The following is a 288,358-nucleotide window of genomic DNA, read 5'->3' on the forward strand; positions in this document are numbered from 1 at the left end:
GCTAGTCACCTCACCAGCTTGAACTGCACTTATGGAACTTGCCACGTCACCATGTGATACTACAGTGCTGGATTGACTACGACCAGGGTGTACTAGGCTGCTGGTGCTTGCCAGTTCACCAGAAGGATGAGTGGCACCAGTACTGGCTCTCTGCTCCATACGAGAGCCCCATGGTTCTTGCACCTCAACAACTGCAGAAGAAAGGGGTCGAGTATGCCTGACCTTGGCAGGGACCACAACTCCGTGGTCAGAGCTATCTGTCAGGGTGCCGCTGCTGTCTACAGGATCGTATTTTGAGTCTGAATCTGACAGAAGAGCGACTTCCTCTTCACAATCTGTCATGCTCAGAAATGTGTAGGCCTCTTCACTATCTGTCATGCTCAGAAATGTGTAGGCCTCTTCACTAGTGTACCTTCGATTTGACATTTTGGCCTCTAAATTTACTGAGACTGCAAGAAAAAGAGCTGCTGACTGTCATCAACTGATTCAGACGCTACCAAAAAAACTGTTAGCGTTCGCAGGGATCAGGCCTGACTCTGCAGTCATGTGTGTTGTGTTTTTGTAAGTTACAGTGATCGATTGATACTGCACTTGGGTGGGCTGGGCGGAGGGACTAAATGCAGGTGCTAGCAGGTATCTGGGCTAATTTTGCTAACACTGCATTTTTGGTAACCCTAAACTATTGGGGATGCTAATATAGTTCTGATCAGATCAAAGACATAAATTCATTCAGACACTGTTAGCACTACTGGCACTAATCTGACGCTGCCTGGGGTGACACAGACCTTGACTGACGCTAAAATCTAACTGATATCACCCACCGGGCGATCAGGGGGTTAAACCTTTATTGGGTAATATACGCAGGTGCCCTGACATTATAAAAAACAAACTAACCAACCAGAGTCACCCGCAACACTAATACGGTGATCACTGGTGACAGGGGGTGAAGGGGTTAACTAAGGGGCGATCAGGAGGTTAAAACATTTATTAAGTAATATATGGGGGTACCTGATGCAATAAAAACCTGACAGTGAAACGAATCAACTAACTGGCTAACTAGTATCTCCCGTAACACAAATATGGCGATCAGAAAAAAGAACTATAATGCCGCGTACACACGAACGGACTATCCGGCGGACTTAGTCCAGCGGACAAACTGCCGTTCTTTGCAGAGGAGGTCCGCCGGACTTTCCAAGCGGACTTTTGAAATGAAAGGACTTGTCCACACACGGAGGAAAGTCCGTTCATTTTTAACGCGGCTCCAGGTAGACGGGACTAGTGAAGGAAGTCAATGTTGCCGCCTCCATCAGTGAGATTGACATGTCGCTGGCCCCGTCACCTGGTATGGACTTAAAGGGGAAGCCCTACGCTGAAAAAACGTCGTGGGGGTCCCCCCAAAGTCCATGTCAGCCCCTCATCCGAGCACGTAGCCTGGCCGGTCAGAAAAGGGGGTGGAGATGAGCGAGCGCCCCCCCCTCCTGAGCCGTACCAGGCCACGCGCCCTCAACATGGGGGGTGCTTTAGGGAAGGGGGCCCTTCCCCAAAGCACCTTGCCCCCATGTTGATGAGGACAAGGGCCTCTTCCTGACAACCCTGGCCATTGGTTGTTGGGGTCTGCAGGCGGGGGGCTTATTGGAATTCGGGAGCCCCCTCTTTTACAAGCGGGGGAGCCCGGCTTTCTTCTTCATCGCCGTCGCCGTCCGGGGGTCTTCTTCCGACTTCGGGATCTTGTCCCGCTCTTCGGGGGTCTTGTCCCCCTCTTCAGTTCTTCTGCCGGGCCTCCGCTTTCTTCTTCCAGCTCTTTTACTAGCGTTGGCCCCGCCTTCTGTCACTGTTGCTGTCGTCACCGCCTTCTTCTCTTCTTCTTCCTTGCAATGTTGACATAACACTCTCTCTGGCCGCAATGGCAGGGACGCGTTGTGCAGCGACTTATATAGGGACAAGGGGTAGGGTCACCGGGTGATGTCGCATGGTGACCCCGTCCCCTTATGATGTCACAGTCCCAGAGGATGCTAAAAGCGGAGGCCCGGCAGAAGAACCAAAGAGGGGAACAAGACCCCCGAAGAGCAGGGCAAGACCCCGAAGTCAGAAGAAGACCCCCTGACGGCGGCGGCAATGAAGAAGAAAGCCGGGCTCCTACGCTAGTCCGGCGAAAAGACCCCCAAGATGGAAGACCACCGGAGCTGTCTAATAAATTATTTTAAAAACTTGTTGTTGTGTTGTTTTTTTATTTACACTTTTTTCACCAGATGAATGGGTAAGGGTACATGGTACCCCATACTCATTCACATAGGGTGGGGGGGCGGGATCTGGGGGCCCCCTTCCCTAAAGAACCCCCTCATGTTGAGGGCACGTGGCCTGGTATGGCTCAGGAAGGGGGGAACTCGTTCGTCCACCCCTTTCCTGACCGGCCAGGCTACGTGCTCAGATGAGGGTCTGATATGGACTTTGGGGGGACCCCCACGCCTTTTTTTGGTGTAGAGCTTCCCCTTTAAGTCCATACCAGGTGACGGGGCCAGCGACGTGTCATTCTCGCCGATGGAGGCGGCAACATTGACTTCCTTTGCTAGTCCCGTCTACCTGGAGCTACGTTCAAAATGAACAGACTTTTCTGCATGTGTAGGCAAGTCCGTTCATTTCAAAAGTCTGGTGGACTAGCACACAGACGGGCAGATTGTCCGCCGGACTGCCGAGTCCAGCGGACAATTTTGAGTCAAAACTTCTTTCTAAGTCCGCTGGGATTTGGGGATTTATTAGGGGTTACCCTAGACCTGGTAAAGAGAGTAAACTGCGCTATTCAAAAAGCCCTCCCTATAAGCAGCAACTCTAATCATAATACTCCGATAATATAAGCCATGTGTAATGGTGAGCTGCGCTAAAAAACAAAAAAGTGTACTAAAATAATACCTATATGTGTAAAGCTTAGAGATAGAAAACCAAATAGCCTGGGTAAATGGAAAATAAATTATATCCCCATCTGAATCAATTCATGCGGTTAAAAACATAAGTGATCGATGACAAGGAATTATATTAAATAAAGTGTGAGCATTAAATAATATATAATTAAATACATAAATGATATAAATAAATCATCATTTATATAACTAATACATGTGTGAAAAAATGCGAATAATAAACACGAGTGTCAAATCACGTGAAAAAACCCCACCAAATAGGACCTATCAGGAATCCTCAAATAAAGAAAAATTGATAACACAGAATATATATATCTCCTATAAATTCAGACATGTAAAACCATAATGAAAACGAAATTGAATTTCATTTAGTATAGAAACAAAAAAGAAATGAATCCACTAAAGTCCCAATTAATGATGACAAACCGCTTACCAGAGCTGGAGATCTCAGTGTTAAGTGAGATCAAAAAGGCATATATATAGATGATCTGGATGAACCTTCACAGGAACCACACCAGACTCTCCTCAATGTTAATTCCAATCAGTAAAACGATAGTGCCAGAATTCATATAGAAAAACAAAAAGACACTCGCATAGCATAAAAAAACCCTTATTTATTATATCGTAAAATAAAACCAGTACACTCACATATACGGAGAAATTCTGAGCGTTTTTCAAAAACGAGCAGCTCTCGGCTACCGTCCGCACTTTCCGGGTCTGGCATACAACATGGTGACGTCAGCACGCCATACCTCCCTACGCGTTTTGTCACTAGACGGACGTGTTCACGGGATACGGGATGGCGCCCTGACGCACCGCTTAAATACCATACATTATAACCACGCCTCGGTCTAAGCTTCATTGTGCGTGTGAATTCACCATGTTGTTTAAGGGAAGGAGAGGGAAAAATGCCCTACTCCCACACCTAACAGTCATGGGGATACGAAAATATAAAAATATGACAATGACAGTGTATTATATAAACGATATAGGCAAAAATAGCTCCCCCTTGCGGATGACAGCATCAAATGCTTAAAACAAACAAAATACAAAGAGTACAAAAATTAAATTAAAAAAAGGTCACAAATTTAAACAATGAATTTCATGCATAAAAAATATATTATAAAAATAACACATAAGTTAAAAAAGAAATTCTAAATTATTTTAAAAAAAAAATTTTTTTATATATTTAATAAATAAGTAGGAAAATAAGAAAAATAAAAAATAAAAAATAGATATAAAAAATCCAAAGACATTCTCTCTCCTCTAACTGGAATTGAAAAACTTCATGAGGAGAGATGACCTCACTCCCTCCTGTCTGAGTTTACACTTACATAGGCAGCAGAAGGAGTTCATTCGTCAGGACCGATCAGCAGGTCTAGGCTATAAATCATTGGCCTGGACCTGAGGACTGATTGGTTCTCTAACAAATCTGACCTCCGCAGGCACAGGGAGGGGGGGGGGGTACAGATATGCCCATTTGCCCACCCGTGCCATTCTGCCGACGTATCAGATGTCAAGTATAAAGTAAAAAATAAAAAAAATAAAAAAACAGGCACGTTTTTATAGCAGGAGAGAGCCTGTCATTTTCTTCTGTCATAAATACCCCTCCCAGCCTGTCAGTAATGTAATCTAAGCCGCTCATGCACAACTCAGACCAGATTTATGGCAACCGCTCTCTGGCGTGATGAAGTGACTCCCATGCATATGGGTGGGAATTATGCCATTGCGGCCCGGTCATTAAATCGACCAAGAGGGCAAACTCAGAAGGAAGACCGAACAAAGATGGAAGCACCCAGGACTAGTTGGAGTGGTGATAGAGCAGGACTGGTGGGCTTTATTTGACAGGTAGGTCTGCCATAATGTGCATACAGTGCATACTAGAACATTTTGACATAACCCACCTGGATACCCATTTAAAAGCAGAAGGTTTTTATCTTAATGCATTCTATGCACCTTCTGTGTGCAGCAGCCCCCCTTGAGCCCCCTGATACTTACCTGAGCCCCATCTTGATTCAGAAATTTTGCACGAGTCTCAGCTGTCCAAGACTCTCCCTCCTCATTGGCTGAGAGTGCAGTGGGTGCCATTGGCTACCGCTGCTGTCAATCAAAGTCAGTGAGCCAATCAGCAGAGAGAGGGAGCATTCATGAATTGACAGAGCAGCAGCTCAGCTGAGGTGCCCCCATAGCAAGCTGCTTGCTGTGGGGACACTCGGCAGGAGAGTGGGGCCAGGATTGCAAGCAAGGGACCCGAAAAGAGGAGGATCTGGGCTCCTCTATGCAAAACCACTGCACAACAGAACAGGTAAGTATAACATGTTTGATATTTAAAAAAAAAAAAGACAACTTTAATATCACGTTTATAAAAAATTAAGTTAAAAAGTTTAATCCACAACCCCCCGACCATTGTTTCACCCCTTTCTAGTCCATGTAATTTTTCAGTTATCAGCACTGTCAGATTACTCATACAAAATTATACCCAAATGAATTCTATATCATTTTTCTGAGACATACAGAGCTTTCTTTTGGTGGTATTTAATCGTCAGTGTTTTTATTTATTTATTTTTTGCTATATAAAATAATACCAAAAACTATGAAGAGTTTTATCATTACAATATTTTGTAAATAAATATTCTTTCTTCATAAATTTAGGCCAATATGTATTCTGATACATTTCTTTGGCAAAGTAACCCAAATCTGTGTATATTTTTTAGTCTCTGTTGTAAAATGATCAGTCCTGATATACCGACTGCCTAAAATGACAGGACAGTAAAAATACCAGCAAATTACCCCTTTTTAGACAATAGACAGTTCTGGAAGACTTTACCCCCTTCCTAACCAGAGAACGTGATTCGGCACTGCGTCGCTGTAACTGACAACTGTGCGGTCATGCGACATTGCAACCAAACAAAATTTACTTCCTTTTTTCCCACAAAGAGAGCTTTCTTTTGGTGTTATTTGATCACCTCTGTGGCTATAAACAAAAAAAGAGTGACAAGTTTGAAAAAAAACGCAATATTTTTTACTTTTTGCTTTAATAAATATCCCTCAAAAAAAAAAAAAAAAAAAAATATATATATATATATATATATATATATATATATATATATATATATATAAAAATTCCTCAGTTTATGTCAATATGTATTCTTCTACATATTTTTAGTTTAAAAAAAAAATCACAATAAGCGTATATTGATTGGTTTGCACAAAAGTTATATTGTCTACAAAATAGGGGATAGTCTTATGGCGTTTTTATTATTAATTTTTTATTAGTAATGGTGGCAAGCTGCGATTTTTAATCGGGATTGCGACATTATGGTGGACACATCGGACACTTTTGACACTATTTTGGGACCATTGTCATTTATGCAGCGATCAGTGCTAGAAAAATGCACTGATTACTGTGTAAATGACACTGGCAGAGAAGGATTTAACGATTAGGGGGCGATGAAGGGGTTAAGTGTGTCCTAGGGAGTGATTCTACCTGGGGGGGGTAATGGGCTTCAACTCACATGACAGCGATCACTACTCTCAATGACAGAGAGCAGTGATCTCTGTCATGACACAAGCCAGAATGGGGAAATGCCTTGTTCTGCACGATCGCTGGAAGAGCACGGGCACGATCACGCTGTATGCGGCATGCACGCGCCTGCTATCCCCGCCTCTTAAAGGGGGCATACAGGTATGCCCATTTGCCCACTGCTGCCACTGCGACAATGTATATCGGCATACAGCGCTCGGCAAGTGGTTAATGAATTTATTAGGAGGCATTGTTTTTAAAATTGTTATTTCTTGTCATACTTTTTGGAAAATAAAGAAATAGTTTTTTGGGTTTTTTTTGCTTTTTTTTTAAATGTTTAATTTTTTTTTTTTAACAATATATTTCTCATGCATAGCATAGGCATACTTACAATTACACTCCAAAGGACATTCTGCTATGCCTCCTGAATATGGGAATACCCCACGCGTGAAACTTTATCACAGGTTAAATGCATAGACGGGCCCAAAATCCATGGAGAACATTTAAGCTAGAAGAAAAAAATGTAGACATAATTTATGCATCTAATTTCATGATTACCTATCCTATGTATAGGACAGAAGAAACACCCACAACAAAATGCCCCATTTTTGGAAAGCAAACACTCCAAGGTATTTTCTGAAAGGCATAGTGAGTCTTTTGAAAATTAAATTTTTTGAAAAATGTGGAAAGTAAATAAAAAAAAATATATATATATATATATATATATATATATATATATATATATATATTTTTTTTTTTTTTACACAAAGTTGTCAACTAATAAAATATTTCTAAAACATATCATAGGCATGCTTAATAATCAGTATTCCACCTCAAAATTAAAGTGCAATGTGCAAATGCAATAAACTAAGTGCAACACAGTGACCTTCGGGGGGAGAAGAACAAACCAGCTCACCGTATCAATAAATGACTAGAAATGATTCCAAACAATATAACATATCCTGCAGTGCCAAAATAAATTAGTTGCCAATAAATAGTATGAAACAAGGACACGTAATAAAGTGCAAAGTGCTAAATGTGCTGATTGTAAACGTAAAATACGGGGAATACAAATACCCCAAAGCTCCCTGACAATGCAATACACAATGGTGCTAAATAAATAGTATGACCAACATAAATGTCCAGTAAAAATATCAAAAATCCATGTGAATGGTGTGAAACAGGTAATTGAGAGGTTAATAAAAAATAGACTGATATACAAAATGGGGGGTATTGATATATGGGTCAATGATATATGGTATTGATATATGGGTCAATGTGAGGAACCACTGGGCACTGTGGGGGACCCAAGAGATTGACACGCCCTGGAGAAACTCCATCTGACAAATCTTTTTCAACAAAATGGCTTTGGTGGCAGGAAAAGCATTGCAGGTACATATTTTGAAGGAACTTTTAGCTTGGAAAGTCTCTTTAACGATTATTTGAGACACATATTACATGTAAATTCTATTCTTATTAATATTGTTAAAATCAACTTTCCTGATATTTATTTTTCAGGTTGATGAATATGAATTCTTTATTCAGTCTAAAACTGGTTCTAGCTCTCTTTCTCCTTGTGTCAGTCATCTTTTTTTACCTCATACTGAAGTCAGATGTTTCTGTATTGCCATGGAAAAGTCAACCAACAAATGGCTCCATTCTGAAAAAACAAAACAAGATTCTTGTCCTGGTTTGGGTCTGGCCTTTTAGAGATCACTTTCCATTGGACAAATGCCAGGCAGAATTTGGTATTTCAGACTGTATGCTTACAGCAAACCGGGATCTATACAACATTGCTGATGCTGTGGTCATGCATCATGTAGATATCATGTACGAAAAAGGATTGATGCCCCAGGAGCCAAGACCTCATTTTCAACATTGGGTTTGGTTTAACATGGAGCCACCACTGATCATTAGAAACCTACATTGGCTGGATGGCCTTTTCAACATGACAATGACATTTCGTAAGGATGCTGATATCTTCAGACCTTATGGTCAACTGATAGCTTTTAAAGAGCCCCAAAACGTCACCATCCCCACCAAATCCAAGCTGGTGGCTTGGGTAGTCAGTAAGTTCTACCCTGGTGCTTGGAGGACAGCATACTATGAAGAACTGAAAAAATATATTCCAATTGATGTTTATGGAAAAGGAAACATCGAGTTGACCTGGGATGACTTCCATAATACCATTTCTCAGTATAAATTCTACTTGGCCTTCGAAAATTCCATCACCAAAGATTATATCACTGAAAAACTCTGGTCAAATGCATTTGGCACATGGACCTTGCCAGTTGTGCTGGGGACCTCCCGTGAGAACTACGAACGTTTTGTCCCTGGTGATGCTTTCATTCATGTCAATGATTTTCCAAGTGCAAAGGATCTTGCCATGTACCTTCTCGACCTGGACAAAGATGATGAGAAATACAAAAAGTATTTCAACTGGAGGTCCCAATACTATGTGAAGACGGGGGGTGGGTGGCAAATTAATTACTGTCAGGTTTGCGAGGCCTTGAAAAATGGTCCTCGTTACCAGGTCATGCCTAGCATAGAAAAATGGTTTCTAGAAAATGGTACCTCTTCACAATGAGCTTACTAAAAACATTGAATTCTATCGAGAAACTTTATCAAAGGCATGCTGAGGGTTAAAGTAATTACTTGAATTACATATGATATTTATTATATGTCATGGATTTTTTTTTTCTGCACATAGTATTTTTACAATAGCACAACCATATTCTGAGAGTTAAATAAAGATATACAGTGAACCAAAAAATGAGAAAAGAGAATGAAAAATGAGAAAACATTTTATAATAATATGCTTAATAAGAAAACAGAAAATTGTTACATAACATTGTGCTGTTGAATTTTAAAGAGAATTTTAAAGAGACTTTGCTATTCAGGTAAAACATAACCCGCTTTCAACCCACAAAAACTTCCCTACCACTCATAGTTGGGTATCCAAACCTTGTGTACACATGTCAAAGGGTGTGAGAGCTTACGCATGTCTTCTTCTACATCCAAAGATGACATGGAAACAATCGTTTTTATATAGTTAAGCTAGCAACAGATCATTATTAGAAGTGGTTTTCTGCTGGTGAGCTGATTTCGAGCCCTCTCCCAGTGAAGTATAAAAAAGGTAAAAAGAAGTGCAAACTATTTTTTGTGTGTGCCAAAATATAGCTTTGGAATTGGAAAACAACTCTTCTAAATTAAAAATATAATTACTGTACACTTACTGTAAAAGCATATTTTCCACTTTTGCAGTCAAATTTGAGAAAACCTAACTGTAAGTTTGTTATGTGTTCCCATTCACACAGTATACCCGTTTTGTTTTAGAAGTTTCTCAGGAGACGGTGCCATGGGTGACTGCAAGCATTTCTGAGCAAATTCATTGTGAGTCTGTCCCAACAGAACATCAAAGGATGGCTGAGCTTCTGCTCATTAACAGCTTCTAAATGTTTGATTCTTTGTTAGGACAGACAGAATTCAAATGTAGTTTACAGCTGGTAATAAGATTTGCAATAAAAGTAGAGACAGGGTTAATTATGGAAGTTATATGGGAAACACAACTTCTTAGCCCTGCTCATGAACAAAGAGAACTAAGTCAGATTTTTCAGTGGTGGATTTTCCAGATAGGTATCATGAAATGTTAATATATTTTATAAAGTTATAGAATTTGAGTAAGAACATGTAACTCATACAAAGTAAGCATTATCTCAACTTGGCTGCAAAAGTAAAAATGCACTTTAACCTCCCTGGCGGCGGTATGATTCGTTCTAGTTTTAGGTGCTGAAAGCGGTACAATTATTTTGCATGGAAATTTGGCGTTTTGTATTGTAGTCCTGTAATTCTTAGGAATAACTCTCTTAAATCTGTTCAAACCAGAGTCTAGCAGACATCCCGGGTATCATAAAGTTTATAATATAATAAATAATAATAAAAATTATTCAATAATGTAATTAAATCCTAAAACACTGAAAAAGGGACACTTTCTGGTTGCTATGGACAATCTCCAAATTCCAGGCAGAAAAAACTGTATTTATAATATAAAAGTGCATGCAGGGCACTGGACAGACCACTAGGGACAAAGGGGTGTGTGTATTTTTTTATACAGTACTGTAATCTGTAAGATTACAGTACTGTGTGTGTTTTGTGTACTTTAACTTTTTTGAATTTGGCGCCGATCTCCGCTCCCGTGCGCCGTAACGTCGCAGGGAACGGAGCTCGGTGGCATTCGGCACTGTGTGAATCGAGCGGAGGACAGCTCGATCACACAGCGCGGAGGACATAGCTGGATCCAGGGGACAAGGTAAGTAACTTCTCCATGTCCTCCCTGTATCCAGCGATGCGATCCCGAGCCAGACTCGGGATTACCGCTAAGGAGGTTAAGATTTACTATTCCAATACATAACACCAAAATCAAATTTATATTTTATCCTATATATATTTTGTGTGGGGACATGCAATCAAAGCCCTATGTCCCCCCCCCCCCCCCCCGAAAAAAAATGATGGCAAGAAAAAGATTAAGGCCCAGTCACATGGGTGGAAAGCAGCGAGAGTCAATGATAAAGGAAATAAACATCATGAACAAAGCTGTTTGCATGTGATTGCATATCTGAGCAGTTGCATGCAATTATGGACTCTGATTGGTCTGGAAAGCAGACAGTTTGAGTCCAGAGCCAGCGCGACTGTCTACGTACAAACTGGCTGCAGCTAATCATGCAGCTTGTATGCAGCCATAGCATAAAATGTTAATGCACCCAAAGGTTGTGTTTTGCCACATTTGAATAAAAAACTGCAAACTGACTTTTTATGACTTTCTTTCAACAATGGCTTTCTTCTTGCCACCCTTCCATAAAGGCCAGATTTGTGGAGTGCATGACTAATAGTTGTCCTGTGGACAGATTCTCCCACCTGAGTTGTGGATCTCTGCAGCTCCTCCAGAGTTTACATGGGCCTCCTGGCTGCTTCTCCGAATAATGCTCTCCTTGCCCGGCCTGTCAGTTTAGGTGGACGGTCATGTATTTGTAGGTTTGCAGTTGTACCATACTCTTTCCATTTTCGGATGATGAATTGAACAGTGCTCCATGAGCTGTTTTTTTATAACCTAACCCTGCTGTAAACTAGACATGTACAGAGCGAAAAAATTTGTTTTGATTAATTATTCACAAAAAATTTATTTAGTTAAATTTGTTTATTTAATTCATTTCCGGAATTTGTTGTTAGTTCATTCGCGTTCAGATCGATTTGAAAAGTTTTCGAATCAAATTTGAATAGTTTTGAAATTCAAATCGTTTTCCAAATTCCAAAGAGAATAAAATAGAAAATAAAATAAAGTAATAGAATAGAAAAAAAATAATAGCATAGAAAAGAATATAGCAGAATATAATATAATAGAGTAAAATAAAATAAAAGAACAAAATACAATGGAATAGAATAGAATAGGATAAAAAAATTTAATAAAATAGATTATAACAACCTTATGCAATTTGAATAGAATAGAAAAGAATAGAATAAAAAAATAGAATAGAATATAAATAATATAGAAAACAGACAATTTCGCCCTGAGACTTTAGATGAGGTGAGCACCACTAAGCCAATAAAAGTAACAAAAGTACAGTATATGTTTTTATTCAGTAAAAGTATTACAAGCATTATTGTCATCAAAGAAAGCCACATAGTACATAAAACTGGGTTGAATAAAATTGGTAGTAGTAGTACAATTGTGTATAAATAATCACATAACATACAAACATCAGATGTATAAATAATATAACAATTTTCCACAATTTAAATAGAATCAATTCAAATTTGAATAGAATAGAAAATAATAGAATATAATAGAAAATAACACAATAGTATAGAAAAAAACAACAGAATATAAAAATATATATAAAAATAATCTATTTTTTTAAATTATTATAGCCATTTTTTTTATTTGTTATATTCTATTATTTTTTTATTCTATTATTTTATATTATATTATATTAGTATATATTCAAATTCAAGTTTATTATATTCAAAATTTGAATTTCGGAAAATGGCTATATTCTTTTTTCTATTCTGTTTTTTTCTATACTATTCTGTTTTTTTCTATTATAATCTATTTTTTCTATTGTATTTAAATTTAAATTGATTCTATTTGAATTGTGGGAAATGGTTATATTATTTTTATTATATTCTATTTTTTATTCTATTCTATTCTTTTCTTATATTCAAATTTATTCTATTTGAAATTCGAATTTCAGAAGATAGTTATATTCTTTCTATTCTATTAGTTTTTTTCCTGTTATTTCAGATTTGTTTATTCTGTACTATTGTAATTTGGAAATACGAAAGAATCAGGTCCCAATTTGTTATGCTCATTGATATTACCTGTGATCTTTAGGGGATTAAAGTCATGTTGTTTAGTAAACAGGAAGTAATATGGGGGATGTATGATGGCAAATCTTAATTACCACCAGGGTGTCATCATCTCAAAAATTTACCAAATATACCACAAAAAGAAAGTCAAGAGAGTTCAAGGATGATTAATGCCGCGTACACACGATCGAATTGTCTGGCGGACTAGGTCCGCTGGATCACAGTACGCCGGACAATTCGATCGTGTGTGGGCTCCAGCTGACTTTTTCATCGTAAAGTCGGGCAGACTTAAAAAGTAGTTTTGACTCAAAATTTGTCCGCCGGACTTGGCTTTCAGAGGACAATCCGTTCGTCAGTGTGCTAGTCCGGCGGACTAAGAATGACGCATGCTCTGAAGCAAGTACGAGAAGGAAGCTATTGGCTACTGGCTATTGAACTTCCTTTTTCTAGTCCCGTCGTACATGCTGCATGTCATCGCGTTAGAAATCGCTGAACGTTCGGAGCGTCCGTGTGTGGATAAGTCTGATTGTTATAATGTCCGGATTGTTTGCCGGACCAATTCCGCCGGACAATTCGATCATGTGTACGCGGCATAGCGGGCATACAGTTTATTCAGAAACATATAGTATAATATAAAAACAATATTTATTACAAAATAATCTGAATAAAACCATCAAAGACCATAAAAAAGATACCAGATTTGTATAGTCTTTCATGGTTGTATTCAGATTATTTTGTAATAAATATTGGTTTTATTTTATACTTTGTTTCTGTATATATGCCTGGAAGTCATCTTTGAACTCACTTGACTTTCTTTTTGTGGTATATTTGGATTAAAGTCTTGTGCTTTTTAAGTGGCCATTAGGGAGAGTTTTAAGAATTTAAAGGTATGGCGATGAGCATTGCTCTTCCTTTCAATGTGAGTACTGCTCTTAACGTGGGCCCTCCAGTAGTAGTCATCTCACAAAAATCCGCAAACTATGGTATGTCCATTTTTTTAATTCCCTTTAGATCTTGCACTCCTTCAGCTTATGGGTTCCTTTGTTTGTGTTCTGGAATTATTATCTTCCCTTTGCTTTATCCTTAATCCAATCAGGTGCCTTTACTGTTTTGAAATCTAAGTTATCACTTTCTAGTTTTGGTAATTTTTTTCTGGATGAGATAATCCTCATATTCCTGGAAATGCTTTGTTACTTTCTGCTTCAAATTACCAAGTTCTTGCAATGCTTGATTTGTTGTAATTCAGAGAGTGTGTTGTCAACCTCATGCTGGAATTTCCTTGCAAGCGTCACTGTCATTGTTCTTGCTGGTGGAAACTTTCAACCAGCGGGGTCTGGGATTACCTTCACGGAAAATGTTTGGTTTTTAAGGAAAGTCTCTGGTTCAAGCGAATCCATTTGATGGAAAGGGAAAATATAGGTTTATTCTAATATTTGATGCTGTAATGTATCAGTATTGTAAATTTAATGAATGGATATTGAGAAATGTTACATTTTGGCCCTTTGATGTACTTACGCAAATGTGAGAAACTCCCTGAAGAAGACCGTAATTTTTCCAAGGTCGAAATGCATTGGGGTATTTCTATATCAAATGGTCACTCAGTTTAATATGTTATGGAAATTGAATAAATTCAATATCATTGTCTTGCTGAAAGAATTAACATGATGAATGCTATTTCCCCAACCAATTTTTTTCACTTTATGTACACCAGAGCTCATATTTTAACCTCCTGTACTTCAATGAAGTTTGATTACCTTTTTGATAATAAAATCAATTTATTTTTACAAATGAATCCGTTTCTCATTGCTGTTAAAATGCCCCATGGGGAATTTGTCCAATTTTTCCAATTGCTTGTAACGGGATGTGCAGCTTGCTCAGACTCCCATACATGTGTCCTCCCATGCTAGAGGGAAACTTCAACCAGTAAGCTTAGGTCATAATCAAGAAAATCACAAGTATTCCAATCCCTTTGGGGGTAAGTTAGAGGTTGACATATCATTTAATAAAGTCTATGACCCATCACTGCATACTTTTGTATTTGGTGTATCCTCTAATCTGAAAAAATAATTGAGTGATTTGTATTTTGTTTTAAGGTTTGTATTTACTCCTTGAATCATAGCGGAAGTACCTTACCATCCAGGGTGTTAGGATCTGATAACCTGATCTCCGCCACCCTACTATGCCAGCCATTTCCAGAAACTGTGCTCAGCAAGATTCCAAAGGAAAAAGAGGAGAACAGGGGGGGCGGGAATTTCTATGAAGTAAAAGGTAGCAATAAAGCTAATTGGTGAATATATAGGAATTTAATTGATTGTGACAGTAATACATACATAAGATGCAGGTACAAAGATATAACATTGATATCAAAAGATCAATATTTGAGCTTATTAATAACATCAATTTCTCATAATAAATTAGCAATCAAATTCCAAAGTTCACCAAAAGAAGGTTGAATAAAATGTTTAACACGATAAAACCTGCAGGACCTATTGCCTCCCTGGGTCAATAAATGGAGATAATACAATATTAACTTGAGACTCAAATAAATGATGGTAGAAACATGGCAGTTTGTAGCTCTACGTGTTTCGTGGTTTTTGAACCACTCATCAGGAGCAAAGCATGTGACGAATCTATAATAAAATAATGATGAATGAATAATCAGATAAAAATAGACGACATGAACAAGGACAGGGTGAGTAAGCCCTACCCCAGGTACATGTCTACTTACTCAAATACACAGATAGGTAATAGGATGACCGGGCGACGTAAACTGTCCAGGGGCCCCCCCAACCGGGAGCTGTGGCAGGCAGCTCCGGAGAGACAACCCGTACAGGCACCACCCAAGGCAGGCATGGAACTACCGAGGCACTCCTGTGAGGGGAAGGATAGGAGATATGAAGTAAATGAAGATGTAAAGTGAGCAATGAGGGTCCAGGGGGGAAGGTGAAAAGAAAGAACAATGGGCAGAAAGCCCGTGCTAGTAAAGGGTGAACGAGGTGAAACAGTGAGAGTACCCCAAAGCTTAATTGAAAAGTGACAAAAAAACGTGCATAAAAAGGATGGGTAAAGAAATTATTGCCCATGGAAGACCAAACGGTAATGGATAGGTGAAACATAAGAAGAGAGGGAAGGGTGCACCATTACCTATATTCAGAAGGATATGTGAGGGAAGAGACAGGGGGAAACCCTGAGGCTGCATTCACACCTTTCAAGCAGAAAATCGCGCAAATTTACAGCAATTTTGTGGCGTTTTTTGCAGTGTTTTTACCGCGATATTGCAGCGTTTTTACAGCGTTTTGCCGCGATTTTATGCAGGGCAAAAGGTCACAATGTAAAAAGAAGAAAAGCGCCAAAATCTGCTTAATTCGAGCGACAAAAAAGGGTCCGGAACTTGTTTGAGCTTCAGGCGTTCGGCTTCAGGCGACATGGAGTGGAGATGTGAACCATCTCCATTGAGAATAATAGATTTTTTCCCCTCTAGCGTTTTGTAGCTTCAGGCTTCAAGCTACAAAACACTCAGGTGTGAATGGGGCCTGACTGTGTGTAAACCCCTGTGCAAAGAACCTCAAATGCCAGACACTGCTCAGGAAAGCAACTGCACGCGCGTCACCAGGGACAACCCACCAACGTCACAACGCATGGCAAGAGACAGGGAGGAGGAGTCAGCAGCCGGGCTAACTACGTCACCGGCCAAATGGCTCTACAACCCTCAATTTACCCGCGAGTGTGGACTCCACGTACAAGGACGCAGCGGCGTCAGACTGACGTTGCACGTTCAGCGTGGGGCCGTGACGTTGACACGCAATGCGGAACCTCCACCCTTCCAGGCATAAGATGACGCGGGGGTGGGGGGAGGTCCGCAGAGCGCGTCACAACTCCCGGAAAAGAGGACAGAACCTTGGCCTGTTGACACTGTTGGTGTATGGTATGATCGGGGTGCTGCACCGCCCGGTTCTGTCCTCTTTTCTGGGAGTTGCGACACGCTCTGCGGACCTCCCCCCACCCCTGTGTCATCTTATGCCTGGGGGTTGGAGGCTCCACATTGCGTGTCAACGTCACAGCCCCACGCTGAACGTGCAACGTCAGTCTGACGCCGCTGCGTCCTTGTACGTGGAGTCCACACTCACGGGCAAATTGAAGGTTGTGGAGCCATTCGGCCGGTGACGTAGTTAGCCTGTCTCTTGCCATGCATCGTGACGTTGGTGGGTTGTCCCTGGTGACGCGGGTGCAGGTGCTTTCCTGAGCAGTGTCTGACATTCGAGGTTCTTTGCACACGGGTTTACACACAGTCAGGGTTTCCCCCTGTCTCTTCCCTCACATATCCTTCTGAATATAGGTAATGGTGCACCCTTCACTCTCTTATGTTTCACCTATCCATTACCGTATGGTCTTCCATGGGCAATAATTTCTTTACTCATCCTTTTTATGCACGTTTTTTTGATTACATTGTCATTTTTCAATTAAGCTTTGGGGTACTCTCACTGTTTCACCTCGTTCACCCCTTACTAGCACGGGCTTTCTGCCCATTGTTCTTTCTTTTCCCTTTCCCCCTGGACCCTCATTGCTCACTTTACATCTTCATTTACTTCATATCTCCTATCCTTCCCCTCACAGGAGTGCCTCGGTAGTTCCATGCCTGCCTTGGGTGGTGATTGTACGGGTTGTCTCTCCGGAGCTGCCTGCCACAGCTCCCGGTTGGGGGGGCCCCTGGACGGTTTACGTCGCCCGGTCATCCTATTACCTATCTGTGTATTTGAGTGAGTAGACATGTACCTGGGGTAGGGCTTACTCACCCTGTCCTTGTTCAAGTCGTCTATTTTTATCTGATTATTCATTCATCGTTATTTTATTATAGATTCGTCACATGCTTTGCTCCTGATGAGTGGTTCAAAAACCACGAAACGCGTAGAGCTACAAACTGCCATGTTTCTATCATCATTTATTTGAGTCTCAAGTTAATATTGTATTATCTCCATTTATTGACTCAGGGAGGCAATAGGTCCTGCAGGTTTTATCGTGTTAAACATTTTATTCAACCTTCTTTTGGTGAACTTTGGAATTTGATTGCTAATTTATTATGAGAAATTGTTGTTATTAAAGCGGTAGTAAACCCGCTAATTTTTTATTTATTTTTTTACCACCTGCAAAGCAAAAGGCATAATGAGCTAGTATGCACCGCTCCCACATGCTCCCTCAGCGTTTCTTCCGGGTATTGCGGCTCCGGCGCTGTGAGTGGCCGGAGCCGCGATATCGTCACTCCCGCGCATGCGCGCGGGAGATTTCATCCCGGCCGGTCGGCCACTGCCGGATTTTCAGCCGAGAATCCCCTTGTGTGCATGCGCCACTGCAGTCAGCGGCGCATACCGAGGGGAATATCTCCTAAACCGTACAGGTTTAGGAGATTTTTTTTTACCTACAGGTAAGCCTTATTATAGGCTTTCCTGTAGGTAAAAGTAAAAAAAAAAAGTATACAACCACTTTAATAAGCTCAAATATTGATCTTTTGATATCAATGTTATATCTTTGTACCTGCATCTTATGTATGTATTACTGTCACAATCAATTAAATTCCTATATATTCACCAATTAACTTTATTGCTACCTTTTACTTCATATAAAGTTCCGCCCCCCCCTGTTCTCCTCTTTTTCCAGTCAATTGGGATGGAAACGCATGACCTTACCAGGTCCTGGTTTCACTTTAAGTCCCCAGGGATGGAATTACATGACCTTACCAGTCCAGGACAGGGCTTTGTTAAAGTCCCTAAAAACCCTCAATTTTGTCACTAAGATTCCAAAGGAGAATAAACTAAAACAAAAGAACAATACAGTCTGCACTCCACCCAATTTCTGAGAACTGAATGGAGGAGAACAATGATAAAAACAATACAGCTCAGAAATCAAAAGAGGCAATGTAATGAAATATATATCTATATCTGTGCCAAGAGGCAAAAAAACAATAGAACATAAAAGTACTTGAGGTGATTGTAGCCGTATTAGTGCAATTGTTGTAGAGAAAATTGAGTACTCAACATAAAAATAGAAAGTAAATGGCTCATAGAATATATACATACAGGTAGTCACATATCCTGAACATACGTAACTAACACTACACAGCACAAGATGCAGGGTGACAAGGAATGGGGTCTCCCAGAAGAGACAGCCAGATCAACTAAAATAAAGTGTAAATGAGACAGAGCTGCATAAGTATACAAACACACAAAAGTAAAATAAAAACAAATCACAACTAGTGTGCAATATAAGCGCAAACAAAAGTCCAATAATATATAAAGTGATCATTTCTTCTTCTGGCATGCGGCGAGATTTGAAGTGTTTCTTTGCTTCAATCTCCACATGCATAGTGATCCCGACACCACATTCAATGCTCGCTCACCTCCTTACAAGACCCTGCTAGGGGTCAAACACACCTTGCACTCTGTGCAACTCTCCGTTCAGGAAATCCTCACTGGTCCTTATTAACCTCTGTTGGACTCTCAAGAAACAAGCAATGATTTATATCTGATAAGGGTTCCTTCCACTGTGCTACTTCGGGCTTGAATCCAGTGTAATCCACATTAGCTGCCGGTAGTTTCAAAAATACATGGAAAATACAGAAAGTGCCTCCAATAGTGCAGTATCCGAGGGATTAAACCTGAACCTCTCCACCCCAGCTAATATACAACTCACATTTAATAAAAAGTTTCAAAAGCAATGATAATATATCATAAAAGTCTCACTCAGTTGCGACAAAATTCCACCGCCAGGCTCCACTTCTACTAGTTTCACCACCTCACATGTGGCTTCATCAGTGGTGTGGGGGGATGCCCCCTTTTTCAATGGTGGTCAGTAAAAGAAGGAATGCCCTTTCTTCAACTGATATTCAGTTTGGGGGGGGGGGGGGTAGCTTTTTCCACTGTTGGTCACTGGTAAGGGGGGGAATGCCCCTTCTTTCACTGGTAGTCTAAAATTGATCATAGGGTGCCCAAATTAACTAGCAACAGGTCCCAAAGGACTGATTAACTACAGTAGTCCACTAATATGAAGGAGGATCATCAATATCCTCCCACCAAAGCAGATTCAAGGTGGAATGTATTCTTTATCAATTTTATTCAAAGAGTAATATTTTTGAATTGTTATATTTGTTCGTCAACAGGATTTAAAACACAGAGTGTGTTTTTGTCTCAATTTAATATACAAATGTATGTCATAATTGGATATATATAGCAATCTGAGATCATCCAAGACACTATTGCGCATGATAAATCAGCAAGAAAAAACAGCAAAGGTCTTGGCACAGAAATGGAAAAGGTATACATTCTTTGAAGTAGGATAGAATATTTTGCAATCATACTTGAGATATATATATGAGTATGTATATTTTGCTAATGTAAGAGAGGACCTCTTTCAGAGTCAAGTAGTGTGCTATGTGGGGAGGTAGATTATGGAGGGCTTCTTTAACCGCTTTCAGACCGGACCATTTTGCTTGCTTAAGACCAGAACACTTTTTGCGATTCGCCACTGCGTCGCTTTAACTGACAATTGCGCGGTCGTGCGACGTGGCTTCCAAACAAAATTGACGTCCTTTTTTTCCCACAAATAGAGCTTTCTTTTGGTGGTATTTGATCACCTCTGCGGTTTTAATTTTTTACGCTGTAAACAAAAATAGAGCGACAATTTTGAAAAAAGCGCATTATTTTTTACTTTTTGTTATAATATCCCCCGAAAATATATAAAACATTTTTTTTTCCCTTAGTTTAGGCCGATACGTATTCTACATATTTTTGGTAAAAAAAAATCACAATAAGCGATTATTGATTGGTTTGCACAAAAGTTATAGCATTTACAAAATAGGGGATAGTTTTATGGCATTTTTATTAATCATTCTTTTTTTTACTAGTAATGGCGGTGATCAGCGATTTTTGACACATTTTTGGGACCGTCATTTATACACCAATCAGTGCTATACAAATGCATTGATTCCTGTGTAAATGACACTGGCAGTGAAGGGGTTAACCTGGGGGTGGCAGTGTAGGGGTTAAGTGTTCCTAGGGGTGTGTTACTAACTGTGGGAGGCTGGGCATTGTGTTAGTGAACACTGATCTCTGCTCCAATCACATGGAGCAGAGATCAGTGTCACTTGTTGCTAGGCAGAATGGGGAGATGATGTTTACAACAGCATCTCCCCGTTCAGCCGCCCTGTGAGACGATCGCGGGTATCCCCGCGGTGATCGAGTCCGCGGGACCCGCGACCGGACTCACGGGGCACGATGGCAGGGCGGCATATAATAATGGACGTACCTGTACGCCAATATGCCTGCCCGTGCCATTCTGCCGACGTACATCGCCGTGCGCCAGTCGGGAAGTGGTTAAGGTACAAGTTAATGTTTCCATTAAAGTGGTTGTAAAACTCAGACATGAAATATGAACAAAGCATATCCCTCTATAGTACTTTTCTCAATTAAGAGCACTAAAGCTGGTCATAGATGGATCGAATCTTGGCCGGATCAGCAGGCCAGCGGGCTGGACAGTCTGATTGTACCCAAGTTGATCCATCGATCAACTTGGGTCCAACCAGCATGTCAGATTTTTAACATGCGATTATTGCCTGAAGATATAGCTGCTAGCAATAATCACTGGGTTCTCCAGGCATTGACATCGCTCCCCAGGCTTCACCCCATGGGGAGACCAGAATAGCTCTGCAGGAGGGATTCCCCCATCAACACTGACTGTGTTGATGAGGGAGTCAAGTGATTTCCTTTCCTGCATCCTGTGGTTGCAGGAAAGAAAATTACATAACCTATGGCCTGCTTAAGTGTCACTTCTGTCTGCTTCTTCATTCCAGCAGAGTGAAATTTCAGTTCTCCACCCCCCCCCCCCTTTTTTCCGAACTCTCAGCCAAGCTTTATAAATTCTGAACTTTGAACGGATGTAGAGAAGAGAAGACAGCAGATAAACAGGTAGAACTTATGTAGGAGGATTTGCTTCATCTTTGTGTGTCATGAGAAGCTAGTCACTTCACTGGGTATATATAAGGGTTTACAACCACTTTAATCACTTGCCGACCATCCACTGCAATTGTACTGCGGCAGAATGGCATGGCTGGCTGAAATGTGGCCCCTAGGGGGCGTGTGCGTGCCACCTGCTCACCCACGAGCGATCGTCTCACGGGGCGGCTGAATGGGGAGATGCCGTTGTAAACAGCATCTCCCCGTTCTGCCTAGCAACAAGTGACACTGATCTCCCGCAAATGATTGGGGCACACGGAGAACTGGGATCTGTGTGTGTAAACACACAGTTTCCCGTTCTCTGAGGGGAGAAGTGACAGATCGTCTGTTCATACAGAGTATGAACAGCGATATATCTCTTCCCCTGCACAGACCCCTCCCCTTCAGTTAGAACACACACTAGGGAAAACATTAACCCCTTGATTGCCCCCTCATTGTTAACCCCTTCACTGGCAGTGACATTTTTACAGTAATCAATGCATTTTCATAGCACTGATCGCTGTAAAAATGCCAATGGTCGCAAAAATGTGTCAAAATTGCCCGACGTGTCCGCCATAATGTCAGAGTCCCACTAAAAATCGCAGATCACCGCCATTACTAGTAAAAAAATAAAAATAAATAAAAATGCCAGAACAAAAGCCATATTTTGTAGACACTATAACTTTTGCGGAAACCAATCAATATACGCAATATTTATAATTAATGCAATATTTTTTTTTCCAAAAATATGTAGAAGAATATATATCAGCCTAAACTGAGGGAAAAAAATATTTTTTTTCATATATTTTTGGGGGATATTTATTATAGCAAAAAGTAAAAAATATTGCGTTTTTTTCAAAATTGACGCTCTCTTTTTGTTTATAGCGCAAAAAATAAAAACTACAGAGGTGATCAAATACCACCAAAAGAAAGCTCTATTTGTGGGAAAAAAAGGAAATCAATATTGTTTGGGTGCAGTGCCACAAAACCATGCAATTATCTGTTAAAGTGACGCAGTGCCGAATCGCAAAAAGTGCTCTGGTCAGGAAGGGGGTAAAATCTTCCGGGGGTGACGCGGTTAAGCAGGGAACCCAATTCAATATTCCCAATTATAGAAAAGAGTTCTGCGTTAATACACAGACAACTATTTGTCTATTTCTTCTCCCTAAAATCAACTCTGATTTCAGGGAGAAAAAGCACAGATGTGTTGGTAAAAGCAGCACAAATTACCCATATTACACTTGTTAGGCACATAGTTAACCTCTTGATTGCCCTTTGATGTTAACCCCTTCCCAGCCAGTGTCATTAGTACAGTGTACATTATTATTAACCACTTGCTTACTGGGCACTTAAACCCCCCTCAGTCCCAGACCAATTTTCAGCTTTCAGCGCTGATGCAATTTGAGTGACAATTACGCGGTCATACAACACTGTACCCAAATGAAATTTTTATCATTTTTTTCCCACAAATAGAGCTTTCTTTTGGTGGTATTTAGTTACAGCTCGGAGTTTTATTTTTTGCTAAACAAACAAAAAAAGATGCAAAAAAAAAAAATCATGTTTTAATAGTTTATTATAAAATTTTGCAAACGGGTCATTTTTCTCCTTCATTGAAGTGCGCTGATTAGGCGGCACTGATAGGCTGCATTGGTGGGCACTGATGGGCTGCATTGGTGGGCACTGATGGGCTGCATTGGTGGGCACTGATAGGCTGCACTGGTGGGCACTGATAGGCATAGTTAAGGCGGCACTAATAGGCACAGATAAGGCGGCACCGATGGGCACAGATAAGGCGGCACTGATGGGCAAAGATGGGCACAGATAAGATGGCACGGATGGGTGGCACGGATAAGTGGCACGGATGGGTGGCACGGATGGGCACTGATAGGTACCACAGATAGATGGGACTGATGGGCACTGATAGGTGGCACTGATAGGTGGCTCTGATAGGTGGCACTGCTGGGCACTGATGGGCGGCACTGCTGGGCACTGATGGGCGGCACTGCTGGGCACTGATGGGCGGCACTGGGGTGCAGCACCTTTGAGGCAGATTTTGGGTGGCACTGTGGGTGGCACTGCTGGGTGGCACTGTGGGTGGCACTGTGGGCACTGCTGGGTGGCACTGTGGGCACTGCTGGGTGGCACTGTGGGCACTATGGGCACTGCTGGGTGGCACTGACAGGGGGGCACTTACTTTATTTCAGGATGGCACTGCGGGTGGCAGGTGGGCACTGGCAGGGGGCAGGTGTCCGCTTGAATTGCTGGCCGTGATCGGCTTTTTTTTTTCTCCTCGCGCTGTCAGCGCGAGGAGGAATACTAGCCGATTACCGGCTCCGTTTTATCACATGATCAGCTGTCATTGGCTGACAGCTGATCACGTGATAAGGGGTCGGGATCGACCCCTTACACGGATCGGTGATCAGGCGAGTCTCACGGACTCGCCGATCACAGAGCGCGCCGCGCGCGCCCCTCAGGGGGCGCGCAGGCCGCTCGTATCCGGGACGACGTCAATAGACGTAGTCCCGGAAATGTGGGTCCGCGCTGTTGCCGTCATTTTGCAATAGCGCGGATCCCAAGTGGTTAATCACTGTATTAGTGTCACTAGCAACTTCAGTGTCAGCATCCCTCCCAGCCAGTATCGGACAGTGCCAGATTACCCGCCACACTATCACAGTCACACTATAAGTCGCTGATCACTGCCAGTACCAGTATATACTATACTATATAGTTATATATACTATATGTCCCCAAAACGTTTTTTTTTTTTTTTTTTACAAAAGAGATGTAGCAGAATACATTTTGGCCTAAAGTAATGAAGAATTTTGGTTTTATTGGATATGTTTTATAACAGAAAGTAGAAGAAAAAAAATTATATATATATATATGTATATATATATATATATATATATATATATATATATATATATATATATATATATATATATATTTATTTTTATTTTTTTGTTTTTTCAAAATGTTCTGTATTATATTATTATATATTTTTCATTGATATAATAATAAAAAGATAAAAAAAAACAGTGGTGATAAAATACCACCAAATGAAAGCTCTATCTGTGTGAAACAAAATGATATAAATGTCATTTGTGTAGAATGTTGCACAACCGAGCAATTAGCAGTTAAAGTAGTGCAGTGCTGAGTAGCAAAAAATGTCCTGGTCATGAAGGGGAAGTGTTTAAAGTGGTTTAAGTGGTTAAAGCTGAACTGTGAGTTAAGCAATAGTGTATAAACACAAGAGGCATGTGTATTCCTACTGGAATCTTGATGTGTTTTGTGTATTTCCTCCAGATCTGTGCAGTAATCCAGTGTTAAATGTATTTTGTGCAGTGTGCAGAAGTTTCCTGTAATAAAGACCGGTCACCGCTGCTCTCTCCTTGTGTAGAGTGTCTGGTCTGGTCTCCACCCCCTCCTCTAGTTTTGTGCAGCAGCCTGTAGTGGGTGGGGCCTGCCATGTTCCTCCCATAGCTTCTCTCTCACAGGCTATGTGCAGTACAGTGATGATGTCACTGCTATTTTACAAGGTAATAACCTGGTTTGCAAGGCATTAATTGCAAACAAAGTGGATTTCTACTCTTTATAGCTACATAGAAACATACTTACATGAAAGTTTTTGTGCACAGAGTTCAGCTTTACCCACTTCACCTCCGGAAGTTTCACCTCCTTCATGACCAGGACATTTTTTGCAATACAGCACTGCGCTACTTTAACCAGTTGCCTACCGGCGCACACCGATTTACGCCGGCAGAATGGCACTGGTGGGCAAACGGGCGTACCTGTATGTCCCTCCCTCCCCATGGGCGGAAGAGAGCACCCCCCTCCCATGCCCACGGCAGTCGGATTCATTAAAGAACCGATCAGTCCTCAGGTCCCGGCCAATGATTTATGGCCTGGACCTGCTGATCGCTCCTAATGGATGGAAACCTTCCCCTGCCTGTGTAAGTGTAAACACAGACAGGAGGAAGTGATGTAATCTCTCCTCATGGAGTCTTTTTGATTCCAGTGAGAGGAGAGAGAACATCTAGCAGTGAGTTGAACAACACTACACTAACACTAGTATACACAGGTACACTTGCCACCCCTCAATCACCCCCCCCCCCCCCAGTTAACCCCTTCACTTCTTGTGACTGTCTGTGACTGTGAAATCATTGTTAGAGCAGTTAGTAGTAGGCCCCGTTATGTCTAAGGTAGCCCCCTAATAAAGGTTTTAACCCCCTGATTGCCCCCTAGTTAACCCTTTCACCCCTTGTCACCAGTGATCGCCGTATAAGTGTTACGAGTGACGCTGGTTAGTTCGTTTTTTATAGCATCAGGGCACCCGCCATATATTACCCAATAAAGGTTTAACCCCCTGTTCACCCGGCAGGTGATATAATTTTTAGCGTCAGTCAGGATCTACGTCACCCCAGGCACCATCAGATTAGTGCCAGTAGCGCTAACACCCACGCACGCACCATACACATCCCTTAGTAGTATAGTGTCTGAATAGATCGATATCTGATCTGAGCAGATCTGTACTAGTGTCCCCAGCAGTTTAGGGTTCCCAGAAACGCAGTTGTCAGGTCACCTGAGACCAGGTGACAGATGCACTCCGTAGGAGTCGGAAGTGCACCGCTAGGTAGTGGACCTTAGGACTCACTGCTGCAGATTGTACCCAGGGAGATTCGGGACACAGATCACTAACACAGATCCCAATGGGAGCTGGAGCATAGATTCCCCAGGGCGCAGAGTCTAAGAGCCAGCGGGTGTTCCCCAGAGCCTCCAGTGGTGAGGATGGACTTCCCTGCAGTCTGGCTCCAGGTCGCGGCCCCTAGGGTCTCACAGCTCATGCTCACAGTAGACTACAGGAGAAGGAAGCAGCAGGCTGGAAACGACAAGGATACTAAGTGGATACAGCAGAGGTCAGGGCAACTAGCAGACAGGAACAACAGAGTACACACCAAAGGTTCAGGGTCACAGGCAGACAGGGATTGTCGGGAACATGCAAAAGGTCAAGGTCGCAAGCAGACAGGAATCGTAGCGAACACGCCAAGGTCGGTAACAGAGTGAAACATAGAGCACACGGCAAGCAGGAACCAGGAAGCCAAACACACAATGAATACACAATGGTTGATCAGCAGTGTTGGCTTGCAGTGCACAGGTTAATATAGGGTTCCCTGATAGGGTCTGGGGTGGAGCCATGCTTAGAGGAGAGGTTATAAAAACCCCCAGGTGGAAGTGGCTGGCCTCTTAGTCAGAAGACATGAGGGGAGGTAAGCAACCAGAGGAAGATCACTGCATAACCATGACAGCAGTGTTAGCAGAATCAGCCCAGATACCTGATCCCTGCGAGCGCTAATAGTTTTTTTGCTAGCGTTTGAATCAGTCACTGACAGTCAAGAGTCTCACTAGTGTAGCAGTAAATATAGAGACCAAAATGTCAAATCAGAGGTACACTAGTGAAGAGGCCTACACCATAGTTGCCAACATTGTAAAAAAAAATGCGGGACACTTTTTTGGCAGTAGGTAAAGTCGTGGTATAATTAGGGGGCGGGGCATGCGTTTATAGGTGTGGCATAGGAAAAGGTAAAAATGTGGTGCGCTATGGGCGTGGTTTACGTAAAATAGCAGGCGTGGCTTACATGGGGCGTGGCTCAAAGGGGTGTGGTTAGAGTCTGAGATGAATGCGGGATGGAGAGAGGGAAAGGAGGGGGGTGTAGAGAGGGAAAGGAGGGGGGAGAGGAAAAGGAGGGACAGCAGCCCCCCGATCCTACACCACAATAGCAATATGTGTTTTCCAGAGTTTGACAATCAGCAGATAAAGATACTCCAAATACCTGAGGTTGGCGCTTCAATCATCTCGGCGCCATGATTGTTATGGTGTCAGGATGATTGAAGCACATTATTTCTATTATTACATTGTAATATGAAATTAAATCATTCAACTCACCATAATGCAGAATCAGTGGGAGCCATGAGCGCGTCACTAGCCACGTTGCCTGCCACCAGATGGCATCAGGTGTCCCAAGCGGAGTCTGTCCTTACATCAGGTGCCCCATCAGAGGTACCTTCCTCACATCTGTGTCCATCAGCGAAGCCCCTCCTTACATCTGGTGCCCCTCTGACATCCACAGACCGCCCCCCCACATCCACAGACCGCCCCCCCCACATCCTGCACAGACCTGCCCCCACATACTCCACAGACCTGCCCCCACATCTCCAGACTGGCCCCCGACATCCACAGACTGGCCCCCGACATACCACTGGCCCCCGAAATACCACTGGCCCTCGACATACCACTGGCCCCCGACATACCACTGGCCCCCGACATACCACAGGCCCCCGACATACCACTGGCCCCCGACATCCACAGACTGGCCCCCGACATACCACTGGCCCCAACATACCACTGGCCCCCAACATCCACAGACTGGCCCCCAACATCCACAGACTGGCCCCCGACATACCACTGGCCCCCGACATACCACTGGCCCCCGACACACAACTGACTGGCCCCTGACATCCACAGACTGGCCCCCGACATCCACATACTGGCCCCCCGACATCCACAGACTGGCCCCCCGACATACCACTGGCCCCTGACATACCACTGGCCCCCACATCCACAGACTGGCCCCCGACATCCACAGACTGCCCCCACATCCACAGACTGCCCCCACATCCACAGACTGGCCCCAACATCCACAGACTGGCCCCCGACATCCACAGACTGGCCCCCACATCCACAGACTGGCCCCCGACATCCCACTGGCCCCCACATTCACAGACTGGCCCCCGACATCCACAGACTGGCCCCCGACATACCACTGACCCCCACATTCACAGACTGGCCCCCGACATCCGACTGGCGTCCGCCCCGACATCCACAGTGACAGACAGACTTGCTGCGCGAAGAGTCATTTAACTGTGGCACCGCCCCCACTGCACTTTACACATACACACACTGGCAGCAGGGGTGGGCGGCGCCACAGGTACTCTATTGTAGACCAACTTCTGGTCTTCTTAAAAATGGCGACATTGTCTCCGCCGGCCGCGGACCTCTAGTGGCCGGCGGCAAAAGAACGGGAAATTTAATTTCCCGGGACAAACCGAATTTCCCGGGACATTTCCGGGGACAAAATTAATTCGGGACAAATGTCCTAATCCCGGGAATGTCCCGGGAAATTCGGGACAGTTGGCAACTATGCTACACGTTTCTGAGCATGACAGATAGAGAAGTGGAAGTCACCCCTCTGTCAGATTCAGGCTCAGAATAAGATCCTGTAGACAGCAGCGACACCCTGACAGATAGCTCTGCTGACAGAGTTGAGTTCCCTGCGAAGGTCAGGCGTACTCGACCCCGTTCTTCTGCTGTTGTTGAGGTGCAAGAACCACAGGGCTCTTGTATGGAGCAGAGAGCCAGTACTAGTGCCGCTCATCCTTCTGGTGAACTGGCAAGCACCAGCGGCCTAGTGAGAAGAAAGGGGGGTAAAGGTGCGCTAAGGACCCTGGACTGTTTTAGTAGAACAAAAACAGTATGCGAATAAATAATACCAAAAGTAAAGTGTAAACAAGCTATGTGTTATGGTGAAAGGGGCTGCCACTACCTAATATATTCACCTAAAAGGTGAAAGACATAAATGAATACTAGGGTGGTAGTTACGGCGCACACCTGTTGTTCTTTATATTTACGGGTACACCCGCCTACTGATCCTTGTGTCTAATTATTTGCAGAAGTGAATATAAAGATAGAAATAAATTAAAAATAAAAGTGAAATGTGGAAAAACACGCACAAAATGTGTATGAAGTGTGTAAACAATACTCAAACAAAACCCCTTGTTTCAATTTAAAGTGCTTCTGTAAATATAAATGTGCAAATATGCAAAAAGGATGCTCAAACGAACCTCTTGTAGCAATATTAAAGTGCTTATATAAGTTGTGCAAACCATACAAAAAAGTGCTGCGTGCTTAACAAAGTGCCATAATAACAATGTCAGCTATACAAAAAAGTGTCACTTGCTCCTAAAGTTGCCACAGTACATAAATCCAGTCTATTTAATTCATGAAAATCGCTAAATTGAGGCATGCGATTATTTCAAAATCGCTAAAAGGAAATATGCGGTTAAGGAAATAGCGGCCTAGTACACCCTGGTCGTAGTCAAAGCAGCACTGTAGTATCACGTGGTGACGTGGCGAGTCCCATAAGTGCAGTTCAAGCTGGTGAGGTGATAAGCACAACTAGTGTCCCGCAGCCACCAAGAAGAAGACAAACACAGGCCTGTCTAGCCCATAGTGCCTCTCCTGCTGCATTTGCCAATCCTAATTGGGAGCCCACCACTTTTTCAGCACCTGTACTTCTCCCATTCACTGGCCAACCCGGAATTCAGGTGGAAACAGTTGATTTTATGTCACTTTATTTTTATTCGCTGTTTTTCAGGGAAGATCTCAGATATAGATCTATTGCGGACCAAAGCAATTTGTATGCTGCTCAATTCATTGCCGCTAATCCCCATTTGACCCTTGCCAGAGAATGGAAACCTATTATGGTTTCCGAATTTAAGACCTTTCTGGGCCTATCCCTCCTCATGGGCATAACTAAAAAGAGTGAGTTGCGGTAGTATTGGTCTACTGATCCAATTCACCATATGCCCATGTTTTCTGCCTCCATAGCCAGGACATGATACGATGCAGTTCATGCACTTCAATGACAATGAACTCTGTCACCCTCAGGGTAACCCTGGATACAATCGGCTCTACAAAATTTGGCCCCTCGTAAACCCCTTCAGCCAAGAGTTTGCTGCCTTGTTTACTCCCAAGTTGTCTGCATTGATGAGTCCCTGATTAAGTTTTCTGGCCACTTGTCTTTCAAACAGTATCTTATGCTATATATTTTTCAAACGGTCCCTATTATACCATCAGGAAAGATTATGAAGGATTTAAGAGAAGCTGCAGAAAGTTTTATATGGTCGCATAAGGTTCCTAGAATAGGAAGAGAAGTATTAATAAGAACAAAAAAAAAATGGAGGACTGGCAATGCCTGACTTCTCCAAATACCTCCAAGCAGCGTCAATAATGAGAATTATAGATTGGCAGCATAATGCAAAAAATAAACAATGGGTAAAGCTAGAAGAAGATATAATAGGGGCTAGAATAAAACATCAACCATGGATAAAATCTAATTTAAGACCAGAAGAAAAGGAGTTACCCATTTTTGTAAAAACAACATTAAAAATTTGGGATGATATAATAAAAAAAGGAAATCTCTCCTCAATGAGTGGCCCTATGACCCCATTATTTGCCAACCCCGAATTTAGACCAGCACTAAAAAGCAAAACATTTCTTAAATGGAATATGGAGGAGCATGAGCGAATAATACAAATCCTGATAGATGGGAGAATGCCAACGTTTCAGGAAATGGGACATGAATATAATAATATATGGCTGCAATACTCTCAGTTGAAAGCATATATAGATCCATTAATGATAAGTATTAATAGACAATTAACCGTATTCGAGCAAATAGTATTAAATAAGGATAAAGCGAATAAAAAACTTTCTAAGATATACAATCTATTACTCCCCTATGGTGATATTAAAAAAATAGCAGCAGTGAAAAAATGGGAGGAGGAAATAGGGAATGTGTTGACAGAGAAGGAATGGGAAGGGATATATGGAAGAATACATAAACTATCGGTAGCAACCAAGGACCAAGAAAAAAACTATAAAGTTGCAATAAGATGGTATAGAAGCCCAGTAGTAATGAACAGAATAAATAAAAGGAACCCTGAAACCTGTTGGAGATGCAAAATAGAAAAGGGTACTTTAGAACACATATGGTATAGCTGTTACAAGTTAAGAGATTTTTGGGGTAAGATAACAGAAATATATCAGCGAGTGTCAGGTACTAGGATAAACATAGATATAATGATAGTACTATTCTCTCTCACACCTAAATCCTTAACACAGAAAGAGATAGAGTTTTTGCACTGTATGACTACAGCTGCAAAAGTTATAATAGCGCGAAAATGGAAAAAGGAAAATGCTCCATTAATAATAGAGTGGAAATGTGAAATGAGTGAAACACACTATATGGAGAAGCAAATAAGAGAAGAAGGATATGTGGAGAATCCGATTTCAAAGCATTGGAAAAAGTGGGAGGAGTTTTGCACCTCAGGGATCCTTAAGGAATATTTGTAAGTGAGGAAGTGAGGAGCGATGGGGTAGGGGGGAGGGATGAGGGCTGATTTATATATATATATATATATATATATATATATATATATATATATATATATATATATATTTTTTTTTTTTTTTTTTTTTTTTTTTGAGAAATATGTAGTAGTTGATGGATGTTAGGTATGTTGATGGATGTTTTGTATGTTTTATAATTATAAAGAAATAATAAAGAAAGATTTGAAACAAACAGTATCTTCCCAGCAAGTGTGCCAGATATGAGGTCAAGATGTATAAGCTCTGTGACAGGGCCACAGGCTATACATATAGTTTTATTGTTTATGAGGGAAGAGATAGTCACGTAGAGCCGGAGAACTGCCCAGACTACATAGTAAGGTTGTGTGGGACTTGGTGTCACCCTTGGGACTTGGTGTCACCCTTATTCGGAAAGGGGTACCACTTGTATGTGGACAATTATTACATGAGCATGCCACTTTTTAGTCACTTGTTTGATCAAGGAATTGGCGTATGTGGCACCGTGTGATCTAATCTCTGGGGTTTACCCCAGTGGCTTAAAGATTCCCTTCTTAGGCTGGGGGAGAGAGCATGCTTGAAGTGTAATAATTTGCTCACTGTGAAGTGGAGGGATAATAGGAATGTTTTCGCTCTGTCCTTCCTTTAGGCAGACACGACAGTCCAAATTCCTATTGTGACTGGTGTTGTGGAGAAACCCCTCTGTGTCCACGAATATAACCTTAACATGGAAGGGGTGGACCTCAATGACCAATTGTCGGTACAGTACCTAGTTGCCCGTAAGGCCAGACGCTGGTACAAAAAAGTGTCTGTATACTTATTTCAGTTGGCTCTGCTGAATGCTTATGTGCTATACAAAGCTTCAGGATGAACTAGATACTTCCTTAAATTCCAGGAAGAGATCATCACAGCCCTTCTGTTTCCAGATGGTGCTGTGGCCCAACTTCCCAATCCAAATACAGTAAGCCGGCTGCATGAGAGGCATTTTCCAGATGTCCTCCCGAGTACCCCTACCCAATGAGCCCTCCAAAAAAAATGTTGTGTCTGTAGAAAGCGCAGATTTATGCTTGACACCCGCTATTATTGTCCCTCCTGTCCTGACCATCCTGGTCTTTGCATTGGTGAATGTTTTAAACACTACCACATACTAGTGGAGTATTAGTGTGGGGTAGACTAGGACACACTTTCACAGGGTCTCCAAAGCATTTTGAGAGACCTAAACCTGGAACCGAACCATTACAGTTACAAATAAAAGTGTAAAATATTTATATATAAATAAATAAAAATAGTTGTAATTTTATTGTTCTCTCTCTCTCTCAATTCTCTCTCTATTGTTCTGCTCTTATTTACTGTATTCTACAATGCAATGTAGAATACTATGTTTTATCATGTTTGCTTTTCAGGTAGGTAATTCTATTATACTTTACTGTTTACTGTGTTTTATTGTTAACCATTTTTTTGTTTTCAGGTACGCCATTCAGCTGAAGCACTGATTTATTTATCTTAACACCAACAGCGTTTGTTCCCACAAGATGTAAGTCAGCGAATCCAGCACTGTAGAAGGTGATTTCACCATCACAGTTAAAAAAAAAGAACATATATGCCGAAGCATGGGGGCAGGGGTGGAGGGGAGATCTATATTGCTGAGACCCGACAATTCATTACAGCCACAATCAGTTTTAAATTACTTTTTTTCCTTTAGAAATGTCATTTTGCTGTGGTACTGTTCTAAACACGGGAAACATGTGCCACTTTACAGGCATACTATAGACACCCCCCAGGAACGATATTTAAAGGAATATTTCATTTTTATTATTTCACTTTAAGCATTAACAAAAATTACTGCTCCCGAAAAAGGGGCATTTAAAAAAAAATTTGCATTGATACATGTCCCCTGGGGCAGGACCCGGGTCTTCAAAAACTTTTTATAACAATAACTTGCATATAAGCATTTAAAATGAGCACCTTTGATTATTTATGTTCGTGTTCCATAGACTTTAATGGTGTTAGTGTGTTCTGCAAATTTTTTTTGCCTGTTCGGTATGTTCTGGTGCGAACCGAACCGGGGGGTGTTCAGCCCATCCCTTTTTTACAAAATGGAGTCTTTGGGGGGGGGGGGTGTTTGTACTGCCCTGCCATTTTAGCACCTCAAGAAATGAGATAGGTAGTCATGAATTAAAAGCTGCGTAAATTCCAGAAAATGTAACCTAGTTTGTAGACACTATAACTTTTGCGCAAAAAAAATAAATATACACTTATTGACATTTTTTTTTTACCAGACATGTGTCTGAATACATTTTGGCCTAAAGGTATGACTAAAATTGTGTTTATTGAAAAGAAAATTTTAACAAAAATTAGAATTTTTTTTTTCCAAATTTTCTGTCTTTTTCCGTTTATATCTCAAAAAATTTAAATCATAAAGACAATCAAATAGCATTAAAACAAAGCTCTATTTGTGGGAAAAAAAGGATGCAAATTTTGTTTGGGTACAGCATTGCATGACTACGCAATTACCAGTTAAAGAGGAAGTAAACCCTGATGGGTTTACTTCCTCTTTTTTTCCCTGCAAAGGTAAAGCATAATGGACTACTATGCATCGCATAGTAGCTCATTATGTGTCACTTACCTGACACAGGAGCCAGCGAAGTCGCCGCTGATCCCTGTAGTCCGCCGCATCCATGTTGCTTGTGGCGTCTCGCAGCTCCGACGAATCACAGCGGCGCAACCGCGATGACGTCACTCCCGCGCATGCGCACGGGAGTCGCGCCTCGCAGCTCCGCCGCTGTCATACGGCGAAGCCGCGATGACGTCACTCCCGCGCATGCGCACGGGAGTCGACAAATTTGGCAAATCCATTCTTGGATTTGCCGCATTTAGTGCGCATGCGCGCCGCTGTCTACGGCGCATGCGCCGTAGACAGCGGTGCCCATTTTCGGGCAAATATCTCCTAAACCATATAGGTTTAGGAGATATTGCTTGGACCTACAGGTAAGCCTTAATCTAGGCTTACCTATAGGTCCAAGTTGTTTGGAAGGGTTTACTTCCTCTTTAAAGCCAAAGCCAGTGCCAAATTGTAAAAGTGCTCTGGTCATTGAGCAGTGGTTAACTGACAATTGCGTGGTCATCCAATGCTGTACCCAAATAAAATTTTGTAAATTTCCCCTTCAAAAAAAGCTTTCTTTTGGTGGTATTTAATCACCTCTGTGTTTTTTTTTTTTGTTTTTTTTTTTGCACTAGAAACATAAAAAAGACTGACAATTTTAAATAAAAACAATATTTTTTACTTTCTGCTATAAAACACATCTAATAAAAAAAAAAGTTTAATAAGTCAAACTTAATCATCATTTTAAGCCAATATGTATTCTACTACAAAATCCCAATAAGTGTATACTGATTGGTTTGCGCAAAAGTTATAACGTCTACAAACAATGGGATATATCTATGGGATTTTTATTAATGTATTTTTACTAGTAATGGTGGTGAATGATTAGCAGGACTGTGATATTGTGGCACACAAATCAGACACCTGGCACTTTTGACCCTTTTTTGGGGACCAGGGACATTATTACAGTGTAAAAAATATGCACTGTCACTGTACTAATGGCACTGGCTGGAAAGGGGTTAACTTCAGAGACGATCAAAGGGTTAAATGTGTGCCTAGTTGGTAATTCAGTGTAGTGGGGAAGGTGTGGAGCGGCGGGCTCCTGAAAAGCACGCGCTATATGTTTTTCCAAGTAAAACTTTGCCCAAACTACAGTTTAGTTTGGGTCTATTTGTCTAAATTTGACTTCTGTGTCAGTCTGACTGGACTGTGAGATGTTCAGCCTGGCCGCAGGGGGCACTGTCTCTGGTAGCAGGCGTGGAACTATGGTCTGGTTAGGCACTTGAATTATTCCCTCTCGGAGTCAGGGCAGTGGGAGTGGCCTCTCGCTGTGCCCTCTGGGAGAGGGTATTTAAGATATGGACGTCACGTGGTTTAGGGTTCCGGTCCAGTATGAAGTGCTGATTACATGATCCTGGTCCTCCTGACCAGCCCCCAGGAAGGCTATGGCCTGGGGTGCGGTTTCACGCGACTTTAATGCCTTGGGGCTGGCTAGCCCTAGGCATGGAAACTAGAGGAGGATTCTGAGGGGTATGGGTGCCGTCTCCGGTCTAGGAGAGACCCATTAAACTTTGAGCATTCCAGGGGAGGACTGTTTAGAAGAACACCACGTACGGATTGGTTTTCTTAACAAGAGCCTGGAAGGGCTGAAGTAACCAAGAGAATCTGGTCTTGTGGATATCGCCAAGTAGGCTGAAAGATCCAGGTATCCTACAAGTGTTCTACAGCTTAGCTTCATTTCCTATGTGTCCTGCAACAAAGTCGGTGATAAAGACTTTGTTCCCGAGTAAGCACCTTGTTGGCTGCTAGGCCTTGTGAGAGAGGGACTGTCCAACCTGAGTGCTCATCCATCTGCGAATGGCTATTTTTTGAATGCAGTCAAAGTAAGCAAGTTCCTTAACGTTTATAGACTTTGACATTGAGAGTACCTGAACTCCTTTCCAACCCTATGATCCCAAGTTAAAAGACTATTCAATGGTTGAAGTTTGCAAAGAAAATCTATTCAATTGGATCTATTGTCAAGTTACTGGGTCACCTACCACGGGACATCCCCTAGACATGCAACAAGGAGAAGCGGAAGGTAACGGTAAGCCCAAAAATAACCAGCAGCTCCTTCGGGGGTTAGCGCTACAGGTGCTTTTACTAGTGGAAGGCATGGATCAGTGTTCATGCTTTATAGAAACACAGGATCCATGCCTTCTGTACTGACAGAATGGCGATCTGCCTTGTTTACATAGACAAACTGCCATTCTGCCTGTGTACTGTATAATTGGCAGGTGCCGGTGGACATTGAGTCCAAGAGACTCGCTGATCAGCTCCTGCTGTGTAAAATCACAGCGGGAGTGAGCCACCAGTGGCACGCACTCGCACTCGGTACCAGTGGCCACTCTGTAGCAGTAAATGTGTTATGGGGCGGTCGGAAATTGGTTAAGGTTTTCGTCTACTTACAATGAGGAAAAAGGTATTTGATCCCCTGCAGATTTTGTACGTTTTCCCACTGACAAAGAAATTATCATTCTATAATTTTAATGGTAGGTTTATTGAAGTTTTTATAAGTTTATTAACAGTGAGAGACAGAATAACAATAAAAATATCCAGAAAAACACATTTCAAAAAAGATTATAAAATGATTTGCATTTTAATGAGTGAAATAAGTATTAAGTATCAATCAGCAAGATTTCTGGCTCCCAGGTGTCTTCTATACAGGTAAAAAGCTGTGATTAGGAACACACTCTTAAGAGCCAGTTCACACAGGGGCGACACGACTTCCAGGACGACTTTGTGAGGCAACTTGGAGACGACTTAGACACGACCTGGGGCGACTTACAACATGTTGTGAATTCATTAAGAAAAAAAAAAATAATAATAATACATTTAATATTTACTGTCAGAGAGATGAGATTTGTTTAGGCCTCAAGAACAGATGAACCACGATTTTGCCATCATTGAACTGTTACCCTCTTGGAGAACGCAAAATACATGATCTCATGTTTACTACATCAACTATTGAAAACTTTTACAAGCATGCATTGAGACAGAAACTCGCTGGAACAATGGTGTATCTCGTCACAAAACAAGGAGATATTTACCTGGTGTTAATGGATAAACAGAAGCGACAAATAACAGCCATGAAGACAAAAGGTTAAACTATCGTGTTAGAGTAGCTAACACAACTCATTGTGTGAATTCTTAAAAACTGTTTGGACAAACTAAGTCATCTTTAAACATCCATGGGACTGCTCAAAGTCCATCTCTACACATGGTGTTAGAGAGATGTGAGAGGAAGATACAAATCAGACATATTTCAAAAATACTTCAAGTGATTAAAACTGTATGTGATATTTGTGGGTCAACAAGGAGATATTGTGGTTTGGTATCTAGTGATCTGGGGAACTTTGTCATGGAGAGATTATATATGAAAGTGTGATCATAAGTAGAAGTGTTTTAGCAACAAATTAGTATTATGAAAAACATATAATCATGATTATAACTGTATAAGAATTTAACCTATGTTTAGATAAACAAATATTGATTGGATACCCAAATTATACATGTATCCATATAGATAATAATTGTATGTGATATTGTTTGATATATATCTAACCTGGGTCCTTTCTAAATGGACTAAAGATTAACAGATATACATTGATATACATATATATCACCATTTTATGCAAGTGATTATTCAAAATTATGTTAAGCGTATTTTATATTATGCCATCATTATTGAACACTCAAGATATATTCGTTAGAACATATATAAACAACAAACGCATATTATAGAAATAACAATATTAACTTAAAGAAATAAAACACCAAACACATGTGAGACACCTGGTGGTTGAAGGTGCTACTACCTTAAAATCACGAGACTACTGGGAAAGGTGATCATTAAGTCTGCCTGCCAATAGGAAAGGGACACATACCCTCTGGGCAGAACTTAGTATAATTTTATGACCTTTTTGTCTAAGAGGATATTTAAGAAACTAATAAGATGGTCAAAAAAAGAGGAAAAAAAAGGGGAGAGCTGAGGAGAGCTGGGGGAAAGAGCTCAGGGGGAAGCTTAGGGACCCCCCCTGAGAAGGGACACTGGAAGATTCCCAGACAACTGACACTTATGCACCATGCATGAATACATATTTTTACATTCACGAAGATCCCTGCTCCTTGGAACTCGGAGGTCACACAAAGTAATTCCTCTGTAAGAGAATCCATGTTGAAAGCCACGGCAGCCATCTTAAAATTCCTGGTAACCAACACTCCACACTAATAGCCATATTGGAAATGGGTAAATATATGTTTATCATCTATTCTATGTTCTCTTAAATATTGATTTTTTGAATGTTCTATTATTGAAAATATTTCTCCCGAATCAATAACCGCCTTTTAGATTTTTCTCTAAATTTATTTTTCATTATAAATTTCTTTTTGCATAGATGCCAATTTTATTGACAAACAAATGTCTAATTTATTTCACATTGTTAACCACTTACTTACCTGCAGTGTAGTAACGGTTGGACGTGTGAAATACAGACATTCTGTTTAATTGTCAATTATCAAAAGGTTATTGATTCTACCGAGAAGTGATAATGGTGATAATTGTGTCCAAGGTACTACTATGCCCAGTTTGAGGGTGTTTCCAGTAATTGTCAAAATGATCAAGTAATGCAATCTGTATTTTAATATTTCATGTAAATATTCGTTTTCTGTCAACCAATAAATGTAGCTATTTTGTATGATCACTCGTCTCCGTGAATAAGTTTCACATGTATAGACTGTGTCATATAGATTGATTCTGTATCTTAAAAATATCTTCGTTAAAAATTACTTACCGTATATACTCGAGTATAAGCCGAGATTTTCAGCCTCTTTTTTGAGGCTGAAAGTGCCCCCCTCGGCTTATACTCGAGTCATCGCCGTCTGCCTGCCCGATCAGCGTGTCGAGCAGACAGACGGCGGCCATTCTACTATTCAAAAGCCGCGCCTCCCTGTCTATGATAGGCGGAACACTCAATTTCCCAGCAGTCAGTGGTCCGCCTATCACGGACATCCGCTCATCCTCATACTACGGACGAGGATGAGAGGATGTCCGTGATAGGCGGAACACAGACTGCTGGGAAATTGAGTGTTCCGCCTATCACAGACGGAGGCGCGGCTTTTGAACAGTGGAATGGCCGCCGAGGCGCCGACGCGGTCTGTCAGACGAGAAGAGCGGCGATCCTGGCATGGCAGAAGCACACAGGCTCGGGACGGAGGCGGGACGCAGGCTCGGGACACAGGTAGGCTGGACACACAAGGCTGCACACACAGAGATGGATGGACACACACACAGGGATGGATGGACACACACACAGGGATGGATGGACACACACACAGGGATGGATGGACACACACACAGGGATGGACGGACACACACACAGGGATGGACGGACACACAGGGATGGACGGACACACAGGGATGGACGGACACACAGGGATGAACGGACACACAGGGATGGACAGGCATGTCTCACCCTCGGCTTATACACGAGTCAATAAGTTTCCAAGTTTTTTTGGGGTAAATTGGGGGCCTCGGCTTATATTCGGGTCGGCCTATACTCGAGTATATACGGTAGTAAATATTGTGCGGGAAAATGTCCTTAAAAAGCACAACAGGCGACTTTTGCCGTGGCCAGAGAATGAGCTCTCAAGGGGGAACTCCACGCCAAATTTATAAAAAAAAAATTGGCGTGGGTTCACCCTCCGAAAGCATACCAGGCCCTTAGGTCTGGTATGGATTCTAAGGGGAACCCCCTACGCCAAAAAAACGGCGTGGGGGTTCCCCCCAGATCCATACCAGGCCCTTATCCAAGCACGCTACCCGGCCGGCCAGGAAAGGGGGTGGGGACGAGCCGCGTGGCCCCCCCCCACCCTAAAGCACCTTGTCCCCATGTTGATGAGGACAAGGGCCTCTTCCCAACAACCCTGGCCATTGGTTGTCGGGGTCTGCGGGTGGGGGGGCTTATCGGAATCCGAGAGCCCCCTTTAATAAGGGGGCCCCCGGATCCCGGCTTCCCACCCTATGTGAATGAGTATGGGGTAAAATGTACCCCTACCCATTCACCTATGAAAAAAAATGTACAAAAAAACACAACACACAAGGGTTAAAATACTTTATTGCACAGCTCCGGGAGTCTTCTGGGGTATTCTTGCCGGACTCCTCCACTATCTTCTGCTAGCTCTTTTACTAGCGGAGGAGCCCGGCATTCTTCTTCGCCGCCGCCTCCCTCTTCTTCCGACTTCGGGGGTCTTGTCCCCTTCTTCGGTTCTTCTTACCGGGCCACCGCGCCTTCTTCTAGCTCTTTTACAAGCGGTGGCCCAGTCTTCTGTCGCCGCTGCTGCCGTCTTCTGTTCTTCTCCTCTTCTTCTCTTCAGGAAATGTTGCCTCGTCGCTGTCTCCGCTCACAATGACAGGGACGCGGCGTGCAGCGACTTATATAGGGACATCGCAGGATGATGTCCCCGCCCATTATGATGTCACAGTCCCAGCATCCTCTGGGACTGTGACACCAAGGCACCCCCCCATGTTGAGGGCGCTCGCTCGTCCTCACCCCCTTTCCTGGCCGGCTGGGTAGCGTGCTCGGATAAGGGTCTGGTCTGGTATGGATGGTTTTTTCGGCGTAGGGGGTTCCCCTTAGAATCCATACCAGACCTAAGGGCCTGGTATGCTTTCAGAGGGGGAACACACGCCAAATTTTTTTCATAAATTTGGCGTGGAGTTTCCTCTTGAGAGCTGATAATTCCGTGAGAGTCGCCTCCGTATAGACGGAGATCCGACTTGGAGGCGACCTCCATTGAAATCAATGGGTACCAGTCGCCTACAAGTCGGATTGAAGTAGTACAGGAACCTTTTCTGAAGTCGGAGCGACTTCAGTAGTGTGCATTAAGACGGCTCTCATTCACTTACATTGATTTTTACATGTTGTCCGACATGAGGCGACTTGGGGCGACCTGAAGTCGGATCTGAGTCGCCCCTGTGTGAACCGGCTCTAAAGGGAGTGCTCCTAATCTCAGCTTGTTACCTTTATAAAAGACACCGGTCCAAAGAAACAATCAATTAAATTACAATCTCTCCACCATGGCCAAGAACAAAGAGCTGTCCAAGGATGTCAGAGACAAGATTGTAGATCTATACAAGGCTGGAATGGGCTACATTGAAAATGGGTTGTGAATAGGTATTTCAGCATGACAATGACCCAAAACACACGGCCAGGGCAGCAAAGTAGTGTCTCAAGAAAAAGTACATTAATGTCCTGGCGTGGTCCAGCCAGTCTTAATCCCCTAGAAAACATATGGAGGGAGTTGAAGGTTCGAGTTACCAAACGTCAGCCTCAAAACCTTAAAGACTTGGAGAGGAGCTGCAAAGAGGGACAAAATCCCTCCTGAGATGTGTGCAAACCTGGTGGCCAACTAAAAGAAATGTCTGACCCCTGTGATTGCCAACAAGGGTTTTACCACCAAGCACTAAGTCATGTTTGGCGAAGGGGTCAAATACTTATTTCACTCATTAAAATGCAAAGCAATCAATTGATATTTTTTTGGAAATGCGTTTCTAGATATTTTTGTTATGTTGTCTCTCAAGCCGCGTACACACGGGCGGACTGTATGGCCTACTTAGTCCGTCATACTTTCGAATGAACGGACTTGACCACACACGGATGCACAAACAGTCCGTCGAAAGCTTGCGCGATGACGTGTACAGCACGTATGACGGGACTAGAAATAGGAAGTCCAATACACAGCAATGCACCCTTCCGCCGTGTAAATCCTTTCTGAGGATGCGCCATTCTTAGTCCGTCGAACTAGCCTACTGACGAGCGGATTGTCCGCTGAAACCAAAGTATGACGGACAGAATTTCGAAAAATCCGAAATACTTAGTACGCCAGACTGCAGGCTGAAAAAGTCAGCTGAAGCCCACACACGAGCGGACTGTCCGCTGAAATGTGTTTCGACGGACTAAGTAGGCCATACAGTCCGCCCGTGTGTACGCGGCATCACTGTTAAAATAAACCTACCATTAAAATTATAGACTGATCATTTCTTTGTTAGTGGGCAAAAGTACAAAATCAGCAGGGGGGGTCACATACTTTTTCCCCTTACTGTAAATATAGAGCTGAGTTTGCGGAATGTATTCTTCTCTTTCTTTTGCTTAAATAATTTATCCAAGGCAAAGTCAGGGACGGATCTGGGGGGGGGCAACGGGTCAATTGCCCCCCCCAGAAAATATTTGACTCCAAGGCTTTCTCCCTCCCCCACCTATTTACATTTGGTGAGGCATCGTCTAAATGCAGCTGCAGGGACTTTATTTCTGCTTCCCCCACTCCCAGGTGGCTTAAGACATATTCAGTGTGCCCCATCAGCTCATTTAGAGGGGCCCAGGCGGTGGTGTCCTTATGGGGGTAAAGACAGTGGTGATACTGGGGTCGCCGCTACACACTGTGTAGTAGTATTGGCAGAGCTGCAGCAGAGCGGTGCGCTGGTGCCCAGCGTACTCCTTCCTTTGTAAGCAGTTACTTCCCTGTCAGGCGGAGTGATCTCCACCCAACAGGAGCTTCCTAGTCCCGGCTGGCGTGACGTCACAATTCAGAGGCCGGGAGCACGAGATTGAAGACAAGATGCTGCCGACCTGTAGCCAGAGCGCATCTGCACTGTCTGCAAGTGAGTGATCACTTAACTACCTTAACTCCTTAAAGCGGTTGTGCACCTTAAAAAAAATATTAAAAGCCAGCAGCTACAAATATTGCAGCTGCTGACTTTAAATAAATTGACACTTACCTGACCCAGGGTCCAGCGATGTCGGCGGCAGATGACGAGCGATCGCTTGTCTCTCTGCTGCCCCCACCGCCATCCTCTATCAGGGAATCGGGAAGTGAAGCATTGCGGCTTCACTGCCCGGTTCCCTACTGCTCATGCGTGAGCGTCTCTGCTGGTCCCCGCTGTGTCCTGGGAACTGTGTGTTTCCCAGAGCACAACGGGGGCGGGGCATCTGCGGCGGTCTGTGGCGGTCTGTCCCGGAAGTGGGTGCAGATACCTGGATTATCCAAGTAACTGCACCCCCTTCCCCCCTAAAAGGTGCAGATTGTGGCACTGGAGGGGGGGAGGGATCAGATGAGCGGAACTTCCACTTTAGGGTGGAGAACCGCTTTAACACAACAGTGTGTTAGCTGTGTGAACTGCTGAAGTGGTTAACACTTGGAGGGGAGGGGAGGTGGGGTGGGTGGTAATTCAGTTAGAATGGTAATTGTAATACACAGCATGGAGGGGGGTAATGTACTCACTGACACATTCATGACCAATGGCAATTAATTAACCCCTTTGTGGTGCATTAGTGGGAGTGGCACCATCATTGTTGATTAACCCCTTTTATGCTGCAGCATGACGGGGTTGAAAAAAACACTGCTACTAATGTAGCACAAAGGGGTTAATTAATTGCCATTGGTCACAAATGCGTCAGTGAGTACATTACCCCCCTCCATGCTGTGTATTATAATTACCAATCATCATTATGAGCCACAGCACCAGTATTGTGTGATTATCATGATGATAATGATGATATAGAATGACAGTAAAATTCATCTTTAGGCCTCATTCACACAGGGGGCATGCTGCAGACATGCGGGCTGCCTTTTACTGACTTGGGGATGGATAAAGTGTGGGACATACTAAAAGGAATTACAGAAAGGAATGGTCCATAAAGTGTTGCACATATCCCTGTGCTGGCATCCCATTTATTTGTACTGACACACACAGCTATTGTGTCGCAATATGTCCTACGTGGGTCTCAGAATGCTTACCGGGTGCCTTCAGGTACCCACACCAGCATGTCATATTGGGACATATCATCTGTGTCCGTGCAGCCATGTGTTAGAATACAAATCAATGGGATGCCGGCATGGGGATGCATCTAACATTTTAAAACAGTGTCACTGTTTTAAGCAAGGTTATGACTATATGATATGTTAAATACATATATTTTAATACAAATGTGTTCTGTAAGCAGCACCTTATTTTCTGGCAGTGCCCCTCCCGAAGCTAGACTCTGGATCCGCCCCTGGGCAAAGTATTTATACTTTTTCAAATATGAACGTCTCAGCCTTTTCTGTAAGGTCACCCTGCCCTAGCTGCTAGTTTATACCCACAGCCCAGCCGGTCACATCTAATAAGAATAAACAGCCATGTGACAATGATCACAAACATTACAATGCTATAAAAGAGGGGTTTGTTAAGTAAATATCCCATATTCATACCTCCCAACATTTTGAGATGGGAATGAGGAACACCTACTAGCAAATGTATGTAGGCATAGGACAGAATTAACCAAAAAAAAAAAGAAAAAAAAAGAAGGTTAATTAAATCCACAATGGACTTTTTTTAACCACTACTATTACTTTATATTGGCTTTTAACATTTACAAATGTAGCTTTTTTAAATTTGGATGAAAGGTTTAGCACTGCGAAACACTTTTTGAAAGATAAAAAATGCATTTTATATACAACTATATAGATCAGAGCAAAATGAGGGGCAAATGAGGAGGAAAGAGGGACAAAGGGACATTGTTCCAAATCAGGGACACTCCCTCGAAATCAGGGACAGTTGGGAACTATGCTTATTTCATCTTGTTTGGCAAAATGTATTGGTTAGTAATACATTGTACTCTGTCACCTGACAGCTCTGAGCTCTCTATTTACCATTAGCGTATGCATGGGTCTTGGATGTGCAGGACTATTCAGCAATTATTTTATAAAAAAAGGTTAAATTTGTTTTTAAATGTGCAATATATAAATAGCTATAGCCAAAAAATAATATTAGAGAAAATTGTTCCCAGAAGTTATCTAATTGCCTTTAGGGCTCATGAAAAAATAATTGACGTGGTAGAACAAAGAACAAATAGGACCATTATTCAAAGGCAATCAGCAATTACAATGGCTATAGAACAACAGTTTCATCTGTCAACGGGATTTATATTTATTTTCTTCTAGTTCTGATGTTTCATAGACCTGCTAGAAAACAAAACCAGCTTGGCGACCTGAATTTTCTCTACTGTAAGTTAAACTACTGGACGTTTTTTATTCGTTTTTTTTCCTGCAAGGTAATGTCATAATGTGCTAGTATGCATCGCACATTATGTGAAAACTTACCTTAAAACGAAGCTGTTCCAGCACTGCAATGTCAGCACTGCAACCGCTTCCATCTTCACCCGTCTTGCTTCTGGGTTTGTGGACTCCAGCTCTGTGACTGGCCAGGATGACGTCACTCCCATGCATGCGCTTGGGAGCCTCCGCTCACCGCACAGGGCTTGGAAGGAACGGCACATGTGGCCGTTCCTTCGGAGCGCATGCGCCAGTGATGTCACTGGCTGCATGTAAAGTAAATAACCTCTAAATAGCGCACGTTTAGGAGATATTTACACTACCCATAGGTTAGCCTTATTATAGGCTTGCCTATAGGTAAAAGGCAGTAAAGGAAGTTTACTTCCTCTTTAAAATGATAGTATACACGGCTTGTGATTTTTACCTACAAGTAAGCTTATATCAAAGCTTACCTGCAGGTAAAATGAATGGTGCACTGAGGTATTCTAGCGAACAGCAGCCAGTGATTGTCACCGCAGCTAGGTCATCCAAGAGGCCACAGTCTGCGAACTCGGAAAAAAGACTGGGTGAAGATGGAAGCCTCTGCAGCAGTGACTATGCGTGGCTGGAGGAATTAATATCAAGGTAAGTCTTTGATAATGTGCTAATATGCGGTGCATACTAGCACATTATGATATTGCTTTGCAGGAGGAAACCTTTTTTTTTTTTTTTTTTTTTTTTAACCACTTGCTTACTGTGCACTTTTACCCCCCTTCCTGCTCAAGCTAATTTTCAGCTTTCAGCGCTGTCACACTTTAAATGACAATGGCACGTCATGCAGCGCTGTACCCATATGAAGATGTCATAATTTTTTTTCACAGATATAGAGTTTTATTTTGGTAGTATTTAATTACCACTGGGGTTTTTTATTTTTTGCTAAAAAAAATGAATCTTTGGTATAAAATTTTGCAAACGGGTCATTTTTTTTCCTTAATTCATGTGCGCTGATGGGGCTGCACTGATGGGCGCTGATAGGCGGGAACTGATAGGCACTAATGAGGCCGGCACTGATAGATGGCATTGATCAGGAGGCACTGAGAGGTGGCAATGATAGGTGGCACTGATAGGTGTCATACATCCCAGGAGTCTTTATGGGCATTTGTTTCCTTTCATCTGGATGAGGGGGAGGGGTAGCTTTCTCAGCTAAGCACACCCTCCTGCCTCAATGCCTGAGCTATGGGCAGATGGATTTCAGGAAGTAAATGCTAAATACATAATCTTAAAAAAAAATCTATAGTGAATTCTAGGCTTCCTTCCACTATCTCAGCGCTATAGATATATCAGGTTTCATAAAATGTATAGAGTTTCCACAGTTGCAACAATAAGATGTCAACACTGTATACCACTGATAAACATCTGCCGTTTAAATTAATTTGCATAAAATATCAAAAAATATAATGATAATAAAAGTACACAAGTCCATTTCAGGTGCCTATAATTATAGCAGTGATACTATCATAAAGTTTATGATCAGGTTTCATGTGTATACAAAACACAAAAGGAATAAGCAGTTGACAGATGGTGTGGAAAATCCCAGAAACCTCAGGTGGTGATCTTGCTATGTTACAAAATGAAACACCCCACCGAAGTCTGTGCATTGCACTTACCTTCGGGGGTTCACACTCACCAGAAGGATGGATATATCAGGCATAGGTAAGTAAACCACAGCTATCCTCAGCATCAAGGCAGGTGTCACAGCATATCATAAGAACTCCACCGGAGACTCGCGCTCCAGACTTCGAACTGGAACATAAAAGCTGATCATAAACTTTATGACAGTAGTGTTGCTATAATAATTATAGGCACCTGAGTTGAACTTGTGTACTTTTTTATTACTATTATCTTTTTTTAAATAAATAATCTGCCCATACTCTAGACGACTGTGGCTAGAAATTCTAAGAGCATGAAGACGTGGATGGATACATCAGCTTTGAATTTAATAAAAATGAATTAAATAGCATAGATAGATCTGAAATTTTTGGGCATCCAGTCATGATCACCACAGGTAATCCCAGCTCAGTGAAAAGTAGAGAATAGAAAACAGCTTGTCATTGCATTGTATGGGCTCAGTAGCCACAGCCACCCAACCACATCTGTAATTTCCAGCCACAGGAATCCAGATTCTTACCACTGCATTTTGCACCTCATGCAATCACTCATGCAAATGGAGCCTTAAAGAAATAAAAGAAAGAAAAGTAAAGCCTTGTTTTTTTAAATAACACTTATGAGCTCTATGCAGTGTATTTGCACAGAGCAGCCCCAATCCTCATCTTCTTTGATCACACTCCTGGCCCCTCCTTCCTGCCAGGTGCTCTTGGGGCACCCAAGCAGACGTGCCCCCAAGCCGTGGCTCTGTGTGTCTATTCACACAGAGAGCCACGGCTTAGCCCCCCCCCCCCCCCCCCGGTTGGCTCACTGGCTGTTATTGACAGCAGTGGGAGCCAATGACTACCGCTGATGTCAAAAGTCGATCAGGGGTGCCAGTCCCCAGAGAGACTCTTGTGGACATCACGAGAATCGAATCAAGAAGGTTTTTTTTTTACCTTCATGCATAAAATGTATAAGGGTAATTTACAAGGTTAAAAAAACATGTGCCTTTACAACTACTTTAAAGTGCTTGTAAACCCTTGCATATACCCAGAGAGGGGACATTATTGGCTTTAGGTGATACACAGAGATGAAACAAATCCTCCTACATATATTGTACCTGTTTACCTGCAGTCTTATCTCCTCTACATCCGTTCAAAGTCCAGAATGTATGCAGCTTGTCTGAGCTTTCAGAAATCAGGCTACAAGGAGCTAAAGTTACATTCTGAAGATCTCATTGAGGGAAGCTATAAGAGTTGATTAGAGGCAAGGGAATCCCTGTCCCAAAAATGGGAAGAACTCCCCTAATATGGGGTTTTTAGGCAGCAAAACATAAGGAAAAAAAGGGGGAATAATAATAAATAGACAACATATGAAAAATCTGTATTTATTAATATGAAGAAAAAACCCTTTACATGGTAATTAAAACATGAGCTCCAGTGGGAAATTAATAATGAAAAATGAACAGATACATATTATCAGACAATGATTTCATGTCAACATTATATAATAAATGTCAAAATTGTGAAACAATCGGAGCTCTGACGCATTTCAACCCACACTGGGATCTTCTTCAGAGGCACTTTTTGCCCATAAAATGTATCCAAAAGGAGAAGGAGTTTATTCCCACATGGAGGACCTCTTAAAAAGAAAACCCTTTGACTCCTCAACCAGGGTTCCAGATTGCTGCCACAGTCAAGAACGGGTCGAAACCACAGTATGGCTTACGAGAGGTCACACTTGTAGGGCCCCACCCCCTTCCCAGAGTGGAAAGAGAGGGGGCACAACCACCCAGTGGTGTGGGTATAGGCAGGTAACACCTACGGCAGAAGATCAAAATAAAATTGTATTTAATGTGATATATGCAGATTTACACAAGCCATATGTAATATGGCTCTGACATATTGTGTGGGCGAGGGTTATGCCCCCACATGTGCGTCAAGTCATTTATACTTGAATTTGTGTACACATGGATTATGGACATGTGTGCATGGTCCCATGTCCAGAAGGAGGTTATATATAAAAGAATACCAAACACCAATGTATAGTGTGATAGTGAAAAATACTGAGATGGTGACTGAAGTGACAAGTGAAAAGTGAAAAAAGGGTTACCGGGAATACCACATAAGTGACAGAAAGACAGTTACTGCTGAAGTAATGATGAGGGGAAAAAAAGGGTATTATTCAGAAGAAGTGGGGTGGAATGGTGAAAATGTGGAAAAAGAAAATAGGAGCAAGTGAATGAAGTGAAACCTTAAATGAGTGTGAGTATTTACTGATTCAACATTTTGTTAATCCCAAAACCCATAAGGGATGAGAATACTCTAACATCAATAGAAAAGCTTTGTAATTCTAAGGTAAAGTAAAGCACAGTATGTCAAGAGTATATGAACTCCTTTCGGAAATAGAGGTACGAGAAGGTATACCAGCTATAGCAAAATGGGAACAGGATATGGGTATTAAAATAGATGAGAGGCAGATGGTGGAGGCAGTATATAGGCAGGTATCAGATACAATGTCTAGGGAAGTTAATTATAAGTGTATGATGAGATGGCATCTGACACCGGATAGACTACACAGAATAGATCCCTCTAGATCCATGCAGTGCTGGAGGGAATGTAAATGACCTGGAACAGCATTCCACATATGGTGGGAATGCCCAGAGATAAAGAAATATTGGTATAAGATATTGGCCTATATAGAAATAATAACAGGGGAAAAAATACCATGTTGTCCGTGGGAATGTTTGTTTTATGGGGTAGAAGAAAAAAGTGGTAACCAATATATAAAAAATAGAACAAAATTGTTAAGGGGGGGGGGGGGGGGGGACAAGTTAATTGTGAAGTGAATGATAAAGTCATTAGATAAACAAAAGAAAAGTGAGGCAGGGTGAAGATGTGAAAGAAGTGATGCACCAAGTGCCACGGCAAAATGAAGTGACCGTGAATTAAAAGAGCCTTAGTGTAAAAACATAGCGTGGTGACTCTGATGAGGGCCCATCCCGAGTGCGGCAATCATGAGACATCTGATATTAGGTGAATTTTGGTCACAAAAGGAAAATAATGATGTTATACTAAAAGTAAGAAGGGAATTTTTGAAGCAGGAAATTTACAATACATCCTCAGTACATTATGCAAAATATTGGGATATTTCCAAAACATTGGATTATTGTGTTTTACCAGAAACAAACCCCTTAAGAAAGGGGGCAAAATAAATTGATTTGTTTAATCCCGAAGCAGAGGTGGCATCTAATTTAAATATCCACCACTGCTCGTGTTGAAGTAATATTTTGTTCCAATCGCCGCCTCGATCTGGAATGTGAATTTGATCGAGTGCGGTGAAGGATACAATGGGCATCCTGTAGTTGTGTGCCACAACCACATGGCACCCTAATGGGAGATAGTAGATCCCAATTTACATACTGTAAATATGTTTTGACATACGTCGATGGAATTCCTGCTTCGTTTTTCCAACGTAAAATGCCCCGCACTCGCAAGACATGAGGTACATGACCCCACATGTTTGGCAAAAGTGCAAGGGCTGAAAGATCTTTCCATTCCGGAGACAGAAGGCTTTTTCACATCTTATGTATTTACAGCATGAACAGTGACCACACAGAAATGAACCGGAGATTGAACAGGGAACCGCTGCCCCGCCCCCTTTACACAGCCCACAGGAACAAAGCTAAAGCTGAAGCTGTAAATCACAGGCTGTGCGTTTGAGCACCCTCCCCTGTTACCTTTTTACCTCTTGGTGCCAGGAAAACCTGTCAGAAGTGACTCATGCAGATAGCAGAGGAACAAAGCAGCAGATAAAAATGACACTTAGTGCTCTGGATTGGGATAAGCATACATTATAGAGGATATGCTTTGTTTATAATTCACGTCAGAGGTTTAAGGAGCAGCGACAAACTGATCATCTCTCCTTCTGTCATAATGGCCCTTGTTAGCACATGTGAATGATGGACACCCGGTTGACCCCAAATTCTGCCATTTCTTTTCCCAGTCTGAGGGCTGTTGTAAAGAAGATCAGCTCACTGCTGATGCTGGTTTGCATGTGGAATTTGTAAACAAAAGTGGAATTTTGAGTGGAGTGGAGAGTTAATAACCAGAAGTTGTGCTTTTGGCTGCTTTGGGACTGCTTGTGAATGCAAATTTTTTTATTTTTTTTTTCCTTATTTGATAAGTTTTCTATCAGTTTTTTTTCTGACACTTTTCAAACAGCACAGGTTTTTTTTTAATAAAGGGGAGTGGTAATTGTTCACCGGTGTATCAAAGTTTCCATACAGCTCACATTTGAGCCGGCTCACTGCTGATGCTGGTTTGCATGTGGAATTTGTGAACAAAAGTGGAGTGTTAATAACCAGGAGTGAAAACAGGAGTTAAGACAGGAGTCTTCTAACCTGTAAATAATTATCTTAAACTTCCTATAAGTAATTATATTGTAACTGGGAAATGAGTGCTAGCAAGTTTGAAGGTTTTGCTCAGTGCACTGTGTGCCACATGTATGCAAAAAGGGTGCCACAGCTCCAGGATGGATAACGCTGTGACAGATGTGAGCAGGTTGCCCTTCTGGAAGCTCGCATTAGAGACATGGAGGAGCAAGTTGCAGCACTGAGCAGAAAGGATAACCTTGAAAGGGGTTCTCCGCTCACTGAGCAGGTGGTTAGGAGGGTTGATGTGGAGGGTGGAGGGGCAAGTCAGAGAAAAGGCCATTCCTGTGTTTATGCACCAAAACAAATTTGCCAAGTTGAGTGAAGATGTGGAGGTGGCAGCCCTGGATGTCACTGCTACCCCTAACAGTTTGGAGAGCAGCCCATCTTGTAGGGGTGGTGAGGATAGTGCAGGTAGCCCTAGAGACTGTTGCTAGTAATAGGGCAGGCATGTCCAATGTCCGGCTCACAGGCCAATCACGTCCAGCGTTTTGGTTTTGAATAGACCGCCTGGTTATTTGGACATATATACCTTTTGTGGCCCCCGACGATCTCCCAGCGCTGGGGCCACAATATATATATATGCTGGCTGCCTTGGAGGGGACAGGGAGGGGGCAGAACGAGTGCCATACACACAGGAGAATTTCCTGTTTACACGGCAGCCTATGCAACAGGACGTCCCATCTCCTGCGCTGCCATTGGACGACTGTTCTGTCCATCGTAGGAGGTGGGACTTTGTATTAAAGAGGCCGCTGAGAAAACAGGAGGTTTTCCTGTATGTAATCTTTTGGCGCTTGTCCCACCCCCCTCCCTGTCCCATCAGAGGCTGAAAATGGATCAGGATCAATCAGGCTGCACTGATGGCAATGTTGGGTGCTGCATTCATGGCAATGGTGGGTGCTGCATTCATGGCAATGGTGGGTGCTGCATTCATGGCAATGGGGGTGCTGCACTCATGGCAATGGGGGTGCTGCACTCATGGCAATGGGGGTGCTGCACTCATGGCAATGGGGGTGCTGCATTCATGGAAATGGGGGTGCTGCATTCATGCCACTTGTGAGGCTACAGATGGGCACTGACCCTTATTTTGCTTCACAGTTCTTTCTCTAAAATTTAAGTTTTTTTCATGGCAATGGTGAGGCTGCATTCATGACAATGGTGGGTGCTCCATTCCTGGCAATGGTGGGTGCTGCATTCCTGTGTTGCATTCCTGGCAATGGTGGGTGCTGCATTCCTGGCAATAGTGTGTGCTGCATTCCTGGCAATGGTGTGTGCTGCATTCCCGGCAATGGTGTGTGCTGCATTCCTGGCAAAGGTGTGTGCTGTGTTCATGGCAATTGGGGTGCTGCACTGATGGCAATGGGGGTGCTGCACTGATGGCAATGGGGGTGCTGCACTGATGGCAATTGTGAGGCTGCAGATGGACACTGACCCTTATTTTGCTTCACAGTTCTTTCTCTAAAAAAAATTTTTTTCCCCACAAACTTTCCTCTAAACCACTTCAGCCCTCGAAGAATTGGCTGCTTAATGACCAGGCCATTTTTTTGCGATTCGGCACTGGGCTAATAATATTCCTGGCTATGCACTTTTTCCGAGAGACAGGGTAAAAAGGAAAAGCGGCAGTGTCTGTCTGTCTGTGAGAAATTATCTCAAAGTGAGTGTGAAAGAGGACCTAGTTGATGGAGAGTGTGATGAGGCTAAAGCGTTATGGGCGGAACTGCATATAGACGTGTAGTAGTCCAAAGTTAATCATTGGAGTTTTTTTATAGGCCACCCAGTGTTAATGAGGAGGTGGAGATTAGATAGATTGGATAGAAATCTGTGCGGTGATAATAATGGGGGATTTTAACTACCCTGATATTGACTGGAGTAATGTCACTGCAGGAACAGTTAAAGAGCAAAAATGTATAAACCTCTTACAATACATAGAAGCCCTGACTAGGAATGATGCTCTGTTGGACCTGGTAGTCACAAACCATGCAGAGCTTATTACATACAAAAGAACATCTGGGTACCAGTGACCATACCATGATTTCATTTAAATGTTAGCTGTAGGCCACAAACACATACAGGAAAGATAAAAACACTTTAAGAGAGCAAATTTTCCAAGGGTGAGGGCTGCTTTACAATACTTAGACTGGGAGGGAATATTGGCATCAATGAACACTGAACAGAAATGGGAATTCTTCAAAGCAACTGTATGTGAACATACTGCACAGTATAAAAATAAAGGAACGTGATCTTTGTTAAAATATTACAAATACTATAAACAGAATATGTAAAAGGGAAATAAAGGACACAAAAATTCAAAACGAACAACAGATTGCAAAAGATAGTAGGACAAACCCCATTTTTTTTCAAATATATTTATAGTAAAAAGGTCAGGTCTGAGCATGTAGGCCATTTACAAAATAATCTAGAGTGAGTGATTGGGGACAAAGAGAAGGCTAATTTATTAAATACTTTCTTCAGCTCTGTGTATACAAAGGAACATGGATGAGCTCATGTCCATAATGGGGTGGCAGTGACACAGTCCCAAATGAACCATTATGGCTCAAAATGTATATGATCCAGAAATATTGAAATATTTAGATTTCAATATGTTTATTGAATTTAAATTTAACCTCCCTGGCGGTATGATTATGTCAGGAATTTTTTGCATGGAAATTTGGTGTTATGTATTATAGGCCTGCAATTAGTAATTATTTACTTAAACCTGACCAAAAAAGACTCTAGTAGACATCCCAGAGGTGATCAAGTTTGAAACACAAAATCATGAATTATAATCAAATAATATCATTTTATTCAATAACGTAATACAAAATAATGAAATTTGTCAAACAAAGAAAATTCAATAAACATCCTGAGTGTGATAAATTTTGAAACAAGGTACAGCACACAGTCCGACGTCACAATCCGGACAATGGAACCTGCTTTCTTTTCTGACTTTCTTTCCATTGCTATCTCTCTTTGAACAGCAAACCACGCACATCCTGGTAGGTGCTGCCTTTTTTGCGGTTGGCGGTATGTAGTCCATAAAGTGATGATCTGTTAGGCTTTCTGGGTTGGCAACGTCAACAGCACGTCATCCAGGTCTGTTCACAGTTACTGATGGCATTTGGTGTTTGACAAAAATCTGCTCAGCCACCCTTCAGATAAAAACAGAACGAACAAGAGGCTTGTCATTCTTTGCTCTTTACAGGATATATGCATTCCAAAGGCATTGTTCTAAAACATGCCTGAAAATCTTTTTATTATATTTTTTTGCTGTTTGTGCATAGCCGGCTAAAATGTCATTGCCTGATCGGCTCTGTTGACACCTCCCATAGTGTTATTATAGTCTATCACGACTTGCGGCTTCAGCCCATCTTTCCCACCTTTTGTGTGGACCATGGCAGTGGAGGTATTGTGCACAGTATGAGACACACGTCCTTCTTGTCTCGCCATCACATTACCATCATCTTACCCTTCGGCCAGGCAACCATTTCTCCGGTTTTTTGTTTTTTCTTTGAAAACATAGATGGCATGTCATGTCGGTTAGGCCTAACGGTACCATACGCATCAGTCTTGTTTTGTAGCAAAACCTCAAAAAGTTCCAGAGACGTGTAGAAATTGTCCATGGTCACAAAATATCCCTGGTTCAGCAATGGTTCCAGCAGTGTAAGGACAGATGATGTGGCCATCTCATAGCTGCTGTACATTGGGTTGAACTTCGTGCCTTTACTGGTGTAAATGACCGAATTCCAGATGTACCCCGTGGATGACTCGCAGTGCATGTAGGATTTGATGCCAAACCACGCTCTTTTGGATGCAATAAACTGTATCCAGCTTAGGCGTCCCTTGTAGGCCATCAAACTTTCATCCACCCTGACGTCCCTTTCTGGCAGGTAGGTCCGCTGGAAATTGGTCACAATAATTTGGCATACCTCCCAGATTTTTTTTAGTTTGGGCGCAGGATGCGTGGCCTCATCAAACTCTTCATTGTTCGTGAAGTGAAAATACTTCATGATGAGGGAAAACCGGTATTCTGACATCACGGTGTCGAAAAACGGAGTAGCCAGTAATTTATTGGTGGTCCAGTACCATTTCTGGAGCGGTTTCCCCACCACCCCCTGAAGAATGATGAGTCCCAGAAACTGCCAGATGTCTTATTTGGTCACCGGTTCCCAATTTCTGCTTCTGGAAATCCTAGCATGCAGCGTAGTGGATTGCTGCTCTTAGTAGCGAGTTGTCTCTGTGACAATTTTTTCAATTACCTCCTCAGTGAGGAATAATTGCAGGTATGCCAGAGGGTTGTCACGTTCAACATCTACCTTCATCCCAGGTGATCCAGTGAAGGGGAATCTTGGGGGTGCTACCTGGTCCGTATCGCAGTCAATAGGGTACCAAGTGCGCACATCCCTGAGGTCAGGTGCAAGATCATCACCGTTGTCACTTGCCAGATCAGTGTCAGTGCCAGACGACAAATCTCCCCACGGCTGACTATCGCTCAGTTCTGTGAGCAACTGTGTATTGCTGTCGCTGTCACTCAACTGGTCCAAAAGCGCTTTTGCAGCGAAGTGGTGCTTTTTTGATGCCATGTTAGAAATATTTTATGGCCACAAATTACAGTACAATGGAGGGGCACTGTACATTGATCAGTGTCAGATCTGAGATGATACAGTGTAATCCTCTCAGATTACAATGTATCACCTCTTTTTATGTGTGGGTTTGTGTTTCACTTTTAAAATTTCCCGCCCAGTTCCGCTCCCATACGCCGCTGCTGCTCGCAGGAAACAGAACCAGGAAGTCAGATGCTGGCAATCACAGAGGAGGAAAGAGGAGGTCATCGCTGGATTGCCAGGAGATGGTAAGGGGCTCCGCTGGCAGCTCTGCAACGTTACCCCGAACGTGTCTCGAGGTTACCGCTCCTGGCATAGAAAATCAACCCCGAGTAACGCTCTGGAATACCGCCAGGGAGGTTAATGATTATAAACAAGTGTAGGTCCATGTAGTACATTAGATACACATTATATTCAAGGGTACATACAACTTTGAAGAACATTAACAATCAGATACATATGGTAACTTATATAACGTAGGCTGTGAAGGTAGAGGAGGACATTACACAGGTCTGACCGTAGCTTTACAAAGTTGACATAAACTGGTCTAGGGTCTTATCTACCCCTATACTGCCTGTCTGCATCCTGCTGTATAGTTCTTTTCTAAACTTACTTTTCAGTAAAGTAAGACTGCTATCAGGAAGAAACATGAACCTTATATGGGTAACAATAGTAAGTGTCGCACACCAGGGGTGGACTGACCATTCAGGCATTGCCAGTAGGGGGCCCCATGACAGCTTCCTCTTCAATCTACCTGTCAATCACAGCTAGCTGATGGGTAGATCAGGTCTCTGCTGCTAAGAGATTGTATTTAGTCAGACCTCTCGTGATGCGCTCCTCCCCACCGGCCCCTCCTGATTTTCTGTCTCCTCATTCCCCCCCCCCCAGTCTCCTGCATACTTGCTCCGTGTGTCCCGCTGAATCCCCCCCCCCTCCTCTATCTTCAGTGCCATGTGATGAGAGAACCCAGAGGAGGAGCACAGCTATTCTGCTCACAGGACATGCAGGGAGAGAGGTGAGCTGAGGGAGGAACATCAGTTTGGGGTGGTAAGCTGAGCACAATACCTGGCAAAGTTTAATGCCAGGAGGGAAGTTTATGTGGAAATATGTGAAGGGTTGGAATAGCAGCGAATGTGTGTTGGAGCCCTGCAGAATTTGCAGCCCCCCAAGCTAACATACATCTCCTAAGCAGGAACACATCACTATCTCCCCAAGCATTGTGTCCAGATAATGTGCAGTTCATTTATGACCTTTCCGTTTAACCCTGTGTTATCCAAACTCTGTTCAATGAAAAAAGTGTAAACTCACCACAACACTCTATATACAAAATAAAATTCCCCAATAAAGATCAGAACATGATGTTCACATTTGCATGGAAGCACAATTGAATGAATGGTGATTATTCAGAGAATTACCGTATTTATGTTTATAGAGTATTTTTTTTTTTTTTAATGTACTAAAATTTAAGCCTCATACACAATACGAAAATTGGATGAAAAAACCGGAGTTAGACTTACCGGTAACTCTTTTTCTAGGAGTCTTCCAGGACAGCCTCTGAGATATAGGTCTCCTCCCTCCGGGACAGGAAACACGTCAACCCAATCAAATAAAAGGGTGATCCTCCAGGCCCTCCTCAGTTTTACTCCAAGAACCGCTGGAAGGCTCTGAAAGACATAACACACTAACAACCACGTTAGTACACATCCTCACCACTAGTACAACTTAAACAACTTTGGGTGGGAAACCAGGCTGTCCTGGAAGACTCCTAGAAAAAGAGTTACCGGTAAGTTTAACTCCGGTTTTCTCATATCGTCTTACAGGAGAGCCTCTGAGATGATAAGCAAGGAGCTCACCTTGTTAGGGCGTCACCACTGCCTGGAGGACCTTTCCTCCAAAAGTCTGTTCCTTATCAGACAATAAATGCAGACGGTAATGTCTTGCAAAAGTAGAGTAGCTGGACCAAGTTGCTGCCTTGTAGATCTCCTCCGGAGAGGCTCCAGCCCTCTCTGCCCATAACACCGAAACCGCCCTGGTAGAGTGTGCCTTAACTAAGGGAGCCTGCTTCCCCTCTAATTCATAGGCTTTAACTATCGCCATTCTTATCCACCTGGCGATAGACGATTTGGATGCCTTGCAGCCCTTGCGGGCGCCTGAAAAATTAACAAAAAGTGAGTCTGACTTCCTGAAGTCCCTAGTGGCTTCCAAAAAAAATTAAGAGGCTTCTTCTGACCTGTGGTCAGAAGAAGATCCTGCCTCATCTCCGCCTGAGGCTGAAAAAAACGTTGGAAAATAATGTCCTGTGTCCTATGAAAAGTTGACACAACCTTAGGGAGAAAACTAGGGTCAGTCTTAAGCACTACCCTGTCCTCTAAAATTAACAAAAATGGCTCCCTGACCGAGAGCGCTTGCAGATCACTCACCCTTCTGGCTGAGGTGATCGCTATCAAAAAAACTGTCTTCAGAACTATCCACTTAAGGGATGCCTTCTCTAAAGGTTCGAAGGGATCTCGGGTCAAAGACCTAAGGACCAAGGACAAATCCCAAGTAGGACAGGTCTTCACCTTCACAGACCTGGTTCTAGCCAGAGCTTTGAAGAAGTTCCTGACAAAAGGATTCTGCTGGAGAGAGGACTGAAGAAAAACACTTAAGGCCGCCACCTGTACCTTTAGGGTGCTGATAGAATGGCCCAGCTCTACCCCCGCTTGCAGAAAATCTAGGACTGCCGGGACCCCAGGATGTCCAACTCCCTGTTCTCGCAACCAGGAGTTAAACCTTTTCCCTATCTTGGCATAAATCGCTCTAGTTACTGGTTTACAGCATTCTACCAAGGTCCTAACTACTCACTCTGAGAAACCTTGTGATCTTAAGATCTGTTCCTCAGATACCAGGCTGCAAGCTTGAGTCTCTCTATCTGAGGATGCAGAATGGGCCCCTGGGAAAGCAAATCCTCCCTGACCGGAAGTAACAGCGGAGGATGAATAGCCAACTTCTTTATACTGGCAAACCAGGGTCTCCTTGGCCAAAAAGGAGCCACTAAAATGAGGTCCGTAGCTTCCAACCGGAACTTCTGCAGAACCTCCGCCACCATCCTTACAGGAGGGAAGACATAACACAGGCCGAATTGCCACGGATTGGCAAGGGCGTCTATCTCCCTGGCCCGATCCTGTGGGTGAATGGAAAAAAATGGTGTCACCTTCCTTTTGCTTTCTGTCGCAAATAGGTCTATTTCTGGCCTTCCCCAGCATGACACAATCTCCTTGAACACTTCCTTGTTGAGGGACCACTCGTCCTGGCCTACCTTCTGCCGACTGAGAAAATCGGCCAGCGAATTCTGAGCTCCCTTCAGATGAATCGCTGATATCGAGGACAAGTTCCTCTCGGCCCAGCAGAAAATTCTGTCTGCAATAGCCTTCAGCACGGGGCTTCTGGTTCCCCCCTGCTTGTTCAGATAAGCTACTGCTGCCACATTGTCTGACCGAACCTGCAGATCCCTGCCTTGTAACTGGGACTGGAAGACTTCTATAGCATTCCAAACTGCCAGAAGCTCCTTCTGGTTTGAGGAACGACCTGCCTCTACTTTCGACCAGGTTCCTTGGGCTAAGATTCCCTCTAGGTGGGCACCCCAACCAAACGCACCACCGTGGCCTGTGGGGACCAGGGAAGACCCTTGTCCAGGTTGGCCTGGGCCCGCCACCACCACAGAGACCTCCTGACGGCATAAACTGATCCAGGCTCTGCTCCCTGATGTCCCAATAACGGAGTATGAGTCTCTGCAACGAGCGCTGATGATGCCTTGCCCAGGCCACAGCTGAAAAACATGATGTCATCAACCCCAGGACTCTCATGACCTCTCTGATCTGGGATTCCCGACCTGATTGAAGCTGGGCTACCGCCTGCTCTAGCTTGTTGATCTTCTCCGCTGGAAGAAACACCCTCATCTCCACCGAAGAGATCCTGTACCCTAAATACAGGACTTCCTGTGAGGGGGGTCAACTGGGATTTTTCATGGTTGATCAGTCACCCCAGTGAATGCAGGAAAACCAAAGCCTCCTGCATGTCTTTCTGCAGCTGTTGGGCCGACTGAGCTATAAACAGTAGATCGTCCAGATATGGGATCACTGTTATAGCCCTGAGCCTTAACGGGGCCAGCGCCTCTGCCAGTACCTTTGTAAAGATCCTTGGTGAGCCCGAGAGCCCGAAAGGAAGAGCTCAAAACTGGAGGTGTACCACTCCTGTGTTCATCTGCACTGCTAGCCTGAGAAACCGCTGGGACTCCGGATGAATCGGGATATGCAAATATGCATCCCTGAGGTCCACGGTGGCCATGTGACAACCCCGAAACAGAAACTTGGTTACTGAGAAGATTGACTCCACCTGGAACCGCTTGTATTTTATTTTCAAGGGGCGGAGATTCAGAATCAACCTGAATTTCCCCGAAGTTTTCTTTACCACGAACACCTTTGTTCCTCCAGAGGCACCTGCACCAGTACTTCTTGGTCTACCAGGTCTCCAAGAAGAAGACCCTTTGCCTTCTCTTGGTCCCTTGGTAACCTGGTTACCTGAAAATTCGGGAGGGGAACTGAACCAAACTCCAACCTGTAGTCGTTCCTTATTACATCTCGTATGAACGGACTTTTCGGTTGAAGTGTCCCATTGTGGAAGGAACTTCCCCAGCCTTCCCCCCACCGGGACACAGGAGTCACTGGGTCTTAGGGGAGGGTTGATAAGATTCCTCCTCTGCCCCTCCCCTTGTGACCCGACCAATGTTTTTTGGGACGAACCTCCCTTTCCTGCAGGTTCTGCTGCCTAGAGCCTTGAAAAAGAACGCTTTCCTTCAGCCTTCTTTTTCTTCTCTGGGAAAGCTTTCTTCTTATCCTGCGTGCACTCTAACGCCTCTTGCAGGCCCGGCCCGAACAAGTGGTCCCCTGAAAAAGGTAATCCACACAGTTTCAATTTCAAAGCTGCGTCCCCTGTCCAGGTCTTAAGCCAAACGCCCCTTCTGGCTGCGTTCACTAACGCGGCAGATCTAGCGGCTAACTTGACTGACTCTGTGGAGGCGTCAGCCAAAAACCCCACTGCCTTGAACAGTAGCGGAAAGGACTTCAACAGTTGTTGCCTGAAAGTGCCCGCTGAGATATGTGACTGCAACTGTGTAAGCCAACACTCTAAAGCCGCGTACACACGGGCGGACTGTCTGGCCAACTCAGTCCGTCAGACAATCCGACAGACAGTCCGTCCTACTTTTGAATGAACGGACTTGACCACACACAATGAACAGACAGTCCGTTGAAAGCTTGCGCGATGACGTGTACAGCACGTACGACGGGACTAGAAATACGACGTCCAATACACTGCAATGCAACCTTCGGCCGTGTAAATCCTTTCTGAGCATGCGCCATACTTAGTCCGTCCAACTTGCCTACTCACGAGCAGACTGTCCGCTGAAACCAAAGTTGGACGGACAATATTACGGAAATTCCGAAGGACTTAGTCCGCCAGACTGTCCGCTGAAAAAGTCCGCTGAAGCCCACACACGAGCGGACTGTCCGCTGAAATGTGTTTCAGCGGACTAAGTTGGACAGACAGTCCGCCCGTGTGTACGCGGCCTAAGTTTCTGGCCATACAGGTAGCTGCTAGGGCTGGTTTAAGCCCAATCGAAGAGGCATCCCAGGCCCTCTTAAGCAGCACGTCTCCCCTCATATCCATGGGGTCCCTGAGTGAACCCATATCATCAAAGGCCAAATTCGTCTTTTTAGAGACTTTAGCCAAGGGGGCATCAAGCTTGGGAACCTTGTTCCAGGGATGCACCGCATCCGTCTCAAAAGGGAACCTCCTTTTAAGGCTATCTGAAAAAAACGGCCTTTTTTCCAGTTGTTCCCACTCCAGCAGAATCACCTCATTCAGCGATTTATGACGGGGAATACCCTGTCTTTCAGTATGCTCGACCCCTGATACATCATGTCGTGCTTTGAAAGTTGGACCTGTTCTTCCCTGATCTCCAGCGTGTCATATATTGACTTAGAAGGTCACCCATAAAAGATAACTTGTATCTGGACGATCTAGCGAACTCTTCCTCCCCCTCTGACTCAGAAGTAGACTCTGTCCTAGAGGAGGCTAGCGACCTTGGTACCCTCTCCTTATCCACCTCCTCCTCTTGACTCGGCTCAGACAAGGAGGGCATGCTCACGGCCCTGGGTAAGGAGACAGAAGGACCCTGCATCCTATCCATCATACTCTTAAATGAATGGAAAGTGGATGCAATCTCATCCTTTACGGATGTCAAAACTTTGTGACAAGCTGCCACCGAGTCCTCCTTAACAAGGCTACTGACACAATCCGGGCAAAGCGGCTTCTCCCAACCGATGCCTAACTTAGCCCCACACACGGCACATTTCCTTCTGGGCAAAGGTATCTGGGCTCTGTCCCGTTTGACCTAAAAAACAAAGAAAAACAGGGTCCCATTAGAATACCACCCCTGACCCACACTACTGTGCTTCTAGGGTCTGCCTAGGAAGTTCCTCCCTCACCAGCAGGTTCCCCACCCCAGGAGGGTACTATGGTCAAAGTGACCCCTCAACCCCCCAGTGTAAGTCCTGGTCTGCCCTCACCAAGCTTACCTGGGAGGTGCTGGAGCCTGCCGAACCGGAGTTCACCTGCACAACTGCGCCCTCCATGGTTCCTGAGTCCTTACACCACTCCAGACAGCCCTGTAGCCACATTTGATTGGGTTGACGTGTTTCCTGTCCCGGAGGGAGGAGCCCTATATCTCAGAGGCTGTCCTGGAAGACAATATGAGAAATACCACTTTCTGAAGTGTTCGTGCATATGAGCGTATATTTTTTTCTTTTTTTGGTGGGGGAGTGGATCTTGGGTGGGAGTTCCTACACTTTTTTCCCCAGGACTTGACCCCTGTGTGGGACGTGTTCGATGTTTAGGTTCAGAAGTGCTAGATTAGGTGAGGAAAAGATGGTAGTGTTACTGATCTGCGTGATCAAAAGGAAGATTTCTGCCCAATATGAGGTTATTATTGGACAGCTCCACAGCACATGGAGAAGAGACCCTGTGCCTCCACATTTTCACCAGCATGCCAGGGAGGCGTTGCTGTCAAAATTTGGTAATCTTAAGGGGGGTTATATTTCTACGTTGAGTAGTGCTTTGGATGAGCTCCCAGAGAAGTGCATGAAGTAGCTTTGTATATGGGTTTTAGCACTGTTTCCCAGTTGTGGGCAGTATATTTTTGTTTTATATCGCGTTTCCCACAGGTGGAGAGGTTTGGTGTATTGGAAAGATGATTTCTCATGTAGCATATCATAGAATTTGGACATGCCTTTTGCGTGTTTATTGCTCTGTGCATAGAAAGCGAGAGCTTGATTTGGGATAGGGTCCAGGAGGTGGGGCTTTTGATGTATGTAGTTGGTCATTTGGAGGTATTGGTAGTATGGCAGTTTTGGTATGTTTAGTTCAGATTGTAGCTGGGTAAAAGGTTTTGTGCCGCTGTTTAGGATTAGGTCATTCAGTTGGGTGTCTTTGGGCCATGTGCTGAGGTTTATGTCTAAGATTAAGAGTGTTAATATGGAGATTGGTAGCTCCGTGGGAGCTCAAAGTGTATTCAGCCAGGGCACGGCGACAAATTTATGCCACGTCCTGACCGATGCTACCATAGTAGGAGGAAGGCGGTTAGAAATCTTAGTTTTGGGGTGTAAACTATATAGCCAAAGTTTCAGATTTCTGCTGGGCGCCAGGCTACACTCCAATTCTCCCCACAGGGAGTGGTCTTTTCTGAGAAACCATTCCTGAGTTGGGCAAGTATAGTGCAGTGGTAGTAGTCTGTGATGTCCACTAGGCCAGATCCACCGACTGATCTGTGTTTGGTTAGCCAAGCATGGGCAACTCAGGTTTTTTTGCCCTTCCAGATGTACTTAGAAAGAATAGATTGTAAAGATCTTAGGTAGGAGTTCAGGATGGGTATAGGAACGAAACATATATAAGAGTTGTGGGAGGGTCTTCATTTTAAATGCCGCTATTCTGCCGGCCCAGGAAAATTTGTGTTTGGATAATTGTTCTAGGGATTTGGTGAATGTCTGTTTGAAGGTAATGTAGTTTGCTTTAAATAGGTTCTCTGTATTTTATATTCTACGTCACCAAAATATTTCTGGATCATGGGGGCATGGCTTGTGCGTGCTGCAGATGGCCGCTTACTAGAGAAGTTGCAGAGCACAGAGGGAAAACCTAGTATACGGGACCCGCTTCCAGCTACTTAACCGTGGATACCAGCAGGCTACAGCCTCCTCGCACACCCAAGAATGACGAGTAAGCGCAAGGAGGAGCGGAGACCTCAAAAACTAACAGAATTCTTCCGCAAGCCAGCACGAGGCAAAGGTAAAGATGGTGCCGGCATCCTGGCCCCCACCGCCTCACGTGGCCGTAGTGATTCTGGGCACTACACAGATCTTCCGGAGGACAACCTGCTGGCTGAGGAGTCTCCAGGGGCTGCATCGCCCCACCAGAGCTCTCCCCTATCGAGCTCCCCTTGCACTAGCCCAGACAAGGCTAGAATGAGACTGGACTATGAGAAGATACTGGAACGTTTAATAAAAGATCACATAGATAAGTTCTTGCTGGAAAAAAATATAAAATATAAAAATATAATTAACAGACAGCCCGAATTCATGAAAAACAGAAGTTGTCAAGAAAATCTGATTTCTTTTTATGAGGTAAGTAAAACCTTGGCTAAAGCAATGGCTGTGGGCATAGTACAGGGGTGCCCAACGTTTTGAAGAGCGAGGGCCACTTAAGCAACTTAGTAACCAGTCGGGGGCCACAATAGTAGATGACAGTTCTGCGTTCACTCCGCATATGCAAAGCGGACACAGACACAGCCCACTCTACACTATGGGCCCTCTCATCTGATCAAATGGAAGGGGACTGATCCACTTTGTTTTTTTAGCAGATCTGGTTGGAAGGAGGCAGGTGTAAACGGACACAAATCTGTTTACATCTGCTGCTCCATAGAGGTGAATGGAGGGTCCGATTGGGTCAGACAGATCAAGTTAAAGGGGCCTAAGGCTACTTTTACACTGATGGTCTGTGGTCTACTTGCACCTGTGGCTTTCCTGCAGGTTAGCTGTACTTTGCCATAGAATTCCTTTCTGAAAGTGCACCAAACCCACAGGTAAGATGAGAAGTCTATGGCTCAGCGCAGGTAAGCTGCTGGTACACTGCGACAGAGGCTCCTGTTAATTCATAAACTAAAGCATAGTATTCTATGAATGAACAAAGTGAGCGATCAGTTCCAATCATGCACGGTGTTCTTTTAGAAAAGGTAAGGGCTGGTAAATGTAATTTACCAGGCCCTTTTCCCAGCCTCCATCCTGAAGATCCCCCCCCCCCACAGCAGTCAGCTGGAGAGCAGAGGAGGGAAGTCGGCAGGGCTGTGGGGGGGGCACACCATTATTTTTTATCGCTTGAATTATTTTTCCCATTATGGGCGTGAGTGGGGCCTCATGTCTAAGTTTTGCCTAAGGCCTCACAAAGCCTAGAGCCGCCTCTGGTGGTTAATCATTCCTACTCTGAATGGCCTAAGGTTATCAGTGGTGTACCCCAAGGTTCAGTGTTGGAACCCTTACTTTTTAATATAGGGTCTGGGATTAAAAGTACCATTTCAATGTTTGCTGATGACACCAAGCTATGCAGTGGAACATCCTTAACCAATTCCCGACCGGCGCACGATGATGTACGTCGGCAGAATGGCACGGGCAGGCACATTGGCGTACAGGTACGTCCATTTCTATATGCCGCCCTGCCATCGCGTGCGTGCCAGTCGGGATACCCGCGATCGTCTCACAGGGAGGCTGAACGGGGAGATGCCATTGTAAACAGCATCTCCCCGTTCTGCCTAGCAACAAGTGACGCTGATCTCTGCTCCAGGTGATTGGAGCAGAGATCAGTGTTCACTAACACAAAGCCCAGCCCTCCACAGTTAGTAACATGCCCCTAGGAACTCTTAACCCCTACACTGCCACCCCCTGGTTAACCCCTTCATTGCCAGTGTCATTTACACAGGAATCAGTGCATTTGTATAGCACTGATTGCTGTATAAATGACAGTGGTCCTAAAAATGTGTCAAAAATGTCCATAATGTCGCAGTCACTATAAAAATCGCTGATCGCCGCCATTACTAGTAAAAAAAAAAATATTAATAAAAATGCCATAAAACGATCCCCTATTTTGTAAACGCCATAACTTTTGCGCAAACCAATCAATAATCGCTTATTGCGATTTTTTGACCAAAAATATGTAGAAAAATACGTATCAGCCTAAACTGAGGGGAAAAAACAGTTTTTTTGTTATATATTTTTGGGGGATATGTATATGTAAAAGTTAAAAATAATGCGCTTTTTTCAAAATTGTCACTCTATTTTTGTTTATAGCGCAAAAAATAAAAACCAGATACAGTTTGTAAGGGTGCTCTGAACTTCAGGACCAAGCAAAAAACAGATGTCTTTATGAACCAGAAAGTCTATAATAGGGTATCTATCTGTTTCCAAAAAATAAAAACCGCAGGGGTGATCAAATACCACCAAAAGAAATCTCTATTTGTGGGAAAAAAAGAACGTTAACTTTGTTTGGGAGCCACGTCGCACGACCACGCAATTGTCAGTTAAAACGACGCAGTGCCGAATCGCAAAAAGTGGTCTGGTCTTAAGCTAGCAAAATGGTCTGGTCTGAAAGTGCTTAAAGAATGTCTCCAACTTACAAACCAACCTTAATGCACCGTTTCATTGGGCAACATTTATAGGCAAAGTTGATCCAGGGTATATCCGATTGCCTCTTGGGGGTTCAGGAAGCGATTTTTTATCGCCTGCTGGGGAAAATTTAATCATGCTTTATTTTTTTGCCTTCTGAATCAATTGTGGGTATATAATTGTGTATATATATATATATATATATATATATATATATATATATATATATATATATATATGACTATATGTGTGTGTATAAACATTTATACTGTATATATACCGTATATAAAAATTAGCTTTAAAACCATGCTAATGTCTGTAGTGACTTCAATATAAAAGTGACAGCAGCGGCTAGACGATTTGAGATATCCACAGTTCAAACTCCATTATGTCCAAAAGAGCTGCGCTAGCTGAAATTGTGATATAAACAATTAATCCAACGGTGAATTAATTATTGTGTTCTCTCCCACACTCCAAAGACATGCTGGTAAGTTAATTAGACCCTGTCTAAAAAAAAAAAAATGGGCGAGATATGTGTATATGTTTGTAAGGGTGACGAGACCCTACGGGGTAAGGACTGCACTATACCGCAGATGGACACCGGCGGCAAAAAGTGCCCTGAGGCGATTCAGTTTGCATAGGTAGCGCTATACAAGTCATTCATTCACATAGAAATATATCAAAATGCGTAATATACGTGAAAATGCATTTTTACCAATATATTTATGGATTACACACACACACACACAGGTGGGCAGAAGAAATAAAAACAATCCATCGACATCCCGCGAGCCATATCAATAGATAAACAAGTTCAAACTATGTGGCAGGATTTCTTTTGAAGCTGGGTTTGAGGGAGATTCACCATTTTTCCAATTTATCAAATTCAATTTAGAAATGAAAGGTTTCAAGGTATCATTCAGCCAGAATAAACCCCCTTGCTTATATCAGAAAATGTTAAAGCACAATATTAAAAAAAAAAAAAAATAGTACCCCAGCAGCATCCGGAAAAAGCAGACCTGGCTGCAATGCCCCCTTTCTCTCAAGCTCTTTCTCCCACAGAAATTTCTTGTGTCATGGATCTGCCAACTGAGGAGGGGGTCACCATGGCACCATATCAGCTCCACACTCTGCTCCAAGGTCCACCCAGCCCAGAGAAGAAGCAAAGAGGAAGAGGGCTAAGCACATCATGTGACCAGTCTGGAGACATGTTAAAAATCTATTTAACCACTTAAGGACAGAGCTTTGTTTTGAGATTTGGTGTTTACTGGTTTAACAGTTTTTTTTTTTTGCTAGAAAATTACTTTGAACCCCCAAACGTTATATATATTTTTTTCTAACACCCTAGAGAATAAAATGCCGTTCGTTGTAATACTTTCTGCCACACCGTATTAGTAAACTTAGCCATGTCAAGCTTCAAAATTGTACCCACTCATGGAATGGTGGCAAACTTTTACCCTTAAAAATCTCCCTAGGTGATGTTTAAAAAATTCTATAGATTGCACGTTTTGAGGTACAGAGGAGGTCTCGGAAACCTGCGTTACATCAGAGGGGGCAGGGTCACCCACACGTCACTGGGGAACCCCTGGCTTCCCTCTCCAGCGTCAGAGGGGCGGGGTCAGGTGACGGGTGGCCCCGCCCTCCTAATATAAGAAACGTCAGCGCTGGGATCTCTGCAGTGTCTCCGGAGTGGAGACAGAAGAAGGATGTATGGACAGCGCTGGACTGAGAGATCCCCCGTCGCTGGATATGATCATCCATCGCTGGACCCCGGAGACCCGTCGCTGGATAGCAAGAGTGGATTAGCACCGCTGGAATCTTTTTTTTATTTTTTTTATTTTTAATAAAGGAATTTTTCAAAAGTGTGTTTGTCTTATTTAACCATTTTGGCACTTTCTTTGTGAAATGGTAGGGGTACTTTTGTACCCCCTTACCATTTCAAACAGGGGGGGGCGGGATCTGGGGGTCCCCTTGTTAAAGGGGGCTTCCAGATTCTGATAAGCCCCCCGCCCGCAGACCCTCACAACCAACGGCCAGGGTTGTGAGGATGAGGCCCTTGTCCTCATCAACATGGGGACAAGGTGCTTTGAGGGGTCACAGACCCCCAAAGCATCCTCCCAATGTTGAGGGTATGTGGCCTGGTACGGTTCAGGAGGGAGGGGGGGCCGCTCTCTCGTCCCCCCCTCTTTTCCTGCGGCCTGCCAGGTTGCGTGCTCGGATAAAGGGTCTGATATGGATTTTTAGGGGGACCCCCACGTCAATTTTTTTTAAATTTGATGCGGGGTTCCCCTTAATATCCATATCAGACCTGAAGGGTCTGGTTATGGATATTTAGGGGGACCCCCACGTCAATTTTTTTTTTTAATTTGACACGGGGTTCCCCTTAATATCCATGTCAGACCTGAAGGGCCTGGTAATTGAATTTAGGGGAACCCCCACGCTTTTTTTTTATTTTTTTTTTATCAATGAATGAATGAATTGTCGGCTAATGCAGAGAACACTCATTGAGTGTTCTCTGTATTACGGGACCCGACAATAGCCGCAAGTGATTTTAAAAGACTTTTTTTCCTGCCCAAATGACACTTTGTGCAGGGACAGTTCTAAGCACCAGAAACATGCGCCCCTTCACAGGCATACTATAGACACCCCCCAGCTACGAAATTTAAAGGAATATTACACTTTTATTGTTTCACTTTAATCATTATTAAAATCACTGCTCCTGAAAAAACGGCTGTTTTTTTTTTTGAAAATTTATGTTTATTGAAGATTTTTTAACACACATATAACATACAAACGTACAAAAGGGACCCCAAAACAAAACCCCCAAACCCCCACCCCCCACCCAACAAACTCCTCCTTGTGCAGCCCTCCGCTCAACTTCTTAGCTCATTTTATGAACACAACCGTATCTCCCATACAACAAAAATGACTCATACCGTAACTGATGATTGGAATACCCAGAATGAAGATGTATACCAACCCAAATATAGCAGCACCCGCCCCACCCCTCCCCCACCCCTCAGGGGGGCACCTCCCGCCTAGCAATTAATTCACAGTATCTGCAGCATCAAGCCAGCATCTCCACACCCTCTCAAACTTAGTAGGACACCCTCTACTGAGATAAGTGGCTTTATATAATGGCAAAGCTTTATTAATTAAACCCTTCCAGTAGGAAATCGTTGGAGGTGCAGGTTTCTTCCAGCATAACAGGATAGCTTTACGTGCATAAAATAACGCCAGAGAAATCAGAGTCCTCTGCGCCTTTCGAGGTGCCAACTCCTCCACCAGCCCGAGCAAACACGTCGCGACCGTGACCGGAATCGGCACTGAAAGTACAGACTGTAAGACCTGCGTTACACCCTTCCAGAACTCAACAATCTGCGGACACAGCCAAAACACATGGTCAAAGTCAGCTCGGTCAGCTGTGCAACGCCAGCATCCCTCCGCATCCGTACCATAAATTCTGGCCAGTCTAGCCGGGGTGTAATATATTCTATGCAGTAATTTAAACTGAATAAGTCTGTCTCTAGTCGAGACTAGGGTCTGAAACGGGTAGCCCCACATGTCATCCCAATCCTCCCCGTCAAAGTCAGGTACCAAGGCACTCCAGATGTCTCTACATTTTTGGATAGGCTTTGGTCTGTCATGGAACAACAGTCTGTACACTACGGAAAGAGGCTTTTTCAGGTCCTCCGTCCGCAGCGTCTTCTCCAGAGGCGACACTCCCATCTCCACAGCCCCAGTACCGAACTGAGAGAGAAAAGCGTGCCGCAACTGCAGGTATCGAAAGAAATACCAATTTGGAAGATCATATTGAACCTTAAGCTGATCAAACGGTAAAAGTTTCCCCCGTCCTACCACATGTTTCAATTGTTTAACACCAACTTTGGCCCATATAACCGGATCTGGGATTTCTCCAAAGTGCGGCAATTTAGGATTAAACCACAGAGGAGTGTCAGGAGACCAACTCCCCTCTGGTTGTTTCAGCAAGGCCTGCACCTTGTCCCAGGCCCGTATTGTTGCTCGCATCGAGGCCGTCAGCTCCAATGAAGCCTTCGGACCTCTATACACCAAATAAGACAAGCTTTCGTACGAGCCCAACAGAGCCGCCTCCAGTACATTTGCCGAATCCCCGTCCTCCCGCGTCAGCAAAAAAAAAAAAAAAAAAAACGGCTGTTTTTAAAACTTTTTTTTGCATTGATCCATGTCCCCTGGGGCAGGACCCGGGTCCCCAAACACTTTTTAGGACAGTAACCTGCATATTACCCTTTAAAATGAGCACTTTAGATTGTGAACGTTCGAGTCCCATAGACTTTAATAGGGTTCTAAAGTTCACACTAAGTTTAGGTCTGTTCGCAGGTTCTGGTGCGAACCGAACAGGGGGGTGTTCGGCTCATCCCTATTCAAGGGTTGAATGCTCATTTTTGCTTAGGGCCGGGCTAACCATACCTGTACATTAATATACGTTGAGATGTCCCATTCAAGTACAGGGGGTCCCCGGGTTATGAACCCGTTAGTGACTTTCCACCTGTTTGTAATCCACGCATGCGCAGAACTACAATTCCGGACATTTACGATGTTCCGTTGAATGGCGATTGGAGCATGCGCGGCAAATTACAGACATTTCCGTCATTTTCCGAGGCTCCATCTGGCCGCACATGCGCAGAACAACAGAGGATCCCTGCAGTGCCCTGTTTGTAAGTAGGAGTAGTTCGTAAGTCAGGGGCGTTCGTAAGTCGGGGAGCCCCTGTATATGCAATATACATGGGTTACCTATGGGTTTTGTATATCAATTTATGCAGTCCTAAGTTTTACACAGCTTTGTCCCATATTGATTGTAGAGGTACTAATATATTAGAATTCTAATGAGTGCTTACCTTTTTAAAGGAATACATGTACAATTCGTCAGATGAATCTATACAGTGGAGAAAGATTAATTGTTTTTTTTGCTGTTTCTTTTTAATAAGAGTAAATGTGGCACCTTGATGGTGGTGACTTTTCTTATGTACAGATTCTAGCTTACAGTAGAGCCAAAGGCATAAATTCACACCTATGGTCCAATGGTCCGATCCCCATGAGGTCCCTCGCCAGCACCAGCATCTTCTCCCTGGGATCTTCCAGGTGCTGGTCTTCAGACATTTTGAGGCATGTAGTCATCCCAGCACACCGGCAGCGTTCCAAAATCCAAACTGAACTGCACAGGCTTAGCTCAATGTAAATTCTACATTGGATTCCGACCAGGCAAGTGTATTTTACTGTGTGTCTTTTCTGCAAGAATGAGCCTGTCTGCTGACAATTTAGCATTTTCAGTTCCACTTTAAGAGAAATAAATGTGCTATCTGTATATCTTTTATTGCTTGTTATTCATGCTTTTGAATAAATAAAATAAATATTTTTACTTTTTGCCAAGTGGTTGTGGTTTTCTACACCTCCCTCCCTTGAATGAATGCATGTTTATTTTTTGAAGCTGCATTGATGTGTGACGTTTATGTTTGGCCGAAGCTCAGATTTAAGAGGAATTTAGCAATGACCGTCTACAAATAAAAACTGTAGAATTCCTGCTGACCAAAAAAAACGTTCCTTTTCTACAATTGTTTATCTGCCATTGGCTTTTGCTGCCTGACTGTTTTGAGCTAAAGGACAATGCCTTTTTTCTACTCAGTAATACACCTGTCACCCTCATTGGGAGGGACAAGTTTCCAGGAGCCTTGAAATAAAGTGTCCAAGAAAACACCATTGGGAAAACAAATGACTTGACTCAGCAAGCTCAACAGGTAAGAAAACAGCATCTGACATGTTCCTGCCTCTCCTGTTTTCTTTTCTGATGAGGCCAGCGTGGATAGAATTTTCTCTGAATGTGTAAGATGACACTGAAAAAGTAGTTAATTATTTGACATTGTCAGTCTATTGCATCCGCCTTGATATTATACTTTATAAGATGAACACAAAACAGCATAGGGTTTCATTTGTGATGACAAAACTGACAGCTTAGAAGGATCATTAACATCCACGCTGGGACTTGGAGGATCCCACCCAACATTATACAGTCAAAATTGGATATTTGAGGCAGAGTCAGGTGAGAGACCTTTGTGATGTGTCATTGCTTTTTATTGTTTGTGTCTTATCCCTTATCCCTAATGGGTGGCATCTTAGGGAGGTGTTAAAGTGACTCTGGTTAAACTCTTGTTAAAAAATATACAATTAATTCATGTATGTATTCCTATGTCAGAAAAGTACCTTCTATTGCTCCTTCAACTCTCTAAATTCCTTATGTTCGGCTCTTGTGATCCAACTTTCTGTTGTGGGTGGGGGCTACATTCAATCTGCATGGTCCGACTATATGGAGGAACATAAACTTCCAGCCTCTCGCGCCTGAGACAGACTAGGGAATAGGGGATTTGTAATGTGCATAGAGCATTGCACAACTAGCATGCACTCCTTGTTTCAACGGAACAGAAAAGGAAAGGTTTGCATAGCTCCCAACTGTCCCTGATTTTGAGGGACTGTCCCTGATTTGGAACATAGTCACTCTGTCCTTCTTTCCTCCTCATTTGTCCCTGGTTTTGGTCTGATCTATATAATTGTATATAAAAAAGCACCATTTAGCTTTCAAAAACTGTTTCCCAGTGCTAAACATTTCATGCAATTTCTAAATTGCTGCATTTGTAAATTTTAAAAACTGTTTTCCAGTGCTAAACATTTCATGCAATTTCTAAATTGCTGCATTTGTAAATTTTAAAAACTGTTTCCCAGTGCTAAACATTTCATGCAATATCTAAATTGCTGCATTTGTAAATTTTAAAAGCCAATATAAAAGAATAGTAGTTGTAAAAAAGCACTTGTGGGTTTAACTAATAATTTTTATAATTCTCCTTTAAGGCTGCATAGTAGGAGGTATGTCCTATGCCTAGAAATTTTTTCTAATAGGTGTCCCGCTTTCCAATCTAAAAAAGTTGGGAGGTATGTGTTTGAGAGCTCACAAAGGATATTATAAGAGGCAGAAAAACACAGTAGGAACTGATTTCATTAAAATAGATCAATTAAGCAGTTATAAAGCAGTGTAGGCGTATTGATTATTTTTGAAGAATAAGGATATCGTTTAGTGTCACCTGAAGGCATAGGACTTTAAGGCAGGCCATACATGGGTGGAATTTCAAAAGAATTTTCTTTCGAAAATCTTATCTAAGAATTTTTGTTCGCATTTCGTTCATTTATTTAGTTCCATTAGTGGGCTGCAGCAACAGACGATTTTCATCCGTCCATTGAAATTGAATAATCAGGCATGTTGGAAATATTTTGAAAAACAAACTACTTTCTAATCAATGATGGGAGAATCCTGCGAGAAATGTAATCGAAAAAGAAATGCGTATGTGCAGGAAAATAACATTTACGGAAAGAAAAGAAGATCCCCAGCCCCAAAAAAAAAATTCTGTAGCTACATGAGGTGAAATTGGAGAGTTGGTTGGATGAATTTCTAAATCAATGATGTCACCATCGGATCACAAAACGCACACATTTTCTGATTTTCAAAAAAAAATTATTTTGAAATTCGACCAAGCCTAACACCTGTCTTGTTGATATGTACATTGCTGTATATTTAAAGTAGGTGTAAATCACAACTGAATAACATTTTATTTGCTTAAGCAATGTGTAATAGAAACAAGCCTTAAAAAAAAAAAAAAATACAACTGTTCACCTCTCTTTCACCCTTGCTTGCTTCCCAATCCTGCTGATCTCCTGCAGCTGGCGTTTGTGTACATGCATGCACATCAATTTTAAGTACAGTTCTCCTGGTGGTGACAAAAATGGACCATGTCTGATTAAAAGTTAGAGCAGCCGCTTGTCTTCTCCCTTGGGGGTGCTCATAAAAGGGCGATAAGACAGAAGAACAAATAGGAGACAGGGACAGATGGTTGTCATCCTATAAAAGAAAGTGCATTAAAAAGGAATCTTCATGGCAGGATTACCAGATTTTAACCACTTCAGCCCCGGAAGGTTTTACCCCCCCCCCCCCCCCAATGGTCAGGTCATTTTTTGCGAAACAGCACTATGTTATTTTAACTGACAATTGCGCGGCAATAAAATAAAATTGATGTCCTTTTTCCCACAAATTGAGCTCTCTTTTGGTGGTATTTGAGCACCTCTGTGTTTTTTATTTTTTGTGCTATAAACAAAAAAAGAGCGACAATTTTGAAACAAAAAAACAATATTTTTTTACTTTCTGCTATTAACCATATTCAATAAAAAAAATTGAAAAAAAATCTAACTTCTTCATCAATTTAGGCCAATATGTATTCTGCTACATATTTTTGGCAACACAAAAAAAAAACCAATATGCGTATATAGATTGGTTTTCACAAAGGTTATAGCGTCTACAAACAATGCGCTATTTTAATGCCATTTTTATACTTTTTATTTTTTTACTAGTAATGGTGGCGATCAGCGATTTTTAGTGGCGCTGTGACATTGTGACGGACAAATTGGACACTTAACTGACACTTTTGACACTTTTTTGGGAACCAGTGACATGCTAAAGTGATCTGTGATATAAATATATAAATATGCACACCCCCCACTGTCATTTGCACGAAATGATGTACAGGTATGTTGTTTCAAGCAATAGAGCCGCCCCACTGCAGTATACCTGTGGTAGCTGATCTTTAAGTGGTTAATGAAAATTTTTAAAGATTTTGAAAATGAATTTTTTAATGACATTAAAGTTGTTACTGTTGATAGATATATATGTGTGTGTGTGTGTGTGTGTTTATATATTTCAATGATTGGGTTTACAAATATTTTCTTGTTTCATTATTTTTATTCAGAATTTTAATAAAAGAATGTACATATAATGTAGTACAGAAAAAAATACTTGGATACAATGTCAATTCGTTTTCACAAATACGTTATAAGAACAGAATAGGATGACTGTTAATCATATCAACATAAAATCTCAAATATATGCATAGGTATACATGTTAAAATTATGAGACTATCTGTATGTACAGATAACCTTCAAATGCAATAACATTTGCGAGGGTTTATAAACAGTTTAACCGCATGACCTCCTGAAGATTTTACCCCCTTCATGACCAGGGCATTTTTTTCTAATTAGCACTGTGCTCTTTAACTCGGTCATGTAATATTGTACCCAAATTAAATTTATATCATTTTTTTTCTTCACACAAATAGAGCTTTCTTTGGTGGTATTTGATCACTCACTACTGTTTTGTTTTGTTATAAAAATTAAAAAGACTAAAAGTTATAGTGTCTACAAACAATGGGATGTATACTGGAATTTACACAGCAATAGATGCTATACTGCTAATGGCGGTGATCAACTTATACTGGGACTGTGATAGGGTGGCGGGAAATCTGTTGCTCACAGACACTGGCTGGGAGGGTCATTAAAGTGGTTGTAAACCCTCTGGGACCACTTTAACTTACAGGTAAGCTTAGATTAAGGCTTACCTGTAGGTGCAAGAAATATTTCCTTAACCTACACGTGATATTTTACAAGGGGATATTTTACAAAAACAACGGCGCAGGCACACTGAGCGCGCCGCAAGTGAAGGCTCCCGTGCCGTCACTGACGGCATCCGTGCGCATGTGCCAGAGTGACCTCATCGCTGCTCCAGCCAGTCATAACCCTGGAGCTGCAATACCTGGAAGTCACTCCGGGTATTATGGCAGGACGTGGACGAGGGTCGCTTTTGGGGGCTTCGATCTCAGGTAAGTTATTCATAATGAGCTAGTATGCTATGCATACTAGCGCATTATGACTTTGTCTTGCAGGGTGTATTTTTTTTTTTGTCCAGGCTTTACTTCCTTTTTATCTGACACTGATGTCGCTAGTGACACAAATACAGTGATCAGTGATATTACTGCAAACAAGATAGCAAGCAATTGTGCTGCAAGTTTGAAAATTACTTGCCTAACTATTGCTAGACTTGCCAGCTTTCACAAGCTGGTGCACATTTACAGTCCACATTGCATGACTCTAGATCAAATTTCTTTGCAAACATTCTGCACGTCTGCTGCAAGTTTTGGTTCAGTTATGATGTGCAATAGTCATCCCGTCACAGGCATCACTGTGGCTGAATTTTCATGCTGTAGACTTGCAGAGCTCTTGCTGTAGACTCACCACTGCAACTTTGCTCTTGCCACACAAATTTGTTACAAATTGGAAAAGTGTCAACTATAATTTGTGCTTCAAGTGCTCTGCAAGTGTACAACTTGCCAGTAAAATTGTGCAGTAAGTTAACCCCTTAGCGCTGACTAGGGATGAGGTTCGTGTTCGAGTCGAACATACATTCGACTCGAACATCGGCTGTTCGCCCGTTTGGCGAATTCCGAACGTTATGGGCCGTTCGCGCCAAATTCGTGTGGCGCTCACGGCCCACAATGCACTGCGATGGTGCAGTGCATTGCTGGCTCATGATTGGCCAAGGATGCACTGTGACCCGGCATGCTTGGCCAATCACAGCACCGGCAACGAGGAGAGCCATTATGCCTGTGGCCAATCATAGCTCAGGCTGTGTAGTACACGCCCCACACTATATAAAGCCGCCAGCGCGGCGGCCTTGTGTAGTGTGTTGGCGTCTGAAGCAGTTAGAGGGTGTTCTGTGTACCTTCAACACAGTATACACCGATCGTTATCGGGCGATTTTTCGATTTTGCTCTTCTGTAGTGGTTGTTGTCTGCGTGCCCTGACCGCAGTATACACCGCTATATTCACCTATATAGTTAGCGATATATCTATCTTTTATAATAGAGCTTGCAGTCGGTGTTAGGAGCTTGTGCGTGCTGTCTGCGTGCTCTGTACCTAGTACACACCGCTATATCCACCTACATAGCTCTTCTCTATTTGAGCCATCTGCCATCTGCAGAAGTTATTGGAAGTTGTGTGTGCCTCCAGCACAGCACAGTATACATCTGTATTTACCCTTTATTGCTGGTGTTCTATAATAAAGGCATCTGCAGGAGTTAGTGGGTGTTGTGTGCCTCCAGCACAATATACACCTGTATCTACCCTTTATTGCTGTTCTCTAATAGAGCCATCTGCAGGGCTTAGTGGGTGTTGTGTGCCTCCAGTACAGTATACCCCTTTATCTACCCTTTATTGCTGGTGTTCTATAATAAAGGCATCTGCAGTAGTTAGTGGGTGTTGTGTGCCTCCAGCACAATATACACCTGTATCTATATTTTATTGCTGTTCTCTAATAGAGCCATCTGCAGGGCTTAGTGGGTATTGTGTGCCTCCAGTACAGTATACCCCTTTATCTACCCTTTATTGCTGGTGTTCTATAATAAAGGCATCTGCAGGAGTTAGTGGGTGTTGTGTGCCTCCAGCACAATATACACTACCCAATTGCTGTTTTACCAAACTCCCTTCAGGCCATTACCATGCCTGGAAGGCCAGCAAGGAGAGGCAGACAGGCGCGAGCCGATAAAAGAGGGCAAGCAGGCTCTGTGTCTAGAGACAACAGTGCTGGTCGTGGACGCGGTGCATCGTCATCATCAGCACGTGGCCATGGGACACGCTTGTCCTTCTTTTCGGCAGCTGGACATGTTGAGCCGCAACATGCCAACGACTTGGTAGAGTGGATGACCAAGCCCTCTTCATCCTCCTCATCCTCTCTCACCCAGTCTCGGGGTACTAGCAAAGCAGCTGCCAACGCATCGTCTTCCCTCGTCTCAATGTCATCATCAGTGACTCCTTCCCTAGACCCACCACGTCCTCCTGAGGAGTCTCCTGAACTCTTTGAGCACAGTGTTGGGTACATGCTCCAGGAGGATGCCCAGTGTTTTGTAGGCTCTGATGATGATACTCAGCTAGAGGAAGGCAGTAGCGTGAATGCAGAGAGAGGTGATGCTCAAGAAGGACAGCAATCTGGCAGTCATGTTCCACAAGCTGCAGCATTCTGCCAGGTTTGCTACAGCGATGAAGAGGGAGGGGATGATGAGGGCACTGACTCCACGTGGGTGCCTGGTAGGAGAGAGGAGGAGGAGGAGGAGGAGGAGGCACATGTCCAACAAGGCAGGATGCCCTCCGGGGGCCAGCTTAGGGGCAGCACACTGACTGAATCACACCGCAGAGCTCCGCCTGTGCAGGGCGCTGCCTCTGCACGTCATTCTAAAAGTTCTTTGGTGTGGGCCTTTTTTGAGACGAGTGCATCAGATCGCACCGCTGCTATTTGCAACATATGTCTCAAGCGTATCTCACGTGGCCAAAACATCAGCCGCTTGGGCACCACATGCTTGACCAGACATATGTTGACCTGCCATGCAGCTCGTTGGCAAGCGTACCTCAAAGACCCACACCAAAGAACAAAGCGGACCTCTCCTTGCTCCTCATCAGCTGGCATCTCCAACCCCACTAGACCTTCAGTCCTCTCTGAAACCTGCTCTGAGAGGAATGAAGGTGTAGAATTAGGTGTGTCACAGCCAAGTGCTTCCAGGCACTCTGCTAGCAGTACACCCACATCCGATTATTGCAGGCAAATGTCCCTGCCCCAGCTGCTGGACCGGCGAAAGAAGTTCACTCCCAGCCATCCACATGCCCAGCGGTTGAATGCTAGCTTGGCTAAATTGCTAGCACTTCAACTGCTGCCTTTTCAGTTGGTAGACTCGGCCCCCTTCCGTGAGTTTGTACAATGTGCGGTTCCTCAGTGGCAGGTCCCCAAATGCCACTTTTTCTCACGGAAGGCGATTCCGGCTCTCTACCGGCATGTGGAAGGCAATGTCCTTGCCTCGCTGGACAGGGCGGTCAGCGGTAAGGTGCATATTACTCATGGTCCAGCAGGCATGGACAGGGACGTTACCTGTCTTTCACGGCCCATTGGGTCACTCTTCTGGCAGCTGGGAAGGATGCAGGACAAGGTGCAGTAGTGTTGGAGGTTGTTCTGCCACCACGCCTCCAAAATGCTACTATTGGTTGTGACACACCTCTCTCCTCCACCCCCTCCTCTTCTTCTTCCTCCATGGCCTCTTCCAGTGCTCTGTCCTCAGAACCAGCGGTGCTCCGTAGGCGTTCCAGGGGCTACGCAAATACGCAGGCAAAATGATGCCATGCCGTGCTTGCGCTGGTTTGTTTGGGGGACAGGAGCCACACTGGGGCAGATGTTTTGTCAGCTCTGCAGGGGCAGGCCGAGAGGTGGTTGACGCCACGCCAGCTTAAGCCAGGAATGGTGGTTTGCGACAATGGCACCAACCTCTTCTCCGCCCTCCGACAGGGACAACTGACCCATGTGCCCTGTGTAGTTCACGTCCTTAACCTGGTGGTACAGCGGTTCTTGGGCAGGTACCCGGGCTTACAGGATGTCCTGAAGCAGGCCAGGAAAGTCTGTGTGCATTTCCGCCGATCATTTAATGCCTGTGCTCGGCTGGCTGAGCTCCAAAAGGAGTTGAACCTGCCCAAGAACCGCCTTATATGTGACATGCCCACCAGGTGGAACTCAACGTTGGCCATGCTGCAGCGGCTTTACACGCAGCAGAGGGCCATCAATGAGTACCTGTGCGACTACGGCACCAGGACAGGGTCAGGGGGGCGCGTTTTTTTCTCACCACGCCAGTGGGGCATTATCAGGGATGCATGCACTGTCCTTTCACCGTTTGAGGAGGCCACAAGGATGGTGAGCAGTGACAGTGCATGCATCAGTGACACTGTACCTCTTGTCCACCTCTTGGAGCATACGCTGCGTGGAATAATGGACAGGGCATTTGAGGCAGAACAGAGGCAGGAAGAGGAGGACTTCCTTGCCTCTCAAGGCCCCCTTTATCCAGACAGTGTTCCTGCTGTGCCACCCATCACACAGGAAGAGGATGAGGAGGAGGAAGAGGAGGAGGAGGATGATTGTGTCAGCATGGAGGTGGAGGCTGGCACTCAGCATCAGCAGCAGCAGCAGCAGTCTTGTAGGGATGATTTACAGTTCCAAGAAACCCGTGGACTTGTACGTGGCTGGGAGGAGGTAGCTGCGGATCATGTTGTCCTTAGTGACCCAGAGGACTCCGGACCGAATGCCTCAGCTAACCTACGCTGAATGGCCTCCCTGATCCTGCAAAGCCTGCGGAAGGATCCTTGTATTCTTCGGATCAAGGAGAGGGACCATTACTGGCTGGCCACTCTCCTTGATCCACGGTACAAGGGTAAGGTTGCCGACCTTATCTTGCTGTCGCAGAGGGAGCAGAGGATGAGACATCTCCGGGAGGCCTTGCAGAAAGGTCTGTGCAACGCGTTCCCAGAGACTGGTAGGTTACAAACTCCTGGTCCTGGACAACGTGTTGCTGAGGCATCGGTCAGAAGGAGCGGTGGAGAAGGTGGCCGTCTGACTGATGCTTTCAGACAATTTTTTAGTCCGCAGCCCCAAGGTATGATCGGTTCCAGCAACCATCGCCAGCATCTGATTTACATGGTGCAGGAATACCTAGGGGCAAGGTCAGACTTGGACACCTTTCCCACCGAAAACCCTCTGGCTTACTGGGTCTTTAGGATGGATCACTGACCAGAGCTTGCACAGTATGCAATTGAGCTACTGGCCTGTCCTGCATCCAGCGTTCTTTCGGAACGCACCTTCAGTGCTGCTGGTGGCTTTGTTACCGATCACAGGGTGCGCCTGTCCACCGAATCAGTTGATCGACTGACCTTCATCAAGATGAATCAGTCTTGGATCACCCACAGCTACCAAGCACCTGAAGCTGATGTAACCGAATAATTTTTTTGGAAATATCACATCCCTTCAAGACTGCCTATGCTGATGCTGAGTGACTGTCCTGTTATGTTGATTGTCTATCCTCTTCCTCCTCCGCTGATATGTTGGAAGAACATTTCTGGTTCTGGGTGATGCCATCAGCCCAATTTTTCTGCCCCTGTTTAACAGGGGCATTTAATTACAATTTTTGATGCAATGCTTTGCAGCAGGGCTAATTCCTGCAATAAAACTAGAGTATATGGGAGAGGCTGCAGTGTCGTGGCACCAGTGCCTAAGGCCCAATTTTTCTGCCCCTGTTTAACAGGGGCGTTTAATTACAATTTTTGATGCAATGCTTTGCAGCAGGGCTAATTCCTGCAATAAAACTAGAGTGCATGGGAGAGATTGCAGTGTCGTGGCACCAGCACCAGTGCCATCAGCCCAATTTTTCTGCCCCTGTTTAACAGGGGCATTTAATTACAATTTTTGATGCAATGCTTTGCAGCAGGGCTAATTCCTGCAATAAAACTAGAGTATATGGGGGGGATTGCAGTGTCGTGGCACCAGCACCAGTGCCATCAGCCCAATTTTTCTGCCCCTGTTTAACAGGGACATGTAATTACAATTCTTGATATAATATTTCACAGGAGGGCCCGTTCCTGTGCCCACCCAGAGTAGCTGTGAGGACTTATAGTGTTGTGGCACTAGCACCACAACCACCAAAGGTCAATTTTTCTACCACTGTTCAACAATGGCATGTAATTACAATTCTTGATATAATCGTTCACAGCACGGCGCTCCAGCGCCCACCAAGAGTCACTTTGAGGGCTTACAATGTTGTGGCAAAACCAACACCTTGTTCCGCCATTTCTGCAGAGCATATAGGGCAGGCCCCTACTTTCAAACATCCAACTTACAAACATCTCCTACTGCAAACGTAAGGAGACAACAGCAAGTGAGATGAAAAAAGACGGACGGCAAAACAAATTATACAGGGGTGATAACCCTTCCCTATGTTTTCCAAAAAGCTTAAAAATAGTTTTTTTGACTGGAGCTACACTTTAAAAATGTACCAGTTGAAAATTACAAACAGATTCAACTTAACACAACAAACCTACACAGTCCCTGTCTTGTTTGTGTATACTGCTGTTCTGAGTATATAGTGCCTGGGGGCCACACATATTTCCTTTTTTTAATATGGGTACGGGGTTCCCCTTAATATGCGTACAAGACCCAAAGGGGCTGGTAATGGGCAGGGAGGACTACCCATGCCATTTTTCTCAATGATTTTCAACCATATTGCAGGAACCAGATATAACATTAAAACCGCAAACAGTTTTAAATTATGTTATTTCCGTTTAATGTCATTTTGTGCAGGGACTGTTCTAAACACGGGAAACACGTGGCACTTCACAGGCATACTACAGACACCCCCCAGGCACCATATTTAAAGGAATATTTCACTTTTTTTTTCACTTTAATCGTTATTAAAATCAGTGCTCCCGCCAAAACGGCCATTTTTAAAAACATTTTAGGCATTGACCCATGTCCCCTGGGGCAGGAGCCAGGTCCCCAAACCCTTTTTAGGACAGTATCTTGCATATTAGCCGTTAAAATTAGCACTTTTAATTTCGAACGTTCGAGTCCCATAGACTTCAATGGGGTTCTAAAGTTCATATGAATTTGGGGTCCTTTCGAAAGTTCTGGTGCGAACCGAACCGGGGGGTGTTCGGCTCATCCCTAGCGCCGACCGTATGCACATTTGTGTTCTCAGCTTTCAGGGGTTATACCGGCGTGATGCCTGCAGCTGCGTTTTTTAGAGTGGGCGGTCGGCTAAAATCCACTCAGTTGTTATCCTAAATGAATGGGCAACCCCCCCTCCCGGCGCAATCACAGCATGGGTCGGCAACAGCAGGGCAAGCACGTACATATACATGACTGTGCCTGTTGCTGCTGCCCGCTTACAGTATATTTACTGTGAATGGTCAGCATGTGGTTAATTAGAAGACATGGCAGATATCATACATTGGTCCTCATGTACAATATAATATAATATCATATAATAATATCTCCTCCCCGCATCGTATAACCCCCTAGGAGAAGCGCTCTCCCCGGGGGTTACTTTGCGGGGGCGCTCCTGAGTCCAGCATTCGGCGTCCATAAACGCCAAATGCAGGACTCGACCCCTCCCCCTGGTGCTCACATCATTGGATTTGATTGACAGCAGCGGGAGCCAATGGCTGCACTGCTATAAATCTATCCAATCAAGAGCCGAGACAACTGGCAGAGGGGAAAAGCATGTTTCCAGCAAGGGAATACAGGACTTAGGTGAGTAAAACAGGGGGGCTGGTCAGTGACAGAAGTTTTTTCACCTTAATGCATAGGATGCATTAAGGTGAAAAAACATGAGGGATTACAACCACTTTAATTACCTAGCAACCCAGAAATTCCTACAATTTTTCAGGCGATTTAAAGAGAGGAGGTCCCCCCAAATTCCATACCAGGCCCTTCAGGTCTGGTATGGATATTAAGGGGAACCCTGTGGCAATTTTATTTTAAAAAATGGCGTAGGGCTCCCCCTCAAAATTAAGGGTACCCCGTGCCAAAATTAAAAACAATGTGTGGGGTCCCCATAAAAATCCATACCAGACCCTTATCCGAGCACGCAACCTGGCAGGCTGCAGGAAAAGAGGGGGGATGAGAGAGCGCCCCCTCTCCTGAACCATACCAGGCCACATGCTCTCAACATGGGGAAGGTGCTTTGGGGTAGCCCCCCAAAGCACCTTGTCCCCATGTTGATGGGGACAAGGGCCTCATCCCCACAACCCTTGCCCGGTGGTTGTGGGGGTCTGTGGGCAGGGGGCTTATCAGAATCTGGAAGCCCCCTTTAACAAGGGGACCCCCAGATCCCGCCCCCCGTCAAAATGTTAAAAAAAACAAAAAAATATGTCCCACGAAGTCTGAAGGACTGAAAAATAATAAAAAACCCACCATGATCCGCCTCCATGGGAGGCTCCCATCGTCTGACGTGTCCTCACAGGTGACAGTTCTTATATAACTGAGGGTGGGGCCACGCGGTGACGTACCCGGGTGACCCCGCTCCCCTCTGACACATGGGACTTCCCAATGGCTTCCCCGTGGCTAAACATGGGAAAAAAGTGCCACTTCATAGGCATACTATAGACCAGTGATGGTGAACCTTGGCACCCCAGATGTTTTGGAACTACATTTCCCATGATGCTCATGCACTCTACAGTATAGTGCAGCATCATGGGAAATGTAGTTCCAAAACATCTGGGGTGCCAAGGTTCGCCATCACTGCTATAGACACCCCCCAGGTACAAAATTGTAAGAAATATTTCACTTTTATTGTTTCACTTTAAGCATTATTAAAATCACTGTTCTCGAAAAAATAGCAATTTTTAAAACTTTTTTTGCATTGATACATGTTCCCTGGGACAGGACCCGGGTTCCCAAACACTTTTTGTGACAATAATTTCCATATTAACCCTTAAAATGAGCACTTTTGATTTTTCACGTTCTTGTCCCATAGAATTTAATGGTGTTCGAACAAATTTTTTGCCTGTTCGTATGTTCCTCTGCAAACCGAACCAGGGGGTGTTCACCTCATCCCTACTCCCACAAAGCCATATCAAGTTATTATGCTTTTATCATCTGTATGTCTGCCATTACAGATAAGCTATTTGAGGAATGAGAAAATAATAGCTGGAACACCTGATAAGGGTATCGCATCACTAGATTTCCTATGAGCTATGGAAAGGCAGCTGGTGACTTAACTGAAATGCAATACTGTATTAGTTACAGGTTTCCGTGTACTTTGACACCATTAGAATGAAAGTGGTTGTAAAGCCCCAAGAAAAACCTTCTGTGCTGCAGCTCCCCCTCAGACCCCCCTTTTTCATACTTGAGCCCAATCCGATCCAGCGATGCGCATGAGCTCCTCATTGGACAGATTGATAGCAGTAGGAATCATTGGCTCCTGCTGCTTTCATTCAAAAGCTGTAATCGGGGGGGGGGGGGGATAAGTCCTGCTGTCTGTGTCAATGGACGCAGCATTGGGACTCAGGAGTGAGACTGCATAGGTGCCCCCACGGAAAACGGCTTTCTGTGGGGGCAGCCGATGAAGAGGAGGGGCCTGGATCACCAGCCGGGCACCCCAGAAGCAGATCTGGGCTGCTCTGTGCAAAACAATTGCATAGAGCAGGTAAGTATAATTATGTTTGTTATTTTAATAATAATTAAAAAAAGGAGTTTACAACCCCCTTTATTCAATTTAGTTAAAATAGCTCTGTTACTTAAAAAATAGAATTGTTATCAGGTAAAAACAATGCCTAGATAGAAACCATGGGGCCCCATATAACCTACCTGGCAGTGCCCCCTCTTGGGCACGCAGAGGAGGATTATGAGGCAATGTGAGAGGTTTGGTTTAATTGCATTAAAACAGTGGAAAGGGGTTAAATGTGAGCCTAAATGCATTAGGATTAGAAGGATGTACACAGTGCAAGTGTCAGGTGTATGCAAAGTACAGAGTGCAAGGCACAAAGCACAAAATTAGCAGTCATCTACTGGCCTTTAAAGGGTCAGTGCTTGCAGATAGATTTTGCCCTCTTTTAAAGGGGTTGTAAAGGCTAATTTTTTTTCAGCTTAATGCATCCTATGCATTAAGGTGAAAAAACACCTGGTAGTCACCTGCCCCCTAGCCCCCGTTTTACTTACCTGAGCCCCTTCATCTTCTTAGGCTGGGATGTGCAGTCCTTCTCTCCACGAAGTTCTGGCTTTGATTGGATAGATTGATGGCAGTGCAACCATTGGCTCCCGCTGCTGTCAATCAAATACAATGACCTGGGAGCTGGGGGGGCGGGGCCGAGTCATACATTCGGCTTCTATGGACGCCGAATAAATTACTCCGGAACGCGCCCACAAGGTATCCCCCTCGGGAGAGAGCGATTCTCCTAGGGGGTTAACTAATGTGGGGAGGAGCCGCCGAAGGACCCCAGAAGAGGATGTTCAGGGCCACTCTGTGCAAAACGAGCTGCACTGTATGACATGTTTGTTATGTAAAAAAAAACTAAGCTTTAGTATCACTTTAAGGCCTCTTTCACACAGACACTTGGAGGGTGGTAAAACAGGCTTCACTACTTTGGGGGCAGCAGAAAGTACTCTGGAGTGTAATTCTAAGTATGTTCATGCCTTGTGTTAGAAATGCATTATTAGTTGACAACTTTGCATAAAAATAAAATACATTTTCTTGCTACATTTTTCATACAACATTGTGGCAAAAAATGTAATCTTCAAAAGACTAATGGCCCGTACACACTATAAGAAAATCAAGCGAACATTTTCATGTTTGCCCGATCGTATGATTTTTTCTTTATTTATTTTTTTAACCAAAGAAATGTAGCAGAATGCAGTTTGTTCTGAAGAAAGATGAAGAAATGTTAATATTGCAAAGTTTTATGTCAGAATATAAGGAAAACATTTTTTTAATCAAAATTGTTGGTATTTTGTCCTTTATATAGTAAAAAAAATATAGAAAAATAAGCGATGATCAAATGCCACCAAAAGAAAGCACTATCTGTCTCCAAAAAAATAATAATAATAATAATTTGGGTACAGTATCTCGTAATTGTCAATTAAAGTATCACAGTGCTAAAAACTGAAAAATTGGCTGGATAGGAAGGAAATTTAACATGCCAATCTTCAAAGGATTAAAAAAAGAGCAAGGGTGGTGAGGTTAATGCAGAAAATTCTAGACAGTTGGTGGTAATTGGCGATTTTATAAATACATAGGCTGATAGATTAATTTGTTGCCGGGATCATCTCACCCGAATGGTTTGCCATCTCCCAGGTACCAGGTTTTGGCATGTGGTGGACCTGACAAGTTACTGGAAGAGGCTGGGCATGACTGTCTTGCTTCATGTTGGAACCGATGATAGGAAGATTCAATGAACTACCACAGCACCATGGTAGTTCATTGAGAACTGCAAGCCGACAGCCCCTAAGGATGTAGTTCATTCAGAAACACACACACGGAGCTGTCTGTCTGAATGAAGCAGCCCGGGAGGGTGGAGCCTGGCCGCACTGTTTTCTAACAGTGACAGCTAGTATTGGAAACTTCTCCCCATACTGCTGCCACAGGAAGGGGGAGGGCAGCAGGTGGCTCCTGCAGCACTGGGAACATGTTACATGTTCCAACCTAAAATAGGGTGGAACATGTAACATGATCTCAAAGGTGAACTTTTAGGGAACTAGGCTGCAAGTTTAAGGGAAGGACCGCCAAGATTATTTTCTCTGCAATATAGTGCCATGCGCAACACAAGGCAATGGGAGCTTAGAGAACTAAATGCATGGCTAAGGACCTGGTGTAAGAAGGAAGGGTTTGGGTTTCTAGAGCACAGGGCTGACTTTTCATGGGGGTACAACCTATATGCTAAATGTGGTTTGCACCTAAATGGAATGAGGTCTGCTGCGCTGGAGGAGAGGTTTAAATAAAGGCTGTAGGAGTATTTAAACTAGGATCCAAGGGGATCGAAGGAGAGGGAGAATTAGAATATAATGTGGCAGCATAGGCGTTCTCAGGGGGTGTGCCAGGTGTGCCTGGGCACACCCTAATCACTCTGTGTGGTGCCAATTCCCTCTACTGAAAAGGCTTTCCCCTGTGTTGTGCTCCCACCACCACTGCAGTGCTGTGGCTTCCCTCCTTTTTTTTTGGGTTGATGAGGCTGCAATGATGGGCAATGATATACTGCACTGACAGGCACTAATGAGGAGGCACTCACAAGGCTGCACTGATAGACACTGATGAGGATGCACTGATAAGGGCTCCACTGATGAAGTGGCACTGAGAGGCAGCACTGATGGGCACTGATAAGCTAATAAGCTGCACTGATCCCAATTGATTGGCATTGATGGGATGGCACTGATTATCAGTGTAAACAATGTTAACAGCTCTCCTTTCTTCACACAGACACAACGTGGGAGAAAAGGACTGCCGATAACTGGCATGTCTCTTTACATGTCAGTGGCCCTTTACTGTCCACAGGACAGAGCTTGCCAGATGCACATCCCAGGGGGTGCGCGGTAGGTGGGATTCTGGGAGAACATCCATGGACGCATTCCCAGAACTAAAGGGAAAATATTACTGGGAATATGCTATAGGTCCCCTAACTTGAGGGAGGAGGGGGAGATGGATCTCTTATCACAAGTTGCATTAGCAGCAAGGATGGGAAGTGTGAACATAATGGGGGATTTTAATTATCCAGACATAGACTGGGCGGAGGGAACCACACATTCGTCTAAGTTAGTAAATGTCTTGCAGGACAATTTCATGGTTCAGATGGTAGATGCACCAACTAGAAATAAAGCATTACTGGATCTACTGATTACAAACAATACAGACCTGATCACGGATGTGGAAATATGGGGCAATTTAGGAAACAGGGATCACAGGTCAATTGGCTTCAGTATAAATCACGCAAATAGGAGAATTATACAAAGACACTGAATTTCAAAAGAGTCAACTTCCCTAAACTATGAAACTTGTTAGAAGGCATGAATTGGGATAAAATCGTAGGAGAGATGCGTTTGCTTTAAGAGTATATTAAATAAGGGCATTAGCCAATGCATCCCATTGGGTAATACATTTAAAAGAGCAAACAAAAGTCCTGGATGGCTTAACTCCAATGTAAAAATGCATATAAAAGCAAAGGAGAAGGCCTTAAAAAATACAAGGTTGAGGGATCATCATCAGCATTCAGACTTTATAAAGAATACAACAATAAATGTAATGTAGTGCAATAAGGGAGGCTAAGATAGAATACAAAGGACACATAGAAGAGGAGAGCAAAAAACATCCCAAGAAATTCTATTATATATTATATTATATAATATCTTATATATATATATATATTATATAATATCTAACCAATCTATTAACCTTCTATGAGGAGGTGAGTTGCCATCTAGATAAAGGAAAGCCCATAGGTGTGGTGTATCTGGATTGTGCAAAAGCATTTGACAAAGTTCTCCATAAACGTTTACTGTACAAAATAAGGTCCATTGGCATGGACCATAGGGTGAGTAAATGGATTAAAAACTGGCTAGAAGGGCGAGTTCACAGGGTGGTGATAAATGAGGAGTACTCGGAATGATCAGAGGTGGGTAGTAGGGTCCCCCAGGGTTCTGTGCTGGGACCAGTCCTATTTATTTTGTTCATAAAAGACCTGGATGATGGGGTAAATAGTTCAATCTCTGTATTTTCAAACGATACTAAGCTAAGCAGGACAATAACTTCTCCGCAGGATGTGGAAACCTTACTAAAAGATCTGAACAAATTAATGGGGTGGGTAACTACATGGAAAATTAGGTTGAATGTAGAAAAATGTAAAATAATGCATTTGGGTGGCAAAAATATGAATGCAATCTATACACTGGGGGAAAAACCTCTGGGGGAATCTAGGATGGAAAAGTGGGTGTCCTAGTAGATGATAGGCTCAGCAATGGCATGCAATGCCAAGCTGCTGCTAACAAAGCAAACAGAATATTGGCATGCATTAAAAAGGGGTTCAACTCCAGAGATAAAACAATAATTCTCCCTCTCTAGAAGACTCTGGTCCAGCCGCACCTGGAGTATGCTGTCCAGTTCTGGGCACCAGTCCTCAGGAAGGATGTGCTGAAAATGGAGCGAGTGCTGGTAACTCCACACTAGGGATAAAACTATTTTGAGGAAGGGAGTTTAACAAGACACGTGGCCACTCATTAAAATTAGAAGAAAAGAGGTTTAATCTTAAACTACATAGAGGGTTCTTTACTTTACGAGTGACAAAGATGTGGAACCATAGGCAGTGGTCTCAGCGGGGAGCATCGATAGTTTCAAAAAACTGTTAGATAAGCACCTGAACGACCGCAACATACAGGGATATACAATGTAATACTGACATATAATCACACAAATAGGTTGGACTCTTTTTTTCAGCCTCACCTTTATGTAACTACGTAACTGGAAGCCCACGCTGTAGCAGTCTTTTGGCTATAGTACATGTGAGAACAGGTTAAACAAGTTATTTTCTTGTTGTATTGGTTCGAACATAGCTTAGACATACATGTCAATAAGGTTACATGAGATGAATGTATTTTTATTGATGATGAAAAAAACGTGAGGCCGATACCATGGGAAATGTGTTAACAAGTGGGGAATTTGGGGAATTTAGTTTGAAGTTGTCATCGGCTCTTACTTTGTTTTCTTTACTTCTCTTTTTTTTGCCCTTTGCCTTTTCCCTTATAACTATTTTGTTGTTAACATTTTTTTTCTGGTCCTCTGCGTACAATTATCTAAAAATAAATGAATTCTGGGTAAAAGTTGTGTGAAATCATTTATAAATAATCATGCCCAACCCAAAAAAAAAAAAACAATAGTGATTAAATACCAACAAAAGAAAGCTCTGTCTGTCTCCAAAAAAATCTACAAATTTAATTTGGATACAGTGTTGCACATGTAGCGCTGGCTCCTGATGAGCAGGCGCTATGGTTTTTGAAAAGTTAATTTGCCTGAAGCCACAGTTGGGCTTTGAGACTATTTCTCCAAATTTCTGGTTTCAGTACCAGCCCAGCTGAGTTGCACTGGATTCTCTTTGACCGCAGGTGTCGCTGTCTCCGCCGCAAAGAGTAGAAACGCAGTCTAGCTGGGTGCATTGAATGCCACTATTCTCTCGGAACCAGCCCAGTGGGAGTGTTATCCTGCTATGCATTCTGGGGGTGGTATTTAAGGTACCGACGCCACGTTTGCGGGGTCTTCTGATTTTCTGTCTGTTGGGTTCTGGTGGTCCTCCTGACCCAGCACCATGGCCCTCCTGTTTGGGGTGCGGAACCATGCATCCTCAGTCTCTGGTCCTCCTGGCCCAAGGCGATGCAACTGCAGGGACAGGCCCGAGTGAAGTTTCGGGGCCTGCTGATTCAAGGGTGGTCCAGTGCCATCTCATCAGAAGGGAGAGGCCCAGCAACTGAAGAACCCCAGGGGAGGACTCTTCAGGAGAAGGTTGTGCGCAAGGTTGGCTTCTCTGGCTGGATAAACACTCATACGGTATCGCCGGAATGGCTGAGAGAACCTGGTACTGTATGTTAGCTCTTTAAACTTATCTACGTCCCTCAGTAATGCTCAAGTGTACATCACAAGTTTGTGGCAGAGACTTTGTCAAACACCCTACCGGCTGCTAGGCCTAGTGAGAGGAGGTCTATCCGGGGGTTGTAAAATCCAGCTGTGAAACGGTCTTTATTCTCTGTTTTACTATAAGGACTTCCTTTAATTTTTGCAGTTCAAAATACCTCAACTTACTCCTAACCCTCTACCCTTTATTGAGAGACTCTGTTTCTGTTACAAATAAATAACCCAAAAGAAGATTCAGCGTGAGTTTCCACATGATATCCCAGCCCAACTCCAAGAAAATCCACTGTTGCAGTGTGTGTGGGGGGAGGGGGGAGGGAGAGAAGGGGGGTACTGAAAAGTCTTTTTTTACTTGATTCTATGCTTCAGTCAGCTCCAATGCTCTCCTCCTCCTCCCTATCACATATAGAGGAAGATTAACCCTGTATGGCCCAAAGTGGAGGCTGGAGTGTGACCACTGTCACCCCTAACTGACACGGGAGCTGCAGGGGACCAGTAACAGAACTGCAGATAGTCTACTGAAGCAAAGGACAAAGTAAAACTGAGTACACAGATCGGAATTCATTGGGTTCAGCAGGGGCTGATTTTTTGTTGATTTCAGTGGCAGGAATTATGCCCCATTGTTGGTGTCATTGGCCGGAATAATGCTTCAAGGGCTGGATAAAGGCAAGCAAAGGGTCACATCCGGCCCCAGGGCCACAGTTTGGAGACCACTGCTCTAGTGGACAGTTTGTTTATAGTGCACTGTAATAGTACTTTGCACTGTGTGTTTGATTTGCAGCACTGGGCGTTTGGTAGTAACTCCAAAACTAAATTGTGTACAAATGAACCATAAGAATTTGACTAGATTTATTTGAATATTTGGGAGTTATTCACGTTATATGTTATAATATTTTAACCACTTCAGCTCCGGACCAATAAACACCTTAAGGACCAGAGGTCTTTTTGCAATTTCGCACTGCGCTGCTTTAACTGGTAATTGCGCGGTCATGCAATATTGCACCCAAACGAAATTTGCGTCCTTTTCTTCCCACAAATAGAGCTTTCTTTTGATGGTATTTGATTGCCTCTGCGATTTTTTTTTTTGCGATATAAATGGAAAAAGAGCGAAAATTTTGAAAAAAAAAGATATTTTCTTCTTTTTGTTATAAGAAAAATCGAATAAACTAAATTTTAGTCATACATTGAGGGCAAAATTTATTCAGCCACATGTCTTTAGTAAAAAAAATGTCAATAAGCGTATATTTTTTGGTTTGCGCAAAAGTTATAGCGTCTACAAACTAGAGTACATTTTCTGGAATTTACACAGCTTTTAATTTATGACTGCCGATCTCATTTCTTGAGGTGCTAAAATGGCAGGGCAGTACAAATCCCCCCCAAATGACCCCATTTTGGAAAGTAGACACCCCAAGGAAATTGCTGATGGGTATGTTGAGCCCATTGAATATTTTTTTTTTTTTGTCCTAAGGGATTGAATAATGACAAAAAAAAAAAAAATTTTTTACAAAAAGTTGTCACTAAATGATATATTGCTCACACATGCCATGGTTATATGTGGAATTGCACCCCAAAATATATTCCGCTACTTCTCCCGAGTATGGGGATACCACATGTGTGGGACTTTTTGGGAGTCTAGTCGCGCACGGCACCCCGAAAACCAATCACCACCTTCAGGATTTCTAAGGGTGCAAATTTTTGATTTAACTCCTCACTACCTATCACAGTTTCGAAGGCCATAAAATGCCAAAATAGCACAAAACCCCCCAAAATGACCCCATTTTGGAAAGTAGACACCCCAAGCTATTTACTGAGAGGCATGTTGAGTCCATGGAATATTTTATATTTTGCCACAAGTTTCGGGAATATTACAAACTTTTTTTTTTTTGCACCAAGTTGTCACTAAATGATATATTGCTCACACATGCTATGGGCATATGTGAAATGACACCCCAAAATACATTCTGCTGCTTCTCCTGAGTATGGGGATACCACATGTGTGGGACTTTTTGGGAGTCTAGTTGTGCACGGCACCCCGAAAACCAATCACCACCTTCAGGATTTCTAAGGGTGCAAATTTTTGATTTAACTCCTCACTACCTATCACAGTTTCGAAGGCCATAAAATGCCAAAATAGCACAAAACCCCCCCAAATGACCCCATTTTGGAAAGTAGACACCCCAAGCTATTTACTGAGAGGCATGTTGAGTCCATGGAATATTTTATATTTTGCCAAAAGTTGCGGGAATATTACAAACTTTTTTTTTTTTGCACAAAGTTGTCACTAAATGATATATTGCTCACACATGCTATGGGCAGAAGTCAAATTACACCCCAAAATCAATTTTGCTGCTTCTCCCGAGTACGGGGATACCACATGTGGGGGACTTTTTGGGAGCCTAGCCACGTACGGGACCCCGAAAACCAAGCACTGCCTTCCGGATTTGAATATAAAATGCTACCAAAAAACCTGTTAGCGATGGCAGGGATCAGGCCTGACTCTGCGATCGCTGCAGTTATGTGTTTAGTGTTTTGTAAGTGACAGTGATCGATCGATACTGCACTTGGGTGGGCTGGGCAGAGGGGCAAAACGCAGGTGCTAGCAGGTATTTGGGCTGATCCCGCTAACAATGCGTTTTTTTGGAACCCTAAACTGCTGGGGACGCTAGTATAGATCTGATCAGATCAGATATTGATCTGTTCAGATTCTATACCACTACGGGAGGTGTATGCTTTGCGTGTGGGTGTTAGCGGTACTGGCACTAACCTAGCGCTGCCTGGGGCGACGCAGACCCTGACCCTAAAACCTAATTGATATCACCCGCCGGGTGATCAGGGGGTTAAACCTTTATTGGGTAATAAATGGTGGGTGCCCTGATGCTATAAAAAACAAACTAACCAGAGTCACCCGTAACACTTATACGGTGATCAGTGGTGAAAGGGTTAACTAGGGGCAATCAGGGGGTTAAAATTTTTATTAGGTAGTATATGGGGGTCCCTGGCGCTATATAAAAACCTGACGGGGAACCTAAATAACTAACTGGCTAACCAGCGTCACCAGTGACACTTATACTGTGATCGCTGGTGAAAGGGGGTGAAAGGGTTAACTAGCAGCAATCAGGGGGTTAAAACCATTATTGGGTAGTATATTGGGGTACCTAGCGCTATAAAAACATGGCGGTGAACCTAAAAAAATAACTAGCTACCTAGCGACACTAGCGACACTGATGCAGCGTTCAGAAAAATTATCGCTTAGTGACACTGGCAAAAGGGGGTGAAAGGGTTAACTAGCGGAAATCAGGGGGTTAAAACCATTATTGGGTAGTATATCGGGGTACCTAGCGCTATAAAAACCTGGCGGTGAACCTAAAAAAATAACTAGCTACCTAGCGACTGTAGCGACACTAATGCAGCAATCAGAAAAACGATCGCTTAGTGACACTGGCAAAAGGGGGTGAAAGGGTTAACTAGCGGCAATCAGGGGGTTAAAACCATTATTGGGTAGTATATCGGGGTACCTAGCGATATAAAAACCTGGCGGTGAACCTAAAAAAATAACTAGCTACCTAGCGACACATGCAGCGATCAGAAAAATTATCGCTTAGTGACACTGGCAAAAGGGGGTGAAAGGGTTAACTCTAGGGGCAATCAGGGGGTTAAATCTTTATTGGGGGGTGATAGGGGGCTACCCTGGACCTAACACTAACTGTCCTGACAGTTTTTACTGTCACAACTGACACTGAATGCATTGATCAGTAAAGAAATGATCAATGCAATCAGTGACACTGTGACTGGGGGGGAGGGGGGGCGGGGGGGGGGATCGGGGGGGGATCGGGGGGGGGTTTGTGTGCCTGTGTGTACCTACATGTCAGTGTAGTGTTGGTGCACACTTACTATTAGTCTTCTCCTCGTAGTCCGGTCAAAAAGACCGCCCCGAGGAGAATGACATCACTTCCTCCTTCCTGTGTAAACAATACACAGTGGGAGGAAGCTTCTCATTGGCCAGGAGCGATCCAGAGGGGGTGGCCGAAAACCAACGGCCATCCCCTCATCACGGAGCGCTCCTGGAGCGAACCGGACCGCCGTAACCAGCGGGAGGGGGGTCCGATCGGACCCCCCACCCGCTGGAAGGCAATCACGTAGATCTACGTGATTGTGCCTGCCTGTGCCATTGTGTTGACGTACATTGGCAATACGGCGGTCCTGAAGTGGTTAAATTTTTTATTTACAGTATTAACTCCCTTACAAAATGTTTTTTGCAGCACAGGGATTTTGGTCCCACATAAATGTGATATGTAATTGAATATTTATGAATTGTTCACATTAAATGTTTTGGTATTTGCCCCCTCACAATTTTGTTTGCAGCATTGGTATTTTGGTTTCATATTCATGTGATATGTAATTCACTTGGTCATATTTGATAATGACACATACACTAAATTTGATATAATTTATAGGGGTACTGCTATGCACTAGGGTGTATATACTCCTGGTCTCTGTACTCTGCAGTTTACCGCTCTTGACTCCTGCACATTGTATATTACTGTACATAATCTACCTCTGCACACTGTACACACTGCTTCTGATCCTTGTACTTTGTAATTTATCAAATCCTGACCTCTGCACTATATATATGTAGCACTTACTCCTGAAGGAGCAGCTGAATTTGATTCGGGCCTGCTAATGAACACCCCCTGAATTGACTCAGTCCCCTTGACACAGCTGTGGTGCAGCACAATATAGTACAATATAATGTAATGCAATATACCTGTATTGTAACCTCAGGATTTGCTAGTTCCACCTTCTGGGAGAAAACAACACTCCACACAACTGGATACTTAACCAGATATATTGACCCCGGGGGGGGGGGGGGGGAGTTATATATTCCTACTATGTAAAATTGCTCACCAGGTGTGCATTATAGCTAACATTTATATACCCCCCCCCCCCCCCCCCTTACTCAGCTGAGGCTTTTAGATGCCTGGCCAGGTTTATGGCTCCGTATACCAGTGTCCTTTTGTTAGCATTGGGTGACTTTAACAATTACTTGAATTACAGGTGGGATAAGATACCTGTCCCTCCTCCCATGCCTACCCGCCCTAGCGGTGCTACTCCCTTTGCGGATTTACTTGCTGAACTTGGCTTGATGGATGTGTGGTGGGCCTCTCATCCCCTGGCCAGACGGTACTCATGCTGCTCCACAGCTCACGGGACCCTTTCAAGAATTGATCTGGGGCTGGGGAATGCTGTCTTACTTCATCTGGTTATGAAATCTGGATACGGGGATAGACACATTTCTGATCACTCCTCCTTTTGGGTTGAACTCACATTGTCCATTAGTATCAAGCCTAGGGGGTGGAGCTGAACCCTTTCTGGCTTGCTCTATTTCCTTCCCCCGACCCCATAAGCAACAACCTTAAACTTTTTATGCAGGACAATTTAGACTCTGCTCCACTGGGTCTGGGATGCGTCAAAGGCCTTTTTGGGGGTGCAGTTCATAACCACAATTAACGCCATCAAAACGAATACCAAGGCCTGGGAAAGGGAAGTGTGCAGGAACTTAGGGAGTCGGAAGACCAATATGTCAATCACCCCTCAGATACCACTAAGAAGGCCTGGCTGGGGGCACAGGCTATGTTTAGCCAACTTGCTCTCCAGCTGGCGGAAAATACAAGATTTTTTTTCCAGAAAACACACTTTGAGGAGGGTGAGTCCACTGGACACATGCTGGCGATGCTGACGGGGACCTAGGGCTCCGCCCCTATGGTTTCTTCCCTGTGTGATATGCAGAGGACGACCCATACAGACACCTCTACCATATTGCAAATCTTTTGTTCATTTTACGTTGATTTGTGCACCTCCAAGGTTCACCCCAGCGCTGATGTCATAGATGCTTTTCTTGGGAAAAGTGAGCTGCCTTGCTTGTCTGCTGCAGACGCATGTATGTTGAATGCTCCAAATTGAAGTAAGTGAACTTGCTCTAGCATTGGAACAAGCTCACAATAATAAATCCCCAGGAGCAGATGGACTTCTGACTGAGGTATACAAGCGATATGCGGCCACTTTGCTGCCCACTCTCTTGAAGGTCTTTAATAATGCTTTAGAAACTAGTACACTCCCAGGCTCCATGAATGGTAATAATTGCTATATTGAAACCGGGTAAAGAGGCCACGTCCCCCGACTCTTATCGACCCATCTCTCTACTTACGATGGATGTCAAGCCGCTGGCTAGAGTCCTAGCAACAAGACTGTCTCGGGTTATTCAGAGTCTGATCCATAGGGACCAGTCGGGCTTCATACCCACAAGATCCATGGCACGAAACATTAGATGCCTCTACTTAAATATTCAAATCCCAGTGTTGAATCCCGGTAACCAGGCCATCCTCTCGCTGGACGCGGCTAAGGCTTTTGACAGTGTCACATAGCCTTACCTGTGGAAAGTTCTGGAGAGAATGGGCCTGGGCGAGAAATTTGTCAAATGGGTCATATTACTTTATTCTAAACCTTCAGCCCGGATTCGAGTCAACTCTTAAACGTCTGAGTCGTTCCCACTATCTTGGGGCACTAGGCAGGGCTGTCCATTGTCTCCCCTGCTGTTTGCCCTAGCACTGGAGCCTCTTGCAGCCAGGATAAGAGGGGATGACGAAACCATAAGCTTTAAACGGTTTACGGGGGTGGACGTGGTGTCGTTATACGCAGATGACACTTTACTGTACCTGGGTGACACGCAAGGCTCTCTGACTGCAACTATGAACCTAATTGATGACTTTGGGGTGCTGTCTGGTTTTTCCATAAACTGGAACAAGTCAGTATTGCTGCCCCTGGACCCCTTGCTGGCTCCCCTACCTGACTGTGCAGCTATGATTCAAATAGTGCCCACTTTTAGATATTTGGGGGTACAGGTCTCCCGGGAAGTTTCCCAATATATTCCCCTTAACCTGGTGCCTCTGCTAGCTAAGTTTAGGGAGAAATGTAAAGCTTGGTGCAAACTACCGCTATCCGTAGTGGGGCGAGCTAACCTCATAAAAATGGTGTGGGCACCACAGCTGCTCTACGTCTGTCACAATTCCCCAGTGTGGATCCCTAAGTGGGGGTTTGACAAAATAGACTCCCAGTATAGGGAACTAATTTGGCTCAAAAAGACTGCCAGAATTGGTTTAAGGACACTGCAATATAATAAGGAAGAGGGGGGGCTGGCAGTCCCACATGCCAGGGCCTACTTCTTGGCTTCACAATTGCAGCATCTTGGTGGCTGGGGTCTGGAAGATTTACTGGACCCCATCCGTAGATTGCCGGATTCCCCAGTTCACCACTGCACAGCATTTTCTAATTTGGAAGCAGGTTTTACTCACCTACACAGGGGCACCCCAACCGTAGCCATGCTAAACACACGTTGGGCATACGTTAAACGGCTTTTAAAGATGAGAGGTTTTCTCTCTCTTACTCCTATTTGGGACAACGCTAACTACCACCAGCTATTGAAGCTCAAGGGTTTTAACAGCTGAAAAGTAAAGGGCATTGAATATCTGTCTCAGCTGTACAGCGGTCAGGTTCTTAAGTCCTTTTTAGAGATACAGAAGGAGTTTGACATACCACGGAACAACTTCTTTAGGTACCTTCAATTAAGGCATGCATTACAGGTACAATCCAGAACCACACCGCTTTGCCTGACTGATCATACCATCATGCAATTGATAATGCTGGAGGACGTTAAGAAGGGTATGATCTCAAAAGGGTACGGCATTGTTGTTGGTGTACTTCAGGATTCAGCCACGCTGCCAAGTAGGCGCAAATGGGAGGAAGATCTGGGACCGATGGATGGAGAGACGTGGAATCTTTGTTGCATCTCTATTTACTACGCAGAGCTTACAGAACGCCGGCCAGGCTCTATGGTTGGGGTCTACGTGACTCACCCCTATGTCCTAAATGCAAGAGGGACCACGGGGACCTTCTCCATATGTTCTGGAGGTGCCCCAAACTAGTCCGGTATTGGACTGGGATCCTGGAGGTTATTACTCAAGTATTCAGGGTTTCCATTCCAAAAAATCCTGTGATCTGCTTGCTGGGTACCCTGGACAGGGGCGTACTAAGTGGGGGGGCGGGCTGCCCCGGGTGCCACACACTGGGGGGGGTGTCAGGCCAGTGCCCCCTCCTCCGCAACTGAAGTGTCAGACAGCGCCGTGCCTCGGTTCCACAGCCCACACAGAGAGAGCCCGAGGCACTGGCAGTGGGCGGCATTGCAGGGGGGGGGGGTGCGAGCAGCACCCGAGTGGAGTGACATCTGCCGGCTCAGTGATCCGGGACCCGGCGCAATAATCCCCTTCTCTCTGTGGTCACGTCTCGCGCGGCCGTTCTGATCAGTCTCGGGCAGCGGCTGTCACTCACAGCCGAGCAGAGTGAAGCCGCCTCCCCCTCCTCCATGCACAGCACTGTGTAGACAAGGAGGGGGAGGCGGCTTCACTCTGCTTGGCTGTGAGTGACAGCCGCTGCCCGAGAGTGACCAGAACGGCACGACGTGAGTCACGCGACCACAGAGAGAAGGGGATTATTGCGCCGAGTCCCGGATCACTGAGCCGACAGGTGACACTCCACTCGGGTGCTGCTCGCACCTCCCCCCTGCAATGCCGCTGCCTTGGGCTCGAGGTACACTATGGGTCCTTAGGGGAGGCTGTGCACTGTAGGGGGGTTCTTTACTGTGGTGGGTCCTGCATGTAGGGGGGTCTGCACTGTAGGGGGGTCCTGCACTGTAGGGGGTCCTGCACTGTAGGGGGGGTCCTGCACTGTAGGGGGGGTCCTGCACTGTAGGGGGTCCTGCACTGTAGGGGGGTCCTGCACTGTAGGGGGTCCTGCACTGTAGGGGGGGTCCTGCACTGTAGGGGGGGTCCTGCATTGTAGAAGGGGTCCTGCACTGTAGGGGGGTCCTGCACTGTAGGGGGGTCCTGCACTGTAGGGGGTCTGCACTGTAGGGGGGTCCTGCACTGTAGAAGGGGTCCTGCACTGTAGAAGGGGTCCTGCACTGTAGGGGGGGGGGGGTCTGTACTGTAGGGGAAGATTCGGCACTGTAGGGGGGTCTGTACTGTAGGTGAGGATTCTGTACTGTAGGGGAGTCTGTACTGTAGGGGGTCTGCGCTGTAGGGGAAGGGGTCTGTACTGTAGGAGGGTCTGCACTGTAGGGGGGGGGGGGGGTCTGCGCTATAGGGTGGAGGGGTCTGTACTGTAGGAGGGTCTGCACTGTAGGGGAGGATTCTGTACTGTAGGGGGGTCTACACTGTAGATGGGGGTTTGTATGGTAGGGAGGGGGGTCTGCACTGTAGGGAATCTGTGTAACATGCAGAGGGTCCAGAGCTGTGAGGGGCTGTGTAATGTAAAGGGGTGCAGAGGTGCAGGGTGCTATGTTATGTAAAGGGGTCCAGAGGTACAAGAGCTGTGTAATGTAAAGGGGTCCAGAGGTGCAGGCTGCTGTGTAATGTAAAGGGGTCCAGAGGTGCAGGCTGCTGTGTAATGTAAAGAGGTCCTTAGGTGCAAGGTCCTGTGTAATGTAAAGGGGTCCAGAGGTGCAGGGTGCTGTGTAATTTAAAGGGGTCCAGAGGTGCAGTTGTGGAGAGGAGGGGTACACAGTAGTGACAAAAAGATATTGAAGGATGCAGAGGTATGCAGGGGACACGGTGGGTGTTTTTACATTTTATGGTGGGGGGGTGCCGGATATAGGATCCGCCCCGGGTGCCAAATGCTCTAGGTACGCCCCTGGCCCTGGACGAGGAGACCCTAACTCCGGCTGCAGGCACGGCAATACTCCGGCTGCTCTATGTGGCCTGGAAATTAATAGCGCAATTATGGATCACTCCCAGAGTACCCGGCAGGCAACAATGGATCGATCAGGTAAACAAAATGCTGATACGGGAGAAGCTGATATATCAACACAGAAATGCTCCCCAAAAATTTTATAATATGTGGCAGGATTGGCTCGAAGTCCCCGGACTAGCACCACACCAGTTGATCCAACATAGACTGTTACTAGGTTGATCTAGCCTTAACCAACCCTATGGTCTGAAAGTTAATTACTTATGCCGCGTACACACGACCGGACTTTTCAACATCAAAAGTCCGACGGAACAATTCCGGCAGACTATTCGATCGTGTGTGGGCTGCAGCGGACTTTTGATTTGCAAAAGTCTGACAGACTTTAGAAATGGAACATGTTTCAAATTTTTCCGCCAGAACTCCGCCGGACCCAGTTCCTACCAAGAAAATCCGCTCGTGTGTATACTAGTCCGATGGACAAAAAACGACGCAAGGGCAGCTATTGGCTACTGCCTATGAACTTCCTTATTCTAGTCTGGTCGTACGTCATCACGTTCGAATCCATCGGACTTTGGTGTGATTGTGTGTGGCCAAGTCCGTTCATTCGGAAAGTCCGTCAGAACTCTGTCAGAACTCCGTCAGAACTCCGTCGAAAGTCTGTCGGACCTAAGTCCGGTCGTGTGTACGCGGCATTAGAGTTCACACACACCATAGTTGGGGGAGTAGCGGTGGTCACTATATAAAAACTTTTCTGATTTAAAAAAAAACAGATATATTTTACTGGAAATATATTTCAAAGGTGATTACAGTATTTGTGCTGTCACCCCAACATAGGACAACAGCACAATGAATTTCAACATAAACATTTACAAACAATAGATATATAGTTATACCTGGGAGCTCCCCTACTTTTAAAGCTAAGCGTGAGATCTCACCTAAAGTACTTAGTCTTTGATCTTCTTGTCTTCTCTAGCTAAAGTAACTCTTTGTAATCCACAGATTAAAGTAAGTTAAGTTGAGGTAAAGGTGCTCCTGGTATAGCTTCAATAACTATGTTACAAACTTAGAAACGTCAGAGTAGATAGGCCTCAAACCTGCTCAGTGTCAGTTACTCTGCTCCTCCTTTGTGGAACTATAAATTCCAAGTGAGACCTGTGTCTGAGTCTATCTGCGTGTAAAAGTTAACAAACTTTCGGTTGTGACCCGTTTACCAACTGGATCAGAACTCCGTAGGGTAGCTTCGGTCCGGTGACTGTAGCTTGCTCTTCCGTCAACTGGCTCCATCACTCCGTTCCGCTATGCTGGGTAAACCCGATCTTCTGATGCTCAAACGAGTGTCTCTTTTTTTTTTTTGCCACGTCAGAGGTCCTGTGCTTGAGACTCATTCATATTGCCTCTCATTTTTATCTCAGCATCATATCTCATCATCGTGGATTATAATTCTTATTTTCAATGTTTTTTTTATTTTTTATTATTACAGTATCCAACAAAAGTTACCCGCCTTCCTGAGGCCTATCTAGACAACAACAATCTACCTATATTTTAGCCCTTGCCCGCCCTACCCATCCTAATCCCCCCCCCCCACCGCCCCCCTCCACATCCCTCCCTTGCGCCCACTTGCACATAAACATCAATATGCTACCACTATGTCTCCTATTCATTCTAATCTATAGGATATCCCATCTCGGTTATCCATGGGGACCATATTCCCTTCCATTCTCTATAGTTTCCTCTCCTTACATACAGTGTCTTCTCTTTCCAAACTAGTTCATTAATACTTTGGGTCCATTCTCCTACTGTAGGGGCTCTTTCAGCTTGCCATCTTTGCGCGATCAATCTGCGTGCCTGAAACAGGCATCTTACCACTGCCACCGTGACATATTTCCCTTCTCTCAGCTCTTGCCTATATCCCAGTACGCACAAGATCGGGTCCATTCCCATTTCTAACTTAAAGATCCTATTGATACTCGCCGTCACTTCTCTCCAATAACGAAAGAGCTTCGGGCATCGCCCACAGCATGTGTAAGAGATCTCCCTGTCCCCGACATCTAGGACATCTGTCATCTATTCTCCTACCAAACTGACGTAGTCTTTTAGGGGTATAATAAGCCCTGTGCACCAGCATCAATTGTGAGATCTTTTGAGAAGGGGAGAGCGAGGTCACTGGCCCTAATTCCATTATTCTCCTCCACTGCGTATCTAAAATTTCTCCTATATCCTCTTCCCATTTCCTCTTCAACTTCGGGTAGTCTATTTCGTGATTAGAATTCATACCTAAATGATTGTAAATACCTGAAATGGACCCCTTTACGCTATCTGAGGTAAGCAACTTCTGAAGTGGAGGTATTTTATCCCACGGTGCCATATTTCCCCCAAACTGTGCTGCTAAAGCATGTCTCATCTGCACGTAGCTAAAGAATGAATGTTGTGGTATATCGTATACTTTTTTTAAGTCCGAGAATGTCCTTAAGACCCCTCCATCATAAAGGTGGATCAGTCTAGTTATACCCTTCCTTTCCCAAGATTTAATCTTACCGATACTAAATATTTCAGGTAAGTTTTTGTTGTCCCAGAGGGGTGTGGTTTCTAACAGCCCTGAGAAACCCATTTTTAATTTCACCGCTTTCCAAACCTTACCTACCATTTTAGTTATCGAATTACTATACTGAAAAGAGTCAGCCTCCAGGACCTCAGCTATGAACTCATGTGGGGCTCCTATCATTCTTTTTTTTTTATTATTTCTTTATTTTTGAAATTTTCATAAGATTACAAACAGCTATAATTCCTATGTAGGCCATTTCACATGATCCTAGATACAACATCATTTCTTATAAAAAAATTATCTCCCTTTAGCCACCCTCCCCCCCCCCCCCTACCCACCCCTCTCTCACTCGATCCTAGCTCCTATCATTCTAATCCCTTCTTTTAGCTTTCTTCCTTGCTCCAAGTCGTAACCCGCCAGATGCTGCATCTGCGCCGCCAGGTAATAGTTCCTAGGTTGTGGAACAGCCAGGCCTCCTCTATCTATTGGCATCTGCAACGTCTGGAGTCGTATCTGGGACGTACCCTTTTTCCAAATAAGTTACCGAAAAAGGGTCTCTACTTTCTTAAACCATTTTTTGCATATCCATACGGGCGCATTATGCAAAACATACAGCAGCTGTGGCAGCCAAATCATCTTGATCAAGCTGCAACGGCCCATTACTGAAAGCGGAAGTTTACTCCAGACGTCGCATTTGCACTTAAATTTATGCAGAAGAGGGATTCAATTTTTATTGATATATTGATCGGGGTTCAATGTCAAGTATATGCCGAGGTACTTCAGCGCATCCACCTCTCTTACCCTTATTCCCGGATGCGGGACTGCAGCATCCAGGGGGTCGACTCGGAGCAGTTTGGATTTCTCCCAATTAATAGCCAGCCCTGAGAAGTTTCCGAAACCTTCTACTAAAGTAACTGCCTGCGTCAGAGATGGTCCGGTATCTCCCAAAAACAATAACACATCATCTGCGTATAGGGCAATCTTTTCCTGTCTCTCTCCGCTTCTTTGAAATCCCCTAATCCCGGGATTGGCCCTAATAGCTATGGCTAATGGCTCTATGGCCAATGCAAAGAGCAGAGGGGACAGGGGACAACCTTGCCTTGTCCCCCTGCTCATTTCAATTTTTTCTGAGTACCTACCATTGGCCCTTACCCTGGCGCTAGGGGCCTTATACATCTTTTTGACCCAGCCAATAAAGGTGGGGCCCATTCCTACTTTCTCCAGCACCCGCCATAGGAAGTTCCATTCTAAACTGTCGAAAGCTTTTGTTACATCCAGGGACATTATGGCCCTCGCCCCTACATTCTCTGCTGGGATCTGCATATTTAGGAAGGTTCTTCTGATGTTCATACTTGTAGATCTTCCCATGATAAACCCAGTTTGATCTGGGTGCACTAGCTTTGTCATGAACTGATTCAGCCTATTTGAAAGTACTTTAGCTAAGATTTTTTCATCCGCATTCAGTAATGATATTGGCCTGTATGAGGCTACTTCCAGCGGGTCCTTGTCCGTTTTGGGGATTACTATGATCGTTGCCTCGGTCATTGAAGCCGGAAGGTGTCTCCCTTCCGCTGAATCTATTAAAGTTTTATGCAACTCGGGAAGTAGCAGTTCTCCATAATATTTATATATTTCTACCGGGAGCCCATCCAGGCCGGGAGCCTTATTATTTGGCATCCCAGCCAGTGCCTGTTGTAGCTCATTAATGGTTATCGGGGCATCTAAGATTTCCCGTTCCTCCTGAGTAAGGGTCACCATTTCTAAGTTTTCCAGGAAACTATCCATTACCCCTTGCTCCCCTAAGCCTTGTGACTGATACAGCTCTCTGTAGTAGTTTCCAAAAATTTCTACTATCTCCTCGCTCTTGCATGTTATCACCCCATTTGAATTTCTAATGCTAGAAATGAGTGAGGGGGAGGTGTTTGTCTTAACCAGCTGTGCAAGCAGTCTTCCCACCCCCTCCCCTTCTCCAAAGTAGCGCTGTTTCACAAATATTCGCTTACTCTCTTCTTTTTTTACAATTGCTATTTTATAATCTTGTTGTTTATTTAACCAGATTTTTTGGTTTTCTGGGGTTGGGTCCATGACATAGGCATTCTCAGCTTCTAGGAGTTCCTTCCTAATATTCTCCTCCCATAATCTAGATTTTCTCTTCATTCTTGCTACCTGTTGGATCAAAACGCCCCTAATAAACGCTTTTAGGGTATCCCAGATCACACTCATTGGGGCCGAGCCGGCATTAAGACTTATAAACTCTTTTAAGCTTAGTTTAACTTCCGCTTCGTCCTTCATAAGTTCAAGCCAGAACGGGCTAATCTTCCAACAGCCTTGAATTTTTTTGGTCCCCGTATTAAGCACGACCCTCACCAAAGAGTGGTCTGAGATCCCCCTAGGCATATATTCTATCTCACTTATGTTTTGTGCCATTTCCACATTTCCTATAGCCATGTCTATCCTAGAAAGGGTGCCGTATGAACCTGAAAAGCAAGAGTATTGTTTAATTCTCGGATGCCTCTCTCTCCAGAGGTCCTTCAAGCCTATTTCATTCAGAAAGCAGCTCAGCCTGGTTTCACCCAAGTCCCTGGATCGCACCTTAGGGGGAAACCTATCATAATTTACATCAAGAACTTCATTGAAGTCTCCCATCGCAATAACTGGGATATCCTCTTTATCCCCAATAAATTCCAACAGTCTGTACATAACTTCCATTTTAAACGGCGGGGATATATATATATTTGCCAAGATACAGCTACTGCCCTCAAGTTTACCGTACAAAAAAATATATCGACCCAGCTCGTCTATGCTGACCTGGTTGCAGGAGAAACTCACCCCTTCCTTTATTATCACACTTACCCCCCTTGAATAGGATGCTCGTTCATCCCCACCCCCTTTCCTGACCGGCTGGGTAGCGTGCTCGGATTAGGGTCTGATATGGACCTGGGGGGGACCCCCAAGCTGTTTTTTCAGCGTAGGGCTTGCCCTTTAAGTCCATACCAGGTTACGGGGCCAGCAATGCTTCCTTCGCTAGTCCTGGCTACCTGGAGCCCTGCTCAAAATGAACTGACTTTTTTCCTTGCACGGGAAAGTCTGTTCATTTCAAAAGTACGGCGGACTAGCACACACATGGCTGTATTGTCCGCTGGACTGCGAGTCCGGTGGACAAATTTTGGTGCAAAACTACTTTCTAAGTCCGCCGGACTTTTGGGTAAAAAAAGTCCGCCGGAGCCCACACACGGGCGGATTGTCTGACAGACTCGAGTCCGCCAGACTTTTCCACCGGATTGTTTGATCGTGTGTACATGGCATAACGTACACATTTAATCCTTTGATCGCCCTAGATGCTTAACTCCTTCCCAGCCAGTGTGATTAGTACAGTTACAGTGCATATTTTTAGCACTGATCACTGTACAATTTTTTGTGCTTTTTATTATTTCCAAGTATTCATAATTTGAGCCCAAAATGTGATATGTGTACCAACATCAGAAATCAAGGTGCCGTGGCATGGCAGCTGAGGAAGATGGCCGCTTAACTCTCTCTCTCTCTCCCGCTGACTGAGACGATTTTCCGTTCTACATGGGGGTAATATTTACTATTTTTATCCTGGAATACTATGGGAACTTCCTCCAGAGCCTCCTCCACCTCCCGGTCCCGTTCTCCCTGTGAATTGAATACCGGATCGTTACAATCTATACCAGACTTATCCCGATCACAATCAACCACTATGACCCCCTCACGGAATAAACAATTACGTACGGAACAAGTACAATTACATGACGAACCGTCCCATTCACGTTCGTTTCACGGTTGTTTTACTGACACCGAATCAGCCTCCTAGTCTGAATGACGTCCAATCCATAGCAGCGGACATAAAAGAATCACTATCAGCAACTATGATGGCGGCTATTTCGGATTTACGTATTGACATTCAATCTATTGCAGGCCGTGTTAAGGATATTGAGAAAATAACTGTGTCACAATCTATCAAACTTAATGGATCTCAGAAAGTCATTGCTACTCATTCTTTACAGCTTCATGACTTCAATAGACATTTAGAAGATCTTGACAATCGTGGCAGATGCCATAATTTAAGATTGAGAGGTCTCCCGGAAAATATTGATCAGGATTGATTACATTATACTGTAGTGACTATCTTTAATGACATTGTAGATAGAAGTCCTTCTATGCCTATAGAAATGGAAAGGCTGCACCATGCACTTAGATCTAAAGGCAGGGAATCTGATCCACCGAGGGATGTAATATGTCATATAAATGATTATTGTCTCAAGGAAGATATTTTACATAAAGCAAGGAGTAAATCAGTAATTTCTTTTCAAATATTTTATTGAATATAATGCAATAAAAAGAGTCATACAATAGATTTATAGTTAAGTAGAATGTATAAAAGTGTGAAAGGAGGCTTCTCAGTATATTAACAGGAGGTGAATACTATAATAACAGTCATGTAATTTGGGATATATTAGTTTAACATATTTTAGCTAAAGATAAACATGTATAATGTTTAATAACTGGATTAGATACATAGAAAAAATTGTAGTTTCAAAGTTTAGGGTTGGAGGAGATTTGGTATAATATAGGGTAAAAGAAAGGTTGTTACCAGGAAGGTACAGAGAGGTAAGTAGATAATTCAGGGCCAAGATCTAACCATGTGGCTTAGTTATTCCCTGAATAAAAGATACTTAATTAAACCATCCCTAAAATCTCCTCTATAGTAATAACATTAGGAAATATATAACTGATTAATTTAGCTTGTACATCTATATATAGTAAAAGGAGAGGGTGTGGAGAAAGCAAGGGTGGGGGAAGCATATATAAGGGTTGTGGAGGGAGGAGACCACTCCGAAAGAAAATGGTATGTTAATAAATTCTACATGTAACATAGGGGGTAAGATATATGTTTGATTAGTTGTTTCATGAGAATATAAGAGATTCGTCTAGACCATGTGGTAAGTAGTGTTCAATCCAAGGAAGCCATAATGATTTGAACATGGGAACTTTATCTAGTATGGTTGCCTCTATTTTAGCGTGAATCATGGCTTGCGTTACTCTATGTTTGAATGATACCATGCATTAAGTGGGTGTTTTCCAGGCTTTTGCAATATTTTGTTTGGCAGCCGTGGTTATCGATAATAGAAGTTTAAATTGGTGGTGAGTTAAAGTTTGAGGTTTATTATTCAGGAGTGCTGCCGTAGGGTCTGGTTCTACTGTGGTTTTGAAAATGATAGAAAGAATTGAATTTGAAGTGAATATTTCTGACCAAAAAGCTCTGACTATGGGACAATCCCACCAAATGTGTAAGTGAGTGCCTAAGTCAGCACATCCTCTAAAGCAGTTAGCTGGGTATTGCGGGAGGAATTTTGAAATCCTAGCAGGTACTAAGTACCATCTATAAAAGCACCTTATAGTTAGTTTCTGAAGCTACTATATTCGGGGAGGCCGATCTAGTAGCCTGCCATATGTGAGTCCAGTTTAGTTTGTCTGGTTGAAGATTTAAATCATTTTCCCATTTACATGTATAGGTTGGAGGGGAAGAGGTTTTATGCGATAATAGTTGGTTGTACAGATTTGAAATGAGCCCTCGTTTGTGAGGATCAGATTTGCAAACGTGTTCAAAGAAAGTGAAGCTTGGGGTAGATGGATTTGAAGGAGTGTTTTGGATTAGAAATAGTTTTATTTGTAAGTATCTAAATGTTTCTTTTTGAGGTATAGCATGTGTTTTTTGTAATGTAGCAAAAGGGGTAATAGAAGAGGATTCATAAAAGTGATGAGAACGGGTTAATTCTGCATTTGACCAAGTAAGGAAAGATGATGGAGAAGTCCAGGCAGGATAGAAAGATGGATTATTAAGGAAGGAAAGAAGGGGGTTATGTTCGGATTGGAGACCAAAACGAGCTCTTAGCCCCTGTACACACGGTCAGAGATTTCGACAAACCAAATCCGTCGGATTTTGTCCGTCGGATTTTGTCCGTCGGACCTTGTCCGAAACTGTTGCATACACACGGTCAGACTAAGTTGTCGAAAAATCCGATCTTTCAGAACGTGATGACGTAATTTCGTTACGATGGGACTACATTCAGGCTAGTAGCCAATAGCTTTGATGTAGGAATTTGATCTGAGCATGCGTGGCACTTGGTCCGATCAAAATTCTCTACACATGATCGGAGTATGTCCGATCAAACCAGTTGGTGGGAAAATATTTCCAACAAGTTGGAAAATTGGGTCCGACGGATATTCCGACGGAATCAGTCCGATGCATACCACACACAGTCTGATTATCCGACAACACGGTCCGATAGGACACATTCCGATGGATTCTCCAATCGTGTGTACAAGGGCTAAGTCTGTCCCAAATTGAAAGGCTATGCTTAGTAATAGGGTTAGTAATTGCTCGGCGTTGTGCTGGTGGGAGCCAAAGAAGGTTTGCAGTTGATAAAGGATCACATTCTACTGATTCAATTATAACCCTAAGGGGAATTTCTTTTGTAGCGTGGTATTTAGGTAACATGGCTAATTGGGCAGCATAATAATATTTAGAGAAATTAGGAACGCTCAATCCACCACCAATACGAGGAGTGTGAAGGGTAGATTGTGGGAGGCTGGGCTTAAGTTTTCCCCAAATGAATTGGGAAACTTTCCTCTGTAATATGCGTAAGAAATATGCTGGAACCTGTATTGGAAGCACTCTGAAGAGATATAGGATCTTAGGAAGTATTGTCATCTTAATTACAGAAATTCTACCCATACATGCCAATGGGAGAGAGGACCAGGTTTTCATTAATGTTGAGAGGTGAGTTAGCATGGAGGGTTAGTTTGCCGAATATAGATTAGTTGGGTTAGCTGTAAATATAATTCCAAGATAAGTAATTTGTGTTGATGACCATGTAAATGGGAGGGAGTCTTGCAATTGCGCCTGCAAGTCAGGTGGAATAGAAATGTTTAAGGCTTTGGACTTATGAGTATTTATTTTGAGTCCTGATATTGATTCAAATTTGGTTAGGATATCTATAAGATTTGGGGCTGAGGTAAGTGGTGAAGTTAGGAAAATAAGAACGTCGTCAGCAAACATACATAGTTTGTGTTGATAACCTCCTAGTTCGAGGCCTTTAATATTTATATTGGAGCGTTTTTGTTTCCCCTTCTTTATGAGAGAGGATTGTTTACAGTCACCAAGTTACCAGGTGCAGGGAACTGTTAGCAGTGCAGTCTTGTCTTTGTTCTTATCATCTCAAAGTCACAACTGAGAGACCCGAGGGGTACTTATCACCAAGCATCTGTCATTTTTTACGATTGATGGACTTTATGCTTTCCAGATCCTAGGAGGATCAGATGTCTTTGTTTCGTTTTATATTTAATAAATGACTTTTTAAGTGTTTTTTCATATTACACCACGAGTTTCTTTGATGCGCTGTTTTTTGATCGTTTATTTTCTGTATTCATTTCCACCAAGTCCAAAGTGGGTTCGCAGCTGCACATGGAGACCAACTACAGGACATCTACCTAAATAACGAGTATCCTATTATATAGATAAGCATTTTTTACAAAGGGACCATTCATTTGTGCGCCAATTACCTTTTTTTGATTGATGTTGCATGGATATTGGAGCGTATAAGCTGTGCGAGAGGTTCGATTGCCAAAGCAAATATAAGAGGGGAAAGGGGGCATCCTTGTCTGGTTCCTCTCTCAATGGCAAAGGATTCGGAACGGTATCCAGAATATGAAACATATGCTTTTGGGATTTGATACAGTGAAGAGATCCAACCTCTAAATTGTGTTCTGAATCCCCATCGGTTAAGATGGAGTTGAGATAGGACCAAGAAATAGAATCGAATGCCTTTCTTATGTCTATTGAGAGGAAGCAGGTAGGTATACGACGGGATCTTGCTATGTGGGCTAGGAGGGTAACACGGCGAATATTATCACCTGCTTGTCTAGAGGGAATAAACCCTGTCTGATCTTTGTGAATGAGGGAGCCTATTATTGGATTTAGTCGGTTAGAGAGGATCTTGGCTAGAATTTTAATATCTAAATTAAGTATTGAAATTGGTCTATAATTGGACCAAGAAGTTTCATCAGTGTTTGGTTTTGGAATCATGGCTATGGATGCTAATAAGGATTCATCACGAAAGGAATGGTTTGTGAGAAGGGAGTTAAAGGCCTCTACCATAAGGGGAGATAGTATAGTAGTAACATTTTTATAAAATATAGCTGAGAAACCATCAGGGCCTGGACGTTTGTGGATTTTCAGAGTTTTTATTGCTGTTTGGACTTCAAAATCTGAGATTGGTTTATCAAGAAGTTCTTTTTGAGCAGTTGAAAGGGAGGGGAGTTGTATAGAGGAGAGAAGGGTATCAAATTTTGCTTGGTCAAATTTATGAGTATCTCGGTATAGGTCAGTGAGTCCTTTACTAAACTTATGGATAATTTTGAGAGGGTTACTAGAATAATAATCTTTGGATAATTGGAGGCGGATCGGTTTAGGGGTATAGTTTGTCTTGCGTAGGGCTAAGGCTAAGAAAGTAGTCGGCTTATTGGCTTTCATATAAAAAGTATGTGCTGATTTTCGGAGAATCTTTTCAGCTGAGTCTGTTAAGAATAGGTCGAGTTCTAAATTGGCTTTTTCATATAATTGTTTATTTTGCTGTGAGGGTGAGTTTTGAAAATTCTCAGAGGCTTTATAAAAAGCATCATCAAGTTGTGCATGTAGTTGTTTTAGTTTTTTCCGATGATATGTTGCTTGGCTAATGCAGACCCCTCTGATAGATGGTTTAAGGGCTTCCCAAAGTGTCAAAGGGTTTGTATCTAAGGGATTGTTGTTAGCAAGGTAGTCTTGTATAGCATTTTCTATATCTTGTCTGTATTTAGGTTTGGTTAGTAGACTGTCATTTATACACCAGGTACGGTGATTAGGTCTTGGAATTAATGATGAAAAGGATGTCATTACAGCATCATGATCTGACCAAGAGCATGGTACAATTTGAGAGTTAAGGATAAGGGTAGAGGTACTAGTGTTTATAAGGAGATGGTCAATTCGAGAGAATTGTTTGTGAGGATGAGAATAGTGCGTATATTGTTTCCTTATAGGGTTATGTTCACGCCAAGTATCTAGTAAGGAATGCTGATTAAGAAGGTTTTGGTATGACAGTCACTGAGCATTTATTGGAGTCGGGGATTTGTCTAGGAATGGATATATCACTTGATTAGAGTCTCCACAGAGCGTTAGGGTACCAGTTTTATGTGTATCCACTAGTGAGAACAAGTGAGAGAGGAAGGACAATGGATTCTTATTCGGGGCATAGTAAGAGACTATGATAACTTCGCAGTCTAGCAAGTGGCCAGAGAGTAGTAGGTATCTTCCCTCGGGATCTTTAATTTCTTTTTTAAGTATAAACGGTGTGGCACGGTGAAAAGCTATTAAGACACCTCTCTGTTTGGTAGAGGCTGAGGCAGTATATGTCTGGGGGTATTGTTGACTGAAGAATTTTGGGAAGGATTGTGTTGAAAAGTGTGTTTCCTGTAAACATACCACTTGTGCTTTAAGCTTGGAAAAGTATTGGAACGCTTTAGTTCTCTTTGAGGGGGAGTTGAGTCCCTGTACATTGAGGGTTAGGATATTTAAAGTCATTTTTATGAAGAAGTGGAATATCAGGAGAGTTGTGGGTATTTGGTTAGGGCAAGGAAGGGTATATGGGGTAAAGTAGATAGGAAATGAAAAGTATGAGTTGAATCTGGTAGTTGAAAGGGGTATGAGAAGCGTTGGTATAGAAAAAAGGGTGGCTCCTATGTGGAGCAAGTATTCAGTGGGTGGTAAAAATCACCAACCAATGGATACTGTAGGTCCAAAGAGTATCCAATTACAGTATCGGGTACTCGAGGATCAAGTTGAATGCACAGTACGTTATGACCGGGATTATGACAGCCATTCAAAATAGTCTATAAATTTGTAAACAAGCAAGTTTTTAGAACTATTATATAACTATATAATTATACTTGGTACATTAACAAAAGTACAAAAAAAAAAAAAATAATAATAAAAAAAAAAAGTGCATGAAATAAAAATAGAATTAGTGAAGCATCTCTGAGGTCGATTTTGTTTAAGATGATTTATAGTGCTTGTCTCATTAATTATAGCTGTCCTGTACCCATTAATCAGAAGTAAAACCCCCGACAACAGGTCCAGGAGAGGATAATAAAATATAATTTCTTATGAAATGAAGGTGTTGCAAATATACCAAGTATTGGCACTACATTAGCATTTAAATTAAGAACATTATATTATGTTAGGGTGTAAGACCCATCTCAGTGTTATTTACTGATGATGTCACTGAATATATGATTTAAGGCAGAACATGCTCTAGGGGTTCTATATCACATATACGAATATTAACATCAGTCCATCTGTTCTTCTTGAGCTGATGGAGGTGAAGTCGTACGGCACCTTTTATGCATACTGGGATGATCTGAAAGATTAGAAGTGTCCTGTGGTTGTTTAGGAGAGTTAGATGTTGCTCGACGTTTGGATCCTTCAGCTGTTCCCTCTGATGTTGACAGGCGAAGATCTTGAATTGCTTCAATGAGATCATCTTCCGTTTTACAGGTGAAGGTAGAACCTCGGTGAGAAAAGCGGACAGCAAATGGGAAGTTCCAGCGATAAGAGATGTGATGAAGTTGGAGAATCTGCAAATGTGGCTTCATCGCCTTTCTTTTCATTAGAGTTTGCTGGTAGAGGTCTTGAAAAATCTGATATTTATGCCCCTGAAAGATTAACTAGATGCTGACTGCCGGCCGCCAAATGACGGCCAGGCGGCACACCTATTGTGGTGGGAGGCCGTCATATGACGGCCTCCCGTTTAAACAGGGAATGCACGCGATCGTGGGCGCGCATCCCTGTTTCTTCAGTGGTGGCGTGTCACGGAGCACCGCTCGCCACCGAAGGGGGTGAACAGCCATTGGTTATGGCTGTTTACCATGTGATCGGCCGTGATGAAGTCACGGCCGATCACAGATGGTCACACCCCGACTGTGCACGGCACATGCGAGCGATCGCGAGCGTGCTGCGCGTGCACGTCGGTGGCGGCGTGTTTCCCGGGAACACTGCTCGTCACCGACGCTGGTAAACAGCCATTGGCCGGCTGTTTACCCACGTGGTCGGCTGTGATCCTTTCACAGCCGTTCACTAGCCGTACCTGTCACAGTCCATCAGGGTACCCGATTACCTGTCACGGTCCATCAGGGTACCCGAGTACCTGTCACGGTCCATCAGGGTACCCGAGTACCTGTCACAGTCCATCAGGGTACCCGAGTACCTGTCACAGTCCATTAGAGTACCGAGTACCTGTCACAGTCCATCAGGGTACCCGAGTACCTGTCACAGTCCATTAGAGTACCGAGTACCTGTCACAGTCCATTAGAGTACCGAGTACCTGTCACAGTCCATCAGGGTACCCGAGTATCTGTCACAGCCCATCTGAGTACCCGAGTACCTGTCACAGTCCATCAGGGTACCCGAGTACCTGTCACAGTCCATTAGAGTACCGAGTACCTGTCACAGTCCATTAGAGTACCGAGTACCTGTCACAGTCCATTAGAGTACCGAGTACCTGTCACAGTCCATCAGGGTACCCGAGTACCTGTTCCAGTCCATCTGAGTACCCGAGTACCTGTCACAGTCCATCTGAGTATCCGAGTACCTGTCAGTTCATCTGAGTACCCGAGTACCTGTCACCGCCCTTCAGAGTACCCAAATACCAGTCACCAAACCATCAGAGTACCTGTCACCGGGCCATCAGAGTACCTGAGTACTTGTCACCAGGCCATCAGAGTACCCAAGTACCTGTCACCAGGCCATCAGAGTACCCGAGTACCTGTCACCAGGCCATCAGAGTACCCGAGTACCTGTCACCAGGCCATCAGAGTACCCAAGTACCTGTCACCAGGCCATCAGAGTACCCGAGTACCTATCTCCAGCCCATCAGAGTACCCGAGTACCTATTTGCAGCCCATGTCTCATAGAATATATGTTGGGGTGTTTGCTTTCCAAAATGGGGTCATTTTGTGGGTAATTTCACTGTCCTGGTGGTCCAGGACCTTCAAAAGTGTGATGGGTAGGAATGAAATGAGATGTGTCATTTATGCTCCTAGAACGCCTGAACGTACTACTTCAATGTTCGGCCTCTCTATGTGGCCAGGCTGTGTAAAAGTCCTACACATGTAGTATCGCCATACTCGGGAGGAGTAGCAGAATGTATTTTGGGGTGTAATTTTTGCTATATACATGCTATGTGTTAGAAATATCTTATAAATTGACAATTTTGTGTAAAAAAAAAATGCGTTTTAATTTTTTTCCACATATTCCAAAAACTTCTGGAAAAAAATTAACCATTCAAAAGACTCATTATGCCTCACAGATTATACATTGGGGTGTTTGCTTTCCAAAATGGGGTCATTTTATGGGAAATTCCATTGTCCTCGTACTCCAGGGCCTTCAAAGGTGTAATAGGTGGTTGAGAAACGAGATTTTGCTCGTAGAACGTCTGAAGGTACTACATCAATGTTAGTGCTCTGTATGTGGCCAGGCTGTGTAAAAGTCTCACACATGTGGTATCGCTGTACTCGGGAAGAGTAGCAGAATGTATTTTGGGGTGTAATTTGTTGTATGCATATGCTGTGTGTGAGAAATAACCTGATAATATGACAATTTAGTAAAAAAAAAAAAAATCTTCATTTTGCAAAGAATTGTGGGAAAAAATTACAACTTAAAAAAACTCACCATGCTACTTACTTAATACCTTGGAATATCTACTTTGTAAAAAGGGGTCATTTGAGGGGTATTTGTACTTTCCTGACTTGTTAGTGTCTCAAGAAATGAGGTACACCTGATGTACTGAAGGCCTGATCAGAAGTGATCAATTTTCAGTGATTGGCACCATAGTTTGTAGACTCTATAACTTTCACAAAGACCAAATAATATATACTAATGGGGGTTATTTTTACCAAAGATATGTAGCAGTATAAATTTTGGCCAAAAATTCTGAAGAAAAATTACTAATTAGCAAAAATTTATGACAGAAACAAAGAAAAAGGCATTTTTTTCACAAAATTTACATTTTATTTTATTTATAGCACAAAAAATAAAAAACCCACTAGTGACTAAATACCACTAAAAGAAAGCTCTATTTGTGTGGAAAAAAGGACGCAAGTTTCATATGGATAAAGTGTTGGATGACTGAGTAATTGTCATTCAAACTGTGAGAGCGCTGAAAGCTGAAAATTGGTCTGGTCAGGAAGGGGGTGTAACTGCACTGTATTGAGGTGGTTAAGGAATCTTTACTATGGGCTGCTTCCATTATTTGTGCTTTAGTATGGAAGTAGTGTAATTTTATTACAATGTCCCTGGGGGGGGGGGGGGGGGGGCATCCTCTTTTCTGGGAGCCAGGGTTCTATGAATCCTGTCCATTTCCAGGCGCTCTATAGGAATTGGGACTAATTCCTGCAAAAGTGCAGTAATAGTGGATTGGAGATCTTCTATAGCCTCAGGGATGCCACGGATATGAAGATTAGATCTCCTGGCTCTATTTTCAAATTCCTCGAGTCGGCTGCTGAGGGAAGAATTTTCTTCCCTAAGGGCTTCTATTTCTTCTTTTTGATTATTTGTAATAACTTCCAATTCATCCATTCTCTGTTCTAGGATAGATGTGCGACGGCCCACCTCACGAATCTCTCGTGTAAGTCTCTCAGTAATTGTATCTGAGGTGTTTTGTAAAGCCTTTTGTAAAACTCTCTCAAACTGACATAATAAGTCAGAGCCAGGAGGAGAGTTCTGTAAAGTAATGGGAGTCATTCCAAAATCAAAATCTGTCTCACCTTTCTGTGTGGAGGGAGAAATCCTTATTTGTGTCTTTTTCTGTGAGGAAATATTGCAGGGGGATGATGCTGCCGCCATTTTAGCAGTAGTTCCAGTCAGCGATGTTTGGGCTTTTAAAGTTTTAGATTTAGATTTTTTTCCCACTGTACATAGTATCAAAATGTGCCCTGATCTCTCAGTGACAAATGTAACAGTTTTGTAAAGCGGTGTGCTGCTATAACTTGTCGTTATTAGTTGTCAGGTCCTGGTATCCACGGAGCTCTAAGCAGCCATGTACTGCTCAGTTAGCCGCGCGCATGTGCACCCATAAATCAGTAATTTGACATAATGGAAAGAATCTAGATATTCTAGATATTCGCTTTAGAAGAAGGCGGTCACATTCTGAATCCTTTTCACGTATATCTACTGATGACAACCCTCCAGGATCAAGCCCACTGATTGCTCCTAGAACCCGTAGAGCTCGTTGTGACCATTGATGATTTACACTGCTCTTTATATATTCTCTTTATTTTCATTCTGTAATGCAGTATCTATCTTTGAGCTCTTAGTACATTCTGTTCTCTCCTGTCTGTCATCTTCTATGATCTATACTTGCTCTCTTCTGGACACATTACCTTGTAATAATATTCTGTTGATTTACTGATAGCATCTTCTTATTTACTACGGGGTATTGACATTTTTAGACTCTCTTTATTTTTCGAGTCTTTTGAGTCTAACTATTACAGAATGTTTCTTTTTTTTTTCACATAAATGTTCAGGTATCTTAATAGAATACATTGTAACATTTATATAACATTATATTATTGTTGCCTACCCACTTGTTTTTGCAACATACTATCGGTTGTATTAATCTTATTTAACTATTCTGGTCCTATGAATCTTTATGAGATGTACTTACTAAATTCTTTCAGTATATTATATTCAGATTTAAGATATATACTATTATCCATTTTTTTTTCTTTTTCTTTAGTCCATACGATATTTATTGATTTTAAATATTTATAAGATCTTATGAAGTTATTTCTTTATTTATTTTTGCTCTACACTAGTATGAATGATATGTTTTATTTTGAAATTTTTCTGCTTCAAAAAGGTTAAGAGGGAAGACATATATGGATTTAATAGAGTGGAACACTTCAATCTCTTATTTCTAATTTCTCCTTATTTTTTTTATTTTTTTTTTAATAACAGTATATGAATTACTACTTTTACTATATTACACTGTGAGACATACTATTGCCTTTCTCATCCCATGTGTAATGTGATATTGTTCCACTTTATATATTTATATATATATATATATATATATATATATATATATATATATATATATATATATATATATATATATTTATTTATATTTTTCCATATGATACCTCTTAATTTTTATTCAATTTGATTCTCAGTTTAGCGGATTACTGCCTTTTGATTTTAGAAACCTATTCACTCAGTCTCTGGTTTCGTTACCCAACAGTGGTTACTTTTATTTTGATCTGATATTTGTTCATCTATTATTTTTTATCATACCACTATATATTTCCAGTTACTCCATTATAACGGTGTATAATATCTTCAAACTAGCAATCAGGCTATTGCTAGTTACAGGATATTCATTGTATTTATTTAATTTCTTAAATCTTTCTTTGTTTTGTTTTTTATTAATTTATTCATTTTTTCCTACTCCCCTTCCTCCTTCTCTAATATAGATTGTCATTACTACTTCAACATATTTACTTAACTTGAAACGATAAGTTTACTGTATTTTACTATAAAATATTAAAAAAAATGTTTTTTCTGAGAATATGATACCCACAATTAAACTCATCTCTCTTAATGCTAGAGGCCTCAATATTCCAGAAAAATGTTCCAGTTTGCTTCAATCTATGCATAAAAATAGGGCCAACATCATCTTTTTACAAGAAACTCATTTTAAATCAACTTCTACTCCAAAATTCAGTGATGCAAGATATCCAACTTTTTTTCATGCGACCAATAGATTCTCTAAATCAAAAGGAGTCTCCATCTTATTTGCAAAACATTGCCCTTTCCAAATTAGTCATAAATGTGTTGATATTAATGGCCGTTACATTTTTCTGAAGGGTACGCTTTATGGTAAACTGATTACCTTAGCGAATATTTATGCTCCGAAATCTAAACAGGTATTATTCTTTAAATCGACTTTTAAATTACAAGCCGCTTTCCAAGAAGGTATACTCCTCTTAGGTGGAGATTTTAATGTTCCACTTAGCCCCTTGCTTGATACTTCTACAGGAACTTCTTCTATACTTTATGAAGCCTTGCGTGCTATTAAAACACAACTTATAAAGGAAATACTACATCATTCCTGGCATACACAATATCCTAATGTAAAGGATTATACGTTTTATTCAGCTCCCCATAACCGCTATTCTAGGATTGACTACATTTTTATCTCACAAAGAGATCTGGCATTGATCACTTCAGCTACTATAGATCCTATGTTTATGTCGGATCTTCATCCCATATCTGTATCCATTACCTTCCCAAATATGCCAACAAGATCCTGCATATGGCATCTTGATCCGTCCCTTCTTACGGATAAGGTATTAACACAAAATATTAAAGAACAATTATCCAGATTTTTTAAAGAAAATCAATCCTCGAATGTCTCTTCTATAATCCAATGGGATGCACATAAATGTTCCATACGGGGTACATTAATAGCAATTTCCATACGTCACAGGAAGGAATGTGTAGCATTCATTAATAAATTAACAACTCATATGCACACTTTAGAACGAGTGCATAAGGCTACACAAGCTGAATCTTCCTTAAATTAATTAATTCAAGCCAGAAATGAATTATTGACAGAATTACATAAAAAAACTAAAAGAAATTATATTCTAGCTAAAAAAATATTCTATGAATATGGAAATAAGTCAGGAAAATTATTAGCGAACGCTCTTCGAAGTAAAAAAATCATCCACTACAATTCATTCTTTGACTAATTCTTTGGGACGTAAATTGCAAACTAATGAAAAAATTGCTGCTGAATTTGTTCACTACTATACTCATTTTTGCAACTTTAAACCTACACATAATCCTATGACTGATCATAAACGCAGACTAATGATAACAAAATTTCTTGAACAATATACTCCCAATAGGTTATCTGATAGTGAAACTAAGACTTTAGAAAATTATATCTCTTCTGAAGAATGTGATTTAGCGCTTAAGCATCTTAAACCGGGTAAAAGTCCTGGCCCAGACGGACTTACTACAGGATATTATAAGTCTTTCTGTGACACGCTTAAGCCATATTTTTTATCTGCATTCAATTCCTTTGCTTTTGATCACTCCCCACCAAGAGATCTTCTTACTGCTCATATATCTGTCATTCCTAAACCTCATAAAGATCCTTCCCTAGTTACCAATTACAGGCCTATTTCTTTATTGAATGTAGACCCTAAAATGTATGCATATATATAGATGGTTAAAATCCACGAATAACCATGGTTTCTTCCTTTCCCTTGATGCAGAGAAGGCTTTTGATAGAGTGGCATGGGATTTTATGATGGAAACTCTTAAAATGTTTGGTATTCAACATCGTATGTTACAATTTATCCTTGCATTATATTCTTATCCTACAGCACAGGTTAGAATTAATGGCCACCTATCGAAAGCCTTCCTGATATCTAACAGAACTCGCCAAGGATGTCCCTTGTCCCCTTTAATTTTCGTTCTTACCCTTGAACCATTCTTGCAATGACTTAGATCTAATCCTGATATTAAGGGTGTCAATATTGCTCATAATACCTATAAACTAGCAGCATTCCCTGATGATATTCTTTTATTTCTTACAGAACCCCACATTACATTGCCTAATGTTCTTAAAGATTTTGATATGTTTAAATCTTTATCCAATCTCCAGATTAATCTTACAGAATCAGAAGCTTTGAATGTATCCTTAGATAAGGATACGTTATCTAAATGTCAATCTAACTTTCCATTTAAATGGAATAACAAATCGATTACTTATTTAGGAATACAACTACCGACACACCTATCAAATCTATACTCTAAGAATTTCCTGACAATTCTTAATACCATTCAGAAAGATTTCAAATCTTGGTCCTCAGGACTTTTTTCTTGGTTTGGCAAGGCCTCCGTAATTAAAATGAACATTCTCCCTAGGCTATTGTATGTCCTTGGAGCATTACCTATCACACTTCCACAAGCCTTTTTTACTTCTACTCGACATGCTTGTTCTTTATTTATGTAGTCTAAGTCTAAACCCAGAATTAGCTTTGAAAGACTTACTCTACCCAAACTTAAGGGGGGTATTGGTCTTCCAGATGTTACTAAATACTACTGGGCCTGTCATCTTACGAGAATTATTGATTGGAATGTTCATTTTAATACTAAAGCTTGGGTTGTCATTGAACACGCATTTTCTACAATACCTCTCCATCAATTACCATGGATTTCCACCTCACATATACCATTGACATGTAAGCAATAGTGATGGACGAACGTTTCGCCCGGCGGTCGTTTCGCGGCGAATTTCCGACATTCGCGGTCCGCACGTTCGAACGCCTTTTTCCGTCGTTCGCCGCGGCGGACTTACGTGTTTAATGTATACAAGAACTTTAACCTTTGGTGACACGTTTATCATGTGATACAGGACAGCCAATTGAGACATGACAGCACATGGACACTTGGACATTCCCCCTAACCTATAAATACACCCGATCCGGTGGCCATTTTACATTCTTTCTTCTGTTACGATAGGGACAGGTTCCTGTGTGGAGTAGGGAGAGATAAACCACTAGCTATTTGGTACACAAAAGTTCTTTTCAGGACTGGTATAGGTGTTAGGTGTTGATAGGTTTGCTGTGCTGCTGATTCTTGCAGCAGCCTGAGTGTCTTTTGTTAGTTTAGAGAAAGGGAAAGGACGGTGTATGCTACAGGGACAGCCAGATTAGTCTTTCATCATCATCATCATCATCATTAGCTGTTACTATCAAGGTCCACAAAAGAGCTGTTCCAGTAACCACTAATCGTTCTCTTTTTTTGCCAATTTGTATAGGGACAGGAAGGAAGCAGTGTTGTCAGGCAGTGAGGGTAATTTTAAAGACTTGCTGTTATTATTAGTTCCACAAAGGTTCTTTTCAGGACTGGTATCAGTGGTACAGTAATAGGCTTGTACATGTATAATATTCTTTCTTCCAAATATAGAAAGGATATTATACTTGACTGCTGCCCTTCTGCTGCAGTCTGCTAAACATTCACAACTCACTTGTTCCACAAAAGTTCTTATAAGGACTGGTAACTTGGTATAGGGTGCTACGGTACATAGGCTTGAGTGCGGTACAGTCTGCTGTTCTGTAAGGACCGCTATCGGTCCACAATAGATAGGGTTGACGTGCACCACTGCTGACCGCTGCCCTATACTGCAGCAGTCCTTCAGCGGTATAGGGACTGACGTACAGTCTGCTAATCACTAACACACAACCTGCTTGTTCCACAAAAGTTCTTATAAGGACTGGTAACTTGGTATAGGGTGCTACGGTACATAGGCTTGAGTGCGGTACAGTCTGCTGTTCTGTAAGGACCGCTATCGGTCCACAATAGATAGGGTTGACGTGCACCACTGCTGACCGCTGCCCTATACTGCAGCAGTCCTTCAGCGGTATAGGGACTGACGTACAGTCTGCTAAACACTAATACACAACCTGCTTGGTCCACAAAAGTTCTTATAAGGACTGGTAACTTGGTATAGGGTGCTACGGTACATAGGCTTGAGTGCGGTACAGTCTGCTGTTCTGTAAGGACCGCTATCGGTCCACAATAGATAGGGTTGACGTGCACCACTGCTGACTGCTGCCCTATACTGCAGCAGTCCTTCATCGGTATAGGGACTAAGAGTTTTGTCACAGGGTCATTTAAAAAATGACAGGCAGAGGAAGAGGCAGGCCCTTCCGCAGGGGTGGTAGGGGTAGGGCAGGAGCAACAGGCTTGAGCCAAAGTGGGAAGTTGCAGAAGGTGCGTTCAATTACTTTAAAGGATGCACCAGACTTGGTTGAGTGGCTCGCTCAGCCTTACTCTTCTGCACCCTCCTCATCCTCTCGATCTGCACCCTCTTCTTCACTCTCTGCTATGTGCACCCCCAAAGACACTACCACCAACAACACGACCACCACCACCACCACCACATACCTTCCGCTTGAGTCACTGGAATTATTTTCCGATCCATATCAAGAGGACATTTCTGATGCGCAGCCACTCTTGGTATTGGATCAGGAAGAGGAGGTAGCAACAAGCGCTACTCAGCAGTCTGACGACAGTACCCAGATCAGCCCAAGGAGGAGGTTGGTCCCCGGTGTTGCTGCCTACTCCGAGATCTCTACTTATAGCGGTGGGGAAGGTGACGTTGATGATGACGTGTCTAGTGATGTCACGTGGGTGCCCACAAGAGAGGAAGAGGAGGGGAGTTCAGAGGGAGATATGGACCAGCAGATAGGGAGGAGAAGCAGGAATAACTTACATTGCACAGGAGGGACAAAGCAGACTGCAAATGTATCAGGAGCGAGTCATCGACCATGTACGGTCACATCTGGCGCTCCCAGGACACCGGCACATGGCTCCGCAGTGTGGGCTTTTTTTAACGTGTCCGCTGCTGACAATAGCGTTGCCATCTGCAATCTTTGCAGTCAACGCGTTAGTCGCGGTAAGCCCAATACTCACCTAGGGACGACCGCCTTAAGAAGGCACATGAGCAGCCATCACCGAGCCCAGTGGGAGCAACGGAACACACAAAGCCACACTGCAGGCTCTCACCGTCCAGCCTCGTCTTCTACTTCTCCTTCTCCTCTCTCCTCACAATTGTCCTCCACTCCACCTTCCATCACGCCAAGCTCACATTTTTCTGCAAAAAGGCAGGCTTCCGTGGGCCTAATGTTTGAGCGTAAAAAAATGATGACGCCGGATAACCCTCTTGCCCAACGGTTGGCGGCTGGCTTGTCAGAACTCATAGCCCGCCAACTACTGCCATATAAACTGGTGGACTCGGAGGCCTTTCGCAAATTTGTGGCCATTGGAACACCACAATGGAAGGTCCCAGGAAGGAAGTATTTCTCAGAGAAGGGCATCCCAGAGCTATATGGCCATGTTCAGCGGCAAGTGAATGTATCTCTGGCACACAGTGTCGGTGCCAAGATACATCTGACCACAGACACGTGGTCTAGCAAACACGGGCAGGGAAGGTATATCACTTTTACTGCCCACTGGGTGAACCTTCTGACGGCCGTCAAGCATGTAACCCGTGGCACCCGTGTAGATTTGGTTTTACCGCCACGGATTGCATGCAGGCCTGACTCTTCTTCTCCTCCTCCTACTCCATCCTCCTCCCTCTCCTCCTCAGCTGCCTCCTCCTTTTCCGCTGCTAGCGTCTCTTCCGCTGCACCGCCCAAGCTCCCCAGAACCTATTCCACATGCCAGGTGAGACGTTGCCATGCCGTGCTGCGTCTGTTGTGCCTGGAAGCAAAGAGCCACACTGGCCCGGCACTCCTTTCAGCTTTGCGTTCACAGGCAGATGAGTGGCTAACACCGCTCAATTTGACAGTTGGTAAAGTGGTGTGTGACAACGGTGCCAATCTGCTTAGCGCATTGAAACAGGGCAAAATCACGCACGTGCCGTGCATGGCACACGTCTTAAACTTGGTCGTGCAGCGATTCCTTGTCAAATACCCTGGGGTCCAGGACATCTTGCGGCAGGCAAGGAAAATCTCGGCCCATTTCAGAAGATCTTACACGGCCATGGCTCGCCTTGCTGACATTCAGCGGCGACACCATCTGCCGGTCAGACGTCTTATTTGCGATTGCCCGACGCGATGGAACTCAACCTTCTATATGCTTGATAGGCTGCTCCAGCAGAAACGTGCAGTTAACGTCTACCTGTATGAACTCTGCGAAAGAAACGGTTCTGGGGAGCTGGGTTTTTTTCACCGCGCCAGTGGCTGCTCATGCGCGACACATGCAGACTTCTGCGGCCATTTGAGGAGATCACCAAACTGGTCAGTCGCAGCCATGGCGCCATCAGTGACATGGTACCTTATGCCTTCTTTCTGGAGCGTGCATTGCGTCGTGTCATTGATCAGGCTGTGGAGGAGCAGGAGCGGGAAGATGAGGAAGTCGCAATGCTGGATGAATTCCCAGGGGGGGCTACTCTATCTGAGACAAGTCAACAACAGGAGTCTGATGAGGAGTTAGAGGAGGATGGTGCCGGGGCGGATGAGCAGGAGCAAGAAGAGCATGCTTTAAACCTTTCTGGGATCCCTGTTGTGCGAGGATGGGGAGAGGAGAATGAAGAGGACGACATTATCCTGGATGATGAGCAGGAGCCAGGCCACCACACCGCTTCCACTTTAGTGCAAATGGGGGCCTTCATGCTCCAGTGTTTTAATAGGGACCCCCGTATAAAAAGCATGAGGGTCAAGGACCAGTACTGGGTGGCAACGTACTTAGACCCCCGGTACAAACACAAAATGGCGGAAATGTTACCGCCGTCGCAGAGGGCTGTCAGAATGCAGCACTTCCAGGCCTTGCTTCGAGAAATGCTGCATTCTGCTTTTGCGTGCGCTGGCAGAGGAGCAATTCCCACTCCCAGAGAAGGATTTGCGGGTACCAATCCAACAGCGCCTGCAAGAAGAGGCCGGTTTGAAGATGTGTTGGTGACTTCGGATATGAGGTCATTCTTTCAGCCGACCCATCGACAGGTGTCATCCGGATCCAGCATCAGGGAACGCCTAGACCGTCAGGTGTCCGACTACATTGGGTTAACGGCCGATGTGGACGCTCTGAGGAGTGATGAACCCCTAGACTACTGGGTGGGCAGGCTTGACCTCTGGCCAGAGCTTGCCCAATTTGCAATCGAACTGTTGGCTTGCCCCTCATCCAGTGTCCTGTCCGAAAGGACGTTCAGCGCAGCAGGGGGGATTGTGACCGATAAGCGTACTCGCCTAGCTCACGACAGTGTTAACTACCTCACATTTCTAAAAATGAATGAGGCATGGATCTCGGAGGAATTCAACACATGTGACCAGTAGACCATGTATATGTCTATAAACTATTTTTTTAATCAAGCACACAGACCTTCTTAATTCATTTGGCTCACTTCCTTGACCCAAAAAAGCACACCGTACTATATGCCCCTACCCTCCTCTTTGAAGAGGTTGAGCGGTGTCATATTTCTACTGGGGCTGCTTATGATATCCCTGTGCTGTGCTGACTTCCTCCTGGGGGTTCTTATTATGAAGGGATCACACTATCCCTGTGCTGTGCTGACTTCCTCCTGGGGGTTCTTATTATGAGGGGATCACACCATCCCTGTGCTGTGCTGACTTCCTCCTGGGGCTGCTTACGGTGCTGCTGTCAGTGCTGTATGTCACGGTGCTGCTGTCAGCGCTGTATGTCACGGTGCTGCTGTCAGCGCTGTATGTCACGGTGCTGCTGTCAGCGCTGTATGTCACGGTGCTGCTGTCAGCGCTGTATGTCACGGTGCTGCTGTCAGCGCTGTATGTCACGGTGCTGCTGTCAGCGCTGTATGTCACGGTGCTGCTGTCAGCGCTGTATGTCACGGTGCTGCTGTCAGCGCTGTATGTCACGGTGCTGCTGTCAGCGCTGTATGTCACGGTGCTGCTGTCAGTGCTCTGTATTACGGTGCTGCTGTCAGATGCCTCTATCACGGTGCATGTGTCATTCCGGTATGTCACGCTGCTGGTGATCATCTCCTGCACCCTCTTCTTTGCCTACCCTGGTCCCTGACCTTCCCTCTCCTCCATTGCCTTCATTAGCTCCATAGTCCTGAATTGTTAGAACAATTTCCCAAATAAAATAAAAATGCTTGTAGTTATCGATCCCAAATTCACCTCATACATGTATTATGTCATTGTCCAGATGGTGGGACTACGTTTTACCCCCTAATAATTACCACGTGGCCGCAAATTCGACATGAAGGTTTGCAAAGTTCGCCTCCCATTGAAGTCAATGGGGCCCGCGGCGAACGTTCGGTTTCGCGAACGTTTGGGTCCGTTCGCATTTCGCTTTCGCGAAACGTCCCGTCGGAAGTTCGTCCATCACTAGTAAGCAATACCCTTTCATTGATAATACACTGCGGATATTCAGAAAAATGTGTAATACCTTTGATATCTCTTCCAATCCAGGTCCACTTACACCGATTCGTAAAAATCCTGATTTTTCACCAGGCCTTCTAGAATCATTTCTAAAGGCCGCGTACACACGGGCGGACTGTTCGCTCAACTTTGTCCGCTGAACAGTGTTTCAGCGGACAGTCCGCTCATGTGTGGGGCTTCAGCGGACAGTTTCAGCGGACAGTTTGACGAACAAAGTTTTTCGGAAATTCCGAAAAACTGTCCGCTGAAACTTTGTTTGAGCGAACAGTCCGCCCGTGTGTAGGCCACTTTCGAAATTAGCAAACTGTTCCCGCTCGGAGGAAAGTCTGCTCATTACGAGCGCGTCTCCAGGTAGGCGGGGCCCGCGAAGGAGACGTCGCGGGCCCCGCCGCCTGGTATGGACTTAAAGGGGAACCCCAACGCCGAAAAAAATCGGCGTGGGGGTCCCCCCAAAGTCCACAACAGACCCTTGTCCGAGCACGCTACCCGGCCGGCCAGGAAAGGGGGGCGAGCGAGCGCGGCCCCCCTCCCGAGCCGTACCAGGCCGCGTGCCCTCAACATGGGGGGTGCCTTGGGGAAGGGGGGGCCGCGCGGCCCCCCCCACCCCAAAGCACCTTGTGCCCATGTTGATGAGGACAAGGGCCTCTTCCCGACAACCCTGGCCGTTGGTTGTCGGGGTCTGCGGGCGGGGGGCTTATCGGAATCCGGGAGCCCCCTTTAATAAGGGGGCCCCCGGATACCGGCCCCCCACCCTATGTGAATGAGTATGGGGTACAATGTACCCCTACCCATTCACCTGTAAAATAAAAGTACCCAAAAAAAAAAACACAACACACGAGATAAAATATTTTATTGCACAGCTCCGGGGGTCTTCCGTCTTCGGGGGTCTTCTCGCCGGACTCCTCCGCTATCTTCGTGTAGCTCTTTTGCTAGTGGAGGAGTCCGGCTTTCTTCCTCCCCGCCGCCGGCCTCTTCTCCCGACTTCGGGGGTCTTGTCCCCCTCTTCGGTTCTTCTGCCGGGCCACCGCGCCTTCTTATAGCTCTTTTACAGGCGGTGGCCCGGTCTTCTGTCGCCGCCGCCTTCCGTTCTTCTGCCGGGCCACCGCGCCTTCTTATAGCTCTTTTACAGGCGGTGGCCCGGTCTTCTGTCGCCGCCGCCTTCCGTTCTTCTGCCGGGCCACCGCGCCTTCTTATAGCTCTTTTACAGGCGGTGGCCCGGTCTTCTGTCGCCGCCGCCTTCCGTTCTTCTGCCGGGCCACCGCGCCTTCTTATAGCTCTTTTGCAGGCGGTGGCCCGGTCTTCTGTCGCCGCTGTCGCCTTCCGGTCGCCTTCCGTTCTTCTTCTTGTTCTTCTTCTTCTTCTCCAGGAGATGTTGACACGTCGCTCTCTCCGGCCGGAATGCCAGAGCCGCGCTGTGCGGCCACTTATATAGTGACAATGGGCCGGTGTCACATGGTATATGTCACATGGGTTGGTCACATGGTGACCCCGCCCCCTTACGATGTCATAGTCCCCATGTGACATCAACCCATGTGACCAACCCATGTGACATATACCATGTGACACCGCCCCATTGTCACTATATAAGTGGCCGCACAGCGCGGCTCTGGCATTCCGGCCGGAGAGAGCGACGTGTCAACATCTCCTGGAGAAGAAGAAGAAGAACAAGAAGAAGAACGGAAGGCGACAGCGGCGACAGAAGACCGGGCCACCGCCTGCAAAAGAGCTATAAGAAGGCGCGGTGGCCCGGCAGAAGAACGGAAGGCGGCGGCGACAGAAGACCGGGCCACCGCCTGCAAAAGAGCTATAAGAAGGCACGGTGGCCCGGCAGAAGAACCGAAGAGGGGGACAAGACCCCCGAAGTCGGGAGAAGAGGCCGGCGGTGGGGAGGAAGAAAGCCGGGCTCCTCCGCTAGCAAAAGAGCTACACGAAGATAGCGGAGGAGTCCGGCGAGAAGACCCCCGAAGACGGAAGACCCCCAGAGCTGTGCAATAAAATATTTTATCTCGTGTGTTGTGTTTTTTTTTTTGGGTACTTTTATTTTACAGGTGAATGGGTAGGGGTACATTGTACCCCATACTCATTCACATAGGGTGGGGGGCCGGTATCCGGGGGCCCCCTTATTAAAGGGGGCTCCCGGATTCAGATAAGCCCCCCGCCCGCAGACCCCGACAACCAACGGCCAGGGTTGTCGGGAAGAGGCCCTTGTCCTCATCAACATGGGGACAAGGTGCTTTGGGGTGGGGGGGCCGCGCGGCCCCCCCTTCCCCAAGGCACCCCCCATGTTGAGGGCACGCGACCTGATACGGCTCGGGAGGGGGGGCGCGCTCGCTCGCCCCCCTTTCCTGGCCGGCCGGGTAGCGTGCTCGGACAAGGGTCTGTTGTGGACTTTGGGGGGACCCCCACGCCGATTTTTTTCAGCGTTGGGGTTCCCCTTTAAGTCCATTCCAGGCGGCGGAGCCCGCGACGTCTCCGTCGCGGGCCCCGCCTACCTGCACACGCGTTCGAAATGAGCGGACTGTTGCCTCGTGTGTGGGCGAGTCCGTTCATTTCAAAAGTTGCGCGGACTTAGTACGACGAACAAAGTTTGCCGTATTTGTCCGCTCAAAAAGTGCCGTGTGTGGGCGTGTTCGTTCATTCAAAAGTTTGAGCGGACTGTTTGACGAACTTAGTTTCGGCAGACAGTCCGCCCGTGTGTACGCGGCCTAAAGGATAATTGGTCTCATGATGTCATAAGAGCTGACAAATTTTTTCATGACATTTACTTTCTTACTTTAGAGAATCTCCAATTACTTTCACCAGGTTGTCCATTCCCATTTTGGTCATACATTCAAATTAGGCATTTCCAGAATGATCCTCGTACTCGTAACTCTTATGCTAGAAAACATACTCCCTTTGAAAATTTTTGTACAAAATTAGAATCCCAGAAACATCTGATTTCTAATATGTATTCAGGGCCAGCGCTACCACTTGGCGAAGTAGGCAGCCGCCCAGGGCGCACTACCACCTAGGGCGCAACCACGGCCTCTGTCCAGTGTGAGCTCCTCTTCTGATCTCTCGCCCCCCCCCCTGTGGTGTGCCGCCGGCGCCACCAATCCCCCATGTTTGCCGCTGAGAGCCCCACCGTGCTCACACATGTTTATTCATTCATTCATTCATTCATTCATTATCTCACAGCACCGCTCCGGGACTCCTTTGCTCCAGCCTGTCCCTCTGGAGCGGCGCTGTGTGTCTGTGTGAGTGCAGCTGGGAGCATTGAGAGGTCGGTCAGCTGACCTCCTGCCCGGCAGGGACATTGTGGAGCGGGGTGGATGGCGCTGGCCTGGTCCCGGCGGGGATATGATGGAGGCGGAGCGGGTGGACGGCGCTGGCATGGCCCTGGCGGAGCGGGTGGACGGCGCTGGCGTGGACTCCTGAACAATTCTGCACACCCAGTGCGGAGGAGTCGGAGAGGCCCGGATGATGGTCGCTGAAGGCAGCATCAAAGAGCAGAGGTAAGGAGGAGGATGGATCCTCCCCGATCTACATTGAGCTGTATGGAGGAGGTTTGTGTGTGAGTAATGCAGGAAGTAGGAGTCAGGAAGGTCAGTGTGATGTGTGTCAGTGTGATGTGTGTCAGTGTATGTGTATGTGTCAGTGCCAGTGCATGTGTCAGTGCCAGTGTATGTGTATGTGTCTGTCTGTGTCAGTGTCAGTGTATGTGTCATGCCAGTGTATGTGTCATGCCAGTGTATGTGTCAGTGTGATGTGTCAGGGTATGTGTATGTGTCAGTGTGATGTGTCAGTGTCAGGGTATGTGTATGCGTCAGCGTGATGTGTCAGTGTATGCGTCAGTGTATGCGTCAGTGTGATGGTCAGTGCATGTGTCAGTGTATGTGTCAGTGTATGTGTCAGTGTATGTGTCAGTGTATGTGTCATGCCAGTGTACGTGGATGTGTCAGAGTCAGGGTATGTGTCAGTGTATGTGTTTTGAGTGTATGCATTTTTCAGTGTGATGTGTCAGTTTGATGTGTCAGTGTGATGTGTCAATGTATGTGTTTTCAGTGTATGTGTCAGTGTGATGTGTCAGGGTATGTGTTTTCAGGGTATGCATCAGTGTGATGTGTCAGTGTGATGTGTTTTCAGTGTATGTGCTTTCAGTGTGATGGTCAGGGTGATGGTCAGCGTAGGTGTCAGCATCAGTATAATTGGCAGTGTAGGTGCCAGGTAGGTCGGTGTAATTATTAGGTAGGTCAGTGTGGGGGTCAGTGTGATGTGAGTAGTGCAGGGAGTAGGAGTCAGGTGGATTAGTTTATGTGTCAAGGGGTCAGTGTAGGGGTCAGATAGGTCATGTGTAGCAAGGGCAGGGTAAGGTGGAGTCATGTGCGCAGCCGGGGGGGGGGGGGTTGGGGGGGCGGAAAAATTAGGTTTCGTCTAGGGTGTCAACGATCCTTGCACCAGCCCTGTATGTATTCACTCTTATTTTCCAACATTTGTCCTAAATCCAATTTAGCATGTAAACATTGAGAAAGTGATTTTGCTATTAACCTATCGACTGAGGATTGGAAAACTATCATATTCTTATATTCACAAAGGCTCTCCAAATGTCTCTGCCCAGGAAAATGGATTCAAGATTTTTTCCTGTTGGTATAACACTCCTGCTAGATTACATAAAATTTTCCTTCTTTTACCCCCTAACTGTTGGAGATGTACAGATCCTGACAGATCGCTTATACATATTCTATGGTCCTGCCCCTTGATTCAGCCATTTTGGACAGAAGTCCACCGACTAACTTCTCTAATTACCACATACCCTTTGGATTTTTCTGCTATCCAAATGCTCTTGCATCGCTCTTCTACTCCCAAACCACGATATCAAAAATCCCTGACTTTGCACTTGTTGAATGCTGTAAAAATGTGTATTCCGCAACGTTGGAAGTCTATTGTTCCCCCATCCGTTAAAGATTGGTTCATTCGCATAAATTCGATTGCTGTTATGGAGGAACTCATACATCATTCTAAAGATACGCCTGATAAATGTATACATACATGGTCTTGTTGGCATGACTTCCAAACTTCTGTTGAATATTCTCAAATATACTCTTGATAATAGGCTTTTCTATTCAATTCTGTCAATGAAGGAGAAATTTCTTTTTTTCTTCCTTTTTTATTTATTTATTTATTTTTTTTACACCTCATCTTCTCATACCTTTTCATATTTTTTGTTTTATCTGATTATTTGATGTTTGTTATTCATGTCTAATATTACCCGTGTTTTTATTCCATACTAATGTTTCTTTTTCTTTTTGATTTTTGTCCCACATACTTAATTTTGTGGATTAATGAGTCTGCTATTGTTTTTATTACTTTTGAGACAATGCTATTTTTAAAAAAAATCTCTTCTAATTTATACAATTCACTTGTATTTCTATGTTGTACAACTTTATACTCAAGAAAATATTTTTGCAAAAAAAACCCCATCAGAAATCAAATGCAATTCCCAAAAATGTGAGGGTGATATATTCTACTCTCACCCACAAAAAAATATCAAATATCACAGAATAAATCAAGGAGAATAACTCTTGTGTAATGTAATTCCATCACCTGTCCGAAGAAATGCAGTATTTATGTGTATTTATGTGTAGGTGGTTACCACATGCAGCAGCTCTATGGCTAATGCCGCGTACACACGGGCGGACTGTATGGCCTACTTAGTCCGTCGAAACACATTTCAGCGGACAGTCCGCTCATGTGTGGGCTTCAGCGGACTTTTCAGCGTGCAGTCTGGCGTACTAAGTATTTCGGATTTTTCGAAATTCTGTCCGTCATACTTTGGTTTCAGCGGACAATCCGCTCGTGAGTAGGCTAGTTCGACGGACTAAGAATGGCGCATGCTCAGAAAGGATTTACACGGTGGAAGGGTGCATTGCTGTGTATTGGACTTCCTATTTCTAGTCCCGTCGTACGTGCTGTACACGTCATCGCGCAAGCTTTCGACGGACTGTTTGTGCATCCGTGTGTGGTCAAGTCCGTTCATTCGAAAGTATGACGGACTGTCCGTCGGATTGTATGACGGACTAAGTAGGCCATACAGTCCGCCCGTGTGTACGCGGCTTTAGAGGTTACAGCTTCTGCTGAGTGTCTGTGTTCAAATCCCCAACATGCTGCTTCGTGTAGAGCAGTTGTCTTGTCTTCCAGGTCCCATAACTATGTCTAAATGTAGTATTTATGTGTAGGAGGGTTCCACCACCATTGTAAATCTTGCCAGATACACTATTTAGCCAAAAGTATTGCCTTTACACATAAATGAACTTTAATGGCAGCCCAGTTTTCGTCTGTAGGGTTAAAATTTGATTTGGCCCACCCTTTGCAGCTAGAACAGCTTCTGGGGAGGCTGTCCACAAGGTTTAGTGTGTCTATGGGAATGTTTGATCATTCTTCCAGAAGCCCATTTGTGATGTCAGGCACTGATGTTGGATGAGAAGGCCTGGCTCGCAGTCTCTGCTCTAATTTAGTCAAAGGGTGTTCTATCGGGTTAAGGTCAGGACTCTGTGTAGGCCAGTCAAATTTCTCCACCCCAAACTCGCTCATCCATGTCTTTATGGACCTTGCTTTGTGCACTGGTGTGCAGTCATGTTGGAACAGGAAGGGGCCATCCCCAAACTGTCCCCACAAAGTTGGGAGCATGAAATTGTCCAAAATGTCTTGGTATGATGATGCCTTAAGAGTTCCCTTCACTGGTACTAAGGGGCCAAGCCCAACCCTTGAAAAATAACCCCACACCATAATCCCCCCTCCACCAAATGATTTGGACCAGTGCACAAAGCAAGGTCCATAAAGACGTGGAGGAACTTGATTGGCCTGGACAGAGTCCTTACCTCAACACAGAACACCTTGGGGATGAATTAGAGTGGTGACTGTAAGCCAGGATTTCTCGTCCAACATCAGTGCCTGACCTCACAAATGCACGGAAGAATAGTCAAACATTCCCATAGACACACTCATAAACCTTGTGGACAGCCTTCCCAGAAGAGTTGAAGCTGTTGTAGCTGCAAAGGGTGGGCCAAATTAATTTTGAACCCTACGGACTAAGACTGGGATGCCATTACCGTTCATGTGAATTTAAAGGCAGGTGTCCCAATACTTAGGCCAACATATTGTATATTGCTTGTGACACTGAGCATGGCTATGGACTTAGGGCTGGTTCACACCACAGAGATGCAGACAGCATGCGGGAGGCTGCCTGCTGGCTTAGTTGGTAGCAATTCTGTCTAGCAGCACTGGGGTTGCTGGTTCAATTCCCCAACATTCTAATGCTTGTGTTGAAGTTTATATGTTCTCCCTGTGTGGGTTTCTCAATATAATCCAAAGACATGCTGGCATTTTATTTGACTCCTGTCGAAATAATCTCTAATGTAAGAAAGTTAATTTTGGACTTTAGATTGGAAGCTCCTTGCAGCCAGGGACTGATGTTAATGGGTTATTTATGAAAGGCAAATCCACTTTGCACTACAAAGTGCACTTGGAAGTGCAGTCACTGTAGATCTGGGGGGAAGATCTGAAATGAGGGGAAGCTCTGCTGATTTTATCATCCAATCATGTGCAAGCTAAAATGCTGTTTTTTATTCTCCTTGCATGTTCACCTCGGATCTACAGCGACTGCATTTCTTTGCAGTTTGCACTTGTAGTGCAAAGTGGATTTGCCTTTTCTAAATAACCCCCAATGTTTGTTAGCACTAACCATGCCCAGGGACTTGGACATTTAAAATTGTAGGGTTTAAACTGCAAATGCTTAGAAAACTGTTGCTTTGTGGATGCAAATACACTTTGATCTTTGGCCTGTAGTTGGAGATTTGATGCACATAGCCAAGGGCTAACACAGGTGCAAATAGTATTATGTGTTCCTGCCCATCAGGTTCAATCACTTTAGACATACATGAAGAGACAGATTGAAAGATACTGGTGGGCGTGTGTCAGTGTGCTAACAGTACAACCTGTCTTATATATGCAGTTGGGGGGGTTGTGTGGCCTGAAAAGGTCAGGATTTTTTTTGCTGTGATGGGTGGTGTGGGAAAGCTATTGTGCAGATTGTCAAACGCCAAACTAGGGCTATTTGTTTGCTGAAATTCTTGTGCATTTTTTTTCCATCAAAAGTGGCTTTTTGTGGCCATGTTGTCAATGTTGTGTGTGTATTGTTCCTGTCTAGGGTGACCACATTTCCAAACTGCCATTCAGGGACACCCCCCCCCCACCCCAAAAAAAGATGATTTTTTACATATTTTTTTGCCAATTTTTGGGGCAGGGGCATATGAAATCAGCAGACCTGTGTGCAAGATCAAAAGTGGGCCCTAGGCATTAAGAACAACAATATGGCGCGCAAAGCGTGTCGTGGTGAACAGTGGACATGTCTTAAATTGCACTAAATATTGGCTTAAAGGGGGTGTTGTTTAGGGCGGCAACTAACGATTATTTTCATAATCGATTAGTTGGCCGATTATTGTTTCGATTAATCGGTTAATAACCTTTAAAAAAAAAGTGTCAAATTGACGTTTAATAAATAGGGAATGCGGAGTGTATGGTGGTGAGTAGTATGTACAGGAGAGGAGTGCAGAATGTATGGCGGGGGGTAATATGTACAGGAGAGGAGTGCGGAGTGTATGGCGGGGGTAATATGTACAGGAGAGGAGTGTGGGGTGTATGGCAGGGTTGTAATATGTACAGGGGAGGAGTGCGGAGTGTATGGCGGGGGTAATATGTACAGGAGAGGAGTGTGGAGTGTATGGCAGGGGGGTAATATGTACAGGGGAGGAGTGCGGAGTGTATGGCAGGGGGGTAATATGTACAGGGGAGGAGTGCGGAGTGTATGGCAGGGGGGTAATATGTACAGGGGAGGAGTGCGGAGTGTATGGCAGGGGGGTAATATGTACATGGGAGGAGTGCGGAGTGTATGGCAGGGGGGTAATATGTACAGGGGAAGAGTGCAGAGTGTATGGCGTGGGGTAATATGTACAGGGGAGGAGTGCGGAGTGTATGGCGGGGGGTAATATGTACATGGGAGGAGTGTGGAGTGTATGGCAGGGGGGTAATATGTACATGGGAGAGTGCGGCGTGTATGGCAGGGGGGTAATATGTACATGGGAGGAGTGCGGAGTGTATGGCAAGGGGTAATATGTACATGGGAGGAGTGCGGAGTGTATGGCAAGGGGTAATATGTACAGGAGAGGAGTGTGGAGTGTATGGCAGGGGGGTAATATGTACAGGGGAGGAGTGCGGGGTGTATGGCAGGGGGGTAATATGTACAGGGGAGGAGTGCGGGGTGTCTGGCAGGGAGGTAATATGTACAGGGGAGGAGTGTGGGGTGTATGGCAGGGGGGTAATATATACAGGGGAGGAGTGCGGGGTGTATGGCGGGGGGGTAATATGTACAGGGGAGGAGTGCGGAGTGTATGGCGGGGGGTAGTTAGTGGAGAGAGGAGGAAGAGGAGTGCACCTCCTGATAGTCTGTCAAAGTTCCCAGGATACCAGACAGTACAATTATCTCCGTGATAGCAGCCAGTTTGTCTTTGAAGATGGGGAGGGGGCAAGTTGGGAAAGAAGAATACTTGCAGTGATTTGGGGGGATAAGAGCGTGCTGTATGTTCTAGGAGGACACACTTTGGGAGGGGAGAGACATTGTGCAGGAAGGGGGGTTGAATAAAAAATCTGCCCCCCCCCCCCAGCACAATTTCTCTCCTCTGCTAAAGTGCCTCCTAGCACATACAGCATGCTCTTATCCCCCAAAATCACTGCAAGTATTCTTTTTTGACAACTTGCCCCCTGTCTCTCTGTGTCTCCTTCTCCTGCAAGTGCCAAGCATTAATATTCTGTACAAACCTCAGATCAGCACGTCCCGTCCTGTTGTGTCCATTTCCTCCCCCCTCCTTCTCCTGTCTGTGAGCCGAGGAAAAGGGGGAGGGGACTTCAGTCCATGTGTTAGTGTGAGGTGGGCATTGCTTAACCACTTGAGATCCGCGCTATTGCCAAATGACGACATTAGCGCGGATCTACTTTTCCGGGACTACGTCTATTGACGTCGTCCCGGTTACGAGCGGCCTGCGTGCCCCCTGAGGGGTGCGCGCGGCGCGCTCTGTGATCGGCGAGTCCATGAGACTCGCCTGATCACCGATCCGTGTAAGGGGTCGATCCCGACCCCTTATCACGTGATCAGCTGTCAGCCAATGACAGCTGATCATGTGACAGAACGGAGCCGGTAATCGGCTATTATTCCTCCTCGCGCTGACAGCGCGAGGAGAGAAAAAAAAAGCCGATCACCGGCGGCCGTGATCGGGACATCAGTCCCGATCACGGCCAGCAATACCTGACAGCAATACCTGCCCCCTGCAAGTGCCCACCTGCCCACCGCAGTGCCATCCTGAATGAAAGTAAGTGCCCCCCATCAGTGCCACCCAGCAGTGCCCATAGTGCCCACAGCGCCACCCACAGTGCCACCCACAATGCCACCCACAGTGCCATCCAGCAGTGCCACCAACAGTGCCACCCACAGTGCCCACAATCTGCCGCAAAGGTGCTGCACCCCAGTGCCGCCCATCAGTGCCCAGCAGTGCCGCCCATCAGAGCCACCTATCAGTGCCACCTATCAGTGCCCATCAGTCCCATCTATCAGTGGTACCTATCAGTGCCCATCCGTGCCACCCATCCGTGCCACTTATCCGTGCCACCCATCCATGCCATCTTATCTGTGCCCATCTTTGCCCATCAGTGCCGCCTTATCTGTGCCGATCGGTGCCGCCTTATCTGTGCCTATTAGTGCCGCCTTAACTATGCCTATCAGTGCCCACCAGTGCAGCCTATCAGTGCCCACCAATGCAGCCTATCAGTGCCCACCAATGCAGCCCATCAGTGCCCACCAATGCAGCCATCAGTGCCGCCTAATCAGCGCACTTCAATGAAGGAGAAAAATGACCCGTTTGCAAAATTGTATAACAAACTATTAAAACATGATTTTTTTTTTTTTTTTTTTGCATCTTTTTTTGTTTGTTTAGCAAAAAATAAAACTCCGAGCTGTAACTAAATACCACCAAAAGAAAGCTCTATTTGTGGGAAAAAAATGATAAAAATTTCATTTGGGTACAGTGTTGTATGACCGCGCAATTGTCATTCAAAGTGCATCAGCGCTGAAAGCTGAAAATTGGTTTGGGACTGAGGGGGGTTTAAGTGCCCAGTAAGCAAGTGGTTAATCATGTACACAGAAATGCAGCTTCCAGCAGAACATGGTCACCAATGTATGTATGGATTGTGGGGTGGTGGTGGGTGTTGTTTTGAATAAGTGGCTTTAATATTCTGTTGGAATGGTTTGTAAGAATAATGACTAAGTATATTTCTATAATCTTGCAGATAAAAATGTGATGTGTTGCCCGTTATACACTGAAAGTAAAGCTGTGTCTACTCTAAAGTTTAGACACATTTTAGATTGTAAGCTCCTATGAGCAGGGCCCTTAAAACCCAATTGCTAAATGTAGCACCATATATCCTGTAGAATTTTTCTTTTTAAGCTAATGTACATAATTGTGTTTCTGCTGGCAAAATAAAAGTACGTTATGGAGCCGTTTTTTTTTTTTGTTTGTTTGTTTTTTTTGTTTGTTTTTTCTCTTTTCTTTCTTTTAGTTTTGGGAGTGGTTTTGGGAAGTGCAATATCTTTTTATCTTATAATTTCTATATGTATTTGTGCACTGAAAAAACTAGTCTCTTCGCTTGAAGTAGCCCAATTTCAAAGTAACAAGGTCAGTGTGATTTCAGGTGCTACTTGATAGACATCTGTGTGGCTTCATGTGAAATCACACCTGAAATCAGCAAAAGTAGTGCAGGAACTACTTTAGCAAATTAGTGCGGCGCAGCAAAATCGGTATCGCATTGATTGGAACAGTGCCATTGCCGCTAATAGGCTGTGAGTTGTCATGAAATTTGATATCTCAAATTGCATGACAAATCGCTCCAATGTAAACCTAGGCTTCAGCACACCTGCAAGTAAGTGATAAAGGTGGAAAAAAATATATATATATATATTGTGGAGAATTGCAGGTAATGAATTCAGCTGGTGGATAGGCAGTGTTTAAATGTGCCAGCTCTGGTTCACATTAGTGTGATTTCATGTGTCAAATCGGTGGCAACTGCACTGTTCTAATTGGTGTGATTTGTATTGAGATCAGTGCAGAAACCTGCACAGATGTCTGATATTCTCTCTCTCCCCCCACTGCTGACATGCAGGAATGAAAGTGTGTGAGTTCAGCTGAACGATTTCCTCCCGCTGTCAGTGTGAACCAGGGCTGAAACTGGGCCTCTGTCTTTGTCTTTGTAATTCACCTGCTGCTATTGCAGGGACACCATTTCTTATCAAACTCCCATAAGTTTACCTTCAAATATCATATGTAGAAATACAGATTTGCATATCTGCAAATAAAAAATACTAAATTGTGGCTGCGATCAAATACTTGCAGCTGCAATCAAAAGGGGGTGGTTTCACCTTCTGACCTGGAAATGAGTCATTGTATGCCCCCGGAAGTTCCTGTGTTGGTCAGGATCTCCATCTAGGTGAACATAGCGAGATCTCTCTTTAGCAAAGAGGAGGTGCTGCTCGTTTTCTGGGTAAGTGTAGGACATACTCAATGTGGGGGTTGATGTGGTAGTTAGATTTGTTGTGGTTCATTGATTTGTTTGGCATCACCACACTTGCTTCTGGCCCATGTGCACACATCACTTCCTGCATTTGTTCTGCTGATGTAAATCAGTAAGGACTATGTAAGTATAAATGAGAGCTCCTTTAACCACTTGCCGACCGCCGCACGACGATATACGTCGGCAGAATGGCACGGGCAGGCATATGGGCGTATATATAAGTCCCTGCCTGCCCGCGGGTGGGGGGCCCGATCGGGCCCCCCCCCGGTGCCTGCGGCGGTCGGCATTCCTTCGAGAGCGATCCGGGATGAGGGGGCGGCCATTCATTCATGGCCACCCCCTCGCGATCGCTCTCGACGAATGGAAATCCCCGGTGACATCACTTCCTCTCCTGTAATGTAAACACAGGAGAGGAAGTGATGTATTCTCTCCTCCGTGTCGGTATTTTTCGTTCCGACACGGAGGAGAGTGGATCGGTGAGTTGCACCAACACTCTACACACACAGTAGAACATGCCAGGCACACTCACACCCCCCCTTTACCCCCCGATCACCCCCCCAATTACCCCTGCCCCCCAGTCACAGTGACACCAATGTCATTTTTTTTTTTTTTTTTTTGCATTGGTGTCATTTGTGACTGTAATAACTGTTAGGGCAGTTAGAGTTAGCCCCCTTTAGTTCTAATGTGCCCCCCTAACCCCCCCCAATAAAGGTTTAACCCCGTGATCACCCCCCGTCACCAGTGTCACTAAGGCTGGGTTCACATTGCAGCGGTTTATGAGAACGAATGTGATTCGCACCGCACTGCAGTGCAAATCACATCCGATCTCTGTGCGATTCGAGTTCAGCCATTCGCCGCACCCGCCGCACCCGCCACACCCGCCGCACCCGCCGCAAATTCGCACGGGACCCTTTTTTTGGCCCGCAGCAGAATCGGATCGCATGGGTGTTCACACCATGCGATCCGAGTTTGCAGATCGCACTGCGATATGCGAACTGATCTGGGGGTGTCAGTAACATTTCACTGACACTCCCAGCAGTTCGCATAGGGCAGTGTGAACTGCCGCCGGGAGGCATGCGATGCGGGAACCCGCCGCGGATTCGCAGCGTTTCCGCATCGCTCCAGTGTGAACCCAGCCTAATAAGCGATCATTTTTCTGATCGCCGTATTAGTGTCACAGGTGACGCTAGTTAGGCAGGTAGGTATTTAGGTTCGCCGCAGCTTTTTATAGCGCCAGGGACCCCCATATACTACCGCATAAAGCCCCCTGATTGCCCCCTAGTTAACCCTTTCACCTGTGATCACCATATAACTGTTACAGGTGACGCTGGTTGGTTAGTTATTTTTTTATAGTTTCAGGGCACCCGCCATTTATTACCTAATAAAGGTTTAACCCCCTGATCACCCGGCGGGTGTCATTTGTGACTAATAACTGTTAGGGCAGTTAGGGTTAGCCCCCTTTAGTTCTAAGGTACCCCCCTAACCCCCCCAATAAAGGTTTAACCCCGTGATCACCCCCCGTCGCCAGTGTCACTAAGGCTGGGTTCACATTGCACCGGTTTGAGAACGGATGTGATTCGCACCGCACTGCAGTGCAAATCACATCCGATCTCTGTGCGATTCGAGTTCAGCCATTCGCCACACCCGCCGCACCCGCCGCAAATTCGCACGGGACCCTTTTTTTGGCCCGCAGCAGAATCGGATCGCATGGGTGTTCACACCATGCGATCCGAGTTTGCAGATCGCACTGCGATATGCGAACTGATCTGGGGGTGTCAGTAACATTTCACTGACACTCCCAGCAGTTCGCATAGGGCAGTGTGAACTGCCGCCGGGAGGCATGCGATGCGGGAACCCGCCGCGCATTTGTGGCGTTCCCGCATCGCTCCAGTGTGAACCCAGCCTAATAAGCGATCGTTTTTCTGATCGCTGTATTAGTGTCACAGGTGACGCTAGTTAGGCAGGTAGGTATTTAGGTTCGCCGCAGCTTTTTATAGCGCCAGGGACCCCCATATACTACCGCATAAAGCCCCCTGATTGCCCCCTAGTTAACCCTTTCACCAGTGATCACCATATAACTGTTACAGGTGACGCTGGTTGGTTAGTTATTTTTTTATAGTTTCAGGGCACCCGCCATTTATTACCTAGTCTCACTAGTGTACCCCTAAATTTAGGGGTGTCTACTTTCCAAAATGGGGTCATTTGGGGGGGGTTTGTGCCATCTTGGCATTTTATGGCCTTCAAAACTGTAACGCCCTTAGAAAGCCTGAAGGCGGTGCTTGGTTTTCGGGGCCCCGTACGCGGCTAGGCTCCCAAAAAGTCCCACATATGTGGTATCCCCGTACTCAGGAGAAGCAGCAGAATTTATTTTGGGGTGTCATTTCACATATGCCCATGGCATGCGTGAGCAATATATCATTTAGTGACAACTTTGTGAAAAAAAAAAAAAAAAAAAAAAAGTTTGTAATTTTCCCGCAACTTGTGGCAAAATATAAAATATTCCATGGACTCAACATGCCTCTCAGCAAATAGCTTGGGGTGTCTACTTTCTAAAATGGGGTCATTTGTGGGTGTTTTGTGCCATCTTGGCATTTTATGGCCTTCAAAACTGTAATAGGTAGTGAGAAGTGAACTCAAAAATTTACGCCCTTAGAAAGCCTGAAGGCGGTGCTTGGTTTTCGGGGCCCGGTACGCGGCTAGGCTCCCAAAAAGTCCCACATATGTGGTATCCCCGTACTCAGGAGAAGCAGCAGAATTTATTTTGGGGTGTCATTTCACATATGCCCATGGCATGTGTGAGCAATATATCATTTAGTGACAACTTTGTGTAAAAAAAAAAAAAAAAATTTTTTTTTGTCATTATTCAATCGCTTGAGGCAAAAAAATTAAATATTCAATGGGCTCAACATGCCTCTTATCAATTTCCTTAGGGGGTCTACTTTCCAAAATGGGGTCATTTGGGGGGGTTTTGTACTGCCCTGCCATTTTAGCACCTCAAGAAATGAGATAGGCAGTCGTAAACTAAAAGCTGCGTAAATTCCAGAAAACGTACCTTAGTTTGTAGATGTGACAACTTTTGCGCAAACCAATAAATATACAATTATTGACTTTTTTTTTACCAAAGACATGTGGCTGAATACATTTTGGCCTAAATTTATGACTAAAATTGAGTTTATTGGATTTTTCTAATAACAAAAAGTAGAAAATATCATTTTTTTTCAAAATTTGCGGTCTTTTTACGTTTATATCGCAAAAAATAAAAATCGCAGAGGCAATCAAATACCATCAAAAGAAAGCTCTATTTGTGGGAAGAAAAGGACGCAAATTTTGTTTGGGTACAACATTGCATGACCGCGCAATTACCAGTTAAAGCAGCGCAGTGCCAAAGTGTAAAAAGACCTCTGGTCATTTACCAGCAAAATGGTCCGGTCTGAAAGTGGTTAATTAAACTATATATGACTTGTTTCACAGTTGGCTGAATTTTCCAGTAAATTTGGATCTCGTTGCACGACAAGTTGTACCCCATGATTCTCAATGATAACCATTCATATCTGTGCTACTTTAAGTTATACCAACTTCAAAGTAGTCCCTGTACTACTTTGGTGTGACTTGAGGTACATAGGGTACAATATTACACAGGTATTCCCAGAAGTTGGGGCCACGTTGCGGCAGCAAAATAGTGTGACTTTCAGGTCGCAGCAGTGTAAATGAGATTCAAGGATAACCCCTTTGAATTTGGCCCTATTGTCACTAGTGCATCCTGAAAGTGTGGCAAATTCGTCCCTGCACTTACCTTGGTTTGACTTTCATGCGATTTGAGGTCCATACACCACAAGATTACACAGACATTGCTTCAAATCATGGCACAGCTGTGCAATTTTAAGGTCGCCAAGTTCAAATGGGGCCTTATTTAAAGGTGTTATCAATTAATTTCATTAGGTTACTTTCCCACTTGGGTGACTTTTCGTGCAACTTTGGAACTCGGAATCACATTAAAAGTTGTCCCCCATGATTTCCATTCATATTTATTAGAGCTGCACGATTAATCAGCAAGAATCGTTATCACAATTTTTTCCCCTTTGCAATCTTGAAAAAAGCGTTTCATGATTCTTGCTATGCAAAGAATTCTCTCTGCTCTTCTGAAGCCACAGCTGTCAAACGAAAACCAGGCAGTCTGCCAAGCATTAGAACATTCTTTTATCAGTGAACTTAACTAGAACATTGTAACAATTTGTCAATGAAATTGTTACACTAATTACACTTCTGTGTAAGTGAGGAAAGTTTAACCACTTAAAGTGAATGTAAACCCTTACAACACACTTTGACCTACAGGTAAGCCTAGATTAAGGTTTCCCTGTAGGTCCAAGAAATATCTCCTAAACCTATACGGTTTAGGAGATATTTGCACGAAGACAGGCACCGCTGTCTACGGCGCATGCGCCGTAGACAGCGGCGTGCAGGCGCACTGAGCACGGCATCTTCAATGACGGAGATGGCGCGCATGTTGGCTCCAGTGACGTCATCGTGGCTTCCCCGAATGACAGCGGCGGAGCTGCAAGACCTCACCGAGAAGATGGATGCTCCGGACTACAGGGGACAGCGGTGACTTTGCTGGCTCCTGTGTCAGGTAAGTGACACATAATGGACTACTATGCGATGCATAGTAGTCCATTATGCTTTGCCTTTGCAGGGAATGAAAGAGGAAGTAAACCCATCAGGGTTTACTTCCTCTTTAAACACTAAACCTTTTTCTGACATTTGTTGGTTTCAAGTTGAAATAATTTTTTTGCTAGAAAATTACTTATAACCCCCAAACATTATATATATATTTTTAGTTGAGACCCTGGAGAATAAAATGGTGGTTGTTGCAATATTTTATGTCACACTGTATTTGTGTAGCGGTCTTTCAAGTGCAATTTTTTTGGAAAAAATTACTTTAATTAATAAAAAACAAAAAACAAACAACTAACCAGTAAAGTTAGCCCAATTTTTTGGGGATAATGTGAAAGATTTTACGTTACGAGAATTGTGATCTTTTTATTCCAAGCAAAAAAAATTGTGATTCTCATTTTGGCCAGAATCGTGCAGCTCTAATATCTACACAACTTCCCCCATGCTCACGTAGCTCTGAATTGACATGTCAAATTGCAGGCCAAATCGCTGCCTATTGACGGCAATGCAACTGTCCGAATTAGTGCAATGCCACAACGATTCCCAAAAGTAGTTCCTGCACTGCTTTGTGTGACTTCAGGGGGCGATTTCCCAACTTTTTGAGATGGGTATAAGGGACACCTATTAGCAAAAGTAGGTAGGCATAGAACACACCTCCTAAAACACCTTCTTAAAGGAGAATTATTAAATATATAATATATGTGTGTGTTAAACCTCTAAGTGCTTTTTTTTACCAATAATATTCCTTTAGATTAGCTTTGGAAATTTACAAACAAAGCAATTTAGAAATTAAGTCGGGCTGAGTCACACTTGTGCGACTTTGGACATCAAAGTCGTATGACAAGTCATATCCCATGATTTTCAATGTGTACCCTTCATATCTGTGCGACTTCAAGTGACACCGACTTCAACGTAGTCCCTGTACTACTTTTGTCAGACTTTGATGCGAGTTGAGGTCCATAGACCTCAAGTTTACACAGGCATTACCTGGAATTGTGGCAAAATTGCTGACACAAAATCCCGGGAAATTTGCGCACCTTTGCCTGCAACTCCTGCATCCATAGACCTCAAGATTACAAGGCATTGCTTAAAGTTGCATCAAAATATTGCAACTTTTAGATCGCACAAGTGTGAGAGGGGCCTAAGTCACTGTGCTGAGTACTATTATACCTAGAATATAAAGTAATCCCACCATCAAACACTAGTAGACGTATGTTCTCAATATAATTGTGCTCACATGGCTGAAAATCACACAGACGGTATCACCTACTGAAAGCTTGCATTAGACTCAGTAGCATATGCTGAAAAGAGGCGAATGCCTATTAGCCGATGCCACATCAGCATGAGCATGGTCGTTCCTATAATATTAATGCCTGAAATGCAAACATTATTGTATAGAATCAAACATTTGTAAATATATTTTCTCTGCAGGTATGTGCCCAGCTCTGTAGCAAAGCAGTATGCCCTGCTGCCCTCAAAGGTTCAATCTATGAGTTCAAATCCCACTGACAGCCTCACCTCCTGAAAGTGTGCATTGTACTCAGCAGCATAGTTAGTCAATGCACATCACTTTGGTTTATTCCATATTTTAACTCTTCAAATGCATGCAATGGTATGCACTTATTCAATAATATTATGTTTATGGAATTCCAAAATTCAAGGAAAAAATGTTGTAGGGTCCCCCCCCAGTACATACCAGGCCCTTCGGGTCTAATATGGACTTTAAGGGGAACCCCACACCAACATGTAAAATAAAATTGATGTGAGGCCCCCCAAAATCCATACCAGACCCACAAGCGAGCACACTCCCCTTCTGAACTGTACCAGGCCACATGCCCCAAAGCACTTTGCACCCATGTTGATGGAAACAAGGGCCTCTACCCGACAACCCTGGTCGGTGGTTGTCAGTCTACAGACAGGGGGTTTATCAGAATTTAACAAGGGGGCTCCCAGATCCTGCCCCCCTATGCGAATAATTATGGGGTACATTGTACCCCTACCCGTTCACCAAAAAAAGCTGTGAAATGTAAAAAAAATCAATAGCCGGTTTTTGACAAGTCCTTTCTTATAAAATAGCTCCAGACGCTGTCTCTCCCTCCTCCATCTTCTCTTCCATCACTCCTGCCACCACCGTCTTCTCCATCTGCTGTGTTCTTCTGCACACCCGGTTACCCACTAATAAAAAAAAAGCTGCTCTTCTTCTGCAGACTCTCCGGGTGACATTATTGGATGGCCACAGAAGACCGCCACAGAAGAAGAGCGGCTTTTTTTAATTTATTTTTATTAGTGGGTAACTGGCTGTGCGGAAGAACACATCAGCGGGAGAAGATGGCGGTGGCAGGAGAGACGGCTCGGGGAGAAGAAACCTCAAACACTAGTCAATGTAATTTCTACGTATGATTGTGCTACGTCAAATAGGCTAGTGGTCAGCACTTCTAACTTGAACAACTTTGAGGGACTCATAGGTTCAAATCCCAGAGAGATACTAAAAGATTGAATTGGTGAAAAAAAGGCAAATGACTATTAGCCAATTAGCCAAAGCATCATATGCTGAAAATAAGTGAATGCCAATTAGCCAATGCACTTTAATATGTCTGATTGTATGATATTAACTCTTCATATGCATGCAATGATATGTAAGTATTCAATACTATTATGCTGTGAAATTCCAAACACCACACACTAGTTAACGGGCAGATTACATATCTTTGTTTTTTTTGTTTTAATTTGCTTGTGCACTGAAAAAATAAACACAGCTGGTGGATGGTAGATTGGCTGGTATTTGAACTTGTACCATGAGTGCTGTGGAGACATCTGAGTAGACCATTAGGCAATGTGCTAAGTACAAGACCTGCATAATAGTGTAGTGTGATTAAAGAATGATCATAAATAATTACGGTTTTATAGTCACCTAAATAAAAAAATGAAATACAACAAATAGGTAACCTAAATTTTCTCAAGTCATCTTCCAGGACGGCACACCTGAGAGATGAGAGGCTCCTCCCTACAGGAAACACAATCAATCGACAGCTGTTTTAAGTCCCCACCCTTCCCCTTGATCCTCAGTTTTTGATTGTGTTTCTCCCTACACAGCGAAACTGTTTGTTTTTTTCCAAATGACCCGAAGCCTGGGGCTGGTGGTCTCCCCCTGGGAGCCGGACCACAAGCCTGGGAAGCCTCTGGGTCTGGTAGGATATTCTTGTCCTTCCTGGGGGGTTCCCCTATCTTTTCCTCAGGGCGGGCAGCAGAAATTGGAAGAGCCCCCCTGAGAGCTGAAGGACCCTGGGTACAGTGGTGTACCCAGAACTTCAGGGGCCATTATCCTGTCTCCCCCTCCTTACCTGTACAGGTGGCTGTTCAGACGGGGGTGCTGGCCATCGGTTCTTTCCAGGGGGATCTTGTCCCCGACTCCTGGGTCCCCGGTAGCTCGCGTGGGCTGCCGGAGAGGGCGTGGCAACAAGCACCCGCGTCATTTTCAAACTTCGGGAAAATGGCAGCGGCGTTCTTACCCAGGAGGGAAGGCTGAGAGTCAGTAGGAGCAGGCGCCCACATACTCCTTTCTCTAGAGCGAGGAGGCACCAGTTTACTACGGTGGATGTCTGCCTTAACCACCTCAGATATGAAGATGGGAATGAGGAATGGAAGGCATTGCCCCCCCCCCCCATGTATATAGACTGACTGACTGGTACAGTGCAGGACACAGCCTAACCTAGCACCTCCCTATGGGGACAGCAGTTGGGGGGGGAGCACTTTGGCGGCTATCCTCCTTGCGTGTGGACCATAAGGATGGAAAAGCAAGCCCGCTGGCTGTGGCAAAAAGAGGAAGACGACAACGGTGAGTACTTTACTTTCCTTTTGCCGTGGGAAATTAGCTGCAAAATCCCCAATTCCAGCCAGAGGGTTTCTGGGCATTTGAGATCTCACCTGGGGTCTGGATTCAAATAGCCCTTAAGCTTCTGCTAAAAACACCAGCTGCAGCCCCTCTTACATCAGAGAAGCTGTATGGTGGACAGGTGGTGCAGAGGAACGAGTGTGCCTAAACCACCTCAGATGAGAAAGAGGTAGGTAGGCCATTGCTCCCCCTTCCCCGTGTATATACTGACTGGTGCAGTGCAGAACTTGGGTCGGGATACAAATAGCCCAGACGCCACTGCTAAAACCCCCAGCCACAGCTCCCTCTTACAGCAGAGACACTGTGGTTATCGCAGCACTAGGTTGCCAGCCTCTCCCTACATGCCCAGTTGTGGTACATTTAGTAGGGATGAATATAGCGTACAGAGGGGACCTGGTAGATACAAAGTTACTTGCAGGCCAGGTATACCACTGAACAGGTTATTAATTGGGCAGTGGTTGGTGGATTCAGAAGCTCCCCTGGTCAGCAGGTGCACTAGGTTACCGGCCCTATTAGCCCAGCTGCTAGGAATCTGAAGTTGCTTCACAATGTTTAAAAGCTGACCTAACATTCAAGGATGGGCAGAGACCAAGCTACTGTGTGGCACAGTAGGGGGTTCCCTTGTCACAGATCCTCCTTTTGGGGGTTGCCTGCTATAGTTAACTTTCATAAGCTCCAACCTCCCACTCCACCTTTACACTGTGTTTATATTATAGTGTAGGAGGTAAGAAGAAACTTTTTTTTTTATTGGTTTGGGCTACAATCCACTCAGTGGCAGATCTAAAGGCGATTCACCATAGATCGCTCCCTACATCCTTTTAATTGAGGATTTTCTGTGCAAACCTATGCAAGAGCTACATAATTGATTGTTTGAAGCCTGCAAATAGCTATTTACCTCCCAGGCTAAATTGGTAACCACCTCTTCTAGAGAGGTCTTAAATTGGTCTCTAGGGCTGGGCTCATTGAGACTTTAGTTGCTAATCAGCACCACCTGGATATGTGCTGGCTAGCGTTTGCTCAGTCTATGGAGGTAAGGTAGGACAACAACAACAACTACTACTAATAGTAGGGTGTCCAACCATTTTAGGATCTGTTCCTTCTCTGGTGGTGAAGGTTTAGTATCTACAGCCCAGGCTATGCCTATGAAATAAATTGCCTGTTGGTTATTTCATAAAGGGATAGACCATGACTCCTCATTGGCTGCACACCAGTAGACCTCAGTAGTGAAGGTTTGTGCTTGCTGGGATGTTTTTGTGGCACAGCAGAAATACACATTGAGATTTGTGACATCTCTGCTTAATAAGGGCTATATTGCTGTACATCAGAAATGCACTGCACTGAAGCTTGTTTGCTGTCCTTTATATACTAAGGGTACTGCTTTGTTTGGCTACAGATCAGAAAAATACAACAGTGAAGGTGGTCTGTACTTTCTGGTTTTGTGTTGCACAGCAGAAATGCACATCATTGAGTCTGGTGACATCTCTGCTCATAATGGTTATATTGCTGCACATCAGACATACACAAGATTGAGGTCTGTCTGTGGGGCTTTGTGTCCTGTTTTACTGCCTTGTTGGTTACTTATCAGAAAGGCAGCAGTGAAGTCTGATGGTCCTGATTTGCGTGGCGCTGTGCTGATTCAGACAGTGCTATTAACAGCAATGGCTGCCGAGTTTAAACATGCAATTTGACATGTTGAGTCGCATGACAAATCATTTCAATATGGATGTGCTATCTCTATTCATAGTGTTTTATTGTTGCACATCAGATTTATACAGCATTAAGGTCTGTGAGGTTTTGTGTCCCGTATTTCTGCCTTATCAGAAAGGCAGCAGTGAAAATTGATGGTTCAAATTTGTTGGGCTACATAGTAGAAATACAAATTGAACCCCTGCCAGGTGTAGTACATATACTGCCTTTGGTAATCCATGTAGCACCACAAAGTGGTGTTGTGCTGATTTTAGCCATGCGATTTGACATGTTGAGTCGCAAGGCCAAATCGCTTCAATATGGATGTGCTATCTCTATTCAGAATTGTTATATTGTTGCACATCAGACATATACAAGATTGAAGGTTGTCTGTCCTTTTATGTCTTGCATATACTGCCTTATTGGCTGCATATCAGAAAGGACACAGCAGTGAAGATTGCTTGTCTTTTTCTGATTTTGTTTTTGCTGCTCAGCTGAGAGACACATTGAGGATGGTGGCCTCTCTGCTCAGTATTGGTATATTACTACACATCAGACATACACAAAGATTGAATGTTTGTGTCCTGTATGTCCTATATTTACTGCCTTATTGTTTGTATATCAGGCTAAGCAGTGTTTCTCATGGATCTACCTTTCTGCATCTTAGGGATACACAGCAGGGGTTTGTTGGCTGCAATCCTCCAGGGAGTCACAGCATTGGGGACCCGTTACTTGTTCGACCTGAAAATTGCTATTTGTTTTTTTTTTCCCTGCGACCTGTGTAATCTTGAGGTCTGTGGATCCAGGAATCAGGGACTGCTGGTGTCGCACAGACACAAATGGTACCCATTGGAAGCCATAGTATATGACTTCTCATGCGTCTTGCAGTCCCAAGTCGCAGGTTGGGTCGCACGGGTGTGGGGACCCTAAACTTATCTGTCCCTTCTGATTGAGGTTTTGCTACACAGCAGGAATACTCATCATGACCTTATTGTTTTATTTTGCAGCAGACCAGAAAGATTGCAGCTGTAAAGGCTGTCTGTCTTTTTCCTCAGTGTCTGCTTTTATGTTGTTGCACAGCAGAAATACTCAAGATTGAAGCTTGTTGGTGCTTTCTGTTTCAGAAAAACACAATGCTGCAGGTTGCTTGTGTCCTTTCTCAGTGTTGGTTCTATCTGAACTACACTACAGAAGTGCATGACAGAAAGGATTGTCTTGTGTTCCATATTTTTCCCTGTGGCATAGCAAAAATGCACAACACGGGAGTTGGTGTTCATATTAATCTTATAACTGTGGTGGTTTGTCAGAAATACACAACATAGAAGTTTGGGTCTTTCTGTCTTTATAGCCTTGTTTTGCTGTACATAGGTAAAGCACAACAGTAAAGGGGGTTCCTGTCCTTTCCGTATTTATATATCAGTTATGACCTAGCTAGCTGCACTAAAGAAATACGCAGCATTTAGGGTTTGCTTGAGTCTTAATGTTTTTACGTCTTGGCAGCACATCAGAAAACCAGACTATGAGGACTGTTTGTCTACGTTGAAGTTCAGATTTGGGTCTCTTCCCATATTTGATATATTGGTTTAGCTAGTCACACTCAGGCACACAACATTGTTGTCTATGCTTGTGTCCTTTCTGTCTAAATCTATTGTGCCGTGCCCACAATCTATGATCATTTTATTTGTGATTTTAATAATGCATGTATCACCTTTTTGTATTTCAGCCTTCTTTTCCATGGAGGGGCCAGGAGTTCGGGCTGCAGCTGCTACATGTCAGAAAACCTTGACCACTTACATTCAGGGATGCCAGAACCATTTCCTAGGGTTGAAGCCCTGTAGGGTTATGGGACACTGGAGGAAGGGGATAATGAATCGCCCTGTTTAGTAAGAACTTGGAGAGTTCTGTTCAGAGGAGTATTAGGGCCTGAGGATGAAGTATAAAGATGTATACCCGATCGAATAGGTTTCGGCTCGGTGCATGGCCTTCATTTTGCTCTTTTAGCAAAAGTAGACATAGCAATATGGGTAGTCTACTCCTGCTAGGGACTTTAATCTCCTGAAGAAGGCTCTCAGGCGTAAGTAAGGACATAGATTGGGCGTGCCTTAAACCCAGGGTTCAAGCTTCTGTTAATCTATTTCCCTTAAGTAGGCTTCCCTTTAGTCTTTTGCTGACATAAAGATAAAAAGGAAGCAGTTTTATTTCCCTCAACAGGATAGTGTTAAGACAGGCCCTCTTATTGATTAATGTAGTGTCCTTGTCTTACACAGGTCTCTTATTTATCTTTTTAGTGGTTCTAAGTAGCACCTACAGGCATAATAGGCCATGGTTGTTAGATGTGTGAGATAGGCAACATTGCTAACCTACAAGTTTAACATGTTCTCTGATTCCATTTTTAAGAGCCCATTTCACCTAGATACTGCATCTGAAGCGGAAAAGGCAGGAACATCTGTGGAGCAGACCTGCAGATCAGCCGCATGATCCAGCTAAGATGCCTTCATCAAGCATATGAGCGTATGGAGTGGAGGTAAAGCTCACTGCAGAGCCAAGGTTCGCCAAGAGGGTTTTGCAGTGGCCCCACCCTAAGGTAGGCCTGAGGTACTTGTTTATCCTCTCAGGTGTGCCGTCCTGGAAGATGACTTGAGAAAAGTACCAGTTACTTACCGGTAACTGTCTTTCTGGGAAATCTTCCAGGACGGCAGGCCTACTTCCCGCCCGTTGGAGGAGGGAAAATTCTAGAACACTAGAAGGTGAGTACCTATGAGGAATGATTTCCCTTGTGAACCTGGTTCAGGAGTTACTTCTCTACAAACTGAGGATCAAGGGGAAGGGTGGGGACTTAAAACAGCTGTCGATTGATTGTGTTTCCTGTAGGGAGGAGCCTCTCATCTCTCAGGTGTGCCGTCCTGGAAGATTTCCCAGAAAGACAGTTACCGGTAAGTAACTGGTACTTTTTTAATACATGTAACTTTACAGAATAGCAGACATTACTATGTTATAATCATTTATAACTGCATTTGTTAGCAAAAGAAGGAAAAAATCTAGGAATACTAATTGCAATATAAATCAACAGATGCACACAAAGTAGAGCACATCTCACATAAAAATGTTTCTTTCACATACATGGATCATGGTTACAGTGCAGTGCTATATAATAACCTGAAAAAATATGCATTTGCGTATTAGCACAGATTTTCAAATTTACTAATGCTTGTTTGTGGCTAATAGCGCTCATATTCATGCACGCATTCGCCTGTTAAACTTTTACTTGGCTAAAATGCACGCTATTATTTGCAATAGTGCCCAGTACTTCCTGGCGCTATAGTAAATTACCCCCTATAACTTTTGCACAAGCCAATCAGTATACGCTTATTGGGATTTTTGTACCAAAAATATGTAGTGGAATATACATTGGCCTAAATGTATGAAGACATTTTATTTTATTGAATATGTTATAGAGCAGAAAGTAAAAAGAAATGTATTTATATATATTATTATTATATATATATATATATTTTTTTTTTAATTGTCAATCTTTTTTTGTTTATAGCACAAAAAAAAAAAAAAACAGTGGTGATCAAATACCACCAAAAGAAAGCTCTATCTGTGGGAACAAAATGACATAAATTTAATTTGGGTACAATGTTGCATGACCACACAATTGTCAGTTAAATAGCAAAAAATTACCTGGTCATGAAGGGGGGTAAATCTTCCAGAGGCTAAGTGGTTAAAATAGGTTCATGCCTGCTGTTCCTTAACAGACAAAAGGGGAAGCCATATTCTGTATTATGATGAGCTAGAAGTGGGGGCAGTAAATGGGTGGGGGGTTCAGGGAAAGGAGAGCCTGCTTCAGAATTTGCACCAGTGCCTTTTACTTCCACTGGTCCTTGGGCATTGCAAAGTAGCTAAGTAAGAGAAATGATCAGCAGTCTGGGTTATTCACTTTTCACATAACATCAGCTTCACTTGTTGAAAAAGATCATTGGAAATCTGCATGTTATGCACTTCACACTACAGACCATAGGGATTGTTGGCAGAACAAACACTTTCTTGAATACAAAATAATTGAATAATTCTAGTTTAGTGTTTATGAACTCATCCATGTAATCCGTATCTATCATAGTGATCAAAAGACCAGGATTCATGCCAGTTGGATCTAGACCACTGTATCTGACACCATAGCTGACAGATGCATGACTGTCACTGTTCTGTAGTAGTAAAGTATCCTCCGCTTTGGACATTGTCCTGAAGAATGGGAATATTTGGGTGTTAAACAGAATGGGGATAATTAAATCAAGCTTGAGCCTTACATTCCTCCTTTTAAACTTGTACAGACTTATCTTCTCTACTGAAATGGCTTTCTCTAATTTCACTGCATGATGGGATTTATTTACAAAATAGAGAAAGTATATGGCCTGGCTGAGTGAAACTAGGCGGAGGGCCAGCATGAATGGGGTCTGCAGAAGAGGTGGAGTATTAGTGGGTGATTTAGAATGATGCATTCTGCTTAGCAGATTGAAGAATTCAAGGCAGAGGATGTGTCCTGTAGTGGGTAGAGAGGAGGGCGATCGTGTCACAGCTCAGTCGCAGCTCATCACAGCATCAGACAGTTTTCTTATTTGTTCCAGGACTTCACCTGTAGGAAGAACAAAAGGTGACTTGGACAACATGCTGTTCCAGCTTAGAGCTTCTGCTGTGGCCAGAGGCACTGGGTGGAAAACTCAGACTTATTGCCCAGACTTATTAAGGGTCCAGGTTTTTCCTGGACCCTCTTCTAGTCGCCCAAGTGCTAGGAGGTCTAGGCCTTCTGAGTGCTTCATTCTTGAGGTGACATATCAGGTTCAGTGCCATTCACCACCCAAGCGCACGCCTGCTTCCCCTGGTGAGCAAGTCAGGAGGAACCCCTGTCTATGGCGAACCCCAGCTGTACTGTACAAATGTGAGGACTTATGTTGACTATTGAAATGTACTCTTCTAAGTTAATTGCTGGTACCTCCCTCTGTCCCCACTTCTTCATTTCCCTCACCAACCCCCCCCCCCCCTCTTTCTCTGGAGTCTCTTCACCGCTACCCCCAGATGGCGATACAACTATACGTCTATGTTTTGAAATTAGGTGTATTTCTTTTATATACCAGTGTTAAAAGTTGTTTTCTATACTATGTTGTACTCCAGTTCGAACATCAGTTTTTATAAGTTTTCACATGTAACGCAAAATGTGTACTTCAAAAAACTCAATAAAACATGTTGAAATACAGAGAGTGTATTTAGTTTGTCCCATGTACATTTTTTTCAATAAACTGGGCATCCCATATACACTTACCCTATCCAAGTTAATTCCTCTCAATAAAAAATAAAGGCCCATACACACTATCAGACTCTTTGACAACAGACATGCAAATTAGCTGTTTTGGAGCAACATCCAACTGTGTGTACGCTCCATCAGACAAACTTTTTCGGTTTTCATCGGACTTTTGTTGGCTGTGCGAACGGACAAACTTTCTGGCAACAAAAGTCCAATGGAGCAAAGTCTGATCGTGTGTACAGAAAACCATAGGACTTTTGTACAAAGTACAAGCAGGCATGCTCAGAACCAATGCAAAAGATCAGACAACAATACAGAAGTTGACCAAAGGTGGCGGTAAAGAGCAGAAAAACCACGTGATTTGGTGAAAGTTGGCTGAAAAAGTCCTGCTGTGTGTATGCAATACAAGTTCAGGGCCGACGCCCTTTGTACAAAAATCCACGGGAAAGTTTGTACAAAGTCCTATCGTGTGTATGAGGCTTTAGAAACAAAGTGCATGGACTGCTTTCTGTCTAAAGCCTCATACACACGATCAGACTTTGTACAAACTTTCCTGTGGATTTTTGTACAAAGGGCGTCGGACGATAACTTGTATTGAAAACACACGGCAGGAGTTTTTCAGCCAACTTTCACAAAATCGTGTGGTTTTTCTGCTCTTTACCACCATCTTTGATCAACTGCTGTATTATTGTCTGATCTTTTGCATTGGTTCTGAGCATGCGTGTTTGTACTTTGTCAAAAAGTCTGATCGTGTGTACGGGCCTTAAAGGCCCATACACACAATCAGAATTTTTGACAACAAACATGCAAATTAGCTGTTTTGGAGCAACATCCGACCGTGTGAATGCTCCATCGGACAAACTTTTTTGGTTTTCATCGGACTTTTGTTGGCTGTGCGAACGGACAAACTTTGTGGCAACAAAAGTCCAATGGAGCAAAGTCTGATTGTGTGTACAGAAAATCATAGGACTTTTGTACAAAGTACAAACAGGCATGCTCAGAACCAATGCAAAAGATGAGACAACAATACAGAAGTTGACCAAAGGTGGTGGTAAAGAGCAGAAAAAAACACATGATTTGGTGAAAGTTGGCTGAAAAAGTCCTGCTGTGTGTATGCAATACAAGTTCAGGGCCGACACTGTTTGTACAAAAATCCAAGGGAAAGTTTGTACAAAGTCCTATCGTGTGTATGAGGCTTAAAGGCCCATACACACGATCAGACTTTTTGACAACAAACATGCAAATTAGCTGTTTTGGAGCAACATCCGACCGTGTGTACGCTTTAAGCCTCATACACACAATAGGACTTTGTACAAACTTTCCCGTGGATTTTTGTACAAAGGGCGTCGGCCCTGAACTTGTATTGCATACACACAGCAGGACTTTTTCTGCCAACTTTCACCAAATCACGTGTTTTTTCTGCTCTTTACCGTCACCTTTGGTCAACTTCTGTATTGTTGTCTGATCTTTTGCATTGGTTCTGAGCATGCCCGTTTGTACTTTGTACAAAAGTCCTATGGTTTTCTGTACACACGATCAGACTTTGCTCCATCAGACTTTTGTTGCCAGAAAGTTTGTCCGCTCGCACAGCCAACAAAAGTCAGATGAAAACCAAAAATGTTTGTCCGATGGAGCGTACACACGGTCGGATGTTGCTCCAAAACAGCTAATTTGCATGTTTGTTGTCACAAAGTACAAACGGGCATGCTCAGAACCAATGCAAAAGATCAGACAACAATACAGAAGTTGACCAAAGGTGGCGGTAAAGAGCAGAAAAACCACATGATTTGGTGAAAGTTGGCTGAAAAAGTCCTGCTGTGTGTATGCAATACAAGTTCTCAGCCGACGCCCTTTGTACAAAAATCCAAGGGAAAGTTTGTAAAAAGTCCTATTGTGTGTATGAGGCTTAAGAGTGACTGGAAATTGTGTGCCTGGCTGGGTGGGGTAACAGGTGGACTACAATACTCAACAGCTCTCATGAGGGTACCACTACATGTAAAAAAAAAAAAAAAAACTTTACACCCAAGCACATAAAATCCTCCCCCTGGGTAGAGAAGTTTATCGCCATTTCACGGGCGTGTGCAAATTTCATTAATTGGTAGTAAAAAGGTGTGGCACTGACTCATATAACAACTTACAAAATAACAATGTGTGTAATCACTTCTCATAAAGCTTGCAATAATCAAACAAAAATATGGTAAATGAAGTGATAATAATCAATAAGTAAACGCCTAATACGAAGAAAGGGAAGTCCAATCACCATCATGCAAAAGAAAAAATATAATAAATGTTGTCCTTCAAGTGATACTCAACCACAAAACATGCGTGAGAAATGCAAACACACCGGAGCTAAAAATTATAAAAAAAACCTGGGAGCAATGGTGGGTTTCTTGCAACCAACAGCATAGATGAAGCGGGTGCACTTTATCTTTGCCAATAATTAAGCAATATAGCTTGTAGAAAACATAAATTCCAATATTAACCATAAATGTATATGAATCAGTGGAGTGTTTATATACCAACTACAAATCCACTTTCCTGAACGTAAACATGGTTTCGGTCAAGATGTGTTCAAAAGTCCAAGAATACATTAATTGAATTGAATTGGAAAGTAGATTATTCATAGAGGAATTGCCCAGATGTACAAAATGCCCTCATCATGGAGAATGCTTGAATATAAGGCCTCTACGTTTATAGAAAATGGAATCACATTCAGTGGGATGGTGATCTTTCAGAATATGTAGTAAGGCCCCTTTCACACTTGTGCGACTTGTCCTTCAACTCTGGACTGCAAAGTTGCATGACAAGTCGTACTCCATGATTTCCAATGAGTGCCATTCTTATCTGTGCGACTTTAAAGTAGTCTCTGCACTACTTTGGTCCAACTTTGATGCGACTTGAGGTCCATAGGCCTCAAGATTACACAGGCATTGCTTCAAGTCACGGCAAAATCACGTCCAGGTCGCATAAGTGTGAAAGGGGCCTTAAGCCTAGTACACACTATGAGAAAATTGGACCTTGATTGTTTGTTTGATTTTCCATGAAAGTGCATATCATGATGTAGTTGGAATGGTATTGACTTGTACGAAAATTCTCAGCCGACAAACGCAAACGTAGCTACGTGTGATATATAATACAATGATATTCCCCTGCTACCAAATGTGTGTGTTTTTTAACAACATGCTGCAACACTGAAGGAAATATCAGAAACAAGAAAATATATAAAGTGAAGGTAGTGCTGCGCTATGAACCTAAATACTGTGCGTAATAAAGTGCAAAGGTGTTTAATGAAAGATATGGTTAAAAGAGGCAATGTTCAAAGGTCCATATATATCCAGTCCTAGGCAGTATAAAAGCGTGTCGCATGCCCTGAGATTTCTTCGGATAAAACAATAAAAGTGTATCAATAAGACAATAGAAGTATATCAAACACTCAAATGATTCCGTCCGATAATTTCATTGTGTGTAGCAGGCATTAACCACCTCGCGCCCGCCCTATAGCCGAATGACGGCCGTAGAGCAGGCGCGTTCGTCCGGGAGGCCGTCCCTGGACGTCCTATTGTTTACTTCCGCAATGCGCGCCGTCGCGGGCGCGCATCGCGGAAGTTCTGTGTTTGCCGTGTCCCCCGGGGACAGGCAAACGCAGATCGCTGTAAACGGCCAATCACAGCAGCCGTTTACAGCGTGATCGGCGTGTCCAATGGGAGATGCTCTCATATGTAAACATATGAGATCATCTCTCAGCGCCGCTCTCCCTCCTCGCACAGACAGTGTGAGAGGGGAGAGATGAACGTTCTGCTTCGATCTGTAAAAAAAAAAAGTGACATTCCTCCCCCAGCAGTGCCATCCATCCTCCCCCAGCAGTGCCACCTGCCCCCAGTGCCATTTGTCATCAGTGCCACGTGTCATCAATGCCACATAGTGCCATCTGTCATCAGTGCCACGTATTAGTGCCATCTGTCATCAGTGCCACGTATCAGTGCCATTTGTCATCAGTGCCACCTGTCAGTGTCACGTGCCATCTGTTGTCAGTGTCACGTGTCATCAATGCCACTTATCAGTGCCATCTGTCATCAGTGTCACGCGTCATCGGTGCCATGTATTAGTGCCATCTGTCATCGGTGGCACGTATTAGTGCCATCTGTCATCAGTGCCATGTATTAGTGCCACGTGTCTTCAGTGCCACGTATCATCAGTGCCACGTATAAGTGCCATCTGTCATCAGTGCCACATATTAGTGCCATCTGTCTTCAGTGCCTTGTGTCATCATTGCCACCTATCAGTACCATCTGTCATCAGTGTCACGTGTCATTGTCCTGGTGCTTCAAAAGTGTAATAAATAGTCAACAAGTTAGATGTGTAATTTATGTTCCTAGAACACATGATGGCGCTACCTGCATGTTGGGCCTCTCTATGTGGCCAGGCTGTGAAAAAGTCCCACACGTGGTATTGTAATACTCAGGAGGAGTAGCAGAATTTTTTGGGGGGTGTCATTTGTGGTATACACATGCCATGTGAGAGAAATAACCTATTACAATGACAATTTTGTGGAGAAAAAAAAAATGAAAAATCTTAATTTTGCAAAGAATTGTGGGAAAAATATGACAACATCAAAAAGCTCACTATGCCTCTTACTAAATACCTTGGAATGTCTACTTTCCAAAAAGGGGTCATTTGGGGGGTATTTCTACTTTCCTGACTTGTTTGGGTCACAAGAAGCGAGATAGTCCACCAGTACATCAGATGTGATCAATTTTGTGCGATTCGCACCACAGCTTGTAGACTCTCTAACTTTCACAAAGACCAAATAATATCCACTAATTTGGGTTATTTTTACCAAAGATATGTAGCAGTATAAATTGTGGCCAAAATTTATGAAGAAAAATTAATAATTTGCATAATTCTGTCACAGAAACAAAGAAATATGCATTTTTTACTTGATTAATTACGCAACCCAGGGTTACATTTTAATATGTGAATGCACTGCAGATTTTTTTTAAACTGCAGTGTTTTCTATCAATTCCACTACTACTGTTTAGAAAATCGTATGTTTGGGCTCAAAATATCCAACATGACTGTTTGTTTTTTTGCCATAAAACTTTACATTTCAATAATCTAAATAAGCCCACTAACATTTCAAAAGTTAAATGATCAAGCTTATCAAATGCTTTTTCTAACCGTATAAAGCCAGCCAGGGCTGTTGATAAGACAGTCCAACTAGCCCTCCTGTAGACTGCAGACATTGCAGACCATCTCCTGTATCATGTCTGCAGTCTCTGACCGTCTCCTGTACCATGTCTGCAGTCTCTGACCGTCTCCTGTACCATGTCTGCAGTCTCTGACCGTCTCCTGTACCATGTCTGCAGTCTCTGACCGTCTCCTGTACCATGTCTGCAGTCTCTGACCGTCTCCTGTACCATGTCTGCAGTCTCTGACCGTCTCCTGTACCATGTCTGCAGTCTCTGACCGTCTCCTGTACCATGTCTGCAGTCTCTGACCGTCTCCTGTACCATGTCTGCAGTCTCTGACCGTCTCCTGTACCATGTCTGCAGTCTCTGACCGTCTCCTGTACCATGTCTGCAGTCTCTGACCGTCTCCTGTACCATGTCTGCAGTCTCTGACCGTCTCCTGTACCATGTCTGCAGTCTCTGACCGTCTCCTGTACCATGTCTGCAGTCTCTGACCGTCTCCTGTACCATGTCTGCAGTCTCTGACCGTCTCCTGTACCATGTCTGCAGTCTCTGACCGTCTCCTGTACCATGTCTGCAGTCTCTGACCGTCTCCTGTACCATGTCTGCAGTCTCTGACCGTCTCCTGTACCATGTCTGCAGTCTCTGACCGTCTCCTGTACCATGTCTGCAGTCTCTGACCGTCTCCTGTACCATGTCCGCAGTCTCTGACCGTCTCCTGTACCATGTCCGCAGTCTCTGACCGTCTCCTGTACCATGTCCGCAGTCTCTGACCGTCTCCTGTACCATGTCCGCAGTCTCTGACCGTCTCCTGTACCATGTCCGCAGTCTCTGACCGTCTCCTGTACCATGTCCGCAGTCTCTGACCGTCTCCTGTACCAGGTCCGCAGTCTCTGACCGTCTCCTGTACTAGGTCCGCAGTCTCTGACCATCTCCTGTACTAAGAACAGGAGATGATCAGAGACTGCAGACATGCTACTTTAGATGGCCATAGACTGTGGACAGGCTACAATAGATGGTCAGAGACTGCGGACATTAAAAAGAATGCGTGCAGGGTGGCGGTGAGTAAAGGGATGGTCAATCACATCCCAATTTTTGCAACAACAGAAAAAATGGCCCGGTGCAGAAAGCACAGCCGATACCCCTGGGGATGTTCTGAATAATATTATATTATATTAAATTGAATATATATATATATATATATATATATATATATATAATTTATTTTTTCATTAGAAAGACTTAATGCATATATTGTATTTTCAAAATCTCCAACATTTACAATAAAAGTACTTCACAAAGCTGTTTTGAAGATGGCTTGCGACATATGTAGTATTGAGAATGATGCCGACATGTTTTGGACTATCCGTCCTTTTTCCTAGGCATAACGAACATCTCGTATACACATGGTCTAGAATATAAGTATATTCAGATTAGTACATATGTAGCAGAACAATAGGTGCATAGCACTACGTGAACATCTGTGATGAATGGTACTAGAAAAATTGAATATACTCACAAGCCTGAAACTGTCACCGATAGTCACCAGTAGGGGGTAGAAGTGCTGTAGTATCAATCAAAAAAACTCAGTGTTGTAGCAGGATAAAAGCTATATAAAAGTGTAGCGCTTCAAAAACATGTCATTTATACCGTCCTTACAAAAATATCTTATGTATATACATTCAGTGAATATTCACAATGTGAAATAGTGCACATAACATATAAAATTTTACTATAAATCACATATAGATATTATTTGCTATATATATGGATATATAGCTATAGCTATAGATTGATTCTACACAAGAATTCAAACAAAAGAAAAAATCCAAAAACAAGAAAATCCAAACATAAAGATGCAAAAGTCTCTTGTATATAATATCTGTGTATAGTCCACAAGTGTGCAGGAAAAATCATAAACCTCCTTCATAAAAAATCATGCAGTCACCACGTGGTATTCCCTTCACCAAGCGAAATGGACGCTTACCGGATTTATTGGATCCACACAAATTTACATTTGGAGGATCACATAAGCTCATACATATATATATGCAGATTCCTTCAACAGTGCATTTTCAGGGCGATTTCAAATGTAGCTATTCCATTCGTGTACTAGGAGGTAAATTATCTCCAGCCATACAAATCCATAGGAGTAGTTGAACACATATAAAGGAAAACAGGGACCAAAATAGTGTAATTCCATTTTATATAAAAAAAAATTAATAAAAAAGTAGTAAACTCACATGTGTACAGTAGGTTAAGCGCTTGTCAGTATAAAACACGGCTGCAGTGAAGTACCGATGCGTTTCGTCATAGAAGACGTCACCTGAATTCACTGAATGTATATACATAAGATATTTTTGTAAGGATGGTATAAATATGACATGTTTTTGAAGCGCTACACTTTTATATAGCTTTTATCACGTTACACTTTATACCCTGGTGGTGTGTTAGCAGCTCACTTTTTTGGTTTTTGTATTTTTTCACAAGAATAGCGCAGTGTTTGGTTGAGAGTTTTCTGTTGTAGCAGGATAACCTGTAGGTATATGCTTCTGGAGAGCTGAGTATTAACAAAACAGGGCACTTTGAGTCCAAGTGAAAATTGGACCTTTTGATATTCGCACATTCTGTCAGTTCTAGGCTGCCCATACTCAGGCACTCATGCTAAGGTACACACGGGCGGATTGTCTGTCCAACTTAGTCCGCTGAACCGTGTTTCAGCGGACAATCCGCTTGTGTGTGGGCTTCAGCTGACTTTTTCAGCGGACTGTCTGACGAACAAAGTCTTACGGAATTTCCATAATTTTGTCCGTTCAAACTTTGGTTTTGTCCGTCCAAACTTGGTTTCAGCGGACAGTCCGCTCGTGTGTAGGCAAGTTGGACGGACTAAGTATGGCGCATGCTCAGAAAGGATTTACACGGCCGAAGGTTGCATTGCAGTGTATAGGACGTCGTTTTTCTAGTCCCGTCGTACGTGCTGTACACGTCATCACGCACGCTTTCAGCGGACTGTCTGCTCATCGTGTGTGGTCAAGTCCGTTCATTCAAATTTTGAACGGACTGTCTGTCGGATTGTCTGACGAACTTAGTTGGGCAGACAATCCGCCCGTGTGTACGCGGCCTTACTCTCTGACACTCTTCTTCTCACTAGACACATTTTTGCAAACCTCAGCTGGTGTTATACTGTCCTGGCTATTCACATAGCCACACAGTGGAGATCCTGCATTCACAGCACTCATGGACACCTTTACTCAGTGCCCTGCTTTGTTAATACTCAGCTCTCCAGAGGCATATACCTACAGGTTATCCTACTACAACACTGAGTTTTTTTTTTTGATTGATGCTACAGTTCTTCTACCTCCTACTGGTGATTATTGGTGACAGTTTCAGGCTTGTGAGTAGATTCAATTTTTCTAGTACCATTCATCACAGATGTTCACGTAGAGCTATGCACCTATTGTTCTGCTACATACGTACTAATCTGACTATACTTATATTCTAGACCATGTGTATACGAGATGTTTGTTATGCCTAGGAAAAAGGACGGATAGTCCGAAACATGTCGGCATCATTCTCAATACTACATATGTCGCAAGCCATCTTCAAAACAGCTTTGTCAAGTACTTCTTATTGTACATGTTGGAGATTTTGAAAATGCAATATATGCATTAAGTCTTTCTAATAAAAAAAATATATATATTTTATATCTACGGACTGGTCCATATTATTTAGAACATCCCCAGGGGTATCGGCTGTGCTTTCTGCACTGGGCCATTTTTTCTGTTGTAGACTGCGGACATGGTACAGGTGGTGGTCAGACTGTGGAAATTATACAGAAGATGGCCAGGCTGCAGACATGATACAAGAGATCAGCAGGTAAGTATAATATCTTTTTTTATTTGAAAGAAAAAAATAATACCCTTTAGCACCACTTTAACAAATCCATTGAGTCTTTTGGCAGCGACTTGGATAGTAAACAGGTCAACATCACTGCAAAAGTAAAAATAAAAGGGAGACATTCCAGAGAAAAAGAAAGGATAGAAAGAAAGAAAGGATAGAAAAAAGAAAGAGACAGAAAGAGAGACAGAAAAAGAAAGAGAGAGAGAGAGAAAGGACAGAGAAAAAAAAAGAAAGGACAGAGGAAAAGAAAATACAAAAAAAGAAAAAAGAAAGAAAGAAAAGAGAAAAAGGGAGAAAGAAAAAGACATAGAACAGAGAGAGAAAAGAGAAAGGGGGGGGGGGGGGGGGAAGAGAAAAGTTAAAAAAGAAAGGAGGGGAAAGAGAGTAAGGGAGGGGGAAGAGTAAGGGAGGGGAGAAAGAGTAAGGGAGCCCCTTGCATCAGAATACCAACTGAAGCAGGAGTAAGAAGGGAGTGAGTGGATGGATCAGTATGATTAATCTTACCTCTCCTGCACACATTTCCTCTTAGGCCAAACACTGTCAGGAATTGCGTGCAGGGCAGACACCGAGGACGGGAGGAGGAGCAGAAGCGCTCTCTCCCTTTGGGGGGGGGGGGGGGGGTGGGGGTGTCAGCACAACAGCTTTATCTAGCTGTGATCCAGATTGGTCAGTTAGCTCCTGTCCCGTCTTGATTGTAGACCTGAATCAAAGCAGACTGTATAGCTTACAGACCAGCCAGGATTTGGCACTGTCGCTGCCATCAATGTTAAAAGAACCAAACTTTTGTTCTTTCAACTGTGAAAATTGACCATTTGTAACAAATATTTCCTCTTGTGTTGGCGAAAAAAAAAAAAGGGGGTTGAGACATGGAAATCATTGCATTCTGTGTCTTATAAGAATTGACTATGGTACAAAACTTTATTGGATTTAGGCTTGGCTTTAGGGTTGTATTCATTAGAAACAGGCCACTAACCACCCAAAATGAAGGCCCAACAAAGAGTAGTATAAAGCACCCAATTCCTTAGCAAAAATAGCATCATTGCCTGGTCTCCTGAGAAACTTTGTCCATTCTCTGTTTCAGTGTTGTATATGTGATGCTTTTTGCCTTATTTACAAGCTGCTCACTTGGCTTCTATTCATGACAAGAAACTGTGGAAAACAAATAAATTTTTGAAGATAAAATTGCAACCAACGTGTTTCGGATTCCAGTCAAATCTGAGCACACACTGGTGGATGAACAAGCCTCCTTGGTGTCTTATCCAAGCTGATTTTGTAATTCTGTTTGTACTTTTCGCACCATGTTGAACATAGTTTCACAGTAGACATTGCTATGTGGAATGAGCAGGAGGGATTTTGAAAGCTTGCCGAGAAAGGGGTATTTTTTAAATCATTCTGAAGTCCAAGTCAGCGTAGCAATATTCTGCCAGAGAGAATCGAACAGCTGTGTCTTCATCAATTCCGATTTCTGTGTTTTGAGCTATTTGGTACAATTCATATTCAGATTGCAATGATTTTTTCAGAAGAAATTTATGCCTGGAAATTTCTCAAGCAGATCAGCTTGTTCTCCAAATCCAACAACTGATCTGTTTTTTGGATGAAGATATCTGGCAGCTTTTAGAACTTGGTTGTCCAGAGGGAATTTCAGATGCATATATTTGAGTGCAGCACAGTAGAAAGATCTCGCATCTGAAAAAAATTTATTAATGTCAATTTGGCTCAGGTCATCCTCATGTTCTAGTAGAGCTTGTCTGGTAGGAAAACCAATGAAAAGGCTTCTATTATCTTTTTGGATTGATTCGTTGACGAAGTCAATCTCCAGCAGCTCACCTTCACTCTTGTTTGCCAAAATGTCCACTCTTATGCCCCATACACACTATCAGATTTTCTGCTGAGTTTTTCCTTCAGGTTTACCAAAACCCATGTAGTGCAAGGGCCTGCCTGATTGCATACAAATTGAAACTCCTAAGGTTTGACCTCATATTATATGGTTTTGATAAATCTGAAGGAAAAACTCAGCAGAAAAACTGATAGTGTGTATGGGGCTTTACAAGTTTCACAAGAAAGTGCTAGTACAACTTTATAATTTCTTCATGCAAAACATGAATTTTCGGTTCCTTGGATTGCAGAAGTATGTTAAAGCTGTCAACACCATTTAGCACTGCGTGGATAGAATAGAGGTAGATCATTGTGATTCTGTCTTCAAATTTTGCAACCAATCGTTTCTTTCATTTCCTTTCTTCCTACCTTGCCCGTTATCATCATCTTGAAAATATGTTAGAAAGTAGCCTTTTTAATGCATCCCATTTTGAAAGAATTCTTTCCACACATTTCACTTGGCTAAGCCAACGGGTTGAGCTGTGCTTTAGAACTTTCCTGACGTCAGTACCACAAAAGACTATAAAGTCTCCCAAATCCTGTTTTCGGACAGATTTTCAAAGTGATAATAAGTGTCAATTACAAGTTCTTCCACATTCACAGACAAAACCTTGACAGATCGTTGACTTGGTAAATGCGTAAGATGACACGGACAACCCACATCAAATACTAAAGGTTGTTGCGATTTTACTCTGCTCAGCACACTGTTATGCCTTCCTATCATGAAACTTGCATTGTCACTGCTGTACGCTACACATTTTTTCCAATTAAGGCCTTTCTCATCAATCACTTAATTGATAGCATTGAATATGTTTTCACCTGTTGCCTTGTTACAGGGGAACATATACAGCAATGATGTAACAACGTTCATGGAGTTATTTTCATGATGCGTGACAAGAGTTGGGAACATTTTATCCTCTGTGTCACTAATTCCGTCAGTAGCAACAGCAAACCAGCCATCTTCTGTATTCAACAATGCATCAGCAACAATTTTATTTGCTTCTGTTGCTAAAACACAATTACACAGATGTGTGGTTTTGGTTCTACCGCATGCAAATCTAGCCGTGATCTCTTCTGGGAACTTTTTTTTTTGAACAGCTTAGTTGCATGATGACTTGTTATAAAGGAAATGTTGTGCTGAATTAAGAAGGCAGTCCATAGCAGTTCAGCTTGTTTGACTTGATCATCTAGTGTGGCATTTCCTGATGTACTGGCCCATGTGGTTATTCTTCTATTACATATCAATGAGTCTTCTAGTGCAGCCTTTTATGTATGGATCCGAGACTTGCTATGGACTTTGATGTAATTTGCTCCACCATGGCCAATATTAATATCCTTGCAACAAAGAGTACAAAAAGCATACTCTGAGAACCTTTGCATTTATCTTCCTCAGCCGATGCACTCTCAATGAGCTCCTTCTCTATGATTTCTTGTTGAGGCAATACGATTTCCTGTTCAGGCAATACGATTTCCTGTTCAGGCAATACGATTTCCTGTTCAGGCAATACGATTTCCTGTTCAGGCAATACGATTTCCTGTTCAGGCAATACGATTTCCTGTTCAGGCAATACGATTTCCAGTTCAGGCAATACGATTTCCAGTTCAGGCAATACGATTTCTAGTTCAGAATTTGAAATGAGGATTGTATAGGGATATCAATAAACACTTGGTGGTAGCAGTGGATACCCCAAGATAAATAATAATGAAAGGTGCCAACGTCCTCAAAAATTGGATACAGAGAAAAAATTATTAAAGGGACTTTATAGACATGGGCATGGGACTAATATCAGCATTCTACCAACTTGGATGTACACCATGTTTCAGTTTGTGACACATCTATGGCTATCAAGTCAAGTATTTGTATCATGTGATAATGTTTGTCCACTTCCTATGCTGAATATGGTGTCATTGATAAATGTATTTTTCTATCTTTGTTTTTAATGAAATTTTGTATTTTTTGTATTAATAAAATCTATTAACAAAATATTCTTTTTCTTTTTGGTGCCTATAAAGTACCTTTTAATAATTTTTTCTCAATTTCTTGTTCAGGCAATGTGATTTCCTCTTCAGGCAATATTTTTTTATTCAGGCAATACGATTTCCTGTTCAGGCAATGTGATTTCTAGTTCAGGCAATATCTGAATGTCAAGAGACAGTTCAGAAGTAGATTCTTCCATATTAAGATGACTCTCCTTTGTTGTCACAATTTGTGGCGCTAGTTGAACCCGTTGTTGCAAAATACTTCCATTGTCACCCTCACTATTTTCTGAACTTATTGTAATGTGCACATCGACTAGGTTACTGACACAGAATGATCCATCACAGGATTGTGCTTTGTCATGGCAATCAGAATCATTGCTTTCAGAATCCACACAATACACTGCAATGGGTTGTACAGGTTCTGGTTCTACTGCAGTGTGACCAGTATTTGTTTTTTCAAAAAAATAATGCATTACTCTATTTTGAGCAATAGAAGTTGATTATTTTTTTTATTTTTTTAAACTGACATGTTTTGCATTGAAATTAGTCCATCATTTACGGATACATCAGCATCTTTTCTGCATACAGAATTTATTTTTGAAGAAATTGTATAGGTTTTTTGGTCCAACTCATTTTCAGATTCTCAGTACCTTACTGTATTTAAAAGGACAAAATAAAGTTATTAGATTTAACACAGTGGACTGTAGTAGAGAAAAAAAACATTTTTTCTTTAAAAAATATCTTTTTTTTATAGCCTTTGTCATCTTTTTAATATATATTAGTGCCCTTATAATGGTCTTCCCGATATACACTCGCTGGCCACTCTATTGGTACACAAATTGCTAAATCAGCCAATCATGGCGGCAACTCAATGCAGTTAGGCATCTAGATGTGGTAAAGACAACTTGAAGTTCAAACCAAGCATCAAAATGGGGAAGAAAGGGGTTTTAAGTGACTTAACAGATGGAATGTTTTTTCGTGCCACATCGGCTGGTCTGATTATGGCATAAACTGCTGATCTGAGATTCACGCACAACCATCTCTTGGGTTTATAGAGAATGATGTGAAAAGAGAATATCCAGTGAGTGTCAGTTGTGTGGAGGAAAATGGTTACAACCAAGGTATGCACAAACACAACACATCCAACCTTGAAACATATGGGCTACAGCAGAAGACCACACCAGGTACCACTCCTGACAGCCAAGAACAGGAAAGGCTACAATTGCCAAAGGCTCACCAAAATGTGACAACAGATTTGAATAACTTTGCCTGTTATGACGAGTCTCAATTTCATCAAATTTGGCTTAAATATGAAAGCATGGATACCAGTGGCGGCTGGTGCTCAAAATTGGGGAGTGCAAACTGAAAAAGAAAACATCAACTGCTGCCCGGCACTTACCTCTTCTTGGTGGGGCATCGGGTCACTGTGTCCTCCATGCACCTCAATCTCTTCTCCTGCCCTCTCTTTCTGTCCTCTGCTATGATTGGGCGCCTGATAGGCGGCGTCCAATCACAGCGCCTGTCGTTTCAGCCAATCAGGTAAAACAGACCCAAGCATCTGATTGGCTGATAGGCGGTTCAGTGTTAAGAAAGCGAAAATTGAACAGCAAACACCCAACATGGCGCCCGCTGTTCATTGTTTTGGACTCCTATTGGAGCCTATGGCTCTAATCAGATGCTTCCAAAAACACCCCAGCCACTGTAATTCAAGTGCCCGACAAGGGGCTGAACACCTGAGGGGTGACAGTGACGACCATAGATAGATTCATACATCGCATGAATCCATCTATGGTGAGAGAGGGACGGCAGGACAGAGGGGGTGGCGCCCGTTATGGATGCACCGCCACTGATGGATACATCCCGCTTTGCATCAATGTTTCAGGCTGTTGGTGTAATGGGGTGGGGGGGTATTTTCTTGGCACACTTTGGGCACCTTGATACTAAGCATCGTTTAAATGCCACGGCTTTCCTGAGTATTGTTGCTGACCCTGTCCATCCCTTTATGACTACAGTGTACACATTTTATCCCAGCAGGATAAAATCTGTATGAAATGTTTCCATCACATTTTGAAACTATGGCAGGAAGAATTAAGGTAGTTATCAAGTCAAAATGGGGTCCAAACCAATACTACCAAGGTGTATCTAATAAAGTGGCCAGTGGGGGTATATGTGATCAACCTGTCACAGTAAGGCAATGGTAGGCAAAACTTGAATGTTAAATACCTAAACATGCCCTATTTTTGTCTAAAATAACTAGCAAGTCCTCATATAAAAGGATTTTTACAGGAATTTAAAGGGCTTGTTAAGTCTCCAGGTTTTTCACCATAATACATACTATGCATTTACTTCCCAGAACCCATTGTTACAACTTTGAGGACGAGCACAGCAGCTCGGGTCCTCATTGGATAGATAGCAGCGGGAGCCATTGGCTCCCACTGCTGTCAAGCAAATCCAGTGAAACAGGATGCAGGGCCGAGTCCTGCTGTCTGTGTCAATGGACCCAGCAGGACCCGGGAGTGCGCCCGCACAAGTTCCCCCACTGAATGCAGGGCTCAATAGGGGCATTCAATGCAAAGGAGGAGCTAGGGGCGCCACCAGGGAACCCCAGGAGTGGAGGTTCAGGGCCACTCTCTGCAAAACCCTTGCACAGGGATGACAAGTGTAAACTTTTTAATCAAATACACAAAAACCTTTACTATCACTTTAAAGCAGAGTTCCAGGCTTTTTTTTTAATTTTTTTTATTAAAAGTCAGCAGCTACAAAAAGTTTAGCTGCTGACTTTTAATAAACAGACACTTACCTGCCCCACGATCCAGCGATGCGACCGCCTGGAGCGTTGCGCTCTCCGCCTGCGCCATCATAGCCACTGTGGGCCGCTGGGCATGACAGCTTTCATCTTCAGGCAATCTTCCGAGACCTGTCATGTGTCCCAGAAGATTGCCGAGAGTGAGGGGCTGCCTAGAGGAAGAGGATGAGTCGCCTAGGCGGCCTATGGGCAGAAGGAGGAAGTGGGACAGGAAGTCCCACTCAAAAGTACCCACCCAAAAAAAATGACAGGCCAAATGTGGCATGTAAGGGGACAAGGACTACTTAAAATGGAAGCTTCACTTTTGGGTGGAACTCCGTTTTAAACTACAAATGACAGCAAAGAGGTCCGGTTTTAAACATCCTACAGTTGAAAGTCGGGGGGAGGACAAAATACCCACTGTGTCTTGGGTGGTCCAAGACAACCTTCTTCAGGTCCTAACACACTGTATGAATATACACTAGTAGTGAACTTAACCTTAAATACTATATTTTAGGGTAATGTAACCATTGGCCTGGAACCCTGCTGTTTTGACAACCAGACCTCTTGGCTGTGTCATGTCAATTACATTACACAGGTAAAGTTGACTGTGGAATCCCGTGTTGCCTTGCCTGGGAACCCGATTTGTAGCCCAGGGTGTTGATGTTAATAATCACAGAATACACACAAAAAAGCTGAATACAACAGAACATACGAGTATATAAAAAAAAGCTTTGAGAAACTTCACAGGAGCATGTCTGATGCAGGGCTGGTGCAAGAATTTTTGACACCCTAGGCAAAACCTCATTTTGCCGCTACGCCCATGACTCCACCCCTTTGCAATATGTGACCCCCCTGACCATTACACACACTGACCCACCTACCTGACACAATACACTGACCTATGTGACCATTACACATACACTGACCCACCTACCTATTACACATACACTGACCCACCTACCTATTACACATACACTGACCCACCTACCTGACACACTGACCTACCTGACCATTACACACACACACACACACACATACTGACCCACCTACCTGACACATACACTGACCCACCTACCTGACACAATACACTGACCTACGTGACCATTACACATACACTGACCCACCTACCTGACAATACACTGACCTACCTGACCATTACACACACACACACACACACACACACACATACTGACCCACCTACCTGACACATACACTGACCCACCTACCTGACACAATACACTGACCCACCTACCTGACACAATACACTGACCTACGTGACCATTACACATACACTGACCCACCTACCTGACACAATACACTGACCCACCTACCTGACACAATACACTGACCTACGTGACCATTACACATACACTGACCCACCTACCTGACACAATACACTGACCCACCTACCTGACACAATACACTGACCCACCTACCTGACACACACACACTGACCTACCTGACCATTACACATACACTGACCCACCTACCTGACACACACACACTGACCTACCTGACCATTACACATACACTGACCCACCTACCTGACACAATACACTGACCTACCTGACCATCTCACACACACACACACACACACACACACACACACACACACACACACACACACACACACACTCTGACCCACCTACCTGGCACAATACACTGACCCACCTACCTGGCACAATACACTGACCCACCTACCTGACACAATACACTGACCCATCTACCTGACACAATACACCGACCTACCTGACCATCACACACACACTGGCCCACCTACCTGACACCTACCTGACCATTACACATACACTGACCCACCTACCTGACACAATACACTGATCCACCTACCTGACCATTATACACACACACACACACACACACACACACTGACCTACCTGACACAATACACTAACCCACCTACCTGACACAATACACTGACCTACCTGACCATTGCGCACACACACACACACACACACACACACACTGACCTACCTGACCATTACACATACACTGACCCACCTACCTGACACAATACACTGACCCACCTACCTGGCACAATACACTGACCCATCTACCTGACACAATACACTGACCCATCTACCTGACACAATACACTGACCCATCTACCTGACACAATACACATACACTGACCCACCTACCTGACACATACACTGACCTACCTGACCATTACACACACACACACACACAGACCCACCTACCTGGCACAATACACTGACCCACCTACCTGACACAATACACTGACCTACCTGACCATCACACACACACACACACACACACACACACACACACACACACTGACCCACCTACCTGACACCTACCTGACCATTACACATACACTGACCCACCTACCTGACCATTACTTACACACTGACCTACCTGACACAATACACTAACCCACCTACCTGACACAATACACTGACCTACCTGACCATTGCGCACACACACTGACTCACCTACCTGACGCATACACTGACCTACCTGACCATTACACACATACACACACACACACACAGACCCACCTACCTGACCATTACACATACACTGACCCACCTACCTGACACAATACACTGACCTACCTGCCTAACCATTACACATACACTGTTCCACCTACCTGACACAATACGCTGACCTACCTGACCATTACACATACACTGACCCACACACTGATCCGCCTACCTGACCATTACACATACACACTGACCCATCTACCTGACACAATGCACTGACCCACCTGACCATTACACACACACTGTCCCACCTGACCATCACACACACCTAGCTGACATATACACTGACCTACCTGACCGACTCCTATTTCCTGCACTACTCACCCCCTCATCCCCCACACACAGCTCGCTGTAGATAGGGAGGATCCACCATCCTCCTTACCTCTGCTTCATCGACCATTACATCCAGGCTCTCCTCAGCACTGGGCGGTGTTGCTCTGGTGTCCCCGCTGGCCAGGAGGTCAGCTAACAGATGCTGCACCTCTGGATGCTCTGATTTCCACCGAGCCCCACCCCTCCGCTGCACACACAGACACTGCTGTGAGCTTTTACTCTGTGAAGACTTTGGGGGATTGGAGGCCATGGCTGCGCCCTGGGGGTAGTGCGCCCTAGGCTGCTGCCTACTCCGCCTAGTGGTAGCACCGGCCCTGGCCTGATGTCTGCCCAAGGGGCCACGCATAAGGCACCTTCTGGGAGGACGTCTATAGACACCCTCCCAGAACAAGAGAACCATGATCTAGCTGGCTTTCGGCTACATTGTGGTAGTAAAGTTGTTACACTACATCAGAGCAACTACTGACTCAACCAGGATGACATCTAGACCCCTTTCACACTGAGGCATTTTCCAGGTGCTTTGGGGCTAAAAATAGCGCCTGTAAAATGGCTCCCCTGCAGTCTCGGTGTGAAAGCAGAGGTGATGCGCTGGCAGGACATTAAAAAAACTCCTGCAAGCAACATCTTTGGAGCGGTGAACGAGCTGTGTGTACACCGCTCCTGCCCATTGAAATGAATGGGCAGTGACACTTTGTGGGTGGTTCTAACCATTTTGACTAGCGGGGGGTTAAAAGCACCACGCTATCGGCCAAATACCTCTGCAAAAATGACGGTAAATCGCCGCCAAAAATTTTACTACAGACGCCTCGGTGTGAAAACGGCCTTAAAGGGGTTGTAAAGGTAAATGTGTTTTCACCTTAATGCATTCTATGCATTAAGGTGAAAAAACATCTGACAGTGCCTGTGCCCCCAGCCCCCCCGTTTTACTTACCTCACCCCTCGAAAGTCACGCGCTCGTCCCCCGACGTCCTTTCCACCGTTCAGCCTGGCCACTGATTGGCTGGAGTGGATGGATGGAAAGCAGCGCAGCCATTGGCTCGCGCTGCTGTCAATCACATCCACTGACGTGGAGCGCCGGGGGGCGGGGCCGTATGATCCAGAGAGTGGCTATAGGCGCCGGCTGTATCACGGGAGCGCGCCCGCAGATGCTTCTTACCATGCGAGGGAGCTCGCATGAACATGAGAAGTACCTACGGGAGGAAGCCAAGACAGCCACCGAGGGACCCCAGAAGAGCAGGTTCGGGCTGCACAGTGGAGGTAAGTATAACATGTTTGTTATTTTAAATGAAAAAAAAATTCACTTTTCAACCCCTTTAATGCATGTTGAAAAACAAGGGTAGAACAAGTAGCTCACCACATTTCTGCTTAAAGAGGGATTCCACCAAAAAAAAAAAATATTAAAAGCCAGCAGCTATAAATACTACAGCTGCTGACTTTTAATAAATGGACACTCACCTGTCCCGGGTTCCAGCGATGCCGGCAGCCGAGGCCGATCGATCGCTCGGCTCTCAGCTGCTGCAGTCACCATTCTAGGTGAGGGAATCGGGAAGTGAAGCGAATCGGCTTCACTTCCCGGTTCCTTACTGCGCGAGCCGCGCCGCGCAATAGGAAATCTCCGTGCTGTCACTGGGACCCGTGTGTGTCCCAGCAGACAGCGCGGCAGGGCAGGAAATGGCGTAGACTCCCACGGGAGTCTATGCCCGGAAGTGGGTGAAAATACCTGTCTTTGACAGGTATCTCCACCCCCCTCCCCCCTGAAAGGTGTCAATTTTGACACCGGAGGGGGGGAGGGATCCGATCAGCGGAGGTTCCACTTTAGGGTGGAATCTCGCTTTAAATGTTTTAATTGGCTCTCAAGTGCCAATGGCGCACCATTGCCAGTAAGGGAAACTGTCAGTGAAGCCTTGCAGCTTCACAGCCGGTTCCCTACTATGCATGCAGGGGAAGGAGGGGGGCAAACTGAAGCATGCGCAGGAGTGATGAGGAGACGACGAGGATGGCTGCGGGGGGCTTCGATCTGAGGTATGCTACGCATACTAGCTCATTATGCCCTTGTCTTGCAGGGTTTTTTTATTACTCATTTTTTTTTATCGGGGTTTATATCCACTTTAATATTGGCACTGATACCAGTATAGGGTGCATCCCTATCACATACCATAATTTGGCCAAAAATAAATGATCACCTGCCCTCCAAAATTAACCACTTGCCTACCGGGCAAGAACATCCCCTTCCTACCCAAGCCATTTTTCAGCTTTCTGCGCTGGTGCACTTTGAATGACAATTGCGCGGTCATGCTACACTGTACCCAATTTTTTTATAATTTTCTTCACACAAATAGAGCTTTCTTTTGGTGGTATTTAATCCCTGTTGTGTTTTTTTTTTTTTTGTTTTTTTTGTTACAAAATAAAAAAAGACCAAACATTTTGGAGATTTTTTTTTTTTTTTACTAATTAGTAAGTAATTTTCGGCTGCACCGATAGGCACTGATAGGCACAACTGGTGGGCATTGATGAGGTGGCATTTATGGGCACCGATGAGGTGGCACTGAGACGAGGCACTAATATGCCGCACTTATTGGCACTGATGGCTAATGGGCACTAATAGGCGGCAGTAGCAGGCACTAATAGGCGGCATGGATAGGTGGTACAGGTGGGCATTGATGGAGCAGCACTGATTGCCAGCACCGACTGGCATCGCTAATGGGCACTGATTTGTGGCACTTGTGGGCACTGATTGCTGCCACTGGTGGGCACTGTATTTTTACACTTTATTTCTATAATGTAATCAGGGCACTGATGATCAGTGCCCTGATTACTTCCCTACTTGTCCCCCTGTGAGGAGATGCCGCTGATCGGCTCTTCTCTCCTCACACTCTGTCAGTGTGAGGTGAGTAGAGCCAATTACTGACATCTCCGTGTTTACATGTGACCAGCTGTGATTGGACACAGCAGATCACATGGTTAAAGAGCAGCGGGCGCGGCTCTTTACACAGATCGGGGTTGTGCCGTGTCTTAGCAACATGGCGAGGCCATGATAACTGCTCTGCAGGTGCACGAGAGAGCGGCTGTTCTGGGCTGCCGTCATATGACATAAAACAAGAACTGCATCACCCCATCGTCATTTGACAGCAAGCGGTATAATATATAATTGTCCCCTAAGAGAGCACACCAACCACAAAGGGAGGGAGAATTTTTTTTTTCACTCTTACAGAAGCTGGGAGCACTTACCGTTGGTGCCCAGTAAAGTCAGTCACTTGCTCGCACCCTCCCTTCCTCCACGTGGCGCCGGCGGCCGTGTGTGTGGTCCGGCCTCTCTGGCTCCCTGGCCGGGACTGTTCCTGATGGTTCTGAAGTCGTCCTCCTCCTCGGTCCCTCCCCGGCTGAGGAGGCAGTATCAACAGGAGGTGAACTCCTCCGAGCCCTGAACCCTACTTAACAGATGCAGCAGTGATACAGCAGCACACCTCTTTCCCTTCCATCCACATGCTCCAAGACGACTGTGCTCTGGTCAATGAAAAGAGAGAGAGCATGTGTCCTTGTCCAATAGAAGACAAGGAGGACAAAATTAGGCAAGGGGGGATAGGCTGGGGTAGGGGGAAGATCCGAAGCTGTTCTAACGTGGCAATACTAGCAATTCATTGCCTACAAATTTCCAATGCCACGGGCAAGCGGAAAAACTCAGGACAAATAACGGGAAATGTTAAAATCAGGACAAGGCTCCAAAATTCACGAATGTCCTGGGAAATTGCCAACTATGGTAGTGCAGTTGCTACTACTTTTCTGGTGGTGTACACAACATACAATACAGTGCAGTGTGGTGTTGCCAAACAAAATATACATCATGTCCGAAAGGCCGCCAAGGAGAGGCAGACACTCACAGGCCACTAAAAGAGGGCAAGCAGGCTCTGTGTCTACAGTCAACAGTGGTGGTCTTGGACATGGTGTATCCTCTACAGGTGGCTGTGAGGCACGCTTGTCCTTTTTTCCTGCTGCTGGCCATGTTATTGAACCAGAACATGCAGAAGAGCTGGTGGAGTGGATAACAAAGCCGTCCTCATCCTTCTCATCCTCTGTCACCCAGGCTCAGAAGAGTAGTTTTCCTTCCAATGCAGCTGCCAAACTGGCCTATTCCACCAGCTCCTTGTCCACAGTCACTCCTTCCATAGCCCCATCATCATGAAAGGAGGAGTCCCCCGAACTATTTGACCACAGTGTTTGGTATACGCTGATGGAGGATGCACAGTGATTAGAAGGCTCCGATGTTGGTTCCCAGGTTGAGGAAGGGAGTAACATGAGCCTAGAGAGAGGGGGTGCCCAAGAAGGACTAGAAACTAGCGGTCATGTTCCCCCAGCCGCAGCATACTGCCAAGTTTGCTCCAATGACGAGGTGGGAGGGGATGATGAGGTCACTGACTGTACTTGGGTGCCTGATAGAAGAGAGGAGGAGGAGGAGGCACAACTCCAGTGAGGCAGGATGTCCTCTGGGGGCAGCTTAAGGGCAGCCACCCTACTGCATCACACCACAGAGCTCCGCAGATGCAGGGTGCTGCTGACTCCCCGCTGATTTTGAAAAGTTCTTGGTGTGGGCCTTTTTTGACACATGTGCAGCAGATGGCACCATTGCTGTTTGCAACCTATGTCTGAAGCGGATAAAGCGTGGCCAGGACAGTAGCCACTTGGGCACCACATGCTTGACAAGACATATGACAACCTCCCATGCAGTCCTTTGGCAACAGCACTTGAAAGACCCACGTCAAGTAAAAGGCGGACTTCTTCTTGCTCCTCATCTGGTATCTCCAACCCCACTATTCCTCCAGTCCTCTCAAAAACCTGCACTGAGAGGAATGAAGGTATAGCAATAGGTGTCCCAAGTACTTACAGCCAATCTGCTATCAGTACACCTCCATCTGATTTTAGCAGGCAAATTTCCCTACCCCAGTTGCTAAACTGGAAAAAGAAATTCGGTCCCAGCCATCCACATGCTCAGTGTCTGAATGCTAGCTTGGCCTAATTGCAAGCTTTGCAATTGCTGCCTTTTTCAGCTGGTAGAATCTGCCCCCTTCTGAGAATTTGTGGAATGTGCTGTGCCTCAGTGACAGGTTCCAAAACGCCATTTCTTTTCACGGAAGGCCATTCTGGAAGTCAATGTTTTGACCTCATTGGACAGGGCGGTCAGCAGTAAGGTGCATATTACCGCTGACCCATCATCGAGCAGGCATGGGCCGGGACGTTCACTTTCTTTGACGGCGCACTGGTTAACTCTGCTGGCAGCTGGGAAGGATGCAGGACAGGGTTCAGTATTGTTGGAGCTTGTTTTGCCACCACGCCTCGAAAATGCTAGTGGTCGTTCTGCCACCGCTCTCTCCTCCACTCCCTCCTCTTCTTCTTCCTCTATGGCCTCTGCTTCTGATTTCTCCTCTGAACCAGCAGTGCTCCATAAGCAGTCAAGGGCCTACACAAGCTCTCAGGCAAAAAGAGGCTTAGGGGACAGGAGCCACACTAGGGCAAAGATTCTGTCAGCTCTGCAGGGGCAGGCTCAGAGGTGGTTGATGCCATGCCAGCTTCAGTCAGGAATGGTTGTATGCGACAATGGCACCAACCTTCTCTCCGCCCTCCAACAGCGACACTTGACCCATGTCCCATGTTTGGCACACATCCTGAATTTGGTGACACAGAGGTTCTTGAGTAGGTACCCAGGCTTACAGGATCTCCTGAGGCAGGCCAGAAAAGTCTGTGGTCATTTCCACCAGTCATACAATGCCAGCACTTGGCTGGCTGGCATTCAAAGGAAATGCAACCTGCCCACCAACTGTCTCATTTGTGGCATGCCCACCAGGTGGAACTCAAACTTGGCAATGCTGCAGCAGCTGCACTCGCAGCAGAGGGCCATCAATGAGTATGGCACCAGGACAGGGTCAGGGGAGCTTGGCTTTTTTTCGCCACGCCAGTGTCCTCAGTGGCAAGGTCTGATAGGTTCAAGCAACCATCGCCAATGTCTGCATTGCATGGTGCAGGAATATCTTGGGGCAAGAGCAGACTTGGAGACCTTTCCAACAGACCATCCACTGGGTCCACAGACTCCGTTGATAGACTCACATTCATAAAAATTAATCAGTCTTTGATCAGCAGCAGCTATCAAGCAACTGATTGATTGTTCTATGGATGTGGGATCCCTTGAAGACTGCCTATGCTGAGTGACTATCCTATTCCTCCTCAATCTTGATGATGCTAGCTGACCAACAATATTTTTGGTTTAGGACACCACCACCACTGCCTAAGGCCCAATTTAGCAGCCCCTGTTTAACAGGGGCATATAATTACAATTTTTGATCAAATATTTCATAGCAGGGCCCGTTCCTTCACCCAACAAGCGTAACTGTGAGGGGTACAGTGTTCTGGCACCACCACCACTGCCTAAGGCCCAATTTTTCTGCCCCTGTTTAACGGGCATGTAATTACAATTCTTGATATAATATTTCATGGCAGGGCCCGTTCCTGCGCCCAACAAGCATAACTGGGAAGGGTTACAGTGTTCTGGCAACACCTAAGGCCCAATTTTCTTCAGAGTATTTAGGGCAGGCCATATAGTATGTAGTATGTATACTTCTGTTCAGAGAATATAGTGCCTGGGGCCCCCCCACGCCATTTTTTTAAATTTGGGTGCGGGGTTCCCCTTAATATCCATACCAGACCCAAAGATCCTTGTAATGGGCTGGGGGGACCCATGCCATTTTTCTCAATGATTTTCATGTATATTGCCGGGACCTGACAAAACATTACATCCTCAAGCAGTTTTAAATTACTTTTTTTCCTTTAGAAATGTCATTTTGCTGTGGTATTGCTCTAAATATGAGAAAACTGTGCCACTTTACAGGCATACTATAGACACCCCCCAGGCATGATATCTAAAGGAATATTTCTTTTTTATTGTTTCACTTTAAGCATTCTTAAAATCACTGCTTCCAAAAAAACTGATGTTTTATTTTTTTTTCTTTGCATTGATACATGTCCCCTGGGGCAGGACCCAGATCCCCAAACACTTTTTTAGGGCAAAAACTTGCATATAAGCCTTAAAATTAGCACTTTTGATTTTTCATGTTTGTGTCCCATAGACTTTAACGTGATATTCGAACAAACTTTTTGGCATGTTCGGATGTTCTGGTGTTCTTAAAATTGAATGCCATGTGTAAGTGGACTTCAATGATGGTGCCATGTCCGATATCAAACTACAGTAATAATATAGAAACATTAAAATGTGTGGACTTTCAAGGTACACTCTTTACACAACATTTTATAAAAACATAATTTTATTTAATCCAACATGGCTATTGCAGTACATGAAATCTTAAAGCGGACCTTCGGTAATTTTTTTCTTTTAAACTTTCCATCTATTAAATCTTCTGCCCTTGTTGTTTTAACTTTTGGATAGTAATTTTTTTTCTCTCATTCTCATGAGAGTTTTCCAGGGAGGAAGGGGAGTCATAAGAGGGCCAATGAGAGCTGCAGGGCTGGAGTTGTGTCTGTGTAAATCCAGGAAGTGAACAGACAGCCGCTTGAGCTGCCCACAGTTAAAATGGATGCAGCCAGAATCAGTGGAGGGAGATTTCTGCAGCATATTTGGTAATTACAGAATCGCAGTATATAAAATAATATGTAAAGTGGTTTGAGGGAAGCTTCAAAATAGCAAAGATGTTTTTATTAAAAATTATGTGAGCAGACTGCAGTTTTTCTTTAACATAAGACAATATTAGTCCAGAACTGTGGTTAGTATACTATGAAGGACAGGTAGGGTACTCACAGCATGTTTCCCAGAATATATCTGCGTCTTCAGGAGTGTAACGGTTATAAACTACAATAAAAAAAAAAATGCATAAACATTTAATGGATTTTTGCACACCAACAATATTCAAAATTGCCAATTTTTTTGAAAACCATACCAGGGTCATTTTAACATCGGAGAGTTCCCCTTTAATAAAAAGTGTTTGTACAAAGGATGGAGGTACTTTATAGTGACCAATCTGGAGAGTAAAACTGGTTCTGCAGTCAGCTTAATACATCATGATTGCTTAAACCCCATCTGTATGTAAAAAAGAAGGTCACAATGGTATAAATAAACCTAGGTGGGAAAGTCTACTCAAAAATATGTTGCTAGCTTTTACTGTTATGGCTAACATCTTCTAAATACACAATATTGTCAAAAGTATTGGGACACCTGCCTTTACACGCACATGAACTTTAATTGGCATCCCAGTCTTAGTCTGCAGGATTCAATATTGAGCTAGCCCACCCTTTGCCGTTATAACAGCTTCAACTCTTCTGGGAAGACTGTCCACAAGGTTTAGAAGTGTGTCTACGGAAATTTTTGACCATTCTTCCAGAAGTCCCTTTGTGAGGTCAGGCACTGATGTTGGAGGAGAATGCCTGTTCCACAGTCTCCGCTCTAATTCATCCCAAAGGTGTTCTCTTGGGTGCAGGCCAGTCAAATTCCTCCGCACCAAACTTGCTCATCCATGTCTTTATGCACCTTGCTTTGTGTAATGGTTCAAATCATTTGGTAGAGGTAGGAGTATGGTGTGGGATTGTTTTTTGGGGGTTGGGCTTTGCCCCTTAGTTCCAGTGAAGGGAACTCTTAAGGCCTCAGCATACCAAGACATTTTAGACAATTTCATGCTCCCAACTTTGTGGGAACCGTTTGGGAATGCTCACCAACATGACTGCACACCAGTGCAGAAAGCAAGTTCCATAAAGACATCGATGAGCAAGTTTGAGGTGGAGGAACTTGACAGACCCGCACCAAGTCCTGATCTCAACCAGAGCGCAGACTGCGAGCCAGGCCTTCTAGTAAAACATCAGTGCCTGACCTCACAAAATGTGCTTCTGGAAAAATGGTCAAATGTTCCCATAGACACATTCCTAAACCTTGTGGACAGCCTTCCCAGAAGAGTTAAAGCTGTTAAAGCTGCAAAGGTTGGGCCAACTCAATATTGAACCCTATGGACTAAGACTGGGATGCCATTAAATGTCGTGTGTGTAAAGGCCAGTGTCCCAATACTTTTGAGTGTATATTTCAGCAATTCACCTTTAGCGGCAGGTTCCATGGCTTAAATCTGGAACTTCTTAGCTGGCCTGGAGAGATCTAAAGACTGCAGGGCTTCACAGTGATTAGTGCTGTAGTGTGCTGAACTTTCCCTTGCCAGCTCCATCCCTCTGCTACTGCTGCTCAGACTGAGGGCCCCAATCCAGCCATGCTTACTTTGAAATCTCAATCTCAGTCAGTATTCATTCACAATTGTGGCTAGTATACTATGCAGGATAGGTGGGTACTCTCAGCACGTTTCCTTAGAATATATCTGCTTCTTCAGGTCTGTAACGGGTATAAACTACAATAATAAACATACAGGAGTGTATCAGGTATTAACTACAATAATAGAAATACACATAAACATTGTATACATGTATTATTACACAAAAACAATATTCAAAATTGCAAAAAACCTAATGTTGTTTAGAAAACCATACCAGGGTAATTTTAACATTTGAGTGCTCCCCTGTAATAATAGTACACAAAGGCATGGTGACCAATCTGGAGAGGAAAACTGGTTCTGTAATTACATAGAAAGCAGCTTCATACATCATGATTGCTTAAACCCCCTCTGCATGTAAAGAGGTAATGGTAAAAAAAAAAACCTAGGTGAGAAAGTCTACTCAAAAATATGTTGCTAGATTATAGTGTTGTGGCTATGCTAACATCCTCTAAATACCTGTCACAAAAAGGGCCCAAGGAGATTACTAAAACAGGAGCCTCAGCATATCCATTGGCCATCATTTTAGTATAGCAGTATCAAAAGTATAAGTAGGCCAAGATTTACAAAAGTGTTGTCACGTAACTGGTAGGCGAGCCCAGAATGCAGGGAACGGCCTCTCGTAGCCTCTGGCTCGAGAACCCCTGAGGGTGGTAACAGGGATTCAAAAGTTCAGAGTGCACAAGTGCCTGGCAGGTGTAAAGCAGATCCGGATTGTCAGCAGCAAACACAGGCAGCAGATAAGAACGGCTGGTGACAGTCGGCAGGTGGCAGCAGGCACAGGCAGTCTGACTGGAACAGCAGAAGGTCGTCAGCAGGTGACAGCAGGTATTGGATATCCGATCGGGTCAGCAGGAGGTAACAGCAGAGTCGGGTACAGGCCGGGTCGGTAACAGGCGGACAACAACGGTACAAGGGAAGAGGCAGAGACGTAGTCAGACAGGCAAGGAGTCGGTGGCAGGCAGCAAACGAACGTAGTCAGGAACAGGCCGGGTAACAGGAATCAAGGCAACAGATAGCAAGTAACAGAATCTCCGGACACGCTGTAGACTGGACAGCAAGAGGGAAGCCGAGGCAGAGTCCTTAAGTAACCTTTACGGCGCCAAAGCGGTCGCACGGCGAGTCTGCGTGCCCCCGCGAGTAACCGTGCGTCCGTTCGTGACCCCGCGCACCCGCGTGCACTCGTTCGCAACATCGCGCCCGACCGTACCAACGCGCACCCGCGTGCGTCCGTTCGCGTTAACACGCACCAAAGGGTAACGACAGGTTCTCAGCAACGGGCCCCTGCGAGCAGATCTCCCATGTGCGATCGGATCGCCAGGACGGTCATGACAAGTGTTCTTTAAAAACAGAGAAAGAAAATTACCCATGGAATAGTGTTGAGGCAAATAACACCGTGCACTCTGCCGGTAGTCCCTTGCCTCCCACCCTTATAGTCTCAAATGACACAGAGCCTCACCAACCCCCCCATGTATGCCCATCAAGGTCTGGCTCATTTCATTTGGTTCATTTGGTTAAAGTCCATCAACTTTATTAGCAATTATTTGGGCCTTGTTTCTGGCAAATCTTTAGACGATGTTAAAGTGGAAGGAAACATCCCTATCGTTTTCAGCCAAGGAAGCTGCCATCTTTGCCTCTGTTTTAATCTTCAACTGCTATGGTGCTGCACATGTGATTCGTTATGACACCAGCCATTGGATGGTTTGATAGTTTGGCTGAGAGCACAGCCAATGTGCAGTTAGCATTCCCGGCATGCCTTTTTTTTAACTGTTTAAATCGATGGGTTTACTTCCACTTTAACTACAGCAATATCATTTAGCAACATTCTCAAATAGCCCTTCTCCCCCATTGTGTCCTTCCTCTTTATATGCAGATGAGGTTTAAGCAATCATGATTATGATGCACTAAGCTACTTTATAACCGGCTGTAGAACCAGTTTTTTTTTTCTCCAGTTTGATCATTGTGTCTTCGTCCTTTTAGGTTCTCAAACTTCTCCTAGGCAAGCAAAGTGGACATCGCCCAGGCATACAACGTGAGTTTTTTAGGTAATCTTGAATACTGTTGATGTGCAATAATACATGTATTGGATGTTTATGTATATTTTTATTGTAAATGAGTAAAACAGGTGACAGAAAACAATTTTACCATTCCTGTAAGAAGATGATCCAAATAAACTGTGCTCATGCTCTCCTCCACCTGTGTATTAGACTGCTCACCTCACGATTTGACCCCTGTTTCACCAGCGGGTCAAATAAAGCAGTCCCCCTCTGGGGATATCACAAGGGACTGGCGTAAGGTTACACCGAAAGTCCTCAAGTCCATGCAATTCCTCTAAAGCCTTGTACACACGGTCAGAGAATCCGTCGGAATGTGTCTTATCGGACCGTGTTGTTGGATAATCCGACTGTGTGTGGTATGCATCCGACTGATTCCGTCCGAATCTCCGTCGGACCCAATTTTCCAACATGTTGGAAATATTTCCCGACCAACTGGGCCGGTCGGACCTAATCCGATCATGTGTAGAGCATTTTGATCGGACCAAGTGCCACGCATGCTCAGATCAAATTCCTACATCAAAACTATTGGCTAGTAGCCTGAATGTAGTCCCATCGTAACGAAATTACGTCATCACGTTCTGAAAGATCGGATTTTTTGCCAACTTTGTCCGACCGTGTGTATGCAACAGTTTCGGACAAGATCCGACGGACAAAATCCGACGGATTTGGTTGGCAAAATCTCCGACCGTGTGTACAGGGGCTAAGTGGTTGACAAGCTCTCTGAATGTCCAACGATCAACATGTGTATAATACAGAATGGCGAGATCTAGTGCTTTCCATTTTAAAACCAGTTTATTCCCATAAAAGATGAGTCAACCATACTCACAAATAAGGGACTATAAGCTGTGCTAGCTGTACAGGCATAGATACAAATCAAACTGGATAGCCGTGGTGTGACGTCAGCACATGGGCTCAGTCCCCTATACATGTATCGTCAAGGCGAAACTTCTTCAGTAGGGGTCTACTACTATAGTAGTGGCTGGTAAGTGAGCTAGGAATTTTTGTTTGTTGTTTTTTTGACATGTGTCGACCTTCCATGTGCTTCTTACTGCAAAGGCCCGTTATAAGTTGGGGTAGTTGACAATTATTTGCACTGTAGATGTTGGACTAGGTGGTGATTATGTACAGCTTTTCTGGTTCATGTGTATTGAAAGTTTTTATTTATTTTTTTTTTTTTTAACAGAACTCCTTGTTTGTTTTACATCATAGGAGGGGGGCAATTTTATCAGACAATTAAGCCAACGTGAGTCAGTCTGGATATACAAGACGCAAGTTTTAGCGCGCAGGTGCTCAATATAGAGTTTTGACCTTAATTGTTTCATTTATAATGGTTAAATGGGTGTATATATACATGATATTTTATGTGATCATGACAGTATTTGAGCAAAATTGATTTTAATATTAATCATTTTTTTGCAAAGCTTTTTTAAGAAAGTTTTTTAGAACTAATTTTAACATTTAAAAAAAAAAAAATTAGAATAATTTTTTTATAAAAATGGAATTATAATATCTATTAGCTCGAGTATTTTAATTAGATATTATTTTTTAATAATAAATAACTTGTTGTGGGGCGTTACATTTATAGAAATATTGTTTGCAAGAAGGTGTTATTCTATATGGTTTTATATGATTATGTTATCTATGGAGGTTTTATATGTCAATATTTAGGGTGTAGTATGTAACAGGACTTTTCCACGGAAATTAGCGGTGGAAAGGTATGAGAACACTGTGTATTTATACAGATTAATTTTGTCTACCTTGGTGACGCACTCTCCTACTCAGCTTATTTGAGTTCCTGGGGACACAGGAAGTGGGAGTATCCCTTGAGCCCACAGCCATGGTGACGTCTAGAGGATCGCCTAGGCAATGGAGGGATATATTAACCCATCCTTGCAGGCATTTTTGGCTGGTGATTGTGTGCACATAGCATTATACTTGAGAGAGAAGATCTGCACAGTGGTATTTCAGTTTTATAACACATTTTATGAGAACTTTTTTTTTTTTTAACAACAAGGTTGTTTTTTATTGAGAAGACATCATATAACAATTTAGCATTCAAACAGTACAAACAGGTGTGTACAATACAGGAGTGGCTTAGAAGAAAGCAACATTAGTTCCAGACATCAAATGAAACAGTATTACAGAAAGGTGTGCAAATGGCTTAAACAAGCAAATTACCTCACAGAAGGGGGGTAAGAGGGTAGAGGAGGAGGGGAAGGGGAAAGGAGGGGGGTGCTCTCACATCCCACATACCGATCTATCAGAACTGCTCCAGCCATGGCAACCATCTCCGATCAAATTTCGGTGGACACCCTCTAGCCATGTAAGTCAGTTTATATAGAGGGAGAACTGCATTAACTGCGGCATCCCAAGACTCCACCGTGGGGGGAGAAGGCGATATCCACTGCCGAAGGATTTCCCTTCTGGCGTAAAACACCAGGAGTGAAATCAGCAGCTTGGTGTATCTCGCTTGTTGGTCATCCTCATGAACCCCCAGGAGGGCCAGCTCGGGTGACATAGGCAGGGTTAATTGGAGACGGACATTGATATGCTCAAAGACGGCCAACCAGCATCTTTCAATGTGGATGCAATCCCAGAACATATGCAGATAAGTGCTGTCAGATGAGTGACACCTGGGGCACTCCAGAGACCTGTGGGTGTAAATCCTGTGCAGCCTCTGCGGCGTGTAATACACTTGATGCAAGAATTTAGTATGAACCAACCTAACAGCCTAGGCCCATCTTCAAAACACTCCTCCCAGGTTTGCCTATCCAGACTAGGGATGTCCGAGTGCCACTTATCCCAGAGGGTGCTCATCCTAGGAGAGTTAGTCCCCAGCAGGACCTGCTATAGTGTAGTGAGAGTCTTCTTGAGGATTCCTGCACCAGGGTAGCCTCAACGGGGTCCGTTTGCAGGGTTATAGGTCTAGGGAACTGGGCCCTGGCCGGATGCCCTCAACTGGTAATACCTGAAAAGCATGCTACCAGGGAGTCCAAATTTCCTTACTAGGCTCTGGAAGGGGAGTAGGGAGCCCTCCCTGAAAACATCTTGGAGAACCCTGATGCCGTACCGGGCCCACAGCTGCGGGTCCGGAATTGTCCCAAAGTGGGCAATAGATGGGTTCTCCCACAGCAGGGTTACATAGTTACATAGTTACATAGTTAGTAAGGTTGAATAAAGACATCAGTCCATCCAGTTCAACCTGAGTGAGTGTCTACAATTGTCCCTATCCCTTTACATTGCACACTCACATTGGTCCCTACCCTCAAGGAGTCACAATCCAAGATCCCCAGTTGTATACTAGGGCCAATTTTAGACAGAAGCCAATTAACCTAACTGCATGTCTTTGGAGTGTGGGAGGAAACCGGAGTACCTGGAGGAAACCCACGCAGGCACAGGGAGAACATGCAAACTCCAGGCAGGTAGTGTCATGGTTGGGATTTGAACCAGTGACCTTTTTTACTGCTAGGCGAGAGTGCTAACCACTACACCACTGTGCCGCCCTAGGGTGAAGGGTGAATGTTGATCCCCCTCGGATAAATCTCTTTCTGGCCACTGGCCAGACCCGCAAAGTTATTTTAGTGGAGGACGGGAGGAACCGATAGGCTCTGGGCCCTCTGTACACCAAGTTACAAAGCTCCATCAAGGAACCCAAAATAGCCGCCTCCAGACCCACTGCCGCATTAGTCCTAGACTGCTCAAACCACCACCTCACTGTAACTAACATCGCCATTCAGTAATAAACCTGCAGATTTGGCATAGCCAGGCCCCCACACCAACCTGACCAGCCTGGGGGACCGTCCTCCCCACAGAAACGTGCCAATGTACCCCTTCAGCTCCCTAAAAAAGGAGCCAGGGAGCCACACCGGGTAGTTGCGGAACATGTAAAAAACCTTGGGAGGTATATCATTTTCAGGAAGTTAATCCATCCCAGCAGGGATAGTGGAAGATCCCTCCACCTAGTGCAGTGCTCCCTAAGTTTCCCGACTATGGGCTGGAGATTATGGCGACCGAAGGACCGGAGGTCCCTTGTTACCACTATAACCAAATACTTAAATTGCTTCTACCCACAACAGTGGAGATGGTGTCTGCGACGCTCAGGCCTGGGGATCTAACTGGAAAAGGACAGACTTAGCCTAGTTGATTTGGATTCCCGAATACTTCCCAAATTCGGTAAAGATACTTAAAGCCGCCTGCAATGAAGCTCCCGCATTCTGCAAGTACAACAGAGCGTCTTCCACATACAGCGAGATTTTCTCCTCCAGAGGGCCATTCCTAAGCCCCCGAACCGCAGCGGATTCCTGAATCAATATAGCCAACGGCTCGAGAGCCAGCGCGAAGAGGCTGGGCGACAACGGGCACCCCTATGAGAAAATTTTTTAAAGAAAATACAGAAGTTGTTTTTTTCACTAAATTTACTATTTTTTTTTTTTTCATTAATATTTTTGAGAAGTCACACGAGGACTGATTTGAGTGTGAGATAATCCCTATTAATAAGCATTGTACACTTTATATTTGTATGTATATTTTAGAGTTTATTTGATAGCTCTGCACTATTTAACAATTATTATAATCCACCATTCCTGTCAGATGATCCAAATAAACTGTGCTCATGCTCTCCTCCACCTGTGTATTAGACTGCTCACCTCACGATTTGACCCCTGTTTCACCAGTGGGTCAAATAAAGCAGTTCCTCTCTGGGGATATCACAAGGGACTGGTGTAAAGCTTATAACGAAATACCTCAATTGCATACATTTCCTCTAAGTGGTTAACAAGCTCTCCAAGCTTTGATCAACATATGTATAAAAACAGAATAGTGAGATCTAGTGCTTTCCATTTAAAACCAGTTTATTCCCATAAAAGATGAGTCAAACATACTCACAAGTAAGGCACTATAAGCTGTGACATCAGCACATGGGCTCCATCCCCTATACACGTATCGTCAAGGCGTAGACTTCTTCAGTAGGGGGGTCTACTACTATAGTAGTGGCTGGTAAGTGAGGTAGAAATTTTTGTTTGTGCTTCTTGCTCAGTGGCGTAACTAGAACCTTCAGGACCCCGATGCAGGAAACCATGGCGGGCCCCCCCCCCCCCCCCCCGACCTCCGGACAGGGCTCTTTTCTCCGAGCCCAATGGTGGAACACCAGGGCCCAGTCCCAAGTGGGTGGCCACATATAAAGGAACAGATTTAAAAAAACATCAATTACAGCCATTGTGCCCATCAAACGCCACCACTGTGCCCATCAAACGCCACCACTGTACCATCAAATGTCACTACTGTGCTCATCAAATGTCACTATTGTGGCCATCAAACTCTGCCGCTGTGCCCATCAAACTCTGCCGTTGTGCCCATCAAACTCTGCCGTTGTGCACATCAAACTCTGCCACCACTGTGCCCATCAGATGCTGCCACTGTGCCCATCAAATGCCACCGTCGTGCCCATCAAATGCTGCCAGTGTACCCATCAAATGCTGCCACTGTGCCCATCAAATGCCGCTACTGTGCACATCAAATTCTGTTGGTGTGCCCATCAAATGCTGCCACTGTGAATCCCCACCGCCTGCTTGCTGTCTGCCCGCCACTTACCCTGTCTTGGTGGGGCAGCGGGTAACGGCCATGAGCGGGGTCCTCCATGCATCTCCTGCCATCCTCATCTCCCTTCCTCTCCTCCTGATGGGCGTCCAATAGCTGTGTCTATCGTTTCAGCCAATCGGGTGATGGGTAACAGACCCGCACACCTGATTGGTGGAAAGGCGGTTCAGTGTTAGGAAATTTAATATTAATTCACTTTTCTAACACACCTGGGTAGACTGTGAGCGTCAAGCATGGCGCTCGCAGTTCACTTATTTTGAAGCCTATTAGAACCCATGGCTCTAATCGGGTGCTGCAAAAACACCCCCGCCGCTGTAATTCAGGCACCCGGCACCCCAAAAGGGACCAGACCCCTAAATATGGGGGTGGCAGCGGTGGCCATGGATAGATTCATGCTATGCTATGCATGAATCTATCCATTGGTCATAGAGGGGGTGGAACCTGTGCACCCTTTTGGATGCACCGCCACTGATAAACACATGCACATTCACATACATACATTTGCATACATGCACACTCACATACATGCGCACACACACATGCATACATACACATACATATATGAACACACATATATGCATGCTCTCACACACACACACACACACACACACAAGCATGCTCACACACACACACACATGCAAGCATGCTCACACACACACACACACACATGCAAGCATGCTCACACACACACATACAAGCATGCTCACACACACACATGCTCACACGCACACATACAAGCATGCTCACATGCACACATACAAGCTCACACGCACACATACAAGCATGCTCACATGCACACATACAAGCATGCTCACACACACGCACATACAAGCATGCTCACACACACACACACACACAAGCATGCTTACACACACAAGCATGCTCACACACACAAGCATGCTCACACACGCACATACAAGCATGCTCACACACGTGCACACACAAGCATGCTCACACACACACACACACATACATGCATGCTCACACACACGCATATACATGCATGCTCACACACACACATACAAACACAAATACAGTAGCTAGTCTTATTAAAAAAAAGGGCAGAGATTTACCTTGGCTCTTCCTGCCGGGCACTGCACTGTAGGAGGAGACAAAGAGCACACACTGTGCTTTCACTAAAGGCTAATGTGAGGAGCTCCCGCATAATGCTGATTTCAGTTCGGCTGATGATCGGGGAGCTCCTCTCAGCCTTCCCTCCTATGGAAGAGTACAGGGGGCCCTCAAGGGCCCCCTGCAGCAAGGGGCCTGGTCGCCATGGCGATCTTGGCGACCCCTATAATTCCGCCACTGTTCTTGCTGCAAAGGCCAGTTATAGGTTGGGGTGGTTGCCGTTTATTTGTACTGTAGGTGTTGGACTAGGTGGTGATTATGTACAGGTTTTCTGGTTCATGTGTATTTGAAAGTTTTTTTTTTTCTTGTTTTTTTTTTAAAGAAATCTTTGTTTTATCTGTAGCACTAACCCCCAAAGGAGCTGCTGGTTTGATTGGGCTTACCGTTGCCTTCTTCACCTCGATTTGCGTCTAGGGGTTTCCTGACTGATGACAGATCCGCTTAAAGGGATTTTTATTTACAAAAAAACTTAGTTAACGAACAGTCACTTAGTATAGGATCAGAGGGTTAGGAGGAAAGTTCAGGTGCTCTTAGTGTCAAAGTCAATGATAAAGGACTTGCTTACTTCAACTAAATCCAGGGAATAGCCATTCATAGCTGGATGTTCACTCAAGTTGGATAATCCCTCTATCACAAGGCCTAGCAGCCAACAAGGTACTTATACCAGGAACAAGTTTCTGCCACAGATGTTGTTGTAGAACATGTAGGAAACTAGAACTTGTAGAACATTCATATTAAACCAGTATCTTTCAGCCGGTTCGGCGATACCCACGAGATTGGATTCACTTAGGACCCTCAGCCTCACCAGGCTCTTGCTAAGAAGCCAACCCGTACATAGCCTTCTTTTGAAGAGTCCTCCCCTGGATAGCTACGGAGATGGCACCGGACCACCTTTCTTTAGTTTCCTTGCCTCAGTCTAGCCAGCCCCAAGACATAGTCGGGTGGATCGGTACCCTAGGCCATAGCCTTCCTGGGAGCTGGTCAGGAAGACCAGGACCATGGAGTCAGAACATACTTCTGGACTGGAACCCCAAACCACGTGACATCCCCATCTTAAGTACCCTCTCCCAGAAAGCACAGCAAGAGTGACACTCCCACTGGGCTGGCTCCGAGAGAAAGTAACCTTAAAGCACCCAACCAGACTGTGGTTTCATGCCTGCCAGAAGAGACAGTGCCCCCTATGGCCAGGCTAAATACTCTATAGTCCAGTCAGCCTGATGCTAAGGTCCAAATTTAAAATAATTATACCCAAACCAAACTGCAGTTCAGGTGTAACATTAAATTTCAAAAAACATAGCGTGTGCTCTTCAGGAGCTGGCACTTCATATATTGGCACTAAATAAAAGTTTGTATAAAATGTTCATGTAAAGTTGGTATCTCAAAAGTCTGCACATTTCTATGTTTTGCCAGATACCTGCTCCCATTTCCAGCTCAAACTGTCACAGCGAACTGAGCCAGAAGTTTGCCCCTTCCTCCTTCCCCCACAGTCTTCTGGGACACGCCACAGGTCCTAGAAGACTATAGGACTATTCACATGGCGCAGCACGACTCGTGCATGCACTATAGAAAACAGGCTGTAAGGCTTCACTTCCTATTTCCCTTATTAGAGATGCTGCACCCAACGCTGATAGTAGAATTGGCTCAGGTGAGGGCAAAACAGGATCCCTGGACAGATAAATGTCCTTATATTGAAAGTCAGCAGCTACTATTTGTAGCTGCTGACTTTTAATTTGTTGTGAAGGAGCCTGGAGCTTCTCTTTAAGCAAAAGAAAAAAAAAATCCACAGACACCATTACCCCCAAAAAAAAAAAAAAAATCCACAGAGAGTTACCCAAACAAGCTGCAGCCCCACCTTCTGCATTAGTGTGAATACCTGTGTCATTCCGATATTCAGTCTGACATGTCGCATCTCCGATCATGGTAAGAAGCCTCTGAAGCCACATGATCAGCTGTGACCAATCATCGCGTGAACCAGGAAGTGGCGGTAAATGGTATTCCTCGGTTTGCACTGACAGGGAGAGCCGATCGGCGGCTCTCCCTGTCAGAGGGGGGTCTGTGCTGATAATCATCACACTGATTATCAGCACAGTCCCATCAGATGTGCTACCACAGCTGCCAGTCAGTGCCCATAAGCTGCCAAAAATGACAAGTTTTACTGCTGGGCACTGATTAGCACAAATTTTTTTTTGGGGCACTGACTGGCAGCTTATGGGCACTGACAGGCGGCACTGATGAGGTACTGATTGGCACTATCATTACCTCCTCATCAGTGCTGCCTATCAGTGCCCATCACAGCTGCCTGTCAGTGCCACATATCAGTGCCCATCAATTCTACATATCAGTGCCAACCCATCAGTGACTCCTCATCAGTGCCCATCAGTGAAGGAGAAACTATTTTTTTTTTTTAATTTCGGTCTTTTTTTGTTTAGTAAAAAATAAAAACCGCAGAGGTGACCAAATACAACCAAAAGAAAGCTCTATTTGTGGGAACAAAATGATAAACATTTTGTTTAGGTACAGTGTAGCATGACCGCGCAATTGTCATTCAAAGTGCGACAGTGCTGAAAGCTCTAAATTGTCCTGGAAGGGGCAAAAGTGCCCGGTATTGAAGTGGTTAAAGGAATTTTGCATTTTCAATGTCTAAAGGGGTTGTAAAGTCAAAAAGGTTTTTATAGAATGCATTAAGACAAAAAAAAATACTGTGTGCATCAGCTCCCCTAACATAGTTGCCAACATTGTAAAAAAAAATGTTGGGACACTTTTTTTTTGTTGGCAGTAGGCGGAGTTGTATTATAATTAGGGGCGGGGCATGCATATATAGGTGTGGCACAGGGAAAAGTGAAAATGCAGCGTGGTTTACGGAAAATAGTGGGCGGGGCTTACATGGGTGTGGTTAGAGTCTGAGATGAATGCGGGATGGAGAGGGAAAGGGGGGAGGGAGGGATGGAGGGACAGCAGCCCCCAATCCTACACCACAATAGCAATATGTGTTTTCCAGAGTTTGACAATCAGCAGATAAAGATACTCCAAATACCTGGTGTTAGCGCTTCAATCATCCCGGTGCCATGATTGTTTTGGTGTCAGGATGATTGAAGCACAATATTTATATTATTACATTGTAATATAAAATGAAATCATTCAACTCACCATAATGCCGAATCAGTGGGAGCCCTGAGCGCGTCACTAGCCACGTTGCCTCCCACCAGATACCATCAGGTGTCCCAAGCAGAGTCTGTCCTTACATCAGGTGCCCCCATTAGTTCTCCTAACATCTGGTGCCCCTCTGAGATCCAGACTGACCCCCTCTGACATCCAGACTGACCCCCTCTGACATCCAGACTGGCCCCCTCTGACATCCAGACTCTGACTGGCCCCCGACAGATCTTCCAGACTCGCTCTGAAACCCATCTCTATCCAGCGATGTCCACGAGTGTCTCAGCTGTCCAGGACTCTGCTTCCTGATTTGGCTGAGACACAGCAGCAGCGTCATTGACTCCCCTTCTGTCAAAGTCAGTTAGCCAATCAGGAGAGAGAGGGGACAGGACCGAACCACAGCTCCATGTTAGAATAGACACACACGGAGCTTCAACTCAGCTTGGGTGCCCCAATAGCAAGCTGCTTGCTGTGGGAGGGGCCAGGAGCACCGAAGAGGGACCTGAGAAGAGACCGATCTGGGCTGCTCTGTGCAAAAACCACTGCAACACAGGAGATAAGTATAAGATGTTTATTTTTATAGAAAAAAAAAAGACTTTACATTCACTTTAAAATGTTAATGTTTTGCTTTATTAAAACCACTGCTCAAACCAAATTGAGTTTAGATTTTTTAATTTTTTTGCTTGGTATGTTCATTTTTTACTCTATTTTTGAGCGTATGGAATAATGGGAAGGGTTAAAGTTTGAACAAATGATATAGGTTCAGCTTTTCATGACAGGATGTGGTTTTGAATCGGTAACAGTTGATAATGCAACGGGAGTTTCAAAGCTGGCAATGTTTCTTTTATCAAACTAATTTTTATGTGTTGTTTGTTTGGATAGTGAAAGTCGGTAAGCTTGAAGATTTTACTTGGCGAACAGTGTCAGATACCATGAATAAGACTGAGACAGAGGTACAGTTAACATGAGAAGGAAGTGTCACCAGCACACCAGAATCTCCAAAATGGAGTCCAAAACGTTAATCGCATAGTATCAAAAAAATAAATAAATAAAAAGTGACGTTTCAGAGCCATGCAGGACCCCTTCATCGGGCATGTGACAAATTGTGATACAAACAATCCACTATTTAAAGAACCATTCACCAATTAGTGCAAAGAGGAAAATAACCCCCAGCCAGGGCCGTCTTTAATATTGATTGGACCCTGGGAAAACTTTTTCTTTGGGCCCGCCATACAATTTTGCTCTCTACCCCCAACAGCCCATAGCACAGACTTATCTAAAATACACTTTAATAATGTAAACAAGAACTGGTCCACACTTTTGCCGCGTACACACGATCAGACTATCCAGTAAAAAAAGTCTCCCCATGTGTGGGCCCAGGTGGACTTTTTCTTTCCAAAAGTCCGGCGGACTTAGAAAGAAGTTTGGACTAAAAATTGTCTGCCGGACTCTGCAGTCCGGCAGACAATCCGGCCGTCTGTGTGCTAGTCCGCCGTACTTTTGAAATGAACGGACTTGACCACACATGGAGAAAAGTCTGTTCATTTTGAACGCGGCTCCAGGTAGACTGGACTAGCGAAGGAGGTCAATGTCGCCGCCTCCATCGGCGAGATTGACACCTCGCTGGCCCTGTCACCTGGTATCGACTTAAAGGGGAAGCACTACGCCGAAAAAACGGCATGCGGGTCCCCCCAAAGTCCATAGCAGACCCTTATCCGAGCATGCAGCCTGGCTGGTCAGGAAAGGGGGTGGGGACAAGCGAGCGCCCCCCCCCCGGGCCATACCAGGCCTTGTGCCCTCAACATGCGGGTGCTTTGGGGAAGGGGGAGCCCTGCAGCACCCCCACCCCAAAGCACCTTGTCCCCATGTTGATGAAGACAAGGGCCTCTTCCCGACAACCCTGGTCGTTGGTTGTCGGTCTGTGGGCAGGGAACTTATCGGAATCCAGGAGCCCCCTTTAATAAGGGTGCCCCCATATACCAGCCCCCCACCCTATGCGAATGAGTATTGGGGTACCATGTACCCCTACCCATTCACCTGGTGAAAAAAAGTGTAAAGAAAAAAAACGCAACACGTTTTTAAAATAATTTATTGCACCTCTCCGGTGGTCTTCCATCTTGCGGGGTCTTCTCACCGGACTCCTCCGCTATCTTCTGCTTTTTTACTAGCGGAGGAGCCCAGCTTTCTTCTTCGTCGTCACCGCCGCCATCCGGGGGTCTTCTTCCGACTTCGGGGGTCTTGTTCCCCCTCTTCGGGTCTTCTTGCCATGCCTCCGCTTTCTTCTTTCAGCTCTTTTACCAGTGGTGGCCCGGTCTTCTGTCACCGCCGCCTTTTCTTCTTCTTCTTCTTCCTTGAGATGTTGACTCAATGCTTTCTCTGGCCGCAATGACAGACGCGTTGTGGGGTGACTTTTATATAGGAATAATGGGTGGGGTCACTGGGTGATGTCACATGGTGACTCCGCTCCTTATGATGTCACAGAGGATGCTGGGACTGTGACATAAGGGGGCGGGGGTCACCATGTGACATCACCCAGTGACCCCGCCCATTGTCCCTATATAAGTCACCGCACAACGCGCCTCTGTCATTGCGGCCAGAGAGAGCGTTGAGTCAACATCTCAAGGAAGAAAAAGAGAAGGCGGCAGCGGCGGTGACAGAAGACCAAGCCACCTCTAGTAAAAGAGCTGGAAGAAGAAAGTGGAGGCCCGGCAAGAAGACCCCCGAAGAGGGGGACAAGACCCCCCGAAGTCGGAAGAAGACCCCCGGATGGTAGTGGCGACAACGAAGAAGAAAGCCAGGCTCCTCCGCTAGTAAAAGAGCAGAAGATAGCGGAGGAGTCCAGCGAGAAGACCCCCCCCAGATGGAAGACCACCGGAGCTGTGCAATAAATTATTTTAAAAACGTGTTGTTTTTTTCTTTACACTTTTTTTCACCAGGTGAATGGGTAGGAGTACATGGTACTCCAAAACTCATTCACATAGGGTGGGGGGACGGAATCTGTGGGACCCCTTATTAAAGGGGGCTCCCGGATTCTGATAAGCTCCCCACCCGCAGACCCCAACAACCAATGGCCAGGGATGTTGGGAAGAGGCCCTTGTCCTCATCAACATGGGGACAAGGTGCTTTGGGGTGGGGGGCACGTAGGTCTGTGAGCATTCTGCGAGTGCATGTAGGTCTGCGAGCGGTCCACGAGTGCACGTAGGTCTGCTGAGAGTACCTGTGTATTATCTTGAGTATTAGTGTCAGGAAGCTAGTTGTAATTTGGACAGGGTATAATCCCCAATCCTCAATAAATGTAATGGGTACTACGCCTGATGGGTGTGGAGAGGAAACTTGTTGTACATCTTGTGGCATGTATGCGTTCCTTGATCATCTGATCGAGGGTGAATACTGCTGTGCAAAATGTAAGCTCATTGTTTCCCTAGAAGCCCAGGTTCTGAATCTGTGGTAGCAACTGTCAGCACTGAGAAGTCCCTCCATACTAAAGGAGAGCCAGGAACGTACACGACAGGGGCCAGCACAGAGGCGGGTGGGGACAAAGAGGTGCAGGCACCAGGGATTGGTGACGAGTAGATGGGTGACGGTCAGGAAGGGGGGGAGTGCCAGGGAGGTTGATCCAGGACTGGAGCATCCCAATAAGTACGCTCCATTGAGTGACATTGGTGAAACCAGTCAGGGACCAAAACTGCTGGAGCAGAGGGACTCTCCTAGCTGCCAAGGGAAGAACTCCTCCAGTGAGAGTGGGGGGGATGCGAAGGGAAAGGAAAGATTCTGGTGGAAGGGGACTCAATTCTTAGGACAGAGAGGCTAATCTGTAACAAAGACCTGAAGCGCCAAACTGTATGTTGTCTAACGGACAACTTGGTTCGGCACATCACGGATCTTGTGGACAGATTACTGGGAGGGGCTGTCATGGTGCACATTGGCACTAATGGCAAAGTCAGAGGCAGACAGAGTGTCCTAAAGAACGATTTTAGGAAGCTAAATTGAGGAAAAGGACCTCCAAGGTAGAATTCTCAGGAAAACTCCTGGTGCATCGAGCTACACCAGAAATGCAGAGGGAGCTTAGGGAAGTAAACAAATGGCTGAAGAGCTGGTACAGTAAGGAGGGGTTTGGGTTCCCGGAGGACTGGGCCGACTTCTCAGTCGATAACCAGTAGTGATGGGCGAACACGGCCGATAGTTCGTGAACCGGAACGTTCGCGGCGGGCCCCATTGACTTCAATGGGAGGCGAACTTCGCAACCTACAGGTCAAATTTGCAGCCACAAAATAATTAATAGCTGTGCAAACATAATCCCACCACATGGCCAATGACATAACACATGTATGAGGTGAATCTGGGATCGACAACTACAAGCATTCTTTTTTTTATATGGGAAATTGTTGTGATAATTCAGCACTGTGGAGCGCATGAAGGCAATGGAGGAGAGGGAAGGTCAGGGTAGGCAAAGTGGGTGCAGGAGATGATCACCAGCAGCGTGACATACAGCAATGACACCTGCACCGTGATAGAGTGATCTGACAACAGCACCGTGATAGAGAGCACTGACATCAGCAGCGTGATATACAGCACTGACAGCAGCACCGTGATAGAGAGTACTGACATCAGCACTGTGATATACAGCACTGACACCTGCACCGTAAGCAGCCCAAGGAGGAAGTCAGCATAGCACAGGGATGGTGGGAGCCTCTCATAATGAGCATAGCACAGGGATGGTGGGAGCCCCTCATAATGAGCATAGCACAGGGATGGTGGGAGCCCCTCATAATAAGCAGCCCCAGGAGGATGTCAGCATAGCACAGGGATGGTGGGAGCCCCTCATAATAAGCAGCCCCAGGAGGATGTCAGCATAGCACAGGGATGGTGGGAGCCCCTCACAATAAGCAGCCCCAGGAGGAAGTCAGCACAGCACAGGGATGGTGGGAGCCCCTCAAAATGAGCATAGCACAGGGATGGTGGGAGCCCCTCATAATGAGCATAGCACAGGGATGGTGGCAGCCCCTCATAATATGCACAGCAGAGGTACAGCCCCAGGAGGAATCAGCACAGCACAGGGATGGTGGGAGCCCCTCATAATATGCACAGCAGAGGTACAGCCCCAGGAGGATGTCAGCACAGCACAGGGATGGTGGGAGCCCCTCATAATAAGCAGCCCCAGTAGAAATATGACACCGCTCAACCTCTTCAAAGAGGAGGGTACGGGAATATAGTACGGTGTGCTTTTTTTGGAGAAGGAAGTGAGCCAAATGAAGCTGTGCTCGATTAAAAAAATTGTTTATAGACATATACATGGTCTACTGGTCACATGTGTTGAATTCCTCCGAGATCCATGCCTCATTCATTTTTAGAAATGTGAGGTAGTTAACACTGTCGTGAGCTAGACGAGTACACTCCTTTTGGACAGGACACTGGATGAGGGGCAAGCCAACAGTTCGATTGCAAATTGGGCAAGCTCTGGCTAGAGGTCAAGCCTGCCCACCCAGTAGTCCAGGGGTTCATCACTCCTCAGAGCGTCCACATCGGCCGTTAACCCGATGTAGTCAGACACCTGACGGTCTAGGCGTTCCCTGATGCTGGATCCGGATGACACCTGTCGATGGGTCGGCTGAAAGAATGACTTCATATCCGAAGTCACCAACACATCTTCAAACCGGCCTCTTCTTGCAGGCGCTGTTGGATTGGTACCCGCAACTCCTTCTCTGGGAGTGGGAATTGCTCCTCTGCCAGCGCACGCAAAGGCAGAATGCAGCATTTCTCGAAGCAAGGCCTGGAAGTGCTCCATTCTGCCAGCCCTCTGTGACGGTGGTAACATTTCCGCCATTTTGTGATTGTACCGGGGGTCTAAGTACGTTGCCACCCAGTACTGGTCCTTGACCCTTATGCTTTTTATACGGGAGTCCCTGTTAAAACACTGGAGCATGAAGGCCCCCATTTGCACTAAACTGGAAGCGGTGTGGTGGCCTGGCTCCTGCTCATCATCCAGGATAATGTCATCCTTTTCATTCTCCTCTCCCCATCCACGCACAACAGGGATCCCAGGCATCTTCCCGCTCCTGCTCCTCCAAAGCTTGATCAATGACACGACGCAATGCACGCTCCATAAAGAAGGCATAAGGTAACATGTCACTGATGGCGCCATGGCTGCGACTGACCAGTTTGGTGATCTCCTCAAATAGGCGCATAAGTCTGCATGCGTCGCGCATGAGCAGCCACTGGCGCGGTGAAAAAAACCCCAGCTCCGCAGAACCTGTTCTGCCGCAGACGTTAACTGCATGTTTCTGCTGGAGCAGCCTATCAAGCATATAGAAGGTTGAGTTCCATTGCGTCGGGCAATCGCAAATAAGACGTCTGACCAGCAGATTGTGTCGCAAGGCGAGCCATGGCCGTGTAAGATCTTCTGAAATGGGCCGAGATTTTCCTTGCCTGCCGCAAGATGTCCTGGACCCCAGGGTATTTGACAAGGAATCGCTGCACGACCAAGTTTAAGACGTGTGCCATGCATGGCACGTGCGTGATTTTGCCCTGTTTCAATGCGCTAAGCAGATTGGCACCGTTGTCACACACCACTTTACCAACTGTCCAATTGAGCGGTGTTAGCCACTGATCTGCCTGTGAATGCAAAGCTGAAAGGAGTGCCGGGCCAGTGTGGCTCTTGACTTCCAGGCACAACAGACGCAGCACAGCATGGCAACGTCTCACCTGGCATGTCGAATAGGTTCTGGGGAGCTTGGGCAGCGCAGCGGAAGAGACGCTAGCAGCGGAAAAGGAGGAGTCAGCCGAGGAGGAGAGGGAGGAGGATGGAGTAGGAGGAGAAGAAGAGTCAGGCCTGCATGCAATCCGTGGCGGTAAAACCAAATCTACACGGGTGCCACGGGTTACATGCTTGATGGCCGTCAGAAGGTTCACCCAATGGGCAGTAAAAGTGATATACCTTCCCTGCCCGTGTTTGCTAGACCACGTGTCTGTGGTCAGATGTATCTTGGCACCGACACTGTGTGCCAGAGATACATTCACTTGCCTCTGAACATGGCCATATAGCTCTGGGATGCCCTTCTGTGAGAAATACTTCCTTCCTGGGACCTTCCATTGTGGTGTTCCAATGGCCACAAATTTGCGAAAAGGCCTCCGAGTCCACCAGTTTATATGGCAGTAGTTGGCAGGCTTTGAGTTCTGACAAGCCAGCCGTCAACCGTTGGGCAAGAGGGTTATCCGGTGTCATCATTTTTTTACGCTCGAACATTAGGCCCACGGAAGCCTGCCTTTTTGCAGAAAAACGTGAGCTTGGCGTAATGGAAGGTGGAGTGGAGGACAATTGTGAGGAGAGAGGAGAAGGAGAAGTAGAAGACGAGGCTGGACGGTGAGAGCCTGGAGTGTGGCTTTGTGTGTTCCGTTGCTCCCACTGGGCTCGGTGATGGCTGCTCATGTGCCTTCTTAAGGCGGTCGTCCCTAGGTGAGTGTTGGGCTTACCGCAACTAATGCGTTGACTGCAAAAGATTGCAGATGGCAACGCTATTGTCTGCAGCGGACACGTTAAAAAAAGCCCTCACTGCAGAGCCATGTGCCGGTGTCCTGGGAGCGCCAGATGTGACCGTACATGGTCGATGACTCGCTCCTGATACATTTGCAGTCTGCTTTGTCCCTCCTGTGCAATGTAAATTATTCCTGCTTCTCCTCCCTATCTGCTGGTCCATATCTCCCTCTGAACTCCCCTCCTCTTCCTCTCTTGTGGGCACCAACATGACATCACTAGACACTTCATCATCGACGTCACCTTCCCCACTGCTATAAGTAGAGATCTCGGAGTAGGTAGCAACACCGGGGACCAACCTCCTCCTTGGGCTGATCTGGGTACTGTCGTCAGACTGCTGAGTAGCGGTTGTTGCTACCTCCTCTTCCTGATCCAATACCAAGAGTGGCTGCGCATCAGAAATGTCTTGATATGGATCGGAAAATAATTCCTGTGACTCAAGCGGAAGGTATGTGGTGGTGGTGGTGGTGGTGGCGTTGTTGGTGGTAGTGTCTTTGGGGGTGCACATAGCAGAGAGTGAAGAAGAGGGTGCAGATCGAGAGGATGAGGAGGGTGCAGCTGAGTGAGCCACTCAACCAAGTCTGGTGCGTCCTTTAAAGTAATTGAACGCACCTTCTGCAACTTCCCACTTTGGCTCAAGCCTGTTGCTTCTGCCCTACCACCCCTGCGGAAGGGCCTGCCTCTTCCTTTGCCTGTCATTTTTTATATGACCCTGTGACAAAACTCTCAGTCCCTATACCGATGAAGGACTGCTGCAGTATAGGGCAGCGGTCAGCAGTAGTGCACCTCAACCCTATGTATTGTGGACCTATACCAGTCCTTATAGAATAGCAGACTGTACCTCACTCAACCCTATGTACTGTAGTACCCTATACCTCACCAGTCCTTATAAGAACCTTTGTGGAACAAGTAGGTTGTGTGTGAGTGATTATCAGACTGTACGTCAGTCCCTATACCGATGGACTGCTGCAGTATAGGGCAGCGGTCAGCAGTAGTGCACCTCAATCCTATGTATTGTGGACCTATACCAGTCCTTATAGAATGGCAGACTGTACCTCACTCAGCCCTATGTACTGTAGCACCCTAGACAGACCAAGTTACCAGTCCTTATAAGGACCTTTGTGGAACAAGTAGGTTGTGTGTGAGTGATTAGCAGACTGTACATCAGTCCCTATACCGATGAAGGACTGCTGCAGTATAGGGCAGCGGTCAGCAGTAGTGCACCTCAACCCTATGTATTGTGGACCTATACCAGTCCTTATAGAATGGCAGACTGTACCTCACTCAACCCTATGTACTGTAGCACCCTACACCAGGTTATTACCAGTCCTTATAAGGAGCTTTGTGGAACAAGTAGGTTGTGAATGATTAGCAGACTGCAGCAGAAGGGCAGCAGTCAAGTATAATATTCTTTCTATATTTGGAAGAAAGAATATTATACGTGTACAAGCCTATTACCATACCACTGATACCAGTCCTGAAAAGAACCTTTGTGGACCTAATATAGTAACAGCTACTGATTAAACTGACCCTCACTGCCTCACACACTGCTTCCTGCCTGTCCCTATATAACTGGAATAGCACTTTTGTGGACCTGATAGTAACAGCTAATGACTAAACAGACTGCCCCTACAGCAGACACACCGTTCTGTCCCTTTCTCTAAACTGACAAAAGACACTCAGGCTGCTGCAACAATCATTAGCACAACAAACCTGTATACACCTAACACCTATACCAGTCCTGAAAATAACTTTTGTGTACCAAATAGCTAGCGATTTGGGTCACTGCAATCTCTCCCTGCTCCACACAGCAACCTCTCCCTATAGTGACAGAAGAAAGAATGTAAAATGGCCGCCGGATCGGGTCTATTTATAAGTTAGGGGGAATGTCCAAGTGTCCATGTGCTGTAATGTCTCAATTGGCTGTCCTGTACCCCATGATGGATGTGTCATCATAGGTCAAAGTTCTTTTACACAGTAAACACGGAAGTCCGCTGGGCAAACGGCGCCAATAGTCCGCCGAACGGGCGGACCGCGAACGGCCGAAATTCGCTGCGAAACGACCGCCGGGCGAACCGTTCGGCCATCACTAATAACCAGTACTATAGAAGGGATGGACTGCACCTAAATGAGGAGGGTGCCGATCAGCTGGGAATGAAGATTGCCAAAAAGTTAGAGGGGTTTTTAAACTAGGCGACGGGGGGAGGGCCCAGAGGTACAGATAGTCAGCATGGAACCTATTCCAGAGGGTAGTATTGGGTGCATTAGTGATAAGTTGACCAAAGCACATAAACCCAAGGTAAGTTTAGTAGCAAGTCATAGTTGCAATCTCGAAACACCCAATAAGAGGTTAACATGTGACCAGCCTAAATTACGTGGCATGTTCACCAATGGCAGAAGTCTGGCGGATAAGATTGGTGAACTAGAGCTACTGTTGTACGAGGAGGATTTGGATTTTGTGGGAATTTCAGAGACCTGGTTCAACAGCTCTCATGATTGTTGAATTGTTGATTGGCTGGAACCATTCAAATGTATACCCTTTATCGCAAGGATAGAGAGGGTAAAAAAGGGGAGGGGTATGCCTATATATTAAGAATAATGTACAAGTAAATGTGAGAGATGACATCACTAAGGGAGCTAGGACGGAGGTGGAATCCTTATGGATAGAGCTTCAAAGGGATGAAGCTATGGGTAAATACTGGGAGTATGCTATAGGCCACTTAACCTGAGGGAAAAAGGAGAGACAAATCTCCTATCATAAATTTGATAAGCAGCAAGGATGGGAACTGTTCTCATAATGGAGGGCTTTAATTATCCAGACAGACTGGGCGGAGGGAACCATGCATTCATCTAAGGCTCGCCAGTTCCTAAATGTCTTGTAGGGCAATTTTATGGGTCAGATGGTAGGCGCACCAACTAGAAATAAATCGTTACTGGATCTACTGATTACCAACAATACAGACCTGATCAGGGATGTGGAAAAACTGAGAAATTTAGGTAACAGAGATCACAGGTCAATTGGCTTCAGTATAAATCACACAAATAGGAAACATAAGGGGAATACAAAGACACTGAATTTCCGAAGGGCCAACTTCCCTAAACTACGAACCTTGCTAGAAGGCATAAATTAGAATAAAACCTTAGGAACAATGAACATGGAGGAGAGATGGGTTTGCTTTAAGAGCATATTAAACAAGGGCATTAGCCATTGCATCCCATTATTTAATAAATGTAAAACAGCGAACAAAAGTCCTGGATGGCTTAACTCCAATATAAAAATACATATAAAAGCAAAAGAAGAAGGCCTTCAAAAAGTACAAGGTTGATGGATCATCTTCTGCATTCAGACTTCAGACTACCAAACAAATCTATTAACTTTTTATGAGTAGGTGAGTTGCCATCTAGATAAAGGAAGCCTCAAAGACGTGGTGTATCTGGATTTTGAAAGAGTATTTGACACAGTTCCCCATAAACGTTCACTGTACAAAATAAGGTCCGTTGGCATGGACCATAGGGTGAGTACATAGATTGAAACCTGGCTTCAAGGGCGAGTTCACAGGGTGGTGATAAATAGGGAGTACTCAGAATGGTCAGGGGTGGGTTGTGGGGTCCCCCAGCGTTCTGTGGTGGGACCAATCCTGTTTAATTTGTTCATAAACAACCTGGAGGATGGGCTAAACAGTTCAATGGTTAGTGCAGCATAATAAATTGAGGAAAAAAGTCCATGCCACATGAAAAGGAACTACAACGTCCAAAGAGGTGGAAGGCAAGATCCATCGTGAAGGAAGGTGGGCTAAAATCCTCCAGTAAAAAATGTGTGGCCCGATCCTCCACCACAGAAAGCCAAACGCGTTTACCAGATCAGGTGGACCTCTGTGATACAGAAGGTCATATGCACGTTTATCCACTCCAAAGCCACTTTATAGCCTCCAAACCGGCAGTATTAGATAGTGTGGTGATACAGCCATACATACCAGGTAAGTATAAAAAATAGAGGGACATGCTGTAAGTGTACTCCGTACATTTATTGAAAAAGTAAAAGGCACAAAATGCTAGTGCTGACAATTTCAAGTAATAAAAATGCCCCCCCCCCCGTACACGGTGTTAGGTCCTACCAAGACTTCGTAAGCGAGGGTGGAGCTAGTGAGTCACCTGGAGAGTTTTTAAATGGGCTGCTGGTGTCTGCAAAGATTGTGGCGGAACCAGAAGACAGTTCAACAACAACAACAGTCGCCTTAACTGATGGAGACACCAGCTACTAGGAAGTAGGGATGAGCACCCCCCGGTTTGATTGGGACCAGAACTTTCGAACGGACCGAAAATTCATACGAACTTTAGAACCCCATTAAAGTCTATGGGATCTGAATGTTTGAAATAAAAAGTGCTAATTGTAATGGCCAATATGCAAGATATTGTCCTAAAAAGGATTTGGGGACCTGGCTCCTGCCCCAGGTGGGTCAATGGCAATTTTTTTTTTTTAAAACGCCCGTTTTTTCGGGAGCACTGATTTTAGTGATGATTAAAGTGAAAAAAAAAGTGAAAAATTTCCTTTAAATATCATGCCTGGGGGGTGTCTATAATATGCCTGTGAAGTGGCACGTGTTTTCTGTTTTTTAGAACAGTCACTGCACAAAATGACATTTAACGGAAAAAAAAGTCATTTAAAACTGTTTGCGGTTTTAATGTAATATCTGGTTCCGGCAATACAGATGAAAATCATTGAGAAAAAAATGGCATGGGTAGCCCCCCCTACCCATTACCAGCCCCTCTGGGTCTTGTACAGATATTAAGGGGAACCCCGTACCCAAATAAAGAAAAAAGGAAAGGCGTGGGGCCCCCAGGCCCTATATATTCAGAACAGCAGTATACAGGTGGTGCAAACAAGACAGGGACTGTCACTGTGTAGGTTTGTTGTGTTAAGTAGAATCTGTTTGTAATTTTGAACTGGTACATTTTTAAAGTGTAGCTCCAGTCATAAAAACTATTTTAAGCTTTTTGGAAAACATAGGAAAGGGTTAGCACCCCTGTATAATTTTTTGGGCTGTCCATCTTTTTTCATCTCGCGTCCTGTTGTCTCCTTTCATTTGCAAGTAGGAGACATTTGTAAGTTGGATGTTTGAAAGTAGGGGCCTGCCCTATATGCTCTGTAGAAATGTGGGCCTAAGGTGTTGGTGATGCCACAACACTGTAAGCCCTCAAAGTGACTCTTGGTGGGAGCTGGAGCGCCCTGCTGTGAACGATTATATCAATAATTGTAATAACATGCCATTGTTGAACAGTGGTAGAAAAATTGGGCCTTTGGTGGTTGTAGTGGTGGTGCTGGTACCACAACACTATAAGTCCTCGTAGTTACTCCTGGTGGGCGCAGGAACGGGTCCTGCTGTGAAATATTATATCAAGAATTGTAATTACATGCCCCTGTTAAACAGGGGCTGAAAAATTGGGCCTTAGGCACTGGTGCCACGACACTGCAACATCTCCCAGATACTCTAGTTGGAGTGCAGGAATGAGCCCTGCAGCAAAGCATTGCATCAAAAATTTTAATGACATGCCCGTTAAACAGGGGCTGAAAAATTGTGCCTTAGCCACTGGTGGCGTCGCCCAGAACCAGAAATGATCTTCCAAGCTATCAGCGGGATCATTGAGGAGGAAGAGCATAGTCAGTCAACATAACAGGACAGTCACTCAGCATCAGCATAGGTAGTCTTGAAGGGATGTGACATTTAAAAAAAAATAATAATAATAATAATTATTTGGTTACATCAACTTCAGGTGCTTGGTAGCTGGTGGTGATCCAAGACTGATTCGTCTTTATGCAGGTCAGTCGATCAACCAAGTTGGACAGGCGCAACCTGTGATCGGTTACAAAGCCTCCAGCAGCACTGAAGATGCATTCCGAAAGAACGCTGGATGCAGGACAGGCCAGTAGCTCAATTGCATACCGTGCAAGCTCTGGCCAGTGATCCATCCTCAAGACCCAGTAAGCCAGAGGATTTTCGGAAAGAGAACAAGAGGGAGCAAGGGGGAGTTCATCTAGTTCAGGAGTTGCGATCCTTCCACAGTCCAGGAAGGTTGCCAAAAAAAAGTAAAAAACACCAGCCCATCTCCTGAAAGGTGTGTAGAATACTTGATCAGTTTTTTTGATGAAGGCTTGCTGCTACCCCAACCAGATTGTTCCCTGGAGGACTAAATTTGCTTGCCAGATGAAGAAGGTAGTGGGAATCAGGTGCCCATTCTCAGTTCCATTGAAGAAGCCAACATTTCAACCCCAGGGCCCCACTCTGTGGCCTTATGTACAGATTCCTTTTTGGAACCTTGTGCCTTTACTGAGATTGTCAACTCAAAGATGGACTCTGTTCCTGTGCCTGAAAACCATTCACTCATTAAAGTCATACTAAAGTTTTGTGTTTGTTTTTGTTTTTTTTTGTTATTTTTAACAAAAAAAGTCATACTTGCCTGCTGTGTAATGGTTATGCACAGAGCAGCCCAGATCCTCCTCTTCTTGGGTTCCTTGCTAGCACGTCTGGCCTCTCGCTCTTGAGTGCCCCCACAGCAAGCAGCTTGCTATGGGGACAGCCGAGCTAAAGCTCCCTATGTCCATTCAGACACAGAGCCATGGCCTGGCCCCACCCTCTCTCTCTCTCTCTCTCTCTCGCCTCATTGGCTTACTGCCTTTAACAGCAGCAGGCATCCATGGCGCTTCGCTGCTGTCTCAGTCAATGAGACGGAAGGCACCTGGAAAGCTGAGTCTCACGTGCAACACCGCTGGATCGAGATGGAGCTCAGGTAAGTATTAGGGAGGCTGGTGCACACAGAATGCTTTTTATTTTAATGCATAGAGTGCATTAAGATGAAAAAAACCTTCTGCATTTACAACTACTTTAAATGAGGCAGAATATAAAGCTCCCAAAGAGACTTGCCTATGACTAAACCTGTAGGCTTCTTTGGGACTGTGGTGTCAGAATAGAGGTAAGTGGTCTGACACAAATCTGGTCATTCCTCTGCCCTCCTTCCGCCTGAACCCATAGGGCTCAATCCAAGCAGAGTTTGTTGGTTTAATATATGTGTTTGTTTTATCTTTCCCTCAATTATTATTCTTTTGGCTGTTTCTGCTGTCAGGGTTATTTGTCACAGCAAATCTTTAGCCAGTGTCATTTGTAAATTACTGAGTTTATCCATTTCTAAAAATCTGTCAGCAAATTAAGATACAACTGCCTTACTTGTCTGTGTGTTCCAAATGCTGCATACACACGATTGGATTATCCGGTGGACTTAGTCCAGTGGACAACCCTCCAGACTTTGCAGCGGAGGTCCGCCGGACTTTCCGAACGAGCGGACCTGCCCACACACGACCGGACTTTTCCGGCGGACTAGGTCAGGAGGTCAATGTCGCCGCCTCCATCCGCGAGATTGACACCTCGCTAGCCTCGTCACCTGGTATGGATTTAAAGGTTAACCCCTACGCCGAAATGGCGTGGGGGGTCCCCCCAAAGTCCATAGCAGACCCTTATCCAAGCACGCAGCCCGGCCGGTCAGCAAAGGGGGTGGGGACAAGCGCGCCCCCCCCCGAGCCGTACCAGGCCGCGTGCCCTCAACATGGGGGGTGCTTTGGGGAAGGGGGGGGGCTTATCGGAATCCCCCTTTAATAAGGGAGCCCCCAGAGAATGGCCCTCCACCCTAAAACACAACACAAGCTTCAGTGGTCTTCTTCCGTCTTGATGGGGTCTTCTCGCCGGACTCCTCCGCTATCTTCTGCTCTTTTGCTAGCTCTTTTACTAGCGGAGGAGCCCAGCTTTCTTCTTCGCCGCCGTCTGGGGGTCTTCTTCCGACTTCGGTCTTGTCCCGCTCTTTGGAGGTCTTGTCCCGCTCTTCGGTTCTTCTTGCCGGGCCTCCGCTATCTTCTTATAGCTCTTTTACTAGCGTTGGCCGGGTCTTCTGTCATCGCCTTCTTCTCTTCTTCTTCTTCCTTGCGATGTTGACCCGATGCTCTCTCTGGCTGCAATGGCAGGGGCACCTTGTGTGGCGACTTATATAGGGATACGGGGCGGGGTCACCGGGTGATGTCCCTGCCCCTTATGATGTCACAGTCCCCGCATCCTCTGGGACTGTGACAGCATAAGGGGCGGGGGCATCACCCGGTGACCCCGCCCCTTGTCCCTATATAAGTCACCACACAAGGTGCCCCTGCCATTGCGTCCAGAGAGAGCGTTGTGTCAACATCGCAAGGAAGAAGAAGGTGGCGGCGGCAGCGACAGAAGACCGGGCCAACACTAATAAAAGAGCTAGAAGAAGATAGCGGAGGCCCAGCAAGAAGAACTGAAGAGTGGGACAAGAAGAAGACCCCCGGACGGCGGCGGCGACAATGAAGAAAGATGGCGAGAAGACCCCCCAAGACGTAAGAAGTCCACCGGAGCTGTCTAATAAATTATTTAAAAAACTTGTGTTGTGTTTTTTTTATTTACACTTTTTTCACCAGGTGAATGGGTAGGGGAACATCGTACCCCATACTCATTCACATAGGGTAGGGGGCCGGAATCTGGGGGCCCCCTTATTAAAGGGGGCTCCCGGATTCCGATAAGCCCCCATCCGCAGATCCCCCGACAACCAACGGCCAGGGTTGTTGGGAAGAGGCCCTTGTCCTCATCAACATGGGGAGCACCCCCCATTTTGAGGGCCTGGTATGGCTCGGGGAGGGGGTGCTCGCTTGTCCCCACCCCCTTTCCTGACCGAACGGGCTGCGTGCTCAGATAAGGGTCTGCTATGGGCTTTGGGGGGACCCCCAAGCCGTTTTTTTGGCGTAGAGGTTCCCCTTTAAATCCATACCAGGTGACAGGGCTACCGAGGTGTCAATCTCGCGATGGAGGCGGCGACATTGACTTCATTCCCTAGTCCTGTCTACCTGGAGCCACGTTGAAAAGGACGGACTTTTCTCCGTGTGGGCAAGTCCATTCATTTCAAAAGTCCGGCGGACTAGCACACAGATGGGCGGATTGTCTGCCGGACTGCCGAATCCGGCGGACAATTTTGAGTCAAAACTTCTAAGTCCGCCGGACTTTTGGAAAGAAAAACATCCTCGTTGTAACAAAAAGCACTTATGCCACATACACACGATCGGACTATGCGGCGGACTCTGGTCCGCCGGACAATCTGCCCGTGTGTGGGCTCCGGTGGACTCTGATCCCCCGGACCAAGTCCACCAGATAGTCCGTTCATGTGTATGTGGCATAAGTACTTTTTGTTACAACGAGGATGTTGGAACCCAGAGTGCCAGAGGTGTCAGAGGACTTGCACTGTCAGGGCAACCATTGGGGTACACCCCTTTCACACTGAGGCATTCTTCAGGCGCTTTGGCGCTAAAAATAGCTCCTGTAAAACGCCTGAAAAATGCCTCATCTGATGTGTTCCAGTGCTTTCACACTGGGGCGGTGCGCTTACAGGGTGTTAAAAAAAAAAAAAAGTCCTGCAAGCAGCATCTTTAGGGCGGTTTGCGAGTGGTGTATACACAGCTCCTCCATGGCCCCTGCCCATTGGAATGCATGGGCAGGGCTGCTGAAGCGCCTGCAAAGCGCTCCGACAGTGGTGCTTCACGGGCACTTTTAACCCTTTTTTAAACTATTCTAGGGGTTAAAAGCACCCCGCTCCCACCCAAATAGCGGCACCAAAGCCGATTAAAACTGGCTGAGTTTTACCGCTACAGCCCCAGTGTAGAAGGGCTCATAATAAATTTACTTCATTACACATTGTTTGGTTCCAGTTTCCTTGTGTAGCTATATGTATCTGGTCATCTCCTGTGCTGACTCCTGACATAAGGTGACAACTGTGAACTGTGATGGGGGGGTCTGTTATTTGGGGGCTTTGTGATGGAGAGGAGTTTGTGATGGGGGGGGGATCTGTTATGTGGGATATTTGTGATGGGGGGGGATCTGTGATGGAAAGGGATCTGTGATGGATAGGAGTCTGTGATTGTGGGGGGGGGATCTGTGATGGGCAGGGGTTCTGTGATGGGGGGGACTGTGATGGGGAAGGGTTTGTGATGAGGGGAGTCTGTGAAATATAAAGTTTATGTTGATTAAAATTGTTCTTTATTTTAAATATTGTATAGTTTTTCCTGTTTTTCTTGCACTACAAATAACGTGTGTAAAGGAATTTGTTCATATTTTTTTTTAAACTGTAGTCCGGCCCCCAACAGTCTGAGAGATCATGAACTGGCCCCGGTTTCAAAAGTTTGAGGACTCCTGATCTAGTATATCTAAAGCCCCATACACACTATCAGATTATCTGCTGAGTTTTTCCTTCAGATTTACCAAAACCATATAATAGGAGGACAAACCTTAGGAGTTTCAATGTGTATGCAATCAAGCAGGCCCTTCTACTACATGGTTTTGGTAAATCTGAAGGAAAAACTCAGCAGATAATCTGATAGTGTGTATGGGGCTTTAGTAAGCTCATGAAGGAAAATCTGGCCATATAAAAAAAACACATATTGAAATAATTAAAGCAGCAGGAATTAGACCCATGCCCAAATGCGTTTGCAGTCTAAAATGAAAGAAAGATGATCTGCCAGCAATGCCCATAGAAAAAAACTAAATCATGTTCTGGGTTAAAGATTTAAAAAATCTAAATTACAAGTCAATATATGGATTCTGATGTTGTTTTAGAGCTCACGGGCTGGTTAGTAATAGATAACATGTGGAATAGCGTTGCAGAGAAAGGGCATTGAGATGCAACAAAAGGCTTAAAAAAAGGGCCAAAACATTTTTTTTTTTTAAAGGGGCAATTTTTATGATACATAATAATTTAGCAAGCTAAATGTCATTCAATTTGAGTTTACATCCACTTTAACATAATTGTGGTAAAATAGTAGATCTAGCACTTTTCTTTGTTTAAACAGAATAATGGTACAAGCTTGAAAAGTAATGTGTTGCTTTTTAATTTCTCCACAGATGAAAGATGATTTCGGCATCAATCAGTCAGCAACACATAATCCTGTTTCTCGTATTGATAATTTTTTTTCTCTTTTCATTCTTCTGGTATCGGTCAGACTTTGTTCATTATAATTCAGAATGTCGAGAAATTATACATAAGCAAGACAATGAGGTCCAGTACAAGACATCAGTGAAACCAAATTCAACGGCAACACCAAAAGACACTATTGTTCTGGTTTGGAACTGGCCATGGGGGCAGCAGTTTGCATTAGACAAGTGTACAGAATTTGGTTTTCCTGGATGCAAGCTTTCAACAGACAGGAGTCTATATGGTATTGCCGATGCCGTTATTATACATCATGCAGATATAGGGAATAAATATGCATTACCTCAACAGCAAAGACCTTCTTTCCAGCGATGGGTGTGGCTTAACTTAGAACCTCCAATGATTATTACAAACTTGGAGATGATGGACAACTTGTTCAATGCAACTATGACATTCCGTCAGGATTCGGATATTTTTATCCCATATGGCCAAATAGAAACAATGAAAGAGCCTCAAAACTTCTCCATTCCCAAGAAGTCCAAGCTGGTATCTTGGGTGGTCAGCAAGTGGTATCCTGGTGTTCGTCGCATTGCTTATTACGAAGAGCTGAATAAACATATTCCAATAGATGTTTATGGAGCAAGGCACATGCCACTGAGCAATAAAGATTTCCACCCAACAATATCTCAGTACAAATTTTATTTGTCTTTTGAAAATTCCATGTATAGAGACTATATCACTGAGAAGCTTTGGTCAAATGCTTTTGGTTCATGGGCTGTTCCAGTTGTATTGGGGGCGTCCCGTAAGAACTATGAGCAGTTTGTCCCAGGAGATGCCTTCATTCATGTTGATGATTTTTCAAGTCCAAAGGAGCTGGCCGATTATCTTCTGGAGTTGGACAAAGATGATGTGAAGTACCAAAAGTATTTCAAATGGAGATCCCGATACTATGTAAAGATAGGTGAGGGATGGCCATATCACTACTGTAAAGCATGTGCAGTCATAAAGCAGGGTCCAAGATATCATGTCGTTCATCAAATAGCTAAGTGGTTTCTGAAGGATGTATAGCTCTGACAGTTGGAGATTAAATCCTTACTCCAGCTAGTTTTGGATAGAGTGGGACAAAATGTATGTCAGGTTTCATTTCAGTCTGTATCACTACTGAGAGGAGTTGCCTTACTTCCTGTGCCTATGACCACATGCAATAATAACATTTTCCAAAAAAATCTAACCCTTCCTCACTCTATTAAAATTATGTTCTTTTCTCTTTTCTCTATCTGCTTTGGAGAGATTTGCTATCACTACCTGTCCTGAGAGGAAGTGGGACTCTCCCCACTAAGGACACAAACAAAAGTAAAAACCTGGCAGAGGTTCTAACCATTCATCTCTTCATACAAATTGAAATAAGCAGGTTTGTTTTAACATTGCACTTGAAGTATTAGTGATACTGTAAATAATTATTTTCTACTGTATGTAGAGTAAATTGTTATTTAGTTCAAACTATGACATATTATTGCCAACACAACACTCCCAAAAAGAAACATTCAACCTACATGCAGCTTTGGATCTCTACATAGGCTACCCTGGTCCTATTCAACAGGTTTCAACAAAGCATGCAGACTGGAAGAAAGTCCATCCTAACTCAGAGTACTCTGTAAGCCAGCGGTCACCAAACTGTAGCCCTAGGGCCAGATTCGGCCCTCTGCTTGCAATTATCCGGCCCTTGGGTCACCATTCCATTCCACTGGTACAAACAATGGGGCATCATTCCTGTCACTGACATCAACAATGGGGTACTGTTCCTACCACTGACACCATCCAAAGGGCACAATTCCTCCCACTCACACCAATGGTGAGCACAATTCCTTCCATTGACCCCAACGATGAGGCAGAATTCCTTCCAGTGATACCAATGACAGGCCACTATTCCTCCTACTGACACCCACAGTGGGGCACTATTCCACCCACCGATACCAACAAAAGGGCACAATTCCTCCCACTGACATCAACAATGGGCCAGAATTCTTTCCATTGACACCAACAATGGAGCACTGGTTCTCGCCCCCCCCCCCCACTGACACTAAACATAGGGTACTGTTTAATCCCACTGGACGCCAGGATATATGTTTTAAAGACAACAAACTGGCCACTTGTTTAGAAAGTTTGGAGACCCCTGCTGTAAACGCATAGAAAACCTTCCAGTAACCACAGAACATGCCAAGTCAGGTGTCAAAAAATAGTAGCAGCCTCAGCTCGCTCCATCTATGTTATGCCCCCAATGTGTTTTGTCCTGCCGCCGGAGCTTAATCAAATATTAAGCCCTGGGGTGGGGTGAAATGCATGGGGATTGCCTAGATGGAGCAAGCCGAGGCTGCTACCATTTGTTTGACACATGACTTGGCATGGTGTGTGGTTACCAGAAAGTTTTATTTCCTGGGTAAATGCTATTTGCATGACAGGAAAGTTAATGAATGGCCATCAGGTGAGTCTTTACCCTTGTACACACGGTCGGAGATTCCGACAACCAAATCCGTCGGATTTTGTCTGAAACTGTTGCATACACACGGTCGGACGAAGTTGTCGGAAAATCCGATCGTTCAGAACGTGATGACGTTATTTCGTTACAACGGGACTATGTTCAGGCTAGTAGCGAATCGCTTTGATGTAGGAATTTGATCTGAGCATGCATGGCACTTTGTCCGATTGGAATTCTCTACACATGACCGGAGTATGTCCGATCGGAGCATTTTGTCAGAAAATATTTCCGGCAAGTTGGAAAATTTGGTCCGACGGATATTCCGACGGAAACAGTCCGATGCAGACCACACACATTTCCGATCGTGTGTACAAGGGCTGAGAGGCAACACATGAGCTTTTGTTGATTCACACCATCCAATCAAGGAGAGTTCTGTTAAGGGCTATTGGGATTCATCAGCAGATAACTTGTAGCAGTATATGAAGGGGGAACCACTTATACCTTGGTTTTCAGCGTCAGTAAGAGGCTGTGTGTTAGGAGGTAGAGGGAGTCACAGGTGTATTATGGATATTTTTGAATGGACTTTTGGCTTTTTTCACTCATGATGTTAATACTTTGCACACCTTGAATGTCATACATTTTTGGATATTTATGAATGTATTTGGGAGAACTTTTTTACTTATGCTGTTAATACTTTGCATACATAGATTATAGATCACTAGATCATGCATCTGTATAGGTGTTTATTGTTTTATTCTCAGTGCAACAGGTTTAGATGATATTATATGCACCATTTGCATTTTTTACATTTGAGTGCGACTGTGATATTCAGGATATATTTATGGTATATGTTTTAGCACATAGCACAATTTTTTCTATTGCACTCAGTGCAAGTGGCGGCTGCTTTTTTTTTTTTTTTTTTGGGGGGGGCAGCAACAAACACCCCCCCAGTTGGTTGATCTGCGGCAAACCCCCCCCCCCCCCCCCAGGACTTACCCCCTTGCAGGCTCCTATGGGTGGTGGGCAGCAACTGGGTTTTGATACTGTCACACAACTGGGTTGAAGCCTGTTAGAGACTCTGGCTCTAATCCCCAGGCTTCAAAAAAACACACCCTGGCCATTGGAATCCATGCTTCCGATGCCCTCCGTGTAGATCAGGGGGCCACAGGTATGGGTGGGGGGTGGCGCCGGTGCACCCTTAATGGACGGGCCCCCACTGATTACACTTTCTCTTCTTAAGGTGACAACTCATTTAATCTAAGGGATGGTGCCCCCTTCCTGTGTGCATCTAAGTTCTGCTGCAAGGAACTATGCCAACAAACAGTGTGCTTACATTTTGTGCTGTATTCACCAAAGTAAAACTGTAACAGGGTTGATAGATTTTTGGAGGCAAACAGATATTAAAGAGGCTAGGAAAGATGAAAACATTATTTTATGAACAAAAACATGGCAAATATTTATGACACATAGTTATTTAGCAAACTAAATGTGATCTATCTGATTTGAAAACCCTAGCCTTAGTCAGGTTTTGGTCATTTTTAAGTTTTTGCTTTTATGTTTGTTTTTACTGTAATCATAGATTTATTTGTTTCATTCATTTAAGTAGTTATTTCGTAAAACACTGCTTTACCACCAACTAACATTATGTAGTATGTGTTTATTGAACCACTTGAAGTCCAGACACTTTCAGGTCAATTTTCAGATTTCAGTGCTCTCAACTTTGAATGACAAATTAAATTGTTATATATATATATAAAAAAAAAAATTAGATCTTTCTTTTGGTAGTATTTAATAATCACTGGGTTTTAAATTTTTTTGCTTATATGAATGAAAAATTACTGAAAATTATGTAAATAAATAATATTTTATAAATTTAGGGCAAATGTATTCTGCTACTTTTTATTTGGTAAAAAAAATAACCCAAAATCGGTGTATCTTATTTAGTTTTTTGAAAGTTTTATAGAGTCTACAAACCATGGTATATATATTTTAAGATTGATCAGTCCTGGAGGTACTGACAGCCTATCTCATTTTTGAGGCTCTAAAATTCCAGGATGGTACAAATGACGCCTTTTTGGAAAGTAAACAGTCCAACGTATTAAGAGGCATGTTGAGTTTTTGGAAGTTGTAATTGTTTTTTTTTTGTGTCATGATTTTTTGGAAAATGTAGGAAATTAAATAAAATGTTTTTTTTTTCACAAAGTTGTCATTTTAAGTTATTTCTCACAGCATGGATATATTTACAAATACACCCCAAAACATATTCTGCTATGCCTTCCGAGTATGGGGATACCACATGTTTGAGACTTTTTTACAACGTGTAAATGGCTGGCTATCTAAAGCACCGCTTAAAAGAACCGGACTTTATAGGCTCAATATGGGAGACGGTATATTAGGGCCTGCCTCAATTGTGAAAATGTGTGGATTGGTGGGCAGCATGGTGTGGTAGCACAGTGTACTGGCAGGTGAGTCATCTGAAAATTTTCATATGCTGTTTTGTAGAGGTATCTGTGTGGGCCTTTGTGACTGAATATATGTAATGTTAACCCTACCCCATCAGTTACCCTTTAATTACATATATTACATTTATTTGTTCAAAATGTTGTTGTCTAATGGACTCTGGACTAACTATATGAACACAATCACTGACCATTGGTTGATCTCTTGTTCCTTAATAATGATTGGCATAAGTATCCTATTAGGTGCAATGTGGGGATTTTTAGTATTTTTCATTGGTTTTGTTCCTTATAATGTTCACATCCATGCCTATGGTTTGGGATATGTTGTTGTTTATTTTGTAATTTTCCCGATTTCAGGTTGCTGGGGAGATGATATTGTCTATTAATCTGCTTGTGATCTGCTAGTATCCTTAGCTCTGATGTTCCTGCCCTACAATATCAGTAATTAGGCCTATTTTATTTGTACCTAGCTTTAAATGTATGTATCTCTTTATACTGAGTGGCCTCTCCCTGCCTCTCAGATCCCTTTGCTGCCCATGGCAATGTCCTACCAGGTGTGGTGGGTGGCTTTGTGCCCACCCCCAGGCGTTGCTAAATGGACGTCCTCTGATCCACCAAATTGATGTGAGCATTTTTCATATAATCATGGGAATAATTGCTATAAAATATATTATGTTTGTTATTGATTTTGGTGATGAAAGCATCTGATCAAACTCTTTTACCGCTTACGCGCGATCGGACTCTCCCGAGGACAAACCGTCGGGCTTTGCAGCGGAGGTCTGCCGGACTTTCCGAAGGAGCGGACATGCCCCCACACCACCAGACTTTTCCAGCGGACTAGGTCTGGCGGAAAATCCGACGGACTTTTGAAATGAACGGACTTGCCCACAAATGGAGAAAAGTCCATTCATTTTGAACGCGGCTCCAAGTAGATGGGACTAGCAAAGGAAGTGAATTTCGCTGCCTCCATCGGCATGATTGACACTTCACTAGCCCTGTCACCTGGTATGGACTTAAAGGGGAAGCCCTACGCCGAAAAAACGGCGTGGGGGTCCCCCCAAAGTCCATATCTGACCTTTATCCGAGCATGCAGGCCGGTCAGGAAAGGGGGTGGGGACGAGCGAGCACCGAGCCATACCAGGCCGTGTGCCCTCAACATGGGGGGGAGCTTTGGGTAAGGGGGGCCCTGCGGCCCCCCACCCCAAAGCACCTTGTCCCCAGGTTGATGAGGACAAGGGCCTCTTCCCAACAACCCTGGCCTTGGTTGTCGGGGGCTGCAGGCGGGGGGGCTTATCGGAATCCAGGAGCCCCCTTTAATAAGGGGGCCCCCAGATACCGGCCCCCACCCTATGTGAATGAGTATGGGGTACGATGTACCCCTACCCATTCACCTGGTGAAAAAAATTGTAAATAAAAAAAAACACACAACACAAGTTTTTAAAATAATTTATTGGACAGCTCCAGTGGTCTTCTCTTCTTCTGTCTTGGAGGGTCTTCTCGCCGTACTCCTCTGCTATCTTCTGCTTTTACTAGTGGAGGAGCCCGGCTTTCTTCTTCGTTGCTGCCATCCGGGGGTCTTCTTCCGACTTCGGGTTCTTGTCCCACTCTTCGGGGGTCTTGTCAACCAACCCTGAAAACCAACGGCCAGGGTTGTCAGAAAGAGGCCCTTCTCATCAACATGGGGACAAGGTGCTTTGGGATGGGGGGCCGCATGGCCCCCTTCCCCAAAGCACCCCCCCACGTTGAGGGCACGCGGCCTGGTATGGCTCAGGAGGGGGGGGCGCTCGCTCATCCCCACCCCCTTTCCTAACCGGCCAGACTGCGTGCTCGAATAAGGGTCTGATATGGACTTTGGGGGGACCCCCACATTGTTTTTTAAGCATAGGGCTTCCCCTTTAAGTCCATATCAGGTGATGGGGCTAGCAAGGTGTCAATCTCGCCGATGGAAGCGGCGACATTCACTTCCTTCGCTAGTCCCGTCTACCTGGAGCCACGTTCAAAATGAATGGACTTTTCTCTGTGTGTGGGCAAGTCCGTTCATTTCAAAAGTCTGACGGACTAGCACATAGAAGGGCGGATTTTGAGTCTAAACTTGAGTCAAAACTTCTTTCTAAGTCTGCCTGACTTTTGGCACCCCCACGTGCGGCCCCCTCTGGCAGCTCTTAATGGGGAAGATGTATCCGTATGGGTTTTCCCCCAGCGGTGCCAGTGTGCCACAGTATATATACGTGAGCCGGTCAAGACCCCTTTTTCCAAGTCATCTTCCAGGACGGCTTACAGAGAGATATGCATCTCCCACCTAGCACAGGAAACACATGATCCACATCATAAAAGCAGCACACATGCCTTAGCCCCTCAGTATTTGTGTCTCCTCCCGCCAGACAGGAACTCCAAACAGATGTTTGTTATTTTTCCGGCCTTCGTGCTAGGTGGCAGGGGCCTCCCGACGTCCATACCCAGGACAAACAGGGGTAGTACTCTTGGGGTATGAGTCAGTTTGGGCTACTGAATGACCTGATAGAGCGGTCTGGGGTGAAGGTAAGGGACCCCCTCTCCCAATTGAGTTGTAGCCTCAGTGAGGTACCTGTGAGGAGTGGAGGAGGTGATCCAGTGGGTCCATCTGAAATGGCACAGCAGGGTGTGCTCCTATTGGAGGCGCAGGCCTACGCATCCTCCATGTACCTCTTTTTCTGCTGTTTACGAAGATCTCCATGTGCAGGGCTTCCCTCTCCCCAGCATCTGGTTCATTCTGGGGGCGCAGAGTGATGAGGTAACTTCCAGGACTGGGTGACAGGAAGTGACATGGCAGGAAGTCCAGTGGCAGCCATCTTGGTACTCCCAGTGAAGTCTAGCTGGGGATAACAGGGCTGCGCCGGCGGGCGGCGTCAGATCCACAGCACCGCCTTGGATTTTCCACACCTCCTTATATAAGGGCCAAAATAGCAAGATGGCGTTGAAGGCTTCCAGGAGCATGGAGATGCCAGGATCCATGGAAGCAGGTCTGGAGGTGCCATTCGTTGATTCAGGCCCTAAGGTAAGAAAATAGGGGGCAGACTGCTCCTTCCCTTTTCTTATCCTCCTATGGGGGGCACAGGGGGTGTGGTGTTTTCTTCCAGAGCCTGTTTTTTGTTGCTTAGGTGGTGGGTACTTTTAAAAAGGTTCTTAGATTAGAATTTTTGTTATCCTCAGGGTGTTTTTTTTACGGGTATTGTCTTCAGTGGAAGCAATGTGCTGGCGTTTGTCATTTCATTCAATTTAGGACAAAGCCCATGAGCCCAGAGAGCAAAACAAAGACACCCAGAAAATGCCTTATGGGTGGAAGAAAAGTGCATGTCAGGACTGTATAGACAAGCTCATCAAAGGTTCAAAGATCCCTTTTTCCTGCAGAGGAAACCGAGGAACTATTAAAGGCTATATACGACACCCTGGAGATGGAAGACCAGGAGTTGTCTGTACATGACCGTTTTATATGCAGACCTTCAGCCTAAGCAGAGCAGAACCTTTCCGGTACATACGTCCCTAGAAAGAGACAGTACTTCTGGTATGGAAGAAACCGGAAAAGGGTAGTGTTCTTCCCTAAGAATTTGAAAAGAAGGTTTCTCTTCAAAGAGCAAAATACAATGTTGTGGGAAAAGTGCCCCAGACTGGACGCTTCCCTATCTAACGTTTGAAAGGGTTCAGAGCTTTCCTTTGAGGACTCAGGCACCCTAAAGGAGCCAATGAACAGAAAGGCGGAAGGGCATTGAAAAAAAGAAAGGGAAGCCTGCTCCGCTATCTTTAAGCCAGCTCTAGCCACTACATGCATGGAGCGTATGTTTGATTTATGGCTTAAACAGCTCCGCGCTCTTCTGGAGTCAGATACTCCCAGGGAAGAGATTTTGGATGCTTTACCAACACTAAATAAGGCAGTAGCCTATATAGCGGATGCGTCCACAGAGTCTGTTAGATTCTCAGCCAGGTCTACAGCATTAATTAATGAAGCCAGGAGGGCTATCTGGCTGAAGTCCTGGGGATGATGCATACATCAGATGCATACACCAATGTAAAACATAGAGTAAAGTTAAAGCTACGCTAATGAAGGTTAACCCTTTCCCGCCGAGCGTACGCAGATATGCGTACTCGGCTTCCGGGGGTTATACCGGGATGATGCCCGCACCGTTTTTTGCAGCAGGCGATTGTCTATCCAGGCATAACAACCGATGCGGCTAAAAGCCGCTCGACTGTTATGCCGGAGGAGCGGGAGGGGACGTCCCCCCCTCCCACCGCCTTTCGCCGCTGTTACCGGTGCTCCCGCTCGTTTGGGAGCACCGATCAGAGATCCAACGCCTCCGGCTGCTGCGGAGGAACTGGAACGAAGCCGTAATCAGCTTCGTTCCAGTCTCCTCATCGTAAACACGGAAGCGACGTCATGACGTCACTTCCCGTTTACTCGGCTGCCAATGGCGCCGGTTTTAAAAAAATATCCGGTATTCAGAATCGCCGTTTTCGGCGATCTGAATACATTGAAGTGTAAAGGAGGGGTGGGGGGTCTTTTAGACCCCCGATCCCTCCATAAAGAGTACCTGTCACCACCTATTACTGTCACAAGGGATGTTTACATTCCTTGTGACCGCAATAAAAGTGATCAATTTTTTTTTTTTTTTTAAACAATTTAGTAATTTTTAAATAAATTAAAAAAAATTTTTTTAAAGCACCCGCCGTCCCCGCGAGCTCGCGAAGCAAAGAAAACGCATACGGAAGTCGCGCCCGCGTATGTAAACGGTGTTCAAATTACACATGTGAGGTATCGCCGCAATCGTCAGAGCGAGAGCAATAATTCTAGTACTAGACCTCCTCTGTAACGCTAACCTGGTAACCGTAAAAAATTTTTAAAGCGTCGCCTATTGAGATTTTTAGGTACCGTACTTTGTCATCAATCTACAAGTGCGCGCAATTATAAAGTGTGACATGTTTGGTATCTATTTACTCGGCGTAACATTATCTTTCACATTACGCAAAAAAATTGGGCTAATTTTACTGTTTTGTTTTTTTTTATTCATGAAAGTGTCCCTTTTCCCAAAAAGTTGCGTTTAAAACACCACTGCCCAAATACCGTGTGACATAAAATATTGCAACAATCGCCGTTTTATTCTCTAGAGTCTCTGCTAAAAAAATATATAATGTTTGGGGGTTCCAAGTAATTTTCTAGCAAAAAATATGGATTTTAACTTGTAAACACCAAATTCCAAAAATAGGCTTAGTCATGAAAGGGTTAATGATTGCTTATTCTGAAGCCTTCAGTTATTTGTTAATACTGAGGGGCTAAAGCATATGTGCTGCTTTTATGATGTGGATCGTGTGTTTCCTGTGCTAGATGGGAGGGGTCTATCTCTCTGTAAACCGTCCTGGAAAAAGTAGTTAACAGGTAATAACTTATATGTTAGTGTTAGGACCACAGATACCAGGGTGCCTTGACGTGGCTCTGTGGCTCACGCATGCATTTGCAAAAGCGTGCGGACTAAACCCCTGTTTTTAACGCGTACTGTTAGACAGGTTAATTTGGTTGTCTGCGAGCTGGTGGTAAGTAGGCTTTGATTTTTCCCTTGGCATTCCTCAGACATTGTTGTTACCTGTTGTTTAGCCTTCCAAAGCCACTTATGATAGCCAGCTATAGATGAGGGCGGTGGCAAGTTTTTGTTAACACGGTAGTGTTTGTATTGGTCCAGCAGTGCACCAACACCTTTGCTGCCATTGTGCTCTCACTGGGTGTTTGGTGTGCTCCTGTACCTTTAAGGAGGGGTGGCTCCCCTTCAGTCCACCTGCTCTCATCTAACCATCAGAATGCATGTGCCTCCACTGCGGGGACACTTATATGTTAGTGTTAGGACCACAGATACCAGGGTGCCTTGACGTGGCTCTGTGGCTCACGCATGCGTTTGCAAATGCGTGCGGACTAAACCCCTGTTTTTAACGCATACTGTTAGACAGGTTAATTTGGTTGTCTGCGAGCTGGTGGTAAGTAGGCTTTGGTTTTTCCCTGGGCATTCTCCAGACATTGTTGTTAACAAATTGCATTCTTATCAAATTGCATTTAAAACCCCCAAGGACCTATACTATTCCTTTCAAGTCTGATCAAGCAAGTCTACATTTTACAATCCCCTGTAGATAACGTCTTTTGAACCCTTTTGATATGTAAAATGCAACTTGTCTGCCAGCTATGTGTTAGACCCACAACTACAGTGCCTTGCGACTGTATTCGGCCCCCTTGAACTTTTCAACCTTTTGCCACATTTCAGGCTTCAAACATAAAGATATAACATTTTAATTTTTGTGAAGAATCCGCAACAAGTGGGACATAATTGTGAAGTGGAACGAAATCTATTTGATATTTTAAACTTTTTTTAGCAAATAAAAAACTGAAAAGTGGTGCGTGCAAAATTATTCGGCCCCTTTACTTTCAGTGCAGCAAACTCACTCCAGAAGTTCAGCGAGGATCTCTGAATGATCCAATGTTGTCCTAAATGACTGATGGTGATAAATAGAATCCACCTGTGTGTAATCAAGTCTCTGTATAAATGCACCTGCTCTGTGATAGTCTCAGGGTTCTGTTGAAAGCGCAGAGAGCATCATGAAGACCAAGGAACACACCAGGCAGGTCTGTAATACTGTTGTGGAGAAGTTTAAAGCCGGATTTGGATACAAAAGGATTTCTCAAGCTTTAAACATCCCAAAGAGCACTGTGCAAGCGATCATTTTGAAATGGAAGGAGTATCAGACCACTGCAAATCTACCAATACCTGGCTGTCCCTCTAAACTTTCAGCTCAGACAAGGAGAAGACTGATCAGAGATGCAGCCAAGAGGCTCATGATCACTCTGGATGAACTGCAGAGAACTACAGCTGAGGTGGGAGAGTCTGTCCATAGGACAACAATCAGTCGTGCACTGCACAAATCTGGCCTTTATGGAAGAGTGGCAAGAAGAAAGCCATTTCTCAAAGATATCCATAAAAAGTCTCATCTAAAGTTTGCCACAAGCCACCTGGGAGACACACCAAACATGTGGAAGAAGGTGCTCTGGTCAGATGAAACCAAAATCGAACTTTTTGCCCACAATGCAAAACAATATGTTTGGCGTAAAAGCAACACAGTTCATCACCCTCAACACACCATCCCCACTGTCAAACATGGTGGTGGCAGCATCATGGTTTGGGCCTGCTTTTCTTCAGCAGGGACAGTGAAGATGGTTAAAATTGAGGGGAAGATGGATGCAGCCAAATACAGGACCATTCCGGATGAAAACCTGTTGGAGTCTGCAAAAGACCTGAAACTGGGACGGAGATTTATCTTCCAACAAGACAATGATCCCAAACATACAGCAAAATCTACAAAGGAATGGTTCACAAATAAACGTATCCAGGTGTTAGAATGGCCAAGTCAAAGTCCAGACCTGAATCCAATCGAGAATCTGTGGAAAGAGCTGAAAACTGCAGTTCACAAACGCTCTCCATCCAACCTCACTGAGCTCGAGCTGTTTTGCAAGGAAGAATGGGCAAGAATTTCAGTCTCTCCATGTGCAAAACTGATAGAGACATACCCCAAGCGACTTGCAGCTGTAATCGCAGCAAAAGGTGGCTCTACAAAGTATTAACGCAAGGGGCCGAATAATTTTGCACGCCCCACTTTTCATTTTTTTATTAGTTAAAAAAGTTTCAAAAATCCAATAGATTTCGTTCCACTTCACAAGTGTGTCCCGCTTGTTGGTGATTATTCACAAAAAATAAAAATTTTATATCTTTATGTTTGAAGCCTGAAATGTGGCAAAAGGTTGAAAAGTTCAAAGGGGCCGAATACTTTCGCAAGGCACTGTATGTACACATTACAAAACTGTATACTGTGTAAATATATATATATATATATATATATATATATAGAATATCCTACATAAATCGGCCTACAGATGCCTTTCACAATAGGCAAAAATGAAAAACACCTGTAAACGAAATATGCGAGTTACTGCTTTTAGCTGCATTTAGAAGCGTTTGGCACTTGAAATGCCTCTAAACTCAGTGTCTGAACGCGTTTTTTTTGCTTTCCAAAAAGGCCTCAAAACTCTAAAATCCACATTAAATGAACCTGTGTATAGCGATGGACGAACTTCCGACGGGACGTTTCGCGAACGCGGACCGCGGTCGATAGTTCGCAAACCGGAACGTTCGCGGCAGGCCCCATTGACTTCAATGGGAGGCGAACTTTGCAAACCTACAGGTCAAATTTGCAGCCACAAAATAATTAATAGCTGTGCAAACATAGTCCCACCACATGGCCAATGACATAACACTTGACATAACACATGTATGAGGTGAATCTGGGATCGACAATTACAAGCATTCTTTTTTTTATATGGGAAATTGTTGTGACAATTCAGGACTGTGGAGCGCATGAAGGCAATGGAGGAGAGGGAAGGTCAGGGTAGGCAAAGAAGAGGGTGCAGGAGATGATCACCAGCAGCCAGGGCCGCTGATAGAAATCATGGGGCCCCGTACAGCCTACCTGACGGGGCCCCCTTCAGCTCCACCCCGTTTTCTCCCCTGGTCCCTCCTCCAGCCCCACCCCTCCCCAGATGGTCAGAGACTGCAGATATAGTACAGGAGATGGTCAGAGACTGCAGACATTCCACAGGAGATGGTCAGAGACTTTAGACATGGTACAGGAGATGATCAGAGACTGCAGACATACTACAGGAGATGATCAGAGACTGCAGACATTCCACAGGAGATGATCAGAGACTGCAGACATACCACAGGAGATGGTCAGAGACTGCAGACATACCACAGGAGATGGTCAGAGACTGCAGACATAGTACAGGAGATGATCAGAGACTGTAGACATAGTAGAGGAGATGGTCAGAGACTGGATACATAGTACAGGAGATGATCAGAGACTGCAGACATAGTACAGGAGAGGGTCAGAGACTGCAGACATAGTACAGGAGATGGTCAGAGACTGCATACATACTATAGGAGATGATCAGAGACTGCAGACATAGTACAGGAGATGATCGGAGACTGCAGACATGGTACAGGAGATGATCAGAGACTGCAGACATAGTACAGGAGATGATCAGAGACTGCAGACATAGTACAGGAGAGGGTCAGAGACTGCAGACATAGTACAGGAGATGATCAGAGACTGCAGACATGGTACAGAAGATGATCAGAGACTGCAGACATGGTACAGGAGATGATCAGAGACTGCAGACATGGTACAGGAGATGATCAGAGACTGCAGACATGGTACAGGAGATGATCAGAGACTGCAGACATGGTACAGGAGATGATCAGAGACTGCAGACATAGTACAGGAGATGATCAGAGACTGCAGACATAGTACAGGAGATGATCAGAGACTGCAGACATAGTACAGGAGACAGTTAGGGATTGCAGACATAGTACAGGAGATGATCAGAGACTGCATACATAATACAGGAGATGATCAGAGACTGCAGACATGGTACAGGAGATGATCAGAGACTGCAGACATGGTACAGGAGATGATCAGAGACTGCAGACATGGTACAGGAGATGATCAGAGACTGCAGACATGGTACAGGAGATGATCAGAGACTGCAGACATAGTACAGGAGATGGTCAGAGACTGCAGACATAGTACAGGAGATGGTCAGAGACTGCAGACATAGTACAGGAGATGGTTAGGGATCGCAGACATGATTGATTCAGGAGATGGTCAGAGACTCCGTTTATGGCTGAACCCAGTGTACAAGTATATAGTATCACAGGGCTGATCCACTCTATTTAAACCACCTCTGCAAGATCAAGTCAGTGATTTTCCTTTGAAAGTACAACCAAGTGACAGAAGACAGCTTCACATACAATTTCCAAAATACTAATTTTCTTACAAACAGTGAACTGGTCAGGATTACTGAGGACAGTAACCAGTTAATGGGTCTGTGAAGCTTCTAGCCTGATTTAGAAGTAAATCCTTCTCCAAAAAAGAATTAAAATATCAAACAATCTGTGCAGCACACAGAGCTCTGGCTAAATAGTTGATTATAAGCTGAAATGGTTAAAAGCTGCTACAGAGTCTTCCAGGAATCTTATCAGTGTGATCAGACAATGTGCAGGTCAGGTTAGGCAGATAAAAAAAAAAAGTAACCAGCAAGACAAGAGGGAGGGGAGGCTGAACGATAACCTGTACACTGGCTGATCACACGGAAGACACTGCAGCCAGCCAGTTACGTGTAACTGTGCTCCAGACGATCCTGTTTCCTGCAGAACTTGTATTGCTGTAGTCATACCTCCTTGTGTCTCCCTCCTGGCTCTCCCCCATTCAGCCCCACTCCAGCATTGTTTACAGTTAAAGGTGAGCGGGCTGAAGAAGGGGAGGGCTACACTTTTTTTTTTTTTAATTAGTTACTATGCATTCTTTCATCCCTGTTTATATTGCCTGGCCCCCCCCTGGTGGCCAGGCCCGGTACAACAGGGCCAGTCTTACTGGCTTATCAGCGGCCCTGCCAGCAGCGTGACATACAGCAATGACACCTGCACCGTGATAGTCATCTGACACCAGCACCGTGATAGAGAGCACTGACATCAGCAGCGTGACATAAAGCACTAACACCAGCATCATGATATACAGCACTGACAGCAGCACCGTGATAGAGAGCACTGACATCAGCAGCGTGACATACAGCAATTACACCTGCACCGTGATAGAGTCATCTGACACCAGCACCGTGATAGAGAGCACTGACATCAGCAGCGTGACATAAAGCACTAACACCAGCACCGTGATATACAGCACTGACAGCAGCACCGTGATAGAGAGTACTGACATCAGCACCGTGATATACAGCACTGACACCTGCACCGTAAGCAGCCCCAGGAGGAAGTCTGCATAGCACAGGGATGGTGGGAGCCCCTCATAATGAGCATAGCACAGGGATGGTGGGAGCCCCTCATAATGAGCATAGCACAGGGATGGTGGGAGCCCCTCATAATGAGCATAGCACAGGGATGGTGGGAGCCCCTCATAATAAGCAGCCCCAGGAGGAAGTCAGCACAGCACAGGGATGGTGGGAGCCCCTCATAATAAGCATAGCACAGGGATGGTGGGAGCCCCTCATAATATGCACAGCAGAGGTACAGCCCCAGGAGGAAGTCAGCACAGCACAGGGATGGTGGGAGCCCCTCATAATAAGCAGGCCCAGGAGGAAGTCAGCACAGCACAGGGATGGTGGGAGCCCCTCATAATAAGCAGCCCCAGTAGAAATATGACACCGCTCAACCTCTTCAAAGAGGAGGGTACGGGCATATAGTACGGTGTACTTTTTTTGGACAAGGAAGTGAGCCAAATGAAAGAAGGTCTGTGTGCTGTACCTCACTCAACCTGTACTATAGCACCCTACACCAGGTTACCAGTCCTTATAAGGACCTTTGTGGAACAAGTAGGTTGTGTGTGACTGATTAGCAGACTGTACGTCAGTCCCTATACTGATGAAGGACTGCTGCAGTATAGGGCAGCGGTCAGCAGTAGTGCACCTCAACCCTATGTATTGTGGACCTATACCAGTCCTTATAGAATAGCAGACTGTACCTCACTCAACCCTATGTACTGTAGCACCCTACACCAGGTTATCAGTCCTTATAAGGACCTTTGTGGAACAAGTAGGTTGTGTGTGACTGATTAGCAGACTGTACGTCAATCCCTATACTGATGAAGGACTGCTGCAGTATAGGGCAGCGGTCAGCAGTAGTGCACCTCAACCTTATGTATTGTGGACCTATACCAGTCCTTACAGAATAGCAGACTGTACCTCACTAAACCCTATATACTGTAGCACCCTACACCAGGTTACCAGTCCTTATAAGGACCTTTGTGGAACAAGTAGGTTGTGACTGATTAGCAGACTGCAGCAGAAGGGCAGCAGTATAGTATAATATTCTTTCTATATTTGAAAGAAAGAATATTATACGTGTACAAGCCTATTACCATACCACTGATACCAGTCCTGAAAAGAACCTTTGTGGACCTAATATAGTAACAGCTACTGATTAAACTGACCCTCACTGCCTCACACACAGCTTCCTGCCTGTCCCTATATAAACTGACAAAACAGAGGCTGCTGGAACAATAACTGGAATAGCACTTTTGTGGACCTGATAGTAACAGCTAATGACTAAACTGACTGTCCCTGCTGCACACACCGTCCTGTCCCTTTCTCTAAACTGACAAAAGACACTCAGGCTGCTGCAACAATCACTCACTATCGCAGCACTGCCTCCAACCTATATCCTGAACTACACCTAACACCTATACCAGTCCTGAAAAGAACTTTTGTGTACCAAATAGCTAGCGATTTGGGTCACTGCAATCTCTCCCTGCTCCACACAGCAACCTCTCCCTATAGTGACAGAAGAAAGAATGTAAAATGGCCGCCGGATCGGGTGTATTTAAGTTAGGGGGAATGTCCAAGTGTCCATGTGCTGTAATGTCTCAATTGGCTGTCCTGTACCCCATGATGGATGTGTCATCATAGGTCAAAGTTCTTTTACGCCGAAAACACGGAAGTCCCCCGGGCGAACGGCGGCAATAATCCGCCCATCGGTGCAGACCACGAACGGCCAAAATTCGCCGCAAAACGACCGCCGGGCGAACCGTTCGGCCATCACTACCTGTGTACATGTACACATAAGATAACATTGGATGAGTTCAGGGGCAGCTGAAAAAAGCATCCAACTGCCTCTTAACGCCCGTTTATCAGCAGCAGTGTACATGAGGCCTAAAAGTCCATAAATCTATCCCCTATTTTGTAGATGCTATAACTTTTGCGCAAACCAATCAATATATGCTTATTGCAATTTTTTTTTTTTTTTCAAAGATGTGTAGTAGAATACACATTGGCCTAAACTGATGAATACATTCAATGCCCATGGAAAAACAGAAAATTTGAAGATTTTGTGAATCAAAATTACAAGCCAATATATGTATTCTGAGATTATGTTTAGAGATCATGAGGCTGGTTAATAATCTAGAACATGTGGAATAGTATTCCAGAGAAAGGGCATGGAGATGCAACAAATGCTTTAAAAGGGCAAAAACATTTATTTATTTATTTATTTTTTTAAAGGGGGCCATTTTTATGATACAAAATTATTTAGCAAGCTAAATGACATTCAATTGGAGTTTACATTTACTTTGATATAGTAGATCTGCAGTTTTCATTGTTTAAAATTAATGGTACAAGTTTGAAATGTAATGTGTTTTTTTTTTTTTCATTTCTCCAGATATGAAAGATGATCTCGGCATCAGTCAAACAACACATAATCTTGTTTCTCCTAGTGATTTTTTTTTTCTCTTTTTCATTCTTCTTCTGGTACCGGTTAGACTTTCTTCATTATAATTCAGTATGTCCAAAAATAATACGTAAGCAAGACAATGAGGTTCAGAACAAAACCTCAAAAGACACTATTATTCTGGTTTGGAATTGGCCATGGGGGGGGGGGGGGGGGGTAAAGTTTGCATTAGACAAGTGTACAGAATTTGGTTTTCTTGGATGCAAGCTTTCAACAGATAGGAGTCTATATGATATTGCCGATGTCATTGTTCTACATGATGCGGCTATAATGAATAATAAATATGCATTACCTCAACAGCCAAGACCTTATTTTCAGCATTGGGTGTGGCTTAACTTGGAACCTCCAATGATCATTACAAACTTGGAGATGTTGCACAACTGTTCAATGCGACTATGACATTCCGTCAGGATTAGGATTCAGATATTTTTATCCCATATGGCCAAACAGAAACAATGAAAGAGCCTCAAAATGTATCCATTCCCAAGAATGGAGTTTCTCGCATTGCTTATTGTGAAGAGCTGAAGAAACATATTCCAATAGATGTTTATGGAGCAAAGCACATGCCACTGAGCAATAAAAATTTCCACCCAACAATAACTTAGTACAAATTTTATTTGGCTTTTGAGAATTCCATATATAAAGACTATATCACTAAGAAGCTTTGGATAAATGCCTTTGGTTCATGGGCTGTTCCAGTTCTATTAGGAACCTCCCGGAAAAACTATGAGTGGTTTGTCTCAGGAGATGCCTAATTCATGTTGATGATTTTCCAAGTCCAAAGGATCTGGACAATTATCGTCTTGAGTTGGACAAAGATCATGTGAAGTACCAAAAGTATTTTAACTGGAGAGCCCGATACTATGTGAAGACAGGTGATGGATGGCCATATCACTACTGTAAAGCATGTGCAGTCATAAAGGAGAGTCCAAGATATCAGGTCATTCATCAAATAGCCAAGTGGTTTCTGAAGGAGGTATAGCTCTGACAATTGGAAATTGAATCTTAACTCCAGCTGGTTTTAGATAGAATAGGGAAAAATGTCAGGTTTAATTTTGGTCTGTAACACTACTGGGGGGAGTTGCCTTACTTCCTGCCCCTGTGACCTCATGCAATAATAATCTTGTTCAACGTTTTAACACTTCCTCTATTAAAATTATTTTCTTTTCTGTTTTCTCTATCTGCATTGGAATGAATTCCTATCATTACTTGTCCTGAAAGGAAGTAAGTGAAACTCCCCCCACTAATGACAAAAAGTAAAAACCTGGCAGAGGCTCTAACTCTTCATTTCTCTATACAAAATGGAATAAGCAGTTTGTTTTGAGTTGGGTTTTAAATATTGTTTGCTGATACTGCAAATAATTATTTTCTACTGTATTTAGAGTAAGTTGTTATTTAGTTCAAGTTATTAAATTGTATTGCCAATACAACACTCCCAAGAAGAAATATGGGGTAAATGTTGAACCTAAATGCAGCTTTTGATCTTCACTAAGGCTGCCCTGGTCCTTTTTGGGTGGATTCCGCTAAAGGGTGCAGGCTGGAAGTGAGTCCATCCTAACTCAGAGTACATTGTAAACCAGTGGTCACCAGACTGTGGCCCTGGGGCCAGATGCCGCTCTTTGATTGACTTTATTCAGCCCTTGGGGCACCATTCCATTCCACTGACACCAACAATGGGGCATAATTTCTGTTGCTGACACCAAAATTGGGGCACTTCCTGGCATTGCCACCATCAAAAGGCCACAATTCCTCCCACTCACACCAACGGTGGGGCACAATTCCTTCCATTGCCAGGTGAAAAATAGACTTTATTGTAAACTCACACAGAATATATACCACACAAAATCTGATAAGAGCTTGTCACATTGTCCTAAACCATGCACATTTTAAACAGTAATACAATTAGTACATCTAATGAACAGCTAACATAAACATCCTACAATGGTTTGGTAACTAGGTAAAGTGGACACACTGCTAATCACATCTCCAGGAGGATTCGCAGACAGACAAAAACAATAAGTGACTAAATTAAGGAGGAAATAAACACCTTTTTTTGTAACCTGCAAAGTAGAGGCATAATGTGCTAGTATGCATTGCATACTAGCACATTATGTGACACTTACCTGCAAACAAAGCCCTCGTTGTCCCCGCTGGGAGTCTCATCCATCTTAATCCATCTTCCACCTGAGTCCGGGGACCCAACAGTGTGACTGGCCAAAGCTGGGTGATGTCACTCCCACGCATACGTGCATGAGCCACCGGTCACAGTATGGGCAGCCATTCCTTCAGAGCACATTCGGCGATGAGGCCAATGGCGGCGTATACAGTAAGTATCGCCTAAATGGTGCCTTATTATAGGCTTACCTATAGTTACATACAATCAAAGGATGATTACTTCCTCTTTAACAATGGCAATTCACACCTAGGAGGCATACAATGGGGAATTATACAATGACAGAAGGACACCTTAATAAACAGATTACACAAAGCAGCAGGCTCAGCATCAGGTTTTTTAAAGCTGATTATAATCTTCTTCTTAGCCCTTGTACACACGGTCGGACGTTCCGAGCACAAAATCCGTCTGATTTTTTTCAGACGGATTTTGTCCGAAACTGGTGTTGCATACACACGGTCAGACAAAGTTGTAGGAAGATCCGATCATTCGGAACGTGATGACGTTCGTTTGTTACGACGGGACTACGTTCAGGCTAGTAGCCAATAGCTTTGGTCTCGTAATTTGTCAGGGAACACATTTAACCTCTTGATCGCCCCTAGTGTTAACTCATTCCCTGCCAGTGACATTTACACAGTAATCAGTGCATTTTTAAAGCACTGATCGCTGTATAAATGTCAATGGTCCCAAAAAGGTCTGTCCACCGTAATGTCACAGTACCACTAAAGAACACAGATCACCGCTATTACTAGTAAAAGAAATAATAATAAGAATGCCATATCCCCTATGTTGTAGACACTATAACTTTTGCGCAAACCAATCAATACACACTTATTGCGATTTTTTTTTTTTACCAGAAATATATAGAAGAATACATATTGGCCCAAACTGATGAAGAAATTCGTTTTTTAAAAACATTTTTGGGTACGTTTTTTATAGCAAAAAGTAAAAAATATAGTTGTTTTTTTCAAAATTGACGCTATTTTTTTGTTCATAGCACAAACAAATAAAAACCGGTGATCAAATACCACCAAAAGAAAGCTCTATTTGTGGGGGAAAAAAAGGATGTAAATTTTGTTTGGGTACAATGTCGCACAACCACGCAATTGTCAGTTAAAGCGACGCAGGCCCATTCATTAAGCAGGAAAATCTTCTGTTCTGTAAGTGGTTAAATAAATTAGCTGACCATTTTAAGCATCCCTCTCAGTGGCAAAGTGGGGTACACATTTTAAGAAAATCGGGAGAAGGATCATACAATTTTCCTTGTTGTTTTACATCAAATCAGAACTGAGCCTTTACTGGTCAAATCACCAGGTGAAAATCAAAGAAGGAAAGCCTAAAAAGAAAACGAATGCAGCTGCCACATCTAAGAATTAGTAAGCTGCCATATAATAATTGTTTGCTTTTGGGTTTAAAGCTGCTTTGACTACTTAACCACTTAACAACCGCCCATTGCCGATTAACGGCATCAGGGCGGTTGTTTAACTCTGAGAGGCCGTTAATTAACGGCCTCCCAGAATTCTGCTCTCGCGCGCCCCCTGGGGCGCGCACACGAGAGCATCCGTGACCGCTGGGTCCAGTGGACCCGGCGCATCACGAATCACGGTAAACGGCCGCTCATCGCGGCCGTTTACCACGTGATCGCTCCGTCAAATGACGGAGTGATCACTTGTAAACAAGCTCCTCCCTCCCCCTCTCTGTACCGATCGGTACAGCGGAGGGGGAAGAGATCGGTGTCAGCAGCGATGTGGGCTGCATCTGCAGTGCCCACATCGCTGCTCACCGAAAATTAACCCCTCAAATCCCTGCAAATACTCTGCATTACTCTGCAATTCCCTGCAAATACTCTGCATTACTCTGCAATTCCCTGCAAATACTCTGCATTACTCTGCAATTCCCTGCAAATACTCTGCATTACTCTGCAATTCCCTGCAAATACTCTGCATTACTCTGCAATGCCCTGCAAATACTCTGCATTACTCTGCAATGCCCTGCAAATACTCTGCAATGCCCTGCAACACTCTGCAATGCCCTGCAACACTCTGCAATGCCCTGCAACACTCCGCAATGCCCTGCAACACTCCGCAATGCCCTGCAACACTCCGCAATGCCCTGCAACACTCCGCAACGCTCTGCAATACCCTGCAACACTCTGCAACACCCGCCAATACCCTGCAACACTCTGCAATGCTCTGCAACCCCCGCCGATACCCTGCAACACTCTGCAATGCTCTGCAACCCCCGCCGATACCCTGCAACACTCTGCAATGCTCTGCAACACCCGCCAATACCCTGCAACACTCTGCAATGCTCTGCAACACCCGCCAATACCCTGCAATGCTCTGCAACGCAGTACTCTCCAACACCATGCTCTGAGATACCCAGCCATAGTCGGTGATACCCTGCAATACCCAGCCATAGACATCTCCCGCCGCCCTCCGCCCTCCGGTGCTTCTACCGAATCGCTAATACGATCAAAGCCAGAATCTTTTTTTTTTCAGGCTTCCCAGCTTAGAGGTGAGATGTGGGTCTTATTGACCCCACATCTCACTGTAAAGAGGACCTGTCATGCCATATTCCTATTACAAGAGATGTTTACATTCCTTGTAATAGGAATAAAAGTGATCAAAAAAATTATTTTTGGGGAAAAAAATGTCAAACTAAAATAAATAAAGTAAAATGAACAATAAAAAAAAAATGTTTTTTTTAAAGCGCCCCTGTCCCCATGTGCTCGCATGCAGAAGCGAACGCATGCGTAAGTCCCGCCCACATATGAAAACGGTGTTCAAACCACACATGTGAGGTATCGCTGCGAACGTTAGAGCGAGAGAAATAATTCTAGCCCTAGACCTCCTCTGTAACTCAAAACATATAACCAGTAAAAAAAATGTAAATCGTCGCCTATGGGGATTTTTAAGTAGCGACGTTTGCCGCCATTCCACGAGCGTGTGCAATTTTGAAGAGTGACATATTAGGTATCTATTTACTCAGCGTAACTTCATCTTTCACATTATGCAAAAATTGGGCTAACTTTACTGTGTTTTTTTTTTTTTTAAGCACAAAACAGTTTTTTTTCCAAAAAAAAGCATTCAAAAAATTACTGCGCAAATACCGTGCGAGATAAAAAGTTGCAAAGACCACCATTGTATTCTCCAGGGTGTTTGCTAAAAAAACATATATAATGTTTTGGAGTTCTATGTAATTTTCTAGCAAATAAATGATGATTTTTACATGTAGGAGAGAAATGTCAGAATTGTCCTGGGTGCTCCAGAACACCTGATGGCGCTCCATGAATGTTGGGCCTCTGTATGTGGCCACGCTGTGTAAAAGTCTCACACATGTGGTATCACCATACTCGGGAGTAATAGCAGAATGTGTTTTGGGGTGTAATTTGTGGTATGCATATGCTGTGTGTGAGAAATAACCTGATAATATGACAATTTTGTGAAAAAAAAAAAAAAAGTAAAAAGAATCTTGATTTTGCAAAGAATTGTGGGAAAAAATGACAATTTCAAAAAACTCATCATGCCTCTTACTAAATACCTTGGAATGTCTTCTTTCCAAAAAGGGGTCATTTGGGGGGTATTTGTACTTTTCTGGCATGTTAGGGTCTCAAGAATTGAAATAGGCCGTCAGTCCTTCAGGTGTGATCAATTTTCAGATATTGGCACCATAGCTTTTGGACTCTATAACTTTCACAAAGACCAAATAATATCCACCAATTTGTACTTATTTTTACCAAAGATATGTAGTAGTATAAATTTTGGCCAAAATTTATGAAGAAAAAATTACTAATCTGCTAAATTTTCTAACAGAAACAAAGAAAAATTCGTTTTTTTACAGAATTTTCGGTATTTTTTCTTTTATAGCACAAAAAAAAAAAAACCCAGCGGTGATTAAATACCACCAAAAGAAAGCTCTATTTGTGTGAAAAAAAGGACAAAAATTTCATATAGGTCCAGTGTTGCATGACTGAGTAATTGTCATTCAAAATGCGAGAGCACCGAAAGCTGAAAATTGGTCTGGTTATTAAGGGTGTTTAAGTGCCCAGTGGTCAAGTGGTTAATGCAAAATTACATCCCTGTACATCATTTTGAGGATGTGGTGGCACTCTGTGGTAAAGCCTGCAGTTGCAAGCTTCACCCCGGTACCGTTTTTTAGATCTAGTGGACGGCTTTTTGGTGATAACAACCAATGTGGCTCAGCAGCCGCTCAGCCGTTATCACAGGGGGCAGGAGAGGATACCCCCCACCCTTCCCTTCCCGTCACCTTCTGCTGCTCTGCCCCGGTGAGACGGGAGACCCGAGCATCCACTGGCTGGTCAGAGTCACAAACAAAGCTGGAATTGGCTTTGATCGGGTCTCCGATGTAGTGACCCAGAAGCAACATCACAACACCGCTTCCAGTTTACTCAGCTGTCAATGGCACTGATTTAAAAAAAAAACTAGTATTCCAAAACACTGATTTTGGCACTTTGAATCACTTTAAGTGCAAAGGAGGCATTGGGGGTCCTTAAGACCCCCAATCCCTCCAGAAAGAATAGCTGTCATCGCCTATTACTATCACCAGGGATGTTTACATTCCTTGTGACAGCAATAAAAGTGATCAGACTTTTTTTTTTTTTAAGAAACAGTGTAAAAAAAATCAATAAATAAAATGTAGCACTCACCCCCGAAGGAGCTGCTGGTTTTGTTGGGCTTACGATTACCTTCTTGAACTCGCCTCCGTCTAGGGGTTCCCGTGGTAGATGGCAGAAAGAAATGCAGAAATTAACACTGAATCCTCTTTTGGGTTATATATTTTAGAAGATAACACCGTTTCTTAATAAAGGGTAGAAGGTTAGGAAGGAAGTTCTGGTACTTTTGGAACTGCAAAATCCAGAGAATAAACATTTCACAGCTGGATTCTCACAACCACCAGATAGACCTCCTCTCACTAGGCCTAGTGGCCGGCAGGGTGTTAAGTAAAGCAAAGTCTCTGCCACAGACTTGGATGTAGAACACTTGAGAAAATGAAAGTCTCTGCCACAGACTTGGATGTAGCTGAGGGACGTAGACAAATTTAGAGAACTATCATACGGTACCAGTAAGTCTCAGCCGGTCCGGTGATACCGTATGAATACAGATCCACAAAGTGTCCTTCAACTGAGCCTCCAGGCTCCTTCTGAGAAACCAGCCTCACCCATGGCTTCTCCACGAAGTGTTCTCTCCTGGATGCTTCTCCAGTTGCTGGGCCTCTCCCTATATGAGACGGCACCGGACCACCTTTGAATCATTATGCCCTCATATTCATTCAGGCCTGTCTCTGCAGTTGCTTTTCCTCGGGCTATCCAACCCCGAGGCTTGGAATTGCATGGATCTGCACCCCATGCCAAGAGGGCCATGGGGGCTGGTCAGGAGGACCAGGACCAAACAGAAAGCAAATCTCTCCTGGACCAGAACCCCGAAGCACGTGATCGCAGTACCTTAAATACCACCTCCCAGAATGCACAGCAGGAAAACACTCCCACTAGGCTGGTTCCGAGACAATGATGGTACTCAGTATACCCAACTAGACTGCGTTCTACCACTTGCTGGTGGTGACAGAGACACCTGCAGCCAGCGCAAATCCCGTGTGCAATGACTTCCATTTTATTCTCCGGAGTCTTTGCTAAAATTATATATATAATGTTTGGGGGTTCTAAGTAACTTTCTAGCAAAAAATACTGATTTTAAAGAGAAGCTCCACCTTAAAAAAAAATATTAAAGGCCAGCAGCTACAAATACTGCTTTCCAGGGTGCCCGTGATGTCGGCAGCAGAAGATGAGCAATCGCTCATCTCTCGGGTGCCTCCGCTGTCATCCTCTGTGAGGGAATCAGGAAGCGAAGCGTTGCGGCTTCACTGCCCGGTTCCCTAATGTGCATGCGCGAGTCACGCCGCGTGTCTTCACTGGTCCCCATTGTGTTCTGGGAACTGTGTATTTCCCAAGACACAACAGGGAGGGGCTTGAATTGATGTATCTGCAGATATTCTGCAGCTATCTATGCCCAGAAGTGGGTGCAGATACCTGTATTATACAGGTATCTGCACCTCTCTCCCCCCTGAAAGGTGCCAATTTTGCACCGGAGGGGCGGAGGAATCCGATGAGCGGAAGTTCCATTTTAGGGTGGAGCTCCGCTTTAACTTCTAAACAACAAATGTCAAAAATAGGCTTGGTCCAAAGTGATTTTTCAGGATAAACTTCAAGCAGATATGAAAGACAAAATTTTTTTCAGCTCTGTATTAATTTATTTCTCATTGAATTTACTTTTTTTAAATGCGATTAATGTAAGTGTCTTAATTTGACTTATTGTTTAACTAAATTGACTCATTTGATTCTCACAATCACTCTGTGCAGCTGCACTCAATCTAGGAAAGGGAGAGGCAAAGCTCGGAGACAATCAAATGTGATATGAAAATATGTTGACAAAGCACAAAGGTAATAGGGAGAGAGAACCAAGTGAGCAAAGGGATGACCTCATCAGTCTGTGCTGTTCTTTCACTGTCCAGCCACCACTGTTTTCCTGAAAAAAAAAGCAGTATTGACCTTATGGCTATGCACTGTGACAATGCTGTATAAATCTCAGGACTGGATGGAAAGAAATACAAATCTCCCTTCTATGTATTTCACCATTTGCCTGGAGGTCAGCTTTATCCTTTTGATTGGAAACATTTAGGCTGGGTTCACACCATTGCGAATTAGATGCAGGTTCACCACATCCAATTTGCAGGAGATTTTGACCGGCTCTCTATGGAGCTGGTTAACATATATCCGCAGCAGGTCCGGTGCATTTTGCACAAAAACTGTGCGTCTTTTGGTCTGTTTCAGCTCCGAATTCATTCCAAAATTCGGGCTGACATTGGACCTGAAACGGTGAATCGGGATGCACCAGACTCTTGCTGTTAGCATGCGGTTCATATGTGAACCCAGCCTTAGGCCGCGTACACACGAGAGGATTGTCCGTCCAACTTAGTCCGCTGAAACGTGTTTCAGCGGACAGTCCGCTCGTGTGTGGGCTTCAGCGGACTTTTTCAGCGGACAGTCTGGCGGACTAAGTCTTTCGGAATTTCCGTAATATTGTCCGTCCAACTTTGGTTTCAGCGGACAGTCCGCTCATGAGTAGGCTAGTTGGACGGACTAAGTATGGCGCATGCTCAGAAAGGATTTACACGGCCGAAGGTTGCATTGCAGTGTATTGGACGTCGTATTTCTAGTCCCGTCGTACGTGCTGTACACGTCATCGCGCAAGCTTTCAGCGGACTGTCTGTTCATCGTGTGTGGTCAAGTCCGTTCATTCAAAAGTAGGACGGACTGTCTGTCGGATTGTCTGACGGACTTAGTTGGACGGACAATCCTCTCGTGTGTACGCGGCCTTAGTCATCCAAGTTTATGCTAAGATATGTTAAAAATCAAGCCAGATGGTAAGGTGGATGAAGCGGCATGTTCTTCATCCACTGGGAATTTTTTAGCTTTTTTTTCATTTGTTTTCTTTTTTTTTGCTTTTTATGTTTTTATTTATAAAAAAGAAAATAATCTATAGCACCTTACAGGTAATATGTTTTTTGGTCAATTATTAAAATGGATATTGATGTTGCATTTTCATTTGCATTTCTCTTTCTCTTTCTAATGGCACCATGCTACTTTTCTTCATCCAGTTTCATTGTGATTTAATATATTTTCATTTTATTATAAAAGTTTAAACAATGCTAGTGTGACGGACTGGGGTTTATATGGTCACAAAACAGACACCCCAAAGCAAAGTACATATTCATTTTTTTTTTATATTTCTAAAAATCTCCCTTCTATTCTATTAATAACCAGTAGATGGCAGAGAAGGTACACAAACAGAGTCTATATAAGGCCACACACCATGTGACTGGAAATTAAACTACTTCCAGCCATAAAGTCAGTGGTCATATCTCATGCTGTTTGTGTGATTCTTTGCAGGTATGTACTCTAAATTATTCCTAATCTGTATTAACCTGTGATAGAAAGATTCCTAAACATCTTGAGCAGATGCAGAAAAAGTCTCAGCAGATTTTATGCTATAGTTTTGCTGTAATTAGAAGTTTAGAACAGCATGTGTCAGAAACAAGTGAAAAGTGCATAAGAACATGAAAATACTGCATTAGTCAGAACAAATGTCTATGATAAACACTAAACCGTTCTAAATAGGTATATTTAAACCTGATTTATTGAAAATGGCATAGATTTATAGAAGCACATGTTTTCTGTTATTTAATATAGAAAAAAACCTATTGTATGTAAAGCTTATGTATTGCATCATACAGACATGCAATGTGCACCATCTAGTGGTTAAAAAAGAGTACTACCATGAAATATTTGTATTAAAGCAATGCATTGCCAGTATGATTATTGCACACTTAAAGTGTACCAGAGAGATAAAGATAATTATCTATAACACTGAATAACAGGGATATATATGTTATTAAAATTAGTAATGTTCATTGTTATAACTACGTTTTAAAATACTTTAGTTAAAATCGGTATTATATATATTGTTAATGTTTATAAACATGTGACTATAAAAATGTAAAAGATGTATTGTTATGTAAAAATTAAACTACTTCCAGCCATAAAGTCAGTGGTCATATCTCATGCTGTTTGTGTGATTCTTTGCAGTCCACGCCAAGCTGATCACCTTATCTCATCGCGTCTACAATCATCGGCTCTCTTAATTCACATTTTGAGGCCAGTAACATTTTGGGGGCTCGTGTGCCGGGATTCGTTGTGTTACCAGTGAGAAGGAAGCGCGAGACAAGCGTGAGCCTGCTACAGAGCTACAAGGAGAGTCGTGAGAGTCGTCTGCCTCGTGAGTGCAAGTCTTCAGATTGCAACAGAGATGGCGTCTCCTCGTCGTGCGCTGATGTGGGATATCCGGAAACAAATTCATCTGCTTAATGAAGAACAGCTGCATAGCCTCGCTATTACGCTGGAAGATGAAAGAGACGTGGACGTTCCATCAGTGACTGGTACCAACGAAATGGAACTTGTTGAATTTATTGAAGACTACTTGAGAAGTGATCAGTTGGAAAAGTTGGAAGATCAAGGTATGTCTTACCTACTTATCATCCAAGACAAGATCAATGAACTAAAACTTAACAAGGAAAGTACACCAACTGTGGACATTGCAACCGCTGCAAAAAAAATAAGTAGTGGAACTGCAAGGACTGAACAGGTATCGGAGGTGGTGAGATTAACTGATGTTGTTGCTTTATTGCCACGTAGAGAATTTAAAATGCATGGTGGTGTAATTTCAGATCATGGTTCGGACATGAGTTACAGTAGCGTGTGCAGACAAATTGACGAGGGTCTAACAGAAAAATTCCCTGAATCTGAAATTATACGCACAGTGTTGAGAATAATCAAACCTGGTAATTTTAAAGATATGTTGACTGACAAAGATGATCTTACTGTTGCTGAATTGAAAAGGTTTTTGAAGTCACATATGAGAGAACGAAGTGGTAATGAGTTATTTCAGGACCTTAGCAATGCTACCCAGCAAGAAAGAGAAACAGCACAACAATTTGTTTACAGGCTAGTGGGGTTAAAACAAAAAGTTCTGTCTACATCACAAGATGATAGGCGAGAGTTTAACTATGACAAAAAACTGGTGCAAGGCATATTCCTTCATACACTGTATCAGGGACTAAATGAGAAAAATTCTAATGTTAGACGAGATATCAAGCCTTATGTGTCTGATTTGACAGTAACGGATGACTTTATCATAGAGCAAGTCACCAGATCAGTTGATGAGGAAACAGAAAGGCAGAGACGCTTAAACAGTGCTCCTAAACATAAACCTATTACTGTTCATTCATCACAGACACCAGGTAATAGTGAAAAAGACACCTTGCAAAAGGGAGTTAAAGGAGATGTTAGGGCAAATCACACTGCATTAATGGAACTAACAACACAGGTCTCTGCTCTCACAAAGAACCTGGAAAAGATGATGAAGCTAACTCCTATTGTTGGAAACCAAATGACTAAGCTACTAACCAATGTTCAAGTTCCAGATACAACTCACTGCAAGCCCAGGTGTGATGATTGCATTAAACGAGAGAGTCAGAACTGCTACCATTGTTTCTACTGTGGTTGGACAGGACACAGAGTGGTTGATTGCTTGAAGAAAAGAAGGCAGTCGGGAAACAACAGACGGTCACTGGGAAAGGGACAACCAGTGACCACCTCAAATGATCTGTCCCATGCTAAGGTAAACAGGGTATTCACCCACCGGTCAACTAGAACACTCTCAAAAGAGAATGGATTCTCCAAACAACACGTAGCACAATTAATTGGAGGAAAATGCCTACTGTCATGTTGGATGAATGGTGTACCGGTTGACATGTTGATGGATACAGGAGCTCAGGTCAGCATTGTCGAGAAGGCATGGTTAGAAAAGTTTCTACCCAGCGTCTCCATTAGGCACATACAAGATTTACTTTGTGATGACAACTTATCCATTACAGCTGCAAATGGTTCTATCATTCCATTCATCGGGTGGATTGAAGTCTGCCTGGAATTCGAAAGTAGTGGACATGGAAACTCAGCCATTTATGTGCCAATGCTGGTGAGTGACTGCTGTAATGACAATCCAATTCTTGGGTTTAATGTTATCGAAGAATTGATCAGAGAAAACCGTGACCGACCAAACAGCACCCAAAACCTGACTATCTTGCTGAGTGAAGCTATGAAAGTAAGACAAGGTGTAGCGAATAACATTGTCAATGCTGTCAGTCAAGCAACTGACCCAGGAGAAATATTCGATAGTCGTATGGTCAAAGTGGGGAAGAAGGGACTCCAGATTAAAGGAGGCGAGCTCTGTGAAGTCAAATGTAGAATTAGAGCGTGGCCAAAAGGAGGAATCATGCCATTTGAACCACTTCCCAAATATCCAGTCGAGGAAGGACTTGAACTATTTCCTTCAGTGGTAGATGTGCCAAATGGGTTCTCTAAACTGGTGAAGATACCTATACTGAACCGTGCTCAACATGACATCTACCTTCCACCCAGAACAGTATTGGGTACCATTTCTCCAGCAGCTGAGATTCTGCCATTGTCTCCAAACAAAGACGATGGAAAGGGAATTGACCAGAAGAAAAGGGTGTTTCATGTAAACCAGTTGAATCAAGTGGACACTGGAAATCAGATACCCACTAACAAATCTGTTAAGTGGCACCCACCTGTCAATTTGGAAGATCTCTCAGAAGAAGAACAGGAGATAGCGAGACAAATGTTATATGATGAATCAGATGTCTTTGCTCGAGATGAGGGAGACATAGGATGCATCCCTATCCTGAAACTGAGGATAAATCTGAAAGATGAAACTCCTGTCCAGAAACGGTACAATTCGATACCGAAACCCCTATACAAAGAAGTGAAAGAATATATCCAAAACCTTCTTGACCGAGGTTGGGTAACAAAATCTTCTTCCGCATACTCATCACCAGTTGTTTGTGTTCGAAAGAAGGACAGTAGCCTACGACTATGTGTTGACTTTAGGGAGTTAAACCGAAAGACTATCCCAGATAGACATCCACTACCCAGAATACAAGATCTGCTGGATAGCTTAGGAGGATTTACGTGGTTCTCAATCCTGGACCAGGGTAGTGCGTATCATCAAGGCTTTGTGCATGAAGACTCCAGACATCTGACGGCTTTCAGCACCCCCTGGGGACTCCTGGAGTGGAACCGTATTCCATTTGGATTAACGAATGCCCCAGCAGCTTTTCAGAGATGCATGGAGAATGTATTAGAGGGCATCAGAGACAAATGTTGTTCTCCATACTTGGATGACGTACTTTGCTACTCCAAAACTTTTTAGGAGCATGTCAATGATATTAGGCAAGTGCTTAGTCGAATGCGTGAGCATGGTATCAAACTTAGACCGAAGAAGTGTGAATTCTTTAAACGACAGATTCGATACCTTGGACGAATGGTGTCAGAAGAAGGCATAAAAATTGACCCAAAAGATCTTGAAGCGGTATTACATTTGAAAAGGAAAGAACCAAAAACAGTGGGAGGAGTCAGATCTTTGCTAGGATTCCTGAGCTACTACAGGTCCTTCATTCAAGATTTCTCTCGACTTGCTAAACCACTGTATGAACTTTTGCAGAACACTGAGAAAGAATCTGCTACATCCATGCCCAAAAACAATCGGAGGGAATCTACAAAGAAAAACTGGAACAAAGCACAAGTGCCATCTAAAACACTGATTCAATGGACACCCAAACATCAAGCTGTAGTATCCAGACTGGTGGACATGCTAACCAATCCACCAATTCTAGCATACCCTGATTTTGACTTACCCTTCGTCTTACACACTGATGCTTCCAATGAAGGCCTAGGTGCTGTACTATACCAACGACATGGAGAAAAACTTCGTGTTATTGGGTTTGGCTCCAGAACATTGACTCCAGCAGAGCGCAATTACCATCTTCACTCTGGTAAACTTGAGTTTTTAGCTCTCAAGTGGGCAGTCTGTGACAAATTCAGAGATTACTTGTACTACGCTCCAACATTCACCGTTTACACAGACAACAACCCATTGACATATGTATTGAGTACTGCCAGACTGAATGCTGTGGGTCATCGCTGGGTTGGCGAGTTGGCTGATTTCCACTTCGATATCAAGTACAGGCCAGGTAAACAGAATGCAGACGCAGATACACTGTCACGATTTCCGGTGGAACTCACGAAGAATCTGAGTGAGTACACAGAGCTTGTACCATCTGAGGTTGTGTCAGCTATGTGGCAAGGGAGCAAAGCTGTTGATGAAGAAGAGGCATTATGGGTGGCTTCATTGACTCTTCACTCAGAAAGTGATGTGGCCGAAGAATTGCTGAAAGGACAGACAATCTGCCCAATGACTCAGGAGAATATCAGAGCATTACAACAAGACGATACCAACATTAGAGAAGTGGTCTGGCTTAAGGAGAACGATTGGATTCCAAACCACAAAGAAAAGGAGAGTATGACCAGCAAAACAAGACGTTTGATACATGAATGGAATAAACTCAGAGTCGATGAAGGAATCCTCTACCGACACTCTGGAACCCGAAAACAGCTAGTTCTACCAGAAAAGTTAAAACCATTGGTCTTAAGAAATCTTCATGATGACATGGGTCACATTGGGACTGACAAGGTAACTCACCTAGCACGTGAACGATTTTACTGGCCATTTATGCAAAGAGACATTGATGAATATGTGCTGAAGAAGTGCAGCTGCATCAAACAAAAGCGTCCAAATATCACCGAAAGAGCACCTATGGGTTCAATTACTACCAGTTCACCTTTGGAGTTAGTATCCATTGATTATCTTCACTTGGAGAAAAGCAAAGGAGGATATGAGTATATACTTGTAATAGTTGACCATTTCACACGCTTTGCACAAGCGTATCCAACTAAGAACAAATCTGGAAAAACGGCGGCAGAAAAGATCTTTCAAGATTTCATACCACGTTTTGGCTATCCAGAGAAACTCCACCATGACCAAGGAAGAGAATTTGAAAACAACTTATTTCAGACATTGCAACGATTGGCAGGGATTTCTCATTCAAGAACTACTCCATACCATCCACAGGGTAACCCAGTGGAGAGACTGAACCGTACTTTGTTACAGATGCTTCGCACCTTAGAGGAAGAGAAAAAGTCAGATTGGAAAGAACATCTTCCACATATGGTTCATGCATATAATTGCACCAGGCATGAAGCCACAGGATACTCGCCATTCTTTCTATTGTATGGAAGATCTCCTCGTTTGCCAATTGACCTAATGCTCAACCTAAATTTGGAAAAGGAATCAAAAAGGCAACCAATATTTACTCAGAAATGGGCATCTAGAATGCAAGAAGCTTACAAAATCGCATCCGAGAATAGCAAAAAATCATCTGCTAAAGGGAAGAAGTACTATGACAAAAAGATAAAAGGAGCACCACTTCAACCGGGTGATCGGGTCTTAGTACGAAATCTCTCTGAAAGAGGAGGACCTGGTAAACTTCGTTCATACTGGGAAGAATCAGTACACAAAGTGGTAGAAAGAATCAAAGATGGGCCTGTGTACAAAATTCAGCCTGAAAGTGGTAAAAAGACTATCCGAGTACTGCACAGAAATCTTTTACTACCAGTAAATGACCTACCAATTGAAGGACACATTCCAAGAGTACCGATGAAACAAAGACAATCAAGTAACAGAAAGGATGCCAGAATGGATGTGGACCAGGAGGAGGAATGTTCAGATGAAGAAAGATGGTATTATCCTTATATACCAGAGACTACAGAAAGTCATGATTGTGTTGTGTCTCAACCAAACTCTCAAAACGTACAGAAAATCCCATTAAGAGTTTCTGCTGAAGAGTTCTATCCTACAACTACCACACCCAATCTTGAACAAGAACAAAATGATGGAACAGTAGTTGGTGACCAAATCTGGGCTACAGACATGGTGGGACTAGACACTGCAGAATTACCCTCATTGAGTCAAGACTTACCTGTGAACCAAGATATGCAAATGGAGAATGATGTTGATGGAGAAGACTCAACTCCTGTCAGAAGATCTACCAGACAAGTTAAGCCTAAAGAGATCTTTACATATGACACACTAGGTCAGCCAAGATACATACCAAGTCAGATTCACACCATACAAACTCACACAATGCTAGCTACTCCCAGGACATGCCAGGTAGTTAACGTAGCTCCTTTGTGGCAACAAGTACCTATTTGGGTTACTTAAATCACTAAATAGTGTTCAGATACCAATTGAGTTTAATGTCGGGAGCCATTAACTGAAGGAGGGGAGAGTGTGACGGACTGGGGTTTATATGGTCACAAAACAGACACCCCAAAGCAAAGTACATATTCATTTTTTTTTTTATATTTCTAAACATCTCCCTTCTATTCTATTAATAACCAGTAGATGGCAGAGAAGGTACACAAACAGAGTCTATATAAGGCCACACACCATGTGACTGGAAATTAAACTACTTCCAGCCATAAAGTCAGTGGTCATATCTCATGCTGTTTGTGTGATTCTTTGCAGGTATGTACTCTAAATTGTTCCTAATCTGTATTAACCTGTGATAGAAAGATTCCTAAACATCTTGAGCAGATGCAGAAAAAGTCTCAGCAGATTTTATGCTATAGTTTTGCTGTAATTAGAAGTTTAGAACAGCATGTGTCAGAAACGAGTGAAAAGTGCATAAGAACATGAAAATACTGCATTAGTCAGAACAAATGTCTATGATAAACACTAAACCGTTCTAAATAGGTATATTTAAACCTGATTTATTGAAAATGGCATAGATTTATAGAAGCACATGTTTTCTGTTATTTAATATAGAAAAAAACCTATTGTATGTAAAGCTTATGTATTGCATCATACAGACATGCAATGTGCACCATCTAGTGGTTAAAAAAGAGTACTACCATGAAAATATTTGTATTAAAGCAATGCATTGCCAGTATGATTATTGCACACTTAAAGTGTACCAGAGAGATAAAGATAATTATCTATAACACTGAATAACAGGGATGTATATGTTATTAAAATTAGTAATGTTCATTGTTATAACTACGTTTTAAAATACTTTAGTTAAAATCGGTATTATATATATTGTTAATGTTTATAAACATGTGACTATAAAAATGTAAAAGATGTATTGTTATGTAAAAATTAAACTACTTCCAGCCATAAAGTCAGTGGTCATATCTCATGCTGTTTGTGTGATTCTTTGCAGTCCACGCCAAGCTGATCACCTTATCTCATCGCGTCTACAATCATCGGCTCTCTTAATTCACATTTTGAGGCCGGTAACACTAGCAGGAAAGCAAGAAGAATTAAAAAGTATCTAAAGTTAAACCATTTTTTTCTAGATTTGGATAGAATGGAGAGGGATTAGAACTCCTGCCAATTATTTATCGCTGTCTGTGTCCCCATTAGGGATATTTACCCTCTATTTGTCCTAGTGTCCAAGGTCACAGGGTCTGAAGCTGTGGGGTGGGGGAGAGAATCCAATTTTAGAGTTGTCACTGTTTTGCTTTGTGTCTTTTTGCAGTAAAAGAAAGGAAGCATAAAAACCTATGTAGTGTATTAATGTGCTTTACTAAACAAAAATGCTGTATACACACAAACTTCTTACAATAGTAGGATAAGCAATACAAGACTTACAGCATATTAAAATGTACTTACAACACATGCACATGCTACCTAACCTTTCTAGTGAATTAGCAAGATGGTCTGTGTACAATAGGAATATGCTACAAGTTACTTAGCTCAGGTTATAGCTGCTTCACAATCTCTGTAGGCAACTCTCTCTCTCATTGGGTAGTCTTAGCTTCATTCCTTCTGGCACAGACTTTCCTTTGGTTTTATGGAGCCCCCCTATCAGTTTATGAGGCTGCCCTTTTTTTTTTGGAAAGTTTAGGTAGACACACCCACATGAGTGCATCCATTTCTGCCTTAGTTAGTAGGAGTAATCATTTTCTAACTCAAACTTTAGATAGCACTGTTGTATCATACATGCCATAGGTCAGATATGTCAAAATGTCAAGCTATTGTTGACCTTGGATGCCTGGATGCATCATTTGCCTGGAATTCCTATAAAACAATGGGAGCAGCTACCTGTCACCTGACATTTGCCCAACATACAATTGTATCTATTTTCCCATTGTATTGGAGGATAGCCTGTGCAAGCATTTTGAACAGCATTTGTTTGAGAAATGTTCACACTACTGCAACCTGACTTTGCTAGGCAACTTACTGTTGAATTGCTGGTGACTTGATGAAATTTTGAAGTGACTTTCAGGAAATGCCTGGATATTCTTCCTGTAATGTCAGATCCAAATCACATCAATATGAGGATCCAACTTGGAGGCAATTTCCATTAAAGTATATGGGCACAAGTCGATTGAAGTCACCTTGAAGCAGTACAGGAACCTTTTCTAACGCCAGAGCAACTTCAGTAGTGCTAATTAAAGCGGTTGTATACCCGCACAAAAAAAAAAAAAAACTGTAAAGCAAAGGCATGTCTTCCGGCATGTGATATACTAGCTCATTATGAATGGCATGTCTTCCGGCTTCATGGCTCCGGCACTGTGAGTGGCCGGAGTGGCAATGACGTCACTCCCAGGCATGTGTGTGGGAGTCTTCTTTCCGGCAACATCCGCCGGACCTTCAGAGCGCATGCGCCTCTGACGTCAGCGGCTGCATGCGAGGTATCTCCTAAACTGTAAAATTTAGGAAATATACATTTTTACCTACAGGTAAGCCTTAATATAGGCTTACCTGTAGGTAAAAAATTACCTACAGGGATATACAACCACTTTAAGGCAAATCTCATGGGCTAACATGGGATTTCATATGTCATGCAACTTGCCTCAGACACCTGATGTTTATTTCTTAAAAAAAAACTGTAAATCTGAGAAAAGCAAAAAACCTATATACAGTATGTATATAAAATATATAATGTTTTTTTTTTTTTTTTTTCCGTTCTGTTTTCTACCAACACAGTCACCAGACCAGGAATAGAAGTAAAATTTTCCAGTGGGAACACCTGTTCCATAGACAAAATTGTCTAAAATTGTATTTTTTTCCATTTTGGAAATATCTATGTCTTCAGAACAAGAACTAAAGAGATCTCCCCAGTGGGACACTGGGGTTTCCTATTCTATCCAAAATGTAAACAAAATGGCTTTGAGTTTATTTTAAAATATAACTAAAGGTTTTTTTTTTTTTCAGGTTTGGATAAAGTCGAGTGTAGAACACCTATAAGGTTTTTATTGCTGCCTTTGCCCGTTAGTGTTCCCGTCTGACGATTTCACCTCTATTCCTGTTCTGGTGAAAACCCCCAAATTTGTGATTTTCTTTCATTATCAATGATAACTGTAAACACGACAAATAGAGAGGGTGAATCTCCCTAACAGAGGTACAAACAGCAATAAAAACATGGCAGGGGGTCTAACCCTTCTCCATTCTATCCAAACCCCCCCAAAAAAAATAAGATTTTGCCTTTAGTTCTACTTTACGGTGTTTGTGTTCCCCTAACAATATACTTGATTTGTGTCTGTTGTGCCATGTTCTTGTGTTATCAAGTATTATCTTTTCATTGCATTGCCTCTATGTGAAATCCCTGGTGTTCCTACTAGTTTCCTGCTTTCCTATTGCAAACTGACCATGCTAGGCATGGAAGCACATCCTGACCGCCATCCAATGGAGAAGACCTGTGCTGACACGCCCAGCTGCACAGCTAATAAGTGAACAGATTAGTGTACTGCTGTTTCTCTGCGTCTTGTAGTCTGCATCCCCCAATGCTCTAATCCCCGTATGCAGCTGAGAACAAAGGTTATGTTGTCACTTACAAAAAAAGAAAAAGTATCTATAATGTTTTTTTTTTTTTTGTTTTTTTTTAATATACATACCCAAATGTTTTGCCTTGCATTTCTATTTGAAACTAAATGGGTTGTTTTAACAAGTAAGGGCTCACATATACTTTAAAATGATTCTAAAGCCTAAAATTTTTTTACCTTATTGCTTGCCCTGCATTAAGGTAAAAAATGTTTAGGTGACAATATTGCATCTCCCCCCCCCCCCCCATACTCACCTGAGCCCTCACTAGATCCAGTGCTGTGCCTGTCTGTAGCGGCATTCTCACCGCTGTCAGTCAAACCCTGTGGCGCGGGGGGGGGGGGGGGGCTGAGCTGCGCTGTCTGTGTCTATGGATGCTGGAACCATACCTTAGGATCAGGTCCCCAAGTATACCCCCATAGCAAGTGGTATGCTTTTGGAGCACAGGTGGGGGACCCAAAAAAGTTCTGGGCGGCTCTACAGGTAAGTACTGTATATCAGGTTTGTTTTTAAATTGCTTTACAATAACTTTAAAGGAAAAGTAGGGCCAAAGCTCTTTTGGACATACTTCTCCTGTGGGTCACAGGAGTGCACTTAGTTCTGCACTTCTGTGACCCAGATTCAGCCCACAGAGAGCTAAAGTCTACTGTCAGCTGACGTCACACAGCTACTCCAGGCTATGGAGCTATCCCGAATTTAAAGTGGGGTACCCCCTAAAAAAATAAAAATAAAAGTCAGCAGCTACAATTACTGCCGCTGCTGACTTTTAATAATCGGACACTTACCTGTCCAGCGATGCGGGGGAACGAAGCCCCCCCTTGTTCCACGCTCCGCTCGCGGCGCTGTCATGCGTACTGTGGGCACCCGGCTTTGGCTTCACAGCCGGGCACCCACTGCGCATGCGCGAGTGGCGCAGGGCGTTGTGATACGCCGTACAGTCACCTGGGACACGTGACAGGTCCCAGGTAACTGTGCGGTGCGAGGGGAAGTGACGTCACCAGCCCGGGCAAGGAAGAAGGCAGACTACGAGGGACCCCCTAGCAACAGGTATTAAGAGGTGAGTAAAACATTTTTTTTTTCAATTATTTTTTTTTCTTTTTTTAAAGAATTTTAAACAACTTTTTATTTTTTGGTGGCAACACCACTTTAAGGCTGGGATCCATCCATATGCCTGACCGGCAGCTGCCTCATCCTCTCAGTGAGCCTTTAAGAGCCTAAGCCAGCCACTCCCACCCCCTCCACAACCTGGCGCTCCAGTGAGCATTGGAGAAATAGAGCAAAGGGCAGGTGACTGTTCACCCAGTTTTGGTCTTAGAGGTAACAGGGGACAGGTGCAGCATCGGACCAATGCTGCATCCACCTAGGTGAGTATGATTGTTATTTTGAAAGTCCACATTTCTCTTTTAAGTTCTGCTGATTCAGAACAAAAACATAACAAAAATTAAATGCACTGTTAAAAAAAGAAAAAAATATATATATTATATTTTAAAGTGATTGCAAAGGTATTTAAAAAAAAAATGACAATAACGTATGTTGTTATATCCTGGATGTTATGACTTCCGTGTGCTCCTCGTGGCTTCCCCCTCTGATCCAGTCTAATTACGGTAGTTGCCCAGCTTGGATTAAGAATAAAATCTCCATATTCCGTTGTACTTTTCACTAGGTGGGGCCCCTGTCAACTACTAAAGCCTAAACATTCCAATCAGCACTCTCCACCATTGGCTGAGAGCGCTGATCGGGAGTCGGTCGGCTGCTGGTTTTTCAGCATGCTCGTCCAACAGAAGCCAGTCAATCGGCCAACTTCTGGCAGACTGGCTGATATACACACAGGCTGAATGTGGGCCATTTTTTTTTTTAACCGGCTGATGTCTCCGAACATTCGACCCATGTGTACGGGCTTTAGACTAGAACACAGGTGAAAACCATTGGAGAACACGGAAGCCACAACAAATATCATATACAATAGTTGCCTGCTCTGTGTAAGGTTGGGTTCATACCACCGACAGATCCGGCTCTCAGCAGGGGTCCGGTGCATCCCTGTTCTCCATTTCAGGGATGAATCAGGGTGAAATTTTTGCCTGAATTCGGCCCTGAAACAGAATCAAAGACGCACAGAGTTCCTGTGCAAGCCGGTCTGCAGCCGTTACAGACATATGTCAACTGGCTTCATAGAGAGCCAATCACAATCTCCTGTCATGCGAATTGGTGTGAACCCAGGCTAATGGTTTTGCACAGAGCAGCCCCGATCCGCCTCTTCTGGTGTCTCACGCCAACAGTGTTGGCTTCTGAAAAAAATATAAAAAAGTGCAGCGCTAGATATCCAAATGTGAAAAACCTACAGTGCCTTGAAATGTTCCACATTTTGTCATGTTACAATCAAAATCATGTACTTTATTGGGGTTTTATGTGATAGATCAAAAAAAAGTGGCATATAATTGTGAAGTGGAAGGAAAATGATAAATGCTTTTCAATTTTTTTTACAAATAAATATCTGAAAAGTGTATGCATTTGTATTCAGGCCACTTCACTCTGATATGCTCAACAAAAATCTAGTGGAACCAAGTACCTTCAGAAGTCACCTAATTTATATACACTGTAGAGTCCCCCTGTGTGTAATTTAATCTCAGTATAAATACAACTGTTCTGTGAAGCCCTCAGAGGTTTGTTAAAGAAGCTTAGTGAACAAACAGCATCATGAAGGCCAAGGAACACACCAGACAGAAGAGAATTCATTAAGGTAAAAAAAGACTTCTGTCTTTAAAGGCTTTAAGAATAAGAAACTTTAAGAATAATATTCTGTAAAATAAATCTCATTTTCCTTTTTGCTGTTATATCAGTTATTTTCTGATAGGAATGTCGGTGCGCATCCATTCATAGGTCTTGTTTTCCTCCTTACAACAACCAATCAGCTTTCAAATGCCAATTCCTAATACAAATTTTGAAATTGAGAAGAAGTTCATTGGTGACTATAAACAAGGGAGGGAGCTCTTATTTCTAACACTAATTATTTCACCCCGATAATACGGAAACATAGATTAGGAAATATCTTGCCCCACTAGATGTCCCCATTTTAGTTGCTGTCATACATAAAACTTATGGCAAAGAATTGGAAAGCATCTTTCAGTGGTTTATAATGAGTAATTAAAGAGGAAGTATACTCTCCCACTCTGATGCGTCTTTTTATTTAGTCCATTATAATAAGTAATTATCAAACTATAGCCACTGTAATCCAGCCCAAATCGCATATTACTTACTGTATAAAGAAACTTTAAACAACTTGTTTCCAGGGGTTAGGCAGCGCCATCTTAAGTATTGTTTTCTGAGTCCACAGTGGAGTGTATTTCTGCCCTTACATTGAGCACTTCCTGTACTGTTAACCAAGCCTCCTTCTCAATCCAACGTTTCTATGGCAACCCTTCTACCCTGTTCATAGCTGACTTGTTTATTTCATAGTATTTACTTGTGCTGATTACTTAGTGTTTGCCTGTATGAGTCCTATCAGCTTTAGCTGATAAGACTGCAGTACTGCTGTCCCATGTCCTGCTTTACACTGTATGTGAGGTCACATGATCACATGGTATGTAGAAGGAAGCTCTGAGTGATTAACAGCCTCCTGGGAGTTCAGTGCTGTGCCGTAGGAAGTCCTGACAACAGATAGATAAGACATAGAGAGTGTGCCGTAAATCAGGGGAGATCTGGGCATGCTCAGTGATGTCATTCTAAAGAACAAAAAGGATTACAACAATACTAAGCAAGTAAGGAGATATCTACAAGCAGTGTTCATTAGGGGTTTTTTTATGCTGATTCACATGGGACAAGGTTGTAGGGGAGGGTTTACAGCCACTTTAAATGTAAGTGGATTTTGTGATGGACTTCTACTTAGCACTGTTTCTACACTTTTTTTTTAAACCTTCAAGGTTATTTCAAAGAGATTAGCGTAAAAAGGGAACAACCTCCAGATGAACTTTAGCTTGTTTGTTTTTCTGTTCTGTAGAAACTAGTATATCTCTCTGTCTTATTCAAACTGACAGTTGCACAGGTGAAAGGAGCGGTCTTTGTTGCCTAAACAGCATCCAGGCATTCCATTCAAGGCTACAGCAAATATAAAATCCATTTTGAATGGGGTGTCCTATGTCAATTTTAATTGTGTTGTCATTTATTATCACCTGGGTAGCCTAAGAGCCGGTTCACACAGCGGGCGATGCGAGGCGACACGACTCGCCTCGCCTCGCTCTCGCAAGTCGCCCCCGTTCTGTACAATGGAACCGTTCTGAGAGGAGCGACTCGAGGCGCTCCGACTCAGAAAAAAGGTTCCTGTACTACTTTTGGGCGACCTCGGGGTGACTTGCATTGACTTCTATACAGAAGTCATCTGCAAGTTGCCGCTGAGGTCGCGGCAGGTCGCGGCGAGGCAAGTCGGAGTCGCCTCGCCTCGCCTGCAGTGTGAACCGGCCCTTAGTGCATTCCATCAAGTGTGTACATGTCTTAGTAAGTACTTCACCAAACACAATCTAACTGTTGCAGGGAGTGCCCATAATTTGACTTTATACTTTGTGTAGACAAAAAAAAGCAGATAACCCAGATAGCAAGGATAACTTGCCACAAATGTGTGGCAGTGTTTAATTGTAAGCCTGTTAACTTTCTGCACATTTTTACTGGCAAGTCCTAGTTGACACTTTTTTAATTTGTAGCAAATGTGTGTGCAAAGTCTCTGGCAAGATCTAAGTTGCAATAGTGAGTCTACTGCAAAAGCTCTTCAAGTCTACAGCATGGACATTCCACCACAGTGACCCCTGTGGTGGGATGACTATTACACAACGTAGCACCCTGCAGGTACTAGCGTCTGTAAATACTTCATTATTTTTTGTTAGGCAGGACAGACCCAGGTGGGCTGGATTTGCTGAGTCCCCCTGAGCGGCCTGGGTAGAAATCTGCAGGGTTTTCCCCAGGGACTGATTGACAGGGAAGAGAGCCAATGCCTGGCAGTATTTTGGAAGCCCTGGCCAATCCCAAGCTGAGAGCTTGATGAGGTGGGCACCACATAAATACCTCTGGGGCCTGCCATATGGGGAGTAATGTGGAGGGATGGAGATGAAGTGATGGAGATCTGAGCCAGGAGGGGGCCCCCAGGTGGAAGGGGGGTGCTGCCTCTACCTGGATGTGTGGCTGAGGTCATCACCGCTGTTTTGTGTGCCACAGTCAGGACTGGCTTCTGGCATCCCTAAGGCTGTTGAAGAGCAGCGCCCCAGTGAACTGTAGTGTGAATAACCATCCCCTTAGAAACTAGGATCAGAGGAAGTGGGGCATCTGTTCATTTATTTTTAACTCCTATAGCCAGGACAGGGGATAGAAGCAGCCAGGCACAGGGCCCACCTCGTTTCCAGAGATCCCAGGAGGGATCATACCCCTTGCTATAGGATGACTGCATTTAGAGATTGTGGATTAAGAAGAGTGGAAATATAGTATACAGCCTATTTGAAGATTTGCTGTTAAAGAGACTGCACCACCTAAGTGAGGTTTCTCTTGGGCAGTCTGAAGTTTAAAAAACGGTTGTATACTGTTTTTTTTTTTTTTACTTTTACCTACAGGTAAGCCTATAATAAGGCTTACCTGTAGGTAAAAAAAAATCTCCTAAACCTATATGGTTTAGGAGATATTCCCCTCGCAATGAGCCGCCGACTGCAGAGGCGCATGCGCACAGGGGATTTTCGGCTGATCGTCGTGGATCGTCGGAGATATCAGGGCCTTGTTCTAAGGTAAGTATTTTATAATGAGTTAGTATGCGGTGCATACTAGCTCATTATGCCTTTTCCCTTGCAGGTCAGAAAAAAAAAATGTCATCGGGTTTACTACCGCTTTAAAGAGACAGTGTCCTCAATGTATACAGTTAATAGAGATATGGCGTCCTGGACCTTTCCAATATCCCACCCAAGTGAAAATCCCCCTATAAATATAAAAACAAAAAAATCCATTGACAGTCTTCTGACTGCGAGTGGCTGTTACAAATGCTGGCTGCTTGGCTGCTGGGCTAAAATGTCTCCTACCTGGCTGCACACACAAGATGAAACTTTTTCAATCCAATAGCCCTCAAGGGGGCATCACTACAGCAACATAACAGCAGCAGACTTGCAGAATGTTTGCAAAGAAAGTTGATCTGAAGTCATGCAATGTGGACTTGCTGCAATTGGGTCTAGAAAAGGAAGTTCAATAGCCAGTAGCCAATAGCTGCCCTTGCGTTGTATTTGGTCCATCGGACCAGCATACAGATGAACGGTTTTCTGAATAGAAATTGATTCCGTCAGACAGATTTGAAACATTTTGAAACATTTCAGGTCCATCTGAATTTTTGAAGAAAAAAGTCAGATGAAGCACACACACGATCGTAATATCCGACGGAATTATTCCGTCTGACCTTTTCTGCCAGTCGTGTGTACACGGCATAAAGGAGAATTACAACAGGTGTGACCAAGCTACTACTTCCTGATTAGGGTTGCCATCTGTCCAGGATTCACCCAGACAGTCCAGGTTTTGAATCATGTGTCCAGGGTTCAGGCAGACTGAAACCTGGAGACATTAGTCAGGCCAGGCTGTAGCTCCCCAAGTAACCAAGATAATCACACACAAATGTGCTACTGCCCGGGAGCTGCAGGCAGCTGTCTGGAGGCCGATTTGGCATCACTGGGGGGCAGGGCGATAATGTCAGCAACAGCAATTTGACCACACCCACTGTTTGCTGCTGCACGCTATACACACTGCATTACTACTCTCCTTGGGGCACCCAAAGGTGTCCCAGGCTGCTAAAGTGTTCAGGTTTGGCTTGAAGAAAAGGTGGTAACCCTACTTCTGATATAAATCATACACTTCAAGGGCAGGGCACTCAGCCTGAAAAGGTCTCCACAACCTCCATAGGCAATCAAAAAAATAAAAGGCAAGCACCACTGAATCAGCTAAAAATGCATGTAGCTTTATTAAATACAGCTGAAAAATAGGCAAAAAGAGTCTACGCGTTAAAGGACTTAAAGTGGTTGCAAAGCTTTGTTTAAAAAAAATAATAATATAAAAATAACAAACATGCCTCTACTTACCTGCTGAGCAGTCAAGGTACTCCTCTTCTGGGGTCCCCCGCCAGCACTCCAGGCCCCTCATCTTCACCGGGTACCCCCCAGACAAAGTGTTAGGAATCTTCCCTTGTGATCAGTCAAAACTCTAGATGTGTTGAGAAGCAGACAATTTATTTCTTTTTTTTTTTTTTTTTTTTATCCACGTCAGAGGTCGTGTGCTAGAGACTCATTCATATTGCCTCTCATCTATATCACTGCACAATATCTCATCATCGTGGTTTATGCTTCTTATTATTTATTTATTTTTATTCTTTTTTATTAAATAACCGAACGACATTTACAGACCTTCCTAAATCATATCTAACCGGCAACAAACTCCCAGTATTATTTATCTCCTACCCACCCTACCCCTACCCATCCCAATTCCTCCCCCCCCGACCCCCCCTTCCCGTAACCCTCCCAAGCACCCATGTACTCAAACACATCGGTATTCTACCACTATATCTCTTAATCAAACTAATCTATAGGATGTCCCATCTCTGTTATCCAAGGGGTCCATATTCCCTTCCACTCTCTATAGTTTCCTCTCCTTACATACAGTGTCTTCTCTTTCCAGATTAATTCATTAATGCATTGAGTCCATTCTCCTCCTGTGGGGGCTCTTTCAGCTTGCCATCTTTGCATGATCAATCTATGTGCCTGAAACAGACATCTTACCACTGCCACCGTGACACATTTCCCTTCTCTCGGCTCTTGCCTGCATCCCAGTATACACAGAATCGGGTCCATTACCATTTCTAACTTAAAAATCCTATTAATACTCGCTAACACATCTCTCCGATAACGAAAAAGCTTCGGGCAACGCCACAACATGTGTAGGAGATCTCCCTGTCCCTGACACCTGGGACATCTGTCGTCTATCCTGTGAATTCTAAAAATAACTCCAATCCAATATAAATATTTACTTTAAGACTATTATTCAGACTTTCTTTCCCACCAAAAGTCCTAATATTTTCACAGATGCACAAATTGACCTCTGTCAGGCAATCTGCATTTTCTTGTTTCCGAGAAACAGCTTCTTGACCATCATAGTAATGAAAACATTCTCAGCCCTTTTTTTTTCTTTTTTACATTTATCAAGCCACCTGATAATTTCTACAACATTCTATTCCCTCCAAAGTGCAATCTACCTTTCATGTGTCCCATCTACCCAAACTATAAACAATTTCTGCCACTTGCTTCCTGTAACACCATGGCATGCTAAAATAATAAAGCAACCTGGTGTCATCAGTGTACCTTCTTTTTCTTTTATGCTAAGTTTCAATATTTACAATATAACCCTTCTGTATTGTCATAGCTAATCAAGGGTTAACTTTTACAACTTCTGGCAGGAGCATTCCTTACATGAGGGGAGGGGGAGGGGGAGAGTGAGTTCAGTGCGTTCTTCTTCTTAGAAATACGCAGCACAAAACGTGTAAACGAACAAAGCAATACAAGAGAAAAAAAAACATCAGCACTCCCCACACTATCGAGAGAATCAAAAAGGGTTAAACATGAACAAAGATAAAGTAAACACACACAGAAGAAAGTTAGCCTTGCGATCCTTTTAGATCACTAACTAAACAGCGCTTAAATAGTCAGGCATTCAACCTCTGACATTCGGTATACCTCAAATCTTTTTGTTATCTGTCCGGACAGCGGGCGACGTAATTTTTTACCTTAGACAACGTCCCCAAGTGTCTCTGTCTACGAGCACTGGACCACCTAGAATATTATAGGATCAATACCAATGTCGGCAATTACAACACATTAAACCAGAAGCAAAGAGAAAGAGAAGAAAAGACTCTTAGAAAGAATTAAGAATAATTTAAATTATCTTACCTCTCAAACACCTGGACTGGATCACACAAGGTTCAGAAACAGACAGTGGAATTCAGATCTTTGGCCCCGCCCCTTTTTCACCAAATAACATTGAATGGGGGGACTGTAATTCTTCAGTGAGCTTCAAAGTCCAATACTCACCGAAGTTTTGTCGGGCCGTCTGATCTGAAAACCAGCGTGTTGCTTCCGGCTCAGAGGACCAAAAATGTTAGGAATCTTCCCTTGTGATCAGTCAAAACTCTAGATGTGTTGAGAAGCAGACAATTTATTTCTGATGTGGCCCACAAAAGAGAGACATGCTTACAGAACAAAAGCTGAAGAAAGATGTCTGCCAAAAGAAAGTGTCCCGCCTTCACATACCCCACAAGAAAAACACCTCTATGCTTCTATTGGCTGAGGGAACATAAATAACGTTGTCATGGCACAGGATGGCACTTTATTTACTATTCATGTTCCTCGTACATTCTTAGGCTATCATATTAAGTTAAATCTAATGATTCTACAACTTACTATGGAGTTAATTAAGACAAAACAATACAATGAGTTAATACAATAATGTGTTCAGAAGTAAGCTTTTTAACAAATCAGTCTCAGGACTATTGTTTTTCTAATAGTCACACAATAAACATTTAAAACTTTTCTAACAGAAAGCACCCGTGTGTGCCTACTCCCGAGTTCCGCTGCTACGTCCATTGACACAGACAGCGGGACTCGGCCCTGCCCCCCCCCCCCACACCATGTCACCAGATTTGATTGACAGCACTGGGAGCCAATCACTCCTGCTGCTATCAATCTGTCTAATGAGGAGAGAGACATCGGCAGGAGCCGCTGTGCTTGTGCACATCGCTGGATCAGATCGGGTGAAAAACCTTAATACTTTAGAACCACTTTAATCACGTACGGACCACCCACCATCGTTATACGTCGGTACTTTGAAGAGGAATGTCGTTTTTATGGCAGCCGCTAGCTACCATAACCCTGGTATCCTCTTCTTCAGCGGGCAGTCCGCTTTCAGACAAAAGTAGTCTCTGCAGCAGATTCGCCGCAAGAGCACATTCCTCTGCTTACGTCATGCCGCTGGTGGCGGCGGAGCGATCGTGTACACTCTTCTCTGTGTTGGAGCTAAGTGAGGGGAAGATGGCCCCCACACATCTCCATACCATTGCAGGGTGGATGCAATGTCAAAACGTCACTTCTGCCCATAGCTCTTATGACTTGCAGTGCGGCGGACAATACGGCCGTGTGTATGCTAGTCCGCCGTACTTTTGAAATGAACAGACTTTTCCTGCACGAAGAAAAGTCTTTTCATTTTGAGCACGGCTCCAGGTAGCCGGGACCAGCGAATGAGGCGTCGCTGGCCCCGTCACCTGGTATGGACTTAAAGGGCAAGCCCTACGCCAAAAAAACGGAGTGGGGGTCCCTCCTAGGTCTATATCAGCCCCTTATCCGAGTACGCAACCCGGCCGGTCAGGAAAGCGGGAGGGGACGAGCGAGTGCCCCCCCTGGGCTGTACCATGCTGCGTGCCCTCAACATGGGGGGGTTCTGTGGGGAAAGGGGGGCCGTGCAGCCCCCCACCCCAAAGCACCTTGTTCTTATGTTGATGAGGACAAGGGCCTCTTCCTGACAACCCTGGCCGTTTGTTGTCGGGGTCTGCGGGCGGGGGGCTTATCGGAATCTGTGAGCCCCCTTTAATGAGTTTTAATTTTGAAGCGTGACATGTTGGATATCAATTTACTCAGCGTAACATTATCTTTCACAATATAAAAAAAGATTGGGCTAACTTTACCGTTGTCTTATTTTTTAATTTAAAAAAGTCAATTTTTTCCAAAAAAAGTGCGCTTGTAAGACCACTGAGCTAATACAGTGTGACAGAAAATATTGCAACAACCGTCATTTTATTCTCTAGGGTGTTAGGAAAAAATGTTTTTAACTTGTAAACACCAAATCACAAAACGACTTGGGGTTGAAGTGGTTAATAATGGCTAGAATACACATATAACAAAACAGCTTAAATAGGGGAGGATTATAACTCCTGTAAGGATTATTTTTGCCCTGTTTGTCCCAATGGGGAGATTTACCTTTAATTTCTGTCTCATAGCCAAAACAGAAAGTGTGGAGGAAATCGCTGCAAATTAAAGGAATCTGTTGGGGACCCCCAGGTGTTCTTATTGGAAGATTTCTCCATCTATAACTTTTCTGGGGACAATCCAAAATTTGGGATTTTCTTTTACTTTCACTTTCAATGATAATGGTAAACAAGTAGACAAGTAGAGAGGATGAATTTCCCTATAGCCCCATACACACAATCAGAAATTCTGCCAGCAAAAGTTGGATGTGAGCTTTTGATCAGAAATTCTGACCGTGTGTATGCTCCATCTGACTTTTTCTGGCAGAATTCCAGCCAGCAAAAGATTGAGAGCACGCTCTCTTTTTTTCGGTTGGAAAAAGTTCCGATCAGAAATTCCGACACGCAAAATTCCTACACGTGCTCGAAAACAATTCGACGCATGCTCGGAAGCATTGAACTTCATTTTCTCAGCTCATCGTAGTGTTGTACGTCACTGCGTTCTTGACAGTCGAAAGTTCAGAGAACTTTTGTGTGACCATGTGTATGCAAGCCAAGCTTGAGCGGAATTCGGTTGGAAAAACCATCCAAGTTTTTGAAGACTGAAAATCCACCCATGTGTATGGGGCATAACAGGGACACAGACAACAATAAAAACTATCAGGCATTCTAATCCTTCTCCCCTCTATCCAAAACAAAAAAAAAAAAGTTTTGCTTTCAATGTTTCAATGTTTTTGTAAAAGTGGACATTTTCTTTAATGAAGTTTTTTGTAAATTTTATGGTATTGTAAAAGTGGAGTTCCACCCAAAAGTGGAACTTCCGGTCATTTTTCTCCTACTGCCCTCTGGTGCTACATTTGGCATCTTTAGGGGGGGAGCGGATACCTGGTATCCTGTTCCCACTTCCGGGAGACCAGGCCGTGGTGCATTACATCAGCAGCTCGGCTCCCTCCTCCTTCCCCTGCCACTGGGCCAGGAGGAGAGTGCAGCTGTGCCTCGTGCATGCACAGTAGGGACCCGGCGTAAAGCCATAATAGAGTATTAAGATATTTGTCATTATTAAAGAAAAAAATATATAATTTTAATCGGTTCCCGACCGACGCACGCAGATATACTGCAGCAGAATGGCTCCCCTCGCCGAAATCACGAAGGGTACATCCTTCCCTTTTCCAGCCACAAGAGGGCACACGTGCACCACTGCACAGTGTGGGGACCCAATGCACGTGGCCGGCGGGCACGATCGCCAACAGCCACTCGCGATCGTATGCAGGAGTGCCAGCATGGGGATTTGTGTGTGTAAACACACAAATCCCTGTGCTGTCAAGGAAGAGGAGCCATATCGTTTGTCCCTACTAAGTAGGAAAAATGATATGTCTCCTCTCGTAGTCACTCCCATCCTCATACAGTTAGAGCACACTGAGGGAACAGACAATTAACCCCTTGATCTCCCCTAGTGTTAACCCCTTTCCTGCCAGTGACATTTACACAGTAACCAGTGCATTCTTATAGCACTGATCACTGTATAAATGCCAATGGTCCCAAAAAAGTGTCAAAAGTCTCAATGTCGCAGTACCACTAAAAATCGCAGAGCACCGCTATTACTAGTACAAAAAAAATAATAAAAATGTCAAAAAATGGCCATAACTCATTCCCATAGTTTGTAGACACTGTAACTTTTGCGCAAACCTATTAATATATGATTATTGCGATTTTTTTTTACCAAAAAATATGTAGAAGAATATATATTGACCTAAACTGATGAAGAAATTAGTTTTTTTATTTTTTTATTTGGGGGATATTTATTATAGCAAAAATAAAAAAAAAAAATTTAAAAATTGGCGTTCTTTTGTTGTTTAGACCACAAAAAATAAAAGCTGCAGAGGTCATCAAATGCCACCAAAAGAAAGCTCTATTTGTGGGAAAAAAAGGACGCATCGAACGACCGTGCGATTGTCAGCTAAAGCGACCCAGTGCCAAATTGTAAAAAGTGCTCTGGTTATGAAGGGGGTAAAATCTTCCGGGGCTGAAGTGGTTAATATTGTAATGTTCAATCTTAGACTATGTTATTTGTGATCAAATGTTTTATTATTGTCAGTGATGATTTAATTTTTAAGCTTACACTTTGTACAGACTCTGGGGAAGACCCTAAGCAATTATAGAAGAGGAGAGATCAAATTCACGGTATATACCTCTGGAAACTTTGTGAAAATAAAAACAGTGGCATTATTAACTGACAGATTGGCAAGTGAAAACCTGGTAGATTGGGTCAGGGAGTTTTAACCACAGTTAAAGGGTTAATATATATGTAAACCAGACTAGGTTACTTGAAATCCTTGTCAAAACATTACATCTACATGGCGTTTGTATGTTCTCCCTGGGTTTTCTCCCACAATCCAAAGACATGCTGGTAGGTTAAAGCAGAGTTCTGTGTATCGGGCTCCAGGTGCAGGCGCCGGCATCCTTACTAAAGAGAAACAGGAAGTGAAGCCTTGCGGCTTCACAGCCTGTTTCCTGCTATGCATGCGTGAGTCGTGCGGCGAAGGAGGGAAGTAGGAGGTATAAAACCTAGGAAGTGACGTACCTCACTGCAGTGACATGGGACAGACGTCCCGAAGAAAACATACCAAAAAATTATGAAAAAGAAACCGAAAATATATATATATATATCCAAAAACTAGGGGGGGGGGGTGCTTTTATTTCAAACAGAGTTAAACTTTTGCCTGGAATTCCACTTTAATTGGATCCTGTATAAATTGTCTCATGTATGTGTGTATGCATGTGAGATAGGGACCTTAGATTGAGAGCAGGGACTGAAGTCAATGTACAATATGTAAAGTGCTGTATATATTGTTATCATTTAAATACCTGTAAAAAATAACTAAAACCTCCAAATATACTTTCAATCTTTTTTTTTAAATCTGAAGCTTTATTTAAAAAACAAAAAACAAAAAAAAAAAAGTGTTCCTGCCGTGAAGGTCCTTGTTCAGGTACTCCCTGGTGTAGGGAGACAGCACCCTAACAAATGATCTTCTGGGTTTCTGATGAAAACTACAAGTGGTAATTTTATTACACATTATGCAGGCTTAGTCCATTGTTCTCCCCATCAGGAAACCTGACCTAAAAAATGTCTTGCAACAACAAAAGATAAAAAAAAGAACCAAAAGCAAGAATTTTTTTAGTGGACATTTCTTATGATACATACAGTGCCTTGAAGAAGTATTTACAGCCCTTGAAATTTTCGACATTTTGTCAAAGGCGTAATGTATTTTATTGGGATTTTATGTGAAAGAGCAACACAAAGTGGGACATAATTGTGAAGTGGAAGGAAATTGATAAATGTTTTCAACATTTTTTTTTACAAATAAATATTTTAAAAGTGTGGCGTGCATTTGTATTCAGACCACTTTACTCAGATACCCATAACAAAAATCTAGTGGAACCAATTGCCTTCAAAAGTCACCTAATTAGTAAAAAGAGTCCATCTGTGGGTTATTTAATATCAGTATAAATACAGCCAGTCTGTAAAGCCCTCACAGTTTTTTTTAGAGAACCTTAGTGAACAAACAGCCTCATGAAGGCAGAGGAACACACCAAACAGGCAGGGAATAAAGTTGTAGAGAAGTTTAAAGCAGGGTTAGGTTATAAAAAAAAAAATCCAAAGATTTGAACATCTCATGGAGCACTGTTCAATCCAATATCCGAAAATGGAAAGAGTATGGCACAACTGCCAACCTACCAAGAAATGGCCGTCCACCTAAACTGACAGGCCGGGCAAGAAGAGCATTAATCAGAGAAGCAGCCAAGAGGCCCATGGGAACTCTGGAGGAGCTGCAGAGATTCACAGCTCAAATGGGAGAATCTGTGCACTCCACAAATCTGGCCTTTATGGTAGAGTGAAAACAAGAAAGCCATTGTTGAAAGAAAGCCATAAGAAATCCTGTTTGCCATTTGTGAGAAGCCATGTGGGGAGACACAGCAATCATGTGAAAGAAGGTGCTCTGGTCAGATGAGACCAAAATTTTACTTTTTGGCCTAAAAGGAAAACGCTATGTGTGGCAGAAAACTAACACTGCACATCACCTTTAACACACCATCCCCACCGTGAAAGTGGTGGCAGCATCATGTTGTGGGGATGCTTTTCTTCAGCAGAGACAGGGAAGCTGGTCAGAGTTGATGGGAAGATGGATAGAGCCAAATACAGGGCAATCTTAAAAGAAAAACTGTTAGAGTCTGCAAAAGACTTGAGACTGGGGTGGAGGTTCACCTTTCATCAGGACAACGACCCTAAACATACAGCCAGAGCTACAATGGAATGGATTAGATCAAAACATATTCATGTGTTAGAATGTCCCAGTCAAAGTCCAGACCTAAATCCATTTGAAAATCTGTGGCAAGACTTGAAAATTGTTGTTCACAGACACTGTCCATCCAATCTGACAGAGCTTGAGCTATTTTGCAAAGAAGAATGGGCAAAAAAGTTACTCTCTAGATGTTCAAGGCTTGGTAAACATATACCCAAAAAGACTTGAAGCTGAAATTGCAGCAAAAGGTGGTTCTACAAAGTATTAATTTTTCATTCATTCAGTATCCTTTTCCTTCTATTTTATAATTATGCGCCACTTTGTGTTGGTCTATCACATGAAACCCCAATAAAATACATTTAAGTTTTTGATTGTAACATGACAAAATATGGAAAATTTCAAGGAGTGTGAATACTTATTCAAGGCACTGCAATACTTTAGAAAACTAATGTTATTTAGTTTGGGCTTTTACTTTTACAAGCTACACCATGAGGAGCTCTCTTTTCTATCCGACCGAAGGTCTAATATACGAAAGAAAAAAATTATATTACATTTTACATACCGTGCAAATAAACGTGTAATTTAGATATATTCTAAATGCAATGATAAAGACCATAAACCGCCACTAGATGTCTCCAGTCAAGTGAAAGTGAAAACATTTCTTGTTTAACGTGACTTGAGGTGATTGTAGCCGTATCAGTGCTATTGTGACAGCTTTCGGGCTGTGTCCCCTTCTTCAAGGTCCAAGCAGTACTGATTCACAAAAGTTTTAGCAGAAGGTAAAATGTTAAAATAAAACAAAACAAAAAAAAATATCTGAGGGAAATGAAAAAGAAAAAAAACCACATACAAATCAATGTGTATGATAATGGTAATAAAGCTATCAGCAAGTGAGATAAGACAGAGGGAAAGACTGAAGGGGTTGGGGGGGATGATAGTAACAGAGAGGGTCATAAAACTGTAGTATAATGGGTGAGGAAACCAATATCTAAATTTAGGCCATTGTTTTTTGTGTCAAAAAGAAGTATCATTCTTAGTTCAAACATTTTCCTTTCCTGGGTAGTTCTGAAATGCCCTTTGCTGGTTGTGAGAAATGATGTCCCAAAGGTGGGCAGAAACTGTCTTCCATATTATGTTCCTTGATGGTATATCTGTGCAAATTCATCCTCACTTGCAACTTCTGTCCTGTTTCACCAACTTAAGATCCTTTGCTACACCTGTTGCATTGGATGAGGTACACCACATTACTGGAGGTACAACTGTATGATCCTGTGATATTGAAGGTCCCATTTGTGTGTGTGACGCTTTCGGATAGATTGATCTGGTTGCACAGTTTGCAGCGTTTTTTTATTGCTTCCATTATTTCTCACTTTATAATCAGAGTGAAGTTTCCTGCTGATTAGATTACGTCTGAGGTTGGGAGGTTGTCTGAAAGCCAATAATGGGGGTTGTTGGAATATTTTTTCAGAGTTTCATCCTCTGTTATAATGGGTTGTAAATCTTTGATTATCTTTTTGATCCATTCTAGTGTTGGGTTGTATGTGGTGACTAGAGGTACTCGGTTGTTTCTCTGTGTATTGGAGGAAATTTTCTCTTTGGGTTTTTAAGGCTGTGTTTATGCTGTTGTTGATGGTTTTGTCTTTGTAACCTTTCTTATGGAAGGAGTCTGTCAGTGTTCTGAGATGTTCATCTCTGACTTTTGGGTTTGAACATATTCGGTGGTATCTGATGGCCTGGCTGTGTATGATGGCTTGTTTAGTGTGTTGGGGGTGAAAACTGGAATTATGGAGATAGCTGCATCGGTCAGTCAATTTTCTGTATATCAACGAGTGAGGCTTATCATCCCTGATGTATACTGTAGTATTTAGGAAGTTGACATGTGTGTTTGAATAATCCATTTTTAGTTTAATAGATGGGGGAAAAGTGATCAACGAGAAAAATTGTTTTAGATTTCCTTCACCTTCAGTCCATATCATGAAGATATCATCAATATAGCGGTAATATCTGTATGGCTTTTGTTGTATGCTGTTCAGGAAATCTAGGTAACACACATTTAACCCCTTGATCACCCCATAGTGTTAACCCCTTCGCTACTAGTGACATTTACACAGTAATCAGTGCATATTTATAGCACTGATCGCTGTATAAACGTCAGTGGTCCCAAAAATGTGTCAAAAGTGTCCGATCTGTCCATCGCAATGTCGCAGTACTGGTAAAAATCACAGATCACCACCGTTACTAGTAAAAAAAAAAAAATTAAAATGCCATAAATCGTTCTCATAGTTTGTAGACACTATAACTTTTGCATAAACTAATTGATATATGCTTATTGCGATTTTTTTTTATTTTTTTTACCAAAAATATGTAGAAGAACATATATTGCCCTAAACTGATGAAGAAATTCATTTTTTTAAAACATTTTTGGGGATATTTATTTTAGCAAAAAGTTAAAAATATTTTTTTTTTTCAAAATTTGCGCTTTTTTTTGTTTATAATGCATAAAATATAAACCGCAGAGGTGATCAAATACCACTAAAAGAAAGCTCTATTTGTTGGAAAAAAGGACACAAATTTAGTTTGGGTACAGCATTGCATGACAGTTACAATTGTCAGTTACAAGTGCATATTGTCCTGGTGGTCCAGGGCTTTCAAAAATGTGCTAAGTAGTCCGGAAATTAGATGTGTAATTTATGCCCCTGGAATGTCTGAAGGTGCTTCTCGAATTGTGGACCCTTCTATGCAGGTTGTGAAAAAATAGAAAACAGGTTTTGACTTTCCTAAGCCACAACCAAATTAAGAAACAAACGATGCAGGCTGGCTATTTAGACCATCACCTAAAAGGACTAGACTTTATAGGCTCAATATGGGAGACCACACAACAAAATATAAAATATAATACATTTATTTATAAATTTTAAAAACTGGTTTAAAAAAAATCAACATAAATAGCCTCCACAAGATCTAAATATTGACATAGAAAATGCCCTACTGAGAATACTGGAAGTCTATACATAGATAGCATATACATCAGAGTAATAAATGTGAAAGTAGAATCTGTATTCCGGTTGCCAGGTATATATATATATATATATATATATATATATATATATATATATATTTCAAAAATCAATAACAAACATAATATATTTTATAGCAATGATTCCATGATATGAAAAATGCTCACATCAATATGGTGGATCATAGGGCATCCATTTTGCAAAGCCTGGGGGTGGGCACAGGGTCACCAAAGCCATCCACCACCTGGTGGGGCATCGTCATGGCTAGCAAAGGGGTGCAGGCATCTAAGAGGCAGGAAGTATAAACATATACATACATTTAAGGCTAGGTACAAATAAAATAGGCCTTCTTACTGATATTTTAGGGCAGGAACATCAGAGCTAAGGATACTAGTAGACCACAAGCAGATTAATAGCTGATATCAACTCCCCAGAAACCTGAAATCGGGAAAATTACTAAATAAATAACATAGCCCAAACCATAGGCATAGATGTGAACATTAGAGAACAAAACCATTGAAAAATGCTCAAAAACCCCACATTGCACCTAATAGGATACTCACTCCAATCAGTATTAAGGAACAAGAGATCAACCAATGGCCATTGATTGTGTTAATCCGTATAGTTAGTCCAGAGTCCATTAGACAACAAAATTTTGAATAATTAAATGTAATATATGTCCTGTCAGCAAAGGGTAACTGATGGGGTAGGGCTAACATTACATATATTCAGTCACACCAGAGGGGGCGTAACTGCTGACCAAGATGGCCGCACATTGAGTGGCTTTGCCACAAGAGTATGCAGGTGGACCGCTGAACTGCTGAAACAAATGAGCTACAGGCATCTGTGCTCTGACCGTCCCTGGAGCAGCAAGGCCCAGTAATACCCCGCTATGGATAGACCCGCATGTGGATCTGTCTGATTAAACCAGCATTTACCTGGTCGCTGGGTTGGTGCGGCATCTCTGTGTGGGGCCCTGTGGCTCTGGGGGAAGGGTTGCCAGGCTGCTGAGGAGGGCATCCTGGAGGGGTGCCCTGGTGTCGAAGAGGAGTGCTGGCGTGCCGGGCCCCTCGTTCCTGGCTGGAGGGTCGGGTCTGATTGGCGGTGTGTGGGAGTCTGCAGAGAGGAGCCTCTGTGCTGCTCACGGAAGGAGCGGAGAAAGCCTATAGCATCCGAGAGGCTCGCAGCCGCTATTGGAAGGCTCCGGAAGGTCATCGGAGAGACGCCGCTCCCATCAGATGTTGTCGGTATCTCGGCAGTTCTCTGCATTTCCCGGAAGACTAGTCACATAGTGACAGGCTGGAGGCAACCGGCAGAGATGGTAACAAATGGTAAAATGGCAACTATTGTAAAAATACATACATTGGCAGAAGAGATCTCAAATGGTTAATGTATGAACAGTATAAGATCAGGGCAATAGTATATTATCAATGAATGGCTGCTATACAGTCATAGGTAGCCCTGGAAGAGAGAGGGAAGACAACAGGATCTGAAGAAAACTAAACTGATAAAAATTGAAAACCAAAATTTTACAGATTACCCGCAAAAATAGAACCTGTACTTCCTACTTGCAAAAAAAAAGAAAGAAAAGGAATTCCCATTTTAAAAGTTGCAACCACCCTATGGTAAACTTGTTTTTTTCATGGCGGGAGCAGTGTATCCTGTGTAATTAAGTAACTGTGTATTTTTAGTCTGTGATGGAGAGGCTACTGAACCCCTGAGGACTGAAGTGAGAGAGGGGAAAGGAGAAGGGGGGAACAAAAGAAAGAATAAAAAAGGGGGAAATCCTTGGAGTTAATTAATACAATTATTGTCAAGTGCTAGATTGTGGTCCAGAAATATGGCACCTGAATAGTGATGGCCGAACGGTTCGCCCGGCGGTCGTTTCGCGGCGAATTTCCGACATTCGCGGTCCGCACGTTCGAACGCCTTTTTCCGTCGTTCGCCGCGGCGGACTTACGTGTTTAATGTATACAAGAACTTTAACCTTTGGTGACACGTTTATCATGTGATACAGGACAGCCAATTGAGACATGACAGCACATGGACACTTGTACATTCCCCCTAACCTATAAATACACCCGATCCGGTGGCCATTTTACATTCTTTCTTCTGTTACGATAGGGACAGGTTCCTGTGTGGAGTAGGGAGAGATAAACCACTAGCTATTTGGTACACAAAAGTTCTTTTCAGGACTGGTATAGGTGTTAGGTGTTGATAGGTTTGCTGTGCTGCTGATTCTTGCAGCAGCCTGAGTGTCTTTTGTTAGTTTAGAGAAAGGGAAAGGACGGTGTATGCTACAGGGACAGCCAGATTAGTCTTTCATCATCATCATCATCATCATCATCATTAGCTGTTACTATCAAGGTCCACAAAAGAGCTGTTCCAGTAACCACTAATCGTTCTCTTTTTTTGCCAATTTGTATAGGGACAGGAAGGAAGCAGTGTTGTCAGGCAGTGAGGGTAATTTTAAAGACTTGCTGTTATTATTAGTTCCACAAAGGTTCTTTTCAGGACTGGTATCAGTGGTACAGTAATAGGCTTGTACATGTATAATATTCTTTCTTCCAAATATAGAAAGGATATTATACTTGACTGCTGCCCTTCTGCTGCAGTCTGCTAAACATTCACAACTCACTTGTTCCACAAAAGTTCTTATAAGGACTGGTAACTTGGTATAGGGTGCTACGGTACATAGGCTTGAGTGCGGTACAGTCTGCTGTTCTGTAAGGACCGCTATCGGTCCACAATAGATAGGGTTGACGTGCACCACTGCTGACCGCTGCCCTATACTGCAGCAGTCCTTCAGCGGTATAGGGACTGACGTACAGTCTGCTAATCACTAACACACAACCTGCTTGTTCCACAAAAGTTCTTATAAGGACTGGTAACTTGGTATAGGGTGCTACGGTACATAGGCTTGAGTGCGGTACAGTCTGCTGTTCTGTAAGGACCGCTATCGGTCCACAATAGATAGGGTTGACGTGCACCACTGCTGACCGCTGCCCTATACTGCAGCAGTCCTTCAGCGGTATAGGGACTGACGTACAGTCTGCTAAACACTAATACACAACCTGCTTGGTCCACAAAAGTTCTTATAAGGACTGGTAACTTGGTATAGGGTGCTACGGTACATAGGCTTGAGTGCGGTACAGTCTGCTGTTCTGTAAGGACCGCTATCGGTCCACAATAGATAGGGTTGACGTGCACCACTGCTGACCGCTGCCCTATACTGCAGCAGTCCTTCAGCGGTATAGGGACTGACGTACAGTCTGCTAAACACTAATACACAACCTGCTTGGTCCACAAAAGTTCTTATAAGGACTGGTAACTTGGTATAGGGTGCTACGGTACATAGGCTTGAGTGCGGTACAGTCTGCTGTTCTGTAAGGACCGCTATCGGTCCACAATAGATAGGGTTGACGTGCACCACTGCTGACCGCTGCCCTATACTGCAGCAGTCCTTCAGCGGTATAGGGACTGACGTACAGTCTGCTAAACACTAATACACAACCTGCTTGGTCCACAAAAGTTCTTATAAGGACTGGTAACTTGGTATAGGGTGCTACGGTACATAGGCTTGAGTGCGGTACAGTCTGCTGTTCTGTAAGGACCGCTATCGGTCCACAATAGATAGGGTTGACGTGCACCACTGCTGACCGCTCACCTATACTGCAGCAGTCCTTCAGCGGTATAGGGACTGACGTACAGTCTGCTAATCACTAACACACAACCTGCTTGTTCCACAAAAGTTCTTATAAGGACTGGTAACTTGGTATAGGGTGCTACGGTACATAGGCTTGAGTGCGGTACAGTCTGCTGTTCTGTAAGGACCGCTATCGGTCCACAATAGATAGGGTTGACGTGCACCACTGCTGACCGCTGCCCTATACTGCAGCAGTCCTTCAGCGGTATAGGGACTGACGTACAGTCTGCTAATCACTAACACACAACCTGCTTGTTCCACAAAAGTTCTTATAAGGACTGGTAACTTGGTATAGGGTGCTACGGTACATAGGCTTGAGTGCGGTACAGTCTGCTGTTCTGTAAGGACCGCTATCGGTCCACAATAGATAGGGTTGACGTGCACCACTGCTGACCGCTGCCCTATACTGCAGCAGTCCTTCAGCGGTATAGGGACTGACGTACAGTCTGCTAAACACTAATACACAACCTGCTTGGTCCACAAAAGTTCTTATAAGGACTGGTAACTTGGTATAGGGTGCTACGGTACATAGGCTTGAGTGCGGTACAGTCTGCTGTTCTGTAAGGACCGCTATCGGTCCACAATAGATAGGGTTGACGTGCACCACTGCTGACCGCTGCCCTATACTGCAGCAGTCCTTCAGCGGTATAGGGACTGACGTACAGTCTGCTAAACACTAATACACAACCTGCTTGGTCCACAAAAGTTCTTATAAGGACTGGTAACTTGGTATAGGGTGCTACGGTACATAGGCTTGAGTGCGGTACAGTCTGCTGTTCTGTAAGGACCGCTATCGGTCCACAATAGATAGGGTTGACGTGCACCACTGCTGACCGCTCACCTATACTGCAGCAGTCCTTCAGCGGTATAGGGACTGACGTACAGTCTGCTAATCACTAACACACAACCTGCTTGTTCCACAAAAGTTCTTATAAGGACTGGTAACTTGGTATAGGGTGCTACGGTACATAGGCTTGAGTGCGGTACAGTCTGCTGTTCTGTAAGGACCGCTATCGGTCCACAATAGATAGGGTTGACGTGCACCACTGCTGACCGCTGCCCTATACTGCAGCAGTCCTTCAGCGGTATAGGGACTGACGTACAGTCTGCTAATCACTAACACACAACCTGCTTGTTCCACAAAAGTTCTTATAAGGACTGGTAACTTGGTATAGGGTGCTACGGTACATAGGCTTGAGTGCGGTACAGTCTGCTGTTCTGTAAGGACCGCTATCGGTCCACAATAGATAGGGTTGACGTGCACCACTGCTGACCGCTGCCCTATACTGCAGCAGTCCTTCAGCGGTATAGGGACTGACGTACAGTCTGCTAAACACTAATACACAACCTGCTTGGTCCACAAAAGTTCTTATAAGGACTGGTAACTTGGTATAGGGTGCTACGGTACATAGGCTTGAGTGCGGTACAGTCTGCTGTTCTGTAAGGACCGCTATCGGTCCACAATAGATAGGGTTGACGTGCACCACTGCTGACCGCTGCCCTATACTGCAGCAGTCCTTCAGCGGTATAGGGACTGACGTACAGTCTGCTAAACACTAATACACAACCTGCTTGGTCCACAAAAGTTCTTATAAGGACTGGTAACTTGGTATAGGGTGCTACGGTACATAGGCTTGAGTGCGGTACAGTCTGCTGTTCTGTAAGGACCGCTATCGGTCCACAATAGATAGGGTTGACGTGCACCACTGCTGACCGCTCACCTATACTGCAGCAGTCCTTCAGCGGTATAGGGACTGACGTACAGTCTGCTAAACACTAACACACAACCTGCTTGTTCCACAAAAGTTCTTATAAGGACTGGTAACTTGGTATAGGGTGCTACGGTACATAGGCTTGAGTGCGGTACAGTCTGCTGTTCTGTAAGGACCGCTATCGGTCCACAATAGATAGGGTTGACGTGCACCACTGCTGACCGCTGCCCTATACTGCAGCAGTCCTTCAGCGGTATAGGGACTGACGTACAGTCTGCTAATCACTAACACACAACCTGCTTGTTCCACAAAAGTTCTTATAAGGACTGGTAACTTGGTATAGGGTGCTACGGTACATAGGCTTGAGTGCGGTACAGTCTGCTGTTCTGTAAGGACCGCTATCGGTCCACAATAGATAGGGTTGACGTGCACCACTGCTGACCGCTGCCCTATACTGCAGCAGTCCTTCAGCGGTATAGGGACTGACGTACAGTCTGCTAAACACTAACACACAACCTGCTTGTTCCACAAAAGTTCTTATAAGGACTGGTAACTTGGTATAGGGTGCTACGGTACATAGGCTTGAGTGCGGTACAGTCTGCTGTTCTGTAAGGACCGCTATCGGTCCACAATAGATAGGGTTGACGTGCACCACTGCTGACCGCTGCCCTATACTGCAGCAGTCCTTCAGCGGTATAGGGACTGACGTACAGTCTGCTAAACACTAATACACAACCTGCTTGGTCCACAAAAGTTCTTATAAGGACTGGTAACTTGGTATAGGGTGCTACGGTACATAGGCTTGAGTGCGGTACAGTCTGCTGTTCTGTAAGGACCGCTATCGGTCCACAATAGATAGGGTTGACGTGCACCACTGCTGACCGCTGCCCTATACTGCAGCAGTCCTTCAGCGGTATAGGGACTGACGTACAGTCTGCTAAACACTAATACACAACCTGCTTGGTCCACAAAAGTTCTTATAAGGACTGGTAACTTGGTATAGGGTGCTACGGTACATAGGCTTGAGTGCGGTACAGTCTGCTGTTCTGTAAGGACCGCTATCGGTCCACAATAGATAGGGTTGACGTGCACCACTGCTGACCGCTGCCCTATACTGCAGCAGTCCTTCAGCGGTATAGGGACTGACGTACAGTCTGCTAAACACTAATACACAACCTGCTTGGTCCACAAAAGTTCTTATAAGGACTGGTAACTTGGTATAGGGTGCTACGGTACATAGGCTTGAGTGCGGTACAGTCTGCTGTTCTGTAAGGACCGCTATCGGTCCACAATAGATAGGGTTGACGTGCACCACTGCTGACCGCTGCCCTATACTGCAGCAGTCCTTCAGCGGTATAGGGACTGACGTACAGTCTGCTAAACACTAATACACAACCTGCTTGGTCCACAAAAGTTCTTATAAGGACTGGTAACTTGGTATAGGGTGCTACGGTACATAGGCTTGAGTGCGGTACAGTCTGCTGTTCTGTAAGGACCGCTATCGGTCCACAATAGATAGGGTTGACGTGCACCACTGCTGACCGCTCACCTATACTGCAGCAGTCCTTCAGCGGTATAGGGACTGACGTACAGTCTGCTAAACACTAACACACAACCTGCTTGTTCCACAAAAGTTCTTATAAGGACTGGTAACTTGGTATAGGGTGCTACGGTACATAGGCTTGAGTGCGGTACAGTCTGCTGTTCTGTAAGGACCGCTATCGGTCCACAATAGATAGGGTTGACGTGCACCACTGCTGACCGCTGCCCTATACTGCAGCAGTCCTTCAGCGGTATAGGGACTGACGTACAGTCTGCTAATCACTAACACACAACCTGCTTGTTCCACAAAAGTTCTTATAAGGACTGGTAACTTGGTATAGGGTGCTACGGTACATAGGCTTGAGTGCGGTACAGTCTGCTGTTCTGTAAGGACCGCTATCGGTCCACAATAGATAGGGTTGACGTGCACCACTGCTGACCGCTGCCCTATACTGCAGCAGTCCTTCAGCGGTATAGGGACTGACGTACAGTCTGCTAAACACTAATACACAACCTGCTTGGTCCACAAAAGTTCTTATAAGGACTGGTAACTTGGTATAGGGTGCTACGGTACATAGGCTTGAGTGCGGTACAGTCTGCTGTTCTGTAAGGACCGCTATCGGTCCACAATAGATAGGGTTGACGTGCACCACTGCTGACCGCTGCCCTATACTGCAGCAGTCCTTCAGCGGTATAGGGACTGACGTACAGTCTGCTAAACACTAATACACAACCTGCTTGGTCCACAAAAGTTCTTATAAGGACTGGTAACTTGGTATAGGGTGCTACGGTACATAGGCTTGAGTGCGGTACAGTCTGCTGTTCTGTAAGGACCGCTATCGGTCCACAATAGATAGGGTTGACGTGCACCACTGCTGACCGCTCACCTATACTGCAGCAGTCCTTCAGCGGTATAGGGACTGACGTACAGTCTGCTAATCACTAACACACAACCTGCTTGTTCCACAAAAGTTCTTATAAGGACTGGTAACTTGGTATAGGGTGCTACGGTACATAGGCTTGAGTGCGGTACAGTCTGCTGTTCTGTAAGGACCGCTATAGGTCCACAATAGATAGGGTTGACGTGCACCACTGCTGACCGCTCACCTATACTGCAGCAGTCCTTCAGCGGTATAGGGACTAAGAGTTTTGTCACAGGGTCATTTAAAAAATGACATGCAGAGGAAGAGGCAGGCCCTTCCGCAGGGGTGGTAGGGGTAGGGCAGGAGCAACAGGCTTGAGCCAAAGTGGGAAGTTGCAGAAGGTGCGTTCAATTACTTTAAAGGATGCACCAGACTTGGTTGAGTGGCTCGCTCAGCCTTACTCTTCTGCACCCTCCTCATCCTCTCGATCTGCACCCTCTTCTTCACTCTCTGCTATGTGCACCCCCAAAGACACTACCACCAACAACACGACCACCACCACCACCACCACATACCTTCCGCTTGAGTCACTGGAATTATTTTCCGATCCATATCAAGAGGACATTTCTGATGCGCAGCCACTCTTGGTATTGGATCAGGAAGAGGAGGTAGCAACAAGCGCTACTCAGCAGTCTGACGCCAGTACCCAGATCAGCCCAAGGAGGAGGTTGGTCCCCGGTGTTGCTGCCTACTCTACTTATAGCGGTGGGGAAGGTGACGTTGATGATGACGTGTCTAGTGATGTCACGTGGGTGCCCACAAGAGAGGAAGAGGAGGGGAGTTCAGAGGGAGATATGGACCAGCAGATAGGGAGGAGAAGCAGCAATGACTTACATTGCACAGCAGGGACAAAGCAGACTGCAAATGTATCAGGAGCGAGTCATCGACCATGTACGGTCACATCTGGCGCTCCCAGGACACCGGCACATGGCTCCGCAGTGTGGGCTTTTTTTAACGTGTCCGCTGCTGACAATAGCGTTGCCATCTGCAATCTTTGCAGTCAACGCGTTAGTCGCGGTAAGCCCAATACTCACCTAGGGACGACCGCCTTAAGAAGGCACATGAGCAGCCATCACCGAGCCCAGTGGGAGCAACGGAACACACAAAGCCACACTGCAGGCTCTCACCGTCCAGCCTCGTCTTCTACTTCTCCTTCTCCTCTCTCCTCACAATTGTCCTCCACTCCACCTTCCATCACGCCAAGCTCACATTTTTCTGCAAAAAGGCAGGCTTCCGTGGGCCTAATGTTTGAGCGTAAAAAAATGATGACGCCGGATAACCCTCTTGCCCAACGGTTGGCGGCTGGCTTGTCAGAACTCATAGCCCGCCAACTACTGCCATATAAACTGGTGGACTCGGAGGCCTTTCGCAAATTTGTGGCCATTGGAACACCACAATGGAAGGTCCCAGGAAGGAAGTATTTCTCAGAGAAGGGCATCCCAGAGCTATATGGCCATGTTCAGCGGCAAGTGAATGTATCTCTGGCACACAGTGTCGGTGCCAAGATACATCTGACCACAGACACGTGGTCTAGCAAACACGGGCAGGGAAGGTATATCAGTTTTACTGCCCACTGGGTGAACCTTCTGACGGCCGTCAAGCATGTAACCCGTGGCACCCGTGTAGATTTGGTTTTACCGCCACGGATTGCATGCAGGCCTGACTCTTCTTCTCCTCCTCCTACTCCATCCTCCTCCCTCTCCTCCTCAGCTGCCTCCTCCTTTTCCGCTGCTAGCGTCTCTTCCACTGCACCGCCCAAGCTCCCCAGAACCTATTCCACATGCCAGGTGAGACGTTGCCATGCCGTGCTGCGTCTGTTGTGCCTGGAAGCAAAGAGCCACACTGGCCCGGCACTCCTTTCAGCTTTGCGTTCACAGGCAGATGAGTGGCTAACACCGCTCAATTTGACAGTTGGTAAAGTGGTGTGTGACAACGGTGCCAATCTGCTTAGCGCATTGAAACAGGGCAAAATCACGCACGTGCCGTGCATGGCACACGTCTTAAACTTGGTCGTGCAGCTATTCCTTGTCAAATACCCTGGGGTCCAGGACATCTTGCGGCAGGCAAGGAAAATCTCGGCCCATTTCAGAAGATCTTACACGGCCATGGCTCGCCTTGCTGACATTCAGCGGCGACACCATCTGCCGGTCAGACGTCTTATTTGCGATTGCCCGACGCGATGGAACTCAACCTTCTATATGCTTGATAGGCTGCTCCAGCAGAAACGTGCAGTTAACGTCTACCTGTATGAACTCTGCGAAAGAAACGGTTCTGGGGAGCTGGGTTTTTTTTCACCGCGCCAGTGGCTGCTCATGCGCGACACATGCAGACTTCTGCGGCCATTTGAGGAGATCACCAAACTGGTCAGTCGCAGCCATGGCGCCATCAGTGACATGGTACCTTATGCCTTCTTTCTGGAGCGTGCATTGCGTCGTGTCATTGATCAGGCTGTGGAGGAGCAGGAGCGGGAAGATGAGGAAGTCGCAATGCTGGATGAATTCCCAGGGGGGGCTACTCTATCTGAGACAAGTCAACAACAGGAGTCTGATGAGGAGTCAGAGGAGGATGGTGCCGGGGCGGATGAGCAGGAGCAAGAAGAGCATGCTTTAAACCTTTCTGGGATCCCTGTTGTGCGAGGATGGGGAGAGGAGAATGAAGAGGACGACATTATCCTGGATGATGAGCAGGAGCCAGGCCACCACACCGCTTCCACTTTAGTGCAAATGGGGGCCTTCATGCTCCAGTGTTTTAATAGGGACCCCCGTATAAAAAGCATGAGGGTCAAGGACCAGTACTGGGTGGCAACGTACTTAGACCCCCGGTACAAACACAAAATGGCGGAAATGTTACCGCCGTCGCAGAGGGCTGTCAGAATGCAGCACTTCCAGGCCTTGCTTCGAGAAATGCTGCATTCTGCTTTTGCGTGCGCTGGCAGAGGAGCAATTCCCACTCCCAGAGAAGGATTTGCGGGTACCAATCCAACAGCGCCTGCAAGAAGAGGCCGGTTTGAAGATGTGTTGGTGACTTCGGATATGAGGTCATTCTTTCAGCCGACCCATCGACAGGTGTCATCCGGATCCAGCATCAGGGAACGCCTAGACCGTCAGGTGTCCGACTACATTGGGTTAACGGCCGATGTGGACGCTCTGAGGAGTGATGAACCCCTAGACTACTGGGTGGGCAGGCTTGACCTCTGGCCAGAGCTTGCCCAATTTGCAATCGAACTGTTGGCTTGCCCCTCATCCAGTGTCCTGTCCGAAAGGACGTTCAGCGCAGCAGGGGGGATTGTGACCGATAAGCGTACTCGCCTAGCTCACCACAGTGTTAACTACCTCACATTTCTAAAAATGAATGAGGCATGGATCTCGGAGGAATTCAACACATGTGATCAGTAGACCATGTATATGTCTATAAACAATTTTTGGAATCAAGCACACAGACCTTCTTAATTCATTTGGCTCACTTCCCTGACCCAAAAAAGCACACCGTACTATATGCCCCTACCCTCCTCTTTGAAGAGGTTGAGCGGTGTCATATTTCTACTGGGGCTGCTTATTATGAGGGGTTCCCACCATCCCTGTGCTGTGCTGACTTCCTCCTGGGTGTTCTTATTATGAGGGGCTCCCACCATCCCTGTGCTGTGCTGACTTCCTCCTGGGGGTTCTTATTATGAGGGGATCACACCATCCCTGTGCTGTGCTGACTTCCTCCTGGGGCTGCTTACGGTGCTGCTGTCAGCGCTGTATGTCACGGAGCTGCTGTCAGCGCTGTATGTCACGGAGCTGCTGTCAGCGCTGTATGTCACGGAGCTGCTGTCAGCGCTGTATGTCACGGAGCTGCTGTCAGCGCTGTATGTCACGGAGCTGCTGTCAGCGCTGTATGTCACGGAGCTGCTGTCAGCGCTGTATGTCACGGAGCTGCTGTCAGCGCTGTATGTCACGGAGCTGCTGTCAGCGCTGTATGTCACGGTGCTGCTGTCAGCGCTGTATGTCACGGAGCTGCTGTCAGCGCTGTATGTCACGGAGCTGCTGTCAGTGCTGTATGTCACGGAGCTGCTGTCAGCGCTGTATGTCACGGAGCTGCTGTCAGCGCTGTATGTCACGGAGCTGCTGTCAGCGCTGTATGTCACGGTGCTGCTGTCAGCGCTGTATGTCACGGAGCTGCTGTCAGCGCTGTATGTCACGGAGCTGCTGTCAGCGCTGTATGTCACGGAGCTGCTGTCAGCGCTGTATGTCACGGAGCTGCTGTCAGCGCTGTATGTCACGGAGCTGCTGTCAGCGCTGTATGTCACGGTGCTGATGTCAGTGCTCTGTATTACGGTGCTGCTGTCAGTGCTCTGTATCTCCTGCACCCTCTTGTTTGCCTACCCTGGTCCCTGACCTTCCCTCTCCTCCATTGCCTTCATTAGCTCCATAGTCCTGAATTGTCAGAACAATTTCCCAAATAAAAAAAAAATGCTTGTAGTTATCGATCCCAAATTCACCTCATACATGTATTATGCTATTGTCCAGGTGGTGGGACTACGTGCTACCCCCTAATAATTACCCCGTGGCCGCAAATTCGACCTAAAGGTTTGCGAAATTCGCCTCCCATTGAAGTCAATGGAGCCCGCGGCGAACGGTCGTTTTCGCGAACGTTTGTGTCCGTTCGCGTTTCGCGTTCGCGAAACGTCCCGTCGGAAGTTCGTCCATCACTACACCTGAAGAGGTGCATGTGTGACGCCTGCTGAGCAGGACATGTATGCTTAGAGCTCCGCACCAACCAGGACCCGATAGCCGTTTAAGCAAAGTCATACCGGACCATAACTTCCTCACATTAACGCATTAATCCCTGAAACTTATGGGCACATTTTGGGGACATGTACAGCGGGAGAAAAGCGAAGCTGAAAACAACAAAGCCTCAGGGAAAGCTAAGTAGAATGGTATCTAAAATGGCGACGGCACCATCACATCTCTCCTCACAGACTGTTACACAGCAGCATCACAGGTCTCCCTCTTCAGCACCCTTTGGTGAGACTGAATATGACTTGAATTTGTCTCCTATTACTCTAAATAATAATCAAATAGGTTCAGACCTGCTTTCACAATTTGATCAGGTATTACATAAAGCATTACAGAATACCTCAGATGCTATTACTGATAAACTAACGCGGGAGATCCATGAGGTAGGCAGACGCACATCTATACTTGAGCAGAGAGTAGATGAAATTGACATCTCTACCACAGCTCCTTCAGAGAAATTAGAATCCCTTAACCACTACAATACAGGGCACTTTCGCCCCCCTTCCTTCCCAGCCCAATTTTCAGCTTTCATCGCTCTCACACTTTCAATGACAATTGCGCGGTCATGCTACGCTGTACCCAAATTAAATTGTTATCATTTTGTTTGCACAAATAGAGCTTTTTTTTGGTGTTATTTATTAACGACTCCATTTTTTATTTTTTGTGATACAAGCGAAAAAAGAGCGGAAATTTGGAAAAAAAACAATATTTTCTTCTTTCTATTTTAAAAGAAATCCAATAAAATCAAATTTTGTCATAAATTTAAGCCAAAATGTATTCTGCTACATGTCTTTGGTGATCACGGACATATGTACGCAAATGATCATGTACATATGTGTGCAGGTGTTCACGGACATATGTGTACAGATAATCATTGGGACATGTGATTTTAGTGGGACATATGTGGGGGACATGTTTTTATTATTAGGGACATGTGTTTTTATTATTTGGGGACATGTATGTTTTGGGGACATGTGTGTTTTGGGGACATATGTGGGGACATTGTGTTTATACTGTGTGGTGTGTTGTGTGTTTACACTAGGCTGGTGATCAGTGAGTAAAAAGCTGTAAAAAACAGCTCATACTCACTGATCATCAGCCGGCTGCAGCGATCTGCTCTCTTCTCCTCATCGATGACTTCTGTGTGAGGAGAGGAGGAGCCGATTGCCTAGCAACCGGCTGTTTGTTTACATCACATGACAGCCGTGATCGGACACGGCCGTCATGTGATCAGGAGCGCCAATCACAGAGCCCTCCTGCCGTTCTGAGATGCGCCGTGTCCGGGTGACACGAGCGCATCGGGATCGCGCCGCTGCGCGGGCACGCACGCGTGCGATCCCCCTCCTTCTGAAGGACGTTCAGGAGCGTCCACTCAGAATTAGAGAGCTCCCACCCAGCCGTATATGTACATTGGTCGGGTGGGAAGTGGTTAAAGAGGATTATTCTACACTTCAAACCCGACCACGCATCCATGGCATTCCTGAAGAAATAGAGGATCTACAATCAACTGTTACAAAACTTTTTCAAGAACTTGTTTCATCCATCCCATTAGATTGGAAACAGATCGAATACACAGAGCTTTATCTGCATGTAAAGAAGATGGGCCCCCTAGAGATGTAATTATAAAAATGCATTATTTTCTCACAAAAGAACAAATAATGGCAGCTGCAAGAAACAAAGACTCTTTAATTTTTCAGGGTCATAAATACCAAGTCTTTCAAGACTTATCTCAACTACAGTAACTCTCTTTAAACGCAAAGAAATGAAACCACATTTACAAATCCTGAAATATCATTGAATAAATTATCGCTGGGGATTTCCTTTCTCCCTTCACTTTACTTATAAAGGAACTTCATATATATTTAAATCAGCAAATGATCTTCTTTCTACACTTAGGCCGCGTACACACGCGGGGACTGTTCGCCCAACTTTGTCCGCTGAACAGTGTTTCGGCGGACAGTCCGCCCGTGTGTGGGCTTTCAGCGGACAGTTTCAGCGAACAGTCTGCTGAACAAAGTTTTTCGGAAATTCCGAAAAACTGTCCGCTGAAACTTGGTTTCAGCGAACAGTCCCCTCGTGTGTAGGCTTGTTCGTCAAACTAAGTTCCGCGCATGCTCAGAAAGGATTTACACGCCGAAAGTTGTAATGCAGTGTATAGGACGTCGTATTTTCCGTCCCGTCGTACGTGCCATTCACGTCATCGCGCACGGTTTCAGCAAACTGTTCGTTCGTCGTGTGTGGGCAAGTCCGTCCATGCTAATTTTGAGCGGACTGTTCGCTGAAACTGTTTGACGGACAAAGTTGAGCGAACAGTCCCCGCGTGTGTACGCGGCCTTAGAGATCTCCGCCTGTCAACATCTTCCACAACAACAAATGGTCCAAAACGATGAATTAATTCAACATCCCTATCACAGACCCAAGATATTCAAGACTCCCAAGCACCTCAAACTCAAGCCCCACTTAGTCCTCATAAAAGGGGTCGCTTTGCTTAACCACCGCATGAAGAAGATGACAATGCAGACTGATATGTATATAGAGATATATATATATATATATATATATATACACACCATATGGGTGATATCTAATATTATACATATTCTACTTCTTTTACCTAACATGATCTAATTATTACCCATTTCTGTGAGGATTTCATAGTTTCATAGTTTCATAGTTTCATAGTTAGTAAGGTTGAATAAAGACACCAGTCCATCCAGTTCAACCTGAGTGAGTGCCTACCCCTATCCCTGTACATTGCACACTCACATTGGTCCCTACCCTCAAGGAGCCCACAATCTAAGGTCCCCATTCATATACTAAGGCCAATTTTGGTCAGAAGCCAATTAACCTACCTGCATGTCTTTGGAGTGTGGGAGGAAACCGGAGTACCCGGAGGAAACCCACGCAGGCACAGGGAGAACATGCAAACTCCAGGCAGGTAGTGGTTGGGATTTGAACCAGCGACCCTTTTACTGCTAGGTGAGAGTGCTAACCACTACACCACTGTGCCGCCCTAATTTAATGGGATATTTTCTATACTAGCGTTATTATCAGATTTATAAGATTTTTATTCTAACATTAGAATTATCTTGAGTCCACTGGTTGGTGTTTATTCACCACCCACTGGATATTTGCTCAAATAGGGAGCCCTTTCCTTTTTACAACTTATTTCCCTTTTTGAAGTTTTACATGAATATACAATTTTCCTCTGTGATAATATAAGGTATACAATCTACCTACCTTACTGAATTTCCCATTCCTCGTTAGTATTCTTTTCACCAGTGAAATAACTTTTGAACAATATTAAGCAGCCCTTCAGGGCCCGTTCACACTACCGCGACTTGTCAGGCGACTTAGCCGCCTGACAAGTCGCGCTCCGTTCTGTACTATGGAACCGTTCTAATAGGAGCGACTCAAGTCGCTCCGACTTAGAAAAAAGTTCCTGTACTATTTTTGGGGCGACTTCAGGCGACTTGCATTGACTTCTATACAGAAGTCATTTTGCAAGTCGCCGCTGAAGTTGTGTGCAGGTCGTGTCTGTGAGTCGCGCCGCCCCTGTGTGAACGGGCACTTATTGATCCTCATCAATAATCTATAATGTCTTCCTTAAATGTAT

At 44.2% G+C, this 288,358-nt stretch overlaps 2 protein-coding genes and 1 pseudogene across 9 annotated transcripts; all 3 read left to right on the forward strand.

Moving 5' to 3' along the window:
- Positions 1–7,950: 7,950 nt before the first annotated feature.
- On the forward strand, positions 7,951–10,960 carry LOC143981672 (4-galactosyl-N-acetylglucosaminide 3-alpha-L-fucosyltransferase FUT5-like). The gene has a single exon (XM_077479676.1). The coding sequence runs from the start codon at positions 7,961–7,963 to the stop codon at positions 9,023–9,025; it is 1,065 nt and encodes a 354-aa protein (XP_077335802.1). The 5' UTR covers positions 7,951–7,960; the 3' UTR covers positions 9,026–10,960.
- Positions 10,961–72,657: 61,697 nt separating this feature from the next.
- Positions 72,658–219,584, forward strand: LOC143981679 (3-galactosyl-N-acetylglucosaminide 4-alpha-L-fucosyltransferase FUT3-like). Of its 8 annotated transcripts, none has more exons than XM_077479721.1 (4): positions 72,658–72,896; positions 186,455–186,506; positions 187,715–187,817; positions 214,885–219,584. In XM_077479721.1, exon 4 carries the CDS (start codon positions 214,892–214,894, stop codon positions 215,978–215,980), a length of 1,089 nt encoding a protein of 362 aa, XP_077335847.1. In that variant the 5' UTR covers positions 72,658–72,896; positions 186,455–186,506; positions 187,715–187,817; positions 214,885–214,891; the 3' UTR covers positions 215,981–219,584. The 8 variants fall into 8 exon arrangements, with proteins under 8 accessions (XP_077335847.1, XP_077335858.1, XP_077335815.1 ...); XM_077479712.1 differs by lacking the exon at positions 72,658–72,896 and adding an exon at positions 72,933–73,198; XM_077479732.1 differs by lacking the exon at positions 187,715–187,817 and having other exon boundaries at positions 186,455–186,519.
- A 13,778-nt stretch (positions 219,585–233,362) lies between these two features.
- Positions 233,363–235,600, forward strand: LOC143988753 (3-galactosyl-N-acetylglucosaminide 4-alpha-L-fucosyltransferase FUT3-like; annotated as a pseudogene).
- The last annotated feature ends 52,758 nt before the right edge of the window (positions 235,601–288,358 follow it).

Source organism: Lithobates pipiens, unplaced genomic scaffold (genome assembly GCF_037356315.1).
Source record: "Lithobates pipiens isolate NorthernLeopardFrog02 unplaced genomic scaffold, aLitPip1_a1.2 Scaffold_1, whole genome shotgun sequence".
NCBI classification, from domain to species: Eukaryota; Metazoa; Chordata; class Amphibia; order Anura; family Ranidae; genus Lithobates; species Lithobates pipiens.

Bases quoted from the DNA above. Each gene is read 5' to 3' on its own strand.
- LOC143981672 (XM_077479676.1), top strand. From the start codon at position 7,961: ATGAATATGAATTCTTTATTCAGTCTAAAACTGGTTCTAGCTCTCTTT.
- LOC143981679 (XM_077479732.1), top strand. From the start codon at position 214,892: ATGATTTCGGCATCAATCAGTCAGCAACACATAATCCTGTTTCTCGTA.